This window comes from Lates calcarifer, linkage group LG16_LG22 (genome assembly GCF_001640805.2).
Source record: "Lates calcarifer isolate ASB-BC8 linkage group LG16_LG22, TLL_Latcal_v3, whole genome shotgun sequence".
Lineage (NCBI taxonomy): Eukaryota > Metazoa > Chordata > Actinopteri > Centropomidae > Lates > Lates calcarifer.
Window position 1 is genome coordinate 13649698 of NC_066848.1, and position 284763 is coordinate 13934460.

At 41.0% G+C, this 284763-nt stretch overlaps 15 protein-coding genes and 1 long non-coding RNA gene across 17 annotated transcripts in view; 10 read left to right on the top strand and 6 right to left on the bottom strand.

Annotated features, from left to right (window-relative positions):
* The first annotated feature begins 10390 nt into the window (after window positions 1–10390).
* On the top strand, window positions 10391–85726 carry arid5b (AT-rich interaction domain 5B). Its single transcript, XM_018697002.2, has 10 exons — window positions 10391–10467; window positions 10816–11070; window positions 20795–21029; window positions 43618–43848; window positions 64002–64165; window positions 65856–66132; window positions 71287–71339; window positions 72457–72554; window positions 81017–81227; window positions 81435–85726. Exons 1-10 carry the CDS (start codon window positions 10447–10449, stop codon window positions 83457–83459), a joined length of 3570 nt encoding a protein of 1189 aa, XP_018552518.1. The 5' UTR covers window positions 10391–10446; the 3' UTR covers window positions 83460–85726.
* A 407-nt stretch (window positions 85727–86133) lies between these two features.
* On the bottom strand, window positions 86134–95620 carry rtkn2 (rhotekin 2). Its single transcript, XM_018697003.2, has 12 exons — window positions 95406–95620; window positions 93606–93805; window positions 93254–93312; window positions 93078–93131; window positions 92853–92970; window positions 92295–92495; window positions 91625–91719; window positions 91120–91226; window positions 90896–91027; window positions 90211–90379; window positions 89836–89943; window positions 86134–89446 (listed from the first exon to the last, which is right to left on the bottom strand). Exons 1-12 carry the CDS (start codon window positions 95538–95540, stop codon window positions 88728–88730), a joined length of 2097 nt encoding a protein of 698 aa, XP_018552519.1. The 5' UTR covers window positions 95541–95620; the 3' UTR covers window positions 86134–88727.
* A 2474-nt stretch (window positions 95621–98094) lies between these two features.
* On the top strand, window positions 98095–138263 carry cep170aa (centrosomal protein 170Aa). The gene is given in 25 exon segments (XM_018697001.2): window positions 98095–98276; window positions 108415–108474; window positions 108674–108810; window positions 112737–112826; window positions 114461–114539; window positions 114825–114883; window positions 115009–115240; window positions 117060–117197; window positions 118647–118835; window positions 120483–120656; window positions 121100–121405; window positions 125858–126229; window positions 126355–126644; window positions 128673–128765; window positions 129723–129840; window positions 130007–130283; window positions 130285–131597; window positions 131817–131867; window positions 132928–133201; window positions 133423–133603; window positions 134050–134217; window positions 134313–134401; window positions 134542–134635; window positions 134761–134812; window positions 135257–138263. Coding segments are annotated over 23 exon segments (5076 nt in total). The 5' UTR covers window positions 98095–98276; window positions 108415–108474; window positions 108674–108705; the 3' UTR covers window positions 135589–138263.
* A 790-nt stretch (window positions 138264–139053) lies between these two features.
* On the bottom strand, window positions 139054–141318 carry hint1 (histidine triad nucleotide binding protein 1). Its single transcript, XM_051076700.1, is given in 5 exon segments — window positions 139054–139237; window positions 139239–139295; window positions 139526–139573; window positions 139575–139628; window positions 141156–141318. Coding segments are annotated over 5 exon segments (378 nt in total). The 5' UTR covers window positions 141267–141318; the 3' UTR covers window positions 139054–139129.
* lyrm7 (LYR motif containing 7) lies at window positions 141313–143313 on the top strand. The gene is made up of 5 exons (XM_018697009.2): window positions 141313–141413; window positions 142194–142266; window positions 142374–142444; window positions 142735–142816; window positions 142995–143313. Exons 1-5 carry the CDS (start codon window positions 141396–141398, stop codon window positions 143063–143065), a joined length of 315 nt encoding a protein of 104 aa, XP_018552525.1. The 5' UTR covers window positions 141313–141395; the 3' UTR covers window positions 143066–143313.
* Window positions 143314–144596: 1283 nt separating this feature from the next.
* On the top strand, window positions 144597–149863 carry dync2li1 (dynein, cytoplasmic 2, light intermediate chain 1). Its single transcript, XM_018697007.2, is given in 14 exon segments — window positions 144597–144719; window positions 144815–144938; window positions 145036–145070; window positions 145456–145525; window positions 145672–145760; window positions 145966–146101; window positions 146103–146165; window positions 146466–146534; window positions 146816–146893; window positions 147040–147119; window positions 147393–147463; window positions 147627–147724; window positions 147894–147986; window positions 149620–149863. Coding segments are annotated over 14 exon segments (1083 nt in total). The 5' UTR covers window positions 144597–144705; the 3' UTR covers window positions 149683–149863.
* On the bottom strand, window positions 149671–159442 carry abcg5 (ATP-binding cassette, sub-family G (WHITE), member 5). The gene is made up of 14 exons (XM_018697006.2): window positions 159049–159442; window positions 158613–158734; window positions 158054–158190; window positions 156591–156689; window positions 156171–156303; window positions 154870–155009; window positions 154413–154542; window positions 154044–154257; window positions 153699–153904; window positions 151990–152128; window positions 151778–151851; window positions 151532–151643; window positions 151253–151365; window positions 149671–150369 (listed from the first exon to the last, which is right to left on the bottom strand). Exons 1-14 carry the CDS (start codon window positions 159216–159218, stop codon window positions 150185–150187), a joined length of 1974 nt encoding a protein of 657 aa, XP_018552522.1. The 5' UTR covers window positions 159219–159442; the 3' UTR covers window positions 149671–150184.
* On the top strand, window positions 154914–158690 carry LOC108897411 (uncharacterized). Its single transcript, XR_007814799.1, has 3 exons — window positions 154914–155051; window positions 156142–156320; window positions 158599–158690. It is a non-coding gene; the product is annotated as an uncharacterized LOC108897411 (long non-coding RNA).
* Window positions 159443–159506: 64 nt separating the features above from the next.
* abcg8 (ATP-binding cassette, sub-family G (WHITE), member 8) lies at window positions 159507–168696 on the top strand. Its single transcript, XM_018697005.2, has 13 exons — window positions 159507–159870; window positions 161380–161481; window positions 161612–161759; window positions 162257–162495; window positions 162764–162896; window positions 163102–163371; window positions 163667–163826; window positions 164230–164343; window positions 164435–164634; window positions 165938–166014; window positions 166268–166535; window positions 166635–166762; window positions 167187–168696. Exons 1-13 carry the CDS (start codon window positions 159820–159822, stop codon window positions 167322–167324), a joined length of 2028 nt encoding a protein of 675 aa, XP_018552521.1. The 5' UTR covers window positions 159507–159819; the 3' UTR covers window positions 167325–168696.
* A 607-nt stretch (window positions 168697–169303) lies between these two features.
* lrpprc (leucine-rich pentatricopeptide repeat containing) lies at window positions 169304–224148 on the bottom strand. Its single transcript, XM_018697017.2, is given in 40 exon segments — window positions 169304–169588; window positions 171999–172141; window positions 173429–173513; window positions 173891–173965; window positions 178283–178398; window positions 178535–178662; window positions 180386–180590; window positions 180672–180760; window positions 183816–183942; window positions 185023–185086; window positions 185088–185147; window positions 186900–187042; window positions 187710–187800; window positions 187929–187997; window positions 192164–192270; window positions 194683–194807; window positions 200015–200222; window positions 205151–205236; window positions 205513–205643; window positions 205757–205873; window positions 206049–206108; window positions 206325–206402; window positions 207428–207534; window positions 208498–208555; window positions 209114–209141; window positions 211461–211530; window positions 213013–213100; window positions 213200–213318; window positions 219265–219372; window positions 219603–219708; window positions 219870–219935; window positions 219938–220029; window positions 220622–220766; window positions 221007–221133; window positions 221245–221331; window positions 221479–221537; window positions 221671–221792; window positions 222020–222142; window positions 222504–222706; window positions 223925–224148. Coding segments are annotated over 40 exon segments (4296 nt in total). The 5' UTR covers window positions 224134–224148; the 3' UTR covers window positions 169304–169516.
* Window positions 224149–224984: 836 nt separating this feature from the next.
* znhit2 (zinc finger, HIT-type containing 2) lies at window positions 224985–227382 on the bottom strand. Its single transcript, XM_018697040.2, has 2 exons — window positions 227290–227382; window positions 224985–226859 (listed from the first exon to the last, which is right to left on the bottom strand). The coding sequence occupies exon 2, from the start codon at window positions 226793–226795 to the stop codon at window positions 225050–225052; it is 1746 nt and encodes a 581-aa protein (XP_018552556.1). The 5' UTR covers window positions 226796–226859; window positions 227290–227382; the 3' UTR covers window positions 224985–225049.
* Window positions 227383–245732: 18350 nt separating this feature from the next.
* Window positions 245733–264099, top strand: ppm1ba (protein phosphatase, Mg2+/Mn2+ dependent, 1Ba). Its single transcript, XM_018697034.2, is given in 7 exon segments — window positions 245733–246134; window positions 253404–253720; window positions 253723–254319; window positions 254756–254873; window positions 256359–256473; window positions 256782–256839; window positions 260277–264099. Coding segments are annotated over 6 exon segments (1206 nt in total). The 5' UTR covers window positions 245733–246134; window positions 253404–253432; the 3' UTR covers window positions 260307–264099.
* Window positions 264100–264246: 147 nt separating this feature from the next.
* LOC108896222 (neutral and basic amino acid transport protein rBAT) overlaps window positions 264247–284763 on the top strand; it is a 35718-nt gene continuing 15201 nt past the window's right edge. The window contains 4 exon segments of the mRNA XM_051076920.1: window positions 264247–265687; window positions 266725–266904; window positions 267075–267220; window positions 267439–267564. Coding sequence (XP_050932877.1) covers window positions 265264–265687; window positions 266725–266904; window positions 267075–267220; window positions 267439–267564 — 876 coding nt within the window. The 5' untranslated portion in view covers window positions 264247–265263.
* On the top strand, window positions 271867–273267 carry LOC127143436 (neutral and basic amino acid transport protein rBAT). Its single transcript, XM_051076921.1, has 2 exons — window positions 271867–272235; window positions 272326–273267. Exons 1-2 carry the CDS (start codon window positions 272140–272142, stop codon window positions 272755–272757), a joined length of 528 nt encoding a protein of 175 aa, XP_050932878.1. The 5' UTR covers window positions 271867–272139; the 3' UTR covers window positions 272758–273267.
* On the bottom strand, window positions 272894–279989 carry LOC108897424 (prolyl endopeptidase like). Of its 2 annotated transcripts, XM_018697035.2 has the most exons (16): window positions 279880–279940; window positions 279597–279694; window positions 278981–279109; window positions 278726–278792; window positions 278417–278597; window positions 278208–278296; window positions 277950–278076; window positions 277652–277868; window positions 276987–277178; window positions 276639–276845; window positions 276204–276379; window positions 275826–276042; window positions 275447–275596; window positions 274703–274829; window positions 273391–273479; window positions 272894–273032 (listed from the first exon to the last, which is right to left on the bottom strand). In XM_018697035.2, the coding sequence occupies exons 1-16, from the start codon at window positions 279923–279925 to the stop codon at window positions 272955–272957; spliced, it is 2190 nt and encodes a 729-aa protein (XP_018552551.1). In that variant the 5' UTR covers window positions 279926–279940; the 3' UTR covers window positions 272894–272954. The 2 variants fall into 2 exon arrangements, with proteins under 2 accessions (XP_018552551.1, XP_050932876.1); XM_051076919.1 differs by lacking the exons at window positions 272894–273032; window positions 273391–273479 and having other exon boundaries at window positions 274753–274873; window positions 279880–279989.
* LOC108897401 (calmodulin-lysine N-methyltransferase) lies at window positions 280452–284456 on the top strand. Its single transcript, XM_018697000.2, has 4 exons — window positions 280452–280812; window positions 282243–282421; window positions 283007–283071; window positions 284048–284456. Exons 1-4 carry the CDS (start codon window positions 280651–280653, stop codon window positions 284119–284121), a joined length of 480 nt encoding a protein of 159 aa, XP_018552516.1. The 5' UTR covers window positions 280452–280650; the 3' UTR covers window positions 284122–284456.

The window sequence follows — 284763 nt, forward strand, 5'->3', positions numbered from 1 at the left end:
ATATAGATATATAGATATGGCAACCCTTACATAGTTTCTTGTGGGTGATTCAACCCATATGTAATCCATATGGGTTTTAAACCTTTAATCTGAAAAGTACCTAGTAACTTTATCTGTCTGCCAATGTAGAGTAAAACGTACACATTTCATTATGAAATGTAGTATAGATAGAAAGTATAGCTAAAAAGGGGACTACAAGTACCTCAAATCTGTATTTAAGTGCAGTACTTGAGTAAATGTAGTCTAATCTAATTGTATTCCACCACAACAAGGAGCAAAGGATTGTATAGTGGGAATTACACATGAGAATATTTGTCATTAGAAAATCACAGCTCGTAACATACACATACATGAATACAAAAACAGAAGCAGTTATATAAAACAGACATGATATCATTTTAATCAGTGTATTAATCAGTTCTTTCATGCATTTTTCATCAGTTGTTAGGATTTGTCCGACACAAAACCATGATCATGTAGTCTAATCACATATCTTATTATCTCCCCATGCAGGAAAGCAAGGAAGTTCACCCTGGCTTTCTAAGTCTAAAACACACACACACACACACACACACATACACACACACACACACACACACACATACACAAGTCATTTTTGCCCTACTTGGCTGCATGCTGGGCTGATTTCTATTCAAATCAATCTGGTCAGGCCAGTGCAGGAGCAAGGAAACGGTAGAAAGGCCCGTGACCTTGGAAATGAGACAAACTTTTCCTGTCTTTGTTCCAAATTGTCTATCATCATTCCTCAGCTTGCAACACGTGAAATGACAATGAGAGTGTCAGACAGTGAGTAAAAGCAGGGTTGAGAGTGCCAAGATGCATGAAGGAAAAGAGATCTGTTACATCCTGCGTCAAAAAAAAGACATTTTTTTTTAAAGAAACTGCTGGTGTGTTTTTGTGAAACATGTCCCTGGTGTTTGTCCAGTTTCCTGGTTTCCAAGCTATTGAAGTCTAGAATATTTTTTAAAAGTAGCTCTGAAACAAAAATCAAGCTAATTGTAGTAGAGAGTGCTCCCTCTTGACAAAACACCAGCTTACTCTGTCAGAGAGTGAGAGGCGGTTAGTAAGTCAGTCATAAAGAGAAACAAACACTGCTCTGTTGACTGAGACAGAAAGGCCATCCCACATCATACCCCAGGCCTGGTGTTACCCAGCGATTCTGTGTGAGGGTGCTGTTCAAGATACAGCTCTTGGCTGTGTGGAGATCATAATGACAGAGATGGCCGAGGGGGACTCTGGTCACTCATCACGGAACAGTGATTCTCTGTATGCTGCTGCTTCAATCAGCACTCCCACAAAGCTCGTGTAGAGCTGTGCTGTTTGCTGTGTCAGCACAAAATATAATCTTTGCCATGTAGAGTAGAATAACATGAACCACAGCGAAGCAATAATCTGTATCAGCTGTGAGATCAGAGCTTGAATTATTGCTGGTTATAATCACTTACAAACTATGAAAGATGATGGCAATTGGATTTAAAAATGGAATTGAAAACTAAAATCAGATGAAGACACTCATGGGGGCAGAGATACAATATCAAAAGTGGTTCAGCGAAGCCTATGTTCACCAAAAAAAAAAAAAAAAAAAAAAGTCACGTCACCTTAAATTAGGGCTGCTTCATTCCACATGTTCTCTCCCAGAACGATAACAAAACTCACGGTTTTGGTTGGCTGCCTTTGCATTCACACACATTGAGACACAGCAAGGTGCAGCACAGTGCAAGCATCAAGGCAAGTCCATCAAAACATTTTCAGCTATCTCGACCTTCATTAGGCTGGTGTCTGAGGTTATTGTGGTTGACATATGAGGAAAACAACCTCAGGTAGCATCCTAACAGAGGCAAGATATTTGGAAATGTTGTTTTATTTTGATGGCATCCATTCACCAACATTCTCACAAGGAAAAGCTCAAGTTTTATTGATATTCCTCTAGAAGGTTCATCTTTTGTGTGGTCACATCATATCACAGTGATAAAAAACAGTCATGCCTGGCTGTAAATAGTGTCAGTGCAAAGGCTGAAAACAGGCAACTCCCCCAGGCCCTGGCTCCTCAGCCCCACCACCCCCGATAAATCCTGGGTTCACTGCATGCTAATTGTTTTTTGGTAATTGGATAAATTACAGATTTGTAGGGGGGAATCTGCCTCACCAAAATAAAACACCACCTAAGGCAGGTTCTGCATTATCAGCTAATGTTGTGGCTGTGTGTGGTAGAGGTGACCTGTGTGTTAAGACCTTAATTATTTAGGATTATTTTGTGTTCATGTGGATCTTAACTCCAAAGAAAGTTGTGTTTTTTGGGTTTGTTCAGCACAGGAGCACTGCTTATTTTCTGGGTCTTATAGTCTCCAGCTCTAATGTTTAGTCTGCTATCTGCTCTGCACTTAACTCCTGACAAGTAAATCTGTCAAATCACTTCCATATATTCTTCATTATGTTTGTACCCGTTTTAATTCTGTCATTACAATAGTTTAAGGTGCAAAAAAGAGTGTATTTTTGCATTGTTGTCGTCATATAAAAGAATATTTCTATGACTTAGCTCTTGGTTTAAAGCCCCGTTTAGCCTTGAATTTCCTCTGTGGTAAAATAGATGTGTTGAGTCATCTTGTCTTACAAATCTGCTAACCCCCAGAGATTTTCTTTGTTTTGGTTTCAGCAGACAGTTTAATTGTTGCATGTCTGAACAGTTGTTTAAAGGCTTTTTTTTCCACTCTGATGACAGAAAAGATTCAAGTAGAACACTGACATTTCAGGTATTAAAATAGCAATATTTACAGCACAGTGGGAATCAGCAAAATATTAGCGGCATTAGAGACACTCTCTGTCATATTCTGCAACCTGCCCTCGAATATGCATTTTTTTGTAGTGTTGAAAGCCACAACTACACTCCAGCTGTTATCAGGAGTTTGTGACCAACAGCTACACCCCTCTCAAGACCTGCTAATTAATAACTTGGCTATTATGTTAAGCTGTAAATTACCCTTGTAATGCTGTGAAACACCAGCTCCATGTTGTTACTGGCGTATGCCAACAGGTGGCAGTCAACACCACAGCTTTCAGGAGGAGCAGAGCAGAAACAGCTTTGAGAATCACACATTTATTAATCAACCTGACATTTATGCCAATGGACAAAAGGCTGAGCACACTGTGTAAAGAGGAGGGGAAGAGACAGAAGAGGTGTTATTAAATTAGAAGCTATTGCTCAATGTGTGTGTCAGTTTATTTTTAGGAATGAAAAATGTTTCGTTACCACAGTTCAGTAGATATAACTCATATTTTCCAAAAGAGAGCTCCTTTTAAGGAAAGAAACAACGAATCCACTCCTCCTTTGTTTATTCACTTAATTTCATGGCAGCTGCGCCTGCTTTAAAGCCATGTCAGAAACAACATGAGCGGACTGTTTTCCCCCAAAAATTAACTTTCTCGAAGCAGCTCAGGTCGTGCGGGGGAAGCAGGTGGCTAAATGGTCACACAGCTCTGGCCTCGATTCTTATGTCCCCCCCACCCCACCCCACCCCACCCCATCCCCCTCACCCCTCGTTTCAAAAATACTGTTTTGACTCAGGGCCCTGCAGAGTCACACACATGTCAGGCATTTGCATGGGAGAAATTGGACTTAAATGGGTAACACATGACTCATTCTGTCTCAGCCCCGACAGCTGCAACAGGCCAAGCAGTTATTGGACAAATATGATTCGCCTCAGAACAGAGCGAGTCTTCAAAAGCTTTTCCAATGTGGAATCTTTGACGTAAGCCGCAAAATAAAGAGATATTGAAGGGGATTTAGTGTGAAACATATTGGGTTACATTCAAACCATATCATGAGTATTCATTTTCCTTTCGCTCGCCGGATTTCTTTTTCTGACCTTAACCTGACAACTGTCATGAATTCTGCATTAGCAATCAAAACAAAAGACTATTATGCAGCGCGGTGCTGGTTGCTACTTGCTGCTTGGCTTGAATTCCCTGTACAGTAAACAGCCCACAGATGTTTTACATTGATATTAACAACCTTAATTTGTCCTGTGCAGAAAAAGGCCAAGCATAGCGTGGGGATTAAGTTCTCAGCCATGTATCACACACAGCACAGACAGCAATCTCATTTAGCTTGAGTGAAGTTTACAGTGAGTGGGTTTTGCATAGGTCATTAGTTGTCTCAAAATACCCCCCTGTCACCATAGCAACTTCAAGTGACTGCTAAATTGCCTTATAAAATGAGATAAATTATTAATGCTGAGAGGTTTTTTTTCTTTAATATGTGTGCACAGGCTCTGGGCTCTGAATAAAACACTGTATTTTTTCTCCTGCACTGCTGTAATGGAACAATTCAGCAGTTGTCAGTCATATTTCACAACTTATCCTTTGTCTCCATTCTGAGATAGGCTGATTGCTTTGTCCTGATTTGCGGATATATCACAGGGATTGCACAGATTACAGCACTATTGCACATATGACAACTGAAGCTGTTATTTAAATAGAATATCTTATGACAAATCTTGAAAACTGCCTGTGTAAATGGCTGCTTTGTAATTGCCTACACACAGTTATTTGACATACTCTCAGCCCAGATGGGAGGTTGACACGCACCAGTGAATAATCTGATTATAGATGTCTGCTGACATTTATGCCCGTTTTATAACAATCCAGTGTTTGACAGAAAAGGCAGCGGTGATGCATTACCCAGATGGTAAACGCTTAGGTCACTGTCCTCAGCGACTTCATAGTCAATGATAGTTTGACCACTGGGTGTAATAAACCGACTGATGTTTGAAATGCACCGAGCAAATCATAAATGCTGAGATCAGGTTCTGTATTAATGTATTCCTCAGATGTGGAGGTGACACTGTGACCTCTCGGCTTCAAAAATACAGCTTGTTTTTTGGGGTTTTTTTTTTGTCAGCTCCAGTGGTGTTTGCTGCACTCCCCTGCACTGAAAACATCCATAACTCACAGGCAGCTGTAACTCAATCTAACAAAATGCCTTTTCAATCACTCTCATCTTTTATAGTTATACCCATCAGACATTTACATAAATACATTATTCATGGTTCTAATCCCAGCTTCAGATGGGGAGATATAAAATGCGACTGTGTGTGTATTAGTGTGTGTGTGTTCTGATGTGTATGCAGATGGCAGAGGAATGGAGCAGCCTATTTTGTTTGTGGTTTGCACATTTCTGATTCAGCTGAGCACTCTCCATCAATGAGGCAAATTTACATTTGCTGCGGCAGTAATAACCTAAAACCCACAGTGATGTTAACACTTATATGCACTCGAATTCACGTTGCCCTGCCGCATGATTACATTTGTGTGGCGCTTAATAAAATGACTCACTTGACATTATCAAACAATTCAGCTGTAATAGTGGCCCATGAATGTGAAATTGTGTTTCGCAGGCAATTAGTTCATTGTCATGGCAGTCATTCAGACTGAGCCGACCACTGTTTTCCTTATGAATTACTTTGCCTAACGCACTTATAAATATATGATATTAAGTATGATCAATAGCTGCAGCCATGAGCACACAAAATAATTGGCTTGCCTGAAATAAAGAATATTGTAATTGAAAAGGTGGGTTGCAAATTATGCATAAAACATGATGAGGTATGGTGGCTCAGAAAAACAAGTGTGATATTAGATAAGGACAAAAAGAGAAACATGTTTTTCTTTTTTTTCCAAGAGGCTCTCTATTCTTCTGTGAACAGTAATAATCCACACAGTTCACTGCATGCGGTAGTATCCTTTGATGTTCTGAAGATATCGCTGCATCACAGATATTTATGAGCTCAAGTCAGTTAATATTCAGCCTACAGTACACTGGCTGACACCTGCTAATATACACAGAAATCATCTCAGATAGCCTCCAGATGAACATGTCGAACTTGAGTCCCGATTAAAAGTGATCCTTTCAATAAACTAATTGGATTTCTTGTGTGTGTGCCCGTCCACTATGGATGGGCTCACGTGTGATTGAATGGAGAGAAATGTAACACCGCGTTATAATGAGTCTATGAGGCTAAAATTAGCTCGGCAACATCACTCAGATCTCCTGTTACCTTTCCTAAAGTCATGCAGCAGACGGGGGGCATTGTCATGTGATTACAGCAGCACAAAGACGCAGGTGTAAAGTTACTATTGAAACGTGTGCCCGCGGACAAATTTACTTGATGGATTTTTAATGTCCCAGGGCTTTCCATTGATGATAGATGGATATCCACTGGGTAATGCAATTGTGCATGTGGAATGAGTAGGAGATAGAGTGTGTTGCCCTAATTTCTCAGAAGCTTTCTTGCCTTAGTCATCTGTGGATTCTCAGGATGCCTGGCAGATCAATTAGAAATGTGGATCCTGATATCACCTTAAGAGCTTTTACTCTATGTTAAAGTGATGTTTGGACATGTACCTAAATCCCTTTACTGCACAGCACTGCTGAATGAGCCTGACTTCCTGTTTGAGGCCATTTCCAACACTTTATTATATGATTAATTTAGTAAATGAGAATCCTTCAGGTGTTTTTACCCTTTAATAATATTCTCTTATTTGGTAGAGTACATTTTTAGTTGTGAGTTCTTGTTGAAAAACAGTGATAGAAAATAACTAAGTACATTTACCCGAATACTGTACTTAGGTCAAATATTTAGATACTTGTACTTATGAATATACAAATATTTACTCTCTACTTCTACTCCACTACAGTTCAGAGGGAAATATTGTACTGTTTATTCCACTACATTTGTCTGACCACTATAGAAACTAGTTACTTTGCAAATCAAGGTTTTTTACATGCAAAAATATGATGAACTCACCAGATCTGATACATTGTTCTAAAACAGTAGACTAACCTATCAGTAGAAATGTCCATTAATTGTATAGTATTGCGATTTTTTGACAAAACTGATCATGGAAAACAAGTTTTCTGATCATAAACATCTAAAATTACTTTTGAAACTAACATTACCATTGTATACTTCATTGTATACTTGCTGAAATTATGATTTTTCTGGGCATTGGAGCACTGGAAAAAAAAATGCAGTGATAATTAGGTAAATCCACTGCGATACTAATACTAGAAATAAACATTCAAATTTTCATTATTAAATTTAACCCTGCAATAAGTGGTTCTTTGGCCACTTGGAGGCAACAGACACAAGCTGTGCACATGACACTGACATACCACAACACTTTCTGCTGTTGTAGCAAATTTCTTCTCTTCTGGGTGTGACCATCAAAATGTTGATGTAAATTTACCTCTGCAGCTGTCTGTTGGTTGATTTCCTACCTGTGGCTCTGTGGTGGTTAAATAGTTAATTGTATTTTGAAAGCCATTCTAACTCTGATTCATATTCAGCATTAAGACATGTCAACATATGGTTGCAATTATGCAGGAATATGCTGTTTTAATGGCTTTTGTATTGCTTTGCTGTGGTTGAAACTGTAACCTCAGCTCTCCATTTTGAGGTGGCTTTCCAACCGCATTTGTGGCTCCCTGCTGAGGCTGCCTCATTATGTGGAATGTGGAACACCTGTGCTGAGAAAATGTAACTCTTTACCACTCCTCCAGTCACTGTACGGCTCTGCTATAGGCAACAAATAAGCAAGTGTCTGCCTGAAACATATTTATCCAGTTTTTCTTTTATTTCCCATAACAGGGCCTTTTTAGTGCCTCCCTTTGTAAAGATTTTTCAGGCTCCTCTGCTCACTCATGCAGACAATGCTGCACAAGAGCAGTTTTGTGTCACAGCTTTGAAAATGAAACAAAGAATATTCATATAGTGAGTGATCTTGTTTCACTCAACTGCTCAGCAAAATGCCCCCCCCACCCCTCCCCACCCAACCCACCCTCTAAAAAAATGTGAGCAGTGTTTGCAAAAGTTGGAAAAACTGCTTAAGAACGTAAACTGAGCCTGAAGTGGAAAAACCTGTAAGATTCACAACCCACATGCACGCTGGACTTAAAGGGGGTTACTTTCAGATTTACTAAAGGGGATTTGAGGCTGCTGCACTTTAGCATGGATACTCTATAACACGTTTAATTCTTACCAGTGTGCCTGAAATTGATGTTCTGCTGTTCAGTATGGCTCACAGGACATTTCTCAAGCTACTTATTTGTCTATACGCTACTACAGAAAATGTAAGGGACCATCATTCTTTTCATACAGGTTCATTCATTAATTCTTTTGACATTTCAAGTTCACTCATGAGGTGAAACAATGCAAATATGTCTCATTCATTTCCTGTTATCTCATCACAAAGTCATGTTGAGATAAAGAGAAGCAGATGAGATTGTAAATGTGTATTATGCATCCTGCATTTTAAGAAAGTGTCCCTAACATTTTGATACATCATCACGATTCTTCAACGTCTCTCTTACAACACAATAAGGATTTCTCAGTGTCAAGCTCCATTCACACCAGTTCACGTCGATACCTGCATCACAATGTTGCAGTGGCTGCTGCTGCTGTTGCTGTTGGGCCCTGGCTGTTGACATGCAAACACTTGCAATTGCCAGATAAGAGCCCGAGCGGTGCCATTGATTAACCGGGGACTTCATTATGGTGGCTGCCATTAACAATGCAACCTCATTGATTCAGCTGCTGAAAATGGCTGTGAGAGAAATCAGGAAAGATAACACTAAGAGCTGTGGTTTATATTGGAGTCACTGCAGGAATCCCAACACTGCTGCAGCCGCGCATAAGACAATGAGCCTCTGTGTAATCCACCTTTTACTCCGAACCCATGCTTTAAACTGGTACTTAAAATATCACAGAACATTGCCTCTGCTATTTTAGTATTAATACATAATATTCTGCTGCTACTCTGAATGGAGGGCAGTGGAGTTAAACTCTGCTGGAACATGCTTGTATATCTTGTATTATATTATATTATATTATATTATATTATATTATATTATATTATATTATATTATATTTCTGATCAATCCCATTGATCTAATAGTTGGAAATTATTATCTACGACCCCTGATGCCACTGATCTGTCATCATCAGTCCCTGTATATTTTTAAGATAAATACCAGACAGCCATTTATAACAGCAGCAGAACCAGAAGAAGAAAACATGTCGGTTTGGTCAGACAGGAAAACACTTTACTGGATATGAATCAATGCGCCTGTATGCTGTTGCCCGTCATTTCTGGAGGAGAAAAAAAAGCGCATTGCGTAATACTGTACTTGAAATAGCTGGTGTCAGAAGTAGGCCTATGTCGCTGTTGCATGCTCTGTGATCTGAGTGGTGGATAAATGCAGGGCAAAGGGTGGATGACGGTGGAGAAACAGCACAGCGCTGTGGACGGAGCGAGTATTTTTCTATACACGAACAACTCCAGACAAGCCGATAAAATACAGCTGACACATACAGCCAGCGGAGACTGAAAAGACAATGAGACCACAGATGAAAATAGAAACCGTGAAGTTTGTGTAACTTGGTATCAATATCATAGCCGTAATTCATAGGTTCATATTTGTTTCCTAGTGCCCGCTGTGATTCTCCGGTGATTATGGTAATAAATATTTATCAATATAATTATATAAGAGGCTTTGATGGTGCAAATATGTGTGACCCGTGTCAAATATGTATCCCGCTGTCTTCACAAGGTCAGCGCAGCGTTTTAACATGATTTATGGCTGGATAATGGACCGCCTCGTGAATTCTGTCTCGTGACGCCCCGCTTTCTAACTCGGCCAATTTTTGTCTTTTCGTTGCTCGACTCAAAAAAAAAAAAAAAAAAAAAAAAAAAACATAAAGGCCATTATTTTCAGCATTAAGGGCAACCTATGCGACCGAGCCCGTAAACGCAGACCGAGTTCCGCTCAAAGCAAAAGCCAGTACCTCACGGGTCCCACATTGCCTTTTGAGGAATCATTTGATAGCCCTATTAACTTTCATGTAACATTGTTTCTTGAAGGCATCCACTGCAAGCGCCTCAGTGTCATTACTGTGAGAAATGTGCTTTCATACTGAACGTCTTTTACAGAAGTCCTGGAAGACACGTAGTCACAAAAAAGCCCACAAACACATAATATTGGCGCAAATTAGCCTTTTAAAGGCCGCGAATTTTGCGCAAATGGTATTTTTTACCTTTATATACAACTACTACTCACTGATGGTTGAAAATTCTTCATTTGTTTATAGTTATATGACAATATTTTGTTTGGACACGTGATCACGCTGAATATAAATGCACCAAAAAATCATTATCGGCAGATTTACGCCATCAAATTAACGCACACGTTTACACAATCATTCCTATAGGGCATTTACTTCAAAAAAAATATTTTTCCACGGCTATTTATCGACTAATACACGATGTTTTAAACTCCACAGAAATATGTACCTTGCAGGACCTTCGGCAATCCATTCAAGCCAGCAAGTTTGGAGAGCGTGTTGAGTTTAATCAATTCATAACGTCGAGATGGAGCCGAACTCACTGAAGGTAACGTTTGTTATCAACCGTCGATTTGTTTTATTTTCGCATTGCGCTAATCGCCACCTACTCTAAACCGTGCTCATGTGCCTGATCCACAAAACTTTGACACATTGCATTTCGTACGACCACATTTGTGTCATATGTTGAACATCTAAAAATAGTTACACGGTACTAATTGTGTGTAGAAAAGCTGAGATATCCTGATGTGATATTTGCCAGCCGTGCGTAATTACGCAGAGGGGTGAAATGTTTGAAATGTTTGTGTCCACCTTGCTACGATTTGTTTACCAATTGAGTTGATAAGCCATTCATTAATTTCTCCGTTTGTGTTTTTTCCCCCTTCCTCTTCTACAGTGGGTGGGCTCGTCTTGCGGTTTACATGGACCATATATATTCTATAAAGCCTTTAAATTTAACCGGGACGGCAAAGCGAGGATTCTGTCTCTTGGAGACTTTTTCTTCGTCAGATGTAAACCGGAGGATCCTATTTGCATAGCGGAGCTTCAGCTGCTCTGGGAAGAAAGAACAAGCAAGCAACTTTTATCAAGCTCCAAACTTTATTTTCTACCCGAGGATACTCCCCAGGGACGGACAGTCACTCATGGAGAGGTAGGAATATTAATCGCCTGATGAATAATTACGCGTGAGTGGTGTATGTGTTTTTTTCCGTGTTTGTTCTCTGTGCTCTCTCCTTGTTCTCGAGCATTTTTTTTTATTAAACAGCATCTTTACTGCATTAAGAGTTGGCGGTGGATGTGTAGTCTCTGGTGACACAGGCATTCATGCACTGATACTGACATTGATGTATCCGAGCGGTTAAAGGATTGACCTACAGCGGTATTTTGTTCTCCAGTTTTACTTTAGCCTATTTGTCTATTGTGGTGTCAACTGCTGAATGTGCACTTGTCCAGCTGCGCTCAATAAGGCTGCCGCTGCGCTCTATGGGGCTAATTGTGTTATAAAGGGGGAAAATCCGCAAGAATCCTGCGCCGAGGCTCTTGTCATTTCATTTCTCAGTAAATGCGTGTCAAATACTGACATATGGGCGGAAATTGCGAAACTGGTAATGAATGCATGGGATCAAACTGGCTCAGATCGGTCTGTGCGATAGTTATTAGATATTTTGTAATGCCGCCTGATGTTGAAAGAGGCAGAGCGAGTAATAAAGCGTGGCAAGAGCCAAAGCCAGCGCTGACACGTTTTAACTACTCTCCACGCTTTGCATAATTTTCCATGTGGACATTTCCATCCTCAACAATGTGAAACGTCTCTGTGTTACATTAAGGCGTTGTTGGCACTGAAGAGAGAGAGAGAGAGAGAAAAGCAATAGCTATGATTGACTGTGGCCATATGTGGCGCTTGTGATCCGGTTACATCGTTGCAGCGAATGGCATTACTCTGATTATTGAGAGTTTTTCTCACCGGGCTATAAAACAAATGATGTTTTGTCCCCCCCCCCCAATATTCCTCATTCCAGCGACAACAGCACTTTAATTACTACTCTCTGCTTTTGATCACTTGCGGCTGGCTGGAAATTATTCTCTGCTGCTGTTATATTGTTTATAGGGAAGGACAAAGCCGTGTTTGTACTTGACTCTTCCGCTGATGGTTTACTTACATTCTTTCCTCTTGAGTAATAGAGTGGCTATCACATTTCCCTTTCATGAGAAAGATGGCTATTTATGGCCTGCCGCTTAGACAAGCTATCATCTTTGTGGCAGAATTCTTCTATGAGCGGGTATCATCTCCTGGAGCCCTCTCGCTTTAGCCTTTAACACGTTGCAATTATTTAGTAATTACTTTGAGTGCATGCATCGCCGATTCTGAGGCCACACTTGCGCAACGACATGTCAACTCCGCCCCCTTTCCCAAAGACTTATTTGCATTGCAAAGTGGTTACATTCCAGCCCATGGGGTATATCTACAAGGAGGACTGCTCTGCCAACGCGAATAAAATAGATTTGAGACATAAAGTCAAGCACAGAGTGATACAAGAGGAAAAGCATCTGCAGCAATTTGAGTATTTGATAACAGAGTCAAATAATAAGAGGAATAGAACAAATCTCTCTGCATGAATTATGCAGCAACTTGCATCACAGCACACAATCCTGCAGACACCAGAGACAGATGCTTTTGCTTTGAAGTTGCACTCTGATTATAGAACAGACCAGACTATGAAATAATATAATTTGGAGGGGGGGGGTGATGCATTTAAGTGCAGTGTAGGTGACTTGCAGGCTCATCTCAATTAAAAAGCATGTCAAATCTCCCCGCTCTCAGCAAACCGTGGAACTACTTACTGTATATTACACACTGGAAATTGCCCTGACAACTTCAAGTCAGTTTATGACCTTCACTGAGCCCCATTCAGATTCTCGCTGACTTTGCCCCATAACACTAATCTGCACTGCATGAGTCAGCTAGGAGCGCTTTACAGACGCAACCCATAATCCAAAAAACAAACAGGAAGGGTAAACCGGCCCGCACAAAGAGTTGTGATATTAAAACTCACCGGCTGTGAAACTCTGCCGCCTGAGTGATGCATGTGTGAAAGGATTATTTGTTTTTTTTTTAAAGAAGGTAAACAGTAGAGAGGAGGTTCATTTTTAAGTACACTGGGAAGTGGAGTTTATAAACCTTGCATTAGTCATTCCTCCCCCCCCTTAGGGCTCTCATATCACATAAGGATAGATTAATGGCCTTGGAGTTACACTGAACTGTAAATCTGTAATTGACTGGCTGAAAATCAGGAGTTCAAATTAGCGCAGTGACTCACACAGATATGAACTTGATAACTTACAGCTCTCAGGAAGTGTGCTATTTTCACAAGGTTTTAGTTCAGGCGGCGTCATGAGGTAAAGCCACGACTTGGTGTCATTGAGGCTCGTGACATTTTTATTATTAGAACATGTTATATTTACTCGTGAATATTTTCTCACAACATAAAACAGAAACAGTTTGTGACATTTGAAATGTAAACAGCCGGCGCTGTGTTCACTCCCCACCCCTCTGTGTGTGTGTGTGTGTGTGTGAGATCACGCCTCATATCTTGTAGATAGCTATTATCTTAAGCCTGAAGCCAATATCCTCCAAATACCAAAAGGCACAACTTTTTCAAGACATCAGAACCAGCCTCATATTGAACTAGCTCACTGGAATTGGATTACTGATTCACTTGTGTTCTCAGTGCCGAGATATGATGTAATTTCCTGGTTATTTCTCAGGTATTTGTTTGCTCACAGCCTCTCCTGCGCTGTGTTTTTCTTTTTTCTTTCTTTCTTTCTTTTTTTTTTTTTTTTTTGCTGTGCTGTACAATGACAAGAGGAACCAACCCATGACCTACTGTGCTTGTTTTTCTTCTGTCACAGGGTTGGAGGTCAATTCCTCTTTAAACGCAGCCAGTTTTAAATCCAGTCAGCTTTGGCTGGAAATGAAAATAGTGATTCATTGAACAAACCTCGCTCTCGGCGCCTGTGTTTGCTGAGCAGTTGATAAACAGATCCAGAGCAAAAAAAAAAGAAAAATTTATTAATCTATTTATACTGAGTTAATTATTAAGTCCATATGTGGAGGAAGCTCTATTTTTCATTGTATCTCAGCCTGACAAGCAGTGTTTACCCCCACCAGTTGAGCTCTGCTTGCTCTTTAAACAGGCTTTGTGTCGAGCTGCTCACCCATTATGACAAACCCTCTATTGGGGCCTCCGCTCTATTTGTCTGCCTGCAAACTGCCACCGACTAAACAGTCACATGTGTTTTAAAACTCATTGAGTGACACATTATTTCTTCCCACTCCAAATGGCCTGCCTCTCCCTGCTGGTGCTGCTTGCTGGCTGTAATACTTTCTGTTTTTGGACTCCCCATTTCAGGAGAGAGAGGGAGAGAGCTGTTGTAGATAACAGCTCACCGCACACAACACCCACTTATTGTATACTCGGCTTCAGGCGGTTAATTGCTTATGCTTATCTTACACTTATATACCCCACTTTACTGCAAATACAGCAAGGAGCTCTTAATGGGGGATTCACAACCTCAGAGAATATTTCTGGATCATGTTATATTAATGTGCTATTATCATCACCTCTGATTTCATCTGACCTCTCTTCTCCTCTATTCTGTCCCTCTAGCTGACAAGGCTTTGGCACACACACACACACACACACACACACACACAGATACACACACACACACACACACTGACAGGCTGGGGACTGCAGCAGTAGGCCAGTATTGATTGCTGTGGAAAACACTTTGGCATGCATCCAGAGCCATTTCTTCAGTTCATGGCAGTAGTCCATGCATGTGTTTCAGTGCTTGGAAAGCCAGCTTGTAGGGAAATTAGATTGTATTCATTTGCTGCTTCTTTGATTTTTCCTAAGGGAAAAACCCTGAATGGGTAATTCAGGCATCTGGGATGCTAGTTGAGTTAAGTGTAAGTGGCTTAGATATGCGACCGGCATTTTGATGGATAAGGTCGTTCCGCTGAATGACTGGAGCGTAAATGTGATATGGCACATATTTACAGTGATCTTTTCAGAGCATCCATACCGCTCTCTGGTCTTGGCTGAGTCTGTGCATTATACCCCCCCAAAACATCACCCCATTCAAGCAACAATGGCTGGAATTTAGAGGTGGTAGTGGTGAGGAGGAGGGGGTGGAATGGGGGGGCTGGGGGGGGTGAGTGTGCATTTGTGGCGTGCGCGCATGTGTGCCTCCTCCTGCCGCAGAACAAGTCATTAACTCTGAACACTGCCCTCCAGTGAATTCCTCACCATTGCTGAAATAGCATGTAAATTATTACCAGCTTTTTAGGATAGTGTAATTTAAAACCTTTAAAATGGAATACCCTGGACTTCAAAGGCTATAAAGAAACCTTACTAACATTTCCCATTGGTTTAGGAGTTGTCATTCCCGTCCTTCGCAATCTGCCGATTTCTTTTTCACCAAACTGTTTTGTGTCTTTGCAGCCTGAGTAATGATATGTTACAGCAGCGCCCAGTTTGTCAACACACAAGAGACTTTTGGTGCTCTTTAGCTCGGTTTTTTCCACTTTGTCATTGACTAACCACTTGAACAGGCAAACATTTGCCTTGATGCATGACTCCAGTGCCCCCAGCTACAGCAGATCGTTATTATAACCTTTGAGGAGAATGTTAGCCACAGATGAGAAGCTCTTGCTTAATACTCCAGCCAATATTTTTCATTCTTAACTGTGGTTTCTCAGATGGAGCATGTGGAATCATCATGCCTTTAGTCCTTTATTTTGAGTGTGTGTGTGTGTGCGCATTTGCTAAAATACAAGGGTACAAAGCTGCAGTGATTCAAGGGAGCTGACGCAGCTTTTTTGTGGTGTCACCTTACATGATGGATGCCTCACCCACTTTGAGAAAGGCTTTGAAAACTCCTGTTATCTCGCTATTTTTCTCTGTCATCATAGCTGCGCAAGAATGCTAAGTTCATATATCACCCCAGCTCATGTAAGAGCAATCTCTTAATGGAATCAGTGAATAAAAGATGAGTTCAGCACCCCGCAGATATTACAGCAACTTTTATGCATATGAATAAACTGCATGCATTAAGTGCCAGAACATTATGTACAATAATTCTCACCTTTTAAATGGTGTACCTTGAACTCTTTGTAGTCTCGAGGCAGTTTGAAAAAAAAAAAAAAAAACACATATTCTAATTCAATTGTCCCTGGCTTACTCCCCAGAGCTCCTGCTTAATTCCCAGATAAGTTTGTTTTGGGACACTGAAGCCAAGGTCAGTCATGGGGAGGGGAGATAGATAATGAACTCATATTGTGTTTCATACCCTCGTTTTTTCTCTCTCTCTCCTTCTTCCTCTCTCCTTCTGCTCCTCTCTCTCCCCTCTCTGTCTCCTCATTGTCCATGTCACCATGTCCATTACTCAATTACTAATCTCCTTTGGCCTGAGGAATTCCAGCGCTGACCTCTCTGAGGCAGCAGGCTGAAACCTTCCCAGCATGACAGGAGTGTTGTGTGTGTGTGTGTGTGTGTGTGTACACATATGTGCGTGTCAATGTGTGTACCCACAGTATAGAAAGACACCCACCCACTGGGAGCGTGTACCCCTTGACTCCCAAGCTGAAAGTCCTGTCCGAGCGATGAGACGCTCTGCCCCAGAACGCTGACAGTCAGGAATGTCTGTTCTCTCTTGCTGTTCGCGCAACAGTGGCGTGGATTTCTCGCAGGGAATTGTTCAGAGTGATATGGAATATTTCAGGGTGCATTGTCTCTAATTGGATCACTGAGTATAGAACCGGGAATGTCCCTCATGTTCAGTTTTTTTGGCCACCAGTGCACCGCTGCATCCATATAAATTGAATGATATGGATTTTAGCGAGTTTAATTTCAATGAGATTGCTGGAGTCATGGGTTTGCTGGAACGGAGTTATCTACAGTTTCACAGCAGAAGTCTGTTTTTTTCCACTTTGAGTCCATTATGTGCAGCCATAGCAATAAATTCACCCAGTAATGTTTTTGGAGACATCATGCAGCTGCAGTAATAACATGAATTATTGATAGAAGAACGGAGGCAGAATGTAACATTCAGCTGTTAATGTGTTACCTTGCATTTTAACTCAATCATGAAACGAGCAGTTAGAGAATGTGTGCATTTATTGACATACCCGAGGTAAAATTATGGTGGCGCATTAAGACATTTAGTGTAGGACTCAGGGTGTATAAATGCTCTTAATGCGTCGGTGTAGGAAGTGTCACTGAAATGACACCCGGCTGCTTTGTATGTTGCTGATGTGGAGTGTCACCTCTTGGCTGTGGGCTTGCAGTCCTCTGACCTATATTATCAAGTGGCCTGCTGGCTGTGTCTGCTGCTTTGCTAAACTATAAGCTGCCTAACTCGAAATGACAGCACAGTGTGGATGGGCGGCATTTACAGAGGAGCGAGGCCCCAAGTTTCTAAAGCGCACCTTTGAAACCCAAAAATCCAAGTAGTGAGTAGAAGACCCCTGCAGTGCTGAGGATTACAACTGGAATGATCAGTCTCCATAGAGTTATGTCTTCAGATGAAACAATTGGTCCATTAATTGATTTGACAGAAAACTAATCAACAATATTAGAAACAGATAAATTGTTGAAGTCATTTAATTAAGCAAGAATGTAGGGAGGACAGCTAATAAATCTTCCAATAATCAGTCTGTCTGTTTTCTAGATTCATTTGATTTGGTTTATAAAATGCAAGAAAATAGTCCAAGTTGAAACCTTTAAATTTGTGGTTTTGTCCAGCCAACAGTCCAAACCCCCGGAATATTCAATTTACTATAATAATAGACCAAGAAAACCAGCAAATACACACATTTTAGAAGTCACAACCAGAGAATTTATGATTTATTGCCTATTGGAACAGTTGCTGAATAATTTTCTGTCAGTTGACTAAATGATTAATAGAATTTTGTCAGCTCTACAACAATGTCAAACATTCACTGGTTCCAGCTTCTTAAATTTCAAATATTTGCTTCTCTCCCCACTTAGGGGCTGCTGGTTGGACAAAAAGAGTTGGGTTCATACTTCACTGTTTTGAGTCTCTATAAACTAAAATATTCAATGAAACAGATTATGCAAAAATGAAAATAACCATCAGTTGCAGCCCTGGTTTGGTCTGTTTCTCACTATTGTTTGAAATTCTTGAGTTCTTGAGGACCTTTTTTTTTTTCCTTTATCATAGGCAAACCAGGCTGGTGCAACGCTGTTGTTATGATCGTTTCCCAATAACTGACTGTGCTGGCTGCTTCTCAGGAACCCCTCACACAGAGACACAGTACAGAATTTCTTAATTCTTCAGTATTTGCTTAAAATTTCTCAATCAAATGTTGTGCATGTCTTATGCAAACCAATAGCCAGTGCTCTGCTTCCTGACTGTATGTGCTGCATCACGCAGCGGACCTCAGCCGCTGTAAATCTGGCTGGTAAAAAAGGAAAAAAACAAAAAACAGTATATGGGAAAGCTAATGGTTGTAGCCTGTTTTTGGAGCTGTGGCTCCGTTCATAGACTGATTATATTCTGGACTGTGTTGACAGCTGCTGAATTGCTCTCACCTGTTGTGTTTTGCTCTCAAGCCGAACAAGTCCCCAAACAGGATCTGTTGACACTCACACAAGGCACCATGTCATTCAGCTGATTGATATGGAGGGGAATGGCTGTGTGTTTTTAAGATTTGCTGTTGCTTTGTGAATGCTCTGGCGTGCTATTGAATTACTTGAAGTATTGCTTTTTTTTTTTTTTTTTTTTTTTTTTACTCATACATCAGCAGCAGAACATTCAGCGCATTATTTTTGTTTCGAATGGACTGAACTGGGATATTTCATGGTTTTGTTTCTCTACGTGCTGTCAGTAGATCGCATCAAAGTACAGTAGCTAATTCTGTGGAGATACAGTACAATGTGGTTTTTGGCTGCAGGCTGAATGCTATTTACTGTTGCTCTACATTATTTAAATGGCCTGCTTTTCTGAAGGCAGAAAGAGCAGTCAGTTTTTCATTGCATGGAAAGCTGGTTACAAGCACCCGCCACCACTTGACAGCTGAAGACAGCTCATTATAAGAAGACCGAAAACCCATGTTTGATGTTTCTACTTAGTGAGGGAGGCACAGCTATATCAAGCTATCCCTCGCAGGCTTTTCCTTTATAAGGAAATACTGTCTCCAACTGGTTGGGATTTGATATGCCTGTAGTTGCAGATGATGTGAGAACTGAATATGGGTAATTGTATAGACGGCGCACTCAGAAGAGAATCTGAAAAGCTGAAGAGTCATGTGCTCATGTGTTTGTTTTTAGAATATAGAAATGAAATAACAGGAACATTTTGAAATAATCCAATAAAATGTGGGAAATGCAGCTTAAAATGCCAAGAAATAAACAAAAAACTTGACATTTTAAGCTTCACAAAGGGAGGATTTTACTGCAGAGTTGAGCTTTTTGGATTTTATTAGATCGTAGAGGTGTAGCTTTTATAGCGTCCACCCTCTCTCTCGTTCATACATAAAGTGTGTAAATATGTCAATACGGCATAAATGAGTGCTATTTTAAAGTCAGTAATGTGCAGTCTCTTTAACGGGGAAATGTGTACAGACAGACAGATGCCTGGTAAATTGGAGATAACCAAGGTAAACATCAGAGACCTACGCAGAGTGTCTGCGTTTCTGCCTGTACACATCTGTCCTCCAGATTTCCCTGTTTCTGTAATAGCCATCGTCCAGCACACCACTTCACTCCACTGGTAACAGGCACTTCATCCATTAGGCCTTCAAATGGAAACACATTTAAGCATCTCTGCTTTCCTTCCCTCTCCTTTGCACTTGTAGTTCTCTGAGTATGAGAGTTATTGAAAGGGGTTGAATCAAGCGCATACTGGCTGAGAGAGCAAATCTTATTAAGTAACTGAACAGACTAAAGTGTGTACACAGAACCAACCACAGCTATATTCAGCCCCAGAGTGTCAACCATGCACGTCACCGCCATAGATTTACATTTATAGTTTCCTGACAGTGTCACATTAATTTTATTGTATGTCAGGGAGACCACTGGCTCACAGCTTTCTCCAGTTCATTCATTACACCCTCGCTGTAACAAATTACGTTTCTTCTACTCCTCTACTCTTTGAAGGTGTAATCAGAGCTGCCGAGTGTGACTTGTGATTTAAAGGCGTAAAATCTCAGCATTCATGGTGAATATCAGGAGCCCTGACTTCCTAACTGCTAATCAAAAAGTCTGAAACATCTACGTCCTCATTGACATTGATTTAACTGCGGGCATAAATTCAATTCAGCAATCATCCGCATCATCCATATTCATGGTGCTGTAATTTACTTACATGAATGTGCATCCACAGCCGTAATGTTACTTGACGCACATACCAATTTAGTTGATAAACAAGGACGTTCTGTTGTTTGTCCTGTGTCTTCTTGCAGCACTGATTTTAAGTCTATTTCTGAGTCAGCCTTTGACCCTCATTATGTAACCTTACACTGCCATACATTGCATACCAGTGGTGGAATGTAATTATGTACATTTACACAAGCAGTGTAGTTAATAAGTACACGTTTGAAGTCTTTCTACTTTACTGTTTTTATTTTACTTACTAATTCTTCTCCACTGCATTTGTTTTTGAGAGTGCAGTACTATGCTTTTGATCTACCCATTTCTATATAAAGTTTGTCAATGAAACTGTTTCAAACAAAGTCCTAAAATTATCAGTCTATGGTAAATGATCCATGACCTTGGCAGACTTGCATTAATATAACTCCCCTTATGTTCTTCTGATTGTAACTGGGATTCTGCCCTGCCTCCTTCTAGCACGAAGTAATTGCAGTGTCCGAGAAGGTCATTGTGCGGCTGGAGGACCTGGTGAAGTGGACGGTACCAGACTTCTCAGGATGGGCCCACGGTCTGAAGGCCGAGCCTCTCAAACCCTCCGTGCTCCGGGAGCTGGGGACCAACGGGAGGCGGGAGGCCCTCCACCGCTACAGAGAGAGCACCCTGACCAGCGGACTCAACTTCAAGGATGTCCAGAGGGAGAGGGCGCAGCTAGGTGAGTGTGGGCAGAAACCTCAGTTTCTTTTTAGGGTTTTTTTTCCCTTCATTCTGAAAGGTTACTGTGGTGTTTCCAATTTCTCTGGGCTGCTGTGTTGTATGTTTATGTATTTGTGTCCTGCCTCCACCATAAATCAGCTTATGTTTATTGTCCTTTGGTTGGTTTAACAAGTGTTGTCTTGACTGGAGTAATTCATCAGTATGTAGTTGGAATTCCTCCCGATATAATGAGCTGAGAATCACACTAATAGAGGCAAGCTAGAGGTAATGGCAGTGTGTTTGCCAACGCATAACCATCCTACAGTATAACAGCTCTGTTTTCCAAGTGTGACAGCAACAAAGGCAGCATTGCAAAAATCACATAATTCAGCTGGTAATGTATTTAAATAATTGAGTCGCATCAAAGTGCAGTCTACAGCACCTCTGATACCTTCTTATCCATCAGTTCACATCATAATTGGCTGTGTATCTCAGCAGCTTTAAGGATCATAGCTGTGTGTGTCTGAATGGTTTGTCTGGCGTATTCATCATGTATACAGTGGTGCTAAGTGTCAGTGAATGTTTGATTCTTGCACCAGGCTCTCGTGGTCTCGCTACAGCATTACCCATGAATCAGGCCCAACATAAAGCTGGATGTCTCTGCAGATGACTCACCGGATGCAAATAGGAAACGCTGGCATTTCAGCCTAATAATCAGAAAGAACATAATGTTCCCTTTGAAGCCGTTTCCCACTTATTTGCCTCTCTCTCACATAGCTGTGATGTAATGCCTGATGCTGATTATAATGGTGTAATGTAGCTTAGCAAACATGCTAAAAATACCATCAGAATTACAGTACCTCTTGTCAGGTTATAAGAATGTAACCTGGTGATTAAAGCCACAATTGTAGCTTTATGATCCTCTATTAAGTCATTTTTAATAATCATTTTATGCCTAAAGCTTATGTGGAAATGAAAACTGCCATAGGTTTAAAAAAAAATGAACCTTTTCTGTAGAAAAGGGAGGTTTATTGATGATTCTTGTATTGTTTTGCCCTGGATCTTCCAGGAAGAGAGGCTGTGGTGTGTTTCTGTGTGATGCTGTAATGCCCTTGATTACTCGACATTGCTTGAATCTCATACACAAAAAGGACGCGAGGATCAATAATGGAAGCTTTGTTGTTATTCCAGTAATCAATATAGTTTGATTGTGCTTGTGGGTGTGTATGTGATTGCTTGCTTTCATAAATAGATGTGTCAGCCCGCCTCTTAAATGATATCATGTTCCATATCATGGCTTTCTATAAATGTGCTGTATCGTCTAGATTTTATAGATTTATCTGTTGTTAGTGTAATAACCTGACGATGACGCTATTGTTACTGAGGGGTTGCGTGAGTGTATGTGTGTGTGCGTCTGTGCGTGCGTGTGTTGCTAATGAGCGGCGCTGCCGTTAATGACTCCATCAGGCTGTTTCTAAATGCACTTGTCACTCCGATGGGACACTCCGCCAGAGAATCTGCCCACTCAGCAGAACGGGCTCAGACTCTGGCAGGGCACCAGAGACACACACACACGCACATGCACTCACGCTTTGACACGCATACACACACACACACACACAGGCATAGAGGGACACGTGCACACATGCTACACACCGACAATCAGTGGTGTGCACTCACTTATCCGTTTGTTTGTTTGTTCGCTACATCTTTGGCGTGTGTCGGTTGTTGACAGTCTAACAATATGAGAGGGGCAGAGAGTGAGAGAGAGAGAGAGAGAGAGAGAGAGAGAAAGAGAGAGAGATCACTTATTCATCAAGGCAAATGCATGTTACTCTGAGCAAGGGTTTGCATAGAAATATGAAATGTGCCACTGCAATGCTGCTGACTACTGAAATGAAATATTCATGCCACAGCAGCAGATCAGATATAAAAGTACCCTTAAAGCGTCCTGTAGCTGAATGTCCGTAATACTGTGTAATATGTTGCCTCATCGACTAAACTGACTTTTTTATGATAGGGCTATATGCTCTTTTTTGGATTGTATTTATGAGCAGAATAGCCTGAAGTGGCTGCTCGCTGAATGATGTATTTGCTGATTGTTATTCTCGGGCTGATCTGTAACTATGTCAGAGGAATTGGATTGTTCCCCATAACAGGATACTGCAGCAATACCACAAGCTGCACAGAAAACCATTGTGAGCTAAAGAGCAATAAAGTGTGCCATTGTTATCGAGGGAAACTGTTCTTTTTTTTTTCCCCAAGTGCATATCCTAACTTTTCCTGGCACGCTGCCAATGTGAATTAAGTGCACTGTTATGTATTTGTGTCTCACAGGCAACATGTGAAAAATACTACAAGACAAATGTGTCTCAAATAGCAGAATGTAAAATTGTCTCGCTCTTGATCTGCATTACACAGGGAATTATAGCTTGGTGAGCGAGCAAAGCTCTAGCCTGTCCTCAGAAAGGCATAAAGACTGAAACTAAAGATGCACACACAAAGTAAAGTAATTAATTAGAGAAACAAGTGACCTTCACTGCTGTCCTGCAGCATCGACAGCTGTGATTCTCTAAAACCTGCGAGGCAGAGAGATGATTGGTATCATAATTCAAATGCCAACTTTAGTCAGGCTTTGAGACACACTGTTTTAAAAGAGCGGCTGACGAGGCGTACGAAGGCCTTTTGTTACAGTCCTTTAAAACATTTGTTTGTTTGTTTTTTTTAAGTTAGTATACATAACATCTGGCATCAGTTTATTGAAAGAATAGTCTGACATCTTGAGAAACATGCAAAGATGCTTTCTTACCAAGAGATGATTGATACAGCTGTCACGTGTTTACATTGAATGTGAAGCTACTGCAAGCAGTTGGTTAGCTTATTTTAGCATAAAGAGTGGAAAACAGCTAGCATGGTTGTGTACAGAGGTGACAGAATCTGCTCTAACAACACAACTAAATGTAAAAACACCATGCTGTGGTTTTACAGGAGGTTATGAGCTGAAATATTTCTTAGATGAGAGCAGTAAGCAGTTTTTATGCTAAGCTAAGCTAATAGTAGCTTCATATTTAGCACTCAGACGTGGGATTATTTACCAAACTCTTTTTGTTTGCGTTGTTTGTTTATTGCTTTTTTTTTTTAAGGATTCCATGTAGCTAGAAACTCAGCCTTCTTGAGGACCTCAAGTAACATGAAGGAAATTGAATCACATTAAACTCGGTTTGTAAAGAAAAACAATCAAACTGAATTACGTAAGTCTCCCTCAAACTCCGAGCGAGGAGGACAAAGATAACATATTTCTACTGAGTACACAGAGTATTTTGCAATTCTTACATAATATGTAATGTAATCCACTTAATCAGGTAATGCAAAGTGTCCACTCAGTTTATCTTGTATTGGAGTGAGCTTCTTTTTACAGTTAATGCCACCAGGGATGGCTTGCCAGGGAAGTTTACATTCTGCCCCTCTATCTCTCTCCAGAGAACTGGCCTGATTCCTTTTTTTTTTCATTGCTGCCTGCCGAAATTGGTTTCTGCTCGTATACTACGAGGCCGAGCGTTGGAGAGCTGTATCTGCTGATACAGTTTGTTGGCTTGTGCCAGGAGAAACATAGAGCCATAAATGGAAAATAATAATAAAAATAAAAAAAAAAACACAAAGGATGGCTCTTGCTCACAAAATAGCTCAATAGGTTTTCTGTCTTGTCTTTCTTCAGTTCAAGCCTTTGGTGTGGAAACCAGTGAGCAGATTGTGAGTTGAGATGATGTGGAGGATTATACAAGGTCATAGCTTATGACTCCTGCGTTCAAGGAGCATAGATGGTGTTCCTGACTCCTGCCCTCACCTGTAGTATCATCTGTAGCTGGTTCAGCCCTCAGCGCTGCAAAGATCAGGGGTCTATGAGAAAACACCTAGACAAGAAATAGTAACCATGCAGGTAGAGAAAAATATACAGTGGATTGCAAAAGCCTTCACCCCTCCCCTTGGCTTTGTATACTATTTTTGTACTGCGGCTTTTGCAAAGCAAACAAATGATGCCATAAAATTACAAAAATAATATTACTGGATTTGTTTGTCTCTCTAGGCATCACAAATATTTGTTTAAAATATCAGATGCTTCCTGGCCGTGCTGCTTATTAAAGCTGTTGTAATTGTGCTGTTTGACCCTCCAAATGTCCACAGTGGATCACGCTTAAGTGGAGGGCACATGATGGATTAAATATCAGAAAACATTACCATTTTCATGGAATATTCAGCGACTGATGGTTAATGAAGGTCAGCTATTATTATTCAAGGAAAGACTTCATGCAGCTCTTTGCTGTATGAAAAGCTGCAAATGGAGCGCTCTGATTGATGTTTTCCATCCAATATCTTTAGCAACATCCAGAGGAAAATCAGACGTGCTAGATTTGATTCAAAAAGCACTTTGTTGTGAGTTGTATGTATAAAAAGAACGACATTATGGATTTTCTTTCTCTGTCATCCATAATAACTGACCTACATTACTGTGCATGTTGTATATATTAAGTACATTCATGTGGCTGCTGCTTTTGTCCAGAGTCCAGACTTACCTTTCTTCCATACAAATGTATCAGGAGTTATTTGGGGGCACATTGTCTTACTCAAGGACAGTTGTGGATAGGAGAGGCTGTTGATTAAACCTTCAGCCCTACAATAAACTGTCCTATTTAAAGTATAGTGTACAAAAAAATACTTCACCAGTTTATACTAAAGTTTGAAACTGAATTGAACTGCAGCTGTAGAACGACACTGCCAAAGTTTACCAAGAGTTAACATGAGGCTTCAGCAGTCCGAGTTAATGAAATCGGAGCATAAAGTCTTTTTAGTAACAGTTTCCCCGGAAAGTGTGTCCATATTTTTCTGTGGTGGAGGGAGGGTATCACTTGTTTTGTTTTGACTGAGGCTGCTGAAGCCTCATATTAGCTTCAGATAAACTTTGGAATGTATTTTTGCACAGAATGAGGACTGTGGATTTTGTCCCCCATTACTTACATATTAAAATTGTGAACTTGTCCTTTAAAAGTCACAAAAGAGACACTAAATTTTTATTAATTTTTATGTGTTTTTCTTGGAGCTGTTTCACAACCATCCACAGTTCGTTTAATTTTTTTGCAGCTGCTCCTCAGATAATAGTGTCCATTAACAGCACACTCAAAAATCAAGCCTTCTTTTACAGTCTAAATACGTACGTTTGATTTTGTCACTTTTCCAGCGTGAACACTCTTCATACTGAAAAGCTGCTTAGAATTAGTGTGCAGTATGAAATTGGAACACATTTATATATGACTTTGTGCGATCAGAGCTAAACTTACATTGACTGAGCTTGAAGGCCAGCGAGGCACCGAGCGATATCACTGCATTTCAAGATTCTTTACAGCCTTGCCGGCTTGGGGATACAACCACTGTATTTCCCTCTGATGCAACATCTGATCTGTATGCCAGACTTGGCACATATACCCAAGTTGATATCCCCACAATATTTCAGTCGGAACATTTCAATTTGATGTAGAGGGTAGATTCTGTCCCTTTTCAGAGACTGTTCAGAGCGTCACTGAATGTTTATGCGGGTAGGAGCCGGTGATAAGGAAACAGACAGATGCTGTCTTCTCATGGTTGATTTGTCTTGGTGACAATACAGAACAATATTTGGGACTTTGAGTCACTATCACACATGAAAATGCTTTATGTTTCGACTGCAACGTGGGAAGGAGTAAGCGGTTTCTTGGAAAAGATAAAAAGGACGTGTCGCGGTGTTACAGGAGTAATGGTGTGTTGTGACTCTGACGGAGAAAGAATACCATGCTTTCGTAAGACGCGCCGCACTGTACTCATCTATTCAGAATATGTGGCAGATTGTATCGTTTGCACTTGTTTGCTTTCCGCCCCTCAAACATATTTGCTTCCCCTTCTGCTTTTTTTCGCAGAACTAATTCTACAAACTGCCTTCAAAATCCCTTTTGAAGTAATTTAATGGAGTGTTTGTATTGATTATGTGCCCCCCCCTCTTCCCTGGTATGTCTTTTTTTCTTCTTTTTGGTAGTGTTGGAATGGGGGGGGGGGGGGGGGGGGCAGTGTTATGGCAGTATCTTCTTCATTATGCTCAGACCTTGTAGGAGAGAGAATCACAAGCTGTTTTTCCTCACTGATGTGCTCATATCATTAATTCCCTTCTGACTGTGGCCTGGCCGGAAGCCAGAGAATTCTAAATCTGTAAGCAGTAAATTGTGTGCCGGGGTGGAAAAATCTATTAGATGTTTGAGCATGCCTTGAATTTGAATGGGAGAAAGAGAGAGAAAGACACACTGTGAGAGAAAGAGAGAGAGAGTAAGAGAGAGAGAGGGAGAGACCACCCAGCACCCCAGCCATATCCTGTTATGGCTCGCACCGTAATCAAATTCAGCTTCTTCGGATAGCTATATTCATTAATAATTTGTGTTATTTTATTTCTGGAATGTCACATAATGTGTTTTTCGACTTCGACGGGAGGGTGGGTGGCTGGGTGGGGAACTGAAGGCTGGTTGGATGGTTAAACAATGAGAATGGCCTCAGAGGAAATGAAGAGCTCCGTCTCTCCATTAGCGAGCTCTGAAACAACAGTTGTGTCTCTCTTCTCTCCATTAGTCAGGTCTGGAACAACAGAGATGCTATTGATGTGACCTCTGCCAGGCATCTTAAACAGGCAGAAAAGGAGCGAGGTTCTACTCATCTATCTCTAAGACAAATTTCCTGATATTTATTTCATATTGAATTCTTTTTTTAATGAAATGCTTTAAAATCACATGAATCAAAGGGTCTTATCTTAGATTATGTGTTGATTTAGGAACATTTCCTTTCTTTTCTTAACAAATTGCCTGCCAGTTCCAGTAACACTCTGACTCATACTCAAGTGTTACCCAACCAGCAGCCTTCATATTCGTCTTTGTCAAAATGATGCTCATTTCAAGTACTACTGCAACATTAATATTTCGGCGCATTAATGCCTTTTGCACATCTCTCCCTGATACGTGTCTTTCTTCCTGACAGTTTTGTATTCTGCTCCTCAGATGGATAGATAGATAGATATGCTGCTCAGTAGGCATTCTAGATCTCACAGATTGTACGGTTAATAACTCTGCATATTTTATGAGCGTGCCAGTCCATCTGCTTTATGAATGCATGTAAAATGGTCCTCTTCTGGACGCCCTGTTGTGTGCAGACTTGAAAGTCAAATCAACATTAAGAGAATCACTAAAGAGGATGTGACATTGTGAAAGGAATATGAACAGTGATGGAATTTATTCAAGTACTGTGTCATATTTGAGGAACTTGTACTTTACTTGAGTATTTCCATTTTGTGCCACTTTATACTCTGCTACAACTCAAGGTCAAATATTGTTCTTTTTACTCCACTACCTTTATTTGACAGTTGTACACATTCAGATTTTACATAGAATGAGTATGAGTTTATAAAATATGATGATTTTTATAGATTAAGCCACCCAGCAATGTATAAAATACTTAAAATTAGCTCCACTTCAACCAGCTGCAACAGTAAAATACTCACAGCATAATACTCACAGGAGTCCTGAGTAGTATACTTTGAGTACACTTTGCTAACCAAGATTTCCAATGCATGCCTTTTACTTTTAACCTATTTTTAGATTGCAGTATTTACTTAAATTACTACTTCTTCAACCACTGAATAGCAACAGCATGAGCTCAACTATAATAATATACTGATAAAGACACATGAACATGATGCAGATTATTGTGTTAGCTTGGACAAGTGAAGAAGATTTGCTAAGTCACAGGACACAGGGTGATTTTCTGTGCAGTGTTGTACCAACACAAACAAGCATTTTAGGAGTTTATTGTGAGGTTCCAGTTTAATGTGAGAGTAAAAGATGCAGTTCTATTTCTTAATAAGACCAGTGACTTGAATGTCGGCTCGACTTTTTCAAGTGTTTCGGTTACCTGATTTAATAAGACCGGCCTGTGTGTGGTGATAATAATAACTTGACTTCTACAGTATGTGTGAAACAAATTACCTCCCGCATTAAAATACCCATTTAATTCTACCTTAGCATTACAGTGTTGGAGAAACACTTTCAGTCAAGACGTGTGCCAAGGTAAAAAATAGCTCTTGCAGCTGATTGCAGATCAGCTTCTCAACTTCCACTTAATATCTGCCATAATCTGTAAGGCAGAACTGATGCAAGAGGGTCAAAGAGCCGGGCTGCAGGATATATACTGTAGCACACAGTATGGAAGATAGACTTCTAGCCTTGTAGGAATAACATAGTGTTCATTTCACAGCACAGAGGTAATGCATTTTTCCCGCATTGGAAGGTAATTGCAATGGGGGCTTTGATAGATTCCAGACCTTTGGTGGGAGCAGTGTGTGTGTGTGTGTGCGTGCGTGTGTGCGTGTGCGTGTGCGTGTGTGTGTGTGTGTGTGTGTGTGTGTGTGTGCGCTACATGCTCACACATACTTGCTCGGGTACATAACTGCTCTTAATGCTTTTATTAAGCCAAAGAAATACAAATGATGTAATTTGTGTTTGTAAAATATCTCGGTGCAGATGGTGTAATGTATTTTGGTTTCTTTGATATATTGACTGCCAGAGGAGTTGGAAGGAGCGCCTTGGCTACAAACAATAGATCATTGATGCTTCTCTGTCCTCTTTCTCAACCTGTCAGTCCATTTCCTTGTTATGTACTGGCCTGAGGAGCACTTGGCAAAATGAGAGGCATTCAGCCAGTCTTGTTTTTTCCCCCATTTTTCCCCCTCAGCCATAACCCAGGGAAAAGCTGTTGTTGTGTCAGAGGATAATATCTAAAGTTAACAATAGCCTAGTCACAGAAACACAGTGTCACAGCGGAGGTACAACTTTGATTTATCCTGCTGAAGATAATTATTGAATGTGACAAAGAATAGCTGAGGAGATAGAGAGGACCACAAAGACAAATAAATATGCAATAAACTACGGCAGTATTTCAGTGTTTGGCCTTCATGTGGAGCAAATTGATTCCAGTAGCATTTTGATCATTTATAGCCTCTGTCTTATGACACACACATGTTACCAGTAATCACTAAGACTGGCAAGTTTGTAGACAACACAAGCCTTGGCCAAATAATTTCCATGATTCATGTTGTTTTCATTTCATGCCCCTTCTCACTGTGTATTATACTGTATACAAAATACATAACAGTCCTTGGATGGCTTTCATAAAATAAAATGACCAGCGGAAGAATAAACAGAAAATGGCACATAAACAGAATTATCTCCCACTGTCATTTTCAACTCATATTGAGCTTGGGCTTCATTGCAAGTGGTTGTAAAAAAAAAAAAAAAAAAAAAAAAAACACACACAGCAATAATACAGAGAGAAATAATAAGCATTTTTTGGCAAGAGTGACCAGCGAACATAAACTTGTTATCGCAGCTCGTAGATATTCTTGACTGAAGTTCTTATCTTTCCCATGCAATGTGAAACAAGTGGCTCCAAACACTGTATGTGCTGCATTACAGTGATTACAGCTCTGTTGGTAAAGCAGGAGGTTTTTTGCCACATCAGAGGTCGTGTTCTGTAATCTGGAATGAATGAGTTTTAAAGCCAAAGCTGGTTGCAGTTTATCAGAAATTACCTGCTTGTTTAGCCAGATACTGTGCATGTCACATGAATGAAACGCCATGGTCTTGTGAAAACAGTTTGTGCAGGACAGAGCTGGGAGGATTGGGGGGGGGGGGGGGGGACTTCAAACAGAGATCATTAGGGCTTGTGGAGAGAAAACAATTGCAAGTGGTTTTATATCCTATTTTCTCTCTTTTTTTGTGGCGCTGTGAGAATGTGTAATCACAACTAATTGCACAGCAAACTATGCGAGAGAAAATCCTACAGTCTGCATTTCTGGGATTTGCTTTTGTATCTCCAGTACGCTTTATATCCATGACAGCACATAAACAAGAAATCTGAACAGATGGCGCTGGTTTTTAATGACATATTGCTATCTGTACAGTTTCCCTCTAAGCCACAGACTAAAACGTCTCCCCTTGGGAAGCGCACCGCTCTAGTTGTTATCATCCGCTGCTAATGTCACTCTTTTCTTTGCTACATTGTCAAGTCCTTCAGCTAAATAAATGCAATGTAAACTGAGTATTGTGCTGGATATAATTATTGAAAAGGGTTCCAGTTGGCTTAACTCTACGGGCTGTTTATTTAAAGCCCTCCTCCTCCATACAGATCTGATGATAGAGCGGGGGTGGGGGGGTACTTATATAATGACAAGAATTTACAATGGAGCCATGCTGAATGACACCCCCCAACCCCCCTCACCCACCCCCCAACATTTCCAGCAAATACCCCCTCTCTCTTCTCTTTCTCATTACAGTTTTACCATCAAGAAACATGCCTGTCCCAAATAGCCTCAAGTATCCCCCCCCCCCTCCTTTTTTTCCTCATTCTTTTACCGAAAACATATTAAATCATGTTTCCCTTTACACAGTATACGCCCTGAGAAATAAGTCTGAGTTGATAATGAGGGGCCCTTCTTTGAGGAAATACACATGGCAACTTTGATCTAGAATGGCATGTAATTCCTTGCCTGACCCAATTCCCAATCTCCTGATAAGATGTTTTTTTTCCCCTCTCTCCCCCTATCCCTCCCTCGCTCTAACCTTCCCGCAGAACTCACTCAAATGGGAACTTGCTGTCCCATTAAAGAAACATTTAAAGCCAAACATGTCATCCATTTCATTCTGTGAGAGGAGGACGTGTGAGGTTGAAAACTCTGTCTGCCACAGGTTGAGTCGAGGAAACTCTATGTATCTCTCTCTCTCTCTCTCTCTCTCTCTCTCTCTCTCTCTCTCTCTCTCTCTCTCTCTCTGTCGGTGACAACCTCCGAGATCTCTGATCACAGCTGCTCAATTGAGTTTGTGTCGGACAGAGCTGCGTGACAAATGAGAGTGGCCGTCATAGCAGATAGAGTATCATCACCTGGGTGTAAAAGCTTTTAGGGCTCGTTGGAGGCAAGGGAAAAGAGGCATGGAGAGGGGGCTTTCACTTGTTTGTGTAGTCAAAAGGCAGCTGTATTTCTGCAACCAAAGATAGTTGATTAAATTTGCTCCCTGTGGTATTTGCACATTTTGGGTTCTTGCAGAGCAGCTTGTTTTTACTCTCAGAATTGACTGCGCCATAAGTGGATTGACCCCCAAAACCCAGCAGTAGTCTTTCATTAGTCAGGATGCAGCCGGGGACCAGACAGCGAACAGTGTTTAGGGCCAATCCATCACTACACAAAAGGGGATCAACATGGCACAAACTTGTCTTTCTCATCTTAAGCGACAACGTGGCCCCTAACCTTGTAATAATCACGGTTGCAGCTTTCCTTCCTCATGACTGTGATAATTTTTGGCGGGGTGGGGGTGGGGGGGGGCAGAGCTACATATAATTTCATCTCAGGCACAAAAGAGGGGCCCTTTGGAGATTTCTGATAGCTCATTTGTTACAAGGCCCCCTTGTTTTTTGATAGTCAAAAGAACCAATTTGGGTTTTTGACAAGGAGCCCCTCTGAATAATTCCTTCATGTATTACAGGACCTATTAAATGCAAACTTTTCAATCTGGCAATCAATAAGGCAGGCAGCTTTCCGTGGCCCTGTGCCAGACACATTAGGGCTGCGAGCGATGGTTGCTAGGGAGCTGAGCCTGCTCAGGGGAAAGAATGTTTAATGTAATAGAATCACATAAATCAACTGGAGGAAAGTGCTTGTGTTGTTTTCTCTTCTCTTCTCTTCTCTTCTGTTTAACTGAAAACATTTAATATGGGTGTGTGTTTTTTGAAAATGTGGTATGCCCCCCCCCCTGTCAACCGCAAGAACATCTGGGATGGAATTAAGCTGAGGGAAGTTGAAATTTCTCTGTATTCATGTGTGTGTGCGCGCACGCGCGCGTGTGTGTGTACACTTCTTATGAGTGTGACATCTAGTGCGCGTGCATGTGCGTGTGCTTGCTTTTGTGTACATAGCTATGTCCTCAATCCTTGTGCTGCACACTTGAATAAATTGAGGTGAAAATTATATAAATGCTTTTTTTTCTTTGTCACAGGCCACTGCCCCACCCTGCTGAAATGAATGAGGCACTTTAGTGCTTTACTATAATTAAGAACAGGAGCCAGCATGCATGGAGGCCTCTCTTTCTCTCTCTTTCTATGTGTTACTCTCCCTCTCTCTGCCCTCTGTACAGTTTCAATAGAACATTTCCTCTGGGTGTTAGTGCCCTTTCGTGAGAATATGATTCTCTTAGAAGAATTAACACACAGATATTACTTGTGAATATGAAAGCTAGATATTTCTGAAGTCACACTCCACCCACTGTATTTGATACTCTACAATGTCGAACGAAGGTTTGTCTATCAGCAGCAGATCAGCTTGAAATCATGATGGCCATGATTGATTCACCTCAAGCATAAACTTCTTAAACCAGTCCTGCAGCATAAACCACTTCTCCACCTTTCATTTTGTAAGCTCAGTGTGTTCCAAACAGTCATATTTAACCATAATATGGTTAAATACGCTGCTAGTGTCCCAGCCGTCTGGCAAACAAGGCTCCGACTTGTTGCTGGTCTGAAATTGCTCTTGGGCTTGTCAGATAAACAGTTGCTTACTCTGTAAACAAAATACCAGACCCAAGACAGAAATGTTTGATGGACTCGTGTATTAAAATTTAAACATGTTTGGAACATACTGAGTTTACAAATAAATGACAATGGATTTTGCTGCTGCCATCATGAGTTACAGTATCAATATATTGTTATTGCTAATGTTAATGATTTCAAACAAATGAAGAACTTAAATAATATATATATATTAATTTTTTGTAAACCATTAGGCTCTATTAATTGATCTGGCCAGTAGAATAATCTGTAAACACAACACTCACATATTAAAACCTTATAAAGTTGATGTGGCAAATGTGTGAGCAAACAGTTGCCTTTTTACACATCCACAGAGCAACAGCAGTATTCATTTGGAATAGTGTTTCTGGCCACCTGATGAATGTTACGCTAATATTCACTTCAAACAAGAGTTTGACTTGTTGTCAAACTCTTGTTTTGGTCTCCACCAAACCCCTGAGAAAAATATCTGGGTCTTAAGTTGCTGTCTGTTGTTTGGTGCTGAGCAGTTGTACTTTTTTTTTTTCTGCTGAAAACAGCTGCCTGGTGCTGCTGGAAATGAGGTTGATGAGAGCAGTAAGAGTGAACCAAAACAGTGAAACTGTGGGCCAGAAAACCACAACAAAGTGCGGAAGGATGCTGAGGGGAACAACAGACTCGGTGTGCAGCTTTAACGCATGGGAAGAGCTTTGTCGGATGTACGGTTAATTGGATAGATCATCGGTTTTATTATTTGTGACTGTGCATACATTTGCCGTGTCATGATACAGGAATTCATTCTTAATAACGTTGTGATATCGACTTGAGTCATATTCAATTTAATAGTTAAAAGGTAGCTTTTAGGTGACGTATCCCTTTAAAGGGCTGCGTGTGTGTTGCGTACATTGTGTGTGTTTGTGTACAAGAGCACAGCTTGCAGCTGATATGATGAGCAGGGGAAAGGCGAGTCAGAGTGTGTGACTGATGTGATGCTGACGACCGACGGCTACTGAGTCATTTGCAAACACAGTATGTTATTCTATGCAGATCTATTAGATACATTTTGAAATATCATTCCAAATTCACTCCCTTTGAACATAATAAGCTGAGTGATAGTGACACACTGTGTGATTGCCCTGCTTTGTTTTACCCCAATATAGTGATTTATTGATGCCGCATCCTCCGTGTGATTAATGTGGTTTTGTTTACAGCACAGACTAGCTTGTAATTAGCGAAATGTTCTAGCACATTTTGTTTTATCCAAGATAGCGTAGTCATTCACAGATTGGACAAGCGATGAATCATGCAAATGCAATGAATTTATTTCATTGTTTTATGTAATTCTCTTTTCGTTGGAAACACAAGGTTGTCTCCAGTGAGAATGTGACCCCCCCCCATGCATCATCTCCATTTGGTGTCATTGACAGATGCTGTTCCCGCTTTATTTGGTCAGGTTTCAATAACATGAAACCAATAGCCAGATCGGACGCCTGCTGCTGCTTATATGGCCCCCTCTCAGTGTCATGTCCCTTCATTGAGAAGTGAGAGAGAGATAGATAGATAGAGAGAGAGAGAGAGAGAGAGAGAGAGAAGAGGCAGATGACTCAGAGATGTGTTATATATTATGAGGAGAAGTTAAATGGAAACAGGGCAACCTCGGAGATCAATACGGAGCACGGAGCAGAGAGCCTGCAGGATGGAGTGAGAATACCAAACGAGGACCTTCTCCTCTTGCCTTTTCTCTCTGTTTCTCTCCCCCCCTCCCTCTTTTCTTTACTAGTGTATTATTTTCTGCCTATTTTTAAAGCTTTTGGACTTGTTTTGGTGTTACCACTGGTGTTAACCCCCCCCCCTCAAAAAAAGGCAAAAAAAAAAGATCAAATATGAAAGTGACATTATTGGCTCTGGGTTACATGGCTTGCCATTTCTTGCCAACCCCACAAAAGCAGCAGGGGGATCCAGTAAATTCCTTGGCCGAGCAGATAATGTGGAAATGTTGACAACAGCAAATTTGAGCCGAGTGAGTGATTTAAGGACTACAGTGGGTGACAGCGAGCATGAGAGTAATGGTTTTCAGCTTTTTCCTGCTCGTCTGTGACAAGAGAAATGAGCGCACTTGCCTGAGAGATCTTGTCAGTGCTTGTGGGCAGCTCGAATATTTTTAAGCTTGGTTGAATGTAAATGACACAGTTTACATGAGTCACATTTGGTTTTTAATTAGCCAGCACAGATCTGCTTTTAACTGTCAGCAGCCCTCATATTACGACCAGTTTTATCCCCCCCCCAACTTTCAAAAGCTGCTACAGAAATTCTCCAGTAAAAGCAGAGGATCTCAGACATGCAGCAGTAGATCAGCCTTTTTATTTTTCTGTTTTGAAATTCAATGATATCAGTGATGTTTCATCTAATATTGCAATAGCTATTCATCCAGCCGAGCAGCTGCTTCAACCACAACTAATGAGTTTCATGTCGTATGCGGCATTTCTGAGATTTTGATTATGATGAGTAATTTATCATGCTTGTTATGGAAGAGAAACAGAGATTTTTCCTCTGGTGTAATTACACAAAATATTCTTTAATTCTTTCTGGTATAATACAGTGTCAGGGCTTGTTCTCATCATGCTTATTTCCACTCCTGTTTCTCTCATATACAGTGTGGCGACATTACAGCACAGTCTCCTCACTTCCCATTTTTTACTGAGCGTTTTTCTGGCTCACTGGAATATCTCTCCCACAAATATCAGATCCCATCCTGTGTTGTTAAATATAATTTTGTCACATTTATGAACCAAAAACTGTGCACATATATTACAACATGTTGCTTTTACTACACTGGAGTAGATTGAGATCTGTATTTTTACTGAGTGTCTCATGACAGCCACTGTAGGTAATGACTTTACCAGTCTGCTGTGGACTGCAGTGGTGTCGTTTACAATGTAGTTTGATACAATTATGCGATACTTCCCATTGAATATGCTTTTAAAAGGCTATACTGTTACTTTTGCAAGTTTGAGCCCATCAACCATGGTTCCCACCCTATATGTGACTTTTTCCTAAACATACTACACCATCAACTTTTTTCAGGTGGTTTCATTCAGGGCTGTAACTAATGATTTTTTTTTTTTTTTCATTTATTTAATCACTGTCTGTCATTCTTGTGATTAGTGTATTGTTAATTAGTTGATTAGTTGAACAGTCATTTCACAACAACATGGAATGATTCCAAAAAGTAAAAAATGTTCCTCACGGTTTCAAACCCAGGTGGGTTTCCCTGTTTGTTTGACCAAAATACACCTGAGGAGATTTGAGATACTCACCTACAAGAAAAGCAGGAAATTTTCATATTTGAGAAACTGGAAACAGTGCAACAGTAATTCACGTAAACAGCTAATCATCAAAATTGTAATTTTAATTTTTCAGTCAGTTGATGAATCCGCTAATTGTTTCAGCACTAGTTTCATTTCGTGTCAGCACGGTAAGAATATCAACTCACAAAGGCTGAAAATCTGCTGTTATTGTTATGCATTTGTGAGTGATTTGTGTGTTTTGAAATGCAGCGACGTGTTCAAGGGAAATTCAGTGTCCGAGATGTCCAAGAAAGAAAAGACAGCTGCTAAAAACATCTCATTCATGAGTCTTTTTGAAAGGAATCAAATTGTGGAAGACAGGCAGGAAGCAGACGCAGATGTCGTGAAAAGGGTGATATGGGTTTGGCATAGAAAAGCTGCTGTTTGGCAGGCAGACTCTCAAATTTTCTTGTTTCCTTTAACGCACCATCAAAGAAGAAATTCGCTTACTCTCTGTGATGGATTAACAAATGTATTATTAGCAACTTTAAAGTCTCTGCAAGTCATAACGGCTCTGAATAGAAAACAGTGGCTGCCTGGGAGCCAGGAAGTCAGCACAATCAAAACCAGTGGTACAGCCCTTTTAAGGGGGGAAATACTTTTTACAGTTGTTTTATTTCACATCTTCAAATCAATAAGTAGAAAAACAAAAGCTCTGCCCATTGTGTTCACTGTTTGTGCTTTGCTCTCTGTCTCTGCTTGTAAAGGTTTTGATTAGAAGAGGTGCTGAAGGAATAATATTGCTCAGTGACAGATGTTTGTATGCTTTTTGTCTTTGGAAAATCATCAGATATACTGTAGCTTTCTTTGAGTTCGCTTCCCTTTCATTTGTATGGCACCTGTCGTATCCTCAGGGTTATGATTCATAGTAAAGCACAAAACCACAGCAATAGTATACTATATTGATTCATTGTACAGTTTCTTTAATGCCACCAAACAACACCTGGAGCACAAACCTGTTTCTCTGAATAAGGAAAAGAAAGAAACACTCTGAGTAATAATGTGCTTCCTGACTGATGTCATTTTTAACGTATCCCAAGCCTCAAATGGTTTTAACAGACCATCCATTTTCTAATTGTCTCCCTGACATCAGAGGGTGAATGGCTCCAACCTCAAGGTGAAACATATATTTTACACACAGTACAGTCATTTTTGTACTCTCTCTGTAGTCATGTAATGCCTCTGTCTGGGGAAAAAAAAAAAAAAGACGACGACTCCGGTTTGCATTTCAATTTGTATATTAGAAAACTGGTTCAGTCATGCTTCTTTAATCTCGGGGATGTTAATAAGATCAGCCCTATCCTGTCATCTCAAAACACAGCGAAACTCATCCATGCCTTTGTCACATCCTGGTTACATTATTGTAATGCACTTTTTTACTCAGTCACCCGTGAGGTGTCTACGGCTTGAACAAGTTCTGCTGCCAGACTAGATGTATGCTAATATCACTCCTACATTTGCTTCTTTTCAGCTAACCATCAGTAGATTTTAGAACTGAATTTAAAACGACTTCATTTTCTAGGCTTTGCATGATAAACTACAGTATATTTGTTGGATTCTATTGAGCTGTAGCCTTCAACTAGCAAGCACTGCTACTGCTAACAAAAACAATAACACAAGTAGAAGCAGTAAAAAAAAAAAAAAAAAGAAAAAAAAGAGCTATAACAAAACTGGTCAAGGTCTTTTAGCTGTCTGTCTGACAGGAGAAAAATAGAAATATCTGAAGATGCATTTCTACATCATCTCATCATCTCACTAGCACATATTGTTCATCCTGTTAACCTGTTTTGCATCATATTATTTAATCTCATGTTCATCTATTTGTATTTTCTCCTTTCTGTTAAGTTATTCTTAAACTCCTGTTTGGGGAATTTAAGATAGTAGAAGTGCAACACAAATTAAGGACGTACTCCTGCAGCTTAGCATGGCATTCACACAAAGCCCGGGGGACTCAACAAGAAGAAATTGAAGCAGGAGAGGCCAAAATATTCAGACTTTTAATCCCTAGGATGAGTCAAGCTCCAAAAACACTGGGTCCTACATAAAGCAACTCCATAGCGTCTTTCAATAGGGCTCTCTTGGCTCGTAAACCCCCATCTCTTTTATAATCCTTGGCCCCCCAGTTTGTAACATAGGATTTCTGGTATAAATTTGTATTGCGCAGGCTTTGGAAAACTCCTCCAGAGCCAGAGAAGACATTATACAGCTAGTAGTACACATTAACTTCAGTTTATTTATCATACTTAGGTCTACATTTGTGCAGATCATGAAATTTATAGTAATACATACATCACTTAACTGTTACTGTACCTTATCAGTTTACTGTATGTTGTATAGTCATAGATTTTATTGAGTGCTGCACTGACTGAGTGGTTGTAACGTCAGCTGTCCTGTAGAGCAGTTATGACCCTGACACTATTGTTGTTTATGAGGTCAGGAGCTTTACAGCGTGTTCTGAAAATAATCTGCCGCACCACAGCTGTTTGATCAACACGCCATACCACCACCACCACCACCACCACCAGGAGAGGACAGACAGACAGAACCACAAATAGAAAAGAGATCCGGAGAGAGAGAAACAAATTGCATAATGTTCTCACTGTGTCTTCCAGCTCTCCAGTGATGCAGCCACAGCCCAAACCAATTAGAAAGCTTACACAAAAGATAAGGACGTCCTTTATTCTGAAAGGTCGGGCTTTGAGAACAAAAGGAATTTTTAGAGGTGTACATACACTTGATGTACATTACACGTGCCAGCACACACATACACACGCGCGCATGCACGCACACGACATGCATACTTTACAACGCCTTTGCACAGTTATTAATGCCCTGCAGCTCTCTCTCCAAATTGAATCTAATCAAGTGAAATGCTGTGAGGGTCCTTGGGAGAAAGAGCAGGTCTGATGGTGACCGCTTACAATAAAATCCCTGACATTTGGAAACAAAGCCTGCCCTACCTCTGAGCTGTAATTGCATGCGACAACTGCCGCAATCTTTGATGAATGTGTGCGTCTCCAGTGTGATATGCACGTGCACATACGCAAGAATATCTGTGTTTATATGTCTGAGGATTTTTTGGCACCTAAGTCTGCATACCCTGTGTGTGTTTCTGTGTGTGTGTGCTGGTTGAATGGCTTTAATAATTTCTTTTGAAGTGGTCGTCATATTGGAGCACAGTGGAACTAATTACACTGATTGTCGGGAATGCAGCTGCTCTAAATATGTTATGAATGCTGTCCTTCCTGCCCTGTTTCTGCCGCACATATCAGTGATTTTTATCAACATTCCAGCTTGATAAAATAACACCAAAGAGGGGAAAATGCATTTTTTAAATAGACTTGTAAAACTAACTGTATAGCAAGGTGAAATACTTGCTAGTTAGCCACCCCTGAAATATTAAATTACCAGCAGAAATTCCCATGAATGTCATGTCCAAGGGCTTTCTAAAAGCGGACAGGACAGTGAATAATTCATATAAAAATCATGTTTCAAACTGCCCGACTCTGCTTCATCAACTGTTGAACCATGTAGTCGGCTTTGTAAGCTAGAAAAATATTAGCACACTCCTTTCAAACAACAGTGTAAAATAGCGAGTGAGACTACAAAATGTGACACCGACTGAAGCTTTAAGGAACAGTGCACATGCATAATTTGTCTGTGCGTTACAGTTGGCTGGTGTCAGGTCACTGTGCAGTATCTGCTGAGATCATGTGTCATTTTCTTATCAAATAAAAACAAGATTAGAAACATGTTAAGATCACATTCTCGCAGAAAAACCTGTGGGAGCTTTGGACCAGAGACACCATAGTTACATTAGAGCTGAAAGTGACTCAATTAGTCGATTAACAGAAAATGATTTTGCAGGGATTTTTATAACCCCTCAAGACCTCTATAAGCTGTTTCAGCCTCTCATATGTGAATATTTTCTGTTTTTTTAGTCTTCTTTGATATCAAATTACAGTCTTTGGACTGTTGGTCAGATAAAACAAGACATAATGTCTAGTTTTTGAACATTATGACTGTGGCATTTTTTGTACATTTTATGGACTAAATAATGAATCAGCTAACTGAGAAAATTATTTATTTATTATGATTAATCGATCAAGTTGCTGGCCTATATTATATTATGTGAACTATCTCTTTTAGTATAATGTTATATAGTCTATGTCATGCAAAGTTGTACTCCGCAATGTCAGTACATTCGCATGTATTCGAATGTATGAATTTCCTGTCAGCATTTATGGTGAGTGAGATTTAACCCTGCTTTATGGCAATATTGTTACACTTTATTGGCAGATAAAGCTAATCAGATTTAGCTGAACACAGAGCACATCTCCTGCAAAGAAATCCAATATCATGTTTGAAAAATGTCAGTTCCTTAACTGCAGTATTTAACCAGTTCCATCTTCTGTTGCGTAAAAATAATAGCTGGGCATGTAATTAGTTTTAGATAATTATATTTCTGTTGTGTGGGTGGCAGGAGATGTGTTCTGTTATAATTAAGCAGGTCTGCATAAAAACTGTAACCTGCAGTAACCTGTAGCCCTAACAGCTAACTCTGTTATTTGCATAAAATCCACTTACAGAAGACAATACTATACACTGTACTGTAAGAACAGGTTTTTATTGAACCAAAATGAAGAGGCCATCTATAGTCTACTGGTTTTGTATGATGAAGGTATTATGCAAATTTTTGAAAAAGTCATGAACAGATATAGATAAATACAAAAACACACCCCAGAGTACATAGTGTATCGTCTGTGTACATATCTGGTTATCTGTTCTCATACAGCAACCTGAACATATTTGAATTCTCTGTAGTGACATGTGATATGTCTCTGACACTAAGCATTGTATTCCTATGACTCTACTGTTTTAAGTTGCCATTATAGTGGCATACTTTCTGTTATATCTATTCAACAGTGGGTTTATAGTATTTTTATTACCCAGGAATGACAGTTTGTCAGTCAGACCTGCACTTTGGCCCAGACTGAAATATCTCAAGAGCTATTTGATGGATTGTGATGACATTTGGTACAGACGTTCATGTTCCCCTCAGGATGAAGTGTAAAAACTCTGGCAATCCCTTAACACTCATCTACTGTAGCACCATCAGCAGAAGTCAGAATTTCTGTTCATCCAGTACTTTGGTTTATGATTATATACTGGCAAAATTACTCCCAAAACACTCCCATTAAACATTATACATGCTAAACTAGAGCTTAGCATTTAACTCAAAGCACTGTTGTACCTACATATAGCCCCACAGAGCTCTTAGCGTGGCTGTGGACTCTTACATATTATTAGTATAATAATTAACAGTTTGACTTGTCTATCAGCAAATCCTCCCGGTTTTTATGACAGTTTATTGTTTCAGCTTGGTCTGACTTCCTGTCCTGTTGGTTCTCCAAATGGAAAAGATTTCTTTGTCAGTTAACTGTCACAGGTGATAAAGCATCAATCAAACTAATATGCTGTCAGTGGAATATTAATTACACACCCACATCAGAAACAGCAACAACACCAGAGTGACAGTAAAGCCTGGCCCTAGCGTGACTACTGCTTTACTTAGTTATGTTTATCTCATAGATTATTGTATATGTGGTTTTTACAGCAAGTATAAATAGTACATGTAAATGTTTGTTGGGTAAAAAGGTCAGCAGTCAGGAAGACATTAGACATAATCAGACTGTGAATGGCCACACACACACACACACACACACACTTGTTTTGTCTAAAGTGCTCAAAGTATTTCCCACCTTGAACCCACCTTGTTGAAAAAAAAAAAACCCTGTCAAACGAAATTGTGAGCATCTAGAGTTGTTCTTGACATTCCTCTTGTCACCCTAACAGCGATGCATGTGATGCATTTCAAACATGCAGCCCAACAACATCACGTTATCAGGACAGCAGACATGAAAAGGTTGTTCTGTGAGCTTGGTGAAATGCGTTATTACTACAAGGAAGGGGTGTGAAACTTTTCATGAAAACTATTTAAAGTCACAATGAAACAGCATCAGCACATGTCGCTTCCTTAATGTGATGCATTTCCTGAAACACACAGAGAGATCATTGTGATATGATATCAACTGGCAAGAGAGGCGAATGTCAGTTGTAAGAGAGAATGGTTCAGAAGTCATGGTATTGTTTGGCACTTGGCGAATTTGCATACATTTCCAGGAAGGTCTTTGGCAATACTTACATAAGTTTTTTTTTTTTTTTGATCGCACATTTACCTTTTATCTAGTACTTACAAAGGTTACAAAGGAAAAAACTTGATGTCTAAAATCTCATTACACACATTAGAAGGAATTATACAATTTAAGGCCAAAGGTAAAGAGTGAAAGGATCATATTCCGAGCACATTGGCAGTAGATGAGGCAGAATATAATAGTGACCAAAGAATGATCTATGAGAGAGAATGAAGTAATAAAATCTGAAGAGAACTGGAAGAGTGAATGTGCCCTGTAAAATTAAGTCCTGCCATTTTCTACCAATCTTCCAGGAGCACTTGAAAAACAAACCATTCCCTATTGAATGTTGAATTAAACTATGTGTAATCTCTGTGGACCTTCTAACTTTGTGTTTGTATTTTTTTTCCAGGCCAGGAGGAGGACGGGCGGAAGGTTTTGGTCCTCAGTTACCCCCAGTATTGCCGCTACCGCTCGGTCTTGGCGCGGCTAAGCCAGCAGCCGTCCTCCCTGCTCATAGACCACACGGTGCTGGCACTGGGCGGCATCGCTGCGTTGGGCGGGAACACGAGGATCCTCTACTGCCGGGACACCTTCGAACACCCCACCCTGCTGCAGAATGAGAGCATCTGTGACGAGTTCGGTGAGTGCAGCAGCTGCAGATTTGATTGTAGCCTTTTAGATAAGTTATCGTATCAGCTCATCCGGAATGCCAACAGCCATTACAGTGGCAGTTTATGGCATTTGGAGTGTTGTACATGGCCCCATGAAACATCAAACTCCTCATGTCCTGAGCTCTGAATGTAAGCAGGCACTCAAAACTCATTCTCACAGTACAGTTCATCTCAAACTTTCAATTATGTCATTTTGGTTACCCTGACCATTTGTTCAAGTCTGCTTTTAGTGGAAAATGGACAGTGTTTGCACTTTTTGGTCCAAGCAATTTAGTTCCATTGTGTGAAATTCCATAAAATGTACTTGAGTCCATTTAAAATTTTAATTTGTGTTAGAGCTGCCTATCAAAGTGAAGACCATCAAAGAGCAGAGAAGAGGGAGCTAGTGTATCATTTGGGTTTCCAAAGCCAAATACAGCTGCTGTCCTGTGAGAACATGCATCTCCAAAACAAGAGCATTTCATGAGCTGAGAAAAACAGCGTTTAAGTCTTTGTGACAATGCATTTTCCAGATAATCCTGTGGGTTTTTAAAGGGGAAGTGCTCAGATTTTACACATCAAAGTCTGTTTAGAGGTTTTGGGAAGTACTAATACACACAGTATGTGTGTGTGTGTGTGTGTGTGTGTGTGTGTATGGGGGGGGGTTGTACAAAGCCTTTTGTGGCTCTGGAGGGACCAACACGAAATTGACTCAAGTGATGTCACTTGAGTCAAATTTGTTAGCGCGAAGTTAGCTTGCCTGACCTCTGTAGCCCGGTTCTCATGTCTGCTTGAAGCTTACAGCCTGAGGCTACATTAGAACAACTATTAGCATAACACACCTGAATCTCCCTCTGAACTGGTGCTGATCCAGTTCCACTGTGGATAATGTAGACACCAGGTTTTGACAAGGAAGAATACAACGGAATGCTTAATCTTTCTGTTTTTTAAAAAATCTCAACATTTTGAGACAGCTTTTAGCTTTTAGAGGCTTCTGTGATATTTGGCTGTAACACACAGCTTGGCTTTGAATTAAATAAATGTAGGAAAAAAAGAAACAAGTATGTTCAGCATAATGAGGAAGTCTGTTCTACATTTTCCATAGCTGTATTTTGGATTTGTCTAGGGATCATTAGCTTGTGTGCTGTGGTCTCATCTCTGCCGTCACTCCTTTGTTTGTGTTTTAACTGTTCTGTTTGTCCTCTTTGACCTTTCATTGCCCAGCTGGATCAGAGCCATCTAAACTGAACATGCTTTTGATCAATGCTGTTTTAGTTCAGTTCAGTTAATTACGACTAAAAGAGAAATTCAATACAATACAATTGACCATCATTTGCTTTTCAATATGTTTTTCACTCAGTCCCAGTTCGTTTGTCCCCAGAGGGGTCTCTCTGTTTACGAACACAAGTGACCGCCATTCAAACACCCTCACCAGTCACACCTATGAAAAACATTCTGTGGCTCCAGTGAGGAATTTTGAAGTGCTGGAACATGTCTATTTGCCATTCACTGTGCTTTCCCTGCCGCTCATGATTCCACACATTTTATTAACCCCGAGCTGGGCTAAGACAAAGGAATAATGTGATTCATCTCTCTTTATATTTCCTCTGTTCGGTAGCACAGTGGAGCTCAGCGGGCTCTTGTGCAGCATCAATTTGACATTCACAGTAACAGCTCCTCTGGTCAAAAGTCATTGTTTTTCTTTTCCTGTAAATTTGCCAGTAGGTAATTGCATTTTAAGAGAGCAGCAGAGGTGAGACCAGAAGGGAAAACGGTTTTAGGCATAGGAAAATAAGTTATGAATAGTAACGCTAACATCCTGTGGCTGCTGTTGCTCATTCACTTGGCTCAATAATGCCATTCCTCTGTGAGCCACATTTAAGCTAAAGGTTTATTTTCAGAGCCTAAGGGAGTTCTACTTTTTTGACTAAGGCAACCAGATTTCTAATGTTATTCTCATGAAGGTTTACTAGGTTTGAAGCAGGTTTTTATTTCTGCTCGAATCGCTGCTAGGAGACTTGTTTGTGATTTGTTTCAAAACAGCAGAGCTAAGTAATTTCCATCACCCTGCCAAGTGAACTAAGGCCTCAAGGGCGTCTTACTTTTGGGCACAAACACAAAGATGAATGTTTGCACATATGCACGCTGAAACATACACAGCTGCTGAGTAAAGTTCTCCTGCCATTTACAGGCTCCATATGAAATAGCAGCCATAAAGGCCGTATTAAATCCACCTTTATTAGGATAAATACCAGCACTGAGGACATGTAAGAAGTAATACTGTGCAGCTGTGAAATATTAAAAAGTTAAAAATTGATCTGGGGAACAATTTTAGGACTTTCTTCTATGCTTCCCTCAATGCTAATTCTGACCTTTTGGATTCAGCCAAATCTGCTGTGGCAGCTCTAATAGCCGTCCGTCTTGTCTAGGCTAATTCATGAAAGTGTGTCAAGCTACCTCAGGGGGTAGAGAAGAGAGGGCTCAAAAAAAAAAAAGTGCTATTGCAGAGTTTCAGCAATAGCACTGTTGGTACAGTATTGTGTGAAATGTAGCCATTAGATGAAAGCCTGGTGAAGAAATCTGGTCTATTCTCGGTAGCCTGGTTATGGATTACAGCACCACAGTAGGTGTATGTACATCATAATCATGTACAGATTTATTATATAATCAGCAGCATGTTTTTCTTTATTTATCTGAGCATGCCTGAAAATACAAATGAATCTCACTCTGATTTATTTGTATTTCGGGTGGTGAGTAATGAAGCATCTGCAATGCTCTGGCTGCTCCAGTTTACATAATGACTTTGATATCCTCAATATTTGCTCTCACTTTTACTCTGTGCTGTTATTGAAGACTTGTGCTTTATCAAAATCGATCTATATTCATGTTTGTTTGTTTTTCGTCCACGTCACCACTTGTATCCCTGCTTTCGAACCAGCTTGAGCAAAACTGCAATTGCGTCAGTTACCAGATCTTTTAGTCCTGTGATCCATATTCATGTTGAGCATCGCCTGTCACCCCTGCAGCTGCTTTCCTCACGGGGAATGACACAGTTTTTGTTTATAATTATCATGCATTCTCTGCCAGCATGGATTGATTATACCCATACTACTTTGTGTCCCCAATTTAATTTTCTTGCCAGGAGGAATGTAATATCCACAGCAGCACAATCGCGGAAAAAGGAAATAAAAGTTGTGCGGGAGACCTCGCCTGGTACAAATGTTCTTTAGTTACCGTGTGCACGCTGCGTGTGCTGAATGAAAAACAAGCTCTTACATAAACCTCAGAATAAAGAAGGTGTTACATATTCGACTGTACTATAATAGTATTGGCGTTACTGAGGCTGCTCTGCTGCTGTGAGAAAAAAAAGCCAGGAATAGTTTGAGTGGGCCAGGCCTCTGCAGCGCTGAATGACAGATGACAAGGTTCAAGGTTTTGTTATTAGCTCTGTTCATAGTTCTGTTGAGTATTACTCACATTCATTTGGCAGGAATACTGTACGTGCTACAGAGCAATAACATAAACATTTGTTAGCCTGACATAAAGGTGCTGTATAACGATATATTTAAACAAGATGTGCGTCGCGCAGCTACAGAGCGTCTTGACAGCTGCTCATGTGGGCGTCTGTTAAGGAAAATATTATGACCAACATTTTTCCCAATTTCTCTGATTCTGAAGTTATGCTGACCTCCCTCTCCCCTCCCCTTCCTCCGCCTCCTTGGAAACCTAACACTCCTTGTGTGCACATTGCTTAAATCAACAGTATTTTGAAAGTTAGTGAGGCAATCATGTTTGAGGCAAAGCAGTTGAGAGGAGCTGAAGAGCCCCCCCCACCCCCTCCTTGCTCCTTCTCATTTGTCCTATATTCCCCAGGTCTCTCTCTTTGGCACAGAAACTATATATTTCATGCTCAGCTCAGTGTGTTTTGTTTGAAATATCTCTCACTCGCTGCTGGTTTGATTTTTATTAAAAAGAAACATTTTCAGCGCAATCCTTTGGAATCCTTTTTTTGTAATCCTCCAAGGGTGGGATGAGTATAAAAAACAATTTATTGCTTCAATATATTAACGTTGTCCAGATGCACTGATCATAAACAGAAATTTACAGTCTATTTCTGTACTGTGGTGTGTGTGTGTGTGTGTGTATGAGAGAGAGAGAGAGAGAGACGGTTTTGTACATCTGCGGCTGAATTTGGTCATGCCTTGTATGTATTTATGAGGGTGTTTCTTCATGTCTGAGTTAGCTGCATGTGTTTGACTTGAAAAAAAGAAAAGATTTCCTGTTTGGTCACTCTTCTTCTCTCTGAAACTGATACTGAAAAATATACTGCGCTAGAGAATGAGAGAAATCTGGAAGGCAGTAAACATGCTAAAAAAATCCTACCTCTGTGCTTTGAGATAATATCTTTAAAAACATTCAGTCCCACTCGCTTGATTGGGCTGGGCCCGACGGACGAACATACAGTATGATGTCATTGTTTCCACAACTTGAACCACTTTCTCGCTCGCTCTTTAAACATGAAATCAGATTAGATGAAATATGCATACGCCAATATCGTCCCATGACAGCCCCGTCTGTTAATGTAATAGGCAAATTGCTTGCTAAGCTCATGTTTTCCCATCTCCTCTGCAGATTTGTGTTAACCACCAGCCCATGAATTTTTCATCGTCCATATGTCATGGTATACAGGGGCCATAGAGCAGGAATTTAGAGGAGGAAAGAGCACATGTTGTAGCTGTACAGTCACATTTCATAATCAGGACATGGACTGTATAAAACAATGTACTGAACATCCGGTAAAAGACCATTTATATATATATATATATATATATATATATATATATATAGCACGCTGTCATGTCCTTACGTGTATGTAAAATAATGCTTTTATAAGAAATGAAAGATACATATTTTTACACTGCAGACTTTTATAACATGGTGTGCCATACTGTATGACAAGCCCTAACACACTATGAGCAGGATGTGTCTTATTTATTGCTCTACCTGGTGTGCACAGGCAGAATTAATGTCACGGTGCTATTTTAACTAAAAGCACTTTTCTCAGCAGCATTAGCAGGACTTCTGTGCTGAATATGGTGCAGTATTCCTGATTATCCCTGTTATGTCATCAGCGACACACCAGTTCTACACATATTGCTTTGCATTGCTGCTTATCAATTTTCAGCCAACATTGCAGAGAGATAAATAAGAACCTCTCTGTTGGTGAGAAGCTTTTCAGGGGTCTGGACGTGTTATTTACAGTGCAAAGGTTCCTCTGAGAAGAAGTGCTGATCGAGGATAATTGACTAGCAGAGGAAGACAGAACACCCAGGTATGCTCTTCCTTCAGTTGAAGGATCGTACCGGTGGATTTATTTGTTGTATTTAAAGAAAATCACATATAGTTTAGAGTAAAATCTCTTTAAACAGTGTCCCATTGACATTCCAGCTGCCTAAACCCAGATAAGATAAGAGTTGATGAAAATGTTGATACACTCAACTTTATCACCTTCAATTATCACCATATGCTCACAGGAAGAGGCTTTGGCTACATGTGTTTGCCCTGGGTTTTGCCTCTCAGGCTACACACGGGCTACTCCTGACCCACTGACAGGGGATGGGCCTGCATCCAGAGAGAAAGACAGAAGAACTCACTTCTCCACTTCTAGAAAATATCAGAACCTCCTCTGCAGTTTTTTTTTTTTTTTTTGTGTGTGTGCAATAAATAAATATTTCAGCTATATATTTTTACACAGTCAGTACTCTAGCTAGAGTTGAACATCAGTCAAATGCTGGATAAGATAGTAGATAAGCCAATAAACAGCAGGGCTCTTTTTTAGTGAAGATCCACATTAATTATTTATCTCTGATAAAGTGAGATCTCAATCAGCAAAAACAAAAGTAGGAATAGTGTTATTAAGTTGGAAAGTTATAAGGCAGCTGCTCATGTGACTATAGTATGAAAATACTTTACACAGGTGATCCAACACAGTGAAACAGTAAGTCACCTTTTTACATCACACGCTATCATCACATGTTATTGCAGCTGGGAGCAGTGACTGTACTGATATCCCCCTGACATCCAAGCTTTCAGAGTTACAGCTCATGAATGCACTTTCATTCAACACTGGTTGTTGGAGTGTCCTTGAACGCACCGCCAAAGACAGTTTACTGGCTCCTGCTACAGGATGTTAACGCTGACAAAAATAATCAAGGTACTGAAGCATAAATGATAGATGTGAAGTATGTAAGGTAAAGTTAAATAACATGTGGCTCACAGAGAATAAACATTTCTATCTTTCCCATGTCCTGTACCTGTCCTCCTAAGGTGAGTGATTAACTGTGGCATGATAGTTGCAAATACTTTGACAGGTCATTATCAGGCTTGAAGATAAAAAGATGGAATAAAAGTTGTTTTTTTTTTTCTTCCAAAGCAGTTGTGTAATTTAAAACTCTGATAAACTGCAGAGCACGTCATTAATTACTTTACACTTGAGCTGACCAGGCCGGGTTGACCTCGTTCATAATGGCTTAGATGATTATTCCATTAATACACTTGTCAAATGTGGAAGAGCTGCTGTCGGTGCGCGTGGTTTAAATCAGGCAAGATTATATTTACATGATAAAAAGATACGGTAAGTTCGTAGCTCTAAGTGAGTCATATTTTCACAAAATCCCAGATGTGAGGTTGTGATACAACTCCCAAATGTCCCTAATAAAAATGGTAGAACAGCATGTTGCAACCTGGAGTGAAACATGCCTGACTCATCAGTGTAACTGTAGACGCTGTTTACAAAGTCTGTCTCTGCCAGTGAGTCTGGTGTAGAAACAGCTCGTGAATGCAGCCTTGTAGCCGGGGCCACTGCATTAAATGTCAAGCATCTTTCTCGTGTCTGCAGGTCGAGGCTCGTTGCTGGATGTTGTTTCTGAAAAGAGCTTGTGTAACTTAAGTGACGTCACAAATCACTGTTCCACCACTCATAGATGACAGCAGCAAAGTGAGGATTATACAGTGTGCTATGACTTTGATTGATGTTTCCAGTTTTTCTCAAATGACATTTCTTGGAAAAGAGAAAGCCTATTTAAACAGTGTCACAGTCAGAAACTGATTTAGACATTTGTTTACAAGTGTAACTTTTTTTTTTTTACCTACTTACCCATAAAATACCAAAAAGGAGGAGAAAGAGAAAGCTTGTTGTGTTTTTTAAATTTAATTATTTGATTTTTGGAGCGAACTCCTCAAATCCCTAAGATACAATACATTAGCATATAAACAAGAAAAAATTGAACAGGAAGATAAAAGTATCCATTGGCCTATTTTGTTATGGGAATGATGATTATTTATAATCACCCTGGCTTAATGCTATGTAGCTTTTCAAAATGATAAAGTCCCTATGATTGGGCTCATTGGCCGGCTCAATCCCATCAAGTGTAACTAGAGCGTGATCTATTAGAATACATATGTTTTATTGATGCATGGGCTTCGTGTTTATCCTGGCATTCATTTATTTATAGGACGATGCTGTGATTTTTTTTTTCTCCTCCAGTAATGAATAGGATAAGCCTTGAAGCTTATCCACTGCTCCCTTTCATCTCTCCCTCCTTCTCCCCCTCCATTCCCTCCCTCTATCTATCCCTCTTTCTCTCCCTCCAAAAGCCAAATTGAAATACTGTAATTTTTTTTTTTTAAAGCCCTGGTCCTACTGAGTTGTTGCTGCAGTCTGTCAGTATCAATGATGTGGAAGTGTTTGAAGGTTATCCCGTTTTTAGCAAATCCCTCCACATTATATAACTTTGACTCTGTTTTACATTTGGCACTCTCGGAAACAACAGGGTGTGTTATTTGGGACGGTCCCTCTGCGTGCTTTTAACATTTCTTTGGAAAATGGGATTTATTTTTTAATTTCCTCTCCTGGAACAATAGCCATTAAAAGCCACTTGCCAACACTTGGGTGCAGGCAAAAGCTGAAGTGACATGTTCACTTGTCAGATATTTACAGCCTTTATTGTGCTGTAGTGTATTTGTTTTATTTTGTTCTTGACAGCTGTGAGTTATTACACATTAAATACACTGAAAAAATAAAAATGTTGTGCCTTGTTGGACCAACACCAAAGAGTTTCTTTTTTGTTTTTTTTTTTATTGTACAATCACACTGTGTATGTGTGTCTTCAGCTAAACACTGGGTGAAATTATTAAGCCGTGCGGGGTCAGAGGTCATTGCACTCCTCAGTGTGTGTGTCAGTTAGTGGATCTGGGTTAAGATTAAACCCAGCCATGTCTCGAATGTGATGTGTGTTAATAAGTACTTAACAGGCAACGCTACCATCATGAGGCGATCACATGAGGTGGACAGAACAAAGAGGGAAGAAAGGAATGAAAAAAGAAAACGGACATCTGAAGGATAATTGCAGCTTATTTTGACCATAAATGAAGTTTGTGAGATTTTCTCTTGTAAAACATGCAACACTGTGACTGCGTACCATAATTTCCTATTTACTTTGCAAATGGAAAGCTTAAGTCGACAGCCTTTATGAGTTTGCGCAGTGGTAAAGTACACACATTCACACCCCTGTCGAAACACACACCCCAATGAATCTGATGAGAATGATTTCATAATCCGTCGCAATAATAAACTTCTTTGAATAGTTTAATTGGCTCTTCCTGGAACGGCACGGCTTCGCTTCATTTGATCTGATGAAAGAGTAATGTTGCTTCTCCCCAGGGGGAGCATGCACAACGGCGCACAAATAATGAATTAAGAACACTACCCCTTTTTTTTCTTTTTCTTTTTTTTTTTCCAAATGACTGCCATAATAAAGCAGGAAAATTCATACCGCACTTACGCCACTTTCTCACTAAATTGCTTTCATGTTTACTTGCTTGTGTATTTAATTTTCAGAGGCTGTTTTAAGTGAAAATAATCCTGATTCCTGGAAGGGTAATGGATTGAGGTCACGTGGAAATTGATTGTCATCTGAAAGCACCATTGTCGTCAGACACATTTGGAAAGCTTCCAGAAACATTCCTCATATGTGACTCTGTGTAAAGTCACACTTACTGTACACTGCTCTGGGAAAGCTAGTAGTTTGAATAGCCTGTATGGTAAGGAGTGAAATCTGATTTGAAGGCATCTGGTGTATCTAAAAGGGAAACTGTAGTAGGTTATGCAAAAAAAAAAAAAGAAAAGAAAAAGGTTTGTGTAAAATTGAAACTGACAAAGTCATGATGGTTTGGGAGAATGTCCTCTTTCCTCTGCTGAGGAATATTAACAATGACAGACTGAATGGAGAGTCTGTGTACAGCAACAGTATGGTCACAGAAATGAGCTCATTACTGGCAAATACATTATGTATGTGCACACACACATACAGAGGGACACACATGTATCTTAATATTACTCTGGTGAGAATATTCCATCTACATATCCATCTGCTAATTGTAACTCCCAACATGCCTGATCCTGAAGGCAAGGAAATCGGTGTAAAACCAAAACCATAACCTCGACCAAAATTATCCTCCATTCTATCCCTGAAAAATCTCTTTCCCTAGTATGGCTTGGCAGGAAATCCTCAACACACACACACACACACACACACACACACACGCATGCACTCAGAGAGACACACACACACATACATGCTGTAATAGTGCTCATGGCTCGAAGAAGCTAAAGGAACGATTTACACGATTTTATAAGTGTGAGATAAAAATATGGGAGAGTATTTTTAATGTCCTGGTAAACACACACTTGCTGGGATGTGGGCTTGTCTCCATGGCAACGCCAGTCAGAGCGTGCCCGGCCTAGCATTTTGACAGGTTCTCCTGATGATGATTGATAATTACTACCTGACTTGTTGTCCCCGTCTCCACAAACATATGGCAGGAGCTGCCCTCCGCCATATATCTGCCAAAATGTTCCCTTTTCTGATAATAGCTTTTTAATGTTGCGTTTTGTTGTGCATGCATAGCAATCATTCCGCCCCCCCCCTCTCCCCACACACACACACACACACGCACACAGCCCCTTCCCGGCCCCACCCCTTTGTAATTACATTTACTGCTGCTCACACAGTTATTACAGAAAGGAAAGAGAAATAGATAGGGAGACGCAGAAGAGTGGGAGAAAGTCAAAAAGAGGAGGAGGAGGAGGGAGGGGGGGTAGAATTGATTTCACTTTGAATTGATGTATTCCTCCCAGTGCTGCTGGATTTGAATTTTTACAAATTGTCAGGATTAACACAAAGAAGCAGCATTTTTACAGTATAGTCACATATTAGAATATAAACACCAGATAATAGCCGGCGTGGTGGGCTGTAGTTTAAATTGGCAAGCGAGACTCTTTATTCCATATCCACGCACGCTGTATTTTATTATGCGGTGTGTTTGCATACATAAAGCTTTTATTTAGATGCAATTGGTAGCAATCTTGTTATATTCACAGAGGCCATAGAGAAGGACATCAATCTATAAACAGGACCTCAGACGTTAGACCTGACCAGCATTTCAAACCTAAACAAGACTCAAATTAAATTCCTCTAAGGTTTTACTGAATTGCACCACCAAACGCGACATAATTGGAAAGGAGATCATGACTTCTCTTTTCCTTAATTATGAAAACATGCACGTGTGAGCTGCTTCCCAGAATGTGTACAATGCCTTAGAGTGCATTTACATTCATTTTGTTTCGTTATTTTTTCTCTCTCTCTATTTTCATCTATTCAAACAGTTTATTGGCCTCAGTGACCCCCGCCTCCAGGAACAGGAAGATTATCAGCAACACACTCTCACTTGTTATGTCTCGGCTTCCACCAGCTAAATCGAATGAACTACCTGAGCGGGCTACCTGATTTTACATGTCTGTAGTTCCAGACGGGTGGGGACAGCTAGTTCACCTATATCCCCCATTGGTTGATACAATGCATGGTACACCTTGCAGCAGGCAAAAACGCAGCACTCCATGGAAACCGAAGTCATTTCTAATACTGTGTGATTGAGGTCTGCCACAGGCTACAGGCAACAGACAGGCTCTGTGAAGGAGATAATGATGCATGCACACACAGCTGTCAGTCAGCTGGCTAAAGCGAATCGTCTTTGAGGAAAATAAAAACAGACTGTAGCTGATATAATGCAGTATTTGTATAGGAAATGATGGGATTGGGAAATAGAGTGGAACGGTGGTGTTAGAGCTGCTGCAACGGGGGAGAGGAGATCTGGTGAGAATCTCCCAGACCAGTAAATCTCACATGGATTCCTGTCTTTGCAGTAGTCATATATTTATACAGTCATACTGAACACATGCATGAGTGTCCATTAGACAGAGAGAATGAGTTTGGTTAAAGGGTAGGTCCAACCAAATTACAAAACCACATTTTTTCATAAGGTCATAAGGTTCATAAGGTCCTGGCTTCACCCCATCATAATGGGGGTCAAGAAAATTTAGTATGTAGCGCTCATAAGAGGCTCATTTTCAGATGAATCCAGCATAAAAAAAATCTGATAATGATGACCCATCCACCGTCTAGTACTATTGAACAGACAAACTTAGCAGCTAGAACTATGCTGAACATAGTGGAGCATTTAGCAGCTAAAGTGTCAGATATTTCCCTCAGGGTTAGCGAAGACCAAAACAGAGCCAGAAGGAGAGTGAATATCTGACTCACACTACAACAAATAGGACTCCAAATGAGTACTGCTGTTGTGCTGTGTCTTCTGGGTGTATAAATGGGAAACTGTTGTTTGCTAACAGCCTCCCCATAACAGTTTTATAAGGTGATAATATCTAAGTGTTGTGTTTTTAACTTGTTCCACTAAACTTTTTTAGTGCTTTGAGCATCGCAAGCAATTTCAGCTCACCTCCATTGTATTGAAGTAGAAAAATCTCAGATACAAACATCTTAAATCCTGAACAAATTAGGTTTTGAAATGTGAAAAACAAACAGAAAAATACCAATATGAGGTTTTGGTAATCTGGGTTGACTTGGGCTTTGAAAGGAGAAGCTGAAGCAGAGTAAATACAGGTGCTGTGTGGTCAGAGAGAAAGACCTGTTTACAAGGAGCTGCTGAGGACCTGTGGATGAGTCGGCTGCACCTCAGGGGACTGTTGTTAGAGCTCTTTTAGTAACAAGCCGGACTAATCCCTCCCTTTTACCCAGGCACATGCTCTAATAGCCTTGTATTACAGTGATTTTCTGTGTGTCAGTAGTCAGGACAGGAGTTCCTGATACAGGTGCTCTCTCCAAACACACCACTGTTCAACTGACTGAAAATTTGAAATTGTTCGCAATCGCTGCTCGGTGGTGTTCTGTTTACTGCCTTTTTTTCTCCATCTGCCTCTGATTCTGTTACTACTCTTTCCTCTTTCCTCCCTCTTTCTTTTCATATCGGAAGGTGAGGCTGTTGTTGTCGAAGGCCTGGCTAAACTTGGACGTGCTTGTGTAATACCAGTAACTAGTATCCATTGTCATGCTCAAGAAGGAGCTAAATGCATTCCTCATTAAATTCAGAATAGCTCTCAGCCACAGTGGTATAAAAATATCTTCTAATGTTGCAGTTGCATTCATGGGCGAAAACAGGCAGGAAAATAACACCAGTGATGGTGAATATTTCTGTATTATTGATGTTAAATCCCCCTGAGGTTGACCTAATATGAATCACTGTACTTACTTTCTGCTGTGATATGTTTTGCAGTTTATCAATGATGATCTCTCTTCATATAATTATGAAAAATTAATTAACACTTGTATCATCTATCAACCTACGGAGGTTTTGATGATTAATAAAAAAAAAAGTACTCAGTCCACCCACACACTCTGTCTCACTCTGTGGGCGCATTGTGTAATTTTTGATGATTGCCGTGATAGAGATGCTTGAAGTATTACTGTTCATTAAAATTTTTTGGTGCTGTCAGTGTGTCTCAAATGACTCTGCACAGAAACGTGCCTCGAGCGCAGGAACAGAGGAATAACTCTGCTGTCAGATGTGACAAAGTGAGAATTATGAGCACATCAGAAACGCCTGATATTAGTACGTGAAATGCAATGGTGGCTACAGTCAGCAACAAAATGATGGAGAGGAGGGAGAGCTTAATACTCACTGCTTTACATATGGAAAATCAAGAGTGTAGTATCGGTTTCAGAAGTGGGAGTGAGACAGTGAAGTCTGTGGTTGTTCAATCAGACAAAAAAAAAAAAATCTGCTTCTCATTTCCATAGATTTGTATTAACCTAGCAAATAACAATAATGACACTGGTTTTTGTTCCCTCCATACATCTAACAAAATAATGAAAACAAAAACAAAAACCTGAAAATCATAAAGTAAAATTGAAAAAAAAATAAATAAATAAATACACAAACTGGTGCCTCTACGTGGCCTGAAACCAAAAAATATGCATATCCACCAAGCTAAAGCTCATAGGAAAATACCTGCATTTTTCAACTTATTCTTTACTTTAGCCACTTCCTCCACCATAGAGATTCAGGTAATGTAAATTAGCTCCCTGAATTAGCTGCTTTTCCTACATTAGGATTTGCATAAAATTTCTGTTAAATTGAGGGTTATTTGATTTGCTTTAGGAGGCTTGCTGATAAATGTTGTGTTTCCCAATATGTAGGTGGCAGGTGCAAAGTTTGTAGCTCCCATAGTCAGAATGACTGTTATGAGAGCAAGCCCTGTGTTGAAAAATACCAGAATATCCCTTTAAGCTCCCTCTGCCCGTGATCCTCAGTGGAATTTATGTCCTTGTGTAAAATAACATACAGTACATTTACATTTATTAGTAGTTAGAAAAGCAAATGTCCCTCAACTAAAATTCTTGTACAAGGACTTTGATATACAGTGGGATATTTGCTGTGCATCCATGCATCCAAATATGAAATATTCCACTGGGCATCTTTTTTCTTGGTCTGATGTGGACCTGACGGTTTGTGTCGGAAAAACCTTTTGATCAGATTGACTTGTAATGTGTTTTATAAATCCAGCCTTCCAAGAAAACATCTGAAGAGGTATTTACTCAGAAATGAGGTCGAGTAACAAACATTAGCTCAGACACGCTTAATGGAATAGAAACACACAAACTTCATTCCCTTTCGCCTCTCGAAACTGTGGTCAGAAAACATGCAATCCTTGAGCAGAAATACTCGAAATCTCTTCAACCTTTGAGATCTTTGATGTATAGTAAAGACGCGGTGTCGCCTGTCACTGCTGGCGGAGGAATCAGTCATCGCTGCTTTTTTTATATTCTCTCTGGTACTGTTGCCTTGCTGCTTTGGAGCCTCACTCGTCACATCCCTGTGCCTCCGGTGGAGTTAAAATGTTCCACCAAAGTGTAATATCACTTCACTGATCACACATTTAATGCTCCGCTGCTCCACAGATTAAAGTCTGTGTCTCAAGAGTTGTATCAGAGGCTGTATCACAATTTGTTATGTTTTATTCATTATTTGTTAGGTTTTATTTACTGTGGTTCTCTTTTTTTGCGCTCTGACAGGTGCTATTATTGTTCCGTGTGAGTTGTATTTTGATTCTCGTGAATCATATTTTATTCAATTCTATATTATTGTGTTTCATTCTAATTTGGGTTGCAAAACTCAGCTTCTGTTTTCCATCTACAAAGTTCCCCTTTTCACCAGAATTATTGCTTCATTAAGGGGACCTTTCTTACAAACATAAAAATACATCTGCTCAGTGCCTGAGTTTAACCACTGTCTGTCATGCTGCTTTATGTTTTATGACTGGCTGTAAATTTCCAATGCACCACTGTAACCCTGTATGTTAGACCTGACTGACCTCCTTTGTCTGTGTGAGGGCGTAGTCACAGGTATAGTTTCACTTACAGATTTAGGCCAGGGGAGGAATGTCTTCTCACCTGGACAGGTACATATTTGTCCTGAAGCTGAGGTCATTAACGCCTTGCTCTCGCAGGATGTTTTTACAAATGACTTCACACTGTGTTTGGCTAAAAATCTTTTGAGTCCTCTGCCCCCCTCACCACGTAACTCACTAAGGAGTGACTTCAAATTGACTGAGTGGATCTCTCTCGGATAATTTACATTGATTATAACGGAGCTGGAATGTAACTCTCCTTGTCAGTGTCTCTGTGCTGTTTAACTCACTTGAATGGTTACTGCGTATTTACTTTTAAGATCTGGTTGGTGTTGATCAGCATCTGTTAACAGGATGTTTGGTTGATTTACTTTGTATTTGCATGTTACATCTTACTATGCTGTTCTTTTGTGCATGTCACTCTTGCTCAAAAGATTTTTAGTCTAATTGAGAAATTGGGTGTTTACATAAAAGGTGAATTATTATCATTATTACAAAACTGTAATCACTTGTCCTGAGGGACATACTGTACTGTGCAGACAATGTCATGTATTGCAACATGAATGTTACCTTTGGCTGCAAGCTATGCTGATAATTGCTGAGTGGGTGTCAGGCCTTTAGTGAATTTGCAACCAAGTGAGACAACAAAATATGTCAAAACATGTTTTTCACCTACCTCTGCTTGTTCAAGTCATACCTTACTCATCCTCCTCCTCCTCCTCCTTCACCTCTTTGTTTGAACTTGGACCTCAATATGTTGAGAGGAAGTTGAAGTTAAACTGTAGAATTATGAGTTTGAGTAAAGACATGAGTGGGAGTTTTGTCAGTCAGTCAGTCAGTCAGAGAAAATTACTCAGATGTAACTATTTAATATGTGACTGGACAGAAGTAGTCATTGTAGCTGTAAAGAGATTAACATTTCATTTCTGTGTAACTAACTAAATGTTAGTTATTGAGCTCAGCGGGTTTTGTAACCTAATGTTGGACCAGAGAGGTGTTTTACTTTTACATTGTAATATTTCTCAACAACTTTATAAGTGATTTATTCCAGCTTGACCTTTGTAAATGCCCATAAAATGAATGATCAACATTCATAACAACCTCATTGCACATTTCATGATTACTAAGATGATTGCAAAATAACTGTCCTTTCACTGTGGTTTCTACAGTTTAACAAGACTTTTGAGTCTGTGACCATGCTAACAGCTCTGTGAGGTCATACTCATACACAGAGCACTTCTTTGAGCTAAATGCTAACACCAGCATGCTGACATACTCACAATGATCATGCTAACATGGTGAAGTTAAGCAGGTATAATGTTCACTGTTAACTGTCTTGATTCAGCAGGTTAGCATGCTAACATTTGCAAACATAAATTACAGCTGAAACTAATAGGAGACTGAATTATTAGGCAAATTTCAATTCTGTCCTGATAATGGCGCTAGATGAAATGCCACGGGATCATTTGAATTACAGATCATCCTGAGAGAAACATGAGTGTGTCTAGCTACAACGTCGTGCTATCCATCCAGTCTTTAGCGAGACATTTCGCTCTAAACAATAAACGTGAACCTCAAGGTGGTGCTCGAGGCAAAGTTAATAGGATACATCATCTGTGGAGGATAAATGCCATACCGCTAGTGTTGCTAAGAATAGGTAGGTGCAATAATGACAGATTCCTTTAGTCATAATTGTTATTCCAAAATGCAAAGTGAAAGGATGAGTTGGCTGCTAATCTTTTAAAATACATCAAAGTGTTTTTTGGGTCCCTGAGCTTTTAATTTCGGTTTGCCAATCAGATACAAAAAATGTGCATAATCAGAGCAGTCATTTGTCCATCTGCTTTAAAGAGGATTTTTGAAACCACCCTCCTTTAAAGAGACAATCATTAAATGAACACATGGAGATACTGAGCTTTTTTTCCCCCTTTTTTCAGTCAATTTTTGTGAGCGTTATCAACTGAGGCATCCATCAGTTGTATTCTCCAGTCGGCTTGATACGTCTCTCCATTCCCAGCAGCCTCTCAATCAATCAGTCCATTTTGTTGTGGTTCCCTGTGGCTCTACTCTGTTGATGCATAGAACTGTCAGAACCCTTCCTGAGCTGTCTCTAATGAGTTTTTCATTATCATTGACATCAACTGAATGGCAATGAAACAGAGGTATTAGGGCTGTATTTAATTGAATCTAAGGGGGGAGAAATTATTAGACTTAGCTGCGTTGTGAAGCTGTTAAGAGCTGAGAGTGTTCGGCTGCATCCGGAGATCAAGTTGTCAGGCTGTGCATCTTGCTACTGAAGTCACTGTGACTTCCGTGGCTCAGGGTTGTGCTCTGTGACAAGACATGATGGATTCACACCCGAGGGAATACCCCTCACCTGTATATATGTCTGTGTGTGTCTGTCTGTGTGTGCACGTGCACGTGCACGCATAGCCTCACCTCCCTTCAACCAGCCGTGATCCAGAATGCTGTTCACTACTGTTCAGCATTATAATGGCAGTGTGAGTGTCTGTGACTGTTGTGTGTGTGTGTGCGTGTGTGTGTGTGCGTGTGTGTGTGTGTGCGCGTGCAAGATTGCCTTCTGGGGTTTGTGAAGGACCAGGAAAGAGTCTCCTCTGGTCACTTCAAGGCACATTTCCAAGTCATGTCAGCAACCCAGATAAGCAGAAAACCACAGAGTGAGAAATAAGTAACTCAATGGGAAGCAAAAAGGAACTTGGGAGCTTGGGCAGCAGCCATTTTTGGTGTGTGACTATAATGCCCATTTTTGGCTTGTCGAGGGAAGTATCATGTATACTTAAATGATCTCTTTCTTTTCTAGTACACTGACAAAAACACTTAATGCCCACAGAGAGGCAAAAATATCTCATCTCCCAGGGTGCTATAAAATCACTATCTTGTGATGTTAGCTTTGTTTGTTTTTTTCACAGACTATAAATGTCTGTGTTTCCATTCTAGAAAATCAATCTGCACAGAGTCAGTCTGTATTTGATTTTCTTTGTGTTATTCTAAAGTTGAACACTCCTCCCTTATGCAACTCTGCCCCAAGGAGAGCAGATCACAAGGTCTGCACAACTTCTGCAGCACAGGAAAAGATTGTCTGCACTTGACCTTGAGTGCCTGCTTGTGCATGTTTACAAAAATACACAAATGCACCGTTTGACCCCAGCTGACAGTAATATATCTACCTGGGCTGTTTTAACTTGTCCTCTATCAATAAGTCAATGCATTTAAACTGGCCCGCGTGTTATGCTGCAGCATTTTGCCTGTAATTGCAGTATTTTCTTACGCAGCAGTATTTGACCCGATGAAAAATGTAAACAGACAGGCAGGTTATGTAACTCTGCATAGGGTGTCAGGGGGTTTGCATTGGACTAAAAACAGAGTCGAGCCAAGTGTGTGACCTCTCTCGGACCTGTGCGACGTTTGTTTAAACCCATGTCACATGTTAGAAAATAAATCTGCTACAAGTCAAACCTGTGAGCATTAGTCATCTGTCACATAATGTTTGTGTTTTGTACGATTACATGTGTGCTATTTTAATGCACTGTATACTGTATGTCTGGCATGTAATCATCACTTAGTTTTCTCAAGATTTAATCAAGTTTAAAAGTATGTTTATGTTTTGACTTTGGCTAGTTACATATGAATTTTTTTTTTTTTTTTTTACAGCATTGCAAATGTGCTTAGGCTATAAATACTATGATATGTGGTATTATCTGTTCAGTGAATATTTAGTGTTTGTGCATCTGTCCCTTCAAAATTAAACACAAGTAAATAAATAAATGAAAGGGTTTATGTAATTTCTCACCATTAATGAGTAATTGGCAGAAAGAAAGAGGCAGAGTGAGCACTGAAGGAAGAAACACACCCAGTGCTTTCTAAGTAAAGATTACAGTGTTGAAAACTTGTTTTTTTTAGTGCCAAAGGGATGACAAATGCACAACAAATGTCCTTGGAATTTTCCCTGCGCTGTTTCTCCACAGCGTCGTGGTTGTGAAAACAACAACACAAAGTGATAGGTTGCTGAGTCGTGATCATTTTACCCTGTTTAATGACTGCCTCTTAGTTTTTATTCAGCTCCGGTGTTATTGTAACATTTTCTTGATGGGAATTTGATCCGACAAAAATAATCACAGAGTCCTTTTGGCAGAGAACAACCTTGGATGTGATTTAATTGTCATTGCAGATGGAAGGAAAAGAACGTTGACGCTGTGAAATACGTGACTGAACTTGGATTATTTGAAGTTTTTCTCTTTTTCTTTCTCTCCCTCTCTCTCTTCCTTTTTCCCTCTCTCCTTTGAGCTTATCTCTGTTTGTGTTGCTGCGTGGAGGCAAGGCACTCTGCCAAGAAGTTACATTACTGTCGCGGGTTGACATAAACGTGGGTGTACAAAGGACTTGGAGGCCTTAAATACTTTATTGTGTGTGTAATGTGAACTGAGCAATTATATCTGCCAGCCTTTCAAACAAAGAGCTCCTATCAGGCAGGTTCATGTGTTTTTAATTAACAGCGTTCAGCTTTAAGGCATGAGCAGGCTAAACCAGAGGGAAACCAAAAATAGAGCCATGATGATCATCTCATCTGAGGTGCTGTAGTATAATGTAATTCTTAATGATGCTGATGCTGTTGACGAGAAGACAGCTGTGGCAGTCCTGCTGTGAAAAAAAAGATAAAACACAGTCGTATTATATATGCTGTTGTGTGAGAAACGCATACAAGCTCTGACTGCAGCATCTGTATCAAATATTTCTCTTAGCCGGGACTGTTTGTTTAAAATTTCTTCCCCTTTTGTGGGTTTGTGGGTTAACCAGCATCTGTCATTTACAGTATTATACTAACTGCTCGACTGTTACGACGCCCTCATGTGAAATCTTAAAAATACATCTGTCTGAATTTAAATGTAGCTTCTCTTTTAGGCTGAGAGGGAACTTGAAGATCCTGTTTACTAGCACATTGGAGCAATTTGGCAGCCTGCTACCCCATTCAGTACAATGTTGCACTAATCCAGTTTAAAAATAATTAGGTACAGGCTAGCAGGCCTGTGAAATTCCTTTCCCTGTCATAGCCTCCATCCCCTTCCAGCTAAAAGTCAATGTTCCCAGAGAGGAAATGGAAGTTTGGGGCTATAAAAGTTTTCATATCTCTCTCATTCTTCCTTTCAAATAAAAGTATATTAAGATAAAAAATATTAGGCTTAACCAGCAAAGCAGCAAAGAAGTGAAAATGCACAGTGATTTTTATCGGGCGGGTGCTGCATCAGCACACGTGTTTCCACCCAAATGGATGTTCTCATTGTGGCTGTTTCCTTTTCCCTTCAGCTCCCAACCTGAAGGGGCGACCTCGGAAGAAGAAACTGTCCATTTCTCAGAGGAGGGACTCCCAGGGTCAGGCTCAGGGTCAAGGGTCATCAGGGTCAGCCCAGGGGTCAACAGCAGTGGCAGCACAAGACCCCTGCAGCCCAGAGAGCAAAACTACTACCAAGGTAAGAGAGACTGAGATAAACCTTGATAGAATAACATAAGATCCCTGGGGGGAAATGGACATGACATGGCAACACAGAGACAGACTGAGAGGTAATAAAACAGACAAAGATCTCCTTGAATGAAATGAAGGAAAAATAAATAAACATTAGAAAAGCTTTATATAATATACACTTCACACTACCTTGTGCTCTAAGTGAATTATACAGATATTTGAGCAATAGAAATCCAGCATAAAAAGCAGCACTCATGTTAATGTTTATCAGAGAAATAACATACATTATATGATGAGTACTATACAGTACCAAGTTACTTAAACTCTCCTTTTAGTGATACTCAAACTTGTGTTGTCTACCAGCTGCTCTCCAGGTCTTCAGTTACAGAACAAGGTGGCAACATTTTAATCTCTGATTCACTGTGAGAGACACAGCAACATTCTGTGTGTGTGTTACATTCTTTACGGTATATGCAGCACACTGATATAGTTGAGCTGATATAGCTCACAATCAGGTGTAGGCATTTGTTTAGGCTATGTAACACTACATTAAACATATAATACCTTTGGGAAATGATGATGTGTTTTTTTTCTGATAAATGTTATATTTGTGGAACCCTAGTCCAAACAATATAGGGATTATTTTCATCATGATTATTTTCTTGATTAATCAATTAATCTGATCTGTTAAGGGCCAGAATATGAAAATAGAAAAATCTTTCAGTTGCCTAAAGACCAAGATTATGTCATCAAATTGCCTGTTTTGTGAGATTAACAGTCCAAAATACAAAATTGATGTTGATTTTACTATGACATATGATTATAAGAAAAGCAGCAAATCCTCACAAATGACAGGAACTGATTTTTTATTTATTTATTTTTTTACTTAGGCAATTATTGAAGTGACTAATGATTTAACAAACTGCTGTGTCGATTAGTATTCTGTCAACTGATTGATCAACTAATCATTGCAGCTCCAAACCAACATCATTTGTTTCCATCTCGTTAATTTATTCACTTAATGGATCAGTCATGATGGTATAGTTATTCAGCAGCACTCTCTTTGTCTGTTTGTCTTTTCTCCTAATCCCACCACAATAATAACATTAGAACACATACAGCATGGTCGCACAGAGGAACAAGATGTTTTCACTTTTTTTCCACTGCGTCTTCCAAAAACAAAGAATCACTCGACCACTATTGAAATACTATGTTGCCAGATTTTTATTATGCATTGTACTAAAGAAATCAATGATTTTCAGTGATGCTATGAAAGACTTTGTATCATTGATTCTGTATTTTCCAGTGCTCCTTTTTATCAAGCCCCTATCTATTGAATGTTACAGCCCTACAACATTGATTGTAATATTCAAAGCGAAGGAAATAAAAGCCCCTCCACAGCTGTTATTCCTATGACCTTGGAGCAGTTAAATCAATATTAGCAATTCTCTCTCGAAGCTGCAGTCAAACTAATCTGTTCCTAATCTTTGGTGACAAGAAGAGCTGCTCCATTCATAATCAATGAGAGGCTGCCTCTGTGGCCTGTAAGAATATTTGTTTGTGCTCGAACCGAAACACATTTCATCCAAAAACCGTCTGACATCATTTAAATAACGCTCCATTAAGGGTTCAATTTTCATCTAAAATTACATCTGCTGACTCTTTATGCCTCTCTCTCTCTCCCTCTCCCTTTGCAGGTCAAACCCAACTGTAAAACGGTACCCAACGGAAAAATAACCCCGGCAGCCAAACACAAGGCCAACGGCCTCAGCAAGAAATCCTCAGCTGAGGAGAAGGAGAGAGGGAAGGATAGGGAGAAGGAAAAGGAGGAGAGGAACGAGGAGGAGAAAACAGAGGAGGAAACATCAGAGGAGAGTCGAGCGGAGGAGCAGGCTTTCTTAGTAGCGCTCTACAAGTACATGAAAGACAGAGACACGCCCATAGAGAGGATTCCCTTCCTCGGCTTCAAACAGAGTGAGTAGGACGATTTATTCTCTTATTCCCTCACTGGCAGTGTTTAAACAATAGTGTACTCTTGTTTAGACTCAACAGTGTTATAGTAAAGTTTGTGTGGATGCATTTTACCTGGTTTATTTTGGAGATTTATAAGTAATAACACCACTGCAGAGGGCTAGCAGTCTGAATGGGGCTTAAAAACCAACAGAAAAAGAAAGGAAAAAAAAAAGAAACAACCATAAAAGTACCATCACCTAATCAGAGTTTCCATGCAATAAGAAAAAAGACATTATTTGAACCCCTGTGCTCAGAGATAAGATCCAGAAGTATATGCTTCAAATTACACTTCAGGTATCAGGGTGAAACTTCACTCTCTAAGTCATACAAAAGAGTGAAATAGGCAGGGAAAAACCCTGTGCGGATTTTAATCAGCATCTCTAACCGCACCTCATCTATAGTGCCCCCATGTTGTTGACCAGTTGAGAAAGCAGTAGCTGCTTTTGAGTCACGCCAAGGGCAAATTTTGTCCTAACTATCCAGAATATGAGAGCTGTAGGGGAAGAAGTGTGGGTGGCTGCCAACTACTGCAGGCCTTATGCCCAAAATCTCTAAATTACACTGCTGTTAAACTGTACAAAAAACACATTCAATCTGCAGGAGTAATAAACTAAAGGAATAATTGTCGATGTTGAGAAAAACATCTCATCTAGTGGTTAGTATAAAACTCTGGAGGCTCCCTGTCAGAGCACGTTTTGCTTGGCTTTTATATAAAGAGAGAATATCTTCTCACACTTGTCAAAGGGGTTTCCTGTTAAGGCCAAGAACGTCCTCTAACAGCGGTAAAAGAACTTCACACGCATGGGAAACACGTCTGCCAGAGATGAAAGATTTCTAATATAGGTCGGATGCTTAGCTTGCACTCGGTGTGCATGGGACAGAGAGGGAGAAACATGCTCGTAAACACCATAAAGGGCACAGTCGTGAAACCGAAAAAGTGTGTTTGTTTTTCGCGTTTGATCTCTAGGCAAGACACATGAGAACGTGGGTTCACTTCTCAAACTGTGTTTTTTCAGATTTTACTTCTTCTTCTTCAGAGCCTGTTCAAGGAAAGAAATTCACAATTTGCATTAATGTCAAACAAGCCAAGAAAGATTTAGCCATTCACATCAGAGCGCAGCGCCACAACATCAGCAAATTAACAAGAGGCAGGACAGGGAGAGAGATGTCTATTGAATTTAACAGTGACAGTTTATAGCACAGTAAAACTCATTACTCTAAACTATTACATGAAGGTAAGCTGTGGTCGCCTCGACTCTGCTAACCTCACCGCGGTATTTTGACAATCCTGTCATCTAGACTGCCGACACGTTGTTGCTTAAATAGGTCATTGTGGTTGAGGGAGATAGAGAGAAGGGAGCGAGGAAGATGTAGAGAGAGATGGAGGGAGAATTACACACCCGACGTCGCTTTACTTTTTGGTTGGCATTTCTCCGTTTTGAGCTCAGAATAAAGTCGAGGGCCATGCGCCAACTGTTTTACATACAGTACATGCTTTGAATCTCAAAACCAGACACATCATAAGCGAGGCCCTCATTAAATGGTGAAATCATGCTGTTTAAACTTCGTCCTTGGCAGCAAGCACACATCAGCACATGTAAAGGGTGGGGGTGGGGGGGGCACATCATAATTAATACAACAAACCCTTAGATATAATCAGGCGCCGTTTTCGTATTCTTCTTTTAAACTCGCTACAAATGCTTTAAAAGATCAAAGAGCTCACTTTCCTGAAATGGAAATTGAAATTATGTTATTTAAGTTGCATTTGAGTAATAATCCTTTTTATGAAGTTCTCTGGAGTTTAACAAAGCAACAGATGGTTGAATGTTTTACCAGACATACCCATGCTTTGTTGGCAGGTCTACAAAAATATCCATTTGATTCACCTCTAAAAAAAACCCTCTTTCTGAATTCGAACATGGACTATTTATGTATATTCCACCTCATCTCCCAGCTATGGAGATGTTTATACCTGTGTTTTTTTTAAAGACTGCAATTGTGACTCTTTACAGCCCAGCAGAGAGAGATGAACGATTAAAATGCAGTCGATCTGCCTTTACCTCAAATGGCTCATAACATATTTTAAACCCAGTAATTTTAATTTTACTGGTTTAGCACAGTGCCCACTTGTTTGCTTGCCTCGCTCTCATGTTGAATTTATATTTCACTTCAGGGGTTGTATGTATTACACATCTTAGAGAAGAGGTGCTGAGCTGAGACCAGCCAGCCTCTTAGCTCCACGTCTGTAATAGTCACATGTATTTTGCACTGACTGCTGTCATAATCTTCAAAGTAACTTGTTGAGAAGCTGTGGCTGAATAAGTTCCAGGGCTGCAGCTGGTGAGGGTTTTCATCAGTGTGCTGAACCATTTGTCTCTGAAATATCAGGAAATTGGGATTAATGTCTGTCACACTTTCCCAAAGCACAAGCTGACATATTCAGATTTTTCTGTTTAGTGTGACTGATAATCCAAAACCCCCAAAAATATTTAACGTTTATTGTCATAGAAAACAAAAAAAAAGCAGCACATCTTAACATTTAATTTATGACTTATCAATATTTTGGGACTGCAGCTAATGATTAATCCAGTAATTATTTTTCTTCTGATCAGATAATCATTCATGTGAAAAGTCAAAATGGTGGAAAAAAAATGTTCATTACAATCCAAGGCGACATCTTAAGAAGTCTTATTTTGTCCAACCAGCAGTGCAGAATCCAAAGATATTCAGTAAAATGATATTAAACCGAGAAGAACAGCAAATGTTTTCACATTTGAGGAGCTGGGTCCTAAGACTGGCATTTTTCACTATTTCTGCTTTAAAAAAAAACAAATTATTAATTAATTCTGAAATTGTTGCAGATAATTCTTTCAATTAACTAATGTTTCAGCTGTAATACATCTTCCTCTTTTTTGTATCTAGTGTATAGAAATGCCTCAAGATGTCTCCTTTCTACTGTCCTTGACAAAGTACAAAAATAAATAAATAAATAAATAAATAACTTCAGCAAACCTATTCACAGAGGCTGAATGCACACCAGCATCTGAATGACAGGAAATGACAGAAAATAGTTGGCTGTTACATTTGAGGAACAGTACAGTTGGAGAAGGAAACTGTGGCTTCAGTTTATGCATGCGAGTTGCTGTCCCTCTATTTTTTTTATCACTTTCTTAATATTGACTTTGCTCTACAGCTGCTGCCACTGAAGTTGTATGAGTGCGGTCGAGGCATTGAAAGAAATGAGAGATAGAGTGTACTGAGGAAGAATAAAATGGGAATAGTAGTGGTTACATTGTATATTCTGAATGTCCTTGATCTGCAAGATTAACTGGTAACACTGAGTGTGTGTGTGTGTGTGTGTGGCTATTCCAGACGCTTGTGTGCCTCAGTTCTTGGGCATGTGATTGTGAACATCAGTTCCAATTTGTCTCCCTCTTTGAGCCTTGTTGTCTAATTGCCATGCCATCGGTGTGTCATTGAGGCTGCATTGTGTTCCTGTTTTGTCATCCTTATCTCAGTGATAATTGCCCCTGCCAAATAGAGGGGAATTAAGAAAAGAAATTGCTAATGACAAGACATCTAAGAAAAGGCATGTTCTCTCATTTCCTTTATCTGTTCTGTTCCCTCCCAGTCCCGTGTACTATTGTGGTAATTACAGTCGATGCATAACAAGCTAGTTAAATAGACCATCTTTCTGTTTCTACAGTCAGAAAGCACAATACGCCAGATTGCTCAGTTCAAACAGAAAAACCTACCCAGCTCCCTTTGTTATTCCACCCGTGCATTGACAACGGTCGCAGAGAGGAGGGAAGGAAAAAATCAATGCTGTCAAATGCGGAGATAGGAAAATGTCATTTTGACAAATGCAAGGCTTTGTGTATGCACAGATTGAATTTTGATGGATTTCTCCCCAGGCGAGGCCTCCTTTTCTTATTTATAGGCCTTCATATAAAAATGTTAAACAATGATGTTACAGAAAGCAAATACAAATGTCATTGGCACAAAAAGTCCTCCAATGAACTTGTGCTTCTTTGTTTGTGGGAAATATTTTCTTTCAACGACAGACAGCCATTTGAAGCCTTTCTGAAAGCTTACATGGCTATTTTTAGGAGATTGTTACACAAGTCTTGTATTTTGATATGGCCTGTCATGGGGTATTTGCATGGGGAAATCAATGCAAATGAATTTGCATTAGTTCAAACAGAAGTTTGAGCATATTGCCAAGCGTTTGATGCTTGTAATGGTTTTCATTCATACCTGCAGGCTGCAGCTGAGGGTTAACAAATCTCTTTGTCAGGATGAAGCATTTTCTGTATTTTATCACATAACAGTGATTGTACTCAATATTTATTTTGCATCCTTTCAGCTGAAGTGCAGCATTGCTTTCTGTGAAAATGATAAAAAGCTGTTTTCAGTTTGCCATTCCAGGAATATATAATTACTATATTCTTTTGAGATGCTGAAATGACTATCTATCTATCTATCTATCTATCTATTGTTCATTCTGTACATTCATTCATCTCTGTATACAGCCTATCAATATGCACTTTGCTATTATTTACAGTATTTTGTTCAATACTAAACTGCATTATGCTCTATTGATACTTGAAGTGTGCACTGAAAATAAAGTGGAGTCTAATTTCACAGTTATAGTTACTACACTCTTTCGTTTTTATTTAAAAAAACAAACAAACATATCATCAGCTTATGTAATACAGTGCATTGTTGGTATAGGTCAAACTACAAAACTCTTAACTGAGTTTGTAAAATTGACTCTCCGGTGACCACTTACGTCACTTAAACACTGTTTACATGTTGACGCATCAGTACAACTAATCCAATAATGTAAAACATAATAATGTAACACACTGACAGGGGCCATTCAGGACAATGAGTACTTTTGCGTTTGATATTTAAGTACATTTCGCTGGTAATACTTAAATGAACGACTTTGGTATTGCTGCTTCTACTTAGCTAAAGGATCTAAATACTTCCTCCAGCACTGTATTTATCTCCCACTCTCTGGTGTAATGACTGTATATGACGTCATGTGTTTCAGCCCAGGTCCTTTTCCCAGAGTTCCTGACTGCCTTGTTTGTCTTCTGTCTCCCACAGTCAACCTTTGGACTATGTTTCAAGCTGCTCAGAAACTTGGAGGATATGAGTTGGTAAGTATTCACATATGTGGCAATATATGCTTTCTTTCGTTGAGGTCCCTCCCTTTTTTCGTCTGCCCCCCCCCCCCCTTTCTCTTTCCCTCCTCCTTCCTCCCTCATTCTTTATTATCTCTCTCTCTCGCTGTCTTCCTACCTACCTCCCTTCTTTCATCCCTTCTCTGTTCTTTCTCTGCCCTCCTTTTGCCCCTTGAGGTCAGTCACTATTTTCCCAAGAAGAAAGTCTTGCTCAGAGCCACATTTAGCTAAAATGATGCCGTTGTTTCAGCCCCCTACCCCCCCCACTTGGAGTGGAAAACACATGTTCCTCTGCTCTGTACTGGTCAGAAGGAAATTGGTCAAATCACTCATTTTTTCCCATGTTGGAGATGAAGTGCATATATATACCCTTTATGCACATGCACACACACACACACACACACACACAACCAGAGTGAGTCAGAAACAAGTGTGTGTCAGGCTGAGGCATTTAACTTGGCAGCCTTACCTGCCGTTTATTCACTCACTATTCATGTGCGACGTGTTTCCAAAGTGAAGTCAACGTTTGATGTTAAGTCGTCAAGTGCATTGCTCACGCCCGTTTCTTCGTTAGCTAGCTGGTATAATGTCATGCAAACAGACAGCCAGACCTGGGCAATAAACAGGATACAGCTCATATAATTGGGGGCTCATATCCTTTTTAAAACCCTCATATCTGCAGCTGATTATCTCACGTTTCATGTCGAGGCTTTGTTAGCTCTGTGGCAGCCTGCAGTTTTGTGTTTTATGTTGTAGCCCGTCATCTGTTATGGGATAAGGGGTTATAGCAGGAACAACTGACTGCATGATGTTAACAGAGCTTATTATGTTAGAGAATTGAGTGTTGAGGATTCAATAAGTGGAACATCATGACTCAGTAACTCCCCAAGACCTCAAAATGATGTCAACCACTTATGTTTTTCTCTTTGTTTTTTTTTTTTTTTGTTTCTTAAATTCTTTCTTCCTCTCATATTTTTTCAATTTTCTTCCCTTTGTATTCATGTTATTGTCATCCTTTGTCTCTCTCTTTTTCTCTTTGTCTTATCTCTATCTCTGCCTCCTCATCCACCCCCCACCCCCCACGCCCCTTCAGATCACAGTGCGTAGACAGTGGAAGCACGTATATGATGAATTGGGCGGGAACCCCAGCAGCACAAGTGCCGCTACGTGTACACGGAGACACTACGAGAGGTGAGTTATTGTGTCGGGGCCCCGCTTATGTATGTGACGCGTTGTTGCTATGCATGCACACATGGAACAGTTTGCATCGCCCCGAGGTGATTAAACTCCCTAACAGCTGCATCAAATATGATTTCGCAATGTTGGACACTACAAGACAAATATTGATCTTATTCAGAGGAAGTCTCTTACGCGCACATGAAGACTGGTGGGACGGTTTGCGAATCGCCCCTCGCCAACTCTTGCGTGTAATTCTGCTAGTATTAAGAAATTCACTCCTCGTGGACCCGGATTAATTCATTCTGAGATGAGATTCAGTTATTTTCTTAGGATTAATTGATTAGTTGCATGGCACTATGGAACCAATTATGCTGTAAACTCCACCCATGCTGCTCTACAAGCGGGCTGAAAAGGATTTAAAAGCTTGAAATGACAGCAAAGTTTTGAATTATTAACCAGATGTACATGGATACACATACACAGTAACTACCCCACCCACAATATATGCACATGATGCTGCAAGGTAAAATGAAAACACCAGTCTAATGTATTCATCTAATCATTCAGTCAGATACTGCAGCATTTTGAACCCCCACATTATAATCACTCAGATGGTATTACCAAACCAAAGAAAAGCATATGGATATGATCCTGAGGGAGCTGTGAGAGTATTATGCAGGGCCGCTCGCACACACTCGCGCACAAAACACATGCACGCACGCCCACTTTCCCAAGGTTAAACAAATGCCAAATACGATCTTCCCAACGAGAGATAACCGGTCGCTCATGAAGCGGGTCATTCCTCCGGGCCGGTGACCCTCTCCACCATCTCCCCGGCTTGCTGCGAGTTCATGCATCAGCACAGCTCAGACACACACACACACACACACACACACACACACACACACACACCTGTCAGTAATACAGCAATATGCCAGCAGTACCATATGAGGGAGCCACGCAGCTTCATATTGTGTCAAGATTGCATGCTGTAAGCGAATTTGCAAGCATAGGCAGTGGCGGCCAGAGCAGCTTTTCCAGGAAATGTGTGAAACCATAGGTGTGAGAGTGTATTGTACAAGCTGACAACGTTCCTCTAAATATTCGGCTGAGGGCGATTTCATCGTTTACACTGCGTTCCTGCTACCATGATCAGGGATATGCTTTAAAGGAGCAACTGCTGCACATCAGAGTTCCTTATTTATACTAATAATAGATATGAAGTTCAACACCTGGCATTGGAGATGATGCATTTTATTGCGAAAGTCAGAATATGTCTTTGATCCTTGTTTTGTGATCAATCTCTGCCTAGAACATTATTTGAAGCCAGATGTTTAAAAGAGAAAGAAAGCTGTATTGTCCATCAGTTTTTAAGGAGTAAATATGGTCTCAGGAAGGCAGACTTGGGGTAGGACAGAGCCATGTGGGGGAAGCACTGAGGTGTGACTGCTGCTGCGCTGGCCTTTCCCTCTCCAGCCACCGAGAAGCAGCTGAGAGAAAATAATGCTGAATCAATACAAAGCAATAATATCCACACACTGCAGTGAATATCAGGCTGACAGAGAGGGAGAAGGTGTAAGAGGGGAGGAGGGGTGGGGTGTGTGTGATGGGGCATGTGTGAGAGAGAGAGAGCGAGAGAGAGAGAGAGAGAGAGAGAGAGAGAGAGAGATCAGCTGAAGCTGAGCAAGTTTCCATTCAGGGGAATAATTTTAGCTGAGCCTTGGTGTTTGGGCTGCTTGGAGGGCAATTAGCTTCATTGTATTAACTCAGCAAACACGGCCATTCTCTCCGCATGATGAATGAGGCTGTTTGTGGGCTCGCTGAAGTGTGTGTTTGTTCCCCAGAGGCGTCTTTGTTTCCACCTTTAATCATTAGTCAATGTGCTACAGAAATATAATTCACGGGGAAGAATGTACAGTGAACAAACTGGAACAACACTTATGTTTCCCTCTTCCCTCAGAAGCATCACTTCTGATTTGTCTCAGCGGACCAAAGTAGAGTAGAGCAGGAAATAAAAAAGTCTCAAGCTAGTAAGAAGAAAGGAAACAATATCTCAGGACATAATTGCTTTAAATTAAGTGGATATTCTCGGCTGTCTTGGTGTTATTTGGGTTAAAGACTGTGAATATCCACAAGCATTCAGCTCTCATTTTAAATTATACACATTATCCCTTTACAGCCCTAATGGTAAAATCATACGAAATGGTTTCCTAGGAGATGTTATTGTGAAAGACGGAGCCAGCAGCATAATTATTATATTTATGCTGTCCAGGAGAAGGCGGTAATCACTGGTAGTAATGGAGTTACATAGCTGGAATTGAACAGGAGATAACCTCAGCTAATTGTCATTTTCAAAGTTACTGTTTTTTAGTCGCACAGCGCCGTTCATTAGTGTGCAGGAGGGTGGGGGGTAGGGGGATCAATGTAGAAATGTCCAAGCCAAGGTCTGCCGCTGCAGCTATGGGGAAGCTTTAATGATATTTATTTAAACCGTTTCCCGAGATTAGCTGTCAGGGCCCAGCGCTCTGAATTAAAAATGAGGTCATGAAAAAGATGGCATCAATAACCTTGAAATAGACTGCCTTTTGCTTCTGTGCTGTGCCATTTTCTCTGTGCTCCCCCCTCCCTCTCTCTCTATCTCTCTCTCTCTCTCTCTCTCTGTCTCTCTCTCTTTCTCTCTTACCCACTCCCTGCCTTGCACTTCATGCTGTTTCTTTCATTATACAGGTCAGCGCCTTTTAACAGCTCCTACATATTTAATCTTCCTGGTTTCCTACGTGATCTCTTGTTACAGAAACATCACATTTCACTATCTCTGTTCATTTCTGCCTCTTACAGATTTTTAATACCTCACCATGCCTTGGCACTCTAATGTAATTGCACAACGGGATTGGTATTGGGGCTGGGGAGGGAGGGAAGGAGGGGGGGGTTGGAAGGGGGGGTATCCATGGCAACAGAGAAGCAATTTAGAATAATTTGCTATTTAAAAACTCTGAGGTTTTGGGCAATAGTAGAGAGCGCAGATGAGGGGTTTTGGATTAAATCATTTCATCTTAAAAGTATTAGATGTGTGCCAGATGTACTGTACACAGAGTCGGAGGCCTGTGAAATATTCTTTGGCTCAGATCATGCAGATATGTCTTTCTTTTAAGACAGATGCATGCCTGTTCCAATTTTAGTCGACTAGATGTTTTATTGATTCAGCCTTTATTCATTCCTCCTGGAATCGATGTTCCTCTGCATTCACTAAAGCTGCTCTCCAGATATAAAAATACATTTGTTGCTCATAATTATAAGGAAACCTTGAACCAGTCCTCACACTGAGAATTATAATAAGATAGAGTTCAGATTTTGGGGAGAAGAAAAGGCACAGGAGATTGTTTTTTTTTTTTGTCAAATTTTATTCTGGTAGATACTCAGTATTTTGCGCCCGTCAGCATCTCTCTGCATTGTCCTTGCTGTATTGCAGATGCGTCAAATGTAGCGCATTACACTTTAGCTCGCCTTGTCTAATGCTGTAGCTCAAACACAGATTTCAGTTACTCGGCTCCCTTGCTCTAAAGCAGTGGGTGTCATTGGATTGCAATGAGAGGTGGTGGGGAGGGGAGTGTCACCTCTCGCCCCCTCCTCCTGCTTTTTATTCCCAAAGAGGCAGAGAGAGAGAGGACAAAAACAATGACAGATTTTAATGAACAAGTAAAATAATTCAAAATAAAGTAGGAGAGAAAGGAGGCTGCGGTATGAGACCATCATTGTATCATTTCTGTCAGCGTTCCTTAACAGTACAAACAATGTCTCAACATGTTGTCCGCATCAAGAGCCACAGCCAAATATTTTGTATATCCGTGACTCTTCCCACTAAATCTGGACTTCAGCTTCAGTGGGAATGTAGCCAAAGAGCTGCATGTTCTTTACACTAAAATAGCAGGCAGCTATTTTAACCTCTGAGAGCTAGATGGTTTCCCCAAGACAAAATGCTTCATTGAGCATTCAGTGATGAAACTTTCTTTTTTCGCAGCAATCCAACAAATCACAATATTGGGTTGAGTTTTTAATGCGTGGTATTTAATCAGAAGGACCAAGGTTCCTTTCCCCTGGTGGCAATGAAATATCACAAATTACGGCATTGACTTGTGACAGGCAATCAACTGTATGAGAATCTATTCAAGTCTACTGAGATTAATAACTAGTTCAGTGTAGTAGCAAATTAAATTAATGACATTCTTGCAGAGATTTCAGTCCACTTTAAGGCAGCAAGAGGGAACATATGCCGTTTAGTTTTGGGGTAGTAATACTTGAATGACTGAAAGACATGAGTGTTCCTTTATGCAGAATAGTACACATTTATTTTAAACAGTTGGTACTCCTGGCTCACACCTGCTATGGCGAACATTTACCACAGGCTGCAGCAGCAGCAGCTAATGAGAGCAAACCCTGGGGGAACAGTAGAGGTCATTTTAAATCTGGTATTTTCAGACTTGACAAAGGACTTAAGTTTTTCATACATTCCTGCGCTGCCCTCCTGTTTTAACTGCATGAATGAGGGTCACCTCAAGTGGTTTGGCTTCGAGACAAAAGAGGGGCTTTGAGGCATGAATCCAAAGCAGAGGGACCAGCTACAATGTCTATTTATCCGTCTGCTGGCATCTTGTCTCTAGCTTTGCTTCACACACACACCCCCCTCTCTCCCTCTTCTCTCTCTCTCTCTCCCTTCTCTCTTTCTCTCTCTCTGCAGCAGTTATTGGTTTCTCATTGTGCTGATGATGCTTAATCATTGCATTTAGATGTGATAGAGATTTGATTTTATCTTTCTTATTGTATTCTCTTTTCCTCACACGCTTGTAAAAGTAAGTCATTTTCTTTCCTCTAAATCTTTCTACAGCCCCTGGGGCTTGTCCACCAGCTCTTTAAATAGTTTCTTTTCCTTTTTTTTTTTTTTTTTTTTTACGCATGAAGCAGCTCTTGTGATCTTAACACAACACCAGCTAAAATTAATTTCAGCATGGATGGGAGGGAAATTGTTGAAATGGAACAGCCCGCAGGCTTTTTCCACTTATTTGGTGACTTAGGCATTTCTTGGATTTGAGCACACTGCTTGTTCCTGTAACACAAAACTCAGATGAGAGCAGCACATTGCTGGTAAAGTCACCTTGTTTTTGCCAAGTTGTCTTTTTTTTTGAGGGGGAGAGATGCTTTGTGTGCATGGCGTCATTTCAAAGGCATAGACATGCTTAGTTGACATTTGTGGTTTGATGAATTACACCGTTATTGATCTTACTGATTCTAAGATCAGTCGGATATCAGATATAATACATTATATATAGACACACACACACACACACACACACACACACACACATACACATGTATGTATGTATATATGTATACATAATAATATAAATATACACACACATAGATATTTACATATGTACGTGTGTGTGTGTGTGTGTGTGTGTGTGTGTGTACATATAATGTATATATATATATATATATAATGTATATATATATATATATATATATATACACACATTATATGTACACACACACACTACCATATAATATGTATGTATAAGCAATAATTTTTTACTTTAATTACATTAGACATTTTCTATCTCAGCCTATTCAACATTTAATCTCTTCACTGCATATTTTAGTTGCTTGTTATCAACATGGAAAACGGCTGCTTAAACAAAAGCTGGGTGATAAATTGGCATGAGAGGAAGTTAAGTATTTATTGACCTCATAAAAATGTTGCCTCTCCTGCCTTAATGAAATTCTTTCCTGGAATCTCTCAGTGCAGCACACGCCCCCTCGTGGCTCAAATAGTCAGCTACACCTGGCTTTCTCTCAACTAATGCAGTGGTTGCCAAGCTCAACCCCTTCCTTGGAGGAAATTGCTACTTATATAAGTGTTATTATGTTATGAGTGCTATATTACATGATCATGACTAAGTTTTCAAAACTGTAGCCTGTAAAATGGTGTGATTAACCTTTTACAGCTTTATGTAAATTTCCACAAATGGCTGAATAAGCTAAGAAAGTAAGCTCACAGCTGTCATCATTGTCATTTTAACTCTATGTCAAAAAACAAACAAACAAAAATGAACTTAAGTTTTTTTGTTTGTTTGTTTTTTTGTTTTTTGACCATAGAGTTAAAAATGGACAAATGAGTGACAGCTGTGAAGCCTATACTTTCTTAGCTTATTCAGCCATTTGTGGAAATTTACATAAAGCTGTAAAAGGTTAATCACACCATTTTACAGGCTACAGTTTTGGTAAGTCGTCTTGTATTCATTAAATGTAACAAAGCAAATAATTGTGACAATGTAGGGAACTTCCTGAGACTGATTTTTGGTTTCCTGACCAACACAGCATCTTAGCTTTTCCATTTGGAACTATTTAAGGCTGCAGTAATTTCCCGGGCTCAGCTCTTACATTATCCGTGCCTGCGACTCCCCACCCCCCACCCCATATTGACATTCCATAAAGTTGACCCTGGCCAAGGCAGCCATCTCTTTCCCACAGATCACTGTGATAGTCAACAGTGCACGCTGGTATACTGTATATATGTGCCACTTTTCTATCCCTTTGATCACTGTTAGTGCAGCAGAACATTTCAGCATGTTGAAAACACATTTACTAGCCTGAAGAAATCAATTCCACTTTTATATAATGGTGAAACATTTAATCTACCTTCCCTCTCTGTGCCATAATACCTAATTATTCAGAGATCCTAAATATAGAACGCCTGAGAACCACTTCCCTATTCATAATAAATACCACACTGCTATTTTAAAGTTTAAAAGACTGAGCGTTTTTATCTCTGTTTTCTAGGATTCTTCACTCCTTCATTCAGAATCATTTGTGCTCTTCATTAACATGTCATTATCTCTTCTTTCATTCCCTCTCTCCCCCTGTTTCTTTTTTTCCTTTTGCTCTCTTTCCCTCCCCACTTCTCTTTCACAACCCTTTTGCTCTCCGTTTTTCCAATAAGTCACATTTAATAGTACATTTCCTTTCTTGGCCTGGGGCCTGGTGCCAGACCAGCTGTATGAAATGTAGTTTTACCGCTTTCCCTGCCAGCACTTTTGTTCAGAGGAAAAATAACAAAAAATCCCACAGAGCCTCTTGAACTCTCTGAGGCTTTTTTTTTTCTTCCTTTTGAAGAGGGGGCGAAACAGCTCTTGATTCATTGTTTGTTTTACCGCCATGTCCCTTAAAAGGAATAGTGCAACCGTCTCTTGTCGTTACACGAGAAGACCTTATTTTTTCTCATGACTGAGAAAGTCATGTTTCTGTCTGGCTTTTATGGATTGTTATTGTAAAAAACCTGACAGAGGAGCTGGAGAGATTTTCACAGGAGCTTATTGAAGTTTGGAGTGTTGTAGTTTTTCAGTTGTCTTGGTTTCCTCTTCCACACAGCGTTTCTTATTTCTGGCCTAATGCCAATTTCCATTTTCTTTTGTGAGCAATAAAAGTCTAAAAGTTTCCCTCGCTGGTTTCTTCATGTCATTATTTTACACATGGGTATTGTTATGTTATCCAGATCTTAATGTTCCCATTAGTTATGACATCAGATACGGAAAATTGACTTGGGAAGTATTCAGGAGAGAAATAACAGAAGTCAAAAATAGTTGAATGTTTTTTCTACAGAATGTTTTTTTGTCACTTAGTATGGACTTAATTAAGTTGGAGCATATGCAGCTATGCTGCATTTCATCATGTCAGCTGGACAGTGTGTGTGAAAAACTGGAGCTGTTACTATAACCAGCAAAAATATTTTATGACTGTAACCACTTTAACAGCTCCTGTGATCATTCATATTAGTATATTAAATAAGATATCATATGCTATGAGGCTCCTTTAAACAGTTTGATTTCAATTCTGCCAGACATTTTCTTCCTTTTCATTCCCAACCACATTAACTTTACACACCCACACATACACACAACATGCACACACATATTCTTTTCTCTCAAGGTTAAACTAATTCCAAATGTGATCTGTCTCAGCAGGAGATAACTGGTTATTCACATTCTCACACACACACATACTCTGGCACCCATCTGAACCTGGATTTCCCCTAGCCTAGTTTAATTACAATAGGATTGTTAATGCTTGCCAGGTATTAAAACGAGGATGTTTTAAAGCACCGTATTTGATACACTGCATGCCTGTGGCAAAGCTGCAGCTCATTCTGTTTTTGGTATTACTAAACAAAATACTTGTGTGGTTTATTGTTCTTTAATTTTCTTTCTTTGGTATGGCGTCGAAAAAATGCCTCTGCTGCTCCATGTTAGGGCGTCCAGATGTATAGTTTTTTTTTCCAGTCTGAAATTGTTGAGTGGTTAAAGAAATGTTTTTGTTTGTGTTTGATGGACATTGACTAATTGTTGTTCCTTACAATCGTGACATGACATAACATGATCATACCACAGACTCATCTGCATTCCTGTGCCTGCATTCCTCCTCAGGCTCCTCCTTCCCTACGAGAGGCACATTAAAGGTGAACAGGACAAACCCCTCCCTTTGGCCAAACCCAGGAAGCAGGAGGGCGGCCAAGAGAAGGCCTCAGGAGCCAAAGCCAAAGGAGTTGGGGCCAAGAAATTTAAAGGCCCCAACAATCCCAAGCTGGGGAGTAAAAAGGACAGAGGGGAGACGGTGAAAGGCCAAGAACAATCACAGGTCAGTCACTGGCGTCTCCCCAACTGCTGCCTCATCAGGATTCCTCCCTACTCTAAATTCATTTTCATTCTCATCTCTCTGTGCTTTCTCATCAGTGCCTCACCCTCTGTCTTGAATTCCTGTTGTCTTTACATTTGCCAGATAATAAGAAAATCTGATTTCTTGTGCTTTGAGAAACAGCCGTAACAACAATTTCTCTGCATGCAGGACTCCAAGGGGAAAGAGGAGAATCATGAACTGTCCACGGCCGTAAAACAGGAGGTGTCTCTGAGAGATGAACCGATTGTAATAGAGGAGGAAGAGCTGCATCTTACCCTGAAGAAAGAGGAGTCCTTGGCAGTGGAGCAGCCGTCTTCGCTGTGCCCCAAAGAGCCAGACTGCCGAGCCCCACACGCCAGCCTACCCCTCCACACGGGGCCCGGTCCCCAGCCTGAGTGGAGGCAAACCATAGAGGCCCTCCAAGCAAAACTGACCTGTGAACAGCAAACTGAAGGGCATTTCATTCCTAAAAACCCATACCTGCCTCACCGTTGGGATCAGAACAAACCTGCTGGACATGTTGCTCTGCCTGAGTCCTCCTCCAGGGTCAAAGACTCCCTAGAAAGTCATGGTGGGAGAGTGGGGAAAGTGTTACCGATGTGTAAGCAGGCGGACAGACAGTGTATAGACTTGAGCACAGATTCCTTCTCAGAGAAAGAAGACTATGGGGCCATTAAGAAGGAGTCTTCCCAAGGCCCTGCACAGACAGCTGCCTACTGCAAAGCCAGTCAGGGGGTCATGTCGCCTTTGGCCAAAAAGAAGCTCCTCTCCCAAGTGTGTGAGTCCAACCCTTACTCCTTTACTTCTCCCTCTCTTCAGCCTCCACCCTCCACGGCCGCTTCCTCTCTCCCTGTCATATCAGCGGCTGAAAGGGAGAAGGAAAAACAAAAGGGCGATGAGGAAGCGGCGGTGGGACAGCGGCACGCGTCAGACAGCATCTCAGAGGTAGCGCCCATATTCAGGCCGTCGGTCATCCAGCACGCCCAGAGCAGCAAGCCTCACCAGCAAGCCACCAGCGGCGGCCCATCGGAGAGGAGCACCGCTGGGGAGCTTTCAGAGACTTACGGCTGCCGGACGAGCCATCACCTCCAGCCTCAAGTCAATCCGCCGTGGCAGCCGTACCTCCCCCGAGCCCACACCCAGGACAGTGCGGAGAACGCCGGGGAGAAGCTACTCCAAGGCCCAGCCGCTCAGCCCCGGAGCTACGCGGGGGACTGCTACTCCTCCCCTCACCTCCATAGTCTGTACAGGCAAACTGAGAACTGCCTGAGCCAGGAGAGGATGGTCAGCTTCACCAACGGAGAGCGGAGAGAGCACTACACCAGGGACCGTGAAGGCAGCCAGGGCTTTGTCTGTGGCGGCCTGGAGCAAGAGGGCTTGGCCTACAGATCTCACTACAGTGACAGGACTCAAACACACGGGGAGAGCAGAGAGGCAGATGACGAGCCCAGAGACTTCACAATTTCTAAACCTCTCTCTCATAGGGTGTCCTCCTTCTCAAAGCCCTCCTTCTGCAGTCTGCCATATCCCATCATGCACCAGGGTTTGGATTCCCACCCTAAGGCATGCAGAGTTCCTCCAATGACTATCTCTCCTCCCAAACAGAGCTCAGCAGAGCCATCGCAGCCATTTCCCAGCCCCAAAGCTTCGAGCGATTCGGCCCTCACCATCCCCGTTCGGCCCAGCAAACGGAGCCTAGTGGAGCCCGACAACGAGGAAATCCCAGAGAGGAAAGTCCGCGTAGTGACGCCAATCCACCCTGCGGGCTCGATCCGACGCAGCGACCCGGAAGAGCTGAAACCGGCTGAGCCGGCCCATGCCGTTCACCTCAACAACCACCTCCCTGAGGGCCACCCGACGACCACCTTCCCGCCGCCCCATGCCGCGCACCTCTACCCCGGCATGTACCCGCCAGGCAGCCTGGTCTCGCCAGGAGCCCAGGACGGCCTCCAGCAGCACCCGGGCCTGCAGTACCTGAAGAGCCAGTCGGCGGTCTCTCCCCTCGTTCCCTCGTTAGCCTTCCACCCCATGATGCTCCATAGGCAGCTGCTGGCCTCCAGCCCCAGCCCGCACCACTTCTACAGGCACCCAGGTGGGGCGGCACTGTATGGGGACCTGTTGCACCACCTGTACCCTCTCTCCACCCTCCCACCACCTCAGCTGTCCTCGGTACACCCCAGCACCAGACTGTGAGGGAGAGAGGACATTTTGCTTCTCCCTCTCCTTTTCTCATCCATAGAAACTCTTTCAGCTTTGTCTTTCTGTCTCTCTTTGCTCGGGGATTGCGGCTCAGTCGAAGGAAAACACTGATTATAAAACTTTGGCTGATTACAGACTGACTCATAGACTCATCAGTCAGGCAGACTGAAAATTCCATTTTCTTTTTTTTTATTTGTGTATGCATTTGTTTATATACTTTGCACTGTTCTTTATTTTTATCACCACTTACTGTATTTTTTTTTTTGTTGTTGTTGATGTATCCTTATTTGCACAATGCTCATGTGTATGTGCTCACAAATCAGTTTGTCGCTCTCAGTCACCATGAGTCAGGTTGTTGCTCTGGATGTGTGAAAAGTGGAGGGCAACAGAGAAAAGCCATTTGTTTACTGCGTCTGAGGGCTAAACCTTGTTGCTTAAAAAAAAACAAAAAAACACTACAAGTAACATGACAACATAAATGAAATTCTTTATATTACTAGAGGTGCGTTCGCCATCGCAAATGATGCTCAAGCAGCTCTTTAGCGCATTATTTACACTTTAGGCAGCCAGTGGTGTTGTATCTGTTTACATGTCTCCACGCTGAAAGCTGTTGCCTCTTTGTGCCACAGTAAAAAAAAAAGAAAAAGAAAAAAAAAATTCACCTGGACTCCTTGGAATAGACATTAACACTCACTGCGGTGCTGCATAACATTGAAATAGTTTCATCATAACATTCAGAGGTGCTGTGTATGACAGATGTACTGTAGACTCACTTTTTACTCAGTTCAGGTTTGTGTCTGTTGTGTATTTCAGTTCAGAGACAGCATAAGCAGTCATCATGTTGGATCTGTGGACAAATCACGAATGTGTTTTTTTTTTTTTTTTTTTGGTTAGAGTTAATGAAAAGCCGTTTTAATTTTTACTTTCTAAATTGAAAGTAATTTGACCCCAGAACCCCTTGTGATGAGTAGACTGTAGCAGCTTGTTTTTTTCGTCTGTAGGACCAGCATAATGAAGCGGCCGTCAGCTGCGGAATGCTCACCACAAGAAATCAGCATTTCATCTTTTTTTGTTCCTGACTTGAAAAGCTCTTTTTTTCCTTTCCTTTTTTTTTTTTTTTTTGGTCAACGAGCTCAATTCAACACGCTGAAAAGACTCACTGTATGATTTAACAGGAATGTTGTCACTTTGGATATTATTGCTTTGCAAATATCTGTGCCTTTCGCAGTCTTGGATTAGAGTTAGCACTACAGTTGTTAAGGTTTATCTTCTGTAGCAGGGTAGGAATATTAATATTACTGTCACTCTTGTCTGAAATGCAGCACACAGACATTGATACAAAAACTATATGGCACACTTGGCTATCAGACACCAGACTCGATTGGTAAGGCACAAAATTTAAAGTTATGAATCAACCTGGTGGTTACTATTAATCTATTTACTTAGCTTAACTGTGTCAGGCAGTCAGTTTTAGAAGAAACTGAAAAGATTTACTGATCGACACAGGTCTGGTGTCTGGCTTCCGCAGGGCATGTGTGCTGTATGTGTTTTCTAGCAGTGATGAAAAGGTACCAGACTCCATAAAGTATGCCTACCATGCTCCAATGCCTGAGGTAGCAAGACGACACCTGCTCTGGCTTTTACAACCACTATAATTGCAATCCAGGATAGTCGAAATACACAGTGAACATGTCTGGTGTTTCAAAAGAGGAGAAAAAAAGCTGTAAATGTCTATGTGTAAAGTTTTACTGAATACTTAGATAAAGACATTCATTTCTGATTAAGTACTGTACATTGCTGTGTGTAGGTAATACTGGCATTAGTGCTGGCTCCTGTACAGAACATTCATACGGGATCAAATCATGACAACCCCTCTCTCTTGTCTTATTTTCTCTGTAAATAGCAGTGTAGATAGTACCGCGTGGTTGTTATCATATAAACTGTTATAATCTGTAAATAGTATAAAAAAAACAGTATAAAAGTCGGTTACACAATCTAGCTGTGTCCTTGTTTGCTCCGTTTCAAGGTCACCGTGATCATGTTAGATTTAAACAAACACTACAATTTAAGAATTAGGATACTCTTTTTATTTGTTGTCGTTTCACTTTTATTTTACACGTTGTTTCCATTAATGTGCATCCTGAAAGTGTTTTTGATACAGTAGCCATCTGTTTACCAATCACCCAGCTGGCGAGCAAGACAAAAAATAAAGACATTTTGTATATGACCTCCTGTATATTTAATTAAAATATTTTACTATCTATATGTTTCCTCAGTTTTATTCTTTAACTGAACTGCAGATAAATAGCAGAGGGCTGAATAAATGATATTTAATGCCAGTGTGCTAACGCCAATGTGATGTTCTTTTTTTCCCTGAGTAAATGCAGTGTGAATGGGGTTTTATTATTGTAATACCATTATCTGGCTATGAGATTCCATCCGCCTTAATCTTCACAACAGGCTACTTCTGGGCTCAAAGCCAGAGTAGCCTCTCCAGTATTTGCTGCAGTCGAGAAATGTGCTAGTGCATGTATCTCTATGGGATGTGTGTTGGGCTGCAATAAAAGCTATGCTTTGACTTTTATTGCCACCCCCTGGTAAACCTTTACCATGAAAAATATTCAGTAATACTTCCAAGCGCAGCAAAAATAAAGCAGCCTCACCAGGGTAGAATGTAGGCCGTTTTATTGCAGATCAGCAATAATAAAAAATACAGTTAGCTTCCAAGACAACAGTGAACAGTGTGAGGAGAAAATTGCACTTTTTGAAGAACAAAAATAACTATAGTATTATTATTTTTTTTAGATTGGACTATACACAAATTACAATGCATTTGAGACAAGATTAATATAAAGTATCACTACTTACTAGTACATAACAGCTCCACTTAAAGTCTAAATTATTAATGCGCTGAAGATAAAACTGAGATGGCATGGAAGTATTACACTATAAAGAAGGAATTACAGAACATTTTAATTAAAAACAATCCAAAAACATCGCTACAAATTACTGCTATTACTGTTATTGCTCTTATAAAATTAATTGAGAAATGGAAAGACGTGCACATTGTAAATGAATATAAATTTGGCTCATTAGTTTAGCTCAGATAATAGTGAGAATATTCAGTCACTGTTAAGTCATAAAGCAGTTGTACATTTTTTTTACTCATTAGATCATCTGTTCTGCCTCAACCCTAATGTCAATACAGGCAACTTTTCCTATGCTGGTTGTATGAAAATGAGTCACTGGAGAATTGTCCAAAAATAATAAACAGAAATGTTAGTTTTCACAGTACCACAACATGTAATTGAATGTGTTTTATCTCTGGCTTTAGTTCAACTGAAATGGCTGAGATGAAGGGTGTGCAGTATAATTATTGTGATGATTTTAGCCATAATCATACAGCCTGTTACAGGTGTAGCCAAAAACTGTGCTGTGCTGTGAGGTTTGAAGTGACAACCTTCCCTTGTTATTCCTGCATCCCCTTTTGTACAATCCATTCTCAGTTCTTTTAAGGCTTAAACTAAATCCTCCTGTAATCCACCTCCCCCCAAATCTACATCTCCCCCTCTTGATTAAACAGAATTCAGAGGGTGAGATAACAAAAAAATGGGACTGTAGCTTTAACCATACTGCTTCATCTGGCCAGGCAATTTCAGGGACAATAGCTAAACCTGTTTTGTACACTATGCGTAATAATGAAACCCATTCTTCAACACGTGATCATTAAGTGGTTGAAATATTTAGTGGCTGGCAGTATTGGATATGTTCAAAACACAAACACAAGGGTATTCGTTATTTTAGCCACTCAAAAGACTCATTCATTCAATTATGTTCATAGCATTTATGGGCTGCAGTGTTAAATTATGTTGGACGTAGTGTGTAGCCACTGAAAACCAAGGTCACTCCATTATTAAGACCTCTGGGAAATGGAGAAGTCACATTAGTGCTTGCAATTGCTCCTAAAATCCTGTTCCCTTAAAATCAGCTATAGTGGTCATAAAGTCGTCACAGTAAGTGGAATAAGTCAATAGTTCCAAAAGGAATGACTCCTCCACAGTTGGCCAGTGGATCAATTCCAATTTGAGTGCTTTTGCAAAGGCTCTTTCTTCGCTCCATGTTCCAGTGGCAGAGCTGAGAAATAAGCCTTTCCATTTTAGTGGGATTGATGATGGCGGTGCTGTTCAAGCCAACGTACAGCTTTCAATTTCATCTATGGGTTAGCTGCACATGAAAAAGTTTATAAATGGAGAGTGGAGCTGGAGATGTATCAATACAATATTGATATCGTAATATGAGGTGTCAGCTGGGATTTGGGTTGTCATAATGGACTTTGAGGGGGATGTGTACTTTAAGAAACCACATTAGCCACCCATCCTTTACATTATACAAACAGTTTGACATTCTGGGTAATTTGCTTATACATTTTGTTGCCGAAAGTTAGATGAGATGATTGATGCCACTCTCATACCTATCTGCTCAATATGATGATAGCTTACTTTAGCACAAAGACTGAAAACAGGGGGAAACAGCTAGACTAGCCATGTTCAAAGGCAACCTAATCCACCTACCAGCACCTATAAAGCTCTCTAATTAACAACTTATATCTCATTTGTTTAATCTGTAAAAAAAAAACAAAGTATTAAAATGATAAGCTGCGGTTTAAAGGGGGTTATGTCCAATATGTTTTCTTAGCTGGGAGCTGTGACTCTGCAGTGGATTAGAGGGTTAGAGTCTGGTGATGACAAGACTGGAAGTCACTACTCCCAGCCAAGAGATAGTCTGGCACATTATCCCCAGTAAAACTGTAACTTTGTTGTTCTTTGTGCGGATTAAACAAACATGTTAATTAGTGAGATTTGGAGGTAGTGGTAGGCAGACTATGTTATGTTTCATCAGAGCCAGGCTAGCTGTTTCTTTCTGTTTCCAAATACTATGCTAAGCTAAGCTTTCCATCTCGTGACTCCAGCTTCATATTCAGCATACAGATATGAGTGGTATTGATCTACTCATGTAACTCTTGGCAAGAAAACAGATAAACATACTTCCCAAAATGATGAGCTATCCCTTTAAATGTTATCACAAAAAATATCATCACAAAATTTCTATTGAGATACTTTCAAATATATTGTGATACCGGATTTTCTCAATGTTACCCAGCACAGTTGAAAAGTTCTACAACAACAGTTAGGTGTTGAAGTTATCTGTATTAGTGGTAAGGTAAGGTTAGTGGGTAAATCCAGGTATGGTCGAAGGTGAGGGTCACAAGACTTTAAGGTTCATCCTCTCTCTAAAAGACTTCCTCAGTTTGCTCCTTGGTGCAGGGACAGGACCGTGACTGGGTCTGACGAAGCCGTGTTCAGCTGTGGTTTCAGGGGTCTGGGTGTGGTGGTTCTGGTACTCCAGCTGCTGGAGAGGGGGCTGAGGTTGACCTTGCGGTTGTATATCGAGGACGCCCAGTGGAGCGTTTTTGCGGCTGAGGGTACCGGCTCCTCCGGCGTTGTTCCGCTGGAGCTGCTGGATGATGGCAGAAAACTTGGCGTCCAGAGACGGTCTGCCAGTTTTGGACCTTGCGGTCGGGCGGGAAACGCAAGTGCCGGAGTTCTCCTTCTCTTTCCCCTGGTATGAGAGAGGGGGAAGAGGATGATGAAGAGAAGCAGGGAGGGGAGGTCTGGCAGGATGGGCAGGAGGCGCATAAGGCTCTCTGTCAGGCGGAGGGGGCGGGGCACGCCGCTTCTTGTTGCCAATGGATGTTGAGCTGGTGTTGTGGTTGGGGTTGGGGCTTGAACAAGGGGTGGAGGTTTTGCTCTGGGACAGAATACTCTTCTGCACTACCACTGAGTGGGATCCATCAAACAGAGTGGACCAGTTAGGCGCTTCCTTTTCCTCTTCATGACCAATTAGAAAGCGGCCATCTGTCTCCTCTATCTTGTTGTGGATAATATCTGTGATGCTCTCAAACTTGCCAGGTGAATTTATACCTGAAAGTCAAACAAAATGAATAAATAAATTCAATAAAAAGCAATGAATTAGGTGAATGTCAGCTTTGCGTGTTTTTCCATGAAAGATGTATTATATAAATAATTTAATAAAATATCACAAGGACACATAAGCAGATGTTCCAATACTGTAGCATGTAAAAGGATTTTATTTACATGAGTCACTGCTGAAATTAAAACTATTATGCGTGATTAATGCAATAAATCTATTTCAATGAGGTGTTTCAAGCACTCGCATCATTTCTTCTTTAATTAGATATACAAATAAATCACATATGGAAATCTCACAAAACATTCAGCACCATGAAAACGGCAAATTATCAGCCTCCATCTAACTCACTTCAGCCACGCTTTTCAATTACTCTACTCACTGAGGTCGTTGTAAACAGAGTCAGCCTGCTTTGTGAGGAAGAGTGATGGTTTCCGTGGTGACATGACCTCGATCTTCATTAGCTGGTTGCAGCAGTGCAGCCACTGGCCTGATTGAAAACAATGAGGGGCATGAGAGGCAAAGAGAAAAGGTTATATTATCTGCTCTTGCTAAGAGGAGTTTAGATAAATATATGTGCAGCCACTGTTCTAGTCCGGACTGATCTGCACCTTCTCTTTGTAAAATCTCAAACATAAACAACATCTTTTATGGAGACATGCAAACACGTCCCTGCTTTGTACACATACTTAAAGTAATCTATAGTTTTTATATACATACAAACCTTTGTGCTGCATGTTTACACAAAAACACTCACTCTGATCATAGAGGTGCTGGTGGAGGGCGTCCACCCAGTCCTCCAGCTCCTCCCTGGTGTCTGTAGTGAAGACAACGGTCTCAGATCCCTCTGGCGAAGGGTTGATGATGGACAGACTCCTGGATTTCTGGCCTATGGACCCCTTCTCCATCACATGGATCCTGGTGTCCTGTGGAAACAACACAGATAACTTATCATAAGCTGAAAATTAGTCCCACAGTATATAAATGAGAGCTCTATGTGAGATATTGCACCAAAAAGTACATCGCTGATACAGCAAAAAAAAAAAATTAATTCAGCAGCAAAATGCCAAAGATGCAAGCAGGATCTCAGTGAGTAATGTGGCATTTTGTATTTTGGTTGTACTGCAAATGTTAGGGAAAACTGTGAAGTGAGATTTAAATCAATAATAATGAATATAATGTTTTTGTTTAATCCAAAATTCCATGAACCAGACAATTAAAATAGAGGTAATAGTAGCAACAAGGGTAACAACAACAGCTGTTCCTGGTGTTATTTTTTCTTTTCTTTTGTGCATTTACATATATTTATGGATAGATAAGGACAGAAGTGTAGGTGTGACAGTACTGTAATGTTTTGAAAGTCGGTAACAAAGGCAAACCGGACTATTTTTTGAAAACTCTGAACGTCAAAATGCCCATAATACTTGACTCCTCTGTCTCACCTTATTAATGGGTATATTGAGAGTCGGCTGCACTTTAGCGTCAATTTCTTCCGGGGTGAAGTAACAGGACAAAAAGCCGGCGCTTAAGACGCAGTAAAGACTGCAGCAGCGGCTCATCCCCTCCACATTTTGCTGGAAATTGAAAGAAAGAAACAACAGAACTGGAGTATTTAGCCTTGGAATCAACTTTGGCGGGCTAATGATGATAAAAGCAGTCAACACACCTTCTGGTTCAGGTAGCCGGTCATCATGCTCTGCATCATACAGGCAGGCTGGGCCACCAACCGGCAGCAGAGGTTGCCATAAAGTGGAAGCCAGGATGACCACTCGGCTGTGGAGTTCAAGAGCAACAGTGATGATAAACCCCCCAAAATAAAAATAATTACAATGTGATGAGACAACAATCATACAGCATCTTTTAATTCTGTAGACCTGACCACTAATGTACTGTGCTTCAAACTCATATGGGAAGTTTACCACTGAAATGAGAGCTGAATAACAAAAACCTGCACAAGTGCCAACTTTCTTATCCCTTAAATCACTCACTCAAAGGAAGAAAAGTAATCCAAGCTCAACTTCAATCGCAGGTTATTTTGTTTAATTTTAGCTTTCAATTTTAATGGTGTAAAAATATTGTATTATTAACCCAGAAGTGAATCAAATCAGGAGCTAAAATGCATAATCTCCTCATATCCCCAGATATTAAATTTCTGTGCCTTTGTCTCTTACCATCTTGGAGGACAATGAGGGAATGAGACTGGAAGCTGCCTTCAGCCTCAGGCAGACACAGAGTAGTGTAGGCCAGCAGGCTGTACTTGGCTCCACTGGTACAGGTAGACGCACACACAAACACATACAGAGAGAGGAGTGTTCTTTGAAGTGCGCTGCATTGACCGATTTTTTGGCTTCTCAGGCTTAACCATAAAAAATTCATGCTCAACTGTAATCCTAACAATGAAATAATAATAAAAATACATTGATATACAGACACTTGCACATGTGCATAGGAACCATTTTGCTTTTTATGAATTATCTCCTCATTCCTAGACCTAAAAGAGCCCAATGTTTCTCCACCCACTGAACAGCTGGTACGTATCACTTACACATGTTGAGAGTTAAGAGATGCTCTAAAAGTACACTTTTCCTCTCAGACACAAATAAAATGCAGGTGTAAGCATTAAAAAACATGCACTTTTTAAAAAATAATCTAGTACAATGATGGGTAAACCCTTCTTTCAGTCCTCACTCACTAAGATGTGTTCACTAACCCTTCTGTGAGTCTGCAGCTACATCCTTTGTTGCAGTAACAAGCCATAATTGAGTTAGTTCCCAACTGCAAAAACCTTAAATAGAGAGCAAAGAGTCTGTAAAGGGTTTTATGGGATAACACAATACATACGAGGGTATGGGGTTGTACTGCAGGAAGGTGTCAGGGTCTGGAGAGTCCAGCAGAGGGCAGAGCTTCTTCCCAGCCGTTTTTCCGAAGGAGTTGCGGAGTTTCCTGGCCAGCTTCTTTGGCGTGTTCACCAACGTGAGCTCTTCCTCCAGGGCACAGCTCCACAGCTCCACCTTCAGTTCAAACTGAGGAACTGCTTCTTTACTAGAGGAGAGGAGAGAGAAATCTCAATTACGGTATAGACATTGATATTTATATAAACCAATGTAATTAAAAAACAACAACAAAAAAATCACTTAAGATTTTTAATATTATATTTGGTTGTGCAAAAATTGCAACTGGTAACAATATCCTCAGTGGTGGTAGAAAAAACTCCAAATACATATTCTGCTAATTATATAAGTAAAGAACACATTTCCAGCAATATATTCTTAGTATGACTCCACAATACAGATATTTTGTCACCACTGTATAGTAGCACCAAAATGGGCTTCCCAAAAGTAAGTGCTGCTATTCTAACTGTATTACTGTGCATATCTGACATGTACAAAAAATACTTACAAGATGGTGACTCCCTCAAAGCAGATGTCAGTGACTGATCTATCCACCACCACCATCTCTGTGTCAAACACCTCAGAGCCAATCTGCATCAGACAGAACACTGCCACTCGACGAGAGCCTGTTAAATACAAGGGGTACACATGCTATTAAAGTACGTATCCGTAAAATAACACGAAGCGAAGCTACACAGATCAATGAATGGTAACAAAACGAGGACAAACTTACTCCCTCTGTTGTTAAAATGGTCTGAATCCCTCCACATCAAAGGAATACGCAGCCCTACATCAGCAGAGAGGAGGAGAAAAGTCTATTCACAAAGCCACACTCTAAGAAGTCCATCTCTAAAATGATTTATAACCATTTTGTGAACATAAATAACCTTAAATGCAGAGCAATCTTACCAGACATTGCAATTGTCCCATTACAGGGCACACGGTCATCTGAAACTGGATCTGAAAGTCTGAAACCAAAATTTGAATTTACCATTAAAATTGATCACAGTACTTCAAATTTGAAAGCATTCTTCCAGAACCAGCTCAGTCCTACCTTAAGTCATTGCTTCATTATTCTTTTTTCACTTCCCCAGAATCCATGCATCAAGGTTGAGATTTCTAACATCTTACAATTTGTTTACAACTTTATATTTTGATAACGTGTACTGAAACAGAAGGCCAGCGACTGCAACTTCTACAAACAAAACTTTTACAAGACATCCTCCACACCTGAGAGCACAGTAAGAATCCAGTTCCTTACCTCCTGAATCCTGCCATCATGTCCTGCTCCTCTTTTTTCTTCTGCAGCTGAGTGAAATAAGCCTTGATCCTGGCGTTGCAGGTCAGTAGGTTCTTGGATGCATTAAGAACCTGCTCTCTCTTGCTGCAGGCGAGCAGCAGCTTATAGGCTCCCTCTCGCATTCGCACCTCAAAGTCCAGCTTTTCTTGCAAGTTAGTGTTCTTGGTGGACATAACGTACACAGAAGAAATTTCAAAATGACCAAATGAAACCACGTCAAAAGGCAGCCTTCAGCTTGCTATGATGTTTTTAATTGCGTTAGTCCATTAAACAATGTGCTATATCAGAGGGGGCTGAGGTGGACAGGATGCATGTTGATAAAGTGGAGTTAGAGTGAAGTTGCCCTTGAATGTTGTTGTTGTGGCTGATTGGACTCAACAATATATCTATGGCATAGCCTCTTGTGACACCAGTGCTTATATTATATAGCCTCTTGGTTTCCCGATTTTCTTTTTTTAGTTAATTTCTATTCTGCTTTTCTGTCTCCTTTTCTCAGGTTTTTTTTAATTGTTGCATGTGAATACTACAATGAAATAATGTGACACTTAAGCCACAGACTTGTAACCATCAAATGGTACTTACCTGTGTGTGTGTGTGTATGGCACATACTAGTAACAGATGCATCCATCTCTAAGTCAAAATAACATGCATGTATGAAAAAAATGCTTTAATGATTCATAGATTATTTGAATAGATGCCGATTATTTTTCTATCTTCAACAAATTGATTAATAAACTAACTGTTGCAGCTCTAGACAGATGTTTAAAAATGTTACATTTGTGGCAGTGAGGCCAACTTCTTTTCATCACTCAAGAGCAACTTTTTGTATGAGATTCTATGGTAAAATGATGCATGCAGAAGAGAATCAGGTAGCTTTATACTGACCAAAATAAATGCTGAATGGAAGCACAATGACATTATGTACAAGATGTTGCAAAGATCATGTGCAATTTTGATGGTAAAAACACAGAATAGAAATGTATGGATGGCATGTTGCAAAGAACAACTCAGCAGATGCAGGTAAAATGTATTGGGGTGGTTCTAACTAACAAATTACTGGCTTAAATGGAGTACGTTGATGTCTGATATAATTTGGTTTGCAAACATTGTATGTTAGGTTAAATCACCTTTTCAATTTGATATTAACATTTTGTTTGGTAGGTTTGAAATTGTCTAGTAATGTTTAAAAGTATATGCACAGTTGTTAGTAGTGAAACAAACATCATCATTCTCCATATTATAAACTAAAATATGCACCTGTAACTTCTTAGAAATCTGTCGTATGTACAACAAATTCATATCCTCTACTATCTGCAGAGTGTCATTCAGAAGACTTGGGCATCGTTTCATGCTTTTGGCCTGAAAGGACATTAGTTTGAGCGGTGTTAGAGCAAAGGCAAGAGCATTATTTTTGTACATGCTTAGCAACGTTTTAACAATGAAGAGAGCACACGGCTCTGGTTTCAGGGGAACTGCATAAAGGGGCAACTCCCCTGTTGGACAACTGGTGCAACCAGCTTTGTCCCACGGAACTGAAAAGCAGTGTCTATAGGTGTGTGTGAAAGTTAGAGACGTTAGAATTTGTTTGTCATTATTCACGATATATTCGTTATTATAACTGTGTAAACTAGTACAAAAACCATATATTAGCCTGTTTACGTTAGTATCGCTGCACTTTGGACTCCCTCCCCAAGTCAACTCAACTGTCATTATGATTCATAGCAAAATACACAAGACATCTATGTATCTCTTTGGCCATACCTCTGTTTGCAGGAATAAGGTGCTCTGTCGTATTTTTTTCCGTTTAATCTCCATAGCCACCGCGGACCCGGCCGATAATAACGACCTGGAGCTCCCGTTTCGCTTGGAAGTTTGAACGTCCCGCGGGTCGTCCATATTGTCAGTGCATTCGCTAGCAACAGCAGCACGACCAGCACTTTCCTGCCTCAACCTCCAACGGACGGGGTTGTTTGATTTGTGTCACCTTATCTACCGGAAAGGAAATGTTGTCCAGCAATCAAAAGGTAAGACAATTTGAAATATCAATGCATCTTCGCAAATGATACATCATACAAATGACTATAATATTTCGGAAAGTCAAATATACAATAACATAGGACAATCAGGTTATTTGTCTCACTTATGATGTTCAATATCGTGGAGCATAAGGTTAACAACATAGACACATGCAGCTTTAAAACTATAAGAAAAGTTACCGCCGATTTTAAACATAACCTTGGTGAAACAGCCTAATACTTAAAATTGCAAAATACTATAAACGTACACAGGGTTAGCGTACTGTTCAAAAATAAATATGAAACAAACGCTCCGCCTTTTCAGACGGCACTTCCACATATTTAAACCGAGCGCTGTTACGCCGACAGGGAGGCAACGTCATTACGTCACTGTGCCAAACAAAACAAGAGTGTACCGTTTCCAATTTTGAATTTTTTTTAGATTGTAACAAATTATATTATGTTTTAGGCAATTATGTGTTGCTGGAAATACAGAATTATAAAACATTCTAATAATAATAATAATAATAATAATAATAATAATAAATACAATTAATCCTAGGCAGCATATGAGTCGTTTAATGACTCAGTTTTTAAGCATTGTGCAGATTTCTCGTCCAGTCTTCTGTGACAGATACAAACAAAACATTTTGCCTATTGGTAACCTCCTCACCATGTCGTCTTTTTTCAGACGGGAGTAGGTTTTAACTACAATAGCATTGCATGGCTAAAAATGTTTTATTTTATTTATTTATTTATTTTCAAGTATGGCTTTTGTTCCGGCAAAACACCGGTAATGCTGTTATTTTCTTGAATTACAATACAGAATTTAATTTAATTGTTTCTGTGTTTGTTTGGTTCCCGGACGCCCTCCTTCATTTGAGCTGCGGCTCAAACAACAGACGCTGCCCTTATTTTCTGTATCTAATATGATATTGCCAGCTGCGCAGCTCAGCTGATGATACAGTGACAAAAGACCCTGTAACGTGACCAGTGAGTCCAGGAAACCCGCCCACCCGGTTCTGGCTGACATGAGCTTCTGGTCGAGTTGGAAGCATCCATGGTTGGAAGTGTAGACGCAGGCGCTGCTGCTGAGGATGAACTGCGTGAAGTCAGATATAAAACCCCCAAAACAGGAAATTACGACATCTGCTTTCAAAGTAAAAGGTGAACCAGATGATGAGACGCATATACTGTAATCCCCTAAGCCAGTCTATGCACTGTGATGTCAGCCTCTTCGCCATATGTATAGCATTTTCTTTGCATCATCCCTGCCTTAAACCAGTGTAATATAGGCTATATTACATCGTGTACAGTTTATCATAACATTACTAAATGCCTTGCAGCTGCAGCTCATTTATGGGTTAGATTAAAACATAAGTTCACACTTAATATAGATTTCCATCTTCAGAAATTGAGCTCAAGTTTTATAAATCAACCAATTACAAAATGTATATAAAAATGTATAGAATGTATATAAAATGCCATTTTGCTAAAGATACATGTACTAAATATTTTCTCCTGGACCAGACAGGATAACATCGGTTAGTTTTTGCATTTTGTGCTTTTATTGCAAAAAACAAATGTACTGATTTGCAATCATATAACAGATTTTTGTAGATATATAAACATTAAAGAAAAGTACAAAGTTGTAGGAGCTGTATAGGAGCTGTGTAGGAGCTGTGTAAACACTGTTCATGGCATACAAACATGGTCCACATAACAAAGCATAAAATCTTCTTATTACACACAAGAACTGGAAATTCTGAAAAAGAAAATAGTGTCACTATGATTTATGTGTTAGAACTCTTTACTATGTTACACACACAAGAAATTTTGTGACTCAAGTAACTCAAATATTAATTAATTTAGTCTTTGTGTGTGTATTGGGACAAGTGGTCAGTAGCTCTTTAGCTAAAGTTTATTTTCATCTGCAATTTTAAAAAAATATATATTATCAGCATTATATGTCAATTAGTGCTGCTGGGCCAATATGGCTGGGCCATATTCATATTTATATATGGATTGGATTCTGTTTTTAAGGTTTTATTATGCTACAACAAGAGCTAATCAGCTTAGCACTTGTTGGAAACACCTTAATTTTGAAAATAAAGCATGATTCTTGTGAAGTCCTTTATCTTTAATTATGAAACACAGTAACCCTTTAATAACATCAGAGCCAGATTAAGATTTGAATGCTTTATATACATTTCATTATTGATTAATAACCACCACAGATGCATGTGTGTCCTTGCTGAGTCAGTTGGGCTGAAGCTGCGTATATAAGGGACCCAGATCATTGTGCTACACCACTGTTTAGATAGAAAACCTGCCACTTCAACCCAATACTTACACACCGCAGCATGCTGTCTTCGTTCTGATTTTATTGTGAAAGTTGTCGCCGGCAGTCCTGGTTATTTCCGCCGCTTTGACGCTTCTCCTCATGACGCTGGTCCGCTCACTGCCGCTCTCTTGCAGGGAGTAACGTTATTGCTGAGCAACGGAGGGGGAGAAGGCCGACGCACAGAGCCAGACTGAACTGCTGCAACGGCAGGGCTGGGCTCCACACACACACTCACGCACCTTCAGCAGCAACGCACACTAGAAAGGAAAAAGGGTAAGTGAGGAGTGGACTTTTACTTTTATTTAGTGAACGGTAGAATATACCACCTACCCAACAGTGAGCTTTTAGCTAGGCGGTCGACCGTAAGACTCACGTGAAGTTAACGCCAGAGAAAAAATGGAAAGAGTCTGTTTTATGCTTTCCTACTGCCAGTCTATTGATGTCTATGTGGGTTTTCAGTGATAGTACAAAATTCTCTGTAGATTTTTTGAGCTTTTCACATTAAAAACGCAAAACCCTTATTCAAATTGACGCCTAACCTTTAACAAACAAGCTCAGCAAATGCCCTGTTATGCTTATAACGGCTAAACAGACTGGTCTGACTCCCTGTTTGCTAACTGGATGGCTACTATTGTCAGCAGCAGCAGCAGCAGCATGACCATCCTGCCCTGCTCCGCCTTTGTAAAGCGACACAACCTCGCCACTTTGCTGCCTCTGTAAAAACACCGGTCACATTTGCTCTATATGCTACTATTATTTGTTATTGACCTGTTTTTCTCCCTTCCTGTTAGTTGCATCCTCATGTAACCGCACGTAAGCTATAGGCACAAGATGCACATCAATGAAGGACGGTCACATCGAGAGCTTTGTGTTTAACTTACCTGATTGGAAACATACCAGTCTTTGGGTCCTCTTTGAGTCTATTTATATTTCATGGACTTTATATCATATGAGTTGTTATTTCATCATGTTAATGTACGCAGAGTGTTTCCTGATGTCGGACCCCCTCCTCTATCTTCTGTGTGGAGGCTTTGTTTTCGTGGGGCAGATGTAGCTGGCCTACGTGCACCCGTTCTCTTTGTGTTTTGAGTTTGAGTTTTGCTGTCATCATCACATAAGATATAAAACTTTGGGAAATGGCAAACGATGTGGTGTAAATGCATTACGGTATTTTTAATAATGTTATGTCTCATCATTAAGATGCCTTACTTGCATGCCTCTTACCAACACATCTGCATAATTTAGCAGTTATTGTTTAATTGTCAGGTGGCAGACTGTTGTGATTTTAGTCCAAATGCTTGAAGCAGATGCATGACAAAACACCAAAGTTACTCAACTATTCCAAACACACACACACACACACACACAGAGAGAGAGACTTCTATTCATAGCAGCAGCAGCCTGATTGTATTTACTCATCTTGATCATTTCCCTTAATTGCATTTAAGGGCGTCAAAGGTAGGACAGTGAGGACCACTTGTATTTCTGGTCGGGGTTTATAACACAGTTGGCTGTTCACGTACTGGACTGATGTGTTCTTGGAAAGCTTCAGAGCTTCAGTGTATGCTTGCACATCAGGGAGTCTTGTTAGTCTCCTCCTCCCTCAGTCGTAAGAATTCAAATTTTTTGGGTTTGAGCCATAGAATGTGCAGATAATACCATCCAGTCCAGTTTTGCTTGTCTCTTTTCCTTCCTCTATTTCACCCTGCCCTTTTTTTCCGCCTCCTCTGTGTCCTCTGCGCCGGCAGGCCGGTTGGCTCTAACAGGCGGTTGCATTTTGAAAAACTGTGTCAGTGTCACAGGACGGTTGCTGCACTCTTGGAGAGGCAGTAATGTCCTAGACAGCTACAGCCTGCCTCCATACGTGTCCATTAACACAGTTACAAGTGCTGATGTTAACATGGGAAAGCATGGGGGTAAATTGAATTAGTGCACTCTATTTTTGTATTTGTTTAAGTTGTCTTGTATTCTTCTTTCTTTTGAAAAACTGGAAAACTCAACATCATATAATCCTCCCATGCAGTCAATAAGACAGACAATAATCCCATACAGTCAGTGTTGATTGGTCTGGTGCATTTGTTAACATTCAGTGTGCGTTTGTCATGAGTTGACTATTAACACTGAACACCTAAACAACTTGGTGTCTGGATCAGTGTCATAATTCTTCTGATTTCTTCTGACTTTCTTCTGAACCTAGTGTTCCAACAGGCAGTTTATATATGTAGCAGAGTAATGTCTTGCTTGAATGATATGACCCTATTTTCTGCTCCAGTGTATAGTTGGGATTGAGGACTTTGTTGTCCGGCCTGCCCACGGCTATTGTGTATAGTAGGAAGTTTAGGAAGTGAGTTCATTCTACTTCAGTGGTCAGGGAGTGTTATTTGTAACTGAAAACAATCCAGCCTGAAACTTAATATTCTAATCTATTAAATTCTATTATAGATGTTTTTAACTGTGTTTTTGAGTCTATAGTTAAAAATAGCAGTGAATCTCACTTCTGTAATCTGCCAGAGTAGAAATGTTAAAAGGGTTATGAGAGTCAGATAGCTTTGCCTGGTAAGGGAGACAAGGGAGGTGAATAGAAAAGTTTCTGGGTAGAGACAGCACAGCAGAGCAGAAAACAAGAAAAAAAAAACATAATCATCAGCTTCTCCCATGTTATGGAACATCAAGGGTGTGTCTAGCATTTCCCCCCCTGCATTTTAACTTGAAAATGAAAAGTAAAACAGAGTGACCTTCACATCTGTTTTGGGGTGTAACATATACTCCCTTGTGAGTTTCCGGTATTTTGCGCTCCTTTCCACTGCAGATATCGATCTTGTATTTGGGCAGTTTCCATTCCCATCTCTCCCTCTGCCAGGCTCCCCTCTGATTGTCCTGTTATGCTAACGTTGATGTTTTTTTTTCTCCTAAGTGCCAGTGTGGATTTCAGTGTGAGGGTGTTCACTATTTTTGTCTGCTGCTGAGGCTATTGCTGTGGGCAGCATAAATGTTGGTGCCATAATCAACGTGGCAGGGTTGGCCAAATACTAATGTTCCTGTTAAAGGGCCACGGGTCAGTCATTAACTGCTCAGCAGGGGCCACAGAGGGCCATGAGAGCACTCACCACAGCAAACTTAAGCCTCTGTAGATGCATAATATGCATAATTTACATAATTTATTGTTTAAGACAGTAGTGGAGTGTAAATGTATCAACCCAGTTAAAAATACCTTTTTGTTTTTTTAAGAATGGAATGTATAATGTAAATTTCAAATAGCTAAATTCAGAATATACAGCATATCATAGCATTACTGAACAGTTGTTAGTTGAACATCTTATATAAGAGATTTATAGGAGATCTTAAAATTTTACAAGAGAGAGAAACAAAACTTATTTTTTGTAAAAATGAAATGTGTTTGTTTTCATTGTTATCTTAATGATAACTAACAGGAGAATATACATTATATTTTTATGCCTTGTAATAATACTTTTTATATTTGTAGGATGTTAAGAGTGTAACTATGATTTGACAAATGAGATTGAGATTGTGCTATATGAGAATGCTTTTTTTTTCTTCATGCACAGTTGCAGTGTAATGTAGCCATTCATTTGCTGACAGTTTTCCACAATTCATTGTCTCACCTACAAAGTGACATAAAAATATCAGATTTCCTAAATATCAAGATTATGTCTTCAAATTGCTTGTTTTGTTTGGCAGTCCAAAAACCAAAGATATACAGAGCAGAGAAAAGCAGCAAATCCTCACATTAGTGAAAATTAAACCAGAGAATATTTAGCATTTTTCTTCCATTGTCAAAATAGTTGCCAATTCATGTTCTGTTGATTGACTGATGCATTACTCGACTAATCATTCTAGTCTAATATTGTATTTCTTGTTCCAACATTTTGATGTTAAATTTAAGTTTGCATTGCAGTTTACCACTTTTGTTCTTCTGCTGCCATGCCCCATTGAGAAAACTGCCTCCAGAAATGAGCATATCTCAGTACATGATCTGAAAAATGTACACCATGCACACAGGCTTTGGAGAATTAATCACATACGCTGAAAAAGACTTTGCCGCAGGGCATGTGCTTCATTAATTCTCTTGGATTATTAATTATCTATTTTATATTATCTCTTCATCAGTATGAGAGCTCATTCAGACTGCTGGTTTTCCCCACTTACACTTCATAGGAATTATAACTTCAATTTCTCAGACAGTGCTGAAGGGCAGACAATGTTTTTCAGTATCATGCCTTACAGTATTCAACATCCATAAAGTGTAGATTTCCATATGTAGGTCTGTAGGTCATGTGGAACACAAGGGTCACTGAGCATGTGGTGGGTTTATGTCTTAAGGCTAGGGGGTGTGCAGAGTTGTGTATGATTGTAACAATGAAGCAGGCAGGACGGATGCTGGCTAAATGGAGGTGTTTGCTTGTTTGTTCCTTTCGCCAACCGCTCATGTGATGTGTGTGTGTGCAGCCCCTTTTCAGCACCATATGGTCTTTTCTGCTGCACGGGGCAGTTTTTTTTTCACCCACATACTGTATAAGCCACATTAACACACATAAAGCCATACGTACACATGCACACTCAGGTTTCTGCAGACTTGAAGTTCTGTTCTGACACCATAATGATTTATTATCTCCCTGTATGGTGCTGTATTCCTGTCATAAAGAGATTAATGTCAGTGTATAGTCTTCATCTGGCTGCATAAATTATAAACTGTTTAAAATGTATCGTTTAATAGAATAAATTAACTTTTCTTTGTTACATTTTTTTATTTTTGATCTTAATCCAATTGCAGGACCCAGATTTACAGAAGCGTAGAGGGGAAAGCATGACCTACTTCAGGCTTTCATTCCCATTTGATACCATGTTGTTGTTGTTGGATATGCACATGTCTATGTGCATGTCATTGAACAGAAAGAAAAAGATGGCAAACGATGCAGCTTATTTGTCCTCACGCTGGAGGAGCAACCTTGACTGGGATGCACACTGTCAAATTACATTCAGCCTCAGATCTCTTAATGAGCCTTTAAGATGGCAAACTCAAAATACAGGCATACTTATCAAAGATTGTAGTTGAGGTTTTCTCTGACAAATTACCATGCTGAATTCAGGTTTGAGTGATTTGTCAAGTCAAAGGAGGTCCCTTCAACAGAAAATGTCTGGCGAGTCTTTTGCTCTTTGCCAGCCTAGTTTTCATTTATGAAGAGAGAGGTAAAGTAGGCCAACTTGATCCAAATGTCAAATGGAATCAAACACTTACAGACTGATATCCCTGGAGCAGCCATAACATGCTCCTTTGTGCACTCTTAATTTTAGACCAAGAACTTTTCATATATAATGAATTATTTAACTGCTGTCAAACTAAATTTTGGTGATTGACTGGCAGCCCTGTAGAGATATAATTACAAGTCATGCAAAGTAGGAGTTAAGTGTAAAGTCTTTTAGATTTGACATTGATACACCCATTCATCACATACATTTACAAATACATTGAATTGTAAGACCTGACCTGAAACCAGTGATGAAGTACGATCCTAAAAAAGAATGAAAATATATGTTTACAACATAACAAAGTTTACTGCCCAAAAAAAACAACAGTACAGCTAATAAAACTGACAAAATATTGATTCAGCTTGTTTTAAGTGTCTGGTACATCATTATCTGCATCATAGAAAAAGCCCAGTCTCTCCTTTTGCCTGAAGTTCAGAAATGAACAGAGGGATACTGTACCTCCTTTACTGAGTACTTTCATGTCTGTAAATCTACAAGAGACTGAGCCATTGGGGACTGGAAAAGCCTTTGTCTCGCTGTCTGTTTGTCTGTCTGTCCAGAGGTTGTTTGGCTGTCTCATCTTGAATCTGTCTCCTGGTTTGTTCTTTACCCCCCTCGGGGTCTGCAGGCTTTCCCCGCTCCCAGAGCACCTGTAGGGTTGCAAGACTGATTCACCTCCCCTTGTCTATCACTTATTGACTTCGATTTGAAAGTCCTAAATGACCTTACATCCACATTTTCAAGGGGATTGGCTGCTGCTTTTCTATTTGTCCTTCAATGCACTTTTCCTTTTATTGGTTTTACTTATGCCTCCAAGGTGCTGTCTAGCACCACATACCCTCTTTGTTTCCCTTTTCCATTGTTGCAGAGCTACAGTATTTATGTCAGAACCTCAATTTCACTAAGTGTTAAACTAAAGATCCATGTTTTTTTTTTTTCATCTTAGCAACATCTCTCTTTGTCTGTTCAGCCAAGTAGGATATCTCTGTTCCAGATACTGTAACTACAAGTGCTATTTATATCAGAACAATCAGCTTTTGCTGTTGTAAACATTAAGTGCATCACCTCCTCTCTGCTGGAGGATTTCTCCTGGGAAACACCAACCAGGCCTGAAAGTTTAGAACAGTTTTCAGTTTAATCACTGTTGTACTACATCAATCAGTGAACAGCAAAATATGATATTTGACAGTTTCATTCTTTTCTCACTTCCATTTCCCATAAAAGTACTGCCCATTGCGGGTGCCAAAAGTGTTTTTTTTTTTTTACAACATGGGTTCTGTAGAGTTAGCATCCCTTGTAGCTGTGGGAAGTTTTAATGTAGCTGCACTGAGATTAAGCTCCATTTTTACAATGTAGGCAGACAACCACACCCTTACTAGGGCTAAGTTTGGCTCTCATCACAAGACCATGCGGAAATGTGTGTGACAAGAGTATGAGTTGTCTCTCTGTGCTTGTCTGTCTTTTCCTCTCTCCTTAACTGTCTTTCTCACTCTTGTTTGCTTAGCATGTGGGTGTTTGAGTAAATGTGTGTGTGTAGAGGCTGCACACAGCATCTGTCAGTGTGTGTGATGTGGTGTGAGTCAGCTATCAGGGTTGTGATGGTGAAGATGACTGTCTGGGAGGTTAGAGAGAAGAAGCAGATGAGTAGTGCTGATGGTTACCCAGCTGTTGCATCATCCTGGGATCCTCAGTGGAGCCAGATGCTACGTGGAGAGCGGCAGCCATGTGTTACAGCAGAGTAACATATGAGGCAATGACAGTAAATAAGCCAGGGGCTCGCTGACACCGCTTCCTGTCCCTCTCTAGTGTGCGTTTGTGATTGGCTAATTCAGAGAGAAGGGGAAGATTTGAATTGTTGAAAAGACCGAAGACTGCTTATTCCATTGTGCCAGAGAACGGAAACATTGCTGTAAGAGCAATTAGTCACAGTTGATGAATCTAATTATCCATTGCTGCTTTATAATCATTCTGCTTATTTTTAATTTCTGATTATCTTACTATATAATGAATAATGATAGCAATGCTGATACTCATTTGCTTCAAATCTGTTCCATTGTTAGTGTTTAAGATGACTTTTGCTCATGACAATATGATTCATTTCCTTTGTGCTGTGAACGAGCAGCCTCACTGTAGATGACACATGATTTTCCATTCATGTCAGAAAGTCAACAAATCAACATAAACTACACACTCGCTGTGGTTTCAAAGATGAGTGTCCACCACAGGAAGTCCTGTGCATGCTTCCTGTCCTGCCATCTCCTCCATACAAAGAATTCACAGTCATCTTGGAATAATCCTGCCCTTTCACTCCTCATTTGTGTGTGTTTGTGTGTGTGTGTGTGTGTGTGAGAGAGAGAGAGAGAGAGAGAGAGAGTGTGTGAGTGTGTGGGAGATAGTATAAGTGTAGGTCTGGGGGTTGGGGAATTCCTGCCAAAACCATGAGGTCACTATTCCTCCTTATTAGACCCAGCAAGAATGCTGCTGAATGGGTAGAATGGAGAGAGGGAGAGAACCAGGACTGTTAACACCAGTCTTTTATCACCAGTATTTAGAAGCAAATATTTTTGCATTGCTGCATTAATTGATTATATGAAAAGGTGAGAATTTGATGCTTTCCTTTATCATACACAGTGGTAAACTGAAAATTTTTGAGTTTTGGGATGTTGGTTGGAAAAAAAAGCCACCTGAAAATGTAACCTTAGACTGAGCAATTTATTTTCTGACAAAATAAACAACAGTGGTGAAAAATATTCATTGGAATTTCTTGAAACCCAAGGTGATGTTTTCACATTGCTTGATATGTCAGACCAGATCCTTAAAAGATATTCAGTTTACTATCATATACAACAAAAATACACAGCAAATACTCACATTTCAGTATTCTCTGGAGCCAGAGAATATTTGGCATTGATTATCCAGATGGATAATTTTGTTTCCGTTGTTTTCTGTTGAATTTCCTAACTGTACTTTTTCAGTGCTGTGAGTACCATAAATGTAATTCCACTCACCTCCATTGTATTGGGCTGGAGGCAGAAATCCCAGAGATAGTTCTCTCAAAATACAGCCCAAACTAGACATCACTAAAATTAAGTGAGAAAATATGTTTTTTGTAATTTGGGAGAACTGACTGTTTGATGTGAGGACTGTAAGGAGCACATGCAAAGCAGACAGTATTTCCTTCTTACCACTGCATTCCTCCAGCTGTGCCGTCTCTTTCATGTGTGGTAGCGAGAAGGTTTTTTAATGGCACCACACAGGCTGGTATGCATCGTATTCAGGCTCCTCAACCACATCCTCGTTAACCTTGCAGTCTGCAGTGAATGTGCAGTGGTTATTGAGACAGCAAGCTCTCTGATGCTTTGGTTACAGTGGGGAGGGGCAACCACACATAATTATAGTGTAATGACAGAGCTGTTGTTCTTTGTAGGTTTCCTCTGGTAATGCATGCGTAGTGTGTTGTTTCAGTGTAGCATCCAAACACATATCTGCTGTATATTCATATCTGATACCTAATGGTCATGTAATTAGAGTGTTGCCATGGTTGATGAACACTATTAACACGAGACCCTTGGTTGTAATCTGGCCAGTGATGATTTGTTTGGATTTAAGTAAATCAAATATTGCGCCTGTGGTCCCTCTTTCTTTGAATTTAGCTGTTTACATGAAATTAATGTTAAGTTATTAGTTATTTTGGAAGTTATGGATAATTTAATGTACTAAATGGTTATTTTTATTTTTTGTTTTATTGATTATTTATTTATTGAGCAGACCTATGTAATAAATACATAAGTCTGCTCCATTCTAAATGCAACCAGTCTGGTTGCAGGTTTTGCTTTTTCTTATAGTCCAACAGTTTAATGGCAAAAATGAAAAAATATATCTTAAAGCACTTATCTACAACTGCTTGTTGCAACAGATTATCACAATACTTAACAACTGTCTAAAATGTCCTTGTTAAGTGTTTCACACGTCATATAAAATCGTCACTGGGATGAAAAGCTGATCTGAAGCTTTTACATCAGAGACAGCTGTTTGTACAGTCACGTTCCCAACAGCGTCATGCAAGGAACCATCAGAGGTGTGCAGTTGATTAAAATTTTACCCAGGGGATTATTGAGTTGGTATACGAAGTACTTATGAGGTCAAGTGAGCAAGAGCTTAGCTCAATAATCTCTAATTCCCTCTCTGATGGGCTTTTCTTGGCACTTTCTACACGCGACAGAGCTCCTGTTATTTTAGTGCCATTTGAAATTACCATGAGAAATGTTCCTTTGAAACCCATGTTTAAATAAATAATTATGAGAAGCATTAAAACTATCCAAACCTTGGTATAAACCTAAACATTAAGGTTTAACCAAATGCAGCAATCTTTTAAATTGGATTTCATAACAGAGACAACAGACTCTCCTCTTCACTCTGAGAGGTTGATGCCATCTTGTGACAGTGTGAAAATTAAATTATGAAAAAGGACTTTTGGCTGCTAAATTTTGCATCCAGTTGCTCAGTCAGACAGTATCAATCCCACCAGTCACTCAACCAGCCATTAAACCAAACTACCAGCATGCTATGTAACCAGTCAGTAAGAAAACAGTCATATAGATAACATGCCTGTCAGTCAGTTCTGCTGAATGTTGTTCTTCTGGGCTTGGGCAGTTAGAAAGTCAGAGTGGCTGGCTTTGACCTCCTTTTCCAGCTCATCTGAAGGAGAGCAAGAGGAGGGGGGGAGGCAGGAGGGAACATAAATGTCCTGCTCGGTGAGGCCAGCCAACATTCCTACATCACTTCCTCCTCTAACATCTGGCAGTGATCAGGGCAGGCAGGCAGAGAGGAAGGATGGATCTTACTGGCTGGTGTTAGTGTTCATTTCCAGACGTCGACAGTGAGGCATCACATTGCAAGACCGCCCACTTAATCTCACTCCCCCTACCAGCAAAACAAAGTGAAGCAAGATGGACTGTTTTGATTTATTGTCTCTCTACCAATGTTTACAGTTTGTCTATGAGTCTGCTTTTCATATGTTCTTGCATACATCAGTGCTAATTATATCATGAAAACAGACTGGCTTAACATGTTTGCCTGCCTCTGTGAGTATACATGAAAAAGAAAACAAGCTAAAAGCTCCCTCTTTCTTTTCTTTTCTCAGGATGGCGTAGCTGTGTTGTGCTGTCAGTGGTCTATCAGCAGTGAGCTACCTGGACCAGAGGTGTGTAGAAAAACACACTCTAATAAACCCAATTCATTTTTCCAATATTTATTTTTAATGTGATGTGACTCCATGTAAATATTTTAAGATGTTTACTGAGCAGTTTACAGCTGTGGGATGTAGCGCAGCTAAATGACACCTCTGTTCATTGAGTAAGCAGCTTAGTTGAACATCGAAGTATTTGTTTTTGTCCCAGTAGGTGTGTACCAGAGGCAGCAACAAGGTGCAGAGATGAGTGTGACCTCATGGTTCCTGGTGAGTAGCGGGGGCACTCGCCACCGGCTCCCCCGGGAAATGATCTTTGTCGGCCGGGATGACTGCGAGCTTATGCTACAGGTGAGAACACATTACACACCAATTTCTCCAGACAAGATATGTTTTTTGGGCTTTCTTTTCATTTATGAATTTGCTTTCTTTCTGTAGCCATTTAAACAAAAAGTGAGTTGAATAGGTGTTAAGATAATATGATAACTAGTGAACTCACAGAGCCTGATGCTTATTTAGGGACACTTGTCAGTCACCTAAATACGCTGCTGAGCTCACACTGATCTGTGTCATAACATGGCTGTTTACTGAGTTTGACCGAGGACACTACAAATGAGCCCTCATGCTGTTGCTCTTGCAGTAGCTGAGCATATATATTTGTTGCTGCGTTTGTTTGTGTGTGTGTACTGAAGTGGTGTCTTTGCAGCTGTGCATACATCCAGAGACTACGCATATGCTCATGTGTACCTCTGGTCACTGCACTATTAATAGAAAGTGGGGCAGATACCTCATGAGTTAGATCCTATCTGGCTCAGTCAGTTGTAGTGGATAGAGGGTGCATCCATGGCTGCTGCACCCTCTGTTATGACACTACATGTTGAGAGGAATTGTTACTGGTACCAGTGCCTGTCTGATAGTCTGACCATCAAGAAGACTCTCACTGATATTTATTCATTTTTACTGTATTGGTGTTCAGATTGGCCTTATTATCTGCTGAATTTTCTGTGGCTATATAATATACTCTTTCTAGGTTTCTGCTTTCTGCTTTCTTTTTTTCAACAACATCATTATATGTTAAAATAAATCTTACTCCATGCCTTCTAGATACTATTGAGTCCCTCTGGTGGTATTGCTTCTAGTATCAAATGAGAGGTATGTAGAAATCTAATCCAGTAATGGGATTTACGGGTTGAGGAGGAATGCATAAAGCAGTCAAAAAAAGAAAGCATACAAAATTTGTGAATAAAAAGTGGTTCATGACCGATTAGAAGTTCCACTTTTTAAAATCCAAGTTCACAGTATCATTACCTTTTTTTGCTCACAACTTTCATTTTCACTTGAGAAGTTGGCTTTATTTACTGTACACAGGAAACCCTACGGTGACTTCTCTAGCTCATTACTAACATTCTGCACGGTAACTTTAAACTCTTCAGTTGTGAAAGAGTTTATCCAGAGCGCCACTGGAAAAAAAATGTGCCGCACTGATGTAAATGTTTAGAGCCCTCATGTTAGCTGACAAAACAGTCAGTTTCCTGTGGTATTATTTTGTTTTTGATTCTACATTTTCTGTTGAATTTTATTAATTTATAAAGACAAAATCTGTTAAGATAATAGGGTCTTATGTAGCTTTTTAATGATGTTGCTCGCACAGTCTAAAAGGAGGAAATGCATACCTCGAAAAATACTTGCTGATGTGGAGCTTTCGATCGTATCATACAATCTTGTTTCTCTTCTCTTTGTTCTCTTCTTTTTTTGAGAACTTGAAGGACTCCTCATGTGATTGTTGTGGTCTCATTTCTTCTTGTGGTGAGATTGTCTTATTTGAAGGGTCAGTTACGAACTGTCAGTCTCACTTGAAAAACACCACTTAATTTATGAAGACATGTCACCGTCATAGACTGCAGCACCATGCTACCCTGTCAGTCTGTTGTTTAGTTTTTATTAGTTTCCCAGCTGACCTAAATCTTTGCAGAGTCACGTTCTTTGATGAGGAGACTTTAAGAGAGCAGTAATAAGGGCCATTTACTGAAGCATGTGGGGTTGTAAAAGATCTATTTTGCTTTTCAAACACTTATCTCTAATATGTCTCTGATGACCTGAGGGTCTGCTGTCCCTGCTTATTAATGTGTGCCTGTGCGTGTTTTTGAATTACTATCCTTGTGACGTCTTGGGATTGATAGAGAGACAATGTAAATCTTTCAAACTGAGGACATTTTTTTGGCTTTGTGTGTGTGTGTGTGTGTGTAAATATGAGACTTTGTGTAGCTGCCTACAGTCGTCCTCCATGTGACTGCTTTAACAAGCCAAGGCCTCGTCACATGGCTGCTTGTGTCATGCACCAAATAAAACACACTTGCACTTCAAATGAATGTATGACTTAGAATTATCACACTGTTACTCGAGTGACCCAAGTGAGTGTTTTGTAAATATTTTGGTGTCATCTTTCAAAATTTGCCAGTAGCTTGTTTTTCCATCAATCATACACACACACACACACACACTGGTTTTGACAACTCTGCTAGTTAAATACTGTAATCAGAATAGATCCTGACTTTATTTATTTATTGAAAAAGTGAAGAAGCAGTGTGTGTACATATATATATATATATATATATATATATATATATGTCCCCTCTCTTTCTTTCTCTTTCTCTTTCTCTCTTTCACTCTGCTTTTATACACAATATTCATATGTTTTAACTCTCTTTATCTGCTTGTCCTAAAAAATTTGTTTTCACTTCAGATGTGTTTTGATTTGGCTTAGTTATATTGAGTGAGTCCACATTAGTATTCTAAGTTGCCTCTGCTTAAAGTTAGTCAGCAGTTCTGTAACACGATGAGCGTGCCCTCTCCTGTGGTGTGAGGTACAACAGGCAGCTCAGTTGGTTTCTATCCTGTTTGATCTGGCCTAATCTCACTAAGGTAATCTGTTCAGCGGTTGGCTCTCTTGCGTTGCTTCCCTTGGCTTTACTTCAGCATTATGTGGACATTTTCTATTTCAGCATAAATGTGCTATCCAGTTATCTTCTTGTTGAAACAAGGAAAGTGACTGGGTTATGGGAAAGAGTCATGTGAGTTCTGAATATGAGATTAAGCTCTCAGAATCAGCGCTGATTGACCTCAGAACAATAAACCCATTCTTGCACAAATTACTTTTTTGGTTTTCGGTTGGTTTGGTTTGGTATTTGGTTTTGACCATTTTTATTTTCACATGTTGCGCTATTCATGAGTCAGACAAAGTGGTTCAATTGCACAACACTTTCAGTGCCTTTAATGGATGTGTTAGATAGTGCTATTTTTATATTGATCAGATATGTGTTTAGTTAGTACTGGAGAGAATGAAAGCTGAAAACTTACCCCAAATGATGAGCTAATCTTATGTAGAAATTTAGCATCAGGAAAGCAGCTGCAAACTTAGACACAGCAGACTTTTCTATCACTAAATGTAAAGTAAATATAGGATCTCTATAGCAACATAAAAACAAACAATTCCAGGACAAGGTGTTGCTTAGTTTCTCATGTTTTATTGCATATATCTGAAAAGCATTCTAACAGACATTTGGAGGCCACAGCAAATTTGCTCACCAATCAGTGTTATTGCATACTTCTAGCTGTGTTTGCAAATTCTGTGACATTGATATATGAGAGAGATATTTGCTACATTTCACGATACAATGTTTGTGTTGAGAAATTTATCCTCAGATCAGCTGATGGGCTAATATCTGGACACCACAGAAAATCAATACTTTCACCTCCAGCCCTTCATTATTCTACTGTTCTCTTTTGTGTGTGCATGTGTGTGAAGCTCTGCATGAATGTGAAGGTGTCAGTATGGTGTGAGCAGCATCTGAGACATTGAAATACCTGCTGATATGCTTTTGGTTGATATCGTAGTAGATACGCAGTAACATTGAGACTTACTATCAAGGTTGCATTCTTGACATAGGATGCTCATACCTCCACAAAGCTTTAACATTAGCACAGTTTGCTCCAGTCACACACAGCCCTCTATTGGTTTGTGTGAGAAGCAGTTGCTATTCTGCAGTTTATGCTTAGGTGCACTCTCTCTGTAGCCGTGATGCATCACAGGTGTCTACAAAAGCAGTGCAAAGAAAATTTGAAGGAGAGCAGCACAGATTAAGAGTACAATTGATATGTTTCTGTGCCTGTTAAGAAATCTGGGCCGACAACATCTGGTCTTAATGACCTGATTATAACCACATGAAGTTCACAACTGTAACCATCAGGTTAATGTTTTCTTATGTTTTTGTTTGAAGTCCCGCAGTGTGGATAAGCAGCATGCAGTCATCAACTACGAGGCTGGGACTGATGAACACAAGGTCAAGGACCTGGGCAGCCTGAATGGGGTGAGTGTACAGACAGAAATGTGCAAGACAAGGAGAGGTTAGGACAAAGATAAAAACTACAAAAGAAAATGAAGATAGGACAGAGAAGAATTGAGGAGAGAAGGGGGTTGCATGATGGATGATGGATGGAGAGAGATAAGACAATGAGTTAAACCATCTGGTGGAGGAAAAATGGGTTTTAAAGGGAGATTAATAGGGAAAGCAAAGATGGAGAGGAGGTACAGAGGCAAAAACCAAAGACATTGAAGGTAGAAGCAGATGAAGATGAGGGAGGTTGTGAATGGTCAGAGGTTAACTTATTTTTAGTCAGTGGGACAAGGACCCAATCAATCTCTGTGTCATTGAAGATTTATATCAGGGCTGAGGTCAATTCGTATCTAAACCTAATTATGCAAATTGCTACTTAAGGGCACTATTTGTGATTTGAATATGGACCAAAGGGTCCACTTTTCCACCAAAAAATCTTTAGACTTGCTATCACCCCCACATTGAAGTTAGTAAACATGGCATACAAGCAGGACAGTAGGCAGGAAGGAAGCCATTGTGTGAGAGGCAGAAAAAAAGAGTGCATGGTATATTGGCAGATGTATTATCCTCTAATTATTAAAAGATCTGATTATTATCATTTCAGTAATTCAATTTCAGCTGATATTTGCATCTGATTTTTTTTCTAGATAACCATTTTGTGTGTGGAGAAAACACACTGTTAAAAGGTATTTTGGGAAATATGGTAAATCACTAACTGAAGCAAAATTACTGAAGGGTTTTTGTATCATAACCTCGAGGTGCCTATTTAAACTCTAAACATAGTAGCTCAGTAAAACCCAGTTACAGTTGCCACATGGTGTTAGTCATGTGTAGTGATTAGCACTCAGTCAGAGTCCACCAGATTGGACACACATGCAGAATGTCCCTCACATCCTCTCCAGCTCTCAGACAGGAAGTCAGAGTCAGAGCCACTTCCTGCTGTGTCATTAACCATCCAGCTTCTTTGGCTGTATTCAGAGGAAGTTCTCTCCTGCTGAGTCAGTGGATAGTGTATGTAGAGATTTGACGCACCACTGAGTAAAAAGCTGTGTTTGGGCAGTGCCACCATTTACTCTCTTGTTTGAGGTGTTACAGTGCTATGTTGCTGTGCTGTTTAGCTGTCATCTCACTAGAGAGGCGACAGGAATGTTTTACAACAGCAGTGAAAGTATGATAGAATTTAATTTGCAGTTCAGTGAAACCTGATCTATTTTAGGGCTGCAGAGTGGAAGGAGGAGCGAAACCGGGGGGAAGGGGGGCAAAAATGTCAAACATTCTCTGTTTTCACTTTTCAGAAATGATCAATTAACTCAGAAAATAAGTGTCAGGTTTATCAATAATGAATATAACTTTGAATATAACTCTAGTTGCAACCCTAATTTCCTTTTGGAAACACAGACACTGTTATGTGTGACAACACCTTGGACCAGTTTAATCAGATGCCTCCTTGTGGTGTTACCTTCCTTTACTGTTCCTATCTTAGAAAATAAAGATTTTAACTGTTTACATTCACATTTACATGATAGTTGAATTAGTGTTTATTTTAGCTTAATTTTATTGGTTATTGGTTATTTTATTTTTGTCTCTCCCTTTCCCTCCCTCTCCAGACCTTTGTAAATGATGTTCGCATCCAGGAGCAGATGTACATCACTCTGAAGTTGGAGGACAAGCTGAGGTTTGGATATGATATCCTTTCACCCCTCTGATCTTTGAACCCTTTCAGCCCTCACACACCCACCAGTGGGTTCATTATTCCAAAAACATGCTAAGCATCAAAGCTTGATGCTTGATTATAATATTATCATTTTAATTCATACCAAAATGCCATTTTTTTTACTGTGTACTTTATGAAGATAGTAGAATTTACAGCTTGCAGTAGTATATTGTTTCATCTGTAAAATATGCATATGTAGGTACATGTATCATAATTGTGCTTTTGTGCCCAGTATTTCCTTAACTTATCTGTCTCACATACCAACCTGTTCACGGTGGTGAGAGGAGAGCTCACTGTTCCTGAGGAAGCTTTAAAGGCAAGAGCACACACACGTACACAACCTGACATCAACTGTCAAGTATCAGTGTTCACCATAATACCATCATATTACCCTAAACTCTTACCCTATCCATTTAATGTATTTTTTCATCTCACTCACAGCATGAAAAGTTCACCAGCGGCCTCCAACTCAGCAAGAAGCCATCCAATGGCGATACTACTACGGCCACAACCACAAGCAAATCTCCCATGAAGACCCCAACAAAAACACTGAAGTCCCCCAGTGGTGGTGCCTCAAGGCAAGGGGAGAGCAGAGCAGCAGATGGGGTCATGCCCCTCAAAGAGCCATCAGCTAAACCTGTGGACAGTCACAGAGCAGAGGAGAGGATAGGAGGTGAGACACAGAAATAGTATTATGTGCATTATTAGTAACTAATGTACAATGTGAATCAAGGAAATGTGCTGTGTTGATTTGATCTACTATTTATATTCATTGAAATTAATATTTATTGACCACTATCACAAATCTACTCATTTCTCCTTCTAGTTTATCTATACAGACAATACCAAAAGTGAAATTTTGCAATGGTGTTAATCCAAAAATAAAAAAAGAAATGATAACAGGGATAACAGAGTAGGAGATTCTGTGGCAGCACAAAAAATACTAACAACTAATCATGGCCTTATTCCTCTACATTTACCTATGGATAAGTATTTTAAAAAATATACTAATAATCTCTTGAGACTAAAATGTCACAGTTAGACCAATTCACAGAATTTAAATTGTATTGTAACTTTCTACAACCCTCACAGTGCTGGTGTCTCTGTTTTGCATTCATATACTGTAGGTGGAGACATTTCATGCTCTACATTTGTGCAAAACACAAAAATACAAGTTAAAATATGCACACTGTGCATGTTTTTTTATGTGCTTAAGCAATGTAGGGTGGATTTCTTCTCTAAGAAAATAAATTGTGTGATGGAATATTGTGAAATAAAGTGTGATGGGGTTTTGTCTCAGGCCAGTAGGGGGTGGACATGGTCACCAGGGAAAGGGGTCTAACCACCACACCAACAGTTATGTATCATGAATGTGGTTTTGGTCTGAGGGTGTCCCAAATAACTGACATCACTGACCACACTGGGGTGCTAGCAGGGGTCCTGTATAATCTCCAGATGTTGAAACAAGGCCACATGGGGCTTGTGTTATTGCACAGATTAAGCAGTAACAGGGTCAGAGTGCCTGCATAATGCAAACCCATATGCCAGCACCACTCGTCTTAAAATACAGTTAAATTCACAGGCACGCACATACATTTACACATTTGGAACAAAAAATAAATAAATAATAAAACTACACGAACAGTGTTGCATGTTACCCCATCTGCTGCACATGCTTTTAATGACACCCTCTCTGTGGTTCTGAGGATCTAATCCTGCAGTGTTACTACTGTAATACTTTGCCTCACCCAGATATTATACATCACAGAGAACATATATTCTGTAGCTTTTATATAGAATGCCCCTACTTACTGCATGCAATTTGGCACAGAACATCTATAATTATCTGGATATACTGTGATTAAACTTTCATAGCTCAGGATAAGGGGTACTTAAAGAAAAGTAGGTAAAGAAAAGAAAGAACAGAGAGAAGTATACACAGGATGAGGCATCCTCTGGCACAGAGGCAACATCACTGATTCAAATCCAGCTGGAGACCTTTGTTTGTCAGACCCCTCTGCCTCAACTATGTTTCCTGTCACTTTGATATTGTGCTGTCCAATTCTAAAAAAGAAGTGCCACAGGATGCTCATCCCTTGTCAACTTTCATTCTAAAGGGAACAAGGAAGCAAATGGAAAGTCCCTCTTTCATTCAAACCATGTGTGTCTGAGGGAGAGAGGGAGAGAGAGAGAGAGAGAGAGACAGACAGACAGACAGAGTGAGAGAGAGTCTATGTGCCCATCCTGCTGGCTAAAGTTCTGAAAATAGGTCAGTGGTGCAAGACCCAACCAGAGGGGAATTAATACACAAACACACACATACACAAAGAGCAGCTGGGTTCATTTGTGGCATCCTGATGCATCCAATGAATAGTTTATGTTGATAACTGTTGATAAATAAACATGGCAGGCCACAGTTAAAGCCACAATAAAATGTGTACTTTCTTCAAGGCTTTGTTAAAATGTGTCTGCAATGTGTACATGTGTCTCAGGGGATGTCACAGCACTGCCTCGTGGGACCCCTCTGTACGGCCAGCCATCTTGGTGGGGGGATGGGGACGCAGATGATGAGAACTCCTTCAAACAGGAAACCAAGTCATCCACCAAAAAACATGACAGCTCCCTTTCAGGTAGGACGTATTCCAACTTTTAACTTCTAACTACCATCACACACAACATCTCCTCATCACACAGTGGACAAAACGACAGCTACAGTGATTTACATCATATTCCAAAAACATCAGTGCTGTAAATGGAAGACTGGTTGAGTCTATATTTGTCGCATTTTACCAGCTTCGGCTTGGAGTAGTTTTGGCTCAGAGTAAAGGTTGTAAAAATGTTTTTATAGGACGTCAACAGCTTTCACTTCACATAAAGAAAGTTAATTGTTGTAAAGAGTTACATGTTGTCAAAACAACAACAATTACAAACTCTTTGTGTGAATATACAGAACAACTTAATGTTTTTTGACTTCCATGACAATAGCCACAAAATACAGATTTCATATGGACCTGGATATAATACTGAAGTCTTAAATGGTATTGTAGCCGTTGTTTATGGTGTGATGAATCAATAAAAATAGAATTTAATATAGCATTTAGCATACTCACCATCTCTTCTGTAGTTTGTGTGGAGGGTTACAATTGCAGCATTTTCTTTGTGTCAGCCAGACTGTATGTTTGTATGTGTTACAATGTGCATACAAAGGCTTTTTTCAGAGCCTGTATGTGTGTCTGTTTGCTTACAATATGTGTATGTATAGTGACCGTTGGACTGGGGGGTTGGTTCTGTTAACTGGTGGTGGATAGTCAGAGTAACAGGATTAGAGGCTACACCAATTGTAAAACAGCTCAGCGATGCAAAATCAGTCTGTGCCAGGCTGGTTTTAGTGTGGACCAGTGTAGTCAGGAGGAGTGGGGGGAGGTTAATCAAACATTGGAGCAGACTGAAGCGTCCGCAAATCTCTTGCCACATCTGGATGGATAATATTGGCAGCGTCTTCACCAGCCTAAAAAGGCCGACTTTGAGTATCAGCTCTTTTAAGAATCTGTTAGGAACTATTTCTATATGTTATACCATGCAGAGCATTTTTTTCCTGTTAGAGAGAGATTAGAAAAGACTCTCATTTTGGAGTAAATCTGTGCAAGCGTGCAGGTGATTGAAACCTTTAAAGCTTTCCAAAAAAATCAGGCGAATGGGATTGGCTACTTCAGTCATGGAAGAGGGTGAGTGGAAGGCATTTTGCCGTCTCAGAGCATTGACTTTTAGACTGAGTGCTGAATGGATGTTGTAATGATGGAGTTGTTTTGTGTAAGCAGCGTGTTTCAGGGGGTGTTGCACTGTGTATTTATGGACCTCAGCATTAAAAGAGGCTCTTATCAGTCAAATATCTTTTGAAATAGTGTGAGCACATCCTCTATAACTGCTCTAATAAACTGTTAACATCAGATATAGCAGTGAAGGGGAAGTGAAAGAAAGGAGAGGTTTAGGGTAGGAAGTGATGTTGTTTGAGTGTGGGTTTTTGTTGCATGCATGTGTGTGTCAGTTAAGTTTAATGTGTGTCCTTTTCTCCTTCCCAGTGAATAGGCTGTGTTGTCAGAGTCCTCCCCCTCCGCTTGTGTATTGTCACTCAGGCCGATTGGGTTACGCCATTGCACCAGCTCCCCCATTCCTCCCAACACACACACTCGTACACTCATCGTACAAACAGACCACTCTCTCACTCTACACACTGCAGAGATCATTAGTTAACCACTCTTTAATTCTCCGTAAGTATTGCTCTCTCCTCTGGTAAAGGGCTTTCAATTTGAATCAACTTTTTATTAGTGTGACATACAATTACTTTGCACTTGCTTTATTACCTGTGGCACTTTTAAGAACTATTTGGTCAGTTAACTCTCTTTAGCTCTTAAGTACATTAGAATGTGAAATAAGGAATCACTACAGATTATAAAATGATTCTTAAAAGTTATACCACTGTAATGTAAAGTCAGTTACACTTCCCCATATAGTAGGTGCGTTTTGTAAGTATGTTGAACACCCATGCTAGGGTGTCATAAATCTGTAATGCTGTGTCTGTTGTCAGTTTAAATTTTTCTATTTACTCCTATTTTCTATTTAATTTTTCTATACTCCACATTTCATGTCAGTATTAGTTAGAACTGTATGGTCTTAACATGAATGGCATTAAACTCATTTATCAAGCTCTAACTTCGTAGAAATCACTAGGTGCTTCCCAGAAAAGCCATGTGACTTATGGTGACATCAATGGAAGCACTGATAGTATTCACACTTATTACATATGTGAGATACAGGAAGTTTAGTAAGTTCATCATAATTTCAGGGAAGGACTAAATACGGTGAGTTACGATATTTACTGTATTTTTGTCTTTATGTTTTATAAGATTATTTTTAGAGCTTATAAAACTTTCTGAGTTTCTGGAGAGCAGAATGGCATCTTAAGCATCATTCAACATATTTAATCTACCTCATATTTGCATTCCTTTTAAATTCACATTGTAAATCTTCCCAAACTTGCAGAGCAGCTTATCCTGGCAAACGCAGATTTTGATTCAAAGATGTTTCCAAAGAGATTTTTTTGTACCCCAGTTTAGTTGATAACACTAAAGTGGTTGATTCAGAGATTCTGTTTGTGGGAAGATCCTGCTTTGTCTCATGAGTCTTTAAGTCATATAAGTCATATTTTTTAGATATATTACTCATGAGAAATTCACTCTCTTTTTCTGCAAAGTCAGTTTCTGTTTCTTGTTTCTCATTGCCAGTTGCCATATGTTCCTACATTTGCTCCCCAACATGAAGCAGATGGCCCCTCTAATTTCTGAAAGTATCATTTATCATATTCAGATCCCACAGAGGCTCTGTTTGTTAATATGAGTAGATGAGAAAATAAGTACTCCATATTGTAAGTGCACCAGTGCACATCTTGTCCAGACTATGTCTATATGAGAGACAATAAAAAAGACAGGGACAGAACATGTATGTGCATGTCTTCCTTATAGTTTATAAGCCTGCATCCTCCCCCAGAAGGAGACATTAATTCTGATAAATGGTGAGACACACTTGCTGAAGAACAGACCACAATTGAATTGGTCCATGTGGGGCCTTGCTTGACCTTTCACTTCCGACTTTGGGGCATTGGGGTGTTATGTTATTAAAGTGATAAATGTATTTCCCATGCTCAAGATCTGGATAGAAGCTGTGACACAGTGTTATTGCATCCACGCCCGTCGTATCTCACTGAAGATGAACAGAACAACTTCAGACTACTTATAAGCTTAGAGATAACACCTAATAGATCACATTTAGTTAGACATTATACTGGTTTTCCTAATATTCATACAGTTTTGTTAAAATCATTAACTTTTGTAACGGTTTTATGCGTTTTTTAAACTCAGACAGCAAAGAGGCGCGGCGAGGGGAGAAGGCTAAGGAAGACGGCCTTCATGCACCCACCGCCCACGATTCCAGTTACTTTGAAATCCCTACCAAGGAGGGTCACATGGCTAATAACGGCATCCATGAAATTCCCACTAAGGACACGGAGGGCAGTACCACTCACGCCACTACAGGTGAAGTATATTTTTCATTTATTCTGATATATTGTAAATACAAGTCCTGAGGTGTGTGTTTTTTCTCTCTTAGAGTTTAAAGGGGATGTAAGATTATAGTGTTGCCAATTAAGATCTTTGTAGCTTACAGAGATAGAAAATCACCACTAATTATTTGTGGCATTAGTACAATTCGTCTATTTATGCATTTAAAATGTAATTACATGAATAATTTACAAGACAAAACAGAAAGAGGCCAGTGTTTGTATAGTGCAAACGTGGTAGCAATCAGACTGCAACAGAAACCATCAGCTGTTTTGATCAAATTTAGAAAATATCCATAAACTGTACATTTCCATTGCATACATCATTTTTTGAGACTGCTTCTCATAGCAGCCTTGTATTTAGTAGTATTGACAGACTCTGACTGACACAGTAACAAAACTGCAATGTCTTTTCCACAGCTCAAGGTCACGCCTCCTTCACCATAGAGTTTGACAACACTTCTCCAGGGAAAGTCACAATTAAAGACCATGTGTCAAAGTTCACATCTGACCACCACAGATCTCGCTCCAAGAAAAGTGGAGCAGGAAGTGGCGGCACTGGAGGGAGGGACTTGAGCACACTTCAAGCGGCTATGATGGCATCGGAGAGCAAGGTGGCTGATTGGCTGGCCCAGAACGACCCCACTCTGGTGCGCAGCGAGTCAACGGAGGATGACAGCAAGAGCATCAAAAGCGACGTGCCGGTCCATCTCAAAAGACTGAAAGGTGGAGGTTATTTGTTGCACTTCTTTCTTGAAACCTCATACTAGAGTTATGCCTTAATGTTACAAGATTTTACACGCTGTCTCAATTTCCCATTCGTCTCTTTCTAAACTATGTGAAGACTTGGGAAATTCTTTGTGAGGAGCAAGGGTTGTTGGCAGTGGTAACCAAGCCAGGGGATTAGCAACTAGCAGACAGAAACATTTAAAATCCTATCTACTCCTCTACTGCTCTGACAGCCAATGACAAGGCTTAGCATGAATAGCACAGCACAGCCCCCTTTGAATTTCACTTTTTTACCATTTACAGACATATTATCCAGTGAGGAGCACATACTCTACACATATACTACTTCATGGCAGTTAATGCCTGACTACAAGAGCTTTTTGTTTGATGTTTTTCTTTTGCATTGTCAGTGTGGACATCTGAAACTTCTGTTTTCCTCTGTGGGCTTGTTGCTATGTATCCTTGGGGTAAGGTTTGAGATTGCTATGACTGCAAGTTGCATGCTTCTCTCTGTTTCTTTGTTCCTTTTACCTGCAAGCAGACCACTGCTGATTAGACTCCTGCTGCCAGGGGGTTTTTGGGAGAAAGGCCCAGACAAAGAGAGGACATGCTAAGCTTTGTGCTGCCAGTGAAGAGAGTTTAAGTTTGATGCTAAGCTAAGCTATGGCAGACTACATGCTGGCCATGAGTTAATTAAATGGAGGTCAATTTATGATATTGATGTGTAGACAGAGTGATGGAATGGAATCTGTGAGGTGAGGGGAGAGCTAATCATTAGATGGAGTACTAAATGCATGTCAACCAGCTGACAGAATGGCTCACCTAATGGATGATTACGTTGTTAACTGATTCACTGTCTGAATGACTTTGGGACTGCTAGACACTGCAGTCTTTCCAACTGAGGCTGTGGATGACTGATGCTTGATGAGCTGGCTCTTCGTGTTTAGTCCCAGAAGGACAATCAGAAAACAGCAAGGAATGGAGTGTGGTTGTGACATGCATTACAGGAAATCGAGAATAACCACGAGTAATAGGGTAAAAAAGGGTGGAGCAAGGAGGAGAAAAGGGCAGGAGAGAATGAAGAGGGATGGATAGAGGACAGGTGGACAGCTGGATGGAAGGCTGCGCACTGATACCAGCTGTGGGCATGTGAGGCGCGAAAAAACAGTCACAGGGAGGAGATGGGGCGAGGAAAGCGGGAGAGCCTCACTGTAACGCCGAGAGCAGCATTTGCGGCAATAACAGAAAAGGTGATTGGACAAAGAAAGGCAAGAAGGAGAGAGAGAGAGATAGAGAAAGAGAGGCTTGTTGCCTGGACTGCAGTGAAAGTGGAAAGGGAGATGGTGAAGGAGGAGAGAGCAGTTTTTTGTAGATAGTTGTTATAGTAACAGTGATGCAAATGATGACAGGGAAGAGAGCACAGACATACATTTAGAAAGAGCAAAAACGTGAACATCTGTTTGTGTCTGTGTCTGTGTCTGTGTCTGTGTGTGTGTGTGTGTGAGTGTGGTGGCTGCGGGAGCATGTGCGAGAGGTGCGTTTCAGTGCTAACCGATGGTGTGTTTGAAGCATGTGCCGCTCACATGTGGATTTGTGTGGCTGAAATTCGTCGTGTTTGTGTTTGCTGCGTGTGTGTGTTTGAAACATGCTTGGCACTGATCTGCAGACAAGCAGTGCAGCAGCATGTGTGAGAAGAGGCATGTGAGATGTGCTAAGGGTGTGTCATAGAGGTACTAGGCAGAGAGGGAAGCAGAGGTTTAGCATGGAAACTGAGGAGGCAACTGAGCCAAAGCTTTTGATTTGTAAGCATTAAGGTGAGTCCCTCTATTGTTGCTGCAAGGTGCAGTGCAGAGGATATGTCTTTATGCTGTCTGTTATTTCTGTCCATGTTGGAACTGCCATGTGTGTATTATTGTAACATCTAAAAGTCAATAAGATGTGATTCTGATCAGTGTAAGGCTCTAAATGTGTGATATGAAATGTTTGATGGCAAGATTATTTTAAGTGATTTGGTAAATGATTAGTACTTAATGCACAATTGATTGTCATTTGCAGTGGTAGCAAAAGCTTAACAGATACACACAGGTTGACCTTCAATATTATGAATTGTGTGTTAGTGTATTGTATGCTTACAACTCTAAATATGTTTAGGGTTACATGTTGGCCTGTCTGTCTGTGCAACTGTGTATCCATGTAAGGTAAGTGCGTCCTTGTGTCGGGCACTGAGTTTATGTGTGTGTGTGTGTGTGTGTGTGGTGTGTGGTGTGTGGTGTGGTGTGTGTGTGTGTGCGCGCGTGTGTGCAGCCAGCGGCAGAGGCAGAGGCCAGCTCCTCTGTGAGTCATGGTGGGGCGAGTGGGGCAGAGCACTGGACTCTCACAGACACCTCTGTTCTCCTCTGGCCCTGCCAACGGCTTCTTTGTCCGGGGCACACACAGCATGAAAGACCTGCCTCTCTCTTGTCTGCTTATCTCCTGATCTGCTCAAGCTACTGTAACGCACTGCTGCTTTCCTTTCTCATTCCTTGTATGCTGTCTTTTTCTTCTTTTTTTAATGAAATCTATGCTTTATTAAATTTCAAACAGTGAAATTTGAGGCAGGAAAGCTAGAGGAGGAGGTGGATGGTGGAATGTGACAAATGAGCTGCAGACTTGGAAAAATGCCCCAGGCTACAGAGCCACTGTGATACCCCAGTGTAGGAATAATACTTAAAGGGGTACTTCAGCGATTACATTTTATTCTTGAATAAAACTGGAGGACTTGTGACAGTCAAGCTCCAGAAATATTGAATCTAACTCTTCCCATAATGCATATTGTCATTAGACTCTTTCTCCTTAGACTCAGGCTTTTTGTCATAAAATTAACAGAGATAATCCCTTGTGACATCACTATTATTTTCTCAGACTTGACAAAGCTCCTCTTGCACTCTCATTATCCAACTTTTTCTAAAAGCTGAGGAATGCTAACTACAACAAGCAATGTCAAATAAGTTGGGACTCTCTATAAAGACTAAATACCTGTATTCAGGTAGATAATGTGATATGCTGATACATGGCCTCTCTCTAAATTAGGCCAATGTCTCACCTTGTTAGTTGCTGCTCTTATTTTCCATTCTGAGATGTGTGTAGTTATCCATGATTTTCAGACATTTTTACCCAGAATTTGACTGTGATTGATTTTACACTAAAGATCAAATTAGAAAGACAAAGACGATTGATTTTATTGTTCTACTGGTGAACTGGGACACATGTAGACTGGAGTATGGACTGATGAGATATAGTATGAATCTTTGGGTCATAGTTTCTTTTTGAGCATGTATTATTTTGGAGGAAGAATTAGAGAAAGTATAGTATACTAGGATCAGAAGTTATGCAGTGTTTTCTGAAAGCGATGTGTGAAGTGGAAGTGATTTGTGATGGTCATCCATAACAACAGTTCTCTCTCTGATACCCTGACTGTCTAGCTGTTGGCCCCTTAGCTGACTGGCTGATTGTGTCATGGCTGTCAACTCTAGCGGCAATACGCTCTCCCCTGAGTGTCCTGCAGTTAAGAACCCCCCTTTCTCTGTTTGGCTTTTTCTTAATCCAGTTCCTCTCACTTCCTATCCACCCTCCTCTTTTCTTGCATCCTCCAGCCTCCTTCCCTGTTCACTCACCCCTTTTCTTTCCCCTTTCTCCTTTCACCTCCCCTCCTCCTCTATCCCTGAAGCCCCCCCCACACACACACACACATATACTCACATCCAGCCTCCTTCTCTGCTTCCCCTTCATGCTCTCCTCCTCCCCTCCCCCCGTTGCTCTCACTCACTCTCACCATCAGTGAAGTAGGCAGGGCCAGTAACTGTGTGGGTGGCATGTCTGGATTAGCGTGGTACACTGTCTGCCATCGTACGACACTGAGAGGACATGCTGATGTGACCCAGACTGATCAAAATGTAGAAATAGCACTTGTGTGGTAGGTACGCCAGGTGTTGTGAATTTAGAGTCTGTTTTGGCAGTTGCATGATTAGCTGAAAGTTTATAGATCATTTTGGCTGTAGTAGTTAGTAAACATTTGTTTCTTGTTTCAGTATTCATAATGGATGTGCTTTCAGAAAGGTGTGGTTCAGTGCTGTGGTCAATATGGGACTTTTGTCTTGGTTGTTTCATTTTGGTAAACATCTGAACACACATACACATTGTTGTACTGCACAATACTGCTATATTGTATTTTTACGGATGTAGTAGCTGTTGTGCTGTTGGGTCTGTTGCTATGTTACTGTTGTGTACATAGGTTGTGATATAAATTTAAGAATGTTAGCTACAGTATCAGAGCCTCAGCTGTGGGTAATAGCACTGTAAACCTAATCTAGGTAATCAATCATCCATTTTATCATAGTAAATAATGAACAGTAATATGAGATGTTGCATGTAGTAACTTATCCGCCATTTATTTTTTTGGTTCCCTCATAGGCAGCAAGCATGAGGATGGCACCCAGAGTGACTCTGAGAATGGACTGGGCCTGCGTTTTGCCAATCGCCGCCATGCCCTTGAGGAGCGTCTAAAAGCAGCACACGGCCACGTGGGAGGAGGAGCGGGAGGAGCGGGAGGAGCAGGAGGTGGGAGCATAACAGTCAGCGGGACCCGAGCGACCGGCACCCGAACTGCCTTCATGATTGAGTTCTACGACGAGGAAAACCCTCGCAAGCGCCGGTCATATTCATTTTCCCAGACTGCACCCCTGCTGGGAGGAGGAGCTGGTGGGGAGGGACTGTGTCCTCAGCCTCCATCTCACCCCAAGGTGTTCAGCATTTCCACCTCTGCTACTACAGCCTCAGATTCAGGTAAGAAAACTGTATTTATATATTCTTTGATACTCTCTTTTTTAGCAGCTCTTTGCATGTATTCAGAAATAAAGGAGAAAGCATGTTATATATATATATTTCTACTTTGCATTTGTTCTTACTAGGTAAAGTCCCAGCTCCAATACCGGCTACAGTAGCTGTAGGTGCCCCTACGGCTGCCCGCGTGCTGCTCAAGCAGCGGTCCGAGGACCCGAGTATCAGTCGGAGCTCAGCCAGCACCGGGCTGGCGACAGGTAGCCCCACCAGCCCCAGCGAGGACGCCTCGGTCGTGGGGAGAGGAGCGGGTACAGCTAGAGGAGAGGCAGAGGATGACCACAGTGACAAGGGGACCTACACTATAGAACTGGAGAACAGGAACCCAGAGGAAGAGGAGGCCAGGCGCATGATAGACAAGGTAGGAATGTTCTTGGGGATGTTAGCTACTTCATTTCTGTCTCTCTACCTCAAACACATTTTGGTTTTGACTGAAATGAATTGAAAGATTAGGAACTTTTATTTGCATTTGTTTTTGCAGTTTAGATAATAGACTAAGACTGAGAGCAGGATTTTGTATCTCTCTCTTCATTTTGGCATGTTGTGCTACAGAGAGGGCATTTTTATTATAAATTTATACCATAAACATCACCACCAGTTCATAATAAAAAAGCAGTTTGCTGACATTGCTAAAATCTCCTCTGCATAACACTGCAACAAAATCCAATTCAGAGATGTGGAGTCACACACACTGCTTCACAGGCCTGTTTTCTTTTGATTTTACTGTTGTAGACATGGTTTTCTCATCAGTAATATAATCATATGTTGTGACTTTTCATTACTTTTGGTTGTTTGGATAATTAATTGCTGTTGAGTGTATTTTAGTAGAGTAAGCTACATGGAGCATGGTTATTTCTGTCTGATCTGTAACTTATAAGAAATAGCCATCTTTATCTTAAAAGCCACTGTAGTTCATAGTGCAGTTCAATTTGAAACTCATGCCCAGAGAAATGCTTTGGAAAGAAAAACAACTGGGTCTATTGCAATAGTTGGAGAGTTCAAATGGAGGTTATTTGGAGAACTGTTGCTGCTTGTTTTACTCGTAGGTATTTAAGTTCAGATCACTCTAATTACCTCATGTGAAAACAAAAACATCTTCCTCTGTGCTTTCTTTGCCAAACTGTGACCATGAAAGCAAGTAGAATGACAAGAGCATCATTCAAAGTTACCCTGCAGTAGCTCTAAGGGGAGGAATCTGACCAAACACAAACTGACCAGAGCAAGGTTAATAGTCTCTTTATTACCTGCTTCGTTGGCACTTTTAGGGTTAGCAAGTCCTTTGAGACTTCTCTTTGTTGCTGCCACTAAAACAAAGCTATCATCTCTCCATTGCTTTGCTTGACCACCACTCCATCCTCTCTGTCCCATTGGTAAACCTAATGCTTCTGTAATAGCCCGGAGAGGCTTGCTCCATCAAGCACTGCCCTGTTTTACTAAACAATGCTCCAGGGAGGCTGAAAAAACCACTGCTGCCCCTGTCCTGTAGCACAGTGCTCTTTCATGGTCACAGAAAGGGGAAAAGCACTGAGAGTAGTCTCAGGGTGAGATTTCACCAACATTTCTTTACTTGTAGGAAATCCAAAAAAAAAGGAATTTAAAAGACTTAAGTAGGTACAGCAAAAGTGTAGATTGCAAAACCATTCTAGACACAAGTTCACTAGGGTTTTTAATTACCACTGAGCAGATTTGGAAGCTGGGACTAGAAGCATATCAAGTTATTTTTAGGATGTTAAGTTGTTGCCAATAAAGGTTATTACACAGTCATAATTTATACTTTACTAAATGACATCTTACAGTGGCACATATCCCTTAAAGTGTTGTGTACAGGTGTTATCATAGGAGGAGCAGTGATATAATTAGTGGGGTGTATTTCTAGTCTGAGTGCATTACATTCAAAACTGGAAGTGTTGTTATGCTAATTCATGTAATTAGCTGACACACTAATTGGCACACTGCTCACAGTCTGTCCGCTCTCGTTCGCTTCTCCCTTTTGTGGAGTGTGTGTGTATGTGTATGTGTGTGCGTGCGTGTGTGAGTGATTTCTGCTCGTTGCCATGGTACTCAACTATCAAGTGCAGATCGGTGCTTTAATTCAACAGCATCTCCTTTTAGCTGCTCAGTTCACTTTTGTTCATCAAGAGGACTGAAGAATAATATTACCATAGTGTTTATATATCATGAGGGTATTTAATTTTCATTGCAAAGTGTGCTACAATATATCCATGTTGAGGGTGCATACAGAATAAAGAGTAATTGAACAGTATGACTATACATACAATGCATACATACATAATGCCTTAAGATTTGCAAGTATTTTACTTCAGCAAAATGTCCATCTTTTGTCAACATTATCCAGTTTTGTTTCCTGTTCCTTTATCAATATTTGTAGGTGTTTGGTGTTCAGCAGAACCAAGACTCCTCTGTTCTGTCAGACCTGAAAGGAGAAGGAAAAGGAAAGGAGACCGGAGAGACAGAGAAAGAGGTAGACAGCTGTACTTCAACAGCTTATTTGTTCAGTTTCTTTCTCTGAGTTTATGCTTATTTCTCCCTTGGTGTCTTTCTCTCTCTCTCTCTCTGCATCTGCATTTCTCTGCCTGTCTTATTTTTACCTATACACACCAGTGTATGTTGCTACACTACTGATGTTGCCCAAGATGACTCATTCTTTGTGAATTTAATTTGGATTAGGTAAATCCATTAAATCCATTAACCATTGGAAAGAAAAAAAAAAAAAGACCTCTGACTCCCAGTGTTTCATTATGCCTCTCAGTATAGGTTCTTTATGTGCTTCCAAATTTCTCAATTTAGGAGCACATGTGCTCCTTGGGAAAAAAGTAAGCGACAAGCCCCAAGACAGTGTATGAGTTAGATGAAGAATCATGGCTGAGTTTCATAATGTGAGTCACAGTCACTCCCATGGCTTGACCACTCTCCTCCCTTAGCCTGCTAATGGGAGTAGGCTAGTCCTCCCAGAGACTGACCTAGATCATACTCAGATGAGGAGAGACACGCTCGGCCCTCCAGGCAATTTCATAAGAGGAAGGGGACAGTGTGTATGAGCATTGACAGCCTTTCTATCAAGTCTTTTATGTCATTTAGATAGATGTCTTTTTACAAGTAAAATGATCTTAAGACTTTCTTGTGGGTTATTTATTGGAAATTCAAAAAAATATGTAAATGTCTACATATTAGTAGAAGGAATTGAGAAACCTCAAATCAGCCGTATTTTGATTTCTATGTAATACATGAATACAGGAATTTGTTAATACCACTGCCCTTTATTCCCACAAACTAAATCATTTCCATCATCATGTATTCCATTTCAGATGAACTCATGATCTGCTTTGTATATTCACCACTTTATGACACAATTCATTTACTTAACTGCTCTTTTTTTCCCCATTTTTCTCACTCCTGTTTCCTTCCCTCTTGTCACCAGGCTCTTCCTGGTGACTCAAGCTGGGTCTCACAGTGGGCCAGTCTAGCTGCAAATCACACCAGGACAGACCCAGAGGGATCTGGAGCAGAGACAGCCGCCTTCCTGCACAAAGAGAGAGGTATACTGTCACTTGACTCTAAGAGAATGACTAGGCATGAATTAAATGTTAAGCCTGATTTTCAGACTTATTTCCCCTTAAAAGCATGTGCAGTATATATATATAAGCAGTATATATATAAGCAGTATATATAAGCAGTAAATTTTGCTTATTCTTTGTTCTTTAGGAGCTGATGCCTTTGAGTCTGGTGCAATACTCAGCAGAGATGAATCCTCCTCCAGTTTGACCGACCGTAAGCGCAGGACCCTCCCCCAACTCCCCCTTGATGACCCCCGGGCTAAATCCAGCACCAAAGCTCTGAGGTCTGAAATTGGGGAGAAGCAGGACACTGAACCCCAGGAAAAAGAGAACAAGGGAGACGGGGAGTCCCCAACTCCCATGGAGGACAGTGACATGACCAGTAAACGGAAACAAAGCTCCACTTCCTCTCCATCCAAGGCTCCTCTTCGGACCTCCTGGCAGCACTGAGCGGAGGAAGAGGTCAGAGGAGAGGAAAGGAGGAGGAACAGGAGCAGGAGCAGGAGAAGGAGGAGAGAAGTCTGGAAAGCCTCTAGTGCGCCAGGGGAGCTTCACTATTGAGAAGCCCAGCGCTAATGTCCCCGCAGAGCTCATCCCACGCATCAACAGAGGCGGCAATGGGCGCGAGCGCAGCGACTCTGTTGGCAGCATGGACACAGCCACGCTCTTGAAAGACACTGAAGCTGTCATGGCATTCCTGGAGGCCAAACTAAGAGATGAAAACAAACTAGACCAGAAAAGTAGCAAGACTGGCACCACCGCTCAGGGTTCAGGTTCTGGCTTCCCCCTTCGGACTGACTCCATCTCTCCTGAGTCAGATGTAGACACGGCCAGCACAGCTAGTCACGTGGCTGGAGAGCCAGACAGGAAAGCTGCAACTGGAGGCATACAAAAACGGCGTTCCCTCAGCAGCATGCACCGGGAGAAGAGCAACATGAGCACAGCTTCCAAGACCAGCGTCACTAACGCAAGTGCCCGTGAGCGCTTGGAGAGGAAGACTAAAACAAGAACTGTGGAGGCAACAAGCCGGACTGATGCACGCCGCTCTGCTCAGCCGTCCTCTGCCTCCTCCAGAGCTCGTCAGCCTTCACTGGATCTAACTGATGATGACCAGACTTCTTCCTTCCCCATCTCTGATATCCTTTCCTCAGACCAAGAGACCTACTCTGGACCGATGGGGCACTCCACACATGGACGCGGATTAGACGATGCCCTCCATTCCAAACTCGACAGCCGGTCTGCGAAGACCTCCACCAGTGGTTCCTCTAAAACCAGCCGCACTCTCCAGGCGGCCACGACCTCCTCCCTGAACAAGCAGGCCTCACTGCCTCAGCCACGGCCCACGAGAGCCTCCCTCCTTCGCCGCGCCCGGCTCGGGGATACGTCAGACACGGACCTAGCGGATGCAGATAGGGTGTCTGTGGCTTCTGAGGTGTCCACCACCAGCTCCACCTCTAAGCCGCCATCTGGTCGTAAGGGAATGTCAAGACTGGACTTGCTCGCTCAGCCGCGTAGGAACCGTCTGGGCTCCATCTCGGCCCGCAGTGACTCAGAGTGTACAGTGACCAGGAGTTCCACCTCTTCACCCCGCCTGTCAGCCGAGACCGCTCTGCGTCTAGGCTTGCGCTCATCAACACCCACAGAGAACAGACTGACACCCAGGATGAGGGCCAACAGCGTGTCCAAACTGAATGAGGCCAAGACTAAGACCACTACATCTGGATACTGCTCGCCCACAGGTGAGCACATCAACTGCCTGATTTCTGGTTCATTCAGATTTTCTTTGTATATTGTAAATCAGGGTTTGTTACTACTTGAACTTATTTGTAGTTTGCGTGCAAAAAGTCCAAAAAGTCTACACCCTCACACACCTCATTATTATGTCATCGTGTTAACATTTGTCTGTAAACATTTCCACTGTGTTGTGACGTACTTGTGCATTGGTTCTCATCGTCCAGAGAGCCCTCAGCCCGAACCTGAGGGTGGTGATGCAGAGGAAGAGCTCATGGGTACTGTACCAGAACTGTAGAGCCCTCTTAGGACTGTGTGTGTTTGTGTTTATGTGTCAGACCTGGGTCACAGCAATAGAAGCTACCAAAAAGCTCATCAAAAGGACAGCAGATTATTCATGTTAGCATTTGAAGAGTTTTTATGTCAAAAAGGGATACGCATCACTTGAAAAGGTGATGGATACTTTAAGAAATCATAGAAAGCAAACTCTGGTATGTTTCTGTTGGATAATGTGAAGTCCTTCATTAAGGGCTATACACATATTTTGCAGTTATGTTTTTGAATATTTTTCTGGATGTAAATTTACAAGTGTAGTCTGCAGTGCTAGTGCATTATATAAAGAACTTTCACTGAGTAAGGTCAAAGTATGATGACCCAGCTCTAGCATATGCTGCAGTGTTAACTCTGTGTCTCTGTCCATAAATCCATCAAGTAATGTTGTGATGAAGACCCAAATGCTCTATTCACACTCTTCTATTTCTATTAAAATATTTTACATCGGGACTCAAACTGCAACATCTATGAGCAAATGGTTTTGGAACAATGCTCCACCTTGTGGAGATTTTTATTCAATACACCATCACTTAGTCCTTTTCTATTCACGAGAGACTGATAGAGCATGGTGTTGTCTCATCATGGCTTTGAAGCAACTTAACTCGTCCAGGCTTTATTGAGGTTTTATGTTGTTGGAAGCTTTTGTCAGCTGCCTGGGGTGGGGAGTTTTTAGATGAACTCAAGTAGTCTCCTTGTGCTGCTGTTGCTGTTGTTTTCAGTGTGGTTTTATTATCATCAAAACATTCCTGCAGATGTCCATTAATCAATAACTTAACAAAGTGAGATAAAATACAGTGCTTTGACTCACCAGTCTTACTTTTTTTCATTGCTCCCATTTTTTAAAAATCTTGTCAGAGCAGGATTGGCTGGGGGCTGCCTTAGTAACAAAGCCTCTTATGTTCACAAGCTCATTTATTAACTTCATGAATAACAAATGTTGTAATGGGAGAAAAGTACAGTTATATTGACTAAACAATTGTTCTCCCTCTGCCGTTACCATCACAGTGTCCAGCAGCAGCAGGTGGAGACGTCTGCCGCCGGAGTACGGCTCCACCTCAGAGGAAGAGTTTGGCTCCAACCGGAATTCTCCCAAGCACGGGGGGCGCTCCCACGTCCGGCCTCATCACCTCGTCCCACACCGCAGCTCAAGGCTCAGCGCCACCACGGGTCCAGGCTCTGCCGCGGTGACGGGTCCGGGCGGAGTCGGGATCAAACATCGCATGAAAGAGCAAGAGGAGTACATCAGGGACTGGACAGCACACAGCGAGGAGATAGCCAGGTATTGATCTGTGCTGATTTGTATAAGACTGATCTATTGATAAAAGCATTTACTGTTTCATGAATCTGTGTGGTGTTGATTGTATGATGTTGTAATGTTTAGTGAGAGCCTACCTTCCTTTATCTTGAAGTGCGTGTGATTACAGGTTATTGTGTATGCAGGTTTCAAGTGTTCATATAGATGTCTATCCTGAGTCCTAAAGAACCCTGTCTGATTAACAGGTTATTCCCCTGTGTGCGCAGGATCAGCCAGGACCTGGCTAAGGACCTAGCCATCTTGGCCCGAGAGATCCACGATGTGGCTGGCGAGATCGACTCGGTCAGCTCATCCGGCACGGCGCCCAGCACCACGGTCAGCACCGCCGCCACCACCCCGGGATCAGCTATTGACACCCGGGAAGAGGTAGGCCCTGCACGTTCCACGCAGCCGGACATACAGGAGAGCATGAGAAAGGTGCCCGTTTTTCTTCTTCTATTACTGCCTTACTGTGTGTGCTTCCATTGCGCCTTTGCCACCCCTCCTGTGTTGCTTGGATAAAACTGCCCGCCTCTCTGTTTCTTTGTAGTTTTCATCTGCTGTGAGAGGTATTCATTTATTACACTCATCTGCTCTACATTCTTTCCTTCGCTTGTTTATTCTTATTTTGGTCCTGAGAGGATTTATTTATACTAACACTATAGAATTAAAATTTGACATTTTGGCTGCTAATTCCTTCATTTTTCACAATTTACTTAACTCTATTATACAAAGTTTGAATAACCCTGGAAATAAATTTCTTTAACTTTTTAAACTTTATTTCCCTCTTCTCTCTCCTCTTACTTCTACATCTCTTGCACATCTCTATCCAGTTGGTGGACCGGGTGTTTGACGAGAGCCTAAACTTCAGGAAGATACCGCCTGTGATTTCAACCAATAAGGCACCAGAGATCAACGGTAAGCCGGTGGAGCTCCGCCCCCGTGCTCCCGACAGCTTGGAGCCGCGAGCTCTGAGGAGACGCACCTGGAACCGAGAGGAGGTGAGGAGCAACACAGAGACTGTGACATCAAACGTATAACAACATGGAGGTTTTGGTAAATGTCACACTTAATTTATTTTCCTCTGTGTATTCAGGCGGTGTTGGACAGCCTGCTGCTCAATTCAGTTTCTCAGCTATCCACCAAGATCAGACACTCTGTCGACAAAACTGCAGGAAAAATCAGGTAATTACACTTTGCGATATTATAACCTCCTGTGGCCATGCAGCAGTGCAGTGCATCTATCCTGGGAAGTGTGTCATTGTGTTGAATTATAAAGCCACTGTGAATGACCGTGTGTCCTGTTGTGTGTTTCTTCTCTTCAGGATTCTGTTTAAGGATAAAGACAGGAACTGGGATGAAATTGAGAGTAAACTGCGATCGGAAAGTGACGTACCACTCCTGAAAACTTCCAACAAGGTACAGAAAATCATCTGTCTGAGCAATATTATTTGATGATACATTTGATGATGACAATTACAATGATATTTGAAGCTAATAGTTTTGTTGTTTTGTTTCTTCCCTCATTATTTCACCTCATGCAGGAGATTTCCTCAATTCTGCTTGAACTGAAGAGAGTTGAGAAGCAGCTTCAAGGTAAAGTAAAAGACACATGTACACAAAACTAGTAACAACTGTGAACTTACCTGAACTTAAAACTTACTTTAAAAAGCTGCTGTATATAATTATGGGTATTTTTGATACAGCAGTCTCCTATTGGTTTACTTGCATTCCATGATTAGGGCTGAGTGATTTTTATGAAATCTTTACCATGATATGTGATGACCATTGTTGTAAGACACACTGAGGTGTGAGAATGAACTCAGCATGTGAGTTGTGGTTGCCTTCCACTGTATTGGATAAACCTGGTTTCAAATCTGAAGTATTTCTCTATAACATCAAATGTTTATGACTAAACAAGCAACAATGGCAACAAGCAGCAAACCTATATCATAATCCAAATTCTATTTTAGCAGTAAATCTACAATGACTTTTACACAAAGTTTCCAACCACTGATAATCTCCCTCTCTCTGTTTCAGTGATCAACGTCATGGTAGACCCAGATGGGACTCTGGATGCCCTGGCCAGCCTTGGCCTGACCAGCCCCACCACGCCTACCAGGCCCCTAACCGCCAAAACAACTTCCCCCTCTGCCACCAGCTCTGGGTCCGCACCCCCAGCCAAAGAATCGCTGCCGGAGATCCTTCCTGGGCCTGGAGGATCAACAGCCTCCGGCAGGGTTCAGGCTTCCTCTGTCAGCACGGAGGAAACCGCACGAGACCCCGGTGTGGGTCTGGGGTTAGCAGGAGTCGGAGGTCTGCCCTTCAACCGCATGCGGCCGAGCGGAGAGGAGGCCATTGCACAGAAGTGAACGTGAAGTTTCCCTGAAATCAAGGTTATGTGAATAAACATGAGTCTGGATTGGAGTGCAGGTGGCTGGTAATCAGTATTAACAACATTTAAAGTTTTTTTTTGACAGTTGCCATTGACTATACCACTTCAAGATTATGGATACAACATCAAGATAATTTCGCAGAGATGTGGACGGAAATAAAGTGTTTCAACTTAAAACTCCACTGGCTAATCTGCAACTGATGCATCATGGATAAACCCCTTGACTGGAAATTGACCCATGAATGATCTGGATATATGTCACATTATGAGCTTTTCAACCCTAAACTACTCATGCTTACAAGCCAGCCTGACTTCCTGATGGACTAAATGCTACGCAGCTGCTCTCTGTGAACAGATCTTTGTGGCTGTACAGTCTCACACTCTCCCTCCAGTCTTCTCCTCTTGCCTTCTCCATGTGTCTGGACCCTACCTACACTAATGACATGCCTTAATACACACCCTCAATAGTAGCAGTGTAAACCTTCATCCCCTCGAATAATATATGAGACAACCTTTAAGACTTTAATACAGTACTTTCAGACAAACAGAATGCATTGTAAAATAACACTTGCAAAAGATGTTCTATTTACACTATGATGAAATACAACACTGCAATAATTTACTATCTCTTATTCAGTAAAAAGAATATTTCAGCAGCCTTAAGTAACCACCCTGACAAACTACACTGTCATAAACAGACATGCTTTATGCCTAAAATAGTTCACAAATTAAGCAGAATTGCAGAAGTTTTATATATTTCATAACTCTAACTGTCCGTCCATTGAACCATCTCTGAAACCGACTCTGTTAAAAAAAAGTTTTTAGTGCCTCCTCATCTCTGTGCTCACCCATATTTCCTTCATCCATTTTCTTTTACTCTTACCCTCCCTTCCTCTCTCTCTTTCCCAGTAGTTGGGGATAAAAAAGTGTTACACACAGTTTGTCACTTCAGTAGCATGTACAGGACAGAGCTGAGAGCTGTCTACCTGCAAGTTGGTGTCTGTGTTGATCTTACTAATACTGAATGGTAGTTTTAAACAATAGTCACAGCCTATGGGAAACCAATGATCATTTTGAGTCAAAAATAATCAATTACCAAAGTTAACCATTTTCTTGATGTATGTCATTTTCAAACAGTAGAGCCATCTTGAAATTCATCTGTTGTGCAAAAGCTGATATGGCAGTTCATACTGTGTGTTATAGAAGTAACCTTCCTGTGCAGTTCACCTCTTTCTCTGAATGTCAAGACCCCTCACAAAGTCTATTTATTATATTGAAACACTAAGTTTAATCATCGCTGCCATAGCTTTCTTTGGACCATGTGACATGGCCTGTTAGAATCAGCGCTCTTAGCCTTTTGCTGTAAGTACATCCACTCAAGTGTCCTATGATTTCCAATTGGCTTTTTTCTACTTTTTCCAGTCACAGGGGATGTGACTTCTTTTTAAACTAGCAACGATGAGCAAAGAAAATAACTTTAAACTAAATATTTTATAATATTTAGATACTGGTGTTGTAATATAGATACTATAGGCCTTTGCTTTTTAATGCTTTGAGTCACCTCACAACAATTTTTTTTTTTTTTTTAAATCTGTCACTTAACAGTTTGAGCTCATGTTACACACAAAACCTGAACGTGGGAAAAGCTGCTGGATCTAGTTTTAAATAATGTCTTGTCAAAAGAGAACACGGGCAACTTACAAGGAGCCCTTTTGTGATTCAAAATGTATCTTTAAGGAACATCAGTGAGTGGAAATGATCAAGCTCCCCATCTATTTTTTTAATTTTGCTTGTAATACGGCTTCATATCAGTGTTTATAAAGAGGGTTCATTGTTCTCTCTCCACCAGCGGGGGAAGTCCCAGCATCCTGATACTGTAGGATTGCAGACAGACAGTATAATTAACCTCTTTCTCATCGATCTTTGCTGCTTTTCGAGTTACTTTATGGGGACTAACCATTTTCTGAATCTCTCTTCAGCTTATAGTCTGTGTTCTAGAGTAAGATTACTTAAAGGCAGTGTATTAGTACTTAGATATTCTCACAATAGTGAATTTAGGTACCAGAATACATGTTCATTTCTTTCTCTCTTTACTGTACTGTACAATGTCTTTCAATGCCTCAAAGTGCCCATTTTGACTATAGAAGGGCATTGATTAAAAGAACAAAAAAGATGTAGTTGTCTGAAAAATTTCTCTTATTTTGCACATCAGATTGTGGTGTTTTTTTCATACAGAGGTAGTGAAGAAGCAGTGAAAGGCTGCATCAAATGTCAAAACAGTTTGACAATGATATCACTTTGCCTGATATCAGAAGTGACTGCCTTGCCTCTCTGGAACTATTCTGTCTGTACAAATGAAGCCTCTAATCGTGTTTTGTTTTTTCCTCCCCCCATTTTATCAAAAAAATAAAAAATAAACAAATAGAAAAAAAAAACAATGAAATTAGGGGACTGTGAATGCTAGGTACATGTTTATTTTTTAAATTCTACATGTGTCATCTGATCAGTGTCATTTTTTTCTTGTCATTTTTGTAAAGAAAAAAAACACCATTTTATTTATTTTTGTTTTAATATTTTGTGGATGTTTCATGTATTTTATATTTGTTCAACTATCTGCATTGTTTCTTACTGTTAATAAAACAGAGCCATTCAGTTGTTTGTGTTTTCCTTTGGCTGGGCTCTGAATTTTCAGTCGAACATGCAAGCATGGAGTGTGTTGTTGGGAAAAAAAAAATCACCTGTATAACACAATATGCCAACAGTCAACTACATGATTACAGTTTGAGTGCAGTGCAAAAAAAATCTAGTGTGGAGCTGCTCTTTAATTAAAACCTGATAATCTCTGATTATAATTTTATTCAAAAACTGGATTGCATAACAACTCCTGGCATTGGCATTTTAATCAAAGAAAAGACAAAGAGTTCATTCTATATTCAGGGTTGAATTTCTATAATTCTCACTGAACAGAAGTAGACCTGTCTAATCTCCAGGCCCTTAATCTTAGCTCAACTGAAAATGCAAATGACTCAGCTATGCTACCCATTTGGGTTGCCTGACCTCTTAAAAATTTGCATGCTAAGCTGTTTCAAAAGAAGAAATGCCATAGACTGCATACGGGGAGTATTAATGTGGTATTACATATATAATAATGTAAGTATCTGTGAGCATATTCAAACCAGTGTCACCTAAAATCTGTGCTTAGTTCAAAGGATCTAATTCTATTAAACTAGGGTGAGTCCCAACATGAAACCTTGGCTAGAAGGTGGCATCGGATGACAAAGCATTTTTCTAATACAATCTGATCTTTCTCTTCTCTCATAGAATAGTAGTTTGAAGAACTTTAGATAAATGAAAACATGACTCTGTTGTTCTGAAGTGCATTTTATTCTGTGATTTAGTTTGTTTGACTCTTATTTCACATGACGAACTGTTTTAATCTAAATTTGATAGTAGTGGTTGTCAGACAACAGATGTGGACACTGATGGCAGGACGGTCTGTGCCAGTGGGAGGTGGAGGGTTAGCCAGGGGGCCACACCATCCTGCGTCCACCCAGGACGTGGATGTGGATGTGGTAGACAGACTGGCCTCCATCTGGCCCATCGTTAATGACGATCCTGTAGCCTTTTAGTCAGGCCCGCCTCTTTAGCACATTTTTTTGCGACGATCATCAAGTGGCCCAACAACTACGACACAGAGAGAATTTATGAATGACACTGGTGAAAATGCATGCATGTGTGCATAAACATAAGCATGCAACTCCCCGACTAAAATACAATGTTCAGGTACTGTAGATGTCCAGACAAGAAATAATTTGGCTGTAAATGGTTCCATCTAGTGGTCACTGGCAGAAAGTTGCTGGACAAATAACAGTTATTATACAGGTAAAGTAGATCATATTATCATACTTACAGGCAGCATCACTCTCCTCTGCTTGGGAGAGCTGAACAATTGGCTTTTTTGGGGACGACCAGGATGTGAGTGGGGGCTTGAGGAGAAATATCAGGGAAGGCTACACACTGAAGTAAAAAAAAGAACAAATGAAAAAGAATGAAGCCTGTGCAGACAGATGTGGCGCTGCTCTACCCTGAGTGACCAGTAAATTAGAAACATCTGAATGATATAATGCAATAAATAAATACTGCCTCAGTTTGTATTCTGACTTGCACTCTGTGTTGGGTCAGTATACTTTGCTGCTGCATTTTGTGATGATGTTTTATCAGGCTATGTTCAACTAAAAGCTGACGCTAACCAGCCCTGATAAATGATTGGCCACCCAAATCACTTGCTGAGATTTGGGATTTAGGACTCTGACAAATTATTACCATTTTGCGTCCTCACTGACAGGTGTAAAGTCACACAACAGAAATGTTTTCATTACAAGGCCTTGTGGGATTGTTAGCAAAAAAGTATGATACATGCCATCGGCACTATTTCTTTTGTTCCACTGTGGAATTTTTTGAAGGGACTATCTTGTGAATACTTTTACACAGTAAAATAAAAATAGCAAAGATTAAATGTAGTGCAAAATTTAATAAATAGGGAGCAACTCAGTCTGGAAACAGCCATGGTCTAAATGATCCCAGTTACTGATCCCTGATCAGTGAAATAAGGAGCAGAGCCAGGATTTACCTCTAACTCTAACTTAACTCTAAACTAAATACAAATACACCATGGATGTATTAATGAAAATCTACTGATACATCCATGATATAAATGACTGCAGCTATAGTAACCACAGTAACCATGACTGGGCAATCTACACTGCAGGCATTTCATGTCTGTGTTGCGCACTGTTACTGTAGAGTAATGTGTGGTAATAGTGTAATGTCACTGGCAGCCACGTCAGTACATTTATTACAATTTTTACCCCCTTTGCTTTTATTGGTATTAGTTTGCCACTATACTTAAAGAATCAGTTTGGCTGTTGGGATGATACAAGGCGCTAAAATGATTGGTTTCAGATGGCCACCCTTTTCTAAATGTTTAAATTTGCCAATGCAGTAAAACCAGTCTAACACGCAGTGGTGTGTACTGCTGGGTGTGACACGGAGTCTGACAGCTTCACTTTTAATGTTTAGATGCCTCAAGTGCCCTGGTTCACAGAAATAATAACACATGAATGCGCACAAACTGCAGGGGCTACGGGCAGGCAGACGTGGCCAAGTGGACCTTGTCATATTGGTAGAAAGCCAACTGTCTGCAGATGGCAAGTGGCTGCAAATGTAACGTGAGCAACGACTTCTAACGTGCAGAACAAAAACTAAACCGTGCTCAGCTAAAAATAATTTTTCGTTCTGCTGTAAAGCAATATTATAGTAGACTCTGTGCAAGCTCTGCACAGTATATTCAGTACTGAGTTGGTTTTATTCTATGATAAACGACATACACATAATACACTTCTGTAAATATTCACTCAGAAAATGACAGCACAGAAGCAGTTTCTGCAGGGCTAGCGCAGAGCTAACATTAGCTAAACGGCACCTGCAGGGCGCGCTTCTTATTACATCCAAATGTCTTAACAGGTGAGAATATCTAATGCATACCAGGTCATCCTCATGAAGTAAGTTCACAGGAATCTCTTTGCGTACGATTTTCCCAAATATTGTGTCTCCACCCGGCTGGGCAGTCTGCGCCTTCTCCGTTTCATCAGCCATGCTGGCGCCGATGTGAAGTGAAACTACACCGGACGTTCAATGACTACAGAAACGCGTTATTTAAGCGTCTACTCTGATTGGTTAACAGCGGTACTTCCTGTAAGCCGGAAGTGAGCTAAAGAAGTCAAGATGGGCACTCGTTTGAAGGTGAGGATAAGACGGTCGTCTTTTATATAAGAATATTATGTTAAACTAGTGTTTACTTTTCGTTTCGTAAGCTGGTTTCATTATAGACACGTATATTTGCATGTTATTGGGAAACGGCGAGCTAAAATGTCAGGGAATTGTTAATAGCTGATAAATGTGCTAAGGAAGCCACACATGACAGCATGTTTTAGTAAAACAAGACCATAATTATTAGTCAAAAGAAAATTGGCAAAAGCAGTGGGAGGAGGAGACAGAAAAATTGTTGCACACAACTTAGAGTTAGTATGGTGAGAAGCACAGGAGGATATGCACTAATATCCAGGCTGTGGTTTGGATATATATGATAAAACAGTAGCCTACATCATTTAAGATGGGAGAGCATAAGGAAGGTGTACATTCTGTGAACGAGAAAAAAACATGTCATGCTTTACTGTCCAAATTATGATGCTGAGAGGAATAAGCTGATACTGAACCTTAGAGAAATAAAGTTACAATTAGATTTTTGTCAGCTTTTACATAGATGTTCTGGAAATAACTTGTTATTTCCTTATCTTAGGAGAACAAATTTGATACAGAGAGAATAAGTTGTCCTCCATTTTCTTTCGTTTTATTGTTAATAGAATTAGCAGAAACTTTGTTAGATTACTGATCCACAGTCCAATCAAGCTCCTGGTGGTAATGCATCATTATGTTGTTTGACAACCGCCATAAAAATCAAGAAGAAGAAGAATATCCACAACAGCTTCAGTTCTATTAATCTGACTGTCTGTGTAAATGCAGGTCCTGAGTGTGTTCAAAGCGCTGCACAGAACAAGGATGGCTGTATTCAAAGATGACAACAGAGCACTGACAGGTGAGTTATGTATGATGTTCACCAACCAACCAACCCTTATCCTACAGTGGATAACTTGATGCTTGCTGTGCAGTATCAAATGCATTAACTTTGCTTTCCTCTATAAGCTGCAAGATTAAAGATCAATGAGGAGTTCCGGAAAAACAAAAATGAAATGTCAGAAGAAAACATTAAGAAGGTACAATGTCCATTTCTAATCCTGCATTTTTACTCTATCATTTCAAATGAACACAAGTGCCATGATTTGTTTATGTAGATGGCTTAAACAGGATGGCTTGTTTAAGTCCAGAGATTCAGTCAAAAGTAGCAAAATCCTAATCCAAGTAATTTCACATTGAATATATGCCGGTACAAAGTTCAATATGATATATTTTTTATTCTTATAATTTTGTTCCCAATTAATTCAGCTATTGGAAGTGAAATTTCTTTTTACACCTTGAAAAGCTTACAATCCTTATGCTTTTACAGATGATCAAGATGGGTTCAGATGTGGAAACTGTTCTTCGAGAGTCTGTGTTACAAATGGAACATGTTGGAGAAAAAAAGCTCTGTATGATATTATTTTTCTCCTCACCTGTCTTCTTCTTTAAACTTGGTACCATGCTAGACAGTAATGTGCAAAGAATATACATCAGAAGTCATAGCTTCTCTCTGACTTATTATATTGTAATATTTTTTTCCTGATGATTTTAAGTTTTTTTTTCTCTCTCTCTATCTGTCTCTCACAGTGCTTCGACCCAGAGAGAGCCTTCTACTAGAAAATGTACCCTATTGTGAACAGCCCAGGAAAAAATCATGACAGACCAGATGATTACATCTTTCTTGTCAAAAAAAAGAGACTCACTGTTACCCATTAACATCTGCAATTTAAAGGAATTATCCAAAATAACATTTCAAGTTGCTCAGATCATCACTACATGAAGAAATGCCTGTTTTTGATTCACTGAGGATCTCAGCTGTTCTGTTTTAAGAAATCTGTGCTGTAAAGTGGGTGATATAATTCCATGTACAGTATTTTGTCAAATATAATTTAAATGTTTTCACTGACTTTGGAAGTCTACTGCCTACTTTTCAGTAGCTTATTGGAAAATGAACTAAAGGGAAAATGTCAAGTCAAGTCAAGTCAGATTTATTATATAGCGCAATTCACAACAGAATTATCTCGAGACCTGTACATATAGAGCAGTCTAGACGTATCTTATCTTATAAGATTAAGAGAAAAAAACAATACATGAGCAAGCACTAGACTGTCAAGAAAAACTTAAGACAAAACTCGAAAACAAAATCGACTAAAAAAAAAAAAAAAAACATGACAACAAGATAATAAAGTAAATATAAAAAAAAAAAAAATAAAAATAATATATAAAAAAAAATAATGAAAACGAGTAAAATACACTAACATATCAAAACACTAGTAAATGTTAATATTGCATCATGGTGACTGATCATGAGCAGCAGAACTCCAGCTCTGACAGAACTGCAGTGAGAACAGTAAAGAGAGAGAGAGAAGCACAGCTGCAGTAATGTGCTTGAGGAAGAACACACAGTTAAAGTGATGCAGTGATATTAAGACAGTAATAATAATTCGTCGCAGACATCATGACAACATTATAACTATTAATCTAACTGATGCATTGAGACTGACCAACCGCAAGAAAAAATGCAACTTTGCTGCTACTGAAAAACTTTATTTAACTGTGTTCTGAATAAGAGGAGTATTCTCAGGCCATCTCAGCTTTAATTTATTGTTCAAACCAGTAAAAATGTTAAATTGATTTCATATGATGGCGGTTGAAGCTCAAAGCAAAGACCCTGCAATCACTACAACTTTCCTGTAAAGGTCTCAGAAAATGGATGGTTCTAATAGCAATCAGGGCCTCACAGAATCAACAACATTTTATTGGTTTGATTCTCTGTATTTGCCCCTGAGTGTAAAATGCAACAGTTATTAAGTTATGACTCATCGTAGATGGGAGAACATGGTGAAATTTAATAGTACATTTTAACACGTTTGGTGTACAGCCATAGAGGAACAGACCCAGGGATACAAGGTAGTTTCGTGGAAATTGATTTTACTCTTCATTTGACCCAGACTAACAACTGCTGAGATTTCCTGCCTTAAAGTGTGAATTTTACTCCTAGTTGATGATGGGACATATAATAAATCTAATATAGCTAATAGGGCATTGTAAAATAATGTTTCTAAGAATGAACTGTAACAGTTTAACTCCCCATGGAGGAAATAAAGTCTTACCTCTCTGAGACAAGTTGACTATCTCAACGAAGGCACTACATTTCCCACAATGCCCCTTAAGAACTAATGTGATTACATCATCAAAATGCGCCGTTACTCTGGCAACGTTTAGGACGAGATCCATCCATGTTCTGTCTTAGCCGTTTAGCTAGTTTGTCAACTTTGTTGGTAAAATATCAAATTTGATGCCAAAAATCAGGTGAGTATCAGTCTATATGACCATTTTCGTAATGCTGTAACATTCTCACGTGTGTTTTTTAGAACAACTCTTCTTTTTTGTCTCGTTCTTGTCAGCTCAGACACGCTATGGGAGCTGGCTGCGGCAGAGGTCCGCAATCGAGAGAGCGGAGGTGGGGAGGAGGACGGAGGAGAGACGGTTACCGAGAGGAGCGTGTTCCTGATGGGGAGCAAGTCTGGGGTATGTTTACCGTTGTGTCAGGCCACAGGCAGCTGCGTTTTCTTTGTTAGTAGTTACATAAGTTGTAGGTTGTCAGCTCACTTATATTTATTTGCAGGGTAAAACGTCCATTCTCCTCAGGTGCCTGGACAGGTGAGTATGTTGTGATCTCACTAACCAACTCTCATCTCAGTTAGCAAATTTACCCTCGTGATAAAACCAAATCTGCTTTTTTATATTCATGCAGACTAATATTAAATAGACAAAACACAATGTCTTGGCCCATAGGAACAGAGTGCATAATTAAGAATTTAACCTCAGAGGTCTGCTTAATAGCTCTTAAAGCTTTCAGCTGCTTCTCACTGTCTTCTTCAGAGAATAGAGCTGATAACATGCAATAAAATGGCACCTGAGTCAGCTTCATTTGCTGCAAAAGACAGTGTGATTAGGTTGAAAGCACTGAAACGTAGTAAGTGGATCTTTTTGGTTTGATTATGTCGCAACACAACAATAATACTTTTTTTGTTATCCCCCCCAGGGATGAACCGTCCAAGCCGACTCTGGCACTGGAGTACACTTTCGGCAGACGGGCTCGAGGACACAGCACAGTAAGGAAACCTTGTTAGTTCTGGACACTCTGGAGTCTTAAAATGGGATAAAAACAGATAATCCTTGACAAGATGTGAAGAATGTGTGCCCAGTTGAACATCATGAGATGGTGTGATAAAACTGCCTGGTGGTTTTCCTCTTTCAGCCCAAAGACATAGCTCACCTATGGGAGCTGGGAGGAGGGACCTCTTTGTCAGACTTGGTCCAGATCCCCATCACTCCTGCCAGCTTTAGGTACATCACTTACACACATATCACTGAGATTCCACTGTTGTGATATCTCCTAATGTAAGTGGCAGTGTTTGGCATGTTCTTAATGTATATATTTTTTATGTTTTCTATTCAGACTATGTCATGTGTATACTTAAAATCAGCATGGTTTGACCAGTAGTGTCCTGCCAGTAGAATCAAAGAAAGAGGCCCTCCTTTCTTTCCCCAGGTCTCTCTCTGTCATCCTCATTCTGGACCTGTCTAAACCCAACGCTCTGTGGGGAACCATGGAGAAACTTCTGCAGGCAGCACAAGCACATTTGGAGAAAGTCTCCTCGAAGGCACAACAAGCGGAGAAGGCCAAAGCTGGAGTCCAAACACCAGACATCGGTCCACATGGCAGCGTGTGTCTTACCTAAAGACTATCCTGTAAGACCACAGCTCATCACACTCACCATTATTTTAACACAATCTCTGCTCTTTTTGACGCCCCTCCCACTGTCCTGGAGGTTGTCCTGGCCAACCTCAGCAGGCAGTGTGTAGACGTGGGAGGGTCATCAGCTGATGTAATTCACCTGGGCCCTGCAGACTATACAAGCTGGCCCATGTGCTCATTGTGCATCTCCCTCTCTTTTTCAACTGCTGACATCCACCTTGCATCATCTTCTTTTGCTTCTGCACATACAATACCTTCACATATCCTGTGTTAATTGTCAACTCCATTACCAGGACAGAGAGCTGATCAGTCCCTTTCCTGTTCCTCTTCTCATCATTGGCAGCAAGTATGACATCTTTCAGGTAAAACAAATGCTTGAACCTAGACATTAACAGAATTTGTCACCTGCTGAATAAATTACATTTCATGACATCAATTTTGCATCCTTTTGAAATACTTCTAATGTACACAACTTTACACATTTCTACATTTCACTGAAGTTATTAAAAAGTTTGGTACTTGTTAGTTGCAGTGACATTGGTAGAAATTATAAATTCTATCACTGAAGTTTTCTCTTTAATGTTGGTATAATTTGTGTAACACATTTAGAGAGTTTTTTTTTTTTTTTCCATCGGTGTTGCAGGAATTTGACTCTGACAAGAAGAAAGTGGTTAGTAAAACTCTGCGTTTTGTTGCCCACTACTACGCAGCCTCTCTTATTGTAAGTGCACTTTACTATATGCGCAACATATTAATATTTAACATTACTAAATTAAAACAGTGTGCACTTTTTTAAATCTTTTTTTCTTGGGTTTGTTTTCTTTACCATTGAATCTACACGTGCCCCTGCTTTTATCTTTTCTTCAGTTCACCAGCATCAAGTCGGAGAGCCTTATGTCAAAAACCAAGAGCTTCTTCTCCCACCTGGCTTTTGGTCTGGATAGAGGGTGAGGAAGATAACACAACACTAAGCACCAACTAATAGTGGATGAGGACTGGGACTGGCTTTCCTTAATTAGTTTTTATACTAGTTACTTTAGTGTTGTCACAAGAGCTTTTTAAGAGGCTGCTCCAAATTGACTTTATACAGCAGCAATGAAGAGTCTCTTATTTTAAACAGTTAAAATAAGAAACGAAAATTTTTGTATTGTGTATGTTAAATTCTGTACTTACTGTTTATTTAATTCTTTGTTTTATTTCCTTATTCATGTTGTGATCAGGAAAACTGTGTCCTGTGACTCCAGCAAGCCTCTCATCATTCCAGCAGGCTGTGACTCCTTCAGTCAAATAGGTGAGCACAGCACCATTCGGTGGTTAAAAAGCAGTATTGCATTTAAATGGAATTAAAATGCTGTCCCTGTGCTGTACTCAAAGATACACACCTGCCTTGACATTTGTTGACATGACCAGGATTTAATGATGATATGTTTGAAATAATTCTCCTGTTATTTCAGGTTCTCCTCCTGCTACTGACGTGGATATAACTTCGCTGCATGCCAAAAACCCAAAGGATCTCTGGAAGAAAGTCTATGAACGCGTCTTCCCCCAAGAGGTAGTTCAGTCACCGGTGGCACTTTTGTCTTTGAGTGTTGCAAAATAGAACTGATTAAGCCTCATCATACATTGTGTATGTGTGTGTAAGATGCAGTTTTCCTTTTCATAATATGTATGTCAAAAGTCAATTTTTAAATGCATCTCTGACCATCTAACTGACTTTGCAGAGTATCAGTGAGCAGAGGGAGCTAAAGGATCCAGCCAAAGACCCACAGTACAGTGAGCCTCCGATTGATGCCATGAGAGCCCAGAAAGACCAGGTAACACATCTTTACCGATCACATGCTTGTGTCATTTTAACATGTGCACAATTGTAAATACTGAGGGAAAACACATCATTCACCTATGAATCTGACCATATATGCAACTGTGTTAGTGTCACACATGAATGGACAATATGGTGACCAGTCAGTGTTCATCAGAAATTCCTATTAACTTATCTAACTATAACATATGACATTTGACCTCCCTGTGAACAAGTATTGAGGAAGAAACCCGATTTCAAAATCATGAAAAGAGAAACATCTATGACACTAGGTGAGAAAAGGTTAGATCTGATAAGAACCCTGGAGTAAGAAGTTGCTTTTCCACTTTGTTGCTATGATTTGTATTAATATTTTTATTTTACTTCGGTTAAGTAAAGTCACAAAAAAGTGGATTCAGTTGTTGCCCTTTCTCTGCCCAAGCTTGGCCAAATTAAGAGTTCAGACATATACTGTTGTTAAACTGTCTTTCTGCACCACACCTGTCTTGAAGGGTAATGTTCTAAAGTAACCTTGTGTCCTTCAGGAGCCTGTATGTAGTAGTGTTTCCATCATAGTCTCATTAACAGGCTGTAATATATACTGTGGTTATAAACTCCGATCAATAGTCTTCCTGCCGGCCTGCCCGGGTGCCACTCTGGCACTTGAACTGCAGTAACCTGTTCAAGTCACAAACACAACTCACACACCGTTATCACTGACTGATTCTCACCTGATGCTAGCCATCTTGGACTTCCATTGGATGGTGCGTATAATTAGTCTGGGTAACCAATCAGAGAGATGGGGTAAAGGTTTACTCTACCTGAGTGGAGAGAATAAAGTTTGTGAAAGCATATATGCAGGTCAGGACAGATTGTAAACTAATTGCTGTCTCGAATGTGATGCTAAGAGCTAATAATCTTTTATTTCATCTGTCAGAGCTTCTGTACCCTTAGCCCCAGTTTATGCCTTGATGTATTATCATTATATTCATGTCACAGAACTAAGCATCTGTTTTTCTGGAGGATAAATCCCTGCCTTCTGTCAAAAATCCAAAAGGTTATTTAACGAAAATCACCAGTTTTGAATCCAGACATGACATGTCTCTTTACTTGAGAGGTAAAAACTCAGACTAGTGCATCCAAATAAGCAGCCTTGCAAAGCTTCAATGAAAATGTATTGATGTATAGCATTAAACACCTTAAAAAGATTATAGGCATAAGGTCACAGCAATTTACCATACCTTACTATATTATAGCAAGTATGACTATATCAAAAATAAAGATTCCAGGATTACCTTTACAAAGTAAGGGTGTTTGAATTTAAAATGTGGTAAAATGCATATGTAAAATATGTTTTCAACATTTCTGTAGAATTAAAGTCCTCCATTACATGGTGCTAACCTGCAAACCTACATTTCCAAAGTCTCGAGCAAAGTGTTCACCCACTGTAAATGTATCACATGTGGTTAGGGTTATATACATTATGCTATCTGTGTCCTATATCAGTGTTTGTATGTCTGGAGGAGAACAAAACCTTGTTTACCATTATGAGTTTAAAGACCTCTCTGCATTATAGCATATGTCTGTGTGTCATGTCTTTTTTTTTTTTTTTTTTTGAATCATTCATTCTGTCTGCACCTGTCTTTCAGGAGCTGGATCAGTATAAGAGAAATGCTGCTAAGTCATGGAAAGGACTGCAGTTGGAGACATGAGTATCAGCTTTATGGTCACACTCATACACCACATATTAATGTACATATACATTTTTCATTATTTATTTACTGGTTTGTCATTGTTTTCTACTGATAGAACTTACTTTTAAACACTACAAAACCACATGTACAGTGTACTAATGCTAAAATGTGTTCTAGAAAAATAAACAATTTTACATCATTACGGTAGGCATTACTTTCTATTCATAACACATTACAGTCACAATATTTAAACAACAACTACATGATCAATAACGACAGTTATGGGTGAGGAGGTAGACGGAAAACATGGGGGAGAGAGAAGGGGTAAGACATGAAACAAAGGTCCTGGGTTATAACAGAGGCTCTGTGCACTACTTTCATCATTGAACTATACAATACATTATTCTTTAAAAGTTGTACGTACATCATACTTGCAACTGTGTTTAGGATCATCTGAACCCAACTCAGTTTCAGCTCCCTGTTTAAACAGAGGAATCTCCCACAAATGTGTCTGTGGTTTTCAGTGACGTACAAGCTTGTCTCTGATCTTGAAGCTGATCATGCCCAGCAACAGGAGGGCAGGGAGGAAGGCGTAGAGGAGAACAAAGTCTAGCGTGTATCGGGACAAAGCGCCAGGATAGCCTTCGTCAATGATCTGACTGCCATGAGTGACCAGACAGGCTCCTGGCAAAGGTTTGGAACTATCTGCAACAACACAACACATCAGAGTTGACAAATATCTGGTTTCACAGACACAGCTTTCTTCAGTCTGTCCTGCCAAGTGTCCTTGAACACTGAACCCATACTTTATAGGTCCGTCCTCATAATGGTATCAGAGTGATGCAAAAATCTTAAATTGCTGAATAGAAAGCAGTGATTGCTTTCATTACATACAGTCAGCTGCCACTTTATCAGGTATACCTAGATAGAACTAATGCAGACCTGCAATAAACTTTATGATGATTTTGGAGGATGTACTTTGGCTGTTGAACTGTTTTGCAATGTACAGAGAGTTGCCTCTGTTATTTAGCCTATTTTACCTTTGTTGATATAAATGGGGTGGACAAAATAATGTCTGTCTAAAGCTAAAACTTTATGGGGAAATACAGTAGTTTCAGGTAAGTGTACCTGATAAACTGGCACCTGAATGTATAGTATTAGTTTAAACACTGAGTTGGGAAATGACAGAAGAATAATGAATCAGCTGTAAATGACTTTTTTTTTTAAATGTGAAATTTTCTTAAATGGCAGCATCGGTGCATTTTCTTATGGGGGTAAAAACAAATTTAAAAATTCCCAATGTCCTCCTCAGGTAGAGATGTCAAATACTTACATCAAATGAAATATATCAAATACTTTTATTTATATTAAATAATTAACACAAATAGCTGCCCTATTCAAAATAGTGTAATAAGTGGAAAAAATGACAAATACAGTGTTTGTACAATAATAAAAATAAAACTCATGCTGGGACACACATAAGAGAGATAAATACAACTTGTAGAATCAAATTATTGTAATTATAGGCCCCTTTGCATTCTTAGGGTAGGTAGATAAACAGGATGGTCCCATGATATAAACAACTTACTGCATGTAAAGTCAAGTCCGTGGAACTCCGTGACTATGAGCAGCTCACAGCTGTACTTCTGAAAAGTCAGGTAGCTGAGCCACTGGAAGACCACTGGCATCTGCTGGGTGCTTCTGTTGACAGGAGGAGGAAAGGAAAGTGTGTTACTGTTAGCCAATACAGTCCAATTATTTACGATGGCGATCGGAAAATGGTGGCCTTATCAAAGGTCCAAATCACAACGGGCTTGACATAAGTTGCTTCAACTTACTAATTAAATTGAAAAGATTTGTGTCTCACCTTAGGAAGCCAGACCCCACTAAGATCCCTGCAATATTCAGCAGAGCCACACCAGTGTTGACCATGTTAGGGTCTTGGACCACTCCTAATAACACCACAGTCAGCAACTCACCTGAGGAAAAGGAAAAAAACATGCTAAAACATACAACTAAAACATGACACTAAAGGTAAAGTATCTCCACTCAGGTCATTTAAATATACAAATGTTTCTAATATAATGAATATTTCTTAATCATATCAACTCACCTATAATATGTGGCACCAGGACTACAGCTGTGAAACACAGGAAACGCAAGGTCTCAGGATGCATCCCCACTGTCCTGAGAAGAAAGCAGACAAGGCATACTGAATATGCGATCCATTAAATCTTTTAGGGAGGTCAAAGGAGCTGCTCGCATCCCCCAATCAAAAACACTCTACCATTCTCCATGGCAAATATGTACACACTTACTACCCACCAGTAAAGGAAGGAGGTGAAGATAAACACACTCAGGATGCTGAAGGGCAGGATGTGGAAGATGTAGGCCAAGAACATTTGCCATTTACTGTACAGACCATCCTGACTCTCCTGATCACTGATGGCCCGCAACGCCGGGACTGTTGAGAGAGGGCAGTTAATGTGATGAGATGAAAGCTAATGAAGCTATGAAATGACTTTGATTTTCCTTGACGTTTTGGCTGAGTAAAAATAAAACTTGAAGATGTCCAAGTTCCAAATTTCAGGTTCAGGTTTTATACAAAAACATTATTCAGGCAGTTCAGTAAACCTGTCTTGGAACAAACCAGCTGATCTGTATTGTATCCTATCAGCTGTTATCTACAAGTTTCAAGGCCTGCATGATAGCCCCAGTCACTACCTCTGGCTGTTTGGGTGCTTATGGAGTGCTTTCAATTATCTTTAACTCTGGTGTGACTTCGCTTAACCTAGTGCGTTATCATATTTCTTATCCCCAGTATCTGCCCTAAAGATGAGATTGTAGACTCAGCTGATAACTGAGGAACACATTAAAGAGATAATCAAACTATAAAGCTAATATCCTTCACCGGTTGAATATATGATTGTCCATATTATCTTTTTACACATTTTTTTATTACAGCCTCATTACTTATTGCCTAAGCATTTTTAAATATATTTAACCTTCTTTAACCTCAATTTAACCAGGCAGCCTTCACTGAGATAAAAAAAAAAAAAAAAAAACCTTAAAGAGTGTCTTGTTTGCAAAAATACAAAGGTACAAACAACACAATTCGTAGTGCAAGATCAGGACTCTGAAATTATTTGTCCCATCACAATTAGGAATGACAAAAAGCTCCTTACATGCTTCCTTCTGTGTGAAATGTGTGCAGGTTTGTCTGTATTTGGGATTACTTTAAGTCACAGCTGCTGCTGCTGTAAATGCCAAACATGAACTTGTATAACATGGAGACACAAATACATGCACGCACAGATAATGTAGCTACTATAGGTACTGTAGGTCTGTAGGTAAAAAGGTACTTGGGTTCATTGAACTCTAAATGGAGTAAAGGTCATTCCTCCTCTGTAGGTAGTCTTAATCTGTACATTTCTAACAGCTGTGTGAACCCAGAGGAAACTGGAGAGCAAATCACACAAGGTTACATGTAATCTTGATGTAAATTCTCCTCAAATTAAAGCTATTCTTTAATTTTTGTTATATTAACATTTGTAATACTAGCACTGTAGTTTCACTTAGAAATATCTCTTGACTCTTTCACTAAGCAAGACTTAACAGATTTTTGCTGAAGGGAACAAAAATACTGCAGGCAGCAGACCCCTTTCACCTACTCAACAAGAGATAAGTGAGCTTTCTCTGCTGAGATAAAGACGTTTCAAACATGGTGTTTAACAAAGATAATACATCGCTTTTACTAAGGTGATACACTTCAGAATTTCCCTGAAGTCATCGTATCCACCTCATGTAGATATTTATTGGGTGATGTTATCAGACACGCTACTGAAATAAGGTAAGTCACTACAATGTTAAAACTTGTATATTATATAAGTATATATATATACTTGTATATGTTGTCTTTAGCCTCTGATATTCCAGTTACTGTTTCCCAGCATATAAGCAATGGCGTAAACTGTGCCCCCCCACCCCCACCCCCCCTTTTTTTTTTACTGAGGTTTGGTGTCAGTGGAACTCACAGAGAGCTACAGCGTTCAGCATGCCAGTGTAGGGCGAAGCACCAACGCTCTGATAGATGATGCCGATGCGGTCCTGCACTGCACCCTTGGCAACATCGTTGTCTAAATGCATGACGAAGAAGGCCACGAAGAGACCGTAGATCAGGTTCTGGGACAGACGCATCAGAACGCCCATCCTGTCTCTGGACAGGTTTCTTGCAGTCCGCCTGCATGCAACACACATACACAGACAGATCAAATGAGAGTAATCTCTGTCTCCAAAATCTAAATCTAATCATTAGTGTACACTTCCTATAATTAATTTTGTCTACACACAAAAGGGCTGGAGACTTGCTCAGCACTGACCTGAGCAGAACTTCAAGTTTGGCTGCACCACTGGGCGACTCTTTGCTCTTAAAGGGGATGGCTGGCTTCTCTTCCCGCTGCAGGCTCTGCTCTATTTTTCCCAGCATGCTCTGGTAGATGGCAGACCTCTGATAGGATGAAGTGATCTCATGCATGCGACTGAACGTGGCTGCTTCCCTCTCACTGCTGCGCGTGTCCACCGAGGTGAAGTCAACTGTTTAACATCACCGCAGTTTGACAATTTTAATGAACATGCTACACAGACTTAATTCTTTTAGATACTGTATAGATGGGATGCACATATTCTATATTTATTTGTGTCTCTACAGAGCTGTGTGGTAAATAATCCAGAGTCATAGCATACAGTACCATAGATGTCAAAGGGGTTGCAGTACTCCGGACACTCATATCCACATTGGCTGAAGAAGTCCACCATCTCTTCTGGCTGCCCACAGAACACCAGCTCTCCACGACTCATTATAGCTATCCTGCTGAACACCTGGAGAACATGTGTACACACAGACACACAAACAATACAATTACAAATTACTAACTTAAAAGGCAGTAAGTTTGGAAGATACTTTCTTGATTGAAGTTTAAAACACTGTATTTTTTCACGGGAGGACTGTAAATTCTGTCCCCCATCTTTTCATATTAGAAAGGGATCTCTTCATATCCAGTATGAAGAATAGGAACCATTAAAATAACCAAAAATGCATACGGGTGCTGTTTCAAGATAGACTTTGAAAACATGTGAATCTGTCCTTTTTTAAATGAAGATTCAGTTAGTCACTCTTTCTTTCCCCAGTTCATCTCAAAAACTCACCCTGAAGAGCTCGGAGCGTGGTTGGTGGATGGTTACTATGACGATACGGTTCCTCCGGGCCAGCTCTGCCAGCAGCACCACAATCTGATTGGCGGTCATGCTATCCAGGCCAGTGGTCGGCTCATCCAATAGGATCACCCCTGCAACGACATTACCCCAATGACGTCATGGCCCTCGTGCAGGTTTGTCGCACAGTGAAACATTGAGAACAAGTGAAAGGCAAGACAATAACTTTTTTCCTTCTTTTAAGTTGGAAACTTTTGAATGTACTTTTTATTAAATGGCACATGCAGGACTCTCAGTGGGGCCAACTTAACTTATGAAGATAAGTGAGTTCTTTTTTTTTTAGTTAATTACTCTAATTAGGACAATTAAAAGATTGCCTCTTTGCATTATGAAAGCAGAGTGGAATTAGCAGATGCTTTAATTGTGAGATTAATTCATTTCCTGGTTGATTGAAGAGGCAGCGAATGGGAACTCCTTATTACTCTGTGTGTGACTCTGAGTGTGTGTGTGAGACTGTGTGTATGTGTGTGCGCGTCCAGGGCTATTCTAATCCTGAATGAGGACTGAGACCCTTCATCCTCCCTTGAGGACTATGGACCTGATAAACCACACCTGGGATGAGCACAGGCACACACACACACACACACACACACACACACACACACACACACACACACACACACACACACACACACACACACACACACACACACACACACAGAGAGAGAGAGAGGTGAGTCTCTGCTCATTCCCTTCGTGGTGTGATAACCCAGTCTTTCATTACTCTTCTCCATCTCTCCCTCCGTCCCCTTCTCTGTCCTTTTCTTATTCCTCTCTCACTTAGATCCCTTTGTTTTTCACTGTGGACTTCCAAAACTCTTTAGGGAAAGACAGGTCTTATGGTGAACTTTCCTCTGTTCTCAGGATCCTGCCTCTGGTCCTGTCGCTTCCCAGGGTATATGTATGCAATATAATGTGTTAGATGCAGTAATTTACTTACAGAGTGTGCTAAGCATCATCTTTCTGTTGCGCTCAAGCCCCTTTTGTATAATCCTTGTCCCATGTGTCTCAGAGCTTCTCAAATCACCTCTAATACTTCAGCTTTATCTCCTTCATATCTCCTCATTTAAGGTCTGTAAAGACTTAAGAATTTAAGGAGTAAGGGCTTCTACTTCCATTCACCTCATCATCATGATTTGCAGCAGTAGCACCCTTCCTAGTCTGATGTTGGTGATACACAGATAAAACTCCTGTAATTCTCCTCAGGCATGTCCCAGCTGCAGAGGGGTACTCACGTGGGTCCTGAAGTAGCTGGCTGGCGATGGAGACCCTCCTCCTCTCGCCTCCAGAGATCCCTGGGAAAACACGACCTCCAATAACACTGTGGGCAACGTGGCTCAGACTCAGCTCAGCCATCACTGCTGACACCTGCACAGGAGCTAGAGGTCAGGAGTCAGGTGACAATAGAATTGCTACTACTAGCAAGTCAAAGGACAGAGGCCTGCTGTAGATGTGGTACTGGATTATTAGAGTTAATACTCTTTGCTTATAGCTGCTCTCAGAAATATTCTTCAGTGAATACCCAGATATACACACTGTTTCAAGAATCATGCCTTTTGTCTCCTTTTTGTCTTTTCCCTAGCCAGCCAAACGTTCAGGTTCAGTTTAAGAAACCTAGCAGAGCAGACAGAGCAGGAGAAGCTTTCAAAAGTCACCTTTTTCTTGATGGCTTCGGCCGAGTGTTTCCGCAGAGCCAGCTGGGCTGTGTATGTCAGAGTCTCCTCCACTGTCAGATAACTCAACAAGTTATCGCTCTGACCGAGACCAAAAAAGGGATAGGGAAAAGAGAGCAATGATGAAAAGAAACGACATAAGAAACACATAAGGGATTCAGTGAGGCAGACACGGGCATAGACACATTATAAAAATTGGTTTGAAGACCTTGTAGTAGAATCTTCCTCCATTTTTACATATAAAACTGTATTTATCTTAGGAATAGTTAAGACATCAAGACAATGAAAAATACTCTTCTACTAAAATAGCAATTATGTCCACCATGTAGCATATATGATTAGTAATCAAACGACAATATATCTTGAAATTTAATGGTGTGCCTGGCATGAAATTTGCTCTGTACACCCATGCTACACACTTCTCTTGATTCTGATTCTACACCTGTATCCACATCTTTGCACGTCCTTGCACACTGAACATACATCCACGTAGGACACATACTTGTATGTTCACAAATGCGGGTGCAAATCCACTGTAAATATACCTTTACTCCAAATGTGCACACAGGAACGCATGCACACACACACACACACACATTGCTTGAACCTGCTGAACCATCTGCCTGCCTCAATTAACACGTGGCGCCTCCCAGTCCCACTTCTCCTTAGTCTCTCATCTGAATGACTTTAATATCAGGAGCTCATATCACCTCCTCATCTTCAGCTTAGCGGGGGGAGTTAATGACGAGGCTTAGAGAGCAGGGAGGGTTGCTATCAGCAAGAACAGAGAGATGATTTGAAAGGAAGCAAGGCCAGTTTTAAGCCAGTGTTTTTAATTCAGGCTTTGGATACACTTGAGCACCTCTCATTGAGAGATTAAGTATATGAGGAGGCTATCAAGGGTCTTAAGTTAATTTCATACAGAAGCCCAGGGCAACCTTTCAGGAGTTTTTGCGAAATGTTGTGTGTTCATTTATTTATTTATTTTTTAAATTATTATCATTATTTTAAACAACTTAAATACATACAAACTGCCTGCATGTGGTCACTCACATGTGATACTGTCGGGCAAAGTTTAACCTGATGTCAGTGCATTATGAGAACTAGGGCAAAGTGAAATGTGCGTGTGTGTGTGCATGTGATTAGGTGCTAATAACTTTAAACCACTTTTCAGTCCTTTATTAACACTACAGCTAGAAACACTGGTATAGATAATGAGGTACTCTGAGAACTGTTCAGCAGTTGTATACCGCAGTTTGGAAGAGGCTTCTCACAACATTTTGTTCTAGTTATAACCAAAAACCCCACTATTACGTTTTTGTCTAGCTGGGGTTGTGCTGATGTGCTGAAACATCGAGAAAGCCTGTTTAATTTTTTTCAGATCACAAATAACTGATTGTGCGTGTTTGTACTGTACTGAATGTTTGTATGTCTCTGTGTATTACCTGCAGTACATAGGAGAAACAGTCCTGATACTCCTCTCTCTTCAGATTCCTGCCGTTAACAAAGACCTCACCCAACAGTGTACCACAGTTTCCAATCCTCCCTGAGATGGCATCCAATAATGTAGTCTTTCCTGACCCTTAACAATGTAAAGGCAGAGACACGTGAATACAAAAAGACAGGGTATATTTGGTCGTATATTTAAGAACATTTAAAATTTTTAGATTCTTATTTTAGATTGGTCAACAAAAGGATTCCCTATACACTCTTTACTGTAAGGGGTCCTGTTTGTTTTATTTTTGAAGAGTTAGATTTTGAGTGATCACGATAGCCTTGAGCCTTGAACTAGGATCCTGACCAACACATGACCACATAAATGTGTATTTAGTCTCTAATACCCTAAATCACTCAGAACCATTCCAGAGCCATTTACATCAGAAAATGTTCTTAGAATTTAATAGCTGTTTAATGAATGCTCATATTAATACCAGATTCATTTTGACTGCTTCATTTTTCGTTCAGTTTAAACATTTTGCACTTTGGACAGAGCTGAATGCAAACCTGAATTGCCCAGTATACCCATGATCTGCCCACTGTCTACGTGGAAGGAGACATCATTGAGGATCTGACGAGTCCAGCGCTTCCTGTAGGAGGGTAAGTCCCACCAAGGACCCACACGCTCACTGCAGCATACACACACACACACACACACACACACACACACACACACACACACACACACACACACACACACACGGACATGAGCAATATTTCTAACATTCAGAATCAGTTCCTGCTGTGAAACTAATTATCATTTGTTTTAAAGTGTCCATGTATTATATGTTTATTTTTCAGATATATTTCATTTCAATGAGAATTAACATCACATAAAATTAAAGATAATTTGACCCAAACTTTTGATTCATAAACTAGTTGGTTCTCAGAGCCTGTTTTTGCAGTCATCATCTTGTATGCTGTCTGTCTCTGCAGCATTTACCTGACTGTGTAGGAGATCTTGCTGACACTCAGACAACAAAAGGGCTCTGATCGCTCCTCTCCACTGTCCCTCCATACATCCCTCTTCACTTCCGACACAAACTTGAAGGACTCTCTCACTTTGGTCCCGTTCTCTGGTTCCACGGGCTGCATCGAATAAAATCTGTTCATGTCTCCAGCCAGTCTTCTGCTCCAAACGACAACTGTATCAAGTCCGTCTCAGATCAGTTTGTTCATATCTATCACCACTCATATAATAGCATGTAAAGCTCTAAAATTAAGTCGTCTTATAGTCCCAAACTTTGTTTCTCTGCAGCTTGTTCTCTGTACAGAGCAGCAGTGCAAGAGCAGTGGTGTCTCTCAGGAGCCATAAACACACAGCAAATGTTCCGTTATCTCAGAGAACTTTGATCCGGAGTTGTATAAAGAAGATACAAAAACACACATGCTGAAGTAGACTGACTGGCTGTCGGTCTCACCTCATTCCTCAAATTGTGCGCTACGACTAGAGAAGCCATGAATGACGGGACGGAGCACATGAGGAACTGACATGGCATGAACTTGGACGCTCTGGGACAGAAGGCTTGTGAGCTGAGACGAGGAGATCTTCAGCTGGACTGGAGTCAAACCACCTAACAGGGAGAGGAAACAGTGAACAGGGGAACAACAGGAGGTCAAAAAGGGCAGATTCCCTCAGAAAGAAAACGAGGAGACCCGAACAGAAGAGGAAAAGGGGGGGCGTTGACCTCTTGACCCTACAACTTGCATCATCATGGACACAGACATAGACAATAGCCTCAATCACCCAAAAGGCTCTTCGCAGGTCAGTCTATTACGTGTGATCAACATCAGGACAAAAATATTTAACTATTTTAGTTCTCTTAAAGGCTTTAAGATATCAACTTAAAAGATACTGTTGCTTTTCTTTCTTTTATTATTGGTGAAAATGACAAATACAAAAATTATTTATGTTATTTATGTAAATATACAATATTTTAATATGAATGAATTTGAAGGAATTTTACTATGAATGTTTGAAAAGTGTATTTTAGGATTTCCATTTGGCTTTAATGACAGTTGATGCATACTAGGAACTTCTTCTTTTTTTTTTTTTTTTTTGGATCATGTCCAAGTTTATATTTCTGTTTTTTTTCCTGCAACGCAAATACCTTAGAAAGTTTTGCTAACCTAAGTGTTCATCAAATACGTTTCTCTACAGTACCTGGATAACCCTTGTAATTTTCTTGTGAGCAGTGGGTCCTGAAACTGACATGCTCTCATAGACCAGGGTGGTTTATCCTAAAAAAAAAAAAGAAAAAGGCACTATAATTATCACAGTTTCATCTGAAGTCTGGATTATTTGCACTGGAGAAATATGATTTATATGATTTATATCATATTTCAGTTACCACATCTTGAAGAACAAAAGCATTAACAATGGCAACATTGTTTGGTTAATGCACTAAAGAAAAAGTGACCAGGTCTGAAAAATTGATATTCATGTCATTAAAAGCCATTTTACATGACATCTACAGTAAATACAGTCTGACCTAAAGTGTATTGTGCTGTAGATCTGGTGTGAACATGTGCTCCATTTTGAATTGTACATTTATACTTTTCTTTTATTGGAGAGTTTTAGGTATTACATAATGATAATATTAGGCTCATTTTCAAGTGGACTCTGGACCCACAAAAGGTCCCTGGCAACTATTTGCACATACAAACACACAAGCAGAGGCATGCCAGTAATACACAATCATGCACACACAGATGCACACAAGCTCACATGCGCGTGCATGTGCACAGAGATCATTAAATAAATGAGTCATTTGAGTCAAGTGTCCAATAAAGTAGCTGATAAGGTTCAAATTAAAGATGTGCAGATACTACAGTGAAAAAACATTATCAAATAAATAAGGTTAAAAAAACAATTATTCAATTGATTACACGAGATTTGAAATTTAGATTTTTGCTCTTTTAAAACTTAAGTGAATCTCACATAAATGTCACTAAAAGTTAACCTGCTTCTGTAATTTGTGTGTTTGTTAATGGCTCATTGCCATCTAAGCCAAAACCTGTGGTTTTATATGCAGGTGTCTGTTCACAGTAACTTGTTCCTCAATAGACTCCCTCATTTCTGTATCTGTAATAAATCTCTGAAGAGAAACTTTACAAGTGATTTATAGTGACTTGTAAGAGTTTTATCCTCACCTTTACTTTCATAGTTTCTTTTGCAGTTCATCTTTTAGTTACAATGCATTTACAACTAAAAAAATTTAATGTGTGTCCTTGCCCGTTTGAAATTCATTGACTGTCTACTCCTCTTTAACAGCATCAGGACACAGAGTTATTCTCGTCAGAAGAAGACAGCAGTCTCTACTTCACCTACAGTGGAGGGTGCAATGAGCTGGAGGTCAACAACCTGCACTATGAGGTAACTGACCCACTCTGCTTTCATATGCTGTTATCTTTAGCCGTTTTAAGCTCTGCATGTGTGAGCATGTCTGTGTGCTGTATGTGCATATGTGCTCATTGTGTAAATGTGTGTATGTGTATGTTCACAGGTGGACACAGCAGCTCAGATCCCCTGGTACGAGAGGTTGTCAGAGTTCAAACTGCCCTGGGAGATAAAGGGAAACAAGCAGACGGCCATCAACAACCTCAGCCTTCGCGTTCGCAGCGGACAGATGCTGGCCGTTATCGGCAGCTCAGGTGACACACACACACACACACACACACACACCACACCACACACACACACACACACACACAAATACGAGCACACACAGCCATTTAGGCATTATTGAGTTTAATCAAGGTAATTAATGTAATGGCCTGTTTGGATGACGTCATTTGTACCACCTGCCTTTCCACAATCTAAAGTCCTTTTCAAACTATGGGGAACACACAGTGGTGGAAAAAGGACTCCAATTCACAACTTAAGAAAATATTAATGTCACAATGTAAAAATACTCCAAGTTAAAGTCACAAGCAATATGTTGTTACTGTTTAACAACTTATTTTATTTTATATTTTATATGTTTTTGGTATTCAAAATCTGACAAGAAAATGGCAAACAAAGAATACAGTTTTAAGTAGCATGTAATTGAAATACTCAAGTACCTTGAATAATTATACTTACATTGCACTACTGGGTACATAAAATATATTACAGAACAAAGAGACGATAAAACTTTATCTTCTGTCAGGCTGTGGTAAAACATCTTTGCTGGACATAATAACATGTCGAGATGAGGGCGGCACGATGACGTGCGGTCAGATTCTGATCAACGGGAAGCCCAACACTCCGCAGCTGGTGAAGAAAAGCATCGCTCATGTCCGCCAAGACGACCGCCTCCTTCCTCACCTCACCGTCCGCGAGACTCTCGTGTTTGTTGCCAAACTGAGGCTCCCCACCCACTTCACACAGGCTCAGAGAGACCAGAGGGTAAAATTAAGTTAATATTAAATAAACAGGACTCAAACTAAACAGCATGACCTAAGCTGTATCTAAAAGACAAAAGGCCTTGTCTATGCATCTTGTGATGGAAACAATCAAACGCATATTGCATTTAATCTTCATTTATCTATTTCTTTTTCCTCAAAATACTGGACAATTAAATAAGAAATGATTATCAACTGCTCTGTGTGCTGTCAAAATTTGGTGTTTTAATTTGCATGTGACAAACCATGTCGTTCGATGTTTCTTGTCACAGGTGGATGATGTTATCGCAGAGCTGCGGCTGCGTCAGTGTGCACACACCAGGGTGGGAAATGACTATGTGAGGGGTGTTTCTGGAGGAGAGAGGAGGAGAGTCAGTATCGCTGTCCAACTTCTCTGGAACCCTGGTGAGAGAATAAGAGAGTGAGAGTTGGCCTCTTAACCTCAAATTGACTGATTTTCCCCTTAGCTTTTATTTTGAAATTTAATCTCTCCATCTGTGTGACTTTTTTGTTTTAGAGCAGCTGTTCAGTTAAATCTCTACAGAATTTTCCAACCCTCGTTAAAATGCGTGCCTCGTCTTATACCAGTCTCGTCTTTTTTGCATTGCAGGTATTTTGATCCTGGACGAGCCCACATCAGGATTGGACAGCTTCACAGCCCACAACCTGGTGATCACGCTGTCCCGCCTGGCCCGGGGAAACCGCCTGGTCCTGCTGTCAGTCCACCAGCCCCGATCGGACATCTTCCAGCTCTTCGACCTCGTCGTCCTGCTGTCGTCAGGTTCAGCCGTTTACTGTGGTGCAGCTCGTGACATGGTGCCTTACTTCACTGCACTTGGATACCCCTGCCCACGATACTGCAACCCCTCTGACTTCTATGGTTAGTGTGTGTGTAGAAAGCTGTCAAAATGGCATTAAGTGGTGTTTTTATTCCAGCACCCGACAATGCTTGAAAGTTATTATCACTCCCACACTCACTGGCAACTTACAGGAAGTTTCCAAAAAGCCGCTTCAAAATGCTCCAAATGTTTTTTGTACTGTAGCCATTATGTGCTTCTGTCCTTTTAATGAGCGACACTATAACTCTTGAAACATCCATAGTGTCAAATGTGACTCATTCTTCTTTATAACCCTTTTTGTTCCAAGTTTCATTTTGTTGGTCTGTGTGTGTCCAGTTGATCTGATCAGTATAGACCGACGCAATCCAGAGCGAGAGGCCGAGTGTTTGGAGCGGGCCAGAGTTCTGTCAGAGCGGTTCATGGAAAAGGTCAGAGACACAGATGATCACATGTGGAAACCAGCTGGGACCAACACAGCACCAACACAAACTGAAAGGTAGCTGTGTGTGTTTAACTTTGGCCTCTTTTCTTCTCCTTTTTGCTTCTCCACACATTTGAGCTGAGACAATACGCTGATTACCCGATTGGCCAAAAATGTCAGAAAATGAATCAGCAAAAGGCCAAAGTATACCAAGGGTAGGATGGTGTATTTTAAAAGGTTAACTCTGATAACATTTACAAAAATTGCTCCTCCGTATCCTGTCTGGGTGGTTAAAGGTCATTTTTGGGTTGCTCTGTCTGTAAGACAGATGGAAAATTAGATGGCTGTATGGTCAGGGAGTCACCCCTTCTTCCTGTCTCATTACAAATCACCCTTTTTACCTGGCTAAAAAATATTTGTGTTTAAGTTTTATCTGTGGACAAAATCCAAAGCAACTCATCAATTTCTTTCTTGCCAGCATCTCCTGCAGCCCTCAGCAGCCCAGCAGGACAGAGGGAGAGGAAGTAATCACTATTTCCAAGCAAACAAACAGACTGCCAGGCAGACTTCACCAATTTACCATCCTCATCAGGTAGGAACACACACACACACACATAGATGTATTACGGCACTCAAAAAGGACACATACGAAAACGGATCTCCTCCCCTTTCTTCTCCCTCAGGCGTCACATGTATAATGACTTCAGAGACCTGGTCACCTTATTGGTCCACGGCTTCGAGGCCCTCCTCATGTCACTGCTGGTCGGTTGTCTGTACTACGGGGCAGGAGAAGAGCGTCTGTCCATTCAGGACACGGTGGCTCTCCTCTACATGATCGGAGCTCTCACCCCATTTGCTGTGGTGCTGGACGTCATAGCTAAATGTGAGTAATTAAAAGCATTTAGGAGCATGAAAGACAAAGTCAGTCTGCAGTACTTAATAAAGCTGACATTCAAATTCTGATCTCTGTGACTTCAAATGCAGTCAAAGCCCGTCTTCATTTCAATTTCATGGTGTTTGTCACAAGAGATCATGACCACTGTTGGATGGGCTTAGAGTCTAGGTTTATACCTCTGCATGTTCTTACACAGGGAACACAGCCAGCACAGCAGAAACAGATTTCACTTCATTAAGTCTTAAGAATAAGACTAAAAATATTTTTAGCAGAAGACTCTCAGATGCAAACTGCTCTCAACTGTCTGCACTATTTTTTTGAGAACTCTCTATCACATAATAGTTTTGTTTGTTTGTTTGAATATCTGAATTATTATAGTCATGAGGCATGTCAACACGTACTGTATGGGGTTTCTAATTATTTACCATTATAACAAGCATCATGACATACTGTATACACACAAACCGAGAGAAATGAAGAGAAGGAAACCTACACAAAAAGAAGCAAAACAAATCTGTTGTGAGAACGTTTTATGGAAGTGCATCAAAAGTTATTCAAGTGAAGTGATCATCACTAAATTATCAGACAGATTTGTGGGAGATAGGATTGGACACAGAGTTCATGGACATTGAGTTATATTATATTCTATCACAACAGTTGCAGAGATAGCAAAACTCAAGTCTATCCAAACGTCATTAAAAGTCAAGGTCAAGTGACAACCAAAGTTATAAAATTGATTCCTTATTATCAAAGTTAAATACTGTGACACTGCCTGGCCATAGAATGGAGAAAAACTTCAATTCACATGATCACACACAACATCACAAAACAACACTACATGTAAGTAGCTGGAGAACCTCTGTCAGCAAACAACAAACTGAAACTCTATCAGCTGAACACTGCTGTCCTGCTCACTGTTCAAGTGAGGTTTGCACACAAACCAGTTGGTTTATCACATCAGCACATCCACAGCCATGCTCCTTATGTACATACAACATCTGAGCAACATGTTTGGTTGTGTCCTATTCTGTGTGTAGTTATTTGTGTGTAAATAATTTGTTGGGATGCTTTGGTGAACTACTTACATCCTAGTCTTGAACATTGACCCCCAAGTCAGAAAGGTCAGTGACATGGTATAATTTGAGTAAAACTTGAGTAGAAATTACTGTAACTGTAATTTTAAATGAATCTTCATTTCTCCGAAGAAGAGAGTGCAATACATTCTTAATGCTGTACCTGCTGTATGTGCTGTGAACTGAGCATCATCAGACTAATTTAATGTTGTCTGCAGGTCACACAGAGAGAGCCATGCTCTACCACGAGCTGGAGGACGGCATGTACTCTGTCACCTCCTACTTCTTTGCCAAGGTAAACCACAGTGATAAAACTGCATCTCCAGTAGGGGTCAGCCTCACTCCATGCTGGCGTCACACTTCAGTGCAATGTACCTCTTCAGTGATGCTCAGTCCTGTAATGTGGTGCTGGAGAGCACAGAGAAATATAATGTACTGTTATGTGTCTACATGCAAACACATCAACCAGGATCAATATTGAATGTGTGTGTTTTTCTGTATTTCTGTCTGTTCTGTATATTTGAATGTATGTGCTCTCAACCTCTCAGGTCCTGGGGGAGTTACCAGAACACTGTGTGTTCACCTTGGTCTACGGGCTGCCCATCTATTGGCTGGCCGGGCTTAACGATGCTCCGACCAGTTTCCTCCTCAACTTCCTGCTGGTGTGGCTGATGGTTTACTGCAGCCGAGCCATGGCTCTGTTTGTTGCTGCTGCGCTGCCCACCCTGCAGACCTCAGCCTTCATGGGCAACTCCTTGTTCACCGTCTTCTATTTGACTGGAGGATTTGTCATCAGCCTTGAGAATATGTGGCTTGGTGAGGAGTCAGATTAATACATATATATATATGTAGAGAGAAGAAAAGATGCTGCTCAGTGTGAGATGTTTATACCTGTGCTTGTTTTTGACTCCCCAGTGGCCTCGTGGCTCTCTCATGCCTCCTTCATGCGTTGGGGTTTTGAGGGCATGCTGCAGGTGCAGTTCAGAGGAAACAAGTACCCCGTCAGCATTGGAAACATCACCATTAACGTTGACGGCATACACGTGAGTTATAAACACCTTTCAAAGTCAGAATCATCAGAATCACTGTGTATCACACAGATTCATATTACTGCTGTGAATCTTAAACCACAGAGTCAAAGCACACTGGTTAGAAGAAGTGTGTCAGTTGATTGTTTTACAGTCATGGCATACAAATGGCACAAGTGTCCGTTTATTGGAGTAAGTAATTGATTTACCCCAAGTTAAATGTTAACATAGGCAATCTGTTTTGTTACAATAATGCCCCTCTAAACTATAACTGTGATTGTGTCCTACTCAGCCAAAGATGGTAAATGTTACGGAGGCAACATTTAAGGCAGCCTCTCAGGGGCTTCAGTAGTAGGACAGTCTTGTAACTCAGTACTGTGCACCAAGAAACAAACAACACATTTAAAAATCTTTCGAACCCGCTCTGTTTATCCTTCAGGTGGTGGAGGCCATGAACATGAACCAGTACCCTCTGTACTCGTGCTATCTAGTCCTGCTGGCAGTTTGTCTGGGCTTCATGGGGCTCTATTACTTGTCCCTAAAATTCATCAAACAGAAGTCTAGTCAAGACTGGTGAACACATCTGGGCCAATTGAAATCACATGCAACATCAGCAGGGTGTCCCCCCCCCCCCCCCCAGAAGGAAATCATTTGGGTTCTAGTTCGACTGGTTCGACACTGAGCTTTCTGTCATTGGTTTTACTGATCTTATGATGTTTTACAGTGGAAAAAAAATGAAAGGAAATATATATATGTTGTCTTTTAGAATCTTTAGATTTTAACAATAAGTTCAAGATCAGAAACTCTTGTACTCTTTTAAATTGTAGAAAGACATGAAATATGCACCCTTGCACCTCAGCAGGGTCTTAATGTATGCAATAATTCATGCAGCATATTTGACTTATCAAAACGTTTTCAACATGTTCAGTGTTTACAGTTTAAACTGTTTAACAGAATACTAAAAGAAGAGTTGTACTCACTTCGTGTTGGGTTAAGAAGCCTTTGTCACAGTACTGCTGTTTGCTGCTGGATGGCAGCAGAGCACTGCAATAAGGCCAGTGTTAAAATGATGGAATTTTCTTTTTCCTTTCCCTCTCTTCTCTGTCTTGGCAAATGATTAGAGTGCTACTTTGGCAGATATCCATCTGCAGCTTTTGCTTGTTCCATTTTCAATCTTCTTTTTTTCTACAGCTTTATCTTTTTTGTGTATGTAAGGTTATTAAGCTTAACAATGTGTACACCAGTATAAAGAGCAATGGAGGAAAAAAGCAAAGAGGAGATTTAGTAAGTCACACTCAGGAAAAAAATGGAGCTTGTACTTGTTGTGTCCTCAAAGATTGAAGATTATGTAAGCTATGTGTTTTTGCACTGGTGCAAAAGCCTGATAAATTTTTTACCAACATGGTTTGAGTCCAAATTAGTAAAGTATTAAATCAAATTGCTCCACGTGAGCGTGTTTATTTTTGTCTTCATACTCTGCCATACTTTGGCCACGTCATTCAGTTACATAGTGTAGTCACTTGTAGCTGGGCAGTTTCATAACAATGGATGCTACTGATGACGTTACTTTGTTACCCTTAAAAAGGTTCTTCATGTAAAATCATAAAGGGATTATCACGTCCATGTAACACTATAGTGGGAAACAACCAATGTGTGTTATCTAATTTCTCTAAGCCACATGAAACAGAATATTTCTTTGGTCAGTACTGGAGCACAAAAAGCCAAGCAGGTGCGCGTGTGCTCCACACCAAAAAGTTGCAACACTCAGCATTCACAGTATGTGAAGCTGTGCCTGGATGTGGAAGTAGTGAGCGTGGCTCCTGTCAGATGTAACATCTTCTCCATCATTGATGAGGCAGAATCTCTTGTCTCAAGCACACAGGTGCAATGTGGGCATTGAAATTCAGAGAAAAGAGCATGTGAACAATAAACTGAAGAGAATAATTTCATTTGACTCACTAGTCTTATTTAAAGACGGGCGGTTTTTTTTACCTGATACGTTTTGACTGCCAAGTCCTCATCAGAAGTATTACTGAAGCTTCCTGTCAGCTGATTTATGCAGACATGGTTGTCCTACCTTTTACCACATAAATCAGCTGACAGACATTTCTGATAAAGACCACAGGCTTGGCAGTTAAAACATATCAATTAAAAAAAAAAAAAACATGTTTTTTCCACAATTTAAAAGCTTTGTGTCTTTACACTAAAGTGAACTTATGAATTTATATGTTGAACATCTATTTTAGCATGTTTATAATGTGTAATGTAATATAACTTTATCTCACAAATCCCTGTTCCATGACAGCCGCAGGTGACAATCTCATCAGATGAGGCTACCATGTCTGCCAGAGACCACTCCTATGGCTTGTTCCTCATGTTTGAATCAGTAACTGTAAACAGTATATGGAAACAATAAGCAAAAAATGAAATGGTAATTTAATATTAATATATACAGTGTTGAATCTAAAAACTATACTTTACCTGCTGTCTCAAGAAAAGGTTACTTGCACCACTGAATCCACGCTGTTTAAACCACATAAAGAGACAGGCAGAATCTGGATTCCTAACGTTATTTATTTGCATAAATACTTCTGTACATTCTCAACATCATCATCATCAATTTCACAGCGGACAGAGTTTAACACACAATAGTTTTAGCACATTATACTCAAAATTTCAGCTCAAACAACTTATAAAAAAAGAAGATGGTGACAAAAGAGGGAAAAAAGTGGGATTTGGATGGAGGTGAAAGGAGAGGAGGATGAATCTTTATTCCTCTGCTGTCATCTGGGCTTTGGAAGACCTGTCTCTCAGCTTGTCTGCGTAAAATCTGAAGGACTCCTGGTAAGAGAAACAAAGAGAGACAATTCAGCGTCACAACATACTCCAAACCAGCTGGGTAAGTGCTCACCTGCCTCATCACTGAGGCTGGAAAGTGTGTGTGTGTGTGTGTGTGTGTGTTTCTAACTCAACTCTTTCTAAAAGTAAGCAGCAGCAGCCCTGGAGCCCCCCCTGGGTCTGTCTAAATAGTCTCCACTCTCCAGCCAGGTTGTCTCGTTTCATCTTTAAATCCCCATTAATACACAAATAAGGGATTTGTAGCACACTCCCCAAACACACTTTTCGCTCTCTGCCTCTGTTCCTGGCTAATTAATCAGTGTTTTGATCCATACAAAGTGTTGTGGTGGGTGTTTTCTGAGGGGTAAGGGTAGGGGTGGGTTGGGGGTGGGGGTGGGGAGAGAAGGTGAGAGCTTTTCTGCAGATTACGCCAGCTCCTGACAATGTATGTTTGCTTATTAATGTAGTAATTAATGCTGATAAATAGCTGTGCTCAGTATAGGAGAGAGGCGCTTTGAGACACCTTTAAAGGGTCAGTTTACCCAAATTGGAAAAACATTTTCTCCCTAGATTTTATCAGGCTAGATTTTGAAATATCTGTCTGAGATTTTAGCCTTCATGAAAATACATTGGAGCTGAATGAAATTTCATCTGTGGTGTTCAAAGCAATTAAAAAAAAAAAAAGAATTCAGCAGCTGCATTTCTCTTCAGAAACAGCACCCCTGTCATTCTGGATAATCCACACATCTCACTGTGAGCACAAGAACTCCTTTTTACCGAAGAAATAGTCCCTGTGAATACTAGTTGCGGTGCGTTGTGTGGATTATCCAAAGTAATGGGGACACCGAGTGTCGTGTGAGAAATTTTGCGTGTTTCCTGAACTTTCTTCTATGTACAAGTTTTCCACATCAAATTCAGCAAACTGTCTTCATACTGCAAGAGGAGGAGGTGTATTTGTCAGACGCTCTCCGATTGCTATGTGAAGCTATCTGTTCTGCCCCATTAGTGGGGACGTCTCATTCATCAAAATGTGAGGAAAAGCAGACTATCTAGACATTACTTGCCCGACAACTTGCACCTTTAATTCTTATTCATGAAAAAATTCTTTATACGCAATCTCTATATAGATGGAGAGGAGGGAGAACACAAGGAGAAGTGGGTTTCTACCTGAGATGTGTTTTTATCAAAACTTCTGCATACCATGACTATTCACCTTTCCCTCTCCTTGCAACTCTTCTGCCTCTCCTCTGCTTATAAAACCCAGCAATCACTTAACTATCCTGACATTCAGTGAATAATGCAGCAGCTTCTCTACCCTCATCCTCCTTTCTCCTTCTATCTTTGCACTGCAGGTGAGTGATGGGAAGGTAAGAGGGGCTTCGGTCTACACCTGCCTCGAGGGGACAGCGCATCAAAGTGCTGGGGCTGAGAGGGCTTTGCGTATGTGTGTGTATGTGTGTGTGTGTGTGTGTGTGTGTGTGTGTCCGTTTATATGAGTGTGTGAGTCCTCTGCCAAAAATAGGGCTACATCAATTTACAAAATGTGCAATGTGCTGAAATGCTCAAAAACACTTGGAGCCAGAAAAAGAGAGTGGCTATTGCAGTGACACCATCTCGCTTACACAATATATGTACTCTGTGACCGTGGGGCACAATTTCTGACACACACACACACACACGAAGTAACAAACGCAGGAGGCTAGCTGCAGGCCTGTGTATATTGAACTACCCTGAGCAGGCAGACTGCTCCTTCACATTACTATAGCACACACAGAGCGCAGCACACACACAATGGCACGCATTAGGGCAACGGCCGGACAAGTGCCAGCACTGGTTAGGAGCTGTGGTCTGTGTGTGCTTGTATTGGATTGTATTGTATTGTACACAGATCTGTTCATAATCTGTTGTTCATGTGTGCATGTGTGTATAATCCACTATGTGCTAGAATAGGATGATCGTGATATGTTGGCTTTTTATAAAATTGTAACATTTCTCAATCCTGAACATATTTGAACATTATCATAATATTGATTTCAACTGTATCTGATTAGTCCAGTGGTTCCCAACCTGGGGGTTCAGACTCCTGTATTATTTATAATGAAAATTTGATCTTTTGAGTTCTCTTCAGGCCTCTAGACATCCAATTAAAACAATGACAGGCCATAACTGCTGATGTTCATTTTAAGGGGTCACAGACCATAAGCACAGGCTTAGTCGATCAAGAGAGAAACAGATGACACTTACTTATCACTACTGACTACATGAGTGAAGTCTGTGTCGGTGCGTGTTTAACTTAGAAGTGGTTTGAATATTAACATTTCTTTAAGGCAGCACACTTGCCACAGAGTGACTGTGCACAGCATCTCCTTCATTTGTGTGTGTGTGTGTGTGTGTGTATGTGAGAAAGACTCACCGGGGGCTCCTCGAAGGGCACGGTCTCTCCTGCATCGCGGTAAAGCTTAGCCAGCCGTTTGAGTGACAGCTCATCTATGTCTATCCCCTCCTTCTGCATCTGCTCATACAGGACCTTGGCTGATGCTAAGTCCTCATCCATGGCTGCCAGATGAGGAGGAGGACGAGAGACAAAAAAAGTCAGCAAACTCAGCATATCAAGTTCTTATTCAAATATAGACATTTAGAAAACAAATGACAGTGAGTGTAAGAGACAAAAGAGGATATAACACACTGAGTAGTGGTGGGAGAGTTCTATTATTTTCTAGCTTGGTCTGAATTACTTCAAAAATGCAATTGGTTGTGTGTGTTAAACAAGCAGCAGGTGAAAAAAAAACAAGTTGTGTAAATGTGTAGATTATTTTGTTTTCTGCTATCAGTGGAGTAATGACCAAACAGCAGAGTGTGGGAGGGGGAAACTAGGAAAATATTTGCTGGCACTCGTAAAATTAAAACTTTGGCCCCACTGAAAGAACTTTTAAGATATAGAGAAAAAGGGAACACACCAAAAATGTTAAATGTCTCTTATACACATTTAAAAATCTGATTATTCCAAAATTACAAATGTGAAATCATTAACTTTCTTTATACTATCTCCCTCTTTAGGCAGACATACTGTACCTGAAATGATGGCTTACGTTATGTTATGTTGGTGTGAGAGTAATCATCTGCAAACCTGAAACTGCATGAGCGTGTGTGGTTGTGTGTGTCAAAGAGACAAAAGTGGAAAGTTACCGAGGTCACTGCTGTCAAAAACAGAACAAAAAAAACGGAAAAGTTCAAGTTAAAGAGACGAGAGGAAAGAAAACCCCTCAAAGACGAAAAGAAAAAAAGAAAACCGGGCAGAGAACAGAGGCGAGCAGAGCAACACTAATTGTGTCCCCTATGGCCGCCTTGACCGACCGGCACGCTAATTCTAATTAAATAGTCATGTCTGCTCATCTCTGGTGTGACAAGGTACGAAAGAGGGGAGACGGGAGGGTGAGAGGGTGAAATGGGGTGGGGGTGTAGGTAAAAGCAAGGGAAGGATGGGGAAAAAAAAGGCGAGAGTAAAAAAAAAAAAAGGTAGAGGGCAAGAAGTGATGGTGAGGAGAAAAGAATGTGAGAAGACAAAAAGAAGAGCTGAGTGGTGGACCATGTTGCAATTAGCACGCTAGGCTAGCCAGGACAGCTAACTCATTAGAGGACATGTGTTCTCCTAACCCCTGAATGTCTGCCTACACACATGTACACACAGACTCACTCCTTGACCTGATGCATTGTTAATGCGTCTGCTAATGTTGACTTAACCACACGCCAGTGCCCGCTGCGATCCTAGCTGCTCCGCAAGACCCAACCAGGCCTTGTGTAAATGCTTGTGTGTGTGTGTGTGTGTGTGTGTGTGTCTCTTACAGTGAGATTTCATCAGGTACGAGTACAGCACCTCCTTCTCTGTGAAGTCTGGAATCAAGTTAAACAGGGCCTTGATCTTGTCCACCTGTGCACATAAAACATTCATTTACACTTAAGACTAATATCTGTGTGTGTGGTTTTGTGTTTAGAATATATACAGTAACCACAGTAAATCTATTGTTTATATCAATTTACACAAAAAGTAAAGAAAATTCAAATTTTGGCTTGATGTTTGATCAAAGATAATTCTGTTCATCTGGGTCTTATTTTTGTGGATTTGTCCATCATTTCTATAATTTATGACAACATACTCACAAAAGTAATTTGTAAAACCTAGTACAAAAGTCATCTTTCTGGTGATGATGTAGCATTCCCAGGACTCAGCAATTAACTCAGTCTGTATGATATTATTACTGACTGGCATCGGGGGGGGCACATCAAAAATGCCTGGTGTGATTTTACCTGTCCGGGACGCTGAGCCTTTTCAGACATGTAGGAGACCAGCACTTCCTTCTGTTCAGCCAAGGCGTTGCAGCGCTACAGCAAGATGAAAGGGAACAAAGAAATGTGTGAGGGATAATGTAAGGGGAGGCTTTTTTTTTTTTTTTTTTTAAAGCCAAGAAGACTCTTCAACCTGTGGTCTTCAAATACATACAATGTATAAGCATTCAACACACCCACGCATTCACATAAATACTTGCACAGCTACACTCAGGTTAAAGGTTAATTATGGATTTAATAACTGCTCATTTCTTCATGAATTTAAATGTACAACACTTCATCAGAAAGCATAATTATCATCACTTAGCCACACTCAAGGCTGTTATCTGGTGCTCTACATAAACATGAGTACAGCCTGAACCCAAGTTGTTCATTGTACAGCTTTAAGACTTAAAGTCAAAGAGATGAAAGTCAAGAGGTGAGGGGGAAGAAAGAGAAGAAGCACATCAAAAACTCAGTGCAATTCTACTTTTTCCTATGATCGTTATTCCCCTTTAAAAAGAGTAAATAGACTTCATCATGACCAACAGTGGATTTTTATGGCAAATACCAAATAATAAATCAGCTTATAAGGACACCTTTGTCCCAGAATATGAATGGGACAGGAAAAATGATTAAATGAAAAAAAAAAATGAAAATATGTTAAAATGTTAAACCTTTCATACCTCACCTCAAACAAATTTCTGGAATGGTTCTATGACAATTTCTTCTAACTCCCTGGCCGACATATACGCTAATATGAGAAGCTGATATCTGCCAATATATCAGCAGGAGGAAACACTAAACGGTGGACTCTGAGATGCAGAACAATCCTTTTCGTGTTCATTTCATTGCCGAGCGTTTAACCAGTGCATGACTGCTTATCATGAAAACATGCAAGCATACATACAATACAATGTGTGTGTGTGTTTAAAGTGTTTGCGTGTGCAGGATGTACATTAACGTTGCTGTGATTTGAGTGAGTGTGTGAGTGTGTGTGTGTGTGTGTGTGTGTTCTCCTGGCTGAGCAGCAATGAGGTCCGATTACTAGCCAGTCGTAAAAGTGACGTGTTTCACTCCTTCCACCTCGTACAGAATTAAAAGCGAGTGGCCTGTGAGGCTTTTAACAGAACACACACACACACACACACACACACACACACAGCAAGCTGCCTTCTTTTGGAGTCACTAAGCGCAGAATGGCTGATAGCACAATCAGGCAATTAGACCAACACTTTGCCACTTCACTCGACTTTGCTCCCTGCTTTCATTCACTCTCCCTTCTAGTTTATTCTCCCTCACTACACCGACCACTCCCAGAGGCTACACCACAGCCGACCAGGCTGACCAGGCCTACTCCCCCCCACCCCCCGCTCCTCATACACACTGCCTAAAAGCTCTGCGTACCCAGGGAATGCTTCCTCCTTTTCCTCAATGACCCCTCCCAACTTCACACTTGCACGTAAGCAAGTCGTAGATGAGTCCGGAAAGCGCTTGCCTCACTGCTTCTCTCTGTCACCGGTTCGCTTCTTAATGACTGGCTTCGTCCCTCTTGTTCTCCATTCGTTCCCCAACGACCTCACCCCCTTCTCTCCTGATAGCCTTGTCACCATTATTGTCTGCTTGCCTACTTAAAAGCTTTTCAGAGTTTTGGTCCTGCCTCACTTTTGACGGGGATGGAGGAGCTGAGCTACTACCCTCCAGTGACCCTGGAGAAGCAACTTCGAATGGGAGCCAGGGAGACGAAAACAGGCCGCGACAAGGGACAAAAAGGGTCATGTCACACTCACAAACTTGACGCTCTGACAAAGACAAAGTGGGAGACCAGGTTTTAGAAAAGACTTTGCTGTGGGACGTCCTAGTCGTTTTACTTTCTAGCACGCTGAACATCTGTTGGATTTTTGTTTTCCTGTCACCCATGTTTACCCAATTATTTTACCAGTGGGCTTTCTTGTATTACAAACGCTGCCTCAAACATAAAACAAATCACAATGGAACCATGAAATTTTTGTTTAAAAAAGACAAACAAAATAAACCCCTTACTTGAATGACTAATCCCTTATCAAAACAGCTGCTGATTCATTTTTTGATACCTGACTTGCAATCCATTATATTCTTAAAGTTATTTGTGAGTTGTTTTTTTTTTTTATGGAAAGTCTTTATTTGGAAAGTACATGTGGCTGTAAAAAGTACACTGCTTCCCTCTGAAATGCAGCAGGGCAGAAGTTTGAAGTGTGATGAAATTCAATCACAGACGAACTGTGCGCTGTAAATAAATTTGCTTCAACCACAAGCGCAAGACATACAACACTAACCAGTGCATCTACTTAACGAGTCGTTAAGTGTTAGAGTTCTTTTGGGTTAGAAGAAGTCAATTTGCCTTCAACTCCGGCACTTAAGACAACTCCATCCATGACCTGGATGACTGAGAACATACACAGACAACCAGGAGTCGTCATTTTTGATGTTCTGTTAGACTGTCAAGCTTTTATGGTATCAATTTAAAAAGTACATAAGGAGCATCCCACTAGACAGTTCTCCTAACTCTTTCTCTACTTGGTCTCTAAAATTAAACCTAATAAGAGAAAACTTGAAAATTGTTTCCAACATCTTTATCTTCTATCTTGCGGAGAGAAAGGGGGAAAACAGTCGAGATGCGTATCAAAGCGAGAAGCATATAATAGTTTTCGAAATGATGTGATCCATAGTTTGTCTTTAAAAAGTGATGAAGATGAGAGTAGTAAGTAATGTATCTGTTCATTAACATGCATGCTAGCCAGACATCCCTGTTTAAAGATTGAGAGGGATAATCACTCAAGATGTCAGGGAGAGATGAGGAGCAGACATACGTCGTCTGTCTGGGTGGATCTACAGTGGTTTGTATTTCCATGACATTATTATGAGAAAAAGCTAGCTTACTTTAAGGTTGGGTGAACTGGTCAGATATCCACTTTCACCACTTTTTCATATTGGTTACAGGACAACTTGTTGTTTAATTGTATACTGCCATAATATTCCTGAACATAATATTGTAAATTTACTCTTCTTATGTTATATTTTCCATTGTAGTAACTGCCCAGATTTGTTTGTATTAGAAGCCCCTTTGTCTTCTCGCTCAGAGGGTACATGATTTGGCTTGCTACGTTTGCAAAATTATGATTTATGTGAATTTTATATGAAATGAATATGTCCCCAAAAAACAGACATAGATCAGGGTGAAATTCAAGCAGATAACATTGTCTGACAGGAACATAAAAAAAACACAGATTCCTGTGGTTCATGTTTAAATAGTGATGAAGTGCAGGAAGTGAGGGTGGTAACTAATACATCTGTGTTCATTAGTGTCACACATGCAACTGAATGACTGAGAGGGATAATCGTTCAGCAAGCGAGAGAGAAATGATCACTGTTGGAGAGGAGGAAGGAACAGATGGAGAGAAACGTCTTCAGTCTTTCTCTGAGAATTCTCTCTCGCTCCCTCGTCCTCTCCATCCTTTCCTCCTGTCTTTCACCCATCTACCGTCTACGTATTCATGTCCCCAGGCTCAAAGCAAAGTCATTGAGCTGTAACGTATGAACGGCGTTAAATAAGTGAAGTAGCAGGAGGCCAGTTTCAGACCACCAGACTCAGTGTTATGTGGGCGAGCGTTTCCTGACATAAATGTGAGGCTGGATAAATAAGTCAGCGATTGCGGCGGAAGAACGTCTCCACCATCACGAGGGTCTGACAACTGGACGAATGCATCGGGGAACTGTGATGGACTAAATTCATCACCAGGTCCCTTGTTGATTTATTTTTTTTTTTTCCCAGAATTTAATTACTTTCATAGAATAATTTAAAATGTAGCCAAGTGCAAGACACTCAAATGGAGACAAAAATGCTCTAGATGATTTAAAATTTATTTAAAGTGGTCGCAAAAAAGTTAAAAATAAATAAATTAATTAATTAAATAAAACGCAACCTACATTTCACAGAGTTTTCCTCATGGTGTGCGGAGTCTAGCAGTACACGAGTACTACCTGCACTTGGCCATCTGAAACTAAGAATTACACTAATCTATATTTTTCACTGTGATGAAGTGATGAAGAGAAGAGAGAAAGAGCAGCAAGTAATTTTCCATCTTTATCCATCTGCATGAATGCTAGTCAATTTCCCTCCAATATTAATAAAGCACATCGCATCTGAGCCTCTCAGGACCACAACTGAAGCGCATAGATTACCCATTCCAAACCATATGGACACAAAAAAGAAACAAAATCAAGAATGTAGGGTACAGAATTCAAGTCTCCTGACATATCTTTGGACAACACCAGTGATACTTCACTCTCTGCTTTTGAGCGAGTACACACATGCATCCACGCGCTAATACTCACAGCCAGCATGAACTTGGCGTCCTCCAACTTGTTCATATCCAGCAGCTGGAGGAAGAGGTCTGAAGCTGGTCTGTAGGAGGCAAAGTGGTTGGCTAGCCGCTCTGCCATAGCACTCACTGCAACACAACATGCGAATTTGGTCAACTTTTCTATTCATTTATTTTTTTAAACCATCACTTCTATGCTCACTTATCTGAAATCAGTATTTGTATTTCTTTCTATACACTGATGTGTATTGTGTGCGTGTCTTACACTTGTCTAAGGCTGCGTCATTCCCATCTTCCAAAATCTTTCTGAAGACGAAGGACATGCTCTGGCTTCCAGAGTCTGGACTGGTGTAGACCGACTCCAGCAGCTCTACTGCTGACTCCAAATCACCACTGAAGAGGTTGGTGGGCGGTGAGAGACAAAGAAACACAGGGTTAGTTTATGGTGCATCAAAACTACACCCGAAAATGTTCAGAAAACAAACAGAAAAACAGGAAATATGAAAAACAAACTATATCCTAAGGCAAGACGATCTCTGAGAAAAAATATCAGTAATCAGCCAAAGACTGATTCAGCTTCAGTGTGATCGGACCACTTGGGAGAGGATCGCACACATACAGGCCCAGCTTAGATGACACCATATTAGCACGAGTGTGGGCTGCCAGTCTCCTAACTGAGACATATGGCGCTACAATTGCATAATCTGACACAGTGGTTATAATAAAGGACAAAAAAAATCATGTAGTCTGATCCCAGGATAGATGGATAAAAAGAAATGACTGCAGACCAACTCATTCTTCCACTGACGCTCAGTCACACTCTCATACTGTGAAATGTTTTTCTGCTGACGTCGCCACAAGCAAAACAAAGCCTGCACACCAAAGCACTACAAATCTAAAACAACTCATTCTGGCAACCCAACCTCGCTACTAACGCTTTACGCTCCCTGCTCCCTCCCCACCGTCACCAGTAGTAATGAATATTTAACACTCAGGGTGCGTGCACGTCTCTATGTATGTATATGTGTGAGCGTCCAGAGGTGGGGGAACATATCTACGCTGATTGTTGCGACTGGGACCGTCTGAATAATTCAGCGGGGGGCCCCTCTAAATGTGACGCTCCGCTTTCCGGGCCTTGTCTGCTTTTCCGCCCCGGCTCTTAACCAGTCAGCTTGACTCAGATACAGCGGGGACGCACGTGTCAGAGCCGCTCAGGGCGCAGCTCCTGCAGGTCAGGGTTCAAGCTGACAGGCCCGCATTGCGATGGCCAATCGGGCGTGAGACCATCCTGCTATTCTTCACTTCCTGCTGTCCCTCCGAGTTGGTGTGGGGACACCGCGGCCCGAGCTGGGGGACAGCGCTAATGCGGCAAGTAGCACGATGAAAGTTTGATGCACAGTGTGTCTTAGATTTTGTTCTCTGTTGTTTGAGAGGCGGCAGAGCTGCAGGGGAAGATGGGCAATTTCATGACATTAAAAGGAATACATGAATAATCCAATTACGCCTGTGTTTCCTATTTGTACTTGACGCCACACTCGCCTTGTAAGCTTTTACTTTAAGAGTGTGTCAACCTGGGTCTTGTCACACTCTGGTGGTATTGCATTAAACTGTTTACCTTTGCGTGCTGCTCGAGTAATACCAACACAGTTCACAGAACAGTATAAAGACTTATCGCTGGACTCTAAAGTGTGTCATAAATTTAAATTAGGGTGCTCTGCAACACAACCTTGCTCATCTACACAGATTTGTTTTTCTGCCGGGTGTCTGTCCGCACTCCTTTTGACTATTTGTGGAGGGTGTTCATCTGCAAGGATTAGAGATGAAGGAGATATAATGACAACTTTCTTGAAATATCTGAAAAGCTGTATATACCTAAATGTAACTCATACATGACCAAAACCCTAAGTTAAAGCCTCTCTTGTAGACTTTTATTTGATGATAAGATCTTCCAAATTACTCTGATGTTTAAAGTTTTTGGTTGTAGGAAAATGAGACAAGCTGTCGTCACCTCACTCAGAAATCTTCAAATCTCACGCAAGTCTTGAGTGCCCCCTCAACTCAGAAATAAAACAGTCCCATTTGGAAATCACCACGTGTGTACGCTCAGCAGCCTTACTTCTTGATATGTGCCAAGGTCTTGTTGTTGACAAACAGCATGCTGGACAGGTTGGGGGTCGTGCCCAGGCTCTTAATCAGCGTCTCCACTTCCTCGATGCCCGCTGGGTCGCCAGTGTTGCCCAGGGCCTGAACCACTCTGGTGATGGCGAGCGGCATGGGTACGTGGTCGGCGTTCAGCAGAGACTTCAGCGACTCAAGAGCCTCTGTGGAGGAGTGCAAGAGGCTGAGTTTGTGTGCATGAAATGGGTATATGTGTGTGTTCACCTTAGATGTCTGTTTCTTACCTCTGGCCTGGCCTTTCTTGCTTTGTGTGATGATGAGCAAACTGGAGGCGATATCACTCAGCTTGAAGCCTGGCACACGAGACGCAGCACTAAAAGAGACGGAGACGAGACATTTTCTTGGTTTGTTAATGCTTGTAAACAGACATACTGTTACCTATGTCAATCTGTTAAAAATAATTTGCTTCATCAATGTTTTGACTCACGTTTGTACAAAAATGAACAACAGAAAAATGGCTCAAGGGTAAAAGTGGCCAATATGATGATATATACCATGAGATGATAGAAATTTGTCAGCGATTATACCATCATATGTGTAATGAGGTTGCTATCGACCAATTGTATCTGGTTGCTGTAGCTGTTTTGCAAATGTGTTTTATTCTAACATTGGATTTAAAGTATTTTTGCATCAGTGTCATGATATTTGTTAAAACAGACATCCTCATCTAATTATTTTTACTGAACTTCTGAACTGAACTGTTGCAGCTTTCACAAGTTTCTCTAGCCACTCTCTGTTCTGCTTTGGTGTGAAAATTGTTTTGTTGTGTTTATCTTTGCATAACATTGTATATGAAGTGTTCGTATGTGGTATTATTGTGTGTCACGTAATCCTGTATGGAATGGGCCATTTCTATGAAAACAGAAAAATATATTTGTTAATATGAAAGATAGAAGATTTTATCTGTAGCTAAGTGATGGGTGCAGCATGTAACTTCTTACCAGGGTGACCTGTACACAGCTATTAGAGAGTGCATTACTTCTAACTTTAAAGCTGATACAGTACCATTAAAAGCAGATCTTTATAATCTGTGACGACTGAGTTAATATCTCTGTGTCATCTTAGTCTTAGATTTCTGTGCTTGTCCATTACAAGGCATCAGATTTTGAAAAGCATTAGACTCCATGGAGCCGGAGTGGATAAAAACACGAGCTGAAAGAAATAAGACAGATGAGACAGTGAGAACGAATGTGACTGACAGCGAGTCTGAGCCTGTTGTAAAGCGCCTGCTGTGACTCTGAAAATAATACAGACATCAAACAGCTGATTGATGTCACCATATATGATCATGTGCCTTCCTACTGAGCCCCCTCACGTGTGTGTGGTGTTATGTGGGAGGGCGAGGCCCCCGAGAGCCGTTCCCGCTCCTCGTCATTTCTTCCTCCTGATTTTCCCTCTCACTCACTCCGTCTGCTCGTCCATTTTCTGTCCCTTTCAGCCCTCCTCCTTTTCATTTCTTTGCCACTAAAACCTCAATCAAGCTTGCCTCTCGTCTTTTTTTTTTTATTATTTATTATTATAGCCCTGCAACCAGATTAATCCGTCTGCTCAATTGAGCATCAGGCTGGCAATCCTTATCACCACGGCGACACCAGGCCAAGCAGCATCCGGCAGCCGCTGTGACAGGGTCACGGCGGAGATTGGAGTGGTAACAGGGTCGCCGGAGGATTGCCGTGGAGACCGAGTGGTGGGGGTGTGGGGTCAGAATTATTCTTATCGGGTGGGAGAAAATCTCTAGAGGCTGTCTCTCACTCACCTTTTCCAAACACACACACACTCAATGCTGCTCTCTCTCTCTCTCGCCTTCTCCTTCTAGGGGCATTGTGCTTTAGCCAAGGAATCCATCATCCACCTCTTCCTCTCTCTCTCATCATCATCATCATCACTCTCTCCCAATCCCTTAATCTCACCATAAGCACCCCGCTGCTCAATTCTGTACAGATTACCCAAAAACAAACACACACACCCACACGCATCGAGAATTAATGCCTATAGCGTCTTCATTAACCTCGTACGTGATTAAATCTAGCCCTCCTCCCCTCGATCACTCCTCCTTTTCCCATTTAGCTCTTTTTATCTCTTTTCTTTCCTCCCTACTTCCATCTTTCCCCCCCGACTTTCCTCTCAGCTCATTTCACTTCTCATTTAGAGTGCAGATAAACTAGGCTTTTATCCAGGCAGGGATGCCATAAACCAATTCAAACAGAGACTGGAGATGGGTTATCACTTGTATTGCCTCACGCTTGTTGAAACACGGGTCTAAAATTGATACGATTATTTCTCATAACATAAGAGAGTGAACCATGTTGAGAGACAAAAACAGGGAAAAGGCTGATAGTGTAATAGATGTTTTTACATGTTTTCTGTTCCTCTGCAAATTAGTAACTGAATCTCTTCTTTCAGTGTATCATGTCCTTATATTACTTTTTTTAACTCTCAGAATCTGTGTTTTTCCACTGCAGAAAGAAAATGATATAATGGAAGGAACAAAAGGAGATAAAGAAAAAGGAGGAGATTACCTAAAAAGACAAAGAGAACAGAAAAGATCAGCGGTGGACTAAAGCCAGATCTCTAATACCTCCATTTGTCTCGAGGCTCAAGCCCTGCTATGGCCCCGTAAAACAACAACACATGATACATTACTAATTGGAAGAAGATTGATGTTTTTGCGCAAAGTCAGCCCCTTCCCAGAAATCCAAAATTAATCTGTACATCTGAGAGTGTATGTGTGTGTGTGTGTGTGTGTGTATCCTGGGGCTTAGTAAGCGCCACTGTTCATATCCAGCAGGGCTGAGTGTGTTAGCACACAATCAGTTTATAATCCTCATGTCTAGTGAGGAGACATAGTTTTAGCCCGAGGTGACCTGGTGCCACAGACTGAGGGAACAGGGAAAGGAGCACACTACATGTTGAATTTGCCTGCTTCTTTTTTCAGTTTTGTTTATACCAGATACACAAGCATGCAGTGTGTCTGCCCTACGGGTGGATATTTCACAATATTCCCATATATTATCTTATTATCTGATTCAGGATGATCTGACCTAAGTAAAGACACTAAAAACAGCTGGGTTATTGGTATTTAGCTGCTGTTAATCATTTGGAAGGACTGATACAGATAGTTGGTTATAATGAATTAGATACCAAACAAAACAGGATTAGAAATCAAAGCAAAATGATGGAGTAAAAAATTGCCCATGTTTCCCCATGGAGTAAAACCTGATAATGGTTGAAACTGTTCAAACCCACGTACATATATCTGTTTATGCTGTAATCATAACTTGAGATGAACAGTAATGTATTTTCTGTTTTGTGAGGTTTTACTAAAACATGTCATATGTTGTTGCGGTATAATCTGTTAAGGCACTTACATGTCCTTGACCACCATGGCATCATCAATGTCTCCCTTTGCCAACATTGCACGGATCAGGTGGTCATAAGGGGCGGGGCCTAATGCCACACCATTTTTATCAACTTTGTTAAGGAGTCCAAGGGCTTCTGTAGAAAGAGACCAAGAGACGAACAGAAAAGGAAAAAAAAAAGTTAGGGGTTGGTTGGGATGAAGAAAAGCAGAATTTGTGATAATCTTCGTATTATTGGATTAATAGCGTAATCTGCTTTCACAAAGACGACTACAGTGGTGAAACACAATATTAACATCTTAGTAATAATTAGATGCAATTTGGTGCTACTTGCAGTTCCATCAAGCAATATTTTCTATTAGTAATTAATTTTTTATGTCTGTGTGATATGAAAGTGTTGCTTGTACTTGAGATTCAACATTCTGCTCTATACAGCTTTTAAGACACTGGTATGTTTCAACTGAGGTGCTTGTCAGATGGTCAAACAGCCTAGGAAACTAGCTTCCAATCTGAGATATGTGGGGATATGTGCCTGCCAATTTTTTAACTTTCTAAAATCAACAAGTGGGCGAGATGTGTAGAGGTAAGACATTTTACAAACCTTGTAAATCCCTTCATGAAAAGACTGTCCAAAAGTCTGCCTCATTAACTCCATTTTCAAATGATTATCACATCGCAGGCCTCTCTACGACTCAAACTGCCCTCTAGAGTGGCCATTTGGAGCAAATACGAGCACTTTTGCCTTCAGATACGTCATATGCAAGTTCATTTCAAGCCTAACTCCACATTTAAGTCTTTTTCAGCTCAATAATTAGTTACTGATCCATAATTACACTGTATGGATGCCTCGCAGCCGCTCTTTCTAATAAAGCCATACAAAATGCAGTGACAAGCAGAAAATCCTACTTAACACAAATCAGCAACAAACAAAGGAAAAGACTGGCAGGTGATGAATGTCAAACATCAAGGAAGCTTGAGAACTAAAAGAGTGTGCATCAGACCTATATTCACTCACTCCAACTGAGGGTCCATGTTACTGATTGTGCTGTATGTTTAAAATATAATTCATATGCCATTCATAAACGGTCAAGTATTTCTTAATGCCGCTCCAAATGGAATTTTACACACCTGAGATGTGTTTTATACCAGCTTCTTATGAGATTAAATCAGTTCTATGTCATGAGGGACAACAATACAGAGGCCTCCTGCTGCGTACCTTTGGTGTTGCCCTTCCTACAGAGGGCCAACAGACGGGCCTGCAGTTCAGTGACACTCTGCAGCTGGTGGGGGGGTCTCTGCTGCCATGTTGTTCTCTGTGGTGCCAGCTTGTTCATACCAGGTCTGTAAATGACACACACACAGACACAGAAAACAGTAATAAAACTCAGTCTGATGTCTCCATCAAAACACAGCTACATCCAGCATTCAAGCCTGCGTACATGTTCAGCTGTGTGCTGGCAGTGAGCTGGCGTGTGTATGACAGTGCAATAATGCTGGGCAGGCAGGGCAGGGTCCCCCCTAATGCTTGGTCACCCGTGTACCAGTGAGGGGAGGGGGTTAAGCTGTATTGGCTAGGGGCAAATTAGGTCTGGCACCCCAGGGGGCAAAAGAAAAGTGTATGTGTGTTAGAGGGTATGTGTGTCGGAGCGGGGGTGTCAACTCGAGAGCCCCTGGGGGTCACCAAGTTCAGCGCTCCAGGCAACAGCAATCACTTCCTGTCTCATCACGCTTCGGGCCATTGGAGCACACTCATATGTGCAGACCAAAGCTGAGGAAATGCAGGAGGAATGAAGCAACAGAACACACAGATTCTTATAACATTTAAAGCAAAACTCCCCTTCTATCTTTAGTGTATTCAATTGTTTTAAAAAATACTCTTAAAGCTCTCTCCACTTGATTTAGTCTTTTGGGACACAGCTCAACACGCATGCACATATATAACTAAGCATCCAGCGGCAGACATATGGTGGCATTTAGCTGCTGGCGAAATTAGTCTGGCATTACAGATTTACAGACAGATCAAGCTGTAATTCCTTTCACCAGCCAGCCGGTCTGATTGACCACACTTCAGATCAGAGCTTCAATCCTGTTTCCTCTGTATGTAATGAACAGAGGCTTAAAGTGGAGCGTGGCCGGGGGGAGTATGAAGAGAGCAGCTGATAAGAGTTTTTTTTTTTTTTTGGGGGGGGGGGGGTTAGTTCCTGTGATCAGAGGTTGGGGTCAATTTGCTCTTTGGTTAAATCTATTCAGTGAGCAATGGTTTTATTCAGAAAAAAATGACCTTATGTTGTCATCAGTATGAAAATAACTGGGAATGAGAGCGTTGTACTTTAAATGATGATGTGCATCTTCAGTTTATATTTGGCCACATTCAATACTCAGTTTTTGGTTTAAGGTTTTTATATATATTTTATATGTTTTAATCATTTTATTTCCTATCTACAGTGCCTCTCTGAGTATTCTTGTTTTGTGCTCACACGTATTCTGAATGCTATAATACTGGAATTTCTCCATGGGCTTTCATAAGTGACTCTATTTAACTCCTTGGAAAGTGAGCAGTATCTTTTATATTCATTAATCTAGGACATCTCTAATAGTGATGTAGAGAAGGAAAAATATGAAATTACCATCACAGGTTCCCAGAAATAAAGGTGAGATCTACATTCCTCTTTGTACAATGAAAGCTCCAAAACAAAAAAGAAATTTGATATTTAAAGACTTAAAACATTAACAGACTATTAAAATTGTTGATAATTATATGTCCATCAGCTAATCATTTCAGGCAAAAATCCAAGGATACGTTCACCTCATTTTATTCAAGATTTAAGGACAGAAATTTACACAAAGCCACAACTGTAATGTGTGTTTAACCATTAGTGCTGCATGGCTGTGTGTTATGTTTGACCTCAGGCACTTTTAGAGTCCTCCAGAACTCTTGGGAATCTCCTGACCTTTTCTTTTAGGTTCATCCGCTCTGCTCCCCACCACCCCCACATCATCCCTCAGGAACCTCCTGGCAATTATTCTTCTGAATAACAGATCTGTCTAATGAGTGTTATTGTGGATACACATATTGTAAAGCTGGGGTTTTACCTCAGGTATGTCAAAGGGCACCTCCTGGCCATTATTCCTCAGGATGTCTGCCAGCATACGCTGGGTCCTCTCCCTGGGAATGATGTTCTCCTCCTGCATTTTCGTCCACACTGCCTCTGCCTTCTCCCAGTTGTTTGTCTCATCTGAAAACAAAAAGAAACAAAGCAGTGGGAAAGAGAAAAGGTGCGTTCTTACATAATGTGTTATGAAAGCCATGACCCATGTGGTTGTATTATCAGTCCATATTGGTTGTACCTCACCACTCAGTCTGCAACATAGAGTAATTTCTGACAACGCACCTCCATGCTGAGAGAGAGGTCAATCAACGCAGTAATCTGATAAACTGACTGACCCTCAACTATGCTGTAATTTAGGAAACACACTAACTAGTGGTGTGTGTGTGTGTGTGTGTGTGTGTGTGTGTGTGTGTGTGTGTGTGTGTGTGTGTGTGTGTGTGTGTGTGTGTGTGTGTGTGCAGGAAAGTGGGGGTAATGGGTTGACAATCAGCTTTAACACTCCAATCACAACTGTCATCTGCTCTGCTCTCCACTGCGGCAATCACACCATGTCTTCTGCTTACTTCTGACCGATCCCATTCTCTGCCTCAAACACACACACACACACACACCACACGCACACACACACCACACACACACCACACACACACACACACACACACACACACACACACACAAAAGCACTGTACATCCAGAGATGGGAGGTCACGACAGAACAAGGAGACTGGGGGTAAATGTGCAGTCAAACACACCCACTCAGAAACTGAGGGAAACTAATGAAAGAAAGACTTACTGCAGAGACGGAGGATGTAGCTGTACATCTCATCCCTGTCGCACTCAAACAGCTTGGCTGTCATGTCCACCATCTGCTCCAAGGGCTCCATCTATACACACATACACAACAATACATAATTAAAGTTGTATTTTTTTTCATTTTCACCTCTCTTTCGGCTTCTGTCTTTGTGGCCTTGATTATTTCACCCAGTTATGTTTGTCAGTGTGGATGTCTTACCTGGTTGGCAGAAATGCATTTCTCTGCATACCACTGCAGGCGTCCAGGCCTTGCCCTCAGCCCAGGGGTCTACAAACATTAAAACAGATGGGAAATCTTTAAAGAAAGAAACCAGAGAGTAGATAAACAACAACAGCTGCACAGAACATCTCCTGAATGTCAACATAAAGAAAAATGTATGGAATGTGCGAGTCATGCGGATGTAGTATACATACCTCTACCAAGAGGCCTAAATTACTGCACAAGCATGAAATCTACAGTAGGTCAGTGAAATATAGATTCAATTTTTAACTCAAAACCATAACAGCATCAGCCATAGGGTAAATGCCTATTGATTCATATAAACTCAGCTAGCCTATACAGCATTTTAAATATTGCTATTACTTGATGTACACTGATTATAGCCTCATATAAGAATCAATATGGATGCATATTTCAACAGTTTCAACATGTGTCGGCAGAATAAGTTGTACTTTTATATGAGTGCAATGCTTTTACATCAATATCACAGTGATGTATAGTCAAAAACGCAAAGTTAATGTCTGTTTGGCCTTGAGTGGACTAACAGAGTCACAGGATAAAAGCCACAACACAGTACATCACTACACAGAAAACATAGCTGTGTTTAAAGGAATCTATAAGAGCTGCACAGTACGGATGCAACTGAAAATTATGATCTATTTGTCCAATTTGATTTTTTATTAGAGCTCAAGGCAAGTTCAACAGCCAAAAAGAAATTCATTTTTGAATTATTTTGTAAGTAGAAAATTTATACTTTGCTTTACTTTAACAATTAGTTAGGAAATTTTTTTACTGAGTGGATTCTGTGTGGACACGCAACATTGGCGGTTATGCTCCAGTGTAGGTTGGAAAACCAAAAAATTTTCATCAAAAATGAGAGAAAAGTGTCTTGATCCCTGAATCTTGAGTTGAGCGGGTCATGGTAAAAAAGAGGAAAGACTTGTTAATATCAGAAACTTTAGCTGCCAACTTTCAGCTTAACAATTCCAAATAGAACATAGAACAATAACAATTTAGGATTAAAATGTACTGACTGGAAAGTCCCACCAGCTGTAAATCGTCTTCCATTTTTGGGAGATTTGTAGTACATTTAGGACACCAATGATATGCAGACAGACCGAGTATGTGAGCTGTCAAATAAGGGCTGACATAGATTGATCTGCAGGCTCATGTAGCTAAGATTTAGCCTGATATGTGGAGAGACTAGATGATTATTATCATGGAATAACAGTGATCAGGATTTCATCTGTCTCTTGGGGCTTTGATACAATCTGAATAAGACTAGGACTGCGAAATCTCACCCTCCCTCTCTTCCTGATAATCTGGTTGAGGAAAAAAAAAAGGGGGTGGGGGCGCTGGAGAGACAGAACGATCTGCCAGGAAGTTAATCTGAACGGGGATCAACAGCGCTCAATTCCCGCTGGCCTCTTTGATGGGAGCCCATCATACCGTGAGAGGGAGGGGAAAGTCAAGAAAAGATGGGCTTCATCCCTTTCTCTGCCATCATCCTTTCCTCTTTCAATCCCCACTCCTCTCAATCCCTCCCCCTCTTCCTCCAAATCTCCCGTGCTCCTCCTCGGTCTTTTCCCCTGCCTCTCCATCCCTCCATCAGGCCCAGGCAAAGGCATTATGTTCTTACCCAACCAGCCAAAGGGACAAATTAAAATGTGTTGCACTCACTCTCTCTCAGTCTGTCTAATCTTCTTAGAGACTAAGGCCCAGTGCAAGTGCTCCATCTTTTTTTTTGCCTCCGATTCCTTTTACTTGGTAAAGTCTTGCGGGCACAAAGCAGCCTTCGTGCATCTACTCGCAAACACACGCACACATATGGGGTATGTTTGGGATTTTGAATCCGTCAGGACAAATCTCCCTAATCTGGGCAGAAAAGAAAATCCTCAAAAATAAGAAGGCGCATAATTTACACATGCATGGGTGGATCAAAAGAATGCAAAGACGAAACAAACAAAAAACGTACGGACACTCTCACTTTCAGAAAGAAATAGTAGAAAAATATCAACCAGGTCAGATTATCAGGACAATCCTCTGACTGACATACATACACACACACACACACACACACACACACACACACACACCACACACACACACACACACACACACACAGAGCAAAGTGTATTACAATCATCACTTTGCTTCATTAAGAACCGTGTTTGACCTTTAAATGCTAAAACTTAACAAGTTTCTCTTACATCCTTATGTATATGTACACAAAAATGAAAAAGACAGAGTCGACCTCATCTCACCTCCACTTAACAAACCCTCTCCATCTCAATTCCTAATGTTCTAATTCCACTAATCACCTGGCCACTTAGTGCCCCCCCCCACACACATAAACACACACACTCAGCCAAACCCCTCTCCCTAACACAGAAACACATAATGGCTTACCACTCTTTAGCAATACTACCTAACCTTGACCATCACATACACATACACGTGCCACAATAATAGGCCTGGCCACCTGACAATCCTCTACCTAACCATGACCATTTAGCACAAAATTGGCCACCTTTCTCTATCATTACATTTAATTAGCTGTGATTAATCAGCTGCCAATTATACCAAACACAGCCTAAAGAGAGACACCACTCTGGACTGCCACTTGACGCTCTCACAGGGAGGGGGGGGGCATTTGTGTGTTTGAGTGTGTGTGTTTGCATATTCAAGTGATAGATATGATTCTATTGTAGTGATATCACCTGAGCACCGTATCTATCCTCATGCAAGTGTAATAAGGGACAGTTCAGAAGTGAACTTTCTGTTCAGAGACTTCGATCTAAGCATCTACGATAAGTGGGCATCAGCTTTTGAAATGTATCATCTCAGTGACATTTTTTGATTACACTGGCACCTGTGGGGAATGTAAGTCACCACCACTCAGCTGATTATGCTTTTAAGCTGCACTAATCAATACAATTATAATAATACTGGATAAAATGCCTGTGTGTAATGTGCCTGTAGTGACATACTGTACCTACAGAGAATTATCATCCAATTCCACTGCTCACCTCATCGCAGCTATTTTCAGCAAAAAGGTCTGATACTGTAAATTACAGATAAAAGTGGAGCTAAAAAGAGAGTTTAACTGAAAAATGATGGAACATCTTTCTTGGTTCAAGGTCGTAATTTGAGAGATTTGCTTGTTTTTTGTTGTTGAAGGTGAAATGTGTCAGTTGATGCAGTGAATGGCAGGGTGCGTACAATATCTAATGTTATACTTTAAATTCTAAAGCTGTCTCTTGTCAAGACATCCGTACTGTAGGATTTAAAGATCTGCTGGTTTAACATCACACTGCAAGTCCGTGGCAAACCATCCAAACCCTCGAACTAAAACCCAACAGATTGGGGGGGGGGCAGCTGAGCTTTTGCCACTCTAACCTACATCTTTCACTGACATTGTGTCAGCGTGTACATCGCCAATCTCATATACCACCGGCATGTAGCTGGCTCTTTGTTATAAGTAGGATAACAGCCACAATCTAGCAGAGGGGGAGCAACATGTCAGTAATATTTAAGAGGGTTTGAAAATCCTCAAGAGGGACAAATCCCTGTTAGTGGACAACACAACAGGACATGAGAGAGAGTCAGAGCGAGGGAGTTAAGGGTTTTTTTTCCTTGCATTTTGTTCTCATCCTGATCAGGAAACATAATGGCCTTGTTTTCCTTTCTCTGATGTCAGGCTCATCCCTCTATTCATTTAATCATCAATCTCTCTGTCCTACTATCCAGTCCCTGACAGACCGCATGTCCCTTTTATCCACGTGGAAATCGCTTCTTATCTGCCTGCTTTGCCTCTCTATTTTTCTCACACTAATCTACAGGGTTTTATAGCAGGACTTAAGATGACAAAAGATATGAATATTCATAAAATATTCAGGTCAGATGAACTACAACGACAAAGAGTTGGGCAATTCCATCCTGCATGGCCTCTATGGCCGTTGTCCTGCAGATGGTTTTTATTTAACTATTTCAGGTAGTATATCTAAAATTGAGAATCTAATTTTCTATTGAGATCAGACACTGCAAGTTGCAGTCAAACAACGTATCACAAGATGTTCAAATAAAGAGACAAGAACTATTCAGTTTAGTTGCTTCACTCATTCTGTTCCATCTTTGGTAGAGATTGGGCAGATTTTTCCCGAAAGGCTAGGATACATTCAATTCAAGAACAAACAGTATCGTGTGCGTTTTACCTCAATGATCTTACGAGCCTCACGGTAGCGGCCTGTGTGCAGGAACGAGAAGAACAGATGATACAGCATCGTCATCTCCCCTCGCTCCTGACTCACAAGGTCCATGGCTGGAGAGAAAGACAGACAGACAGACAATCAGGGAGGGAGGGAAACAGAAAAGAGAAAGGCCATGAATAAAAATGACTGCAAGGTGAACAAACACACCACACACTTCATCATCTCCTTCTGACTCCATTATTTGGCACAACGTCCCGGGTACAAAGCAGCCATATCAGGTCTGCTCTCAAACAAACACACACACACATAGAAGTCCCGAATGAAAGCCTAAGCTCTCCTGGTAAACTTGCTAAAGCGCTCTGCTCAGCATTACATATTATCTCTGTCCAGCAGCTTCAGGACAGGTACCACACACACTTCAAACTTTTAGTATCCAAATGGACCAGCATACTCAGTGAAGCAGAGGAAGAAAGAATAATCCCTCTCCTTTTACTTTGTCATTTGAAGCAAATAGAAAGAACAATGTGGTGTGATTTTGCATTTTGGACTGTAATCACTTCATTCTGGGTCAAGACCTAATGTAGACAGACAAGTTTCAGACTAAATTTTGATAGGATTTCTTAAGTGAAAATCCTAACCGGAAGTTTAGTAAAAGACTGAATCACATCAGCTTATTACATCTCAGGTTCCTGTGGACCTCTTCGGGTTAAAAGCATGTTTGATGACCTCCTCTTGTTTCTGTGGTTCCCAGAACGTCACAAAAAAGCTATTTTTTTGTTGATGCTTGAACTCAAATTGAGGTAAAAGACGTGAGTCAAAATCATTTGATGAGCCACGTCATGCTTTTAGTGTGTTTTGGACTGTTGGGGGTCAGTCTGTTGGAAAGTTGCACATTTGATGGTTTCAGCTTTTATTTCAGGCCCTATATTTTGAGGTGAATTTTCTATCCATGTTCTATAACAGCATAAGTCCATAGGAGCGAGCCATGGTGCAGCAGACTGCAGCACTCCACATGTGCTTACAATGTCATCAGATCGAGTGTGACTCAAGGTTTGTGTTATAAGTCACCTCTCTCCAATTTATACAAGGGAGTGGGAGACTGAATAATTTGTTATTTCAAGATCCATTGGTTGGCACTGGTTTGCGTGTTGGCCTCTGTCAGACAATCACTGTAAAAGTCATTTTAGTTTTTTTGAGGGTGCAGCGACTGACTCGGAGGGTCTGTCACCCTTTGGGGGGTTGTGGAGGTGGGGGAGGGTGGATGAGGGAGTGGGTGAAAGGGGAGGGAAGGAGGTGGAGAGGTGCTCCACTGGACCGTTTCAACCTTTACGCACTCCAGAGCCACTTGCCCCTGCGGCACGCTGAACTTGACCTTTCCACCACGCTGCTGTCGACATACAGGGAGACTGTTCAAACCACGATCTGTCGACGTGCTTGATCGCGACCCTGGTCTGAACCTTTCTCGCTCTCTGGTCCTCTTACACTCTTGGAATTGTTGGCACTTGTTACGTGCACATTTAATGCAAACACTGCCCAGGCACTTTGGATTAGCCCCCACCCACCCACCTCCCTGCCCCGCGCACACACACACACACACACATACACACACACAAATGAATAATATAAAGTTAATATCAAACAAGAGACACAGAAAGTTTGACGAAGCTAGCAGCGAGGAGCAGAGACAGTGGGCAGTGCTATTCTTAACTTTAATGAGGCCATTTGGACATTAGAAACATGAGATGTTTGTTGAGATGTTTTTTTAAAAAGCATGACTCTGTGGCATCATGAAAACCGAAGGTTTAAAATGCATAATTTTCTCTCCACTGTCAACTTTCTAATGAAGACATAGGATGCCTCAAAACATTTTTTTTTTGTTTGATGTAGAAATCTGGGTAAGCTGTTTTTTTTTTCAGACTGTTGACCAATTGATGGGAGAGGAGCAGAAACGATCATTTTCATTTCCCATTAATGATTCAAATATTTTCTACCTATGCCAAGAAGGTTATGTTTTCACAAGTGTCTGGTGGCTTGTTTGTTTACATGTCAGTAGGAATATGCAAGTACTGAAGCGATTTGCACCAAACTTGGTGGAGGGATGAGGCATGAGCCAGGGAAGGACCCATTACATTTTGATGTGGATCTAGTTAGAAGGGCAGATCCTGGAATTCTTTTTTTTTTTTTTTACATGTCTCTCCATTGCATATTTTGACATTTTGGCTTAGTACAGGTATGCACTCTCCTGAGTGCCATTCTAGTTTCATGATTGATCAATTCAGTTTTAGTCAATAAAATGCCATAAAATAGAGAAAAATACCCATGATATCTTTCCAGAACATCTTTAACCTGCTTATTAAGCCCAGAGTCACCCAATGTTGAATGTTTGAGGGGCTGGAACCAGGAAATACTTGGCTTGTTTGGCAACCTACCGAAGTTAATGATCAAAGTTGTCAATACACTTTCTCTCAACCAACTGGTTCAGAAAAAACATGAGTGAGTGGCTGAACAGACAAATGTGTAACCTCTCTGCAGCAGTTCGGTGTCTCCTTTCTCCACCAGACCAACAAGGATGTCATGGATGCGAGGCAATACGTTGTAGCGCTTCTGACACTCCAGCGATGCCTCCAGAGCTCCAGACAGGTCCTTACTGCAGGTATGTGGATAGACAGACACACACGTGTACACGTACAGAGAAAGAGAGAGAGGGAGGGAGAGAGAGCAGAGAGCAAGTTAGATGTCAGGTCTGTCCAATCAGTCATGTACAGGCTAGTGTCAGTAGAGAATAGAGAGTGTATCGTGGGGTGTTAACCCTGCGACCTCCTATTCAACCACCATGACCCACCACAACAATACAGGCCTTTGAATTCATGACAGCACAACTGTGGGTGATGAAGCCTTTTGGCCCCAATACATCATTCTCACACAATAAGGTACACTTTCACACACCTGTCTGCGAGTGGCTAATGTCTCTCTGCACAAGCTTTTAGAGGAGAAGCAACGCAGCAGACAAAAGGACTCTGCTGATCTTTACCCTCACTGCTCAGCTCTTCTAGCTCTTTCTCCTCTTTTGTCCTCTCTGACCCCCTTTAACCCCTCATTTCCTCTTCCCTCATCTCCCTTTCCTCGTGATCTTCTCTCTCCTCCTTCTTTTCCTCCACCTCACCATCTTCCTTTTGATTCCATGCTGTCAGCTTTCGCTCCCCTCTGATGACCTCGCCCCCCAGCTGAGCAATTTAGCAGAAATATGGCAACAACATTAGAGCCCCCCTACCACCATCACCAGCTCGCTCCCTTCGTCTCATGTCATCCTTTTCTTGTTCAGTCTAAACCACCCCCCCCCCCCGAATCCCTCCCAAGCGGACGGACAAACAAAAGAGCTCACAGAGAGAGAGGATGAGTGCGCCTGATGGAGTGATAACGAGAGAAGTAGAGAGACAGCGATGGGGAAAGGAAGCAAAAGAACGAGAAGCTGAGAGAAGGGGGAGGGAGAGAGACCACTTCAATCCCCTCTATTGTGACAGCGCTGCCATCAATCTGTTGATTGGGTAATTACCATGTCAATCACACAGAGGTCAAAGCAGATAGGGCACCTGTGGGGGAGGTAGGGGGCAGAGTAAGTGAGCGAGAAAGAGACAGATAGACAGACCGTGAGAGAGAGAGAGAGATTGAGAGTGAACAGGTATAATTTCTGAAGTGTTTTCTCCTCTAATCAATTAGACAAGCGGATAAGAGAAATATGCCCAAAAAGACCAACAAACCAGACCAAAAAAAAAAAAAAAAAAGGAAATGGTATGACCTTGAGTTCGGCTCCTGTGAGGCAGGAGCAGAAGAGAGTGATGGAGGGAGGACAAATGGAGTGATCAGGGTTGGAAGGTAAAGAGGTCCACTAATTGAAATGAAGAGGGACAACATTATTCAGCAGCGCCAGTCAAGAGGCTGTTCAACTGCACAACAGTCTGATTGAACAACACAGAAGAGAGACTAAGAGATTTTTGAAAATGAGAGAAAGAGCGTGGCGATAGGATGTGCCCGAGGAGGGGGACATGGGCACACAATTTACTCTAAAAATGAGAAGAGGACAAGTGAAAAAGTGCAGGACGCTGTTTTCTAATTAACGTAACATGGCTTATATGCACCCTTAACTGTTGTGGTGTGGTAAAAGTGGCTTTTTAACACCAGAGCCAAGTCATGTTGTTGGATGTTTCAGAACTCATTTGTTTCATCCCTTCTATCTGTCCACCTCATTCATTCCTCCATCAAGCTCCTCCACACCTACTTATAATCCCTCCTTCCTAATGAGACATCTTTTAAAAAAAAAAAAAAAAAAAAAAAAAACACCCCATCACTCTTGGCAAAAAAAGGGCCTGGCATTGCAATTACACCCCCTCTGCCTTCCTCCCCACTCCCCCCTCTCTCCGCCCGCCGATCCACCCCAAAAAAAGAGCTAAGGATGTCGAAAGATGGATAATTTCCCCTAGGTACAATTTAACTGTCACTTTGCGTTGCCATTTACTGCGGCGCACAGCCCTGTTAATGTCCCCAACTTTGCATGTCAGCCACTTTCCAGCCAATTAAGCCCTGAAAAAATAACGAGCGCTTTGCTCGGTGGAAACCTGAAGGATTAGACAAGGAAGCTCATTTTGCCTCATCTCATTCCCACCCCTTCCTTTTTTCCCTCTCCGTCCCCTTCTTTTGTTCAGAGGAGATCAGCAGGCCTGTTATCAAGCCACTGTCCTCGCGTGGGGGGTAGAGGGGTGGGGGGTGTGGACGAGGTGTCGGTGTCTCAAAAACGCAAATGAGACCGTGATCATGACACCACTAGCCCGCTGTTACACGTGTTGAAGAATGGCACTTACTAATGTTCACGCCAATACTCACACAGTCATTATTTTTGCCACTCAGGGGGCAGTCAAACAAGCTGACAACACAATATTTGACATATTATAAAGTTGATGTGGCAAATATCTTAGCCTAAAGTTGCCCACAGTATTTACACATCCAGACACACACCAACATTAGCATTCATTTGGAGTGATGTTTCTTGCCACGTGACGAACTGAAGTCCAATATTTTAAGCTCTCTCTACCAAGTCCTGATAAAAAACATATGGCTTTTTGCAGCTAAATGTTACATTTTCTTCACCAGCTAGACGCTAACTGCTTGCTTGCCAGTTGGTGCTTGGCAGGTAGTGTATGGTCAAACAGTCACCTCTTGCAGCAGGAAACAAGGCTGATGGGAGTTGTGTTTGGGAGCTGGAAAACCAAAACAATGAGGCTGTGGGGATCCTGTGGAGTCAGGAGATCTTCTGCATATTTGTCTCTGTGTGAGACACCTTTCACAATACAAAGTCATTGTGTATGTACAAAATACTGATTAGTATAGCTTTAAGATCACAAGTTGAATACTTAATGGAGCTGTGTTGAGATAGAGTTAGCAGTCTTGTGTCCTCAACATCTCTTTTCCTCTGACTGTCCTCTCATTTACTTCTGTTTTTCACCTTTAGCTACCTCCATTTATCTACTGAAGATTTCCATTTTTCCTTTTAGACCTCACTTAAACTATGTACACACATTACAAGATGGCAGAAAAGAGTGGGAGTGAATGAGATATTTTTCCTCTGAGCTACTCATCTCTTGTCAGCTCTTTACCCTCCTCCTCCTATTCTATCGTCACTGTTGCCATCTTATCATACACGTCCTTCCAGCTCTTCATTTTGTTGGGCTCATTAGCATTTCCACTTCCATAAGGATGTGGCAATCTGAGCTAGCTGGCAGCTAGCACAGTAGCAAGTTAGTGCACACAATACTGAGCGGACGGGCATGAAGGCTAGCAGGGCGGTGCGTATGATGGGCTGTCAAGGGCTAATCTGCCAGAGAAGTGTTCATTAAGTCATTAGCGCTGACGCAGCGATGAGATGGGTGCAGGCGGGAGTGATGTCTGCTTTGTCCTCTTTTTATCGCTTCCCCTCTATCCCTCCTCCTCCCGACTGTCTGTTTGTCCGCTGACTGACGGAATGAAAAGGTGGAGACGAAGGGATGGAGATAAAAGATAAAAGGAGATGAAGAGAGCAAGGAGATAGATGCAACTGGAGCACAAAAGTCAAGTGTTGTGGTACTCAAACCCACCCTGAGGCTTTGCTGAACCGCTGCTGGAACTGCATGTTAAATCTGCTTTACATTCACACAACGATTTCACATTTTCTGCACCTTCACGGAACACAGATTTATAAAAAAGATTAATTTCCATAAAGCCGTTATAATACTAAGAGTTTTGCAGCCTTACATGTTATTTTGTTGATGCCAGTGAAAAAAACTCTGATGATTAGTGTCATGAACATGATTAGTTTCACTCTGTCAAGCTGTAGTGACAGAAAGCTTATTTACTCATTGTTCATCTAACAATCTTCAAGGCTATTCAGTGCTTGAAACCAATGTTTTAGAGTAGAGATAAGCCATTCAGTCATTATCTAACTCCTGCAGGGAGGAATCTCTAAAATCAAAAAGTTGGAGAGGAGAAAATGATGAAGAGGGTCAAGAAATATGTTGTTGCTTATTGATAAAAGAATCTGAAACACTCCAAGTTGCAGTCTATCCTAAGTGCAGGTAAAGTGGACTCCTCTGTCACACTAATTTTATCTGCACACTAGTTTTGTTGACTATTTCCAAGTCTTAACAACCAGCCAGCTAAAAACACACAAATATACCCATAACACAAGACAGATGATGGTAGAATACCAGCAGCTAGCTAGCTCACTTGTGTTCATTAGTGTGTGTTCACCGCAGTATCATTTGGAGGAAGTACAACTGGCACTTGATTTGTAAGCAGGGCTGTGGTAAGCTGATGTGTGTATGTGTGTGTATTTGTGTTTTGGCTGCTGTTGATGACCCAGAAGTAAATTAGCCTGCTAATCTCACAGAGGCAGTGATTAACGAGTGAACCTGGAAACTCTGTTTGTGCCAGAGACCAGACTTACAGCAAAACAAACAGTGGCAGGGGAGCACCAGAGTATGTGTGAGCGTGTGAGCGTCTGAGCTTGTGTGTGTGTGTGTGTGCGTGTGTGTGTGTGTGCGTGCACAAGCTTCATTTTCAAAGGTCTACCTCTGCCGCAGAATGTACACTAGAGGTAAACAGTGTGTATGAATGCATGTGCAGGGCATGTGTGTGTAGTGGTGGGCCCCTAACGGCGCACTGCGTGTCTGTGTTAAATCCAGCAATTAGTGCTCTGTACATAATTAACATGCTAATGAGCTGATCTACTTAAAAGCTGCAAACAGAACGCACACACACACTGAATGACACACACACTGAACAGAGTTGAAGGGTGAGGCAATACCAGTGACCCTGCAGCCAGTGTTTGGTAATGTTCATTTACATATTTGTTATAGGAGGAAGCATCGATGGCCTCTCTCACCACACACACACACTCACACCTTGGAGTATAGCAGTGCGTTTTTCAGGAGATCAGGGGTGGGGGCTCATGGGAGAGGTTGCAGCTGTTGAATCCTCAAACAAACAAAACCTGGCTCACACACACACACACACACACACATAAATGAGCAATTTCCACATCCTCTCTCTGTCTGAATCACTGACCCAGAATGTAACCTCAGCTATGATCATAGGGAGGGATGAGTGACTCATTGAGACACACATACATACACACACCTGGCAACTGGATTTGGCAGATGAAGACACAAATCTGACAACAAAAGTGAGCCTGCTGGCTGGCTAGAGGAGAACCAGCCATAGGAACAAAAAAAATACCAGAAATGTTTTATCATTAAATCTGTGAGTATATGACCAGAGTGTGTTTGTCTGTGTGTGTATGGCTGAATAAATCTGTGTTTTTTATACCTCTCCAGGTAAGCGCCGATCAGCGGTGAACAGAGATTGCTTGTGGGCTTGGCCAGGCCAAGGGTAAAGATGGTGTCCTGCAGCTGCCGGATGACGGGGGCACCACCTTTGGTCACTAAAGTGCTGAGAGTGTGGAAAAGCGCAGTGAGGTGTACGTCCTTCATCACCACCTCCTTCTCCTTCATCTCCTTCAGGATTTCCACCGCCTCTGTGATAGAGGGAAAGAGAGAAAAGGACAAAAACCTGTCAATGTGAAGAAATCACAGTTGTAACGCTTGTTCCTATAACTGAACGTAAGTGAGGCTTTGGTTAAGATGAGGTTGTGAGACTTGACTCAATCAGAAGATAAAGTGATGGTGAAGGCAATTTAAAGGTAAAGACAAAAGAATGAATGAAAAGAACAAAAGACAAGGGGAAAGAGAGATAATGCAGAGAGATGAGAAGAGAGAAAGCGAGAGGCGGGCAGAGCTTGGCTGGGAGAAGTAGTAGGTGTGTGAATATGATAAAAGGCCCCTTTAGCTAATTCCATGTGGGGAAAACAAACCCATATTAAAACAGCATTTTGCGCCCAGTGGGGATGCAAATCCAACCCCGTATAATGCCAACTCTGCACTAATTGCTACTTGCGGTTTTCTAAACGAGACTACAATTACCAGACCCCTACAATGGAGGCCGGCTTTTTGCCGTGGCCATGTGGAAAGCACTTGGGGGGCTAAATTATAGGTATGTGGCGACAAGGGCCCGCAGTGGCCCCAGTGAGACCCCAGTAAGCGGGCTGAGGGGTGGATCAGTTTGGTCAAGTCCAGCCGGTAATGGAGGGCTTTTTACTGGGCCACGCGCCCATCTGGCCAACACTAGGGGCTAAATGGTGAAAAGGGAGCGTGTGTGTATGTGTGTATATGTGGTGTATCAGGATAAGGCAATTAAGATGCGTTTACTGTCTATTTAGACAGCTCCTAATGGGCTGACAGCGATACAGCCGCTCTCCACCACAGATACTAATCTATACAGCATGACCAGGAGGAAAGGAGGAGATGGAGAGCTGCAGAGACACAGAATATATTTGAATAATGCGTATTAAGCCAGGTCTCCAACTGCAGGCAATACTGGCCCCTTGCTTAAAATTCACTCAACAAAAATCCTTGCTCCTTCTTTCGGTGAAAATTGTAGCAAACACACAAAAATGCAAAAAAGCAAACAACATTAAAGTGAACAAACATGGGTCTAATGATACTAACACCTAAGTAGCTGGTAATATAACAAAACCCCTAAAACAGGAGTGTCACTCTCTACTGGGAGCACACATTCAGACACACACACACACACACACACACTTGTGGGATGAGGGACAGGGCCACTGGTGAGTGCTTTGGCATCCTAATTTCAGTCTGTCTCTCCATCTCTCCACCTCTCTGTGCCAGTTGTTGTGGCAATGGGAACCAAAGGCTGTCACAGATTTAATGGGACAGGGGAAAATAGACGAACGAAGGGTGGAGTGAGGGTGACTGGCGACAGGAGACACTGCTAAACAGGGTGGGAGTTAAAGGGAGGACAATCGGGGGGGGGGGGGCTTGTCAGAGGCAAAACTTTGGTTGAGGGCTTGACGAGAGTGATGAAGAATGGGAAATGGTTAACCTCAAAGTTACTGGTAATAAACGAATCTTTAAGGGCTGCAACATTAGAACAGTGCACATTCAGAAAGTCAAAGGCTCCTACTCCCCTTTTCCTATAGTATAATGTAATGTAGTTGAACAGAGAGAGACTGAAAATTATGCAATGAAGATTACAAACAACTTTAACAGAGCATTGTATTGGCACTGCAGGTTAAATAAAAAAACATTTACAGCCGCTTTATAATATGTATAAGGCAAAATAGCGAGCCTTCAATGGCTTTTAAGGCCTTGAATGTGTCGCTGACTGGTTCATGCTGCATGTTTTGCTGCCACTGAAGAGATAAATTTCCAACGTCTGGAAAGTCTCATGATTTCTATATGGCTTGGACAAATACATACATCATAGTGGGGGGCTGAACTTGAGACATCAAAATTGCAATATGGCTGAGTGCAATACCCAAATCGCAGGAGCTGCAATTGTTCAAGGTGAAAGATGTCTCAACATGCCATTATAAATGAAGCACTGTGGTGTTACAGAGATGCTCCGACCTATGATTATACTCTCCAGATGATATATATATATATATATATATATATATATATATATATTCTTTTTTTCAGTGAAAATTAAAAGCAAAAATTACTATTCCCTTTCAAAATTGTGACTCATTACATTCTCGATATCTGTCAACATTATCAAAATATTATTACTTTTTATCATTCAGCCCTACGTTACAGGATGTTCTGTTAGAACATGACGAGCCCAAAACAAAAACAAAAATCAGGACATTTCTGTTATTTGTTATTTTGCCTGAACTGTATATTATCTTAATATGGTAATTAATTCAAAAGATGCCTAGTCTCAACAGGAAGTGCCAATACAGTGGGCTTGTCTTATAATTGTGATCCACTAATATTAAGAGGGAAAAAAGGAGAAGAGACACATCTCTGGTTTAAACAAAAGCATGAACAACCTCTAACACAAAACACTCAAATGCCTGAACAAAGGTTGCAGGGTTAAAAACGATCTGATCACAGATGGTCATAAAAACATTAAACAACTGCCCTATAATGAGCTGATCTGTTGTCGTGTCTGCGCTGTTTATCAGTTCAGATGCAACTTATTCTCACTCTCTGACTCTCTCTCCATGTCTCCCTCCCTCTGCCCTTCTATCCATACCTCTCTCCATCAGTATCTGACAGACCCGCTAATCACTGAGACCAGTGGCTTGGAGTTGATCTGCCCAAATGGAGCTACACTAGCTAACATCCCTTCGTCCACCGTCCAAACCCCCTCCACCACCCTTCGTTCCCCCTCCATCTCTCCCTTTATCCGTCCGTTTAGCCAGTATGCATATCCATCAGCTCAGCCGAGCATCGTGGCCAGCAAAGCGAGCCAGACCTCATACACACACACAAACACACAAACGCGTGTGTGCACACACGCAGAGAGATGAAGAGGCAGACAGGCCAGGTAAACAAACATCACACAGCCCAATGGTTCATCTAATGTTCCATGACTTGACTGCTGGTGATGTCTCTTTCCCAAAACACACACACACACACGCACCCCCATGCAAACACACACACAGTCCATGGCCAACTAAAGCCAGAACGAGTTGTATTTACCAAAGTGGGAGGATGGACAGATGGAGGCAGAGGTGCAAGGGAAGGTCAAAGAGACGCTTGCCAAAGAGGAAAGGTGTATTTAAAAAATGGAGGTAGAGAAGCAAAGATAGAAGGACAGGGGAGTTCAGCCTCCTCAAGCCCATGCTGGTATGTGTGGCAGGTTCACTGGATCACAGGATCGATAGATTAAAAGGATGCAGTCATTCTGCTGTGGGATATACAAAAAAGTGGTACTTGTACCGGTAAGCTTCCTTAAGTTAGGAAAGATTTAAACCCAACACAAGGCCAAGCAAGCTTTTATTTTCTGCATTTATTTATATTTTTCTTCAAATTGATCCCTCAATCTTAGGTTGTCACAGCAAAGTCAAACAGTTGCCATATGTATTTGGGGTATTTTGAAACAAAGAAACTATTCACTGTGACACTGAAACATATTAAACATTACACTGATTGTCTTTGGTATGGATGGCAGCAGTGACTTTGGATACAATTACATTAATTCTAAATGGGATTCGTAAAAGTTTTGGGGGTGTGAATGAGGGGGTTACGATGTGGTAGTCGGGCTGTTTTATGTAAGGTTTCTATTGTCGTCAATCCTTCCAGGATTTAGGGACCATGATGGAGGTTATGAGTGGAGTGAATGGAATCATTATAAAGAATTGTAAAAGCAAAAAAAGGTTGAAGGAAGGTGACAGAAGGACAAAGTGCATTTCATGCAGTAAAAATAAATTCTCATCCCACCTCAACAGGCAAAAAGTTGGGGACGCTTTGAACCAAGGGCAAAAACAACAAAGCCATTAGAGAGGGTGAGAAATAAAGCAACATGCCAGAAGACATGATCTTCAGCTGGGCCTGGTTTGTGCTGGGAGCCGGGCGGACCAGCGTCTGGGTGGGGACAGGCTAACATCAAGGTTAGCCATGTGTGCTAATGTGGCTGACAAGCGTCCCCTCCATATGCACACTCTGGCTAATGGCAAATGCGTTAGAGCTGCCTATACACACCCTGACACACACACACACACACACACACACACACACACACACACACACACAGATGGACACACGAACCATCAAGCCCACCAAATGCCTTTTGCTTGAATTCACATGCAAATTTGTGTGTCGCTGTGTGTGTGTGTGTGTGTGTGTGTGTGTGTGAAATGTTCAAGCACTTCGGCAGACATGATCTGCCATTAGCATCAAGGCGGATTTCAATAATTCTGGAAAAATACACACAGTCCTGTAATTTTCCCCCTCTCTCATTTCTCACTGACGCGGATGTGTGTAAGGGGGGGTGGGGGTGGGAGGAGGGGGTGAGAGAATGACACGCTTGGAGACAGAACAGGGGAGAGAGGGCCAGGTAGAGAGACAGAGACGAAGACGGAGAGAGAGAGCGAAGGGGAGGAGAAGAGAGGCGAGGACAGACAAGGGAAACATTTTGCCTGTCATTGTGTGCAAAAAGCAGAGCGGCAAAACTGATGGTAATTGGGTCTTCGATGGGCTGAAGGAAACCCACCGTAGCATTCTGGAAATGGCTGGCTAATGTGGTTTGAGGGAGGGAAAGAGACAGATTGTGACAGAGTTGGCGACACACACATACACGCTCACATCTGTAGGGCCTTTTTAAGTTCAAGCCTGATCTACTTTGATCCGGCTTACTGTCAGAGAAAAAGTACTGAGGAACTAAGCAGTAGTGGGATTAGTCAGTTAATCAATAAGCACAAAATTAAGAACAATTCTGATAATTCTTTAATGGTTTTCAGTCCTTTTAACAAAAATGATATTATCTTAGGGTGACCAGACCCTTAATAGGCTGAATGATTAATAAAAAATAAAAAAAAACACAGACTAACCAGTGATGAAAATAATTATTATCTGCAGCCCTAGAGGAACTTACCCTCCACTCTGCCAATCTTGGAGAGCGCCTTGACCAGTGCGATGTATTTACTGGCATCCAGCACTACTGATGGGTCCTTACGGCCCCTACAGACAGAGAGGGTGAGAGACAGACACACATTAATGTATTCCACTCACAGAAATGCAGCTACTGTACGTTCTCCTGTTCAGTCTGAAACCAGGTGGTGAGTGAAGAGAAGGAAACAAAGGAGGAAGAGGGGAGAGTTTCCTGTGTTTTAATCCGTCAACACAGGGGCTGGACCCTGCATTAATGTCTCCCCTAATACCACTCAAGTTAAACTTTAATGGGTTACTACTGGTCACAGCGCTGCCTTGTGTGAGTGCGTATCCTGCTCCACTCACAGTTCCATCTTCAGGTTGAGCGCCTCCTCCACATTGTCGTGGTGACAGCACTGGTTGATGAGGATGGCGTAGGCTCCAGCCGTCATCTCCTCCTCGTGCTGTTGCTTCAGCTCGAGGGCGCGCTGCAGGTTCTGATCAGACAACATAAATGACACATCCCAGAAGTAAACACGCAGGCAAAGCAACTAATTTCAAGAAGAAGAGGAGGTTTTTGTGAGACCCGAGTTATCCAAACAAATCCTACCTCCTCGAGACAGAGAGCCTGGATGGTTTGTTTGAGAGTGGCGTTTAATGGTTTGTTCTCTGCTTTCAGTTCAGCTAATCTCTTCTCGAGCGCCAACACCTTGCCCTCAATTCCATACTGGAGAAAGACATACATACACCGTCACATATGCACATGAGCTTGTGATAATAGACACAAAACACATTGTTCTGTTCAAGTTTAAACTACCCACAAATATCAAATGTATTCTTACAAAATGACAAGTGTGTATTATGTCACATGTTGCATCTCACTCTCACACTGCCCTACTCACAGGAACAGATGAGCCACTGGCCTGGACTTTGTCTTTGGATTTCACCAAACAGATCACATCCTAACACACACATACACAAAGTTAACATTTGACAACATCACTGGGCATCAGTGAAACAACTATAATGGCAGCACAGAAAAAAGTAGCACGAATACACCCTCAATCTGTCATACTAAGGCTTTGGCTGTTGAGTTTTACCACTGTTTTTCAAAAGTGACAACTCTGAAAGTTGCACCAAAGTTAAAGTGAAAGACTGGAGGAGGTCAAGCTGTGTACCCTGGTGAGCTCTGGCACGTGGTAAGACTCCAGAAGGTTCTTGATGCCTCTGTAGACGCCAAACAAAATGGTTATATTCTGCAGAGAAGAGACAAGAGGAGGAAAATCAGCATCATCAAAGCACCAATCAGCTGTCAGCATAACAGGGGCTGAACCTGTTGAATTTAGTGCGTTACAGGTTGAGACCAAAGTTTGGACAGCAGCTGAACACAAGCAGTAAACTAATTAGGCTTTTATTAATTTTAACAGTGTTAATTACAACTTAATATCAGAAGCTGTAACAGAGTTTGGAAAATAACAATGCATTAAGGTACAGTTGGAAAATACCTAAATGAAATGTCTTTCTTCTTCTGTCTGTTTTATATCATTATGAATGGAAACTCTTTGGGTTTTGTACTGTTGGTTGGCAAAACAAGACTATTACTTCTCCTTTTTGGGGGGACAGACTAATCAGCCAATCAAAAATATTACTGACTGATGAACTGATACACCACTGTACTTCAATAGACAATACTGATGTATGTTAACCATTTGTTCTACCAGGATAAACATTTAGAGTGTTACTGATGACTGAGGGAGTCCTTTCAGACACACAAGCTCCTACTGAGCAGTGATCACAATGATCCTTCTGGCATGTCATTCAATTTAAGATCATCTCCACAGTCTATTTTGGCAAATTCACTCCTGTGAATCCCAAGCAATATGATGGCTGATATTCCGTGACCCTGAAAAAGGTTTCACACTGCGACCAGGAAACAGTTTTACTGAACTTCAAATGGCCAGTTAAGGCGTGACCTTTAACCAAAAAGTGTAAAACAAGATTTAATCTTGCACAACATGTCTGGATGTCCCAACTCAAACCTTCAGAAATAGAGCACAGAGAGGAGGTGGTGTGAGAGTACTCTGTAGTGTGTTTGTGTGTATATTGTGAATAATCTGAGTCTGATTACACGCTGCAAATCATCTCAGATCAGAGTGTGTGTAAGCTCCTTTAAAGTAGGAAGGTTATGAATGAACTGGATATGCAGTATTAGTGTATGAATGTACAGTATGTGTTCAACCACTTCATCAGTGTGCGTGTGTGTGTGTGCGTGTGTGTGTACCTGAGCGTGTAGCTGATTGAAAAATTCCCGCAGTTTGTCTTCCTTTGCCTGCACCTCCGCTGCTGACATGTTATCTATCAGATTGTACAAGAAGTAGGATGCCCCTTCTGGACGGGATGGAAACACAAACACACACACACACACACACAAAGAGTGAGCAGCTGTCTTGGGAATAAATTTCCTTTGCCACTGTGTCAGTCACTGCATCCATTTGTGCGTTTATACAATTTTTCTGTAACCTCTGCAGAGTGTGTGTTTGTGTTTCTTTTCTGCTGACAGAGGCTGCTTTCGGGCTGGAGTGTGAGTGAATGTGCGACGGCTGGCAGTGACAGCCTCCCCTTACTTCAACTCACACTCACACTCTCACTCTCACTCACACACACACACACACACACACACACACACACACACACACACACACACACACACACACACACACACACACACACACACACAATTGCAGATGTCGTCTAACGGGATGTGACATGGATAACAGTCTCCATCGCTCCCACCAGCACACACACCAGTTTCAGCGCTGGGGACTCTCTGTGACACACACACTGACGCGGAGCGACATTAACACTCCACACACACACACACACACACTCACACAGCCAGACCAGAGATGCTGTCCTGCACTGACACACACACAAACACGCACTCATACACTTTAACTACTCAGCGCTGTGTCAGCAGCCAGGCTCTATTTCCTCTGCCAGAGAGAGCAGGTCTTTCACTCACACACACAGACACACACCTGGACATAAACACACATAGGCTTCATGACATGGAGTGGACAAGTAAGCAGTCTGCTGCTAATGAGACTGAACATAAACACACACACACAGATACACACACAAACACTTGGGCATTTTTCTGTCATCTGAATTATGGCTGGAAGTTGACAGAGACCGCAGTCTGCAAGTTTGAATACTGATATGTGAAAGATAGATACACACAGTGTCACCCTCTCTCCTCTGTCTTGTCACCCACATAAACACAACACAAACACACAGATATGTATGTACTGATTTGTCTTTAGAAAACGGTGTGTATAAATGATTCCTTACCAACAGGGCTGGAGTTTTCATTGGCAAAGCGCTTATCCTTATATAAGAGCTCAGTAATCTGGAAAAAAAGAAAAAGTAATTAAGTACACACACACTCACACACTCACACACTAACAGTGAATGCTTCTTGAGAAAGCTGCACACATAGAGTTACTGGTCAAAGTGCCCTATAGGCCAGTCCAATCCTACATATTTCTTAGATGTGTACATTTTAAAGATGTTTTGCAAACTAGTCTAAAATTGCCCCTTGAGGAACAAATTAATTATTCTGAATTCAGCTGAATATCCATCCTCAACATTTCTTTATTTATACGCTATACTGCGCCATAAGGAGATTTAGATAAAAGGCAGCAGATGGCATTTGTCATTTTGTATATTCTCCCTTAATTTAACTCAAGTGTGTAGCAGATGGTGAGTAAATAGGTTATCGCCACTGCTTTGTTGTAGGGACTGAGCCATCATATAGACAGCTGAAGAAAAAAGCAGGTTTAAATTCAAAAACTGTCTGTTTTCATAAACTGTACTATACTGCGTTCAAAATGAGAAATCCTGTTTGCCTGTACTGGTATATGATTCTCCACAGACACTCAAGCAGTGTGGGCCGATCAGGTCTTACCTTCACCATGGACTCCACATCATCAGACCTGCAGGGGGCAGTAGAGGACAAGAGATGAGCACCAATTCCACACGCACCACCAGCAGGTCAACAAGATTCCCAACACATCAGGGTTTACATGCAATTTGCTCATAAGCAAGAGAACATTTTTGCTTTTAGGCTGCAAAACGTAAAAGAGCATTTATATTTCTGGAGGTACATCTCCTAAAGAATCGCCTTCATTACACATATTTAGGATTTATTCTCCTCACCCAAGTTTTTCTCCACTCTACTTATTCCAAAGAATGTCCTATATACTTAAACTAGTTCTCATTTTTACCCCCTTTACATGACACATTTTCCTATAAATGATAACTCTAATGTTGAAAACTGTCAAAAAAAAAAACAAAAAAAAACACTGGGAAACGCCTCTAACTCTTTATGGTCAATTGCTTGTACTGTCGGGGAACTACAGATTTAAATGTAATCCTATCTAGATAAAAGCAACAAGTAGTTATAGGATGTGAATATATTCTATTTTCCCTCAATGAAGAATATCAAATTCCCTATGAATTACATATTAGGAGTTTTCAAATCTTAAAAAAATATTGAATTTTCTGACAGCAAATGGAATTTGATTCAAGCAACCATAATGCTGCATGTGTTATGTTGACATATCTACCGAACTGACACTGTACAATACAGTACAGCAAGAAAGAGCGACAGATTTCTCAGTTTGACACCCTCAATCCCACAGTACAAGAGAGAGGAGGGACGTTAGTACAAAAGCCTGGGAAACCACAAAAGACACACTCTCACACACAAAGACACATGCACACACGCACAGAGGCTAAATGATGACAACGTGTGACATTTCTGGCGTTGTCAGCTAGTTGGTGGAGATGAGGAGAGAGGGGGAGATGAGAGGAGAGGAGAGAAGAAGAGGTCTTTAATGATTAAATTATCCCCTGACCTTGTCTTTGACAGGGGCAGGTCCCGCATTGCAATGACACGGCGCTCGCACATGCACGCGCACGCACACACACACACACACACACTCCCCAAGTGACAAGCCCAATTATGACCCTGTCAGGCAACCTAACAGTCAGAAGAGTGTGTAGGTGTGTGTGTCTGTGTGTTAATGCAATGAAAGCAAAGCAAATGGAGAGGAAGCAGATTAAGCCATAAGAAATATGAGCAAAACAAGAAGTGGATATACTGACTTAAACTATCTCAACAAAAACATGCAAACACACACACACACACACACAACATGCCAATTTGTGCACACAATCTGGTAATCTACATTTACTTGTGGTTTTGAAATAAGACTAAACTCTCTTGTTGCAATTTTGCATCTGCTGTTAAACTACACCTTTTTCCTTGAAAATCTATATTAAAGCTACAGTAGATCTCTCAATTTAAAAGAAAAAAAGACAGGAAAAAGTGTTTTTTTATTTTCACATGTCCTTGAACTATAAAGTCTAAAACTATGCTGCCAAGAACAGAAAGCTGAATGATCCTATTCATTTTATGGCCTCTCAAAAAAGACTTTTTTTTTAAAGTATTCATTGCATTCCTGAGATGAAACCACATTATCTTTATTTCATCCATTATGGGAGCTAGATTATCAACATTCACTGTTAATTAACAACTCAGCTACAACAAAGAATATATCAGCTGAATGGAAAGTTCAAATTTAAGCTTGGCTGAGCATATTTTTTTGCTTTTTAGTGGAAGAAATAACTTTGGTCCCCGCAGACAAGTCAGCACTTTTCTCTTTGACTCACCTCCAGCCTCACTCAGGGGCCGGAGTGTTTTTGTGTGGGTGTGTGGTGTTAAACTGTAAATATTCATAAACACCCCTTCAACAAAAGCCCACGGGTCAGACCCTGGTCCTAAGGCTAAGTGTGTGTCTGTGTGAGAGAGAGAGAGAGAGAGAGTGTGAGATCAGTCTGGGGGTCTGGGTACAAGGGGCAGTGGTGGGCATCTGCTAATTTACATATCTCCCACGGTGCTTTGGGGCGAGAGCTGTGGGATGATGGCCTCCATATGCATGAGGCACCCTTGTGTGTGTGTGTGTGTGTATGTGTGTGTGTGTGTGTGTGTGTGTGTGTGTGTGTGTGTGTGTGTGTGTGCATGATGGGAGTGTTTTCCCCTGCAGCTGCCCCCACACACAGACGCTGTAGATGGTGTGATAGGCTGCACATGTCATATTTATAGCATATGCCGCACTGACCTCCAATACTGCTACAGGCCTCCCTAAAACGCCACTCAGGAGTTATGAGGCAAAATATGGAGAAATATGGAATATCAAATGATGTAGTACACATAAAGACACAAACAGACTACAGGCTAATTGACTCACTTTCTGAAGCCCAGGATGAGGCTGCTGCGGAAAATGTTGTGGTCCAACCCGGGGAAGGAGGGATCCGACACTGGAAACGAAGACAGACAGAAAGTGATTACAGGCAAAGAAAAACAGAAACAACTGATCTTCATGTGGACTGATCGATGTGATTTATGATATGATTGCTTTGTGTGGAATATAATGTTGGTGAGCATCAGAAGTCAAGCTATAAGACAAAATCAGTTAACTTGGGAGCTTCCCTGTTTTACTTCAGGCCTCTAATGTTGGTCACTGTTCAGCTCAACTAGAGATGAAATATAAAGCCTTGCTCAATAAGACCTCAAAGGTTCTCGTCCTGACTTTCTTCCTCTCTCTCTCTTTCTCAACCCAACCGGTCGAGGCAGATGACTGCCCACCTTGAATCTGGGTCTGCTCGAGGTTTCTGCCTCTTAAAAGGAAGTTTTTCCTCGCCACTGTCACCTAGTACTTGCTCATGGTGGGAACTGTTGGGTCTATCTCTGCAATTATAATAATCTAAAAAGTGCAGTGTAGACCTGCTATGTATGAAAAGTGCCTTGAGATAACTTTTGTTGTTCAGCGCAATATAAATGAAATTGAATTGAATTGAAACTGGTAACCAGGCGGTCAAGTGCCTGTTGCTTTGATCAACACACCAAATTCCAAGTAAAATAAAGTGAAGATTTCTAAGGCTGCAATCAGTGAGCATTTTCATTATTGATTAATTCTACTAATACTTTTTAAAATCTGGTATGATGGGCAATGGTGGGAATTAATCATGAAAAATGACAGTTCCAGTGCCCATGGTTACATGAATTGTTTGTGTGAGCAACAGCTCACAAAAAAAGCAAAAAGTTTTCCATTTTAAATGAAACAAAAGCTAGAAAAAATTCTTTAAGTTTAAGAAACTAAAAGCAGCGAAGGTTTGGCATTTTTTGCTTGATGAACTTTTTTGATGGAGGCTTTTTAAGGGTCCACTGTGTTTCTGTTTCTGTTAATACTGCATAGCAAGGAGAAATATATGAAATGTAGAAAAACACTCAAGACTGTGTTCATGTGAAGTGAAAAAAAAAATCCACTTAGGACACTGAAAAATATAGAGAAAAGAGAGCGACATATGTGAAAATGAAAAGTGTATGTTTGAGACTAAAAGGAAATGAAAGACGGAAAACAAGAGGAATCGTCCATTATTTAACAGCCTTCTCTATCCCGTCCCTCTGCCAGTTGGGGTGCCTCTCGTTCTCGCTCTTTACATATTCACACAGACTAATCTCTTAAAAGGCCTGATGAGCACAGAGGACTAAGTGGGCAAATGTATGAGTGTGTATGTGTATGTGTGTGTGTGTGTGTGTGTGTGTGTGTTAACGCTGGCCCAATTAGCCTGCAGGCAAAGCAGCAATTCTTATGATGATGGGTGCTCAAGATGCAGTGGAGCTTCTTAGGAATGTATGTATGTATGTATATGTATGTGTGTGTGTGTGTGTGTGGTGTGTGTGTGTGTGTGTTGTGTGTGTGTGTGTGTGTGTGTGTGTGTGTGTGTGTGCAGGCTTACAGTAGGTGTAGAGTTTGGCCAGGTCCTTAACAGCCAATGAGCGCACCTCTAAACATAAGGACAAAGACCCCAGAGCGATGCCTGCATCCTAAAACAGAGGAAAAAAATCACCTTTTTGTTAGCAAGTTTTTTTTCCCACTTGCCACATGTAAACATACACACACTCACACACTGAGTTATGGATTACCTTTAAGGCCTGTTGAGCTTCACTTATGCTGGGGAAAGCAGGGACGATGTATTGGGATAAAGTCTCAATATCAGGGGACACGCCGAGTTCCTGCATGGCCTTAACCACCTCCAGCAAACCTACAACACACACAAAAATCAATTAATATCCACTTTGTGTCCTTTAAAAGTTGTCTGACCAAACATTAAATGCAAGAAAAGTATGAAAATTTAGTTCCCAAAATCTAAGTTGGTGTCTTCAAACTAATAGTAAAAGCTGTAACAATTTCAGGGTTGGCATTTGTACTTAATAAACACCTTCAACTTTTAATCAAGTTGGTAGTGACACACATAATTAGGATTATTTGTGACATTTGGAGTATGAGATTAGTTTCTTGTATGTGCATTCCAAAAATTCAGGAAAACAACAGTTAGGGAAAACAAACCTTTGTTTGTTTGCCCATTTTAATTGAATCGCGTGCTGCACTTTTACAGATACGCACACTTTTCTCCACTCACTCTCATGGACAGGCCTGAAGCCATGTAACCACTGTTGAAATATGGGTCTAAGAAATGAGCTGGCACGTACTTTCTCTCACCCCTTCAGTTAAATCTCCCAGCGATTTAACTGCCCCCCCGTTGACAAAATGCTAATGGGGCCTTCCCTCTCTACCTTGGACGGGTGGATACGTGTACATAAACATGCACTCGGCCTGAAGTGGACTCTTGCCCCATCACCCTGCTCTCCAGCAGAGCCCTGAGGTTCTGCCCCAGGGAAGGAGGCCACAACAGCCACATGCATATGGAACAGCCACTCACACACACTCAATATGCCCGAAAGTGTCTGTGTGTTTGTGAGTGTGTGCACATATGGAGGGGGGGAACTGCAGCACTTTGCATATGTCTGGGAGCGTGCCCACGAAGAACGTGGGCCTAAATGAGCACATACACGCGTCTTCGTGTGTGTGCTCATTCCTCGTGTGTGTTGCTAGGTAATACATCTATATGCGATACATGACTGCATCCAATGTCCCAATACAACTTGTTCCCATGCAGACTTCAGTAAACTACCCTAAAGTGCTTCCTTGAGTTGACACACCTTCAGATGCTGTGTGTATTTACTCTCCACACAGATTTTGAAACACACACACACACACTGTATATATGTACACATAGCTCTGTGTTTCTGCATCCTCCTGGGACGTATGTGTTCACCTGGCAGTCTCTCCCTTCAGCTGAATAAAACATGAGTACGAAGCTTTTATATGCCATTAAAACCTGCGGCTGGGGCTGCATTATCCCAGGTAGGGCTACCTGAACCACTCCATCCATCAATCCAGCCTTTCCCTCCATCCATATCACTCGCTTATCTCCCCCTCTCACTATCCATCTACCCTGCTTTCAAGAAAAAGTAAACAGGCGATCTTCCTCTTTCTTCTCAATGGAGGATCCATCCATTCTGCCACCCGCACATCCATTCTTACCCCCTAATCGCTTTCATCCAGACCTTTTTTTTATGAAAGAAGAGAGGGAGCACCTGCCTTCCTCCTGAATAATCCATAATCAATTTCACGGTGAGCCAGACAGACAGAAAACAAGTGAATGGAGAGCTGGATGTATAAATGCACAAGCTACCCTTCTCTCTTGCGCTTTCTGGCTTCCGCATGTGAGCTTTCATGATCGTCAGCACTTTTCAGTTGTCCAACAAGCATGTTTATGTGTAGGGGTTTTTTTGACATGTCAAGACTGTGACCAAGAGCTTTTAACCCTCTGAAGTCCAGGCTGTGTTTGTTCAGTTTTCAATCCCTTTATTTACAGGCTTATGCCAGACTGACTGCATGTCTTAGCTCAGCAGTTATAAGTCAGACTACTAAGAAATGCAATCCGTTTGCCTGTGAGTGGTACTATTCACTTTCTAGGACAGCTTTTATGAAAAAAATACACATGGCGCTTTCACGTGTATATGGTAAATGCAAAGCCATTGCCTGCAGCTGGTTATTTTAGCTTAGCACAAAGACTTGAAACGGGGGGAAACAGCTATCCTGGCTTGGTCCAAAGGTATCAAAACCCACCTATCAACACCACTACAGTTCACCAATTAAAACCACTGACTCCAGACAACTCCAGAAAGTCCAAAAAAGGACAGAGAGAAAGAGGGAGTGCTGTAGTGCCGAATGCAGTGATGTCTTAGTGGTCTTAATCGACTTGGTTATGACAGTGCTCTGTAGTCTAAAATGAACTGAAGAGAGAGTGACACGAAAAGAGTAGAAAAATGAATGAGAAATGAGAAAACCATTGAAGATACAACACAGAATAATGTGTGGTATTACGTAGTGTGATTTGTACAGTTGTGCCTCTGGGTCTTCACTCCATAATCTTTATATGGCAGTAACCCTTTTTGCCCCCCCCCCCTTGTCTGAACAATTTACATAAAGATTCGGCACAGAGGAGAACTGAGAGGAGTAGAGGCCTCTCCAGGTTGGTCAGCATAAAGTCTGACACACCATCCAGGCAAGAAGTATCAAAGTAGTGAGTTAAGCATGGCAGTGGTCACAAGATATCATCATCAGATTCATGTCTCCAGGTTAACTGTCACAGACGAGAAGTGAGGACAGAGAAAAGAGAGGAAAAGAGGAGTGGAGTGAACTGGTCGCTGTCATCTCCACCCATCCTTGGACATGAGTACCTGTCACTTCTCCTTTTCTTTGTCCTCCCAACACAATCTGTCTCTCCATCTCTCTGTGTCTATGACTCTCCAAAGGTAGACTGTGTTGCCTGTGAGGCAATGACTGGCTGTTGTTTTTTGTTTTGTTTTTTTTTAAACAGAAGAGAGTATGAGAAAATATCCATTTTATGAGGCACAAAAAGCTGCAATGTCATCCTCACTCGTTTCATTCTTTTTCTTTTAAGTAAAGTAATGCCTGGCTCTCATCCCACCAATTAACAGCTACGGTTAAAATAAAGTTCATGGAGGACTGAATTACAGATTGCTGTGGCAGTGCTGCTTTAAATGACTGCATTAAAGAAAAAGTGAAGGGGTTGACGATGAGGTCACATAAACAGAGTCAGGTGATGGGGGGTAAAGGGGGCAGCCAGGAAGGAGAGCAGACCAGACAAGAAAGTCTTTACATCTCTCATCATCCAAAACACAGAAGGCTAGGAACACTCCCTTCCTCTGCAGTCTCCCCTCCCTCTTCTTCTTGCTCCGCCATGTCAGAAGTGATAAGAACGCACTGCGTCGCGAGAACTGACAAGCGGTGACTAGCTGGCGGCAGGTGGGAAGTTCGGGCCAGCATATGCTTCTGCTAAACCCGCCAAATCCACACCTCATCAAAATGCAATGTTTTTTTTTTCCCCTCCTCCCCCTCTCTCCTCTCCTGATCCCTCCCCTGCTGTTGTCCTCCTCCAATTCCAAGGCTCTGGCCTCTCTGCCCGCTAGTGACACCTGTGGACAAAAAGTGACACGGCGCTTAATATTTCATGGGCCGTGCACAGTGGGGCGCGTAATCCAAAGTGAATTCCCTCAGAGCGCTTGCATTTACATGAAATCAAGTCACTCTGCATCAGTCACATCACCTGCACTGCCTCCCCCACTGACCTCCCTCCTCCCAACACACAAATGCATACACATACCTCCAGCAACCAATGAGTGTAGAGAGCAGGAGGGAGAGAGAGGGGGGAAAAAAAGAGAGGCTGCATCATTCATGAGGGTTAAGGCTAACACCATCGGAAACGAGCAAGTGTGTAAGCGAAAGAGAAGTTTCTCCACTTTCCTTCCTTCCGTCCTTCCTTCTTTCCGCACTGTGATAACTAAATGGATGCCGTCTGATGTGTTTGTGTGGCTTTGAGACTGTGCGGTTGAAGAACTGAAGTCAGACTACGTGTCTACGAGTGTGTGGTTGTGCATGTTTAAACTCATGTCTAGTCCTCTTCTTCATGCTGCCAAGACAGGCACTGAGGCGTCTCACCATTCAAACTGAGAATCTGCCTCAACCGCACAGAGAGGTCAATCTGCAGCGTCGCCACACTAGTCTAACCAGTTTCTCCTCCCTGCCAGCTCAAATGCTGTCAATTAGCTGACAGGAGAAAAATACATCATTTATTAATCGCTCTAAAAAACCCCAAAGAGAGAGGCAGAGCTCAGCATAAATAAAGCACTTAAAAGCCAAGCCGCCGCTGAACGCATTTGACAGGGCACATTTGCTAATGAGTTGTGAATTCTTACAAGTCTCCGAATGCCAGCTATCGGTCACTGAGACGATTTATGCCACAAGCTCATCGCGAACAAAGGCAAGAGAAAGAAAATAACTATTTCCCTCAGCAGAGACAGAATCTGGGAAAGGAAACATTCCCTCGAACTGACCTTGCTGAGCCACTGAACTGGTCTTAAGGGACAGATGAATAAGAAAAGGTGTCCTATGAAATGTGAAAAAAGATGTCCTGTCCCCCCAGTGAATGCAGTGTCAAAAGCTTCAGCAATTGAACAAAGAACATGGTTTAAATAAGACCAAAATTCAATAATTTATCTGACAGAAACTGCATTTTTGTTAAGTTGATCTTCCTGTATTCTGTGTAACTTTGTTATAGATCACACTGGGAATTCTGAGGGAGACACAGTGTGTGATAGAGAGGTGTGTGCCTATGTGAAATATTTACTCATTATTTAGTTTCCAGTCTGCTACCTATCATTTATCCTGTCATTTTGTCGAGATATATCAGCTTTAAAAAAAAAAAACAACAGGAAATTAACTGTCAGACTGATTCAGCTTACTGCAAGCTGTGAAAGGAGAAACTGAAATTAAAAGTCTCTATAGCCATATGTATACGATTTATAAATGACACACTGCCTGACCAAACCTCATATTAATGGACAGCCCTGTGTTGGAGCATACAGGTTGGACACAGACCTTTAGTGGAAAGGCAGTACAGGAGCAAGGGACAAATGACGATTTGGACTGAGAAGCAATTTTGATTTGATAAAAAGATTTCAGAAAAGCTACTGGAGTAAAATGACCTCTGACCCCTCAGCAACAAGGAAACTTAGGTGCCCCCCCTACATGGGGGAAAAGGTCACCAGATCAACAATCCATACACGCTGTGCACCATTTTCTTCCTTCATCTGCTTCTGCACAGTTGATACAGTGTCCACTGTTGGGTGTACTGCATTAGTATGTGTGATGGAAATGCTACAATACAAGGTTAATGGTTCAAAATTATACCGTTTAAAATTCCTTAGATGACATACATAATATGTGTCATCCATCAAAGGTTACTGCCAACAGTTAGGGCCATGCAACTGGGGGGCAAAAAGTGGCAAGTGTTTGAGAATCAGAAGGAGGAATACAAAATATGACATTCATGCCTGAGCGCACTTTCTGAAAGTCAAGAGCGTCATTTTTGGTCTGGAGCACATCTGTTGAGAGTGGCTGGTGTTGGGACCTCTTCTAAACTTTGCTATCTATTCCTGGAGCTCTCCAGAGAGAGATGTATACGTGTGTATTTGTGAGTAAGTGTGTATGCACGTGTTTGTTTCATCTCTTCCCGCTGTAACTCTCACGCAGAGATCAGACCTCTTTGCCCTTGACTGCCCCAGTCCAGTGAAATCTGTCCCAGCTGGACCACTCTGTGAGGCATAAATATTTGAGGGAAACACTCCTTTAAAAGCTCTTTCTGGTACAGAGGACAGAGGAGGTCATAATCTCCTCTGCACCATAAAAACAAACTCATAAACTGCTAATATCACGCTCACTGGAAAAAAAAAGCCCTCTCCATGTTGGACTGGATGCACAAACAGCTTGTATACGCATGTATTTCCCTTTTCACACAGCCTATTAGGGGATTGTTTACATGAGGGATTCAGTGGCTTTAGGATCCAACTACAAGCTTTGGGCTCTCCTGGTCTGTCACAATCTACCACCATTCAATTGATAGCATAATTCTGGGATGTAAAGTTTATAGCACATGATAAAAATATAAGTCATTTGTTCACAAACTATATAGTACAAATTTTGAATGGACTTTATGCATAGATGTAAATTAAAAATCTGTGTGTGTGTGTGGTGTGTGTGTGTGTGTGTCTGCGTATACCAGCTGTGTTGTTGTCTTTCAAGTGGGGACTGAGGAGAGGGAAGAAGAAGTGTGGCCTTATGGGTGATCCCTGCTCCTTCAATATCTTCATCAGCTTTAAAGACATATCTGAAAAAAACAAGAACAACAAAAAACTAAAAGGTCAGTCACTTGAAAGACTCTTCCTGTTTCCCATCACTGCAGTGATTTGATATAATTTTCAGCTAAACATCTGTCTTATATCAAGTGCACATAGATGAGTTGTATAGAAATGTATGAATAGAAAAAGAGAATAAATTCACATCTATATGAACATGAAGGTCTTTCTAAATCCAGGTAAATGAAAGCATGAGCTATACCAGTGTTCTTGGCCCCCAGAGCACATTGCAGAGAGAAGATGAATGGCGAGGAGTGCAGATTTGACTCCTGGAGCTCTTTACAGTAGTGGCTGATCTTCTCCACTGCCTGTAGTACACACACACACACACACACACACACACACAAATCTTAAAATTAATGCCCAAAAGCCAAATGCTGACGAGTATTGACTCTTTAAATACTGTAGGAATCTTTTTGTGAACTGGGTTTAGGAAAAAGTCAGTGAATGTGTGATATATGTGATATACCTTGTCTGTATTGACACAGTGCCTGAGGAAGAAGTTGCCCAGGGTGGGGGAGTCTGCAGTTGAAACCATCAGAACTGCAGCGTGGGGAAAGTCTTCAGGATGAGAAAAGCCATGTCCTCCTGGCCCAGGGTGATGAGGTTCAGACACAAGTTCATAGCATCTACGAGAACGACAAATGCAAGATTCCTCTCAGCCTCTTAACACTGATTACAAATACAACTGATTCATTAGCAGTTTAAGAAATCTGCCATCTAGTTCTTTAGCCTTTCTCAGTTTTATGAGCCAGTGTTACTTGAGCTTTAACAACAATTAATTTTTCCATGATAATTGTGCAATGCTTGATTAAAGCAACATTAAGCAACAATTTTACCTTAAAATCACAGCTTCAAAATCATTTTGATGGCATACTGACTTGGAATAGGGAGAATGGTGCCTCTTTCATCCTCACTCTGCACCCTAAATGTCTGTTCTTACACTATGTAACTTGGGTTGAGCAGGTGCAATCTCCCACGAGAAGTGCCTAACACTAGCGTGACTAGTCACCATAGTATAACAACGAAAACAGTTACAAACAGTAGTACTCTCCCAATATGACAAGCAAAACTGTGGGGCAGATAAGCACAAAAAATTGCATCTAAAACAGTTATTTTTAGTCACATACGAACACATGAGTGTCCAAGTCTGTTTGATTGATATCACTTTGGCTGCTGATGATGAAAAACATAAGGAGCAGTGTGTGTGTGCATGTGTACCTGGCACGAAGCCCCTCTCGTGCCTCAAACGCTCAGCCATCTCTGGGACATGCTGATGGTGTCCAGCCTTGGACAGAGTGAGGATGATCTGCATGATGTCTTTGTCCATTAGACTGCAGTCTGCACTCTCTGCTTCCTCCATAGTCTGACAAAGAGAGAGAGGAGTGTGGGTTTGAGAGGCAGGGAGAAAGAAAAGGGAGGAGAGGAGAATTTGAGGGAAAAAACAGAAGGAGTGGAGGGTAGTAGAAAAGAAGGAGGGGTTGAAGAGGAGCAAAAGGGAAGAAGAAGTGCAGAGATGAGTAATTAAAAAGATAACAATTTGTTCAATACAAACATGCATCATCATCAGCACTGTCGTGAACACTGCCTAAGTAAACACACACACCTTTTTCAGACTGTCCAGGTCTCCCTTCTCAGCATAGGCATTAAGCAGTGATACATAAGTGTCAGGACCTGGTTCAATTCCTGCTCCACGCATCACAGCCAGGATGTTCTTAGCACCCTCGATGTCTCTGCACAGAGACAGTGATGACAGCTTGTTTAAAATCGAATTACTCCAGCACAGCACTCATTATGCGCCATTAAATGCAGCAAATTAAAAGAACAAAAGCAGTGACACTCACCCTGCACGAGCGTGACCTGTCACCAGGGCATTGAAAACAGCCTCTGTGATGGGTAAATCTTTGCCTTTCATGAAACCCAGTATGGTGCTGAGAAAGCACAGAAGAAAAAAGTTAAAATGGGAGAAACAGGTAAATCCAAAGGTAACAATAATATCTTTCTGTTTAAGAAGACTAATGGCTACATCAAGCAATATATCTTGGCTGGTTAATCCATAGAACAGAAAGTTTGCTCACCTGGCTCCCTCAATATCTCCACTTTGGCAGTAGGCTGCTATGAGTCTCTGGTAGGTAACCTGGGTAAAAAATAGAACAAAAATCAAACAGAGCTTGAAATGTATTGCATTGTCTGTTCTTATCAGCACTGTTGTAGTTGACAGATTTAAGAGAACTGTTTTTCTTGCTCTTATTCCATCTATCAGTACTTACTCTGTTGGGCTGGACGTTAGCTGCTTCCATCTTGGCCAGGAAGTCAGTGGGGGAGAACTTGAACTCATTCTGCAGGTAAACCTTTAGCAGAGCGTTATAGTGGCTGACATCAAAGTGTACACCTAGGGGAGGAAAATGTGCAAATCTGTGATATCAACATTTACAGCAATACAAAAACATTAGGGTTTGAATATGGCAAAAAGCTGCTGGTAATTCGAACGTACTTCATCTTTGAAACATAAGATAATCTAATAGTTGAAATATTTGAAACTATATTTAAGTTCAGCAGCTGTGACAGTACTTTGGATTATATGCTGACTAAGTTATTGCCATTGGTACGGCCTCTTACCCAGCTCCTGCAGCTTCTCCCACATGTGGTGTGCCAGTGCACTGCGTTCCTCCAGAGGCACCTCAGGCAGCAGGGAGCCACAGCTACGCAGCAGCAACAAGGCCTGGTTACCACTGGGATAACCTGCAAACAGACAGGAACAGAGGGTGAGGATGGATGTAGAGAAAGGGAAAGACAGGATAACAACCCAAAGACGCCACATGGAGCTTGCTCATTTTAATACATGCTATAGTTGTCAGTGTATTGCCATACTTCACTGAAGACTAAATGATGACTTCAAGAAAATACAGTAACAACATAATAAAGGGATTTCTTTACCATTAACATATCCGAAAAATTGGCTGTCTCTCATAGCGATTTAATGGCCATCAGTAACAATCTGAGGTATCAGTGGTTTATTTATCTAGTCAGTAATAATGCTCTACCTCTTCATCTGACAGCCATCTTTACATCTGTCTCACTGATTTTTGTTTGGCCTGCCTACCTGTCCTGCACATATCGTGGAAAATGTGGAGCAACAGGGTCTTGGTGATGCGACCAGTTCTCCTCACAGAGCTGTCCAGCTTGGTCAGAGCCCAGTCAAACTGCTGAGCCTGCTTGGACCGCACTGCAACGCCGCCCTCGTCCTTCTTCTCTGTGGCCACAGTGTAGCCACGCACACACCCCACCGCATACGGCCACACACGACTGTAGAGGAAGTAGTAGTGGCAGTTAGAGGAGAGGGAGATAGAGGTGGACGAAAGGAGTTTATGGAGTAGAGAGGGATACAAAAGCGTGAAAGAGAGAGAGCATGATAGTTCAGAAGGGGGGGGGGGGCAGGACAAAGAACAGAAAAGAGCAGTCACAGATGCAATATGAATGAGATATAGAGGACAGATAGGTAAACTTAACTCTTCTGCAGGTGCATGTGAGACATAAAACGTGTGTTGAGCACCCAACAAAACACACATACACTCAGTAGGCATTTCATTAGGAGTACCTGGGTAAAGCTAACACAGATTAATACAACAGTCCAACAGACAACAGAAATAAATCCCCCTTCATGAAGGCTATAATGCTCTGTTTGTGTTGAAACTGTGTCAGAAAGGTGATACAACTGTATGATCATTCTGTGGACAAAGTAATATAAACAACTGTTCATATTATGCATTGCAGTTCCAAACTACAGACCAAAAAGTTGAATCAACACCTCAATGGCAACCATCATGAAGGTAGGATTAATTGCAGGACTGTTGTACTAGGCTCCACACTTTCAGCAGGGTGTTCCTGTTAAACTACTAACTGTTTCCAGATTTTGCTCTGGATGCTGCAAATTTAGCAAGAGCCATGACCTTGAGAGAAAAAGCCACATAAGAGTGAACCATGCCTGCTACCCAGCATCTTTAACATCACTTGAGGCCTGCAGCCCTCTAGAGTTACTTGATAAAATCCTTATCACTGAATTTAGCAAGAACAAAATGCTACATGTAGCTGTAGCATGATAATATGGATGGCTAGCCTCCAATGATGGGCCTCTTGCTAGGTTAAGTTAACTTACATATTATATTAATGCTAATATAATACAGGGACATACACTTGAGTATGCTGCTATTAGTTACAATATCATTACAAACCCCTTGATGGGCTCAATTATAAAATAAATACATGGGTGAAAATGTTGTTACACAACTTCTGATCATCACCTTGTGTAAGCAGAGGCCATGTTTATTTAAACCCACAGCTAGGTGATGCTACATTGTAGGAAATTTAATGTAACATACTGCCATATGTGTGAACACACTGCATTCAATGCTGCAGGTTATATTCGCATAAATACATGTCTGACTCTGGCTGTCATTGACCCTCAATGACATTTCTGCTTCACGTGTGGGTCGCAGCTACACCGGCTAACAGGCTGCGTGATACCTGCTGGACGCATTTTCAGAAGCGGGGATCGTCAGTCGTGAGCAACCTCCGGTCCTGACGCCGCCGAGAGCTCCGCTGTAGAGTCGACTGAGCGACGGTCCGTTTCTTTTGGTCCCTGCGGTCTGAAGCAAGCCCGAAGGCGAAAATTTGAGTAACCGGGCTGATCTCAAGAGTGCAGCCATGTTTGCTGTCGCAGCGTGGAAGGGCATCCGCACCACGTGACCGGTCAAAGTACCGCGAGAGTACAGACAGAGCCGCCCCCCCCCCCCCTTTTTTTTCTTTTTTTTTCTTTTTTTTTAACACGATTATAAATCGACCGTTTTTTTTTAGTCCAGTGCAAAACTGGATTGTCAAATCAGGCAACTGCTCAGGGGCATCTAACCTTCAGGTGCCCCAGAAGCCCTGGATATCATTTGGGTCTACATATCTTGATTAACTGAATTTCTTGGGGGAAATTTACTGACTGAGGCGCAGTTTGACTAGTTGTCAGTCCTGCATCTCATGGCCCTGCCCTTAAGAGTGACCATGACAAAATCTGTTTTTACGACCTTTAGTGATTTGGTTTACACTGTGGTTATTTATCATAAAGCTGATTTTGTTTGTTTGTTGTCTGTGTTTTTTGATCAAATTCCTGCATTTTCTCCATCTTTTAAGTAATTAAAAACCCTTGGTCAGGGTCACAATATTTCATAAGACACTGTTAAACTGCAACCAACAATTATTTTCATCACCAATGCACCTGAGAATTATTTTCTTTAAAAAATGATTGGTATTAATGGAATTAATGGTGAAACATTAACAGACTAATGCATATGATATTTTTTTATCGTGAAAAAGTGATAATAAAACCTATACAACTGATTTTAAAATGATCTTAAAAATTTATGGCCACACAACCAAGTTTAAGACAATGTAAATGCCCAAAAAAAAAAAAACTCCACTGCTATTTGACTGTCCATTTATGAATATACATCTCATTTACTCTTCTTGCTTGTCATAATCTTTAGATTAGAATTTATTCTGACAATAATAATAGTAAGAAATTTCAGTAATAAGATGATTTAGGTTTTTCATATATTTTTATTACCATATGAACAAACATCAACATGTTCAACAAAGCCTCCATCAGCTCAGTTCTTCAATCATCTGACTAGTCCCTCTTCTCTTCCCTTTCTTCAAATTTTCCTCAACTACAGTCTTTGCTCTCTCCATGCTATTCCTTACACTCTCTCTTTTACTGTGTTCGTTCCATAATTCAACAGCTAGTCCATGAATCTGGCGTGCATTTTCCAACACCCAGGCTTGAAAGAATTCACACTTCTTGCTTGCCAGAAAGTATTTCTGCCTCCTTGCCCCTTCTTCTCCCTCTTTAGACAGGGCTGTTCTGGCCTGAGAGAGCACCGAGCAAAGCTGACTCAGGGCTGCCAGGCAGTATCCTGAAGCATCCTTTCTGTCTCTACCGGTCATGATGTGAGCCACGGCTTCCACTGCCCTGGCTGGGGCCAGAGGATCCTCCTTGTCAAGGTACCCTCCACCCAACATGAGAGTTTCTCCACTGTCTATGGCCTCTTCGACAGAGCTGAACACCCTGTTTGAGTTCAGTGCCTCTGACAGAGCAAGAATCATGTCACAAAACTCAAACATCAGTGAGTCTGTGTCACCGTTAAACAGGCACAAAGTGAAGGTGTAGCCATAAAGTGCATTAATCAAACCATAGCATATCAGGGGAGATGGATTTGTACATAAGGAACTCAACTTTGGAATTTTTGCAGAAACTGGAGGCACAGTGTGAATTGTTGAACTTCCCTTGCCTTTGTTTGTTTCCTTTGTGTTTCTTCCTTTAACCTTTCTCACCTTTGTAGCTGTTTTGCCCTGTTTGTGAACCACTTCTTGTGACGTCTTGACTTTATTATCAACATCCAGTTCAACAGCAGTTGTTGAGTGTTCTCTCTCCATTTTGCTCACTTCCTCCACAAGCACCTCCACCAGTGCTCTCCCTCCCTCGTCATGCTCCTCCCACCATGGCTTCCACAGGGGAATCAACCTGCCGAGAGCCCCACTTTTCATCAGACCCATAAACGTCTCTTTCTCTTTGCTGCTGAGGATTTCCCATAGCTCCTCTTCTGAAAGTGTGTCAATATCCAGCCCTGAGAGCCGATCCGCCAAGTCCAGCTCCCCTTCTGCACCTTCAGCATCCTCATCTACATCTCCAGGCAGTGGCTCCCCTCCTCCAATCTCTTTCAGTTGCCTCAAAATAGTCTCAATCTCAGATGGACTCCCTTTTCCGGACTGCTGGAGCTCTGCTAACCTGGACAGGAGCTCCATAACTTGCACTTTCTCTGTTGCTTCTTCTTCTCCTCTGTCTGTGTTATCTGACACGACACCGGCTTCTTTCAACAAACTTGCCATCCCCCCATCCATCCTTTCTGCCTTTTGTCTGAGTCCCACAAGAATCTCCTGCATTTTCTTTCTCCCCTCACACTCTGTTTTCCCCATATCCTTCAGCTCCTCTAGAACAGACTCCTTGTAAAACTCCTCAGAGCACACAGAGTGATCCGGGCTCTGGTAGCAAGCCAAGCTGCAGTAATGCAGGTTACACCGAGGACAAGTGTAGCAAGAGGGTTTACTTTTACACAGCATGCAGACCACATTCCTCCTGGCGTTAGTCCCATCATCTGTAGCCTCTTCCTCTTGTGCTTTGGCTGGCAGGAGAAACTCCTCTTGTCCAGAAGCAGCTCCTCTGGACGGGAGCAGAATCCCATCTCTGGTCACGGTGTCAGGCTCTGCCTCAGTCCACTCCTCCTTTGGACCGATGTCTGTCAGAAGACTCCTCACAGACGGAGGCAGTCTACGTCTAATTAATGGATTCATTGGTGGCCGACCTGGACCGGAAGTGCAACTGATGATGTTGTGTCAATAGTCCAAAACAGATCACCTGAGAGATGAACAAATAATAATTAAAAAATGTTAGTAGGATGAATGCAATCGTTCGTTATGTTACTGTCACAAAATAAACCTGAAAGTCCGATTCGATATTTCAAGGGAAAGTTAAGGAAAACTTAACTGACAACACAGCGGGACAAATTCTCTGTTTTTGATCATTTTATCGTAATGAAAAGGGAAAAGACATCCTAATGAAAGCTCGTGAATACATTATCTTATTTGAAAACACAAAAAACTTCAGGCGTCGTCAGTTAGAGGTGCTAGCGTTAGCACAACAGCGTACTTTATGTAGCGTTACATACGTAGACCGATTTCAAATTAAGTTAAGGTCGCCAGGAAGGCTTAGCTAGCGACGTTCAATGTCAATACAACGATCTATATTATGTGCTAGTGTAATATATTAAAGGGCAAACTGAACCTACTTCATTTGCAGCAGTGGCAGCAACGTTTCACGTTTGTTGTCCCAGTGGACCGCCTTGTCGCCTTTTGATGACGCGCTGTTCACTTAAAGCCGCAGGTTTTATAAAGTTACTGAGGGCTTTACAGGGACTACCAACCTTATACTGAGCAGTACCTTTGCCATCAAGGTAGCCTCGACTCTTCGTGGAATGGACTTCAGAAGATGTTGGAAACCTTCCTGAAGGATTCTGGTCCACGTTGTCATGATTACATCATTTCTGCACGTTATACCCATAGACTGTATATATATTATATGCAGCCAATGGCTCTACCACACCTCAAAGGCTTTATACTAGATTCAGATCTTACTACATGTTAAGATTATAAAATGGTTATTAATGCTATCCCTAGTGGAATTTTGCAGCTGATAAAATGTCACTTTGAACAGCAAGTGCTGCAAAAATCAAGGCCTTTATTTTCCATTAATGGAATAGACTTTAAAAGTCACAAATGTATATAGGTCCATAAGGAATTTTTACTTTTACAGTAAAAGTCAATCCACATGTAAAATGTGTGCTGGACTCTCATTTCTTAATATTCAGTGGCAATAAAACTTGACATCCTTCATGGAATGTTACCCCCAACAAATTAAGAGAAGTATACAAACTTGTTCATGATACATATCCCACAAACTCTTACATCTAAAGACCACCACCCCCACCCACCCCACCCCACCCCACATCCTTTTGTTTTGTCATACAAGCTATATGGTTTTATCCCGTCCTAAAAGTTGAAATATTTGACATAATGTCTGCAATTTTATCCATTAATACCCAAAATATTCACCTACCAATAAACAGAAAATGTTCTTTGTGTTCTTCTTCTGACCGACTGACTGAACAAATCTATCATATTTGCACCATGAGCCCCTACTAGTTGTACTGCCCACACAGCTGAATGGTTTGTTTAGTCCAAATAAAGATGGTCTTATTTGAGCTTAGCCATAGTCCTCACTGGCAAGTGACTGATCATGCAGTTGTTGTTATGATGTAAAGTTGCAATGCTATGTAAGTTTGAGCCTCCTTGTTTTTGGAAAGTAGCCAGCTAGATTTGGATGACTCGTCATCACTCACATGTATGCGTGCCACTCACTAACTGTCCCTCCATCTAACTTCCTGCCAGTCTGACAGTCTGACTTTACTGTGCGTCTACATCTCCCGTGGGGCTGTTTGCTATGAGGTGATTGACTCCTGCAGGGGGTCAAGCACGGTAAAGGTCATGCAGGCGGGGAGTTGTCAGATGGCTGTCCACCCCTCACTGGGCCGAGGGGCTCCCGTGCCGCCTGTCAGGGCCCGTGGGGAAACAGGGAGGAGGAGGGGGGTCTGAGGTCGGCGTGTGCCATGCTGTCTTGGCCCCGCCCCTGGCTGCCATGCTAGAAGTCCTGGGTAGGCTGCTGCCTCCTCTTGTTTCCTTTACTCTTTCCTGGCATGTCCTGTGACATGTTAGTACCCCCAACACTGAATCCACAAGCTCACTGACTGTGGGACTGATGATATGTAGTAATGCAGAATCTCATCCAGGTCAGGAATGCTTGCAAAAGCTTTTTGTCCTCTTTGCATGAGTCTAGGCACAGGTTTGGCACTTGGCACCAACACACATAGTCACACATGTGCACACATGCGCACGCGCACACACACACACACACACATGCACACACACACAAATCCTGCTGTCTGCCACCAGCTGATAGGTGACAGGGAACAGGCTCTGCCTTTTGGGCATGTCCAGCCCTGGCATGTCTAGAGATGTCTACCGGACAGCAGCAGGGTGTGTGTGTGTGTCTGTGCATCTGTGTGTCTGCAGTAAAAGAGAATAGCCCTATCTTGATGTAGACTGTTCTGTCACCTGTCACCTTCAAAGAGTCTGGCATTATAGGGCACCCAAAAGGGAGACTGTATGCATTTGTGTGTGTGTCCTGTCCACGTCTATTGTCCACTTTCTATGTGCAGCCATTAAAGTGCAACATGTACTACAATGTTCTGAACAACACAATGAAATTATTATTGACTTTGAAGCTCAAAATTACTAAAATCCCACCTAGTGTACAGAACAAGTTGATTTAAGATGTGCTGTATAACTTTGTTTAACCACATAAGTTCACCTTAAATCTCTTTTTCAGGAGTATCTTGGCCTGAATTGAAGCAGTACATACCAGATAATGTAGAACACAGAGCCTGTATTTCATATAACATGCTTATAAATAAATAAATAAAATATGAAGAGAGTAATCACAGATTAATAAAGCAGATATGAGTGGAACGGTAAAAGAGTAAAAAAGTTAAATTTAAAAAAAAAGCTGAAATAGCAGCTGTCAATATACAGCTACAAAGATATGAAAACAGAAAAACAATAGATTCAAATTCTTAAAAAAAATAAATGGGCAAATAAAATAATAAAACTGATGACACGGATCATCAGAATATATTCTGAAATCCCACAGTCTGTTTCATTATTTCTCTGTCACCTAAAAAACAACAAGTACTCTGGAGCTGATTATTGGTGAATCTTTTAAATAATTTTTGAAGCAAAAAAATCTCTAAAAATAATTGGTACCTATAACTGTAAAATCAACATCTTTGGATTTTTTGACTGTTTTGTCAGACAAAACAAGACATTTTATCCACTAAACAATCAATCAGTGACTAAAGAAAATAATGGTCAGACAGTTCCCCACTTTGTCCTGTTGGTAATACAGCATTGTTGAGACACAAAGATATCTCAGGTTTCTGAAGTTTAATGCCTGGGAATGAACACGCATTTCCTTTAAAATGGAAAGAATATATAAGTTCTTTGAGCATAAAGTGTAGTTACCAGTCTTACTCAGAATAACAGGGTTGCATCAATATGAAGCTAATATGCTAAGATCAGTGTGTACTAATGAATGTGGTTCAAGAACCAGTGTCTGTGAGTGAATCAGAGTCAGTGACTGTGGTGGTGGAAGGTGTATTACAACAAACTCTCAACTGAAACCTGACATCCTCTTTTTCCCTCACCCTCTCATCCTCCTTTCATCTTTCTTCCATATACCTTTTTTTATGAATGAACCCAGGAATGTAAGCTAAGCTCTCCCAGCATGAAAGCATCAATGCACTCTGTCAATAATTCATCTCCAGGATCTATTATTTACCTATTATTTTCACCTATTCACAAGAAGGCTTTGCTGTGTTTCCATAGACCCCTTCTCCTCCTCCTCCGCTTCCATTCTCCCAGTCTTTCTTCCTTTAATTGACAACCTTTGCCAGGTCACTCAATCCCTATAAACAAATCCCCATTTCCTGTGCTGCTCCTCGATCTGCCTCAACCAGTAGACTCTCCCTCTGAGTGTGTGTGTGTGTGTGTGTGTGCTGGGTGCAGAGCGGCGTGTGATGTGCTAAAACACAGGTAGATGGAGCGGTACCCTTTCAGTGACCTAAAGCGGCTGTTGACAGTAGTGACAGTAAAAACAAGCAGGAAGAAGGAAAAAGAAACCTCACAGCAATCTAGAAGTCGAATTTCTCTCACCTTCTGGAAATAGAGGGTCCAATGTATCTCAGTAGCCTACACCAGTAATTTCAGGTACTCTTTTTTTTTTCCACCAGCGATTTCATGTAGTGTTATTTGGGAACTAAAGACTTTTTTCAGTCACTTAATGGATATCACCTTTCTGTCTGTCACACCTCTCATCACACATCTGCCTTTCCACTTCCCTGTCTTGATACACACACACACACACACACACACACACACACACACACACACACATTTTTATTTGTCTGTAATGTCTTAAAAATAAACACAGTACAAACAATAAAATAATAAAAAAATAATAAAAATAATAAAACAATAAAAAAATCACATATTTTATCATTTACTTATTTATTTAGACTGGGTTTAAAGCTTGCAGAGTTTTTGATAGCAGCTTGTAAAATAAGTGAAGAACCACTGGGACTGGTGCTTGCAGTGGTTGTCAGAACAGTGACAGATGTGACAAAAACATGTGGTGGTTTAAACCCCATAACAAGAAGTGGCTGGTCATCACATGCTCATCCTGTGCATCCAAACATTGTTAAAACCCACAGAAGTTCATTCAAAATTCCAGTGAAGACCCAAAATTTCTAAAAATACCAAATACATCAGGCTGAATTTAGGGGAAATGTGTATATGACTCCAAGATAAATATGACTTGTGGAATATTTCCATTCAATGCAACTGTGCAGACATAAATAATTTACCCAGTGTGAACATATACTGCAGCTACAATGAGGAGTTAGAGTAAGCTTATGTGAAACAATATCAAGATATCGCCACCAATATGTTTAAAAATTCAGTTTTTCTGTTTTTGTTTATAAAAAACCTGACCTATCTCTGTCTTCTCCCGACTTGTGAAAAAGCCTCAGTGAGACTTCTATGTTTTTTCCTCTACTTCCCCCTTCTCTCTCTCCTTCTCCATCACACCATTCCCGCAGGAGCAAACCTGAGACTGGATGCATATCGGTGTATCACCCGCCTCCATCTGTCTAACCTCTGGCCCCGCCTTCCTTCGTCCCCACGAGAGGGAGCAACGGATCAAGAAAAGGGAAGGAATGGAGGAAAGAGCGAGGGAGCGAAAGAGAGAAGTGTGTCTGTGTCCCAGAGGATTGGTCTCTGTCTGTCTAAATCAGGAAGTGCGAATGTGACAGCAGGAGAGACAGAGCAGAGACATCCCTTCAGTGTGTGTGCATGTGTGTGTGTGTGTTTGCATGAACCTTGTTGAGCTGAGGTGTCATATATGTGAAGATCACAGCTTCACGCTAGTGGCAACCAGGGATGACGCTCTAAATCACTGAAATGCCAGAGACAACTGTGCTGTGATATGTTGTGTGTGTATGTGTTTGTGTGAATGTGTGCATGGATGTGGGTGTGTATCTTTTGGGACATTTGATGGAGATTAATACCACTTTTAGAGTCTGAAAGTGAAAATGTTATCAAGTATGCACCTTGGAAAAAAAATGAGAGTGACACTGTCCCTGATGTACGTGCACACGCAAGTTTGTGCAGCTATCCTTGTTAGGACATTGCACTGACTTCCATTGAATGTGGACCACAACTAATGCATGCCTAACCTGACCTTTAAACTAACCTTACTTCACACATAATCCTAACCTTAACCAGGGCCTCAGAAGACTGCTATCCCAAAGAGATAGCAAAAATGCATACACACAGCCCAGATCACCAGTTCCCAACATTTTTTGTGTGAAGTACCCCCACAGCCCTGTCATTTGAACATAGGTACCCCCTAACTGATATGGCCTGTCACAAAAAAGCTGAACTTTTCAATCATTTATCCATGATGATTATTAATTTCAACCATTTATTCCTGACTTTTAGCTTTATTTGAACTACTTACCTGTGACTTTTAGCTTTCTTTAAACCATCTATCCAAGGTTTAGCTTTATTTCACGACACGCCACGACTTTTAACTATGTTTTAACCATTAAGCATTTTCTTTTAGCTATCATTTTGTATTTTCAGCTAGCCATTTCAATCATTTAATCCTATAGCTTTAACACAAGGTATTTCTGATCATCAATTAGTGTGCTTTCAGCCAACGATTTTAACTTTAAACATTTAATTTAGCCATCTATTTCAAACACATTGCTTCTAGTAAACTGTTTCAATTTTATCCATGAGCTATTTCCACCTTTTACATATTACTTTTAGCTAACTGTTTCAACTGTTCATCTATTACTTTTCAATCATGCATTAGACTTCTCTGGTAGCTTGCTAACTAGTCTTACACATTATCATTTGCACATAACACATATTTTGTGTTTATTTCTTTCTCCTAGTATTTTTTTATTTTTTATTTTTTTCAAATTAGCAGAGCTATTATACAATTTTCCCATGTACCCCCTGGTAACTCAAGTCCCCCCTCGGGTACAAGTACCCACATCATATGCACACAAACACATCTAACAACACTACACATTCTCTCTCTCTCTCTCTCTCTGTGTGGATGAATAATTAGATAGACACAGGGCTGTCTCTCTGTTTCCCCTCACATATAAAGCTACATAAATGTAGGCCAACTCACTGTCAGCTTCACTTCCCTCTCAGCGCAGTCAAAACAACACACTATCCGTTGTCTCCTCTTATTTATCAACCTCCATGTTACCTCTATCTATCTTTAACTCTCTCTTTCATGAGGTGTGAGTCATGAAGAATTGTCTAGCAGATCAACAAAACAACTGTTCCTGTGATCAGGCAGCACAAGCGGACATATTCTCACACAGTGATGCTGATATAGTTATAGTCACATCATTATATCCGTATTAGCAAGGAGAACTGTTCATGCTCCAACACCTACATGCCTTCACCGCATGCTATCTCCCGTGCCTGATGTGTGTTCTAACTAATTTATTGTCCCTGTGTGTGTCTGATCTATTCTGTCTTGACAGATCATGCTAGGCACATACACACGGTATAATATGTTTATCAACATGTATTATTCTCAGTCATTTATTGTATATGTCACACACTGCAGGATTTAGAGCAGTTTTTTTTTTTTTTTTTACCTGTAGAGACCAAGGAATAAATGTCAATGTCAATGTCAAAGTCAATGTACTGATGTGGAAAGTGTATCTATAAGCAAATTTCATCTAACTTATTTTTTCCAGCATTTTTCATCACCATTTTTAACATTTGCTACTATTCATGCAACCAAACAGTGATTCAGACTACACAAAGACTATATCCAATTTGCAGTCAGAGCATTTAATATCTGATATGCTCTCCCTGGAAAAAACTAGTTTGCTTGATAAAAAAAAAATTAGATTCTTTGTAAGAACATCTTTGGCATAACAGACAGAAAAGAGTATTCACACTACCTCTGTAGGAAGTGTGTAAATACTCTGATTGGCAGCTGATTTCTTGGTAATCTACTGTAAAAATGCAGCAGCAATGATGTTACACGCTTTTTTTGCTGCTGCCTGTAATCCATCTCATATTTCAGAGCCGAAACATAATTTCTGATATACCCTCACACTTGTCACTGTCAGTCTTGTTTTTAACATTTTATTTGTCAGATTGTAAGAATGTTACAGTTTTGGACACAGCAGCTAGTTCAATGGAATTTATAACCAGGGTATTGCCAAATGATTGCTGATAGTGACCATACATTGGATTGATCCTCTGAGCTTCTCTCAGCCACCGGGTTGCTCACATATAACAATGTCATATAATTCCATGCTTTTTTTAAAAATATAACAACATATACATACATATACAACATATAGCACAAAATACTAAGACACAAATGGATAAAGAATCCTTCCAGTTGTATAATGTAACAGAGTCAGTTTTTGTGCCCTCGTGATATTTTAGTGTTACTATTTCTTGCCAAATGTCACATAATAATGTGTCATAACAAATAACAATGAAATGCGGGCAGAATATCACAATGTTAAATCAGTTTAAAACACGGCTGAATATCAGGAGAAATAATTGCAAAGAACAGATCACACACACACACTGAACAAAGGATACTTGCATGTGGCACGTGTGTGTTTACCTTAGGCGAAGCAAGGCTACACAATAAAGGAACTCTCTAAATTTTGAGAGGGGACAGGGGAGCACTTGGCATTTTGGGCATGCACACAATCACACACTCTTACTGTGTTAGCGTTAGCCAGAAAAGGTTGTGTGTTAGCGTGTTTGACAGTGCTCTGACCCTGGCTGCGATGTTGACATTAGTGGACCAGGACACATCACCTCTGCTTTGGGAAAAGGCCTACGGTGAGCCTGCCCTCAAACACAGCAAGGGGTATATGTGTGTTTGTGTAGTTTTAGTACATATTTATGGTTTACTTGTTAAAGTAAAAGCACTCCAGACATCTGCAATGTTTTAAGCACCTGCTAACGCCTGAACAGATTAATGGATAGCTCTCCAGTGCATGTTTGTGTATTTCTTGGTGTGTATTATACATCAAAGATACATTAATGTTGGCTCACATTTACAGGTTAAAAAATAACTATACTGGGTTTTCAAGTGTGTCACATGCTGAAAGGAGCTTTTGACAGAGGTTCTGGTGTGAATTCTCCTGGCAGGTGAGAATATTTTCCTCTTTTTTCACATTTTTCAACACAAAAGTGAAGACAAAACACGCATCTTTGAAACACTCCCCGCTCTAGTCTCTTTTTTCACCCAAGAACCCCAGGTTCGTTTTTTTTTTTTTCCTTCTCAGAGTGATGATTTTCACCTTGTGTGTGTCTGTTGTTGACTTTACTTTTCTCACGACTGTCTGGAAATCAAATCCTATCAAGTTTTATGTTCTGCAAATTGGCACCGTGCCAACTCCGGAGGACTGAGCGAATGGGAGAGGACAGAGAGACGCAAACAAACAAGCAAGTAGATGAATAAGCTGACGCAGATGTCAACAGCAGCCGTCATCGTCAGAGGAGACACGGGCCCCCTCAACCGTGACATGCAGTGGGTACGCAGGAAGAAGGAGTAAAGGTCAACAAAATGATACAGAGCACACTAATGGGGAAAGGAATGCATTCATGTGAAATCTGCCTCAGTCCCAACGCTTGTTGTTTTCTCTCATTTTCCTTGTCTCATTAACACTTGTTGTATGTGTGTGTCTGTGCTTCCTATCTGTTTGTATAGGCACATATGCATGAAGTCCAGAACTCTCTTTTGATTTATGTGGTGTGGAATGTCAGGCACGTCTCCTCGCATTAGGGAGCAGAGAGGACGACGACACTGCCTGCCATCGTGCTCCAATGAAGGCGCCTCAACAATGGATACTACACTCCTGCCACCCTTCAGCCCCCCCTCCCACCCCCACAACACCCCAAGTCCTTGGCACTTATCAGTTAGACGGTCCGTGTTCCCTCAAGGGCGGAGGGTTGGCGGTGGGATCACCTGAAAGGAACTAGCCTGGGGTGATGAGGGTGAACCTACTTTTTGGAGAAGTGATGAAGAGTGTGAGAGGAAGCAGTTTTATTTTGAAGGCGACAATTTGAAATGTTTTCTGTTGCAGCACAGAGTGTTACAGCTCTGTGATTTAGCTCAATTTACACTCCACAGCCACAGAATCACTTACTGAAGGCTTCTTTTATTGACAAATACTTTTCCTTTACTTACTGAAGGAGTTTCTCCTCTCTTTGTGTTTTCTCTTTGTACCATTCTCTCTCAATCTCTCATCATTCAAGCGACTTCTTCCTCCCCCTTTTTCTCTTTTCCTCCCTCCCCTAGGTTCCCTTAAATCTGTTCCTGACCTTTGACATCCACCCATCCATCCATCAGCCCTTTGGTGTCTTGTCCATCCCTGTATCTGTCTCCTGTCTAGCCTCAAGTCACACTTTCAATCCTCAGCCCTCCCACCTCTCTATCCTTGGGCCTGTTGGCTGCAGGTGTATGTAGCAGGTTTGTCAGAGGGTGGCAAAGCTGTCATTCACTGTGCATGTATTTACATGTATGTGTGTGTGTATGTGTGTGTATGGTGAGAGGGGTGTGAAGGCAGCTGTCACGCTGTCTCAGGATCATATGCTGGCTGTCAGACATGCTGTAAAGTAACTGACATCAAACCCGCAAAACACACACACACACACACACACACACACACACACACACACACACACACACACCATGGAGTCATGTGAGAACACAAACAAATATCAAAATCTTTATTTTACACATCCAATTGATTTGAGATTTGAAATTATGCAGCAAATCTAATTCAGCTCTTACATTTGTGACGCCTGCTCCTTCTGTCTAAAAACCTGCATTTTAAATGACTACAGTTTGCACTCACTAATATATTACAAGTGTTTTAATTGAAGCTCATGTGGCAAAGCACCAAAAGTTCGTCTTTTCCTCTTTGTGAGGGATGGCAAGATGATCTGGATCTTGGTTCTGGTTCAAACATCTGATGCATTTGATGTGTTGAAGTGTCCTTTAGCAAGACACTGAAGCCTTGCCAGCTCCAGGGATGCTGACCCTGCTCTGTGACATCTGTCGAAGATGAGGAGTTTCCTCAAGGATCAGTAAAGTGTTGTATTATTTTTATTCATTATTCATACCTATCCTGCAAAGCACATTTTTCACATGTAAACAATACCTGTTCATAAACATTGTGTTTTTGTTTGTTAGTCTGTGGGACTGGAGGATACAATGACATCAGCCAGTGTTCACTGCACGTCTGTGGTCAGCTCTTCCTCAGTCTGCTGACTGTGTTTTATTTTTTATTCTTTTGTTTTCTTTACATTATGGACCCGTGCTTCTCTGAGTGTATACGGTATATGTGCATTTATGCATGTGTGTTCATGTCTGCATGTATGTTTGTTTGTTGTGAGGAGGAGAAGGTGAATGTCTCATCGCTTCAGTCCCTAGCCTGTCCAGGTAAATATAACATTAACACACCACTGGGCTCACCATCGACCCCACACACACCACATCACCTCTTCTTGTACACTGTTCATTCCACTCTCTTCTCTTCTCTTCTCTTCTCTTCTCTTCTCTTCTCTTCTCTTCTCTTCTCTTCTCTTCTCTTCTCTTCATCTGGAAATGCCTGCACAGCTGTGTGTGTGTATGTGTGTGTTTCTGATGTCCAGTGAGACAGGGGAGGCGGGCAGGTCTCCATTGGCCACAGTGCAGCTGTCGTTTCAGGTTAGTGCAGGCGAGAGGTGGCTGAGGAAGAGGTGGAGAGGGATGAATAAGTGAAGAGGCTGCAGACTGGACTCATGTTAAATGTAGAAAGGCTAACGGACCAGACTGCTGTTGAGCTGTGTGTGTATGTGTGTGAGAGAGAGAGAGAAAGAGAAAGAGAGAGAGAGAGAGAGAGAGAGAGTGTATGAGTCTACATGTGCACATGAGCACTACAGAGAACCTGCTGCCTGTCCCGCTGAGCTTCCAATTAGCACACACCACTAGAGCAGGACACACACACACAGACACACGCATACACAAACACACACTGAGGACCCTAGAGAGAGGCCTCAAACCTGCCTGTCAGCTGCTGTTAGATCACACTGCACTAGGCCGACACCACAACACACACACTTAAATACAAACTTACACTGAGATTATGATTAATGAAAGTAACTTATGTATACACATTCAGTTGAACTTTGTAAATAATAGTTGGGGGAACATTGACCTGATGAATAAAATTCTAGTCCTGTAAAAACAGCCACTTCACATATAAATCAAAGTATAAATTTGTAGTAGCTTACTTTAAAATCAAGATTTTACATACAAAATAAACAGTATGATCACAGTCATAAATTAAACTATAAAACAGAATTGTTGATAGTGAGGATTCAACTATTTATGTATTTATTTTACCATTAGAGTTTGTAAGGTTGACTGACAAACAGTAATTTCCTTTCTTTATATTCTTTTATATTTTGTGACTTAGGAGTGCATATTTTCTTTATTTTTCTTTTAAGAAAAAAATAGGTCATGCAGTGAAATCATATCCAACAAAGCTTGTAACTAGCTTTATGCTTTATCTCAAAGTAGCTCGACAAAAATTATACACCCTATACATTAATGCAGTTATATATATATAACAGTATACCACTCACAATGGATTTTTTTTTTTCAGAATCAGTACTTTTATGTTGATACTTTATGTACATTAACCGGTCAGCTCTCCTGTAGTTGTACTAAAGTAAGTTTTTGACTTTAACTTGTAATGGGGTAGTTTTACACTGTTGTATTTGTACTTTCACTGAGGTAAAAGAGCTGAATAAGTCTTCCAGCGCTGACACACAGATGTGTTTACACATTAGCACTCAAAACCCAAATCCTCCACTGCATTGCCTATTTTGTCCTTGTGCATATTTTAATGACATCATCAATAATGGACACATACCCATTCTGTGGTAGGCCAGGCTACTACACACACACACACACACATGTGCACACACATACGCACATACTCAGTATGTGGGTCAGCCTGGTTGAATTTGAACCTTCAGTTAATGATTTCTGATTTGCCTGGTTTGTTAGTCACCCCATTGCTGTGCTATTTAATAGTGAGCCTCACTCTCTTATTGGCGCAGACCAAATCTAAACTCATCACACACATGAAGTTGTTGTGCCCAGCTCCAGCGAGGTCATCAGACAGCATCTACAACTGAGACATCTGGTTAGGGCTGAAAGCTGAACAGACTTTTATACAAAGATACTTCAGTGGGGTGAATGAGTAGCAATGACACACAAATCATCCACAATGACAAAAAATAAAGAAGATACAACTGTCTGACGTCACCACCTCAACACTCTTATTCATCTGCTCCATGCATCGTTTTCCTCTCTACTTTTTTATTTTCTTGAACCTTCCATCTCAAGAGCATCTCTCCATACAGCCTAAGCAAATCCACCTTGGTACGTTCCCTTGGGTGACATTGACGTGACACCACAAGCTCAGTGGCCAAGCACAAATGCAGACAGAGAAAGAACTGGGAGAGATGAGGAAGATGAGGAAGAAGTACACGCAGGAACTGAGGCGGTGGCCCTCTCTCTGCCTGCTCAGGGAGAAGATCGTCCTTGCTTTGTTAAACGATTTCTTCCAGGTGAACTCTTCTCCCGATATCAGTCAAAGAGAGATCGCTGAGAGATCAGAGAGAGAAAACAAAGATTGTACGTATACCCAGAGTTTCTTGGGTCACCTTGGCATACAGCTCCCACAGTAAATCAATCAGTTTATTGCCATTTCAATAGCTATTCAGGTTATTCTTGTCACCAGGTGCTGTGCACTGACCAAGTCGAGGACAGACCCCCTCAGATATTTTATTACATGTGCATATATCATCTCTGTAACAGCAAAATGAACCAGTTGGAAGCCACTTTAGTGCAGGGGGAGAAAATTAATGATTTGAACCAACTGTATAAAGCACGATTACAGATGAATAGAGCATGTAATCTAAATATCACAGCCACTTCAGAGAGGGGTTTAATGATTTAGGGTTCAGGTTTAATGTCATGTTTAAATACTGGTACAAACATCTTTCCACTTACCAATATAAATATTTTCAGTGATACAGTGGTGTGCAGACATAGCCTCCAGCACCTTTCTAATACATTTAAACTTGCTAATGATGAAATTTGAAGTACCTGAACCCATGACTGGACATGGTGAAATTGAAAGTTTGAGTTTCATTTTGTACACACATATGCCTCAGAGGACTTTTAAAAGACTTTTGAGAATATAAATTTTGCATTTTGCAGACATCTGGTATGTCTCCATTACCATCTCCCTCCCCACCCCTCTCTTTTTTGCCCTTGTATATCCAATATGTTTGGCAGCTGTACCCATCTCTTCCACTAGATGGAGGTGTGATACTACTGATGATCCACAACAGCCATTCATCTCTGACCTAGCGCAGTGGGTGCACTCAGCCAGGGCTCTAATTTACCAACTCAAGCCAACCTTTCTATAGCAGGGCATTTTAACAGCACTGTAATTACACGTAAACCTTATTGCACTGCATGGGATTCTGTATCCTTGTAGGTCTTTAGGCCATTGCAGCCTGAAGTTTACAGAAGCATACTGGTGATTTAAAGTTTGTTGGTACAATTGCAGACTGGCAGGATTCATGTAGGTGGGGAGGTGAATCAGTATATTGATGTTCCAGGTGCACCACCTCCTGTTGAGATGCCCTTGAGCAAGACATTGATGCCCAGCCACCCTATTGGAGCTGCTCAGTGGCAAACACATACTGTATGACTGTAGTTGAATGGCAGCTTCTGACTCACAGATTACTTCAGACTTTAAACAAGAGTTTAAGACAAAGACATTGAGACCAACTTAAAAACAAGAGCGAAACAAACCAGGAATGTTTTCTAATATAGAAATATAAAAATATGTGTGAATTACATGAAAATGCAGAGAGATACAGGATTCAAAACCTGATATTATTACAGCTGCAAAAGTCTAATTCTGTTTATCAACTTTCACCACTGATGACATCTCATCTTTTTTTTTCAAAGTAAAGCTGGTCCCACATTGTCACTTGCTGATGATTGGTGACATATGGCTCATGCACATGCCCCCCTGACATCAATATACAGGCCATACACACACATGTTACTGTAACACACTAAAAGTACAGGGTGTGTCCCAGCTACTGGACTTTACAGGCACATAATATGATCAGAGCAGTTTGAGAGTGGCTTTCCCTGCATATGTGTGTGTGTGTGTGTGTGTGTGTGAGATATATTCATAGTATGACATATGCTCAGAAAATACATGTGTCAGCAAGTGTTTGGCATGCATGTGAATGACATATGTCCATGCATTGCCTACTATGTTTACATGCGCTGTATTCTCTGTGTGTGCATGTGTGTGTGAATTTGTACGTTGAGCACAGGCCTGTGTGGTAGTAATCCGCACTGGGCAGCTGCGCTCATTCGTATTCAGCCCCAAGGCACTTCTAGGCTGTCTCACTGATTAGGGATCAGAGACAGAGGGGGAGAGACGGAGAGAGAGAAATGGTCGAGAGCAACGAAAAGAGAGAGAGAGTGAGAGACAAAGGGAGAGAGTTGGAGGCAAAGCAGGAGAGAGAGGTCCTCTCCCATTTAGTAAACAGTTGGTTAATGACTCTAATCCCATTAAGCAGGGGGAGCAGCTTGCCCCCTCACATAACATGCATTAATATGTATGTGTAAGTGTGTGGCTGTAGTGTATATTTTCTTTTTCTCTCTCTCTCACAGACACAAACAAGCACATACACTCAATACACTATACCCAGGAAATGAAATTGATTTGCCCTCATAAACATTCCACAAAAGCCCTGATGTAACACCGTGAGCTGTTAAGGAGGCTTGGAGAGCAGACTTATGAAAATGACATGTAAATCAAATGAGCGTTGTATATTTTCAGGCACGATTTGCCAACAATTATTGTTTTGACCTGTCTCCTCAGCTGACAAAAGAAACCTGCTCCCTCTGAGGAGCAGGAAATCAGCTTTTCAAGTGCTCTTGTGTTTGAAGAGTGGAGGGCAAGGCAAGGCATGATTGCTGCTCTCTGCAGAGAGGATCAGACATAGAGTGATTTCATATAAGCAGAGAAAAAGCAGCAAAGGCCAAGGCAAGCTGTTTGTTTCTCCTTCACATACAATATACAAATAATAAGCAGCTCTTAGCTCATTCTTTACCCTACTAACTTGTGCTGATCTGTCGCAAAATAATGATAAAGAAACTCTCTCTTTAGTATATTATGCAGTTTATAAAAACAGTCTAGCTTGTGGCCTTCTTCTTTATAAGGCTTGTGTGTATTTCATCTCATCTATATAATGTTTATACAAATATAGGAGCTCTTTGCATCGATGGTTGCTGTTAATGTGTTGCTCAACTGAAAATCTGTATCTCTCAATGTCATCCTGTCAATAAGTGACCACTGAATAAGTCCATAAGTGGAAAAAAAGAAGATTATTTTGTTCAAACTAGGACACTTAGAATAATATTCTCTCTGTGGGTCTGGATTTCATTGCTAAGCCCAAACCATATTTCCAAACAGCATCAGGAAAGAGTGTATTCACTGTCTCATTGTGATTAATTTTTCAGACTGCAATCATTCAGTAGAGAAGCATCATTATGTGTCCTGGGATGAGGGGTGGGCAATGTTGACCAATTACCTCTTAGTGAGGCCCACATAGTACATAGAGAAATAAGCAATAAATAGTTCTGCACTGTAGATATAAATATATAACATAGTCTGCGATCTGGAGACATTAAGTCATATGCTCCTCAAGACACTCCCCCTTTGGAAACACATGCCCAGTCTGTAAACCACAGCTGAACTCTTGCTGCTGGTGCTGTTGAGCACACATACTGCTGTGGAGAATGACTTACACTTCATAGCCTTTAAAACAACCATTTATACTACCACTTTTTCAATTTTATAGTTGAATACAATTTTCTAATTATATCAAACTGCAATCACTCCATATTTCCTAATTAATAATACTTACTTTCATGGCATTGCAATAATACACCTTATCATGTACTGGTAGATGATTTGCTGACTTCACCAGTCCACTACTACTACTACTACTACTACTACTACTACTAATATTACTATTGCCACTACTACTACTACTTATGATAATAATATTAAAAATCATAAATGTGAGGTGATCATTGAATATTGATAGTAGTTTATAACAACTGATAACCTATTTAAGTTTATTTTTATCTAAACCTATTTATGGAACAATGGTTCCATGATCATAGATATAATTCATAACAACACATATGGTAGAAGAAGACACTGTGAAAATTCATACTCACACTTTATGATGATGGTATATTAAATTACTACCAGTTTGAGGTTAGTAAAGAGAGGGCACTTATTTCCTTAACATTTACTATACAGGTGTCATGGTATTATGTACAGCACTGAGTATTTTAAGATGAGTTTTCTTCCAAAGCACATCTTTGACAAATAGTGCTCCAAAATGTAATTTAACCCACAGGAGGAACTTTTGGTGTTCTTATGAAGTTTGCTACATACTCAGTAAATGATCACATACATTATTAACAGTATACTCTAAGTGTTTTGAACAATTCATAAACGCACAGACAGACGCACAGGTGCCAATATGATGACATCATGCTCAGCATACTATATACAGTGGAAGGACATTAAAGTGAGTGGTTTGATGTTTTTACTTGAAAAAAATTCTCTGTGTATATAAAATTTACCTCCACATAAAATCCAAACAAAGTACCTAGATAAGGCAAAGGAGATATGTTCAACTGCAACCAGCAGAACTTTGTTTAATATTTAGTATTGCAATATTTAATGATAAATATTTAATGGAATTATTTTGAAAGTTAAGCTCTACCTCTGTCTTTTTCATATAGATAAATTACTGTGGATGGATTAAAGCAATATAAATACTGCAGTTGCCTGATGGTAGAAAGCAGAAAAAGATTTATACCCAAATTGCTGCCGTGAAGAAAATCTATTGATGTTTATACTGAAAGTAGTGGGGAACAAAAGTGATTGCTTGGCCAGTAGAAAACAGCTATTTCTTTGATATGTTGCCAAAGTTGCTTAGACACTTATTAATCACATTGATGCATTTGTCTGAGATTCCTTGCAGCCTTAAATTTATTTAAGCCATGTGTGGGAGCTTCAACTGTATGGGAGCAGATCCACCCAAGTTTCTGAGTAGTTTGCTTAAACACACTAGGCAACACAGTTTGGCAGTATTGTCACCACAATACCTGGACGTTATGTAACTGAACAGATGTGGTATATATATCCACATGTCATATATCTAGTCATATTCTCACAAATGTCATTTTCTTCCTGATTAAGATGTCTAACCATTTTCTGTTACTTAACCACGTTTCAGTCAACTTTCACCCAGCCATTTCCTCCAAGATTCCCAAGACAGATGGGATATGAAATAGCATAAATAGCCTTCTGATCTGCCCTGGGTCACCTCCCATGAACAATTAATGTCTCTGTTCCATATAACAGTCACAATGGCAGGCTCCCAGAACAGGCAGATGCTAAATGTGGTTAAGTTTTACTAATTACACATGTGCTTCTCCTGCTGTGCCATGTTTGCCATAGAAAAGGTCTATTTTTCTACAGTCTACCTATGTATTGGCTGTCAAACAGTAACTAAGTCCAGTAAATACAGTAAAGACTGGTTTCCACATTATTCTCCTGACATGGTTTCATTCAAGTAATTGTGACTATCCAAAAGTCCAGAAACATCTGTGCATCAGATTTTTGTTTTTATTTGTTTCCTCTTCCATTAATGACCTCAGGAACCCTTGTGTGACCTTTTGAAGGGGCCTGATTACTGGGAACCACTGGACTAAACTAGATAACTTTACATAAAATACTTAAAACTAGCCCCATCATGACCAACAGTAAAATACTCCTTACACAAGTATTAACAATCTAATAATGTCACATATAATTAGGTGGCATCTACTCATCTAAAGGAGCTCTTCTTTCTTTAAATGACCCCTCAGATCATCTGGGGCAGGTTTGCACAGTGATCCCAGGATCACAAATCACAACCATGCAAGGTGAAAGCAGAATCTGGTTTCTATACTCCCCACCTGTGAGATAAGATACCTGAGGTTTGCTAAAACTGTCATTTAAATCAGTAATTAAAAAGGTTATTGTTTGCTCCAGCTTTCCAACAAATGAAATAAATATCTTCTTTATAATCTTTAACTATGTATTTGTTTTTGCTCTTGTTTCAGAGATCATTGATTATCTTATTGGCTTATTAATGTATTTCTGCACACACACACACACACACACACACACACACACACACACACATCAGCATTCAAACCTCTTGATTTTACTGTTTACAGTCAGTCAGAGGAGAGGTCTGACTGACACTTTATTGGACCAATCATATCTCGGCTTCGAATTGGAGTTTGTCCAATCACAGAAGAGAGCGAAAGGCCAGCCTCGCCCCCAAACTGGATGTTGAAAAAGAACGTCATTTGCCTCATACATTTAGCTTTAGCAGAAATTAGCTAGGCGTTCAAAACGAGCCTTTTTTGTTTCAGCCGGCAGCTTACGTGACGGTTACTCATTTGGTGCTCCCCGGGTTTACAGTGCCAAACATGTATATTAAAGCCTTATTCCGATGCAGAGACATGCTGAAAGGAGAACTGATCGTGTGAAATGCTGGCTAGCTTAATCACAGCTAGCTGACTGAGCAGGGGCCGAGAAACGAAAGTGGCTAACGTTAACGAGAGCTAAGCCTATCACAACAAGCCTGGGCACTTTAACATACCTGACCCTTAAGCCACGAGAAGAAGGACTGACAGAGGTACTTCCTATCCTACATAGTAAGTGACGTCTGGGACTGCGATTAAACAAAGTTTTCTGTAAATATATCATACTAATATAAGCTAATCACCTGCTAACGTGTAGACAACACTTTGACAACTGACAACTTCGCTAGCTGGTTAGCTACCAAGATAGGTGGCCTCATTTATCAGTCATGGACAGCTGAGTCTGAACTAGTTAACACTAAACATGGATCACAAAGACAAAAGTATATTAGTGTGTGTCTAGGTGTTGATGGTGATGATCATGATATTATCGATCCTGCTGATGTTGCGCCAGTTATTAACACGCAGGGGTCCCATTTTGTTAAGTGAATGGCGTTAGTTGTTACCTTGTATTTTACCTTTTACCTTTGCTATCCTTAGATTTATCGCGAGCATCAGTCTGCCAGTTTATAATTAATTGATTGACTTAATTAGAGAATTGCATAGCAACCGTTGATGAATCAATGTCCATAAGTCTGTTTATGTGGTTTTCCATATTTGCACTTTTCAGATTATATCTGAATACGTTTCATGTTTTCATTTTATGAATTAAGGTTATGATTTAATGCTTATTGCCAGTAATGACACGTATCAATTTTAGCCACACCGAAAGTGATTGACATTTAGTAAGTTTTTTAAATATCACATGAATATTTGCAACAGGTGCCACTCACATGTTGAGCTGGTTTCACATTTTTTATTTTGGTATCTGCTAAGAATACAGTTTTACCAGAAGGGGCAGGAGAACAGTGTGTTTTATGGCCAACCTGTAAGCCTAATTCATATTCCATTCATAGTCCATCATTTTCCAATAATGTACCAGTCACAGTCTGATATGAATTATATGAATTATTAGAAATTAAAGCTCCTCCATGTTTTGTACTCCCATTCTCTCCCAGTGGAAAACAAGTGCTTAACTTGTTTTATTGCCTTGTTGTGGGTAGTTTTATTGGGTTGTCTGTGTGTATGTGGCTGTGTGTTTTGCTGTGTGTTTGTGTGACGGGGTGTTCCAGAAATGGCAGCATCATCAGTGGCATGTTTGTGTTGGCACCTTGATGTGAAATCCTCCACTAGCCATGCTGTTTTAGCCAGTGACTGCAGCGAGTTTATTGGCCTGTCCAAAGGCACTTATCTATACACTTTTGGTCGTGTCTGTTGACTGAATGACTTCACACACACACAGATGCACGCTCAGATAAGGTGTTAACTGGCAAGCTCAAAATAAGTCAGAAATATATTTAAGTGCCAAGAGGGTGAGATGGATTAACTGTGCGTATGTGTCTGAACAAGGAAAGACAGAGCTGTAGATGAATTTTCTGATAACACTGTTTTTTTTTTTTTTTAATTACCCAGCATAAACTCTCCTTGTTCATACTGATGTCCAAAATGATACCAGTACATGAAATCTGGGGTATGCATAATTGTCCCTGATACTGAGGTGTAATTGTGTAATTTAATTGAACTTTTAGCCTTTTATCACATTTCCTTTGTCACATTCATGTTATGCTCACCATTCTCCTACCAAAGAGATATTCACTTACATAAAGACATTTGTGTTTAAGAGAAGCACACATCTTGACTGTGACTCTATCAATGATTTCGGCTAGATATTAACATCTGGACTGCTTTAAGGCTATAAAATACAGTAATTATGGCTATATAGATTTGAGTTTCATTGGACCATCTGGATACGTTTTATTTTCTGTGTCAACATGAAAACACATTGCATGTGATAATACAGTATGTCTTACAGAAATAGAGATTGCTTTTTAATCATTTAGGACATGGTAAATGCTGAACCCATGCAATAATACATGATTCATCCCTCTGCCTCTCTCCGCACCACATCTCACAGTTTCTCAACTTTTAGGCCTTGAAGGCAGGCCAGGTTTCTGGATGGAGAGAGCAGGTATACACAAGTACACATACTCACAGTCCAGTATAGCATGACACATTTACCTCTTCTTTAGCTATAGTCTGATAGACTCCAGTCTGGTCAAGTAACGGCCCTGACGCCACTGCACTGAAGATGACTGAAGCCGTCTATTCAAAGAGCACTTGCTCCAGGAAATTGACTGCTTCTGATGCGGCTTCAGTGATGAGTCATCAAAGAGGGGGATCTGAGATATCCCCCTGCCTGTTTGTTCCACCTCTCTAATTTGCCAAAAAGTCAGGGAGCCTCAGTGAAGTAAAACTAATTCCATTTTAACTACAGTCTTTATCATAACTGAGAATAGCGCATTACACCAGTTGTTCCAGATCTTTTCGTTTTTTACTCCAAATGTGAATGTGGCCAATGGACTTTTTATCAGTGGAAAGATGATCCTCTGCCTAAATGGCAATATAAACGAAGGTAAAAGTTAGGTAAAAATTGATCATTTTAAGATTCACCCCATATGGTCAGTCTTGACTTTTTAACTAAAAATTAAAACTGCAAAGTCGAGCTGAATCACATTGTATTTATGTGACTACACTAATTTCTATCACTGAGGAAGCTGCAAAAAGCTTGTCTCATTGTCAGCTGACTACTGATAAATCAGTCAAACAACATACAGTAGTCTACTCACAAAACGTATTCACTTATTCACTATTGCTCACTGTACAGGGTATTCTTAGTAATGGGTGATGCAGCATGTCAGATCAGAAAAACAATATTTGGACACACTACAGTCATTCCTTTTATCCAGGTGGTCAGTAACCATTGGTTTTCCACTATTTATTATGTTACATTACGGGATTATTTGAATCCACTACATTGGGTTTAATAATTCTGACCAGACATTCAGGCAACACTAGTACTGACACCTGGCATACACAGTGGATTATTTAGTCAAAAGATTGTTCTTCATAAAGTGTACAAGTTACATTTAATGTCAGCTGAGCTCATTACTTCAAATCGACTGCTGTACCCAGGTACACTTTTAGGATGACCCTATCTGTTGCTGACATCTCTTTCTGTCAGTGTTTTTTTTCTTTTGGTAACCACATGTAAATCATTGATGTGTTGATTACTGAGAATTTCACTCAGCAGCAACTCTGTCTGAAGTGCTCTGACAACAGGCTTCTTCTACCCTGCCATGCTACATTTCTCACAAGGTGTCATGTTGAGTCATTGTATTGTGATCTTATTATATTAATTCATCCACAAACACACCTGTTACCTATCATTTTCTCACCAAATACAGTACAAACGATCCCATGAAATATAGATGTAGGCTTTTATGTCACATATTGTACACTTCATCTTACCAAACAAGGGTCAGGACAGAGAGTAGTAGGTTGCTGCTGCTTGTAGTCCATGGTCTGTGTTTGACAGGCTAATTTGGCCTTGCGTGTATCCCATCAGCAGCTGACTGTTAAATTGAGTTAGCCTGTTAAAGCTGTCTGAAGTCTGAGACCTGTGGGTGTTCTGGGCCCTTGTGTTAACCAGCTTTCAACTCTGACTCTCAAAGAGCATCACCCATTCACTTCATCTTGCCAGGTGTGCCATGTAATATGTGTGAGCAGTTGTATCGTTTGAATGAGTAAATCAAATCAAGGCCAGTTTTGCCACCTCTTATTGAGACCTAACGTAACCCCATGTGCACACCATAAATGGCCACACACACACACACACACACACACACACACACACATTGGCATGGCTGTGCAGTCCTCTTGTTGCATGCTGCAACCACCAACATCTCACTGCTTTTGTTGCCATGGCAGCCACTCAGCTGCCACTCCAAGCTGTGTAACCATAGAGACCTCAGACTCTCTGGGTGACATCACTCCCTGACGTTTTCTGTGCTTACATCACCATTAAGTTATGTACGCTGGTATTTATATTTATATTTATTTATTTTTATGCAACACCACTGGGGTATGGTACATAGTGTAGCTGTGTGTGTTGTGGAGGACTTTTTATGATCCTCAAAATAGCAGGACCCTTGCCTTGGTCACTGCGCAGGTGGAAGAGCAGATGATTTGGTTTGGTGATTGTGCACATGGCTTTGATATCTGCTCAATAATAAGTCGAATGCCTGTGTGAATGCATTTGTTGTCAAGGTAATAATTCAAGTGGTTTGGACTAGTGATGCTTCACAGCCCTTTGATATGTGATGAGTGGCCAAGTGTGCCTGTGTGAGTGTGTCTGTTATGCAAAATCAAACACACCTGTTGGATCTCAGTTTAATGAATTGGGAGACTGAAAGTTACACAAATTACTATTTCTAAATGTAAACAGAAAATACTGAACCTGTGTGATCATGATTCTGTCCTGCTGACTTTGTGCTACTTTGTGTTGATGGTCATATTTTGTTCAGTTTTGTAATTGATATCTTAATAAATAAGTTGGTTAAAGCTGTTTTCGTACCCAGTCAAACATCAGACTATCAAGCGTGGTGTGTGTGTCACCACTTTATTAGGTCAGTTGCTTTCAGTCTTGATCATTTGATTTGACTTGTAAAAATTTAACTGATGTTTTAACTGACATTAGAGTGAGTGGATACCTTTAAATTAAAAATAGTTATATATAATTATATATATATATAATAATAGTCTTTTGGGTTTTTTCTGTAATCTTTGGGTAAAATATTTATGTTTGACATGCATTTAGTGTAGATTGATATGATAAAAAAAAAGAGAACTATCTTGTGTGGTTAGCATTTGGTATGGCTAAATGCTGTATTTTTGTCACATATGTTGTTTTCTCACATGAACTCTTAGTTTTACACATATAGCTCACAGTTGGAGAATGTCCATGTGAGATGCATTCTCATCTTTTGGAAATACTCAGATTTGATCTGTTTACGAAGTAGAGCATGCAAGAAGCAGAAGAGAAACATCATCAACACATCCATTCAATCTCTGTGAATTCTCTGGACAACAACCTACTCCATTCATGCATCAACTCAATTGGCCATTACAATACTTTTGTTCTAGAGAGCTGGCAGGGTAAAGTTTGTTTAATGTCCCATCCAACTGATTCGGACATTTGTGTTGCCACATGCAGCTCCTCTGGGTAATGTCTGGGTAAGGTTATGATTGCAATACCTGTATGAAACCGCTACATCTGACCTGCAGCCTTGAATACCTTGTTCTTGTGCACAACTGTGTTACCTAGTCTGTTGTCACAGGCTTGGTTTGTGTGCATCACACACTAATGTGAGCCAATAATGTGTCAACTCCAAACATTACTGGAGGAAAAAGCTTTGTGTTTTCCACACGTAATATCTGAGGCTTAAGTTGAAATCCATATTATATAGGTAAATTTGGTAAAGGTCAAGTCCTGTCCTGCCAGCTTTCTGCAAGTCTGAGTTATGTCCCAGTTACTTTATTTAAAATCGTCATCAAGTGTCAAGTCATAAATTTGGGACTTGAGTCTTACCTTGTCTACGCCAGCTGTGCAGCGAAATCAGCAACACAACAGGAAGGGCCTCAAACCTCTCACACTGGATCCGTTAAGCCACAGCACTGCTGTTCTCTCACAAGCAAAATTTGTAGTGCTCACAGACCAGCAATGTACTTGCGCACAAAAGTTTGAAGACCATTCTGGTTGCAGTTATGCATGTGAAATGTGAGTGAATTGCAAGCTGTCATGGTGGTGTTAGTTAAGATTGAAGATTATGTGCTCCGCCAGATGTAAGACAGATGACTCAGATGGCGCCTATGTAGATGACTGTTCATCTTATTTGACTGACATTTCCACATCATTTGCTAGTAGTTTTTTTGTTGAAATAATCTAAACAAGGCTTTTTTCTTTGACTGTAAATCATGGTCAAAGAACAGTTGTTGCATTTTAAAAGATATAACCTTAAGCCTCAACCACATGTACATTAAGAGACCAGAACCTTGAACCTTTGCCTACAACTTATTTGTAAGTAGGATATATTGATATTTTCAAACAAACGGTACATGTTAACAGTGCAGTTTCTGAGGCTAAGAGGCCATTAAGTAGTGTGACAATAAGAGTGTTCTCACATTACATAAGCAATTAAAATAGGCTGGATACAGAATTTCTCTCTGCTATCAAGCAGCCTGATGCTGCTGTTCATTTAGCTAATGCAGGTGCAGTTATGGACGGATAACACATTGTCTCTACTACTCCGTGGAGTTTGTTAATGCTCTTAGTAGCTGGTTCTGGCTGGCCAAAGAAGCTTTTAAGCTTGCTCCTCAGTCTCTTTAAGCATAAACCAAAGTGGCTGTGCTATTTCTGGATATGATGAGCAATGATCACTGTTTGGTTGAATTATTCCTTTAGGCCTATTAAGTAAACAGTAAAAGAAATACACACAACCTCCAGATGTCTCTGTGGGACATTTGCAGGGTTCACACTTAAAGATTTAGTTGAGATCTGTAATCTGTGTCTATTGGCAGAGAAGGCATAATCACTACAGTTTTGAGTGGAAGCTTAATTTATGTTCACAGCCCGATTCAACAACCTGAAAATGAAACCTGAGCAGCTCTATAGCTATGCAGTACTGTATCTGACTCATAAAGCTGGTGGACTTTTGAAGATCGTATTTCAACTAAGTTCAGTCGACTTTGTTGACCACACAGCTCAGTGGGTAGAATGTTGTTCCAGTATGGTGTATGCAGTTTGGGAGAATATATGCAGAGGGGATATAGGTATTATACACACAAGTTATTATATATTTTTGAAATATATAAATATGTTTTTAATATTTTTGATATTTTTATGTATTCTCACTACATTATGAAAAATATTTTTATTTAGTAATTGAACCGATGTAAACCGGCTAAAGGCTAAACATCATGTCCCCTGTCCCAGTTAGATTGGAAAGGATGGATTTCATGTTCAGGTTAGGTTTGCCAGCAAGGTACACAGTTGAGCCAGTATGTGCAATTCCAGGTCCCTGGCACAGGTACATGTAAATTGAATGAAGCCATAATTAACGTTGTTAGTGTCACCTTTGTCACTGAGAGAAAGGACAAATATCACACAATGTAGCATTCAGTGGAAATACAGAACCCTTAAATTAAGACAGTAATTGGCAGAGATTATATATTACTTGAGATAGTAGTTTCCTAACAAACTGTCAAAATACTACAGATTAGTATTTAGTGTTTACAGTATGGAATTGGGCAAAGCTTTGGATCTGTTATTGTCAAAATGAAATCGGTGAGAGAAGACTTATCTTGAGGGTTAACTCTGTATTGTTGTCAAAGTCAAAATTCTAGTATTGTCAATATAGTGCAAGCCTGCAGAGACTGAACTAAATTTAATTCATTGTCTGGTTTTTGTTTTTGTCTGGTGTCTGTCTCTTTTTTTCTCTCCCACAGGTAGCAGTGGGTCTCTCAAGGACAGAGCCATGGGTGCGTTCCTGGACAAACCCAAGACAGAGAAGCACAACTCCCATGGTGAGGGCAATGGCCTGCGCTATGGGCTGAGCTCCATGCAGGGCTGGCGGGTAGAGATGGAGGATGCTCATACAGCTGTGTTGGGACTTCCTGCTCCTGGTATGAGTGACTGGTCGTTTTTTGCTGTGTACGATGGTCACGCTGGCTCAAGGGTTGCCAACTATTGCTCTAAGCATCTTCTGGAACACATAATCAGTGCTAGCTTAGGGACCAGGGGAACACAAGGCTCCCAGGCTGTTCAGATAGTTCCACCAGTGAGCCTCCAGCACCAGTTCCTCCTACGGTGGAGGCCGTGAAAGCCGGGATCCGGACAGGCTTCCTGAGGATTGATGAGCACATGCGCAGCTTCTCTGACCTTCGAAATGGCATGGACCGTAGTGGCTCCACAGCTGTGGGAATCCTCCTGTCACCTGATCATTTCTTCTTCATTAACTGTGGCGACTCTCGAGCCGTTCTGTACCGCAACTCGCACGTGTGCTTCTCCACACTCGATCACAAGCCTTGCAACCCACGTGAGAGAGAGCGCATCCAGAACGCTGGCGGCTCAGTGATGATTCAGAGGGTTAATGGGTCACTGGCTGTTTCGAGAGCCTTGGGGGACTACGATTACAAGTGTGTGGATGGGAAGGGCCCCACAGAGCAGCTGGTCAGCCCTGAACCAGAGGTGTTTGAAATGGTTCGGGCCCCGGAACAGGATCAGTTCGTGATCCTGGCATGTGATGGCATTTGGGATGTCATGTCCAATGAGGAGCTGTGCGACTTTGTGAAATCAAGGCTTGAGGTGTCTGATGACCTGGAAAGAGTCTGCAATGAAGTGGTGGATACCTGCCTGCACAAGGTGTGTATGCATTTGTTTTGACCTCTGCATGTTTTGCTCTGATAGCTTCTGTTCGGTGATGGCTTATAGAGATTAAATCTGGCACACTACTAAATGTCAACTACTCACCTTTTGTAGGCTTGAAAGATGGCTGTAAAATACAGGTTTCCTCATTAATCAACAACAACTGAATTCAGTAGATCACAAAGGATTTAAATAGAAAAAGTGTTCAGTGTTCAGATGGGGAAAAACAGCATTGTATATGAAGTTATCATATTTATATCCTTGAAATTGAGCTGTCTGTATCGGCACTGCCTCAGCTTCTCAGCTGTGAGCTGCAGTACATACTTTTCCATTACCTGGGCCTAGGAAATCAACTTCACTGTTTCTCTCCACACTAAACAATAACTCCCCTCTCTTACCTGCTCTCTCCTCTCTCTCCTCCCATCCATCTTAGGGGAGTCGGGATAACATGAGTGTTGTGTTAGTGTGTTTGCCCAGCGCTCCCAAAGTGTCAGAGGAAGCTGTGAGGAAAGACGCTGAGCTCAACAAATATCTGGAGTCTCGAGTGGAAGGTGAGAATGGATGGATGGAGAAAGTGGTTTACTGTATACAGAATGAGGTTGTTGAATATAGAAAAAAATTTAAACGAATGTTCGGTCATTTAACTTAAGTAGGTACATGGAAAAAAAATGCACTGACTGGAACATACTGTATGAGTCAGTGTCGTGGTAAACTTTGTATGCTTGTGTAACAGCTGTAGGGTTTATGGGCACTTTATTTATAACCTCAAGGAAATACCCATAAACCCCAATTACCATCATTAATAGTGCAGTTTTAAAAGGTGCACTTGCAGGAAAAGCAGTTCTATATCTTTCGTCCTGCAAAGGTTTTTCTTTGAGACGCAGGATTTCTCTCCAGCTGAAACTGTGTATCATATCTGTATGTGTGTTTTCTCCACTGACTGACCCTGCCACTCTCTATTGTCTAACCTCCAGCCAAGTTAGCTCCGGCTCACAGCAGAAGAATGACACCATCATGACCTCCTTTTCCATTTCAGCAAGCATCTTCCCTCTTTATTCCCCATTTTGCTCCTCTCCTCCCTTTCCCTCCCCGAACGCAGCTTTCTCTCCCCTCCCCTCGCTCAAACATTCCCCGTCTTGTTTGGATGGAGTCCCTGCTCTCCTCTCATCTTTTCTACCCTTTTCTTTTTCATTTCATCCAATTTCTTTGTGTCAAGATGCATGAGACCCTCTGATAAACACAGCACAGCTTTTGTAGTGTTTGCTGGTTGTGTCAGCTTGCTTCCCCTTTCTGCTGGTCAGCTGTTTCAGACTTTGTCTAAACAACAGATGTACTCTTAAACTCTGAAATCGGTAAAATTAATCCTTGCACTCATTTTGTTTTTGCCAACACGGCACCACCTTTCTCTAGATCTACAGAAGAGAAGCCTGGGTCTTTTATTTGGAAGATAGATTGTAATATCCTCTTTAAGACTATGTAATGCAGATGGTAAAAGAAATTGGTAGTTGTTGTAACGAGTATAATGCTGCAAATTCATGTATGCTGAATGGATTGATAGGTACTCCAAAGTGGCTTAAAATCTTTTCACATTTCAAGGTAAAATACAGTTATGCAAAAGTTTTTTTTGGGGGGGTGAAGTGGAGTAGATGTTTGGCTTCAGGTACTGTTTAATATTGGAAGACAGAAAGAAAGAGGGAACAAAAGGAGAGAAGAAGAGAAAGAGGGAGAGGAATGCTCTGGCTGAACATTGACCTGGCTTTGTGCCACTCTCATCTCAGTTGCAGGCCTCTTTTCTGTCACCATCTCTCTCCCTCTCTCTCTCTGTCTCATACACACACTCTCATGTCCACAAATTCACTTGTACGCTTTCCATCTCCACTTCCTTTCTCCTTCATTTGTCACATTTTTGGTCTCCCTCCTCTCCTCTGTTCTGTTTCTACTCTGTTCTCCCTCTCCTATCATTCCCCAGCTGTTCTTGGCTATCACTGGCTCCGTTAATACTGACTTGTGTAACAACATGTCTGGTGTTGCTTTAGAGATGCTGTCTCGGCCGGGGGAGGAAGGGTTTCCAGACCTGGTAACGGTGATGAGGAACCTGTCCACTGACAGCGGCATGCCCCCTCTGCCACCAGGGGGAGGACTTGCTAGCAAGTAAGGACAACTGCCCTCAAAGGGAAACTCCTGTGTTATTTCAACACAGGAGTCGTAAACATCTGGAATGAAAATATGAAAGTGCAAGTAGAATGTAAACATAGGCAAACCTCACATATCTCTGCTGAGCAGTGGCTTCAGAAAGCTATCAACTGGCCAGAGCCGATGTTAAAATCTATTAATAATGTAAAACAAATACCTCACACTACCCTGTTTTTCCACATGCACCCTCTTTGTTACTTTGATGGATGGTTTGAATTTAACAGCTTGACAGACCTAATCACATTTTATCCGTATTCTTCCCGCAGACGCAGTGTTATTGAAGCAGTATACAACCGTTTGAACCCATACAGGGAGGAAGATGGGGTGAGTGTCAGTATTTTATGTGATGAATGAATGAGCTTTGTCCTTCTTTGACCCTTTATGAAATACTCAGACACTAAGCTTATGCTAAACCCTTGAGACCACATAACTCAGAGATATCAGCTGAGTTTCAACATGAGTTTCAGTGGTCTCTGAAAAGCTCTTGTGTTGATTCATCCTGTCTGGTGATCCAGGCTCGTAAATGTGTGTAAACTCTATTTATTTATTATACACTCAAAACCATAGCAGATGAAGTTTTGAAACTGACTTCAGTGATGGCTTTGAGCCCACCACACCCTCCCATTATGTTAAACACTGCATGATGCACACCTTCCTGTCAACCCTCATGATGGGTTATGCTTGCATGACAACACAGATCTGTTAAAAGTCTCTCTAGTGAGCCTGAGAATTTTTTGTTCTTTTAGAAAATCTGGTTTCTACAGGTGAAAGCATTCCCTTCAAATTTACTTGCTGAAAGTGGGACACTTTCTATTGTTAGTTTATTTATTTGCCTTCCCTTCTCTGTGTTTTCTCTGTACGAACACAATGCTATCCTTTCTGTATCAGTCTGCGTTTATTAGACAATCCCAAACCAAGACGTACAATCCCAAACACAAGTATCTGCCACTGGTACTAGAACAGTGAACCGTTTCTTTGAGGATGAGTCTATGGTTTATTAAATTGTAAACAGACTTTTCCTGCTGGAAGTGAGATGCTGCAAATATTGGAAATACAAGGTGCAGACTTGGATGCACGCAGGCTTACGCACACCCATGCATGCACCCTGTAGATAAAGCAGTAGTCGAGACTAAATCTGTACCAACAAAGGTACTACAGATTCCGGGAAAAGGACTACTCCACTGAAAAAAAATCAGCACTCACATTGTGTATGCTTGAAAAGTGGCTCTGAAAAATTTGGCGTTTGCCTCTTCCTTGAGGACAGTGGTTGTAGTCAGCTGTTTGCCAGTTTAATTACTTGCAGCCATACCACCTGCAAAGTGGTATGGCTCAGTATATTCCAGAGACACTAATGTGCAGCTTGTATTTGTTAATAGTGAAGTTAGCTGTTGTACCTCTGTTGCATGCAGCCATGTATCCTGTCTCAAATCAAGGCCAAGTTCTCTATTTATTTGAGGTGAATATTTAAGCTATGGCCATTATTTGAGAAGCTGTGACACCAAGGAGTCAGTACTGAGCAAATGTTGGTGTCACACTCCAGCAGTTGTGTCAGGGATTCGATGACACTTGCGTGGACCTGTTAGTTTCTGTTGTTGCAGTGGATGGGTGGTTGTGTGTGTGAATGTGATTTTAAATTATGGATCAGATTTGTCTGTGAGGTAACGGCACCCTGAGATGCCACTGTGACAGTCTTAAGAATTGTTAGCATTGCACTGCAAATTATAAGATCCTGTTTGCTGCTTCATCTTGTGTGTGTGTGTGTGTGTGTGTGTGTGTGTGTGTGTGTGTGTGTGTGTGAGAGAGAGAGAGAGAGAGAGCAAGAGAGAGATCTTCCCTGTTTGGTAGCTTATGTTTGAGGTGAAGTGATTTTCACCTCAGTGTTGTCTTGGCTTGTCTGTTAGGACGTAGTGTTGCTATGATTTTTTTTTTGTCTTATGCACATTCACACACAAGTTAAAAGGATATTATCTACTCTGCTTAAAGCCACTATGTGATCATAGCATCTCTCAAATTATTGTGACGGAGCTTTTGTTTGTAGAAAATGTGGTTCTGTTGGTGATGCTAGTCTAATCCCTGTGGGAAGGGGGCAGGATAGCAGTGTTCAGTGTCTTTTTTTAACCTCACCATCTGGGGGTGCTAACATCATAAATTTCCAAATTCTATAGTGGCTTTAAATAGATTTTAATTGTAATCATAACGTTTAAGGAATGCTGTCATTTAAAGATTGGCTAGCATTTGTAGGTTTTTTTGTTTTAAACTAGTGAGGACTATAAGTTTAATAATTACATAGAAATTAACGACACATTATTTTTCTTCAGTTAAAGGTGTTATCAGTAAAATGCAGCTCATCTCACCAACAAATAGTATTTATTTTATTCCTGTATAAACTGAAAGGGCAATATAATTAGCAATATTATTAAAAATCACCATCTCTTGTAGCCAGTGCTAGCTTCATTGTAGTATTAGTCTTTTAAAATATCCTTCTCAATAATGGGACCCGTGGACAGTCAGACCCAATCTATAATCAATCTGAGGATAGTTAGACCTGATCCAAAATGTGGACAATGTGAATGAAATTAAAATGGAGAGTGAGCTACTATGGTGGTAGTAGCATGATTAATGAGCGACAGTGGTGGAAAAAGTAACAAGAAACAACAAAACCCTGTTGATAAAGCTAGAAAATAATTACTGATGGCACCTTTAACTTAAAAAACCCCAAAGCTTCATCTGTTAAAGCGGGGGGAGGAAACTAAAATAATAATCAAAATATACTTATCCAATGGTGAACCAAAACACATCAAAAACACACTCACACACATTGATAAGGGATGTATCGATTTGTCTAACTGTGTGTTCACCCTCTGATTAACGCAGCCCTCCTGTTTCATTTGGTAAGTGATCACATATATAACTGTTACACCCCTCCCCCCCTTTCTTCCAACCCCTCATCTACACACATACATACAGCCACACACACACACACACTTGCACACATTCTTACAGGCATGTAACTGGCGACCTGTTACGCATATCCCCCCCTGTCACTCCTTCATCAGTCTCCACTCCCCTGCTCTGGTCTACTCTCTAGCATGTGGAGCTCCATTTAGAGTTTAAGGCGTGTGCGCGCGCGTACGTGTGTGTGTATATGTACGTGGGCGTCCGTGTGAAGACATTACTGTCCAGGTTCGATGAGGATGAATGGTCGATGTCTCTGGTCCTGTCAGTCCCTCTCTCACGCCCACACAAACACGCATGCACCGGTCCTACACGCATGCAACGCTGTCTCAAGTCTTTCCACAACTGCACGCAAGCATATAACAGTCTCCGTTTCTGTGTCTCCTCCCTGCAATAAGACGAAAGGTCTTGGAATTGTTGTGTTGGCGTATTGTTGCAGAAAGAACCTACATGCTGAGGTTGAAAGTCTGCCCCAGCTTACTCTGCTATTGTAACTGTTTTTTTTTCCCCACTTTATTTTATACATTTTCTGTTGTGTTGATCATAGGAAAATCTGGCTTTGAAGTCCAGATTGGGGAGCAAAATCATTGAATGTTACTGTTAAGTGTTTCTACATTTAATAACAGTTTGCCCTCTCTTCCCCCTCCCTCCCCCTTCCCCACTCTGTCACCCCATTCTCCCTCTTTCGTCCTGTTTTCCTCATTTTCTCCTATTCCTCCTTCCCCCCATCTCTTTTTCCCGCCATGTTCCACTTGTTTCTCTTCTCATCGTCTCTTCCCCTTCTCTTGTGATCTTTCCTCATACAGAGCGGAGCTGAGTTGGAGTACCACTGGTAGCTGTCCAGCACAACTGCCTGATCCAAAAAGGAAAAAAAAACAAAAACAACAACAACAACAAAAAAAAAACACAGGACCACTTTTCCACACAAGATCACATCCGTAGTCACCTTTTAATTTCCTCTGGGATTTTCTTTTTTCGTTATTTTAATTTTTTCCCCACACTTGAGAGATCAATCGAAGCAGATATCCTTTTTTTAAAAACACACAACACACAACACACCTAACATGGAGGACTGTAAAAGCAGTTGGTTGGTTCTTTTTATAGAACAAAATGGGGAGAAAAAGAAGAACAACGGCATTGATGGTCTGAAATGAGAACTGCATATGCTATATATACGTCACAGGAGAGGCAAACAAGCACAGTTTCTCTTGCCCCTCATTTTTCTTGCTTTCTTTGTAGTGGTTGTTTTTGTTGTGGATTGACGGAAACACAGGAGCAGCCCTGCTCTGAAGGCTTTGGGGCTCTATGGTGCCTTGCTCAGAACTGAGAGAGAAGGGAGGACCTCACAACAGCCAGCCATGACCAAACCAGCCACTCATGGATATTTGTAAGACACTGGTTAGACTTTAGTGGTTTGTCGGCTGCATTTTTTTTGGCATTATTTGTTTGAAGTGTTTAACTTTACTTGCACCTGACTGGTAGCCAGTTGACCACACAAGCCTGTGATTCCCAAACACCTTAAGCTACACTGTCCAGTTCAGGCAAGCTTTGGTCTGCATTACTAGCACCCAGAGGGGCCCCAACGCTTCACCAGCCCCGTGCATCTGGCTGCTGGAGAAAGCCTCATAGAACTCCTGGGTTTTAAAACTCCCAACGTCCTCACTATCCCAACGACCTCTGGGTTAAAGCCGCTAACTTCAGCGCCAAGAGAACTCCGTTGCCTGAGGCTGCATGAGGAGATCGAGAAGCCGAGTCTGTCTGGCAACAAATTTCAGTTTGGCCTCCTCCTCCGTGCCGTGTCCAAAACTAAAGCAGGACGTGGGCTGGTGCGCCTGGCTGCAGATTTGGAATTACATGGCAACAGTTTAAACTCAAGCGTGATGACTCTTCTTGCACGTCCTCGCTCACTTTCTCTCCTCTTGTCTCTTTAAAAGGATGCTATCAAACAGTTGATTCCTCACCCCCACCCCTCTCTTACGCTTTATCTGTCTCTTCATATGACAGAAGAGACTTGGCCGTCATTTGCATTGGCAGAAATGGCCAGAATCGTAAGCTTTTGAGCCTGCTGTTGTTTAAGATAGAAGATAGAAAGATAGAAATTATATATTAAATTCATATATATATATAAAAAATATATATAGATATATATTTTGATTTGTTTGTTTCATCTTAATTCCCAGCCATGGTATTCATTGTGGCCTAATATGTGTGTGTGTGTGTGTGTGTGTGTGTGAGAGAGAGAGAGAGAGACCTATGTGTGTGCCTACGTGCACGTGTGTACGTTTGTGTGTCTGTAGACAAGCTAAAGCATTAAAAAAAAAAAAAAAAAAGTCCAAGTTGCACACAGTGTTCTCACATAGCAGTGTTCCAAAGACAGGGTTTGGGGTAAAGGGATTCCAGCCTCACCTTCTTCTTCCCCCCTCTTTCTCTCTCCTGCTTGTGCTACAACTTGCCTTTTCTAGCTCTCAAATATCCTGTGTTGAAAAAAAAACAAAAACAAATAATGCCTTTTTTGTTTTGATTGGAAGAAATTCCATCATTTATCTTTTTTTATTTAGTTTTCTTAAAATGTTTTTTGATATGTATGTGTGTGTATACACACACACACACACACACACACACACACACATATACATATATGACTTTTCAGAGTACTGTGGCTGTGGTCCTATTACAGATGGACGAAGAACGACAAGGGGAGCATGAAATCTGTCTTGTACGGCAGAATGGGAGAGAGAGAAGTCGAATTTTTTTTTTTTTGGTGTTTCACTGTATGAAGTAAAGGAGGGAGACTGTAGGACAGATGAGAATAGGCCCTGCACCCAGAGCTGCATTCACACTGACACTGAAATTGCCCTCCTTAAATTTTTTTTTTTTTTTTTTTTTCCCACCATTACCTTCAGAGACTTTGCCTCAAAGGCACAGGGCAGTTGCTGGTAAAGCCCTGGTTTTGATTCTCTGGATTGACCAGGAGTCTCTTTCATTTCTCTCAACCCAAGCACTAAAAAACAATGTTTGAAACCTCAGAAGCAAATATTTGTCAGAGAAAAAAAAAACTTTTCAGTTTTTATATATATATATATATATATATACACACACACACACACACACACACACACACACACACACTGTAATATACACTCTTTTTCAACCATTCAATGGCAAATTCATTATGCTTTCTGAAGTGGCAGTATTGAAAGACAATAGGCCTAAAAAGAGTTTGCTGGCTGGTTAATGTTCTTCTGGTACACTTGCTCTTGGTGCCATATGACAAATAGGTACTTGAATGTGTAGTTCTTTTTGCAGTTGAGTTGTTTTAATGGGATGATTGAATTTTTTTTTCTTTGTTTGTGGTGGAGGGAGGGGGAGGGGTGGGATCTGTATAGTTGTGCATGTTTTTGTGATTGAGGGAGGAGTGTATTTTGTGTGTGAGTGGGAGATGTATTGGGCGGGTGGGGGATAACATGGGTGTGTTCAGTGTGGTGGAACACAATGTTAGAGAAGAAAGGTGACGGTGAAAGTACAAACTAGAGAAAAGCGGAACATATAGCAGGATATTTTTTCTTTTAATTGAACTGAAATTCAGTTGGTCGATCTCCAGATTAAATTATTCCCATCATGGGCTCATGTTTCCTGACTTTAACCTCGGTTTTACCACACTGAACACAACCCTCAGTTAAGTTTATGTTTAAGCTATATATCAGACACTGGGCTAGGAGAGGAATTAAGGGAGGGAAGGAGGGAGAAACATTTATTTTTTCTGAATGTAATTCTTCATTATTCACACTGATTCCACTGCATGGACTGAATACAAGCAGCACTGCAGCATCACATTCTCTCCTCATCAGTCATTTAATGATAGAACAAGCTCTCTTGGCTCCCTTCTTTTTTTTTTTTTTTGAAAAAAACAAAAACAAAAACAAAAACAAACAAACAAACTTGGTATTATATTCCAGAGTAATGATCAAGACTCACATGGGAGGACTTTCCCACTTTTTTTTCCCGAAGGAGACTTTTGCAGGTTTGGTGATGCCGGAATGGTTTGACCCCTGACTTGTTGCCATTGATTTCAGGATATGTTAAGTAAAGGGAGTTTTACAAAAGCATATTTTCTCCTGTACCTGTTAGTTATTGCGGGCTGGCCAGGTCGATGTGACCAAGAGAATGCCAGAGGGGAGGCGAGAATTTGGGAGTGGGCTACAAAAAAATGGCAAAATGGTCTAAGGCAGACATGACATTCCTCATGTGAGCTGTTTAAGGTGGCGGTCAACCCTCGCACCCTCGTCTCTGGTCACTCTTTATATGCATACTGTAGTGACAAGATGTATGATGGCTATGATGAATTCCATACTTGTTTTTATTTATTCCAGTGCTTTTTTGCTCCCTATAAACATGCTGTATTTTCTAGTCAGAATGAGGTAACGATAAGCTGGTGTGCGATTGAGAGTGATGTATGTTACGCTCACCTTCACCTTTGACCTTTGAGAAGACTAAAAGAAGGTGAGGTTTATGAGACACCCAGGGCATTCACCATCCTTTCTTCCTGTACTAATTTCCCAGTATGCTATTGTGATGTTACAGACCATACAGTGAACATAAACGTCAATAAAAGATGGATTTAAGTTTAAATGTTTTAAACTGCTATGCTTTTTTTCACCACCAACTTCAAATATCAGTTTGTATCTTTTCATTCTTGCTTGTGTCATCCTCTCTTCAGTACAACATAATAGAAAAGTCATACTTTTTTAAATCATTTTTTCTTATCCTGAGACAGTTTGTGCTCTGTGTGCTGTGCAACATGTTCCGCAGTATATTGTTTTGTGCCAGTACAAGGAAGAGGGCCGTTTACACAAGAATAAGTCACAGTGTAACACTGCAAAGAAAGCAGGAGTCTGTGAACAAGGCCTGTGCTTTTGAATGAAAGAAAATTATGTGAGTGATTGCAAGTTGTTTCAGGACAGCCTGGTATCTTCCAAAGTCACAACTATGTGAATTTCTGAACTTGCACAGTCTCTCACCGGTAGTCATGGCACAATCGATTGCAACAGTTCAGCTTTGCAGTATCTGTGACTGTATATTTTTTACTTCATACATATTCTTTATGTTCAGTAGATCAAACTCCCTAGAAAGCCTGAAACCCTAAGTACTTTACATTTATAACTGCATTATTACTTAATAGCCATAATTATAAAAACAGCTCTTACAATAAATATTTAACATTTACTGTATTGTTCTTTCTACATGTGTACTATTTTACACTTACATACATACACTGTATGCATATCAACAGTTAGTCTAATGGTGTATAAGTTAATAAATGGTCTTAATGGCCTATAGCTGATCTATAAAGAATTAGTAGCTGAAATAATTAATTGACCATGAAAAAAGCCATTAATTGCAGTTTATAAAACCTATATAAAGGGTACCTTATCAGAAAAAGGCACTTAAGTAAGTGAAGGGTATGAATACTTCTCCCACCACACTGGTTTCAGTCTACACTGCAACAAGAAAAGGTAATCCCTTAACCATTCCCATCCAACTCTCCACTTTCCCACATTCCACAGGTGGCACTGCTCTCTCTCTCTCTCTCTCTGTGTGTGTGTGTGTGTGAGAGAGAGAGAGAGAGAGAGAGAGATAGGAGAGAGGAGTGTGTGTGTACTGTGACCCTCTCAGAGCAGGTAGTTTACTTAATGCAGACTCGGTGAGTCTCTCTGTCTTTGTGAAGAAGAGCTGAACCAACACGGTTTGTTTTTCAGGTTTTCTTAAAAAAAAAAAAAAAGAAGTCTGAATCAGATGAGTTTAAAAAAACACAGCGGTAGTCTGGAGCTCGGGGAGTGCACCAGAAACCCGGGCTACCGGGATGTGGACGGTGACGGGTCAGCGGCTGAAACCATCGGCGACCACCCCGGGGAGAAGCGGGACTCCACCTCGGTGAAGCTGGACTCGGAAGCGGCCGAGGAGTACACACAGCTCAGGCCGTACGCTGGGATGCCCAAGGAAGTGTTGCTGCTGTACTCCTCTCAGGCCCGGTACCGGGTGCCCCGAGAGATCCTGTTCTGGCTGACGGTGGCCTGCACCCTGGCCCTGGTGGCTCTCACCATCGCGGTGATCGCACTGTCTCCGCGGTGCCTGAGCTGGTGGCAGAGCTCCCCGGTGTACCAGATCTACCCCAGGTCCTTTAAAGACTCGGACGGTGATGGGGTCGGAGACCTCAAAGGTAAGATTCAGTGCAGTACAGTACCAGCATCTGGGCATCACTGAAGCTCTTAAGATCAAGATTTTAATAATTTCGGTGACCTACTTTACTCATGCAGGTACACAGACAGATTGTTATGTGGGTGAATAGACCTGCTCAGACTGGAACACGAGATTAAATTAATAAATAATAAGTCGTTAATGTTCTCAATTATATTATCTATTGAGAATGATTTTTGGGTTGCCATGTTGTGAAAAATCCTCCTCCAGCAGTGCAGTTTTTTTCTTTCATTAGGTAAACCACTTGCTTTCTGGAAATACCTGTATCTGGACCAAAATCCATTTTATCGACAATATATTAACATTTATAAATTAAGACTTGATGGCTTATCAGACTGTGTAAGACCAACATACATTTATTTAATAGAAAGGACAAAAAACACCCACAGGGATTTTTCACAACCTGTCAACCTAAAAGTTGCTCTTATCACTGACCTTCAATAAAACATGAGTGAATTATTTACCTTATTTAACCATTAAGTGTTAGTTATAAACTCATTATAAAGGATTCCATTTTAGACATATTATTGGCACCAATATTTTATTGAGTTACTGGTAAAAAAAAAAAAAAAAAAGGCATACTGATTGGATGTACCTTGACTTCAAAGAAAAGGCAGAACATTTAGACAACTGACTTCCAAAGGAACTTAAAAGTTGGTTTGCAGCATCATTTTAAGGATATTTTCTAATTCAAAGAAAATACCATTTGCACACCTACTGTATGCCTACTGGTTTGTAGAAAAAAAAGTTGCATTTTAATGGGAACCTTAGTGCTGACATAATCTGTTTTGAAAGTGGAATGATAGTTATGTCTTCTAGTATGATGGTAAACAACTAAACTTTATGATTTTCACTTTCAGGATTTCTAGCACTATATCGATCCAAATACATATTAACTCCACCAGCTTTTCTCTCATTAGTCTATGAAGATTGGGGGGGGGGGGCTGTGTACTTCAGTATCTAGCATTCATCATTGTGATGTCTTCTCTGGTCTGGTAGGAATTCAGGAACAGCTGGATCACTTCCAGTACCTCAACATCAAGTCAGTTTGGATCAGTCCTTTCTACCGCTCTCCCATGAAAGACTTTGGCTATGATGTGGAAGACTTCCGTGCCATTGACCCCCTCTTTGGAACCATGCAGGACTTTGAAGACCTCCTGGCTGAAATGCACAACAAAGGTGAGTACCTCCAGTTTGCCTGTGTGTGTAAACCTCTGGAGGTGGGTGGTGGGAGAAGCAGTGGTGGACCATTATTCATCTTTTTCTTGATGGAAGGGAGGGTAACAGGGTTGGCTGGATGGCTTAATGAATGTCTTTGACCCATAATGGTCTTTCGCTGTTTCAACCAGGTTTGAAGCTGATCATGGATTTCATTCCCAACCACACCAGTGACCGACATCGCTGGTTTAACTTGAGTCGGTTGAGAGATCCTCACTATGAGGATTACTATGTCTGGACCGACTGCAATGCAACCACACCGAGACCGAATAACTGGGTTGGTATTCGTTGATGAGTTCTTCCTCTCCACCTGCTGTCTGTTTTAGTCTTTAGGTGTGTTTTCGCTGAATGTACTAAACTGTGAAGGTGTGATATACTGGAATTCACAAACGGGTGATTTGTTTGGAGGGAAGCTGAAAAAGTTTTCACTTAATAATACAGTCCTCTTAATATCTACACTTCCTAATCCTCTGTTTGCCTCCTCCTGTCTCTCAGGTGAGTGTGTTTGGGAACTCATCATGGACTTACGATGAAGTTAGAGGACAATGCTACCTGCACCAGTTCCTCAAGGAGCAACCAGACCTGAACTTCAGAAACCCACATGTCCGCCAAGAGATGATTGTAAGATTATGTGACAGCACGCTGCTCTTTCTCACATGCTTATCATACATTACCTCTGCTACTGACTCATTTCTGAAAGCGTCTGTTTTTCAGTGAGTCACATGTATCTCGTTCTAAAATCTTTGTTACTGTTGTCCTCATCCGTGCCACAATTGTTGAGGTATCCAAAATCACGTGGAATCTGTCTCAGCAATGTGTGATGGCTATAATTGTTTACACATTAACTTGTGCCTGTTAACCCTTGTATCTTTTTCACTGATGCTACACAAAATGCAATGGAAGGAATGGCAAACTGTTCTTCTGTGTATATTGTGCATGTTCAAACTCAATAGTCCTATGTTATAGCTGAATGAAAGGCTTGTTGAAATGATTGAAAAACTGAAGAGCCTAGTCCACATTCTCAGAATTATATTGTAGACACACAGTATTTTTAAAATTACTTTATTGGTTTTATTTCAGGATATTATTCATTTCTGGCTGGGAAAGGGAGTGGATGGGTTCCGGATGGACGCAGTGAAGCACATCCTGGAGGCTGCACACTTGAGGGATGAACCACAGGTGGACCCAAACAAACCACCAGTGAGTGTTGCCTCTTCAGTTCAGTTTAGTTCAGCTCAGCTAACCATTGTTTGTCTCTCATGGGCACTGGTTGGGATGGGCAGCAATATCTGCCAGCTTAGTTCTCGCAGCTCTTTGTCCTCACACTTACTCGGACATGACCACCAAACATGGTGAGGTCTGTCTGATCTGCCAGTTGAAATGGATCCATCTCGAATGGAAGAGAAGGTGTGTTGCCCTGCTACCAAACACATTTAACCTCTTGTAAGGCCACGCTATAGCCCCAATCAAATGTAATTTCAGTGAGTTTTTACTTTCAGTAATAATATAAGGTAGCAAACAATATCCAGAAGGTCAGTAAGGTGTGTCTAGGATGCAAACTGCAAACAATAACTTTTACTACTGCTCAAATCATCTGGCAGCTCTTCTTTCTCTGAGCTTAGGGGGATCAAAGTTCAGTTTAGTTAACAATCTCTAGCTGTAACATTCAGTTACATAATTATACACTGATTTTATTGAATTATATAATGTGACATGTCAGAGTCCAGATTTGAACAATCTGAGGGATAAAAGCAGCATTGTGGGCAGACGCTGCTCCACTGAAGCAGTACTTTCCAATGTGGCTGGTGGAACAAACATAATCAACAGCTGAGTGGGAGAGTTCGCACTGTACATGATGTATCATTCATCATTTATCTCTGGCTTAAATGCCAGGTCATCCAGTGCTCTCATGGAGAATATACTGTTCTTGGAATTCAGAGAGTTCATGTTCAGAGTTAAGCTCACTAAGAAAGAGTTTTTGTTCCATGGAGACTGAAGTTATTTTTCTCACAGAGGCAAGATTAGTAGAAAAGAGGCATATTTTGGTGGATTAGCAAGTCATTGGGATTTACTTACCACCACAGAATAACACTATAATACTGAGACTGACTCGACTGCTTACTGTTGAGTGAGAGGTATACTCACTGCTGCAGCACACAAATTGACCCGACTCCTCATTTTTAAGCAATAAGCCATGCAAAGCTGTGCTTTATAGTGATGGTTGAACAAAAGAAGTCATTGTTAGGCACTACATACATTTACAAAACTATGGAACCACAGCATTGCAATATAGAGTGACAGGTATGTGTTTATTGGGATATAGAGAGGTGCACCACAGCCTTGAATATGGTTCAGCCAATCATAACTGAGCAACTATCTGTTATCATTATAGCTTTAGTGGTTTACTGCCAATTGTAGCTTTAAATTGAGACCAGTTAAGTGCTTGACTGGCGGTTGGCTGAATGGTTTGCTCATGTAGCAGCATGTCAGCTCAGTGGTTAGCACTGCTGCCTCAGTAATAGGTCAATAGTGCTAACCACTGCTGTGTTATCCCTGTGTTTGAGTTTCTCCCACATACAACAACACATGTACTGGGTCTTAGTTTTTATTATCAGTTTGAGTATTACGTCACTGACCCTGAATAGAACTTTCAAGACTGAAACAGGTCCTGGGCTGTTTCCCTTAAAATCATTACATAGAGCCCATTAGGTTTAATTTCTCAGTGGATATAATGTTATAAGACTTCTTTTTCTGTCTGAGTCTCTTTATACTGTATTCTGTCTTCTTGTCCTTTTTATTCAGACTATTACAACCAACAATACACAAATAAATTTAGCACAAAACTTTCACAAAACTGAGCATTCCTTATGTATAACAGTACTCAGTACTTGATCACTGAACCAAAACGTCTGCGATCACTTGGCCTCTACTCTCTCTGTATCTGGTTTCTACTTATTTCCCCAACTATCTGGCCTGTCACGGCACATCTGTGCTTTAACTTGACAAAGGAATACATTCACACCGAAGCTCTCCTAACTCCCAGTGGGCAGAGGAAAAATGCTGTTGATCTCTGCTAATGTGCTGGAGTTGATGATCTCAGGGAGAAAACTTTCTTATGAATGAACCACTACTCCCCTGCATTAACCGAAAGATATAACCTGACTGTGACATTTAAGCTACCATCCAGGAGGGCAGAAAATTAATAATAGCCACATTACCTCACATTTCCTTATATTCCTTTCACTCCAGGAGTTAGTAACGTCAGAGTGGGACCTTCACCATGACTACACCACCAGTCAGCTGGGGCTACATGACCTGCTGAGGGAATGGAGGGCAGAGATGGATATCTACAGTCGTGAGCCTGGCAGATACAGGTGTGTGAACTGTTACATACAGTAATGTCAGTAATAACTGAGACTGGTAATGTTCTTACCTACGCTCACTCTCACTCATACACATGATAATGACATAAACATCCCATAATGAAAACTTTCATTTGCATGTTATGCTTTCTTAGGAAAAAAATTATGCTTGACCCAACTATGAATATGGTGATGATGAGGTTGAGTAAAGTATTAAAGTAGTATAATATCCAAGATAATATTAAAATCTTGCTGTATTGATATGAAGTCCAGATTATCTAAAAAATATTACAAACTACAAATTTCTATTATAATATGGAATTAATAAACCTGTTTGACAAAAGGATGTAAGGTTAAATGACTGTGATATGATATGCCAACCATCCTGCATTCTGTCTGAAAGAATTCAGCAGAGTTCAGAAGGATGAGTTGCCAACTTTGGCTGAGGATCAGTTTGCATGTTATCATAGAAAACATAAGTTCTTGCTGCACTGCAGGTTCATGGTGACGGAGTCGTACGATTACCACGAGGTGGACAAGACCATGATGTACTACAGCACCCCGCTGGTTAAGGAAAGTGACTTCCCCTTTAATTTTTACCTGCTGGACCTGCCTCAGAACACCAGTGGCTTGTGGGTTCAACATCTGGTCCACCTCTGGATGGCCAACATGCCTAAGGGACAGTGGGCCAACTGGGTGGTGAGTCAGCACAGTCACATTTATGTATTTGTTTTACTCCTTTAAAAACAGGATTTCCACATGGGGATAATGCCCTGAAATCTGTCTTTTAAGGACTTTACGGCCCATCAGGGTTGATCTTTTGTTCTCCATCATAATCGTAAAAATCACAAGATCAAATCAGGGATCGCTCTGTCTGAGGTGTGGCACATATTGTTAACCTTGATGTAGATGCTGAGACTCTCAGATTAGTTTCAATTATTTATTGTCTGGTGTTTCTCCTCCATTTTCTCCCTTGATCACAGGGTAGTTTATGTATTATTATTTGTTATACAGGGTGCAAATTGCTCAACATGTTCAATACTACCATTAAATCCAATATGAGCGACACTGACCCGCTCCTCAGAGGACACTGGCACAAAGACGGAAATGCATTGTGAACTGCTTTATGTTAGCTGCAGCATCATTTACTCCTTTGTTACAGTCTAAGACCATAGTGTCTCTCCGTCTCAGCCAGTCACTTTAACTCCCATGACCTCAACCCTGCACTTTTCCTTCCCAACTTACCTCTCTCACCTCTTCACCCTCTTTATGTATTTCTCCTGCCTCCACTGCTGTCAGGTTGGAAACCATGACAAGCCTCGAATTGCCTCCAGCTCTGGTCACACCTATATCCGTGTCATCAACATGCTGCTGCTGACCCTTCCAGGCACGCCCACCACCTACTATGGCGAGGAGATCGGCATGGAAAACATTAATGTCACAGACAGTCAGATACAAGACCCTGCTGGCAAATATAATGCAGTCAGTACTGTGCACACACTGAAAACACACATTTAAATACTATACATTAAATACTGTAACATCTTGGACAAGTGCAGTGTAAAAAATGACCAGGTTAACTGATGACATTACAAAACAGGACAAAATGTGTGTGGACAATAAATAAATAGGTTTTATTGGCAGATTGATGAATTTTAGACTGGATTAGTTTTATCTTGGCGTACCTAATAAACTGGCAACTGAATGTACATGCATTAAAGCGTATTCCTGTATATTCATTGTCAAATTGCACATTGTCTGAAGAAGCCTAAGTGCCAAAATTACTGCTGTCCTTTCACCGCAGAGTGCCAGTCGAGACCCTCAGCGATCTCCAATGCAGTGGAGTGATGACATGAACGCAGGCTTTAACAACAAAACCAACATCACATGGCTGCCTGTACACCCGGACTATAGAACTGTCAATGTGGAGGTAGAGAACTCTTTTAGTATGGTTCAATTTGGGAGGAACATCTGGCCTGAGCTTGCTTGCATTATACCCTTGTAACTCTTTCTCTTCTAGGTCCAGAAGAAAGATGAAGGTTCTGTTCTGGCTCAGTACCGTTTCCTGAACACCTTGCGTGAGTCAGAGCTCCCCCTTCACCGTGGGTGGTTCTGCTACGTCCACGCTGATCCCGGTGTCTTCTCTTACCTCAGAGAGCTTGATGGGCTTGACCGAGCTTTCCTCATGGTGCTTAACTTTGGTGATAAATCTGCCGTCACAGACCTCTCCTCTATTCCTGAGTTGCCAGATGAGCTGAAGGTGCTTATGAGCACAAACCAAGTCAACGATGGAAAGGTGTTGCAAAAGTCTCGTATCCTGACAGAGGTGGGAGAGGGTCTGGTGATTCAGTACTCCTCCCCCACTCGGTTTCATCCCAGCCACCCCAAACAGTGCTATATCTCTGAGAAGGCCTGCTATTTGGGGGCCATGGACATACTTTATAAATGCTGACATGAATGGATGATGGCATTCAGCTATTACAGTATCACAGTAACAGTCAAATCATAAACATTCTTTGGCATCTCCTCTGTAAGGCATCTGTCATATGATAAAGTGGTCCATTGCAGATTTCAGTCTTCACTGTTGATGTCCTCTCTTTCTCACTGGATCATTGTCATTTGATGCTAGACCACCTCTTGATAGCCATGCTATCTCTTCCTCTTGCGTTGAGCCCGAGGAGGGTCCAGGCTCAGCTCGGTGTACAGAAATCCTAGGTTGAGGGCTTCCTGTATTGGGGAGAAAAGACAAGAGGTCAAATTTCTCAGTCTGCAGCCATCAACTGATGTTTTTGTTCTCAATGAGAGGAAAGAATTGGGCTACATTTTAAATTCAAAATGTATAACATGGTACCTACTGAGGATTCCTTCGACAGATCGTGCTTAGATCAGATTTGACTACTGTTTATTACAAATGACTTGTAATCACTGCAATAATAAACCACAGCAATTGTAATACTCAAAATCTTGGTTAAAATTACATTTTTATCCACGTGGCTAGAGGTAAAAGGGATGTGTTTCGAAACACATGTAAAAAGCTCAACTTTACAGACTCAAACTTTTCCAGTTCCCTTTAAGAGTGAATTACCTCCTCCAGCATCAGCTCAAAGTCCTCTGGTCCGAGGTGATTTGCTCCAGGTTGGATATTCAGAACTATGTTTGGTGCTGGTTCACATTCTAAAAGAAAGAGGGAGACAAAGAGACGGGGGGTCAGAGGCAGACTGGGAGAGAAGAAGATCTCTAATATTTAAAACCTCCTCTCAAACATTTGTCTTCTTATTGTATGTCCACTTTCTCTGCTCCCCTTCTCCCTCTGTCCAGTTGCCCCAAATCTTATCTCTCTCTCTCTCTTTCTCCCTCTTCTGACTCTATCTTTATTCTCCTTTCATTCATTCTTGCTCCAATCTGATATTGCCCTCCCTCCTCTCTACCTCCTCCATATTATCCCCCCTCCCTGTCTCTGTGGTACTGGCTGTTTCACAAGTGCGGTCTTGACCTTGACAGCTCCCAGTCTGTGGCGTCTAATCTCTTGCTCTGATACACTATCTCTTTACCATGCTAATGGGCCTGCCCACCCGCCTGCATGTGTCTATGCCATCAGCACTTTATCAAAGACTCCGGAGAACAGAGAGAGACAGATTAGGGAGACACACACACACACACACACACACACACACACATAGACACTTAAGCTGCCTGGTGTATGTGTGTATGAACAACAGACAAGTGAGAGAGGGTGAAATAGAGAGATAATGTGTGCATTTGAAACAAGAAGAGTAAAAGCAGTGCAAGAGAAAGAGGGATGTAAAGAGGAGTACCACCAATGTGGTGAAGGCAGATTATGAGTGAGAGGGAGAAAGAGCCCGTCTTGGGGGGAATGAGAGCAATTAGCTGACACACACACAGACACACACACACACAGACACAACACACAGACACAGACAGACACACATACTATACTACAAGGTGACCTATGCTACACTTTGGTCATGAACTTAAAATTCTGATAGCACTTTCCCCAGACAGACAGCTATACATCTGTTACTGCTGCCTCTTAAGACATGCACACTGACACTACTATTGGGACTTGACCCTGAACTACTAAAACCTCTGATGATGCAGAAATTATGCCTAAAAGAAAGTGGAACAAGTGGAAAATCTATGCTGGAATGCACCAACAGACAAACAACCCCCCACATAAAGATGAGCTCAAACAAACACCACCATCAACCACGGCATTAAAACCGGTAACTGGTTTCAATGTTGAGACTTTGTGCAATAACATACATGGGTGCACACATATGCATCTACATGATGAACAAGTGATTGATAGTATGTGAGTGTGAAAGAAAGAGAGAGAGAGAGAGTGAATGTGAATGTGTGTGTGTGTGTGTACATACCTGACTTTGGATTTGTGGTCAAGTATGTATGAATGGCTTTCTTTAGCTGTTCAGTGTACTTGAGGACACCTGCCAAAGGAACCCTGGCATCACTGCTGTAGGCTGTCAGCAGCATCGATGGGTAGCGCTTTCTCACACAAGCACAAAAACACACACACACATACACACAACCTAGTTTTATTAGAGTACTTAGCAAAAGTTATTAATTAATGATAGTCCTCAGTGTCTCCTAAAATCAACGTCTTGGTGCTTTAGGTGTACTTTCAAATTAGCTGTCAGTAGGACATGGGACTATATAAGCAGAGCTTCTGGTTTTATGTTGGATAGATTTCAGATAAAGCCTGAAAACCATTAATTGACCCAGTGCTATTCATATTCTGGCTGTGGAACAAAATGAGGGCCATGGGAATTTAAAATGGGTTTTCAGCATAGCCTGAATTAACTGTCGACTTATCGAGTATTGCATGCCAATTCACAAAGCAGGGCAAATTTAATTAGAGTAAAAATACATGGTAACCAAAGTCGGACTGAATGTCAGAATGCAAAAAAATCTTCATTACAGTTGAGATCCTTCAAAAATCACAAGTCACAATCCTTCATTCACTAAGATGGGGACATTTAAAGTAGGCAGCAAACTCAGTAACTGAAATTACTGGTGTAAGTCGTAACACATAAGGATGACATAGTTCTCTCAAGCCAATGCACAAAAAACTACAGCTACATTTTTTAACTTCCCCTCCATACCTGAGGAGTAATGTTGCAAAGGGGACAGTAGGAGGTGATGGTGAGTCTGTGTTTTGGGTTCCCTATGGGGTCCCCCCATTCCTCTCTATCCTCCAAAGTTAGAGGCAGGCTGGGATCCTCCATTGTTCCCAACACATCCAGAAATGGAGCCTGAAACCAGGAAAAGACATGACTTGAGATGTGTGTCAGCTCATGTGGTGTTTTTTAGAATCTATATTTAACCCTAACAAGTTGGTAAATATACTCTAAGTTAAAGTGCCCTTGAGGATGACACTGTCCTCAATATTCTTGTCATTTGGACACAGAATAACACTAAAAGTGATGCACTCCAAAAAACGTGCAAACAAACACGCAAATCTGCAGTGATTTAACATCTTACCTGCAGTGTGACAGCCCGCATCATGTGTGGGTGTTTGTTGCACAGTGCTCCCACTGGCACAGCCCCGGCACTGTGGGCTGTAAGAGCAGTGAGTGAAGGAGAGGAGAATCCTAAGGAGAATAGGTGTTGGAGACAGGCTTGAAGGTCCTCCACTCCTTTTTGCTTCCCCTCTTCACGGGCCTGTCTTTGCCAGGACAGACCCCGCTCTCCTCCACCTCTGAGAGGTATAAAGGTAAAGGACAGCTTCACTTTAACATCAATACATCAGCTTCATCGATACGCACTCAATATTACTTACATAAAGCAAGTCTTGCATCGGCAAATAAACTGCTGAGTCAATTAAGTAAGTTTTAGGCTGCTGGAGAGGTGATACGCTACCTGATGTGGCAGTAGGCCAGAGCCCAGCCCTGCTCCAGCAGCAGCCTTTTGTCTGGGCAGAACTCCATGTGGAGATCTCTGCCATAAGCTCCGTAGACATGGGCCAGCAGTGGCGCCTGTCTCAAACCCTCCTCAGGTACTGCATGAAACAGTGTCACTGGCACCAAGGTACCATCCTGTAGAGGACAGGCAGAGACTATGGACTGTGATGGGTAGATGATACTAAGTGTTAAATGATCCCGACAATGATCTTGTTTTGCAAATGTCATCATGAGTGTGTACTGTTGAGCACTCCTGTCTCTGGTAGGTAGTTGCCAAAAGGGCGTTATCAGTGGACACTTGAATCTTGATACAAAATGCTTACCTCCCTGCTGATACTGTGTCAGTGTGTGTGTGTGTGTGTGTGTGTGTGTCTTATATGTCAAGTGTTCTCACTTGGCTGCAGGCCTTTAAGCGCGTGGTGGTATAATTGCCCTGGTTCTCTAGGGAGGACCCATCTCCTGATAAAAGGAGCCCATCCTCGGGGTACAGGCAATGGGGCACCGGTGGGTGGACTGGAGATGAGATCAGGAATTCTAACACTTCACGTTGCTCTGCCAAGCCTGGTTTCTTGGTCTCAATGGCACAAGCCCAGGGGGGGAGCTTGGTAATGTGCGTAGAAATATAAGAGTATAAGAGATGAATACAAAAGAGTAAAACATAATAATAAAAAACATAACTACAAAAAAGAAGCAACATTAAAATAAAGAAATAGGAATTCCAAGAGTTTTCTGACACACTGACCTGTACAGTATATGCTTTCTTGGGATGGGTCAGTGGGACCACGGTCAGGACAAGTTCATCAGCTGGTGTTCTTACAGTCAACACACAGTGGTCTCCAACCACATCCATGTCCTTGATTGCAGTGCCAGGGCCAGGGGCAAACAGTGAGACCCAGGAGACCATGGATGGCTCTGAGAGAGGGGCTTGTACCACCTAGTGAGCATACAGAGGGATAAATCCTCACTTGAGAAAATAAAAATATAAGTATAGTAAGTAAGTATAGTAGTAGTAGTAAGTAAAACATAGAACATTTATTTGCATCTTTTCCTATGTAATACTTAAGTTACCACAGCAGAATCAAGTTGCAATCAGGGACCAACTTCAGCTACAGTATGTATCCTACATGTACATTTCTGTGTGTTTATGTAATGCAACAACTTTCATCCTGACCAGCCAACCCTCAGCTTGAGCACAATTGCAGATGTAGAACAGACACCCATTGGTAATGTGTGATATGGGCAGAGCAGTTTTGTTTTGTTGGTCATATGATAAGACAATGTACGCAGGTTTCTCTGGTTATAAAGTGCAATTAAGTGCAACTGTGAACACTGATTCCATCTTATTTCTATTAAATGTATGCAGCCTATAAAGAGGTTGTGTTTATATATGTATTGTGCAAACTGTACCTGATATTCCTGTCCAGGCCCTGCATTAGTTAGTATGATCAACCTCCTTCTCCAGTGCTCAACGTGGTACAGGAGGTCCAGCTGCCGTGGCTGAACCAGGAGAGGTTCTAAAGTGGGTGTTGCTGTATCAATTAGGAGCACCTCTGAACTGGTCCTGGTGTTGCAGTTGATGCTCAGTATCTGTCGGTCCCTGGAAAGGACAACCTCCACAAACACACTGGGGAGATGTGGTGTTTCAATTAGAGGCCGTGTGGGAGCAGAGACAGCTTAGATGTTACATTACTTACACTACACTTACTCAGGCCGTGTTTCCTCAAACACAGAGGTTATCCTGCTTCTGCTGGAGGTTAGGTCCAGACGAAACACTCTGCTGCAACGTAGACCCTCAAGAGTTGTGTAAAACAGGACCTCATCTGTGGCCCACTCTTTAGCAATGCAGACATAGAAAATATAATTTTATATTAGCCTGTGCAATACTACTGCTATTGCTACTGATATATATATATATATACATACATACATACATACAAGTGCTAACTAACTATTTAAAACATACCAAAGCTGAAGACTTTGTCCAATGTGAGAATGATGTGTTGGGTATCCAAAGGAGGAGAAGTTCTTCTTTGAAGCCTCACAACCACACACCTGGATTGTCATGGCACAATTACATATTTTTTAATTCAGTCATTTTAAAAGCTTAAAATTTGACAAGAAAAAAAAATACTGCTGCCAAAAGAAGGGTAATTTCTGTTCTGTTTGATTCACCTTGGCTCTTCTATGTGAGTAGTTTTTAGTGTGGCAGCAAGATGCTTCTCCTGTGGGGACAAACGTATTCTCTGAACGGTCCACTGAAACCTCTGCTTCCTCTCTCCATTCTTAAATGCTGTCCTCTCCTCTCCTCCAGAGATTTGTCCTAGATTTAACACCTGCTCTGGCTCCAGATCTCCTACAAACAGGGAGAGAAAACTAAGCCATTCACAAAAAAGTGGTAACATGACTAAAGTTAAACATCAGATGTGGGGTTTAGGGATTATATTGGAAAAAGTAGTTAGCATTAGTATTCTCTCTGCTTACCCTGTCTCTTGTCCACTCTGTAGATGCCATCACCTTCAACAAAATACACATGGTGATGGCCACAGACCTATGACAAGAGAAATCATAGTGAACTAAAATAATGTGGAACTTCACAAATGCCTGAAGTTAACACCCCAACACAGAAATGTATAACAAATGTACAAAGGTCATTATATCATACTGTTTCTATGCAAAAAATCACAATTACAGTTCAAATCATAGCAATGAATTGGTTCAAACTAAAGCAGGCCTTACCACTGAGTGATCAGGTATGTTGGAGAACCTGCGGTATGTTGCCTTCAGTCTCCTGTTGAAAAACTTCTGCAAGTCCTTGTACCTCTCAAGTCCAGAGCTGAGATGATCAACTGATGAGTTTGAAGTGTCCTGAAATAAAACAGCTTTATAAATTATGAAAAGACTAAAACTGTAAACATGGGCTCCAATTGCAAGGGCCATTGCTGTTCCAGTAAAGATTCTTGTGTCCTTGTAGAGAGACACTGAACCTCTAAATAAGTGAATGGTAGCTTGTAAATCACTCAGTGAATTAGTGTGTTGATGTTATTTCACTGTTATTGATGTCCAAACTAGATCTGTAATATGTGAAGAGTAACAATAATAGGTATATGTCAATTCTCTGTAGTTTATTCCTGTGTTAGTTCAGTGAGCCACAGCCAAAGGGGCTCAATTTCATCCCCTTGTCCTTATCTGTGGCCCCGTACAAAACCAGTTTTGTCAGCCTAGTGAAAAGACACCCTTTTTTAAATAATGAATGACTTGACGTTATCGACGAGATAGCTTAACAGTCAGTAATCTTACACCAAGCCTAAGGTGAGGGAAAACAGCATCTTTAACGTTAACTGAACACCCTTACCGACGTGTAACAACGTTGGGAGGACAAGGAGAGCCGTGTTATCCGTTTGCAAGCAGCGAGCTCCAAAAGTCGTAAACGAAACCGAACAACAAAACGAGCTGATGAACACAGCAGAGAAGAGACAACGGCCATTACAAAGATCTAATGGTCAGTTAGCTAAATTAACAGATGATAGCTGTATGTTTATATGGTTTTAAGTAGCTAACTGTCACTGCCAGGAACCATCGGCCATATTCACAACAGTAAACACGTTTCACATGACAAATAATCATTGAATTTCAACCTGTAGTGTTTATTATTTCTCTATATAGACCAATCAACTCAGCCATTAGGAACCGTTTAGAGAATCGAGGAAATTCGCACGTGCATGTTTTGATAAATAAAGCCCGCTGTTGATGACGTAGTGAGCAATGCCAGGCTGTAATAATCAAATTCAGACACGTAGAGTGTGTAGACTGTGCAGTGTCGACTCTGTGGAGTAAACCTGAGGCTCTTATTGCCCCCGATGGTCTGGGGCCCTGTGGCAGTTGTCCACTTTGCCCGTTTGGTATTCCATCTATCCAATCCACACCAGATAAATAGTTTAAATTTGCTACTCCTCTTACCTTAAGTAATAATAAGCTCTTCCGTGAACTGTTAGTATACATGCCTATATCTTTTTTCATCAAGTAAGAGATATTTTTGCTCTCAGAAATTTCCAATATCTCCTACTTGTAATAACATTTTGGAGGCCGACGTGAACAGACATAATTTCGGTTTAAATGAAATGACCGTGACAGCGCCATTGGAATCTTATGCCCACCATTGAACATCTAGCGTTTCGACAATCAATTGCTATGTCTTGCATGCCAAAAGTGTACGGAAGTAGCATGCATCCATTGTGGGTGTAACAGGTGATGATAGTCAAGGCATGTCTGCGATCATTTCTGCGTTGGTGTAGTTTACAGAAAAAGCCTTATTTTTGTATTGCCACATCGCTACCGATAACTGTGACAACTCTGCAGCCAGTACACTTGTTTACAGATTTATTTTCGCCCATAACTTCGAAGATAAAATGGAGAAGGACTCCACCGGTGCTGCAGCAGAGACCGAGCCGGCTTCGCCTTCGAGGAAAAATATTAATGAAGACACCTGCGCAGCTGATTCCCACACCTCCCGGGCTGGGACTTGTGGTGCTACTGATGTCGCCCGAGCCAGGTGGACTCTACTAAGACAGGTACTGTTAGCCTCAAGAGCAAGCGCAAACCTCTCTCGTGGTTTTAGACTTATTCTGCGGACACGTTTTAACATGCGTTAAATGTTCTGGGTGAAATGTGTTGTTTGACATCTCTGGATTTTGTATTTCCGTTAGAATCTTTTTTCCCCTTAACCAGTCAGCTAATAGGTTCATCCTTTCAATACTGTTCAGTGTTGAACCAGCAGAGTTTTTAGTTAGTAGTAGTGTTATAGAAATAAAATACATCTATAAAACTGGTTGTTTTAACATTGCATCCAAGACCAGATATCATCTTTCCTTTGACAGTTACAGCAGCTTATGTTAACACTCATTCAGCAAAATATGACTCATACAGACAAATATACGTTTTGTGTTGCATTACAGGACTTGAAGTGTGATTCAGGACTTGAAATGTGATTGACAGATTATTCACACCCTGTCAACAGTCTCTTTCAGTTCTGGCTAAATCCAAGACCTGTTGTTGCCTTAAAACAAATTAGACTGCCTCCTATTTGGCATGGCAAATCACTGAATAAAATCAGATGTTACAAGGTCATGTTGAATGGGACTTACATGAGACTTCTACATTACATTATCTGCAGTAGATTTGATGATGAAAAAATATGCAAACGTTTTGATTCAGACTATACCAGGGAAAACTAGAGGCTACTTCAACAAAAGCTGAAGTTATACAGTTTATAGTACAACACATAACTTATACTATAACTACAGTATAACTGATCATTTTAACCTTGTTCCTAGTTGGAATCTATGTCTCTCCTCTGACCACAGAAACCCATCAGTTATCCATGTACAAGAACCCTGTAAACACAAGAGCAGCAGCTGTAAAAGTAGGGCTTTTACTTTTTACCCATAGATGGGCATTAAACAGATGTTACACTTGGCTGACAAGAAAAGCTCCCTGCAGTGGCCTCATCTTGCATTCTACACTTATTCATACTGGCACAGTAATAAACTCTGTGTGTATGTGTGTATATATGTATATATACAGAGAGAGATAGAGAGAGAGTATATATAGTATATAGTATAAAAGATGCAGATTTGTTCTGTGCATTATGTTTAACTCTACAGTTATGTAGTTTTAGTTTAAGTTGGTTTAAGTTTTACAACAACACAGACAAATGTCTATTTAACTTTTGGTAAAATTAACTCTTTAAATTTTGAACTTTTTTGTTCTTTGAACTTTATTTGGACATCAAGTGAAGACCAAACATGCCCATTAAAATGAGAAATATAAAATTTGTTGACAACATCTTTCACCTCCACTTCATATTATAGCCTTCTGGAGGGACCTTTTGTGTGTTTAACTGAAAAGTAGCACATCTTATGAGAACATCTAGCAGTTAAAGGCTGTGCTCTTTTATCGAGATTAGAATTCATCCCTTTATTTCCCCTCTCAACTCTCACAGGTGTTGCGTCAGAAGCAGGTGGACAGTCCAGAGGTCAAACAGGCATCCGTTCGCAGGTTCGCCACGTTTGACCTTTTCAGCAGGATGAGGCTTGTGACACAAGACTCTAGTGATACCTCAGATGACCAGTGGGTGGAGTACAGAAGTGTCTACTTTCCAGAGTACAGTGCCTTACTCAGGTACACACACTTGAATGGACTCACACAAGACTCTAGTTTCATGCTGGCACAGATAAAGCATGGTGACAGTGCACCACACAAGGGGCAATGACATGATACCAGAGCACACACTAGTTGGGTAAATATCAGAGCTGAGCAGGTTCCGGTTTATACACTGTCATGCTGCTACAACATTACCAAAGGGTGTCAAGAATTTGTGGTTGAAATATAGTGATTGAAATGCTGTTAAAATGCAACTTTTTTACGACAGTTTAGACATGGACGTAGGAGGAAAGGTGTTTGGAAACATGTTTAAACTTGAAGCTGAAGAGAGTCATTGATTTACAGAAATAATTGTTTATATATTTTCTAAAGTAACAAATGTTTGACAAATTTAATTCAGTCAAACACATCGTCTGTAAATCATTCATGTAGGGATTTGTAAATACATGAAATGTTAAATCCTTTCTCGCCCTTTGATACTTTCCTTTTGGTGGCAAAGCTTTAAGTTTAAATGATATATGAATGATTAAGATTCTCAGTCTTGTTTCACAACATAGTATTCACTCAGATGCTGTATTATCATTTATATTCTCTGTCTCTCAGGGATAGCCTGGGGCCTCTTAGAGTTAATGAAGTGCTCAACAGTTTTGACAACACTGGTAATGTTTGTAAGTACATATTTTATCTTACAACTTCAAGTCATTTGTAATGTGTTTATGCAAGTGTGAGTGTAATTGTGTTCACAGTGGAGTTTATTTTATCCACACTTCTCCCCTTGCTCCTTATCCCTGACCCTCCCATAGAAACACATGCGCGCACACACACACACCACACACACACACACACACACCACACACACACACACACACACATACACATACACACACACACACACTACAACTTTGGTTAGCCTCATGCTGCGTGCTGTTAGTGTTTGATTGATGGTTTGATGTAGTGGTTTGATTCCATCTCTTTGGCTGGGAGTGTGTCTCTTGTGTGGCTTTTACAGCGGTTCATCATGTACTCATTCCTCCCAACTACCTTCCAAATGTCCTTTAGAAGCAAAGTGTTTTGCAGTCTTCTTATTGCTTCACTAGACAGCGATGAGTGGTTTTGGAGAAAGGAGAGAACACAGTTCAAACTGAGATTTGCACATACTCTATGATATGGAGTGGAGTAACATCATCTGAAACCAAGAGCTGACCTTCATCCCGGTGAAGCTTTTGTGAAGGTTGACTGAGTTTACTTCTAGTTGAGTTTAATTCAGTTTTATTCTGTTCTGTACAGCTACTCCTTTTTTGAAATGAGATTGCAGATAATTCTAATCAGTTATAAGTACTTTATAGTATGCAAATCTGATGTAATTTCTTGTATTACCAATGTAGTTTGGCTAGTGTCTTATTGGTGATAATACAATTCAACTTTATTCTCCATCTTAGTGGAAATTGATCTTTGAGTGCACTTCAGCAGTATAAAATATTGTGTATTAACACAGGATCATGAGAAACAACAGTGACAAATGTGATAATGCAGCGATAAAAACATGGGAAGTATAAATATGGATGTAGCTTCAGAGGCTTGTGCCACTGACAATATCCTTTGCTGCTATCCTTTTTGATTTATAATGAACCTGTTTCTGTGCAGATCCATCTATAACGAAGGTCATGGGTCGTTGTTTACCAGCCAGGTGGCTCCACAAGAGTCAGGGTCGGAGATGAAGGCCATGGCTAGAGGCTACTTCACTGCACACTGGGATCAGACTATATAAGTCATGACAGAGCTCAGTGGTAGCTCTCATTCCAACCTGCTAGAATGGATAATCCCCTTTCTCTACAAGGAGACAATAGGATCAATACTTTTTTCTTTCGAGAGAGCTAAAGAAGAGGTCGTCCTGTTTTTGCCTTGTGGCATTCCAGCAGCTTCCACTGCTCTTTGTGTTTTGCAGATGCTTAATTCTCTTTGTTCTTCTGTCTTTCTCTTCCTCCTTCACTATAAAGCACTAACTTGTGTAAATAGATCCTCCCTCATTTCTCTTCCCTTACAATACCCCCCCCACCCCATCCGTCTTCCTCAATCTACCCCTCTCATCATTTCTCCACTTTTTCCCTCCAGCCCTCCACATCCCTCTCTCCTCCCAGCTGGAGTCATGCTCGGCCAGATGGGTAACTGAGTTCCTGACTTGGCTGGTGGATTAGCACAGCCGGAGATGAGAGCATAGCGGAGGAGAAGGGGGAGATGGTGGGTGGGCATGCCAGAGGTGGAGTGTGTGTGTGTGTGTGTGTGTGTGTGTGTGTGTGTGTGTGTGTGTGTGTGTGTGTGTGTGCGTGCGTGCATGCGTGTGCGTGCAAGGAGTGGAGAGC

Excerpts from the sequence above, each read along its gene's own strand:
- arid5b (XM_018697002.2), top strand. The coding sequence starts at position 10,447 with ATGGAGCCGAACTCACTGAAG. Across the intron at positions 11,071-20,794 it reads GGACAGTCACTCATGGAGAG|CACGAAGTAATTGCAGTGTC; the intron begins GTAGGAATATTA and ends GCCTCCTTCTAG. Across the intron at positions 43,849-64,001 it reads GAGCATCTGTGACGAGTTCG|CTCCCAACCTGAAGGGGCGA; the intron begins GTGAGTGCAGCA and ends TTTTCCCTTCAG.
- rtkn2 (XM_018697003.2), bottom strand. The coding sequence starts at position 95,540 with ATGGACGACCCGCGGGACGTTCAAACTTCCAAGCGAAACGGGAGCTCC. Across the intron at positions 93,313-93,605 it reads ATGATGGCAGGATTCAGGAG|ACTTTCAGATCCAGTTTCAG; the intron begins GTAAGGAACTGG and ends TTTTGGTTTCAG. Across the intron at positions 90,380-90,895 it reads TCAATATACCCATTAATAAG|GACACCAGGATCCATGTGAT; the intron begins GTGAGACAGAGG and ends TTGTTTCCACAG.
- lyrm7 (XM_018697009.2), top strand. Across the intron at positions 142,267-142,373 it reads TGACAACAGAGCACTGACAG|CTGCAAGATTAAAGATCAAT; the intron begins GTGAGTTATGTA and ends TTCCTCTATAAG. Across the intron at positions 142,817-142,994 it reads TGTTGGAGAAAAAAAGCTCT|TGCTTCGACCCAGAGAGAGC; the intron begins GTATGATATTAT and ends TGTCTCTCACAG.
- abcg5 (XM_018697006.2), bottom strand. The coding sequence starts at position 159,218 with ATGAACAGATTTTATTCGATGCAGCCCGTGGAACCAGAGAACGGGACC. Across the intron at positions 158,191-158,612 it reads GGGTATACTGGGCAATTCAG|GGTCAGGAAAGACTACATTA; the intron begins GTTTGCATTCAG and ends TACATTGTTAAG. Across the intron at positions 152,129-153,698 it reads GCTGAACGCTGTAGCTCTCT|TCCCGGCGTTGCGGGCCATC; the intron begins GTGAGTTCCACT and ends CTCTCTCAACAG.
- abcg8 (XM_018697005.2), top strand. The coding sequence starts at position 159,820 with ATGGACACAGACATAGACAATAGCCTCAATCACCCAAAAGGCTCTTCG. Across the intron at positions 161,760-162,256 it reads GGCCGTTATCGGCAGCTCAG|GCTGTGGTAAAACATCTTTG; the intron begins GTGACACACACA and ends ATCTTCTGTCAG. Across the intron at positions 164,344-164,434 it reads CAATTTACCATCCTCATCAG|GCGTCACATGTATAATGACT; the intron begins GTAGGAACACAC and ends CTTCTCCCTCAG.
- znhit2 (XM_018697040.2), bottom strand. The coding sequence starts at position 226,795 with ATGAATCCATTAATTAGACGTAGACTGCCTCCGTCTGTGAGGAGTCTT.
- LOC127143436 (XM_051076921.1), top strand. The coding sequence starts at position 272,140 with ATGCAGTGGAGTGATGACATGAACGCAGGCTTTAACAACAAAACCAAC. Across the intron at positions 272,236-272,325 it reads ATAGAACTGTCAATGTGGAG|GTCCAGAAGAAAGATGAAGG; the intron begins GTAGAGAACTCT and ends TTTCTCTTCTAG.
- LOC108897424 (XM_018697035.2), bottom strand. The coding sequence starts at position 279,925 with ATGGCTGAGTTGATTGGTCTATATAGAGAAATAATAAACACTACAG. Across the intron at positions 276,846-276,986 it reads AGAAAGCATATACTGTACAG|CTCCCCCCCTGGGCTTGTGC; the intron begins GTCAGTGTGTCA and ends CACATTACCAAG. Across the intron at positions 275,597-275,825 it reads TGCGGGCTGTCACACTGCAG|GCTCCATTTCTGGATGTGTT; the intron begins GTAAGATGTTAA and ends TCCTGGTTTCAG.
- LOC108897401 (XM_018697000.2), top strand. The coding sequence starts at position 280,651 with ATGGAGAAGGACTCCACCGGTGCTGCAGCAGAGACCGAGCCGGCTTCG. Across the intron at positions 282,422-283,006 it reads GAGTACAGTGCCTTACTCAG|GGATAGCCTGGGGCCTCTTA; the intron begins GTACACACACTT and ends TCTGTCTCTCAG. Across the intron at positions 283,072-284,047 it reads TGACAACACTGGTAATGTTT|ATCCATCTATAACGAAGGTC; the intron begins GTAAGTACATAT and ends GTTTCTGTGCAG.